The 288358-nt window shown below is 46.3% G+C and overlaps 2 protein-coding genes across 2 annotated transcripts; one reads left to right on the top strand and one right to left on the bottom strand.

Annotated features, from left to right (window-relative positions):
• Positions 1-72212: 72212 nt before the first annotated feature.
• On the bottom strand, positions 72213-91455 carry CIMAP1C (ciliary microtubule associated protein 1C). The gene is made up of 5 exons (XM_084816405.1): positions 91419-91455; positions 84857-85039; positions 81708-81818; positions 79534-79647; positions 72213-73140 (listed from the first exon to the last, which is right to left on the bottom strand). Exons 2-5 carry the CDS (start codon positions 84981-84983, stop codon positions 72656-72658), a joined length of 837 nt encoding a protein of 278 aa, XP_084672531.1. The 5' UTR covers positions 84984-85039; positions 91419-91455; the 3' UTR covers positions 72213-72655.
• A 16528-nt stretch (positions 91456-107983) lies between these two features.
• Positions 107984-241590, top strand: CSPG4 (chondroitin sulfate proteoglycan 4). Its single transcript, XM_084816775.1, has 10 exons — positions 107984-108315; positions 202386-202549; positions 205195-208770; positions 212409-212888; positions 214714-214890; positions 230096-230294; positions 232332-232466; positions 234066-234232; positions 236013-236196; positions 236295-241590. The coding sequence occupies exons 1-10, from the start codon at positions 108216-108218 to the stop codon at positions 238250-238252; spliced, it is 7140 nt and encodes a 2379-aa protein (XP_084672901.1). The 5' UTR covers positions 107984-108215; the 3' UTR covers positions 238253-241590.
• Positions 241591-288358: the final 46768 nt, after the last annotated feature.

The raw sequence follows: 288358 nt of genomic DNA, 5'->3' as shown, positions 1-288358 counted from the left end.
CAAAACAACATCAAAATTCTGCATCCATTTGCATGCAAGGATCATAAGAATAACATATCTTCTGACAAGGGACACAGGCATCTTATTAGTACAGAAGTGTGGAATGCTGACATTTTCTACATCTCTGGTTATGCACCCAGATAACAGTGTAGTTAGTCATTCTTCTCTGACCTGGTGCCCTCAGGAGAATAGGGATGATGCGGGCACCTGATTCCATCTGGGAATCTGACAGAACTCCACCCATACCCCTGAGCCCCACTCACCGAGCCCCTGCCTCTGCTCACCCGCTGCCCGCACTTGGCGAGTGGCTCGCAGTCATGTCGGCAGCCTCGTCGAGCTCTGTGGCTGCCATTTTTTGAAACATAAAATGGTGATCTCAAAAATGTGCACATTTGCATATGCATGAAAATGCACATTTTGCCAATCTGCATATTTGCGCATGCACAAAAATGCACATTTTTCTGAGAATGCACATTCTCACACATACGCAAATACGAGATTTTTGTGATCACCATTTTATTTTTCAAAAGATGGCGACTGCGGAGCTTGATGAGACTGCCGGGGTGAGTACGGGCCATTTGCTGAGCGCGGGCAGGGGGTGAGTGGGGGCAGGGGACCAGCAAGCAGGGGCAGGGGCTGGGCGGGCACCCAGAGAGCCCAGATGGGGGTGGGTTCACACATCCCTACATGAGAACATAAGAAACATTCTGGATCAGGCCATGGTTCAACTAGTCCAGCAGTCTGTTCACACAGGGGCTAACCAGCTGCCTGTGGGAATCCCACAAGAAAGACATGAGTGCAAGACCGCCTTGTTGAATGTGTTGGACTGCAACTCCCATCATTCCCAGCCACTATGGCCATTGGTCAACTGGAGTGCACCAGATTGGGGAAAGCTGCTGTAACTAGTCCTTCCAATATGCAGAGCTGGCACCCCACTTTTCCCAGGGCAAACACCCCAGAATCAGGACCAGGATATGATCAAAAATGGTATGGCTCATCATGGGCACTGTTGCTGGAATTTCCAATTCTCACCACTCAGATCATATATATGTATCCCCCCCTTTATTTTATTTACATACATCTATGTAAACAAGATAATATTTGCATATATATTCACAGACCCCCAACTCACCATTATAAAAGTGACTCAGACAATGTAAAACCATTTCAGATCAGCAGCACTATAAATCCCTTTAGGGAAAAGCAAGCATGGGTATAAAAGCTTGTAGTGATGAGGCCATATGGGAGGAAACTCTGTCACAGTGAGGCCACCACCAGGAAGGCCCTGACTCTCGTGCCTATCAGTCTAATTGATCTTATCAGCTCCAACGTTTTCACAGATGAAAAGCAGAGCACATAATATTTCTGTTCTCATAGCAAGGTTTGGCTTATTTTGACATTTATAGCTCACTTTTGCGAAATTTATTTATTTATTTATTGCATTTGTATCCCGCCTTTTTTCCTCTTGCAAGGAACCCAAGGCGGCTTACATTATCCTCCTCCTCTCCATTTTATCCTCACAACAGCAACCCTGTGAGGTGGGTTGCGCTGAGAGTCTGTGACTGGCCCAAAGTCACCCAGTGAGCTTCCCTGGCCGAGTGGGGACTAGAACTGAGAGCTCCCAGCTCCCAGTCCAACACTTTTGCCACTACACCACACTGGCTCTCTAAAATATACCCCAGTATATAAAATGACTGGCTATGCAGTGCATAATGCCTTGGTGTTCATGAAACGAAGAAGAAAAAAAGCACCCTCCAAGGTCTTAGCCAGAGCTATGACCTTGAAGGGCTTTTTCTTATGTCAGAGTCCCTCTCCTGGCTCCTCCCAGCCACTGCAAAGGTTTCCAAAGTGGCTTCCTCTATGAACACAGAACTCTGACCTTGTAAAGCATGAGAATTGGGAGTGTTGGGGGGTGTCAGGCGCAGGGAGGAAGTGGTCAAAGATAAAAGGGATTCTAAACCACAGACCGGGCAGTAGGGAGTTAGATGGGCTCAGAGGCCTATCTAACAGAATTTCCCTTTTTGAAAGACAAAAAATGCCCTATTCGGTAATTAAATCTACATTTGAAGAAAAAAAAGTTCTAAAGAGAGAGAAAAACACTTTGTGTTGTTTTTGTTCTTAGATGTCGAACACCTGTGTCGCAGCAGGCATCAACTTAAGAAAGGTCCTCCTCCCTCCCTCTCACATAGGATGGAATGCCTCTTCTAAGATGATGCTTGTCATCTGAGGAATGCCTCTTCTAAGATGATGCTTGCCCTCTGCAGAATGCCTCTTCTGGGGTAGAGCTTGCCATCTGCACCTTGTATAACTACTTGTATTAAAATATAACATAATGCAAACGGGACCTGCAACAAAATTGCAGTGTGAATTGCTCCTGTTTAGGGTTCTAGCCAGCCAGCCATGCCCTCCTCAAGGACACTCCCATCTCATACTCTCTGTCACACACACACACACACACACACACACATTCTGTGGCCACCGAGCTTGCTCATTCCTCATTGTGCTATTTGGGGCAAGCCATGGCATCCTCCCAAGCTTGGCAACCTCTTCCTGTTGTACTTAGATGGTGCCATTTTTGGCTACATGAAGTTTGGCCCTGAGAGAATGAGTTCATTATTAGCAGGAATGCAGGGGAGTACAATTCTGGTCCTTTTGTTCCCAACAGTACTGATGTCAATAGCCAGAGTGGTACTTGCCAGTGTGGTAAGCTTTGGTGGCATTGGGAGAATATGTCTTGCGTGGTATATGATCCCTATAAGCTAGGCTCAGACAGGGACTGGTCCAAGGTCACCCAGAGAATTTCACAGTTGATGAGGGATGTGAACCCAAGTAACCACAGCCATGCCCATAGCTACATACATACACACATACATAGAATTGCTGTGGATCAACACAGCTGCATGGTTTTTTAAAATTAGCATTTTCCTTGCAGGTGTGGCTGTTGTGATGAACTCCGTCACATCAGAATTTACTACTAAATCGCTGTTTATTATTGTTGTTGTTGCTCTTGTTGTATAATTTATATCCCACCTTTCTTCCATTGTGGAATTCAAGGTGGCTACATCTGGTTCCCAGGTGTTCTCCCCTTCAAGCACTGACCAGACCCAAACCTGCTTAGCTTCAGCAAGATGGCCACATCATGTGCCTTCAGATGATGCCACACTGGCATCATCTGAAGGCACATGAACTGGGAAACAGATATATATATCTGTTTCCCAGTTCATTGGGGGCACCTTTTTTTAGTTGCTCAACATATTCTTCAAGCAATCGAGCTACGTGATGAATTGACTGAACACCACAGAGCTAGTGAAAATGCATAGAATTTAAGAGACTTCATTACATTCCACATGCCAGCAAATGTATACCTCGGGTCACAACGATGAGCTACAGAGGTTATGGGATTTGATTCCTGCCACGCTGGCCATAAGCAAACCACATCCTTTTTAAATCCTTGAGAATCCTACAACATCAATGTTGATGCCACACGCATGTGTGTGCATGCACACATGTGTGAGTGTGAGCTAAAATCTAATTTGCAATTCTTTCCACCCTTGAGGTAGAGTCTATCTTTACATGGGGATGTGTGCTCAGTGGTAGGTCACCAGCATTGCATGCATAAGGTCCCAGGTTTGATCCCCAGCATCTCTGGGTAGTGCTGGAAAAACTCCTGCCTGAAACCCTGGAGAACCAATGCCAATCAGTGTCTGCAATACTGGGCTAGGTGGAACAATGATCTGAGTCAGAATAAGGCTGCTTCTGACATTACTTCATTTCCCCCCAGGCTGTATGCTATCCATCTTCAATGACCACAGGAAATGGGTGTTCCCCAATGGAAACCCTGAGCACGGCCGATTTCTAAATAATCTATGCATGAGACTGTTGACAGGAAGGTTGTGCAGAATTTACTAAAATACAATGATTGCAGCCCAATCCTATGGATGGATGTCTACTCACAAGTAAATCCAGATGGGCCCAATTGGACTTATGCCCAGTCAAATGTGTATATATAGAATTGCCACCTCAACACGGGCGTCATTTTAGAGGGCCCCACCTAGGCATGGGCCCCGGATATTTTGAGCTGTCCTACTTGCCTTTTTTTTACATTTTCCCATTGATTTGCATTGGAAAACAAAAACGGACATAACTTTTTTTAGTTTGTATGATAAATAAATAAACTTTGGAGGCTTGGTAGCTCCCATGGCACTAATTAAATCTGCCAAATTCCAGGCAGTTAGGTCTAGTGGTTTTTGTGCTAGTCACAGGTAAAATTTGCTATTTTCAAGAAAATCTGTCAAAGCAAAGAGCTTTTTTTTTTTTTTTTTTGTACTTCCACATACATGCATGGAATTGGGGGACCTGCCTGCCAGCCCCCACAGAGATGACTGAGGCTGCCAAATCTCAGACAGGCCTAGTGACTTTTGTGCTAGCCACAGGTAAAATTTGCTTTTTCCAAGAAAATGTGTCAAAGCAAAGAGCTATAATTTCTTTGTTCTTCCACATAAGTGTATGGAATTTGGAAAGTTGGCAGCCCCCATGGAGCTGATGGAATCTGCCAAATTTCAGGCAGTTATGTCCATTTACTTTTGTGCTAGTCACAGGTAAAATTTGCTATTTTCAAGAAAATGTGTCAAAGCAAAGAGCTATATTTTTGGTGTGCTTCCACATATGTGCATGGGATTTGGAGACCTGGAAGCCTGTATAGAGATGACTGAGCCTGCCAAAGTTCAGACAGTTAGGTCTAGTGGCTTTTGTGCTAGCCACAGGTAAAATTTGCTTTTTCCAAGAAAATGTGTCAAAGTAAAGAGCTATAATTTTTTTGTGCTTCCACATAAATTCATGGAATTTGGGGACCTAGCAGGCCCTATGGAGCTGGCTGAACCTACCAAATTTCAGACAGTTAGGTCTAATGGCATTTGCGCTAGCCATGTGTAAAGTTTCCTTTTCTCAAAGTCTAAAACAAAAAGTAAAAACTGTCAAGTCACCCAGGGGATTAGAGATCCTAATCAGAAGGTGTTTAAGGTGACCATTAAGGTCACTATCCCTAATCCCTGGTGCAGGGGGTTTTGTTTTTTGTTTCTGAGGTGCAAAGAATTTCTCTCCCCCTACTTTTCTTTTCTGCTCTTACATGCCCACTGTTGTGAGCTTGCCTGCAATGAAATTTTGAAAAGGGAGAAGGAAGGGAAGAAAGCACTCCATGTGAAATACTGGCATTTCACACAGCATCAGATTTTAGTGCCCTGAACTGGAAGCTTTGGATTCTGCTAAAGTTTAGTAGCTTCAGTACAGTAAAGGATCCAATCAGCCTCCATAAACTTCTTTCTCCCCCTCCACTTTAATTTCTCCTAAATAGCTGTAGCATTCAAATAATCCCAAAGGGAGGGTTAGGACTATGTGGTGTCATGATTGAGAAACTGCTGGGGCTTTTAAATAGGTTATACAGTTTTTAAAAAGCTAGAAAAAACCCTCAGCCACCTCACCTCATAAAAGTTCATTTAAGTATGTGCAATCCTTACAAACCCTCCACAGCCTCCTAAATTTCTCTGAAGTACTACCTCTCTGAAAGGAGCCTCTTGGCTTAGGGAATTGTCCCTAACCCCCACAGGGATGGCAGAGAATTCCTCCACGGATCTCGGTGAGGCCGAATGCCATTGCATTTGGCCTCCCGAAACCCATGGCAGAATGAAGCCCCCACCCCCTCACCCCACACAAGGCATGTGAAATGGAGCACTCACCTACTACTGTTTGCATTGCTCTGTGAATGGCAGCCACATCTGCGGCCGCCATTCGCTTCACCATTTTAGCCATGATAGGCTACATAAATACTTACGTAACCTATCACGGCTAACACGGGGATGCCATTTGCAGAGGCTGTGATAGGCTACATAAATATTTACGTAGCCTATCAAGGCAAAAAAAAAAAGGGAACGCAAATGGCAGCCACCGTAGCCGCCACCATTTGTGTTCCCTTTTTTTTTTGCCGTGATAGGCTACGTAAGTATTTATGTAGCCTATCACGGCAAAAAAAAAAGGGACACAAATGGTGGCAGCTACGGCGGCTGCCTTTTGCGTCCCTGCGCAGCCCAGCAGTGGCCGGACGTCGCTGCAGGCTGCTCCAGCCAGCAGCTCCGTGGAGTCACCGCGGAGCGGAGCTGGCCATCGAGGATTTCGGAGGGAGGGACGGAGCGCCTCCCCCCCCACCATGGATGTACGAAATGAAACAGGTAAAACGTTTCATACATCCCTAAACCCCCACCCCCACACACATTTCCAATCACCATTCTTTAGAATCCACCCCCCCCGGAATCCATGGCGGAACAGCCTCCCCCGCCACCACCCCAAGGAATCCCCCCAGGACAGAGCTTACCTGGCGGCAGATGTGGCAGTGGCGGCTCCAGCTGGTCTCCCAGCCGCTGCAGCCGCAAATGGCGGCCGTCATAGCAGTCGCCATTTGCATGACTGCAAATTTTGCATGACAAGTAGCCTATCACAGCAAAAAGCAGGGGTGCAAATGGCGGCCACTACACCATTTGCGCCCCTGCTCTTTGCCTATCACGGCAAAAGGCAGCCATGCAAATGGCGTAGCGGCATACACCATAAATACTTACATAGCCTATCATGCCGTAAATACGCCGTAAATAGTTACATAGCCTATCACGGCTTGGCAGCCACACAAATGGTGGCAGCTGCACAAATGGTGGAATGCCGGCTGCGGCCGGCCCCGGCCAGCAGCTCTGCAGAGTTGCCGCAGAGCGGAGCTGGCCAGGGAGGATTCTGGGGGGAGGGACGGAGCACCTGCCCCCCACCGCCAATGCCCTGGAATGGACGGGTGAGTGGGATTAGTACATCCCTCCCTGAAACTTTGGAGAGCCACTGCTGCCAGTCAGTGTCAACAATATTGCGCTAGATGGACCCTGGGTCTGACTCATAGAATCATAGAATAGTAGGGTTAGAAGGGGCCTACAAGGCCATCGAGTCCAACCCCCTGCTCAATGACTCAGTACAAGGCAGCTTCCTATGTTCCTCTGAACAGAAAGCTTTAATAAAAATAGAAGTTTTTGGTTTGTTTTTTAAGTGGAGGAGAGATAAATATTGCTAATTTATGCAATCCTACATATGCCTACTGAGAAGTCCCATTATGTTTAATGAGTCTTACACTCAGGAAAGTGTGCATAGGATTCCAGCACAAGTTACTTTTGCAGGGAGGTTTGCACCTTGATGTTCTGCAAGTTTACTCAGAAATAAGTCCTGAGTTGTGAGCATGGTACTTCAGGCTTAATACTGCAGTGCCTACCCAATTCCATCTAATGAATTGACTACCCTTTCAGCTCGGTCCTATGCATGTTTTGTCATTTGTGGGTTTGGGTCTGTGTGCTTTTTTGCATAAACTCTAGCTTCAGTGTTGAGGGAAAGGCACTTAGTGCATGCTCAGAGTTTCTCCATAACTGAACCCTAGTTTTGAAAACAGACTCATTGGCTGAATCCTGGTGAAATCTTGGCACAAATGAAGTTATGGGGAGGAAAATACAATGAGAGCTTGTGCATAGAGAGGAGTTGCACAAAACAAGACATCTGTTTTTATGAAAAGTTGCTGGAGGATGGTAGGATGAGGAAGGATGGTTGCATGGAGGGGAATAGAATCAGTAGGGGGAGAATGCAAGTGCTCAGGTGGTGAAAGAAGAACATTCTGCACATGCTCAGAGGTAATCTCTATTTAAGAGCATAAGAAGAGCCGTGCTGCATCAAACCAAGCTCCATCTAGTCTAGCATTCTGTTCACACAGTGGCCAACCAGATGCCCACAGAAAACCCACAAGCAGGACATAAGTGCAATAGCACCTTCCCACCCATGTTCCCCTGCTGCTCACATTGGTGAAATGTATAAATTCTAGTAATTCTAAATTAGAATGCATGTATATCGTTCAGACACTTTGCAGATTTCTTGCCTGGGGGACACCTCTAATGACCTGTGCATTTTCATACAAATTTACCCAAAAAATATTGGGGAAGGGGTGAATGGAAGGGAAAGCAAATCACTCACTCGCCCAAACTGGAGAACTCCCCTTCCACATGAACTGCTGCACCTATCCCTCTGAAACCTTGCTGGTTTCTTATTTAGGGACAACTGTAGGCTGTCTGTAACTTTCAGAACATTGGTCCACAAGAAACATGGGGAGATGAGTATGACCTCTTTTGGAGACCTGAAAATGTCAAGGCCACTCTTGCACAAAAACCCTTGTGGCTAGCATTCTGAAATTTGGCAGACATGATCTCCTCTGAGGGGGCAATGAAGCCTGAAATGTTTATCCAATTCTTCCAAGGAATCAAAACATAATTGGCAGTTCCATTTAAAAGAAAATCAAGATATAAACCCTGCACCTATTTTTCTGACATTGGGCAGGTGTATCCCCTTCTAGGGGGCTACTATGCCTGAAATTATCCAGTTCTGACCAAGAGAAAAAAGTTACAGGTGTTTTTTTTTTCTAATTTCCCATGGTAGTCAACAGGAAACATAGAGACTCATTTTTCTAAACCTTGATTCAGGTTTGGTGCTGAGCTGAAGTGGTCTGACTACAAATTGGCCCGAGCAGAAGTGGAATGTTTTCCAAAATGCTGAATTGGGGTCTGAGCTGAAGTGGGGTGGGGACCTGGGGGGTCAGTGCACACTTCTTATGTATGTATGTAATCTATACGCACATGCAAACACACTGCATGCACGCACCACACACACAGACAGACAGACAGATAGATATTAGACGTGCTTAGACGTGTGTGTGTGTGTGTGTGTGTGTGTGTATGCAAATGTGGGTTATGGGCCTGTGCTCTGGATCTTTTAAGACCCTAATAATGCCCATGCACCTCAGCCACCCAAGTACTCCATAGAGATTACGTAAGCGAGCACGTTCTCTGCCTCAATATTTGCATGCCAAAGGAGAACAGCTTCTTAACACATGGGCCCAGAGCAATTATCCAAATGTATGCAAATCAGGAAGAATGTGAAGTCTTTAAATGAAAAGAACATCTAATGTGGAATCATTTATCAATAAGGAGGAACTTTGCCAACCAGAAGTACTGAAGGGATAAATCTAACTCATGCTTCTGTTTTGTTTTGTTTTTTAATGGCCTCATTGTCATTAGAATCATGAGCCACAAATTGCCATACACTTTTGTCTGCCTCCTGGAAAAGAGAGAGGGAAAGTGGGGAGGAGGGAGGAGGGGTGCCATATTTATGATCTTTTTGGCGCTAATGAAGACTTTTTTATTAACCATTTTAATTCTTATGCTTGCTGGTCTGGGCCTTTTAATTTTAAATTCTGTGTTTTAACAATTTTTAAAAAGAGGGAGAAGGAGAAGAAGGAAAGGCTTCTTTTCAGCTTGCAGGGCGAAAGATACCTAACCCAGTGGCAAGAAAAGTAGCTTCAATGGGGAACTGGTGGAAAGGAAAGGGTTATGCACCACCCAAAAAAGATGCTGCTACTCTGCTGAAACTCACAGCCTCCAGAGGCTGCTTTCAGTCTTCAAGAGAGAGAGACGAAGAAGAAGAAGGAGGAGGAGGAGGAGGAGGAGGAGGAGGAGGAGGGGGTTGAGATGCATGGATCCTGTCTGTAATGTGCACTGTGGCCCTCTGTGTGCTGCAGACAGATCCTCTGTGCTCATTCTCAACCCACAGAAGGTATCAGTCATCCAAAGAAAGCAGGTCCCAAACCTTGCATCCATTTCAGTGACTGTTGGCCATGCAATCCTCACCCATCTTTATAGAATGTCTCCTCTTGATATACCCAAGAGAAGGCACAGGTGAGGCAAAGGCGAAGGCTCCTCATCATAGAGAAGCAGAAGCGTACTAGCAGCTAAATGGATCGCATTGGCTGATCAGCTTGACCGGGCAGCTAAACTGAATCGACTGAATGAAGGAGAGGGCCTCAGCTCCCTAATTCCTTCAGAACAAGGGACAATCAAGAGCGGCATGTAGTGCTCTACCCCCAAGGGGGAGAAGTGACAAGTGGAAATTCAAAACATGTTGCAACATAATCCTTTCCATTTAGAGCGAGGACGGCATTTTGTTGCAGCCTAGACTGAATACATTCTAGAGGTGACCTGTTCTCTCAGAGCAGATGCATCAAATTGGGGGCAGTCATACAGGGTGCAGGAAGCAAGCTGCGCTGCATGATGGGAAATTCCTAGGAATGTTATTTTAGCATAGGAAACCCACTCAAGACACGCCAAAGATACGCCAAAGAGATCTCCTGACCCCAAATCGCACTCACCTACTGCCTTGTTTGACTCTCTATCTAATGCCCACTGTGGGAGGTGAAGAGGCAAATGAAATCCACCCCAGTCGATGCTGTTTTCCTTTGTTGCAGAAGAACAGAAATGCTAGATATTGGCTTCTCTAGTACTTACTAGTGGGCAGTAATGAATCGTGGACATGATTTCTATCATATCAGAAATGTAGTATACATTGCTCACTTCCTGCACAAGCTTCTGGGAGAAAAATGTTATGACATAGAACAGACAACTCATAGGAACTTAACCCTCCCCCTCCTCCCTTGCTTCTATTTCCCTACACACATATTTCAACAATGGGTGTCATTTCTTTTCTTTTGCTAAAAGCAGCCCCATATGTCTGTCTGTTTCCCCAGCCACAGCTAATAGCAACTCTGGGGGTGGATCGGGGCCAAGCTGTGTGTGTATGGAAAGCATTAACCCCCTCTTTCTATGCTGTAGTCCCTGTACAAATTATGAACACACCATTATTAGCTGTGTGGTAGGGGTACATACATACACACACACACACACACACACACACATGGTTACCATTGGCAAAAGAAAATGTCAAGTAGAAATCCCTGACTGGATTTCCTGGTGCCGTCTGGCTTGACCCTTAATTCTGTTACAGCAAAAACACCCGTACCTTGTGGCACCTTAAAGACTATTTTATTATGGCATAAGCTTTTATGGGTTTAGATAAACCATAACTGTATATTTGACTTCTTGTATGTATGTGTTTAATTTTTAAAAAAATACCTTTTAATGAAAAATAATCATATCTTTGGCACAGTCCCTTCATTTCCCTCCTGTAATTAAGCCTGGCTACATGAAACTGCAGGCACCCCATATTTGTCCCCTGGTTATCCAGCCTCCACTTCTCTCTGTCTCTCTGGTTTTGTTATTTGGCTTTATAGTATTTATTAGTGTATTTATATAGTTGCCTTACAACATAAGTTCTCTGGGTGGCTGAAAACAAATAAACCATTAAAAAACAATACAAAACTATTTTATTAAAATAATTGTTAAAACACAGAATTTACAATTAAAAGGCACAGACTAGGAAACATAAGAATTAAAATGGTTAATAAAAAGGTCTTTACCTAGTGCCAAAAAGATATGGCACCAAGTGAACTTCTTTGGAGAGAAGGCTGTTCCAAAACCAGGGTGCCACCACAGAAAAGGCCCTCTTGGATATGAAACAGCCTGTCCAGAGATGCTCACCTGGCACCATAGTTATGTGTCTGGGGGGGGGGGGGTTCAGCACCAGGTGAAGGCCTTTGATATTATTCAGCCAAGCCTTTTAAATAGCTTATGACTTTTAGCATGGCCTCTCAGATTAAAATTGTGTGATTTAACTGTGGTTTTAGTTTTAATCATTTGTTGTTGTTGTTTCTAGATTGTAGGTTGGTTGGGAGCAGAAATCCATCCTCTCATTCTCTGTAAAGTGTCATCTATATGGATAGTGCTAGTAGGGATGTACAAAAGTCACTTACCTTTTCGCAGGGTGACATTCACGGTGGGGGGGAGGCGTTCCGTCCCTCCCCCCGAAATTCTCTTCGGCTGGCTCCACTCTGCAGAGATTCCACAGAGCCACTGGCCGGGGCCACCTGCAGCTGGACATCAGGCCACTAGGCAGCCTGCAGGGACACAAATGGCGGCAGCCATAGCCGCTGCCATTTGCATCCCTATATTTTGCCATGATAGGCTACATAAATATTTATGTAGCCTATCACAGCAAAAAACAAAGCAAAAAACAGCGAACGCAAATGGTGGTGGCTACGGCAGCCGCCATTTGCGTTCCCTTTCTTTTTGCCGTTTTAGCCTATGTAAATATTTATGTAGGCTATTACGGAAAAAAAAAAGGAATGCAAATGGCGGCCACTACACATTTGCGTTTCTTTTTTTGTTTTTGCCGTAATAGCCTACGTAAATATTTACGTAGGCTAACACGGCAAGAAAAAAAAGGGAACGCAAATGGCGGCCGCTGTAGCCACCGCCATTTGTGTTCCCTTAGTTTTGCCGTGATAGGCTACATAAATACTTACATAGCCTATCACGGCTTCCGCAGGGATGCAAATGGCATCCCTGCATTAGCCGTGATAGGCTATGTAAGTATTTATGTAGCCTATCACAGCTACATGGAAAAAGTGAGTGGTGGCCGCAGACGCGACTGCCATTCGCAAGTCAGCGGGGATGGCAGCAGGTAGGTGCTCCGTTCCGGGCCCATTTCACGGGGTGGGGGGGTGGGGGGCTTCTTTCTACCATGGATTTTGGAGGGCTGAATGCACTGGCATTCGTCCTCACCGAGATCCGTGGCGGAATTCTCTGACATCCCTAAGTGCTACAAATATAAATGACAACAACAATTTGAAATTCTAAAGGCACAATTACAAACAATTCCAACAAGAAAAGAAGGCAGAAGACAACAGAAGAAGCCAATGTGGCTTCACAAAAAGTTTAGAGATGACCTGAAAACAAAAAAGGACACATGCAGGAAGTGGAAGGAAGGCCAAGGTACAAAGGAAGAGTACAGGCAGGTAGCACAGAATTGCAGGGATGGCGTCAGGAAGGCTAAAGCTGAGAACGAGCTGAGGTTAGCGAGGGATGCTAAAAGCACCAAAAAGGCTTTCTTCAGCCACATGCATAGTAAAAGGCAGAGGAAAGAAATGGTGGTTCAGCTATTAAATAAGGATGGCAAAATGACAACAGATGACAAGGAAAAGGCAGAAGTGCTCAATTCCTACTTTGGCTCAGTCTTCTCCCAAAAGAGGGTCTATGAGCCCCCTGGCAAAGGCGAAGTAGATGGCTGAAGGGGCAGGATTGCAGTTTGAGACCGATAGGCATACGGTCAAGGAACACCTAATTACTGTGAATGAGTTCAAATCACCAGGGCCAGATGAACTGCATCCTAGAGTAATAAAGGAACTGGCAGAAGAACTCTCAGAACCACTGTCTATTCTCTTTGAGAAATCATGGAGGATGGGGGAAGTGCCAGATGATTGGAGGAGGGCTAATGTTGTCCCTATCTTCAAAAGGGGCAAAAAGGAGGAACCTGGGAACTACAGACTAGTCAGTCTGACATCAATCCCTGGGGAAATTCTGGAGCAGATTATAAAGTAATCCATCTGTAAGTACCTTGAAAACAATGCAGTGATTATTTGAAGCTAACATGGATTTGTCAAGAACAAATCCTGCCAGATGAATCAGATCTCATTTTTTGATCAGGTAACCTCCCTTGTGGACTGTGGGAATGCTGTGGACATAATATATCTCAACTTCAGCAAAGCTTTCAACAAAGTGCCCCATGATATCCTGATGAGCAAACTAGCTCAAAGTGGGCTAGATGAAACAACGATCCGGTGGATCCACAGCTGGCTACAGGATCATACTCAAAGAGTGCTTATCAATGGGTTACCTCTCCTTCTGGGGAGAGGTAATGAGCAGGGTACCACAGGGCTCAGTCCTGGGCCCAGTGCTCTTCAACATTTTTATTAATGACTTGGATGAGGAGGTACAGGGAATGCTTATCAAATTTGCAGATGACACAAAATTGGGCGGGATAGCTAATACTTTGGAAGACAGGATTCAGAGTGATCTTGATAGACTGGAGCACTGGGCAAAAAAGAACAGAATGACATTTAATAGGGATAAATGCCAAGTTCTGCACCTAGGAAAAAGAAACCAAATGCACAGTTACAAGATGGGAAATACCTGGCTCAACCACACCACAAGCGAGAAGTGTCCTAGAATTGTTGTAGATCACAAGCTGAATATGAGCCAACAATGTGATATGGCTGCAAAAAAGGCAAATGCTCTTTTGGGCTGCATTAATAGAAGTACAGCTTCCAAATCTCAGGAAGTACTAGTTCTCCTCTACTCAGCAGTGGTTAGGCCTCATCTGGAGTATGGGGCCAGTTCTGGGCACCACACTTTAAGAAGGATGCAGACAAGCTGGAGAGGGTTCAGAGGGCAACAAAGATCATCAGGAGACTGGAAACAAAGCCCTATGAAGTGAGACGGAAAGAACTGGGCATGTTTAGCCTTGAGAAGACAAGACTGAGGGGAGATAGGATAGTGCTCTTCAAGTACTTGAAAGGTTGTCACAGAGAGGATGGCCAGGATCTCTTCTTGATCATCCCAGAGTGCAGGACATGGAAGAATGGGCTCAAGTTACAGGAAGCCAGATTCCAGCTGAACATCAGGAAAAACTTCCTGACTGTTAAAGCAATACGACAATGAAACCAATTACCTAGGGAGGTGGTGGGCTCTCCCATGCTGGAGGCATTCAAGATGAGGCTGGACAGCCATCTGTCGGGGATGCTCTGACTTGGATTCCTGCATTGAGCAGGGGGTTGGACTCCATGGTCTTGTAGGCCCCTTCCAACCCTACTATTCTATGATTCTATGATTACTTTTTTTGGAAGTGGTAGCACTAATTGATTTTTTGTTTTTTTTGTTTTTAAGACTCAGCAAGGACATTGACATCCAATGCCTTGGGTGTTTTTGACTCAAAGGCAGGGTATAAATGTGACAAAGAATAAGCAAAGAAACAAGTAAGTCACACATAAAAGGTGGGTGTCGAGTCTCAGGACTGGGAGCAGTCAGGGAAGGAAGCCTCCAACACCAGTGACTCTGAGGAGGTGCCAGAAACAGTCTCTGGTCCTTCTGAACTTGGGCCCACTGCCTTGGATCTCATATCTTATCCATGTGACACACACACACACACACACACACCGAGTGGTGCCACTGCCCCTGACTCTGAGGAGCGGACCTGAAACTCCTCTAGTGAACAGGGACACCCTGAGGAGCAGACCCCAACCAGCTCCTCACTCCTCCAACCTTCACTACTCAGGAGAAGCCAGTGCCGGCAGAAAAAAGGCTGCTAGCCCTTTAACAGCCAGAGACAGAATCTGAAGGGGTGGAGCTTCCAGAGACACTCTCCAGGCCTGACTATAAAAGCCTGTCAGTCACTCCCAGTCAGTGCTGGAGTAACCTGTCTGGGCTTTTGTGCCACCAGTGTTGCTCTCTGTGGTCCTGAAATCACTCCAAGTCCTGGGCTAGTACCTGCCATGCTGGCTGTGCTATCAAAACAGCTCCTGTTCCAGTTCCCTGTCCCATGTCATGTCTGCTTGCCTTAACTGTTGCTCAGAGCAGATGAGAGAATCCCAGATGGAGCAGGACAGAGGGGGGCAAAAAGAATTTATTGCACCTGTTTGTTTGTTTGTTTGTTTGTTTGTTTTAAAGCCTAACCCATGAGCATGCACACATATTGAACCACATTGTCCTTCAGGGAAAATAATGTCTGCACCTCAAACGAATCCCAACAATGCACAATAAATGTGTGGATTCATTACCTTATTCTATCCCTGGAAACTCTGTATAAACATTGGGTACAACAGTGTTTTTGATCACCATAATATTTTAAATGCTGCTAGTAACTTTATAGATATTGCTTCCCAGGGAAAATATGCATATATCCATTCAAACAAAGTACAAATGATGCATACTTTTAGCTCTTCTAGGTACTCCATCAGTTCAGAGACTCATCACATGTTGGAAGGTGTGTGTGTGTGTGTGTAGATATAGATATAGATATAGATATAGATATAGATATAGATATGCTTTCCAGTTAACCAGAATAACTGCATTTTGCTTATGACTATTGCCTCTTCATACCTAAAGAATCAGCCTCTATGTGCAATAAACCAGAAATCTGTTATTCAGTCTTGTAAGGGAAGAATTCCTTGATTCTGAAGGATTTGGTTGTTTCCTCTAGTGATTCAGCATTACTTTTGGTTTAATTCATTGGGTTCAGCAAATTGAGCAACTCTTCCTAAAACATCAGAAAAATCAAAAATGTTGGTCTACTGCAAGATAATCCCAACTGAAGTAAGACGTGGTCACTTTCCTGATGATCTAATCAGAAGTACAATTGGGGGGGGGGGGTTCTGATCCCTCCCTCAATGCAGTTGATCTCCCAACACACACCATGAGTCCCCAAACACCTTCCCTCAAACCCCCTTACCTGTTTGCAGTTATTATTCCTGCCACTGTGGGAGGGAGGTCCCTGGAATGCTGGTAGAGTAATGATCCAGGCTCCTGCAACCCCAGGAAAGAATAATTCTCACAGTGTGCCTAGTGGATGTCAGGTGCCCTGGGAAAAATTGCATTTCCCAGGGCTCCAGTTTGCCTGGGTTACTGCTGTTGCAATATTCCAGGCACCAGGGATGGGAACAGGGGAAAACAGAGTAACCCCGCTCTCTTCTTCCCACTGCTGTTGAGGGCAGACAGGTAAGTGGATAGATGTGCAAGGGAGGAGTTCTTCTCTGGCCTGGATTAAAATCTGAGCAGGAAAAGAACTCGGTGATCACAATGCTGACATACAAATTTAGGTGAACACTGCAGGTCACCAAGATTGGTATTATGAAACAAAGAATAACCAAGTTCAGTGTCATCATTAGTTTCCACGTTAGTGCATTATGGTTCACAGCACAACATTTTCCATGAATTTTCCAGCGTCCAGGGTGAGCCCAAGACATTTTGCTGCCTGAGGCGCACCCCCCTCCAGTTCTACATGCAGCAGCAGTTTGAGGATAGACACACAGCTCTGTCTTCAGCCACTGCCTCACCACCACCACCACCCCAGCATATCCTGCCTGAGGCAGCTGCCTCACTCTGCCTAATAGCAAGGATGGCCTGTCAGCTTCCCTATTTACATACAACAAGCAATGCTGCCAGATCATGCTATAATATGGGTTCTGCTCCTCTCAAAAGGCTCACTGCTGCTGCTTTGAAATGGACAGTTTTGCAAACTCCTCTAGTTACAATAAGCATACAAGCTTTTGGTGGATAAGCATGTACTAAAGTTGATGGTACAAGAATCTTCAGCTTCCTTTTATCCTGACCTCCTGAGAACCAGTGTGGTGTAGTGGTTAGAATGTTGGACTGGGACTTGAGAGATCCAGGCTCTAGTGCCCATTTGGCCATGAATCTCATTGGGTGGCTTTGGGCCAGTCACAGACTCTCAGCCTAAGCTACCTTGGAGGGTTGTTATGAGGATAAAATGGAGAGGAAGATTATGTAAGCCACCTTGGGTTCCTTGCAAGAGGAACAATGTAATAATAAAATAAATGTAATAATAAAATAAAATAAAAACATTTGATTAAAGATTACTGATGAACTAAACTAAAGTCCTTTTAAAAATAAAACGACCATAGCAAACTAGCTTTATTATTGCTTTTTTTAAAAAAAATCACAGCAAAAATAAAAACATTGATCTTCTTTCCTCTCTGAGTCTGTAACAGGGAATTAATTGCATGATCCATGAACAAAAAATATTGCACTTTGGAGATCAGAAACCTCCAGTTCTTACTTGCCATCGTTGGCATCTTTCCCACTAGATGACCCAGATTTCTCAAAAGCATTCATCATTACTAGTTGGACTAAATCCATTAAATTCCTCCTTTTGTGGCCGAGAAGTGTCACCTGAACCAGGTTTGACTTCTCTGTGATCATGATTTCATGTTCTCCTTTCCAGGTTCATTACCAGTGATCCTCGCTCAGAGGCCCACCAGCCTCATCACTGCTTTATTCATCCCCTCGGTATCTCAGCTGTTCCTGCAAACCTAGGTGTAAGTGTAACACAGGAAGAGGCTATGGAACGTACCTCCAGCAAAACAGAGGAAACTGACCTCGATAGCTGGATGGCTTCTTCTCAACAAAGACCCAAACTCCACAATACTTTAAATATGTAGCAAGCAGCTATGCCTTTCTTTCTTACTCTAAAGCAGGGGTGTTGAACCTCTTTCAGCCCAAGGGCTGAATTCCATTTTGGAGAAGCTCTTGTGTGCTGCATTCCAGTGGTGGGTGGGGTCAAAGGTAAAAGGGGAGGGGGCAAAGAAAAGGGGTGGGGCCAAAAGTACCAAAAATACCAGCAACGTTTAGCTTTATTTATTTATTTATTTATTTATTTAAAACATTTGTGTCCTGCCCTATATCATTAAGGTCTCAGAGCGGCATTCAGATAAAAATCAATTTAAACAGTATAAAACAATAAATAATTTAAATAGCTAAAAACATTAAATCATAAAGCTAGCTAATACCAATTTAAAATCTAAAACAATAAAACAGTTAAAACAGTGTGCAGCTTCAGGGAATTCAATTAGCCCTCAAAAGCTTTGGTAAAAAGCCATGTTTTTACTTGGCATCAAAATGAAACCAGTGTCTGTGCCAATCGGGCCTCCAAGGGGAGGGCATTCCACAACCGCGGTGCCACAGTAGAGAAGGCCCTCTCCCACATCCCACCGCAGTGTATGTCTTGCACTGGTGGGATGCAGAGAAGGGCTCCTCCAGCAGATCTCAGTCCTTGGGCAGGCATATATAAGGGGAAGCGCTTCCTCCAATATCAAGGTCCCAAGCCACTAGCACCTTCAGTTCCAACTGGAAACATTATCGAGAGCCAGTGCAATTCCTTTAAGGCTGGTGTTATGTGATCTTTACGTGATGTTCCAGGCAACAATCTAGCTGCTGCATTTTGCACTAGCTGCAGCTTCCAAGTTGTCTTCAAGGGCAGCCCCACATAAATTGCATTGCAGTAGTCTAATCGGGAAGTTACCAATGCATGCACTATTGTGGCTTAGTTATCCCTGTCCAGGGAAGGCCACAGCTGGTGGATCATCCGAAGCTGGCCCCAAGTACCCTGGGCAACAGAGTCCACCTAGGGCTCCAGTGACAGGGATGGATCTAGGAGTACTCTCAAGCTACGCACCTGCTCCTTCAGGGGGAGTGCAACCCCATCCAGGACAGGCTGCTTACCCAATTCCCGGACTTGGGAACCACCAATTCACAGAGCTTCCATCTTGTCAGGATTCAGCTTCAGTTTATTGGCCCTCATCCAGCCCATTACAGCCTCCAGGCACTGGTCCAGCACCTTCACCGTCCCAGCTGACTCCAACGACAAGGAGAAGTAGAGCTGAGCATCATCAGGGTACTGGTGGCACCCCACCCCAAAACTCATAATGACCTCACCCAGTGGCTTCATATAGATGTTGAACAGCATGGGGGATAGAACAGAACCCTGTGGCACCCCACAGCTTAGTAGCCATGGGGTAGAACAGGAATTCCACAATAATACCCTCTGGAGCTTAAAGATCTTACTGCCAGTAACTAACCTTTAGAGAGGCATTTCAACCTTTTAGGATGGGGTGGGCTAGGGAACTGCACAAAACCTAGAAAATCACACAGTGATTAGTGGTTAGGGAAAATGGGGTGGGGCCAGGGAAAGGAGGCCCAAGGATTGGGCTCTGTGCTGGGCCAGATTTGGCCCTCGAGATGGAGGTTCTGCACCCCTGCTCTAAAGTAAGCACAGGGGCCTGATATGGATCAGGGCCCTAGGCTGGAGGGAAGGAGGCTTTAACCCTTTGCCCCCACTGTGGTCCCAGTCCACATCAGCTTCCCTGCCCCTATGCAACTGTACTTTTATTGATCTCTTAAAAGAAATGGATCACCTTTGGGGCAATGAAAAGTACAGGCAAGGGAACATAATCCAGATCAAGGAAACTGCTAGGGGAAAAAAGCCTTCCCCCATTGTCCCACTGGGATAGCCAATTCCCCACCAGCAATAATGATGCCCCTGGAGGGATGCTACATCGTGACGTAGCATCCTTTCACAGAGGCATTATCGAGGGAGGGGGTGGCCTGCCACAGGGGGGCAGGGTAGAAGCAGTTCTGCTACTTGCCACAGCAGGTGGTTTAGAACCAAACAGTTGGTTTAAAAAAAAAGAACAAATGAAAGAGGAAAAGAAGCCTCTGCCACCCAAACTTAAATGGAATTTCCCTGCCCCTGAATTTTTCATGAATATCTCAGTGCTTCCAAAGGCTCCGGGGTTTTTATCACCCCATTTCATCCCCTTCCAAGCCCCCATGAAAGTGATGGAAAAGGTCCTAGTAGAACATGATTCAGCACAGCACTAGCATGGATAAGAACGTAGGATGTCTCTTTACACCACATTTGACGATCTTTCCATGTAGCTCAGTGCTGTCTGTTCTGATTGACAGCAGCTTTCAGTCCTATACTTGGGGATGGCAGGGACTGGCCTTCTGAATGCAAAGCAGGCACTCGACACCTCTGAACGATGGCCCGAGAAGTAAGCATTCCAGACACATAGGCGTCCTTTGCCCTTCTTCCTTCTCCCTGCACCCACCCTGCCACTTCCTTCCTTCTCTGGCCTTGCTTATTTCTCCCCCTCCCTCTCAAGATGCTTGATTCCCGGTTTCTGCTGCCTTGTACACTCCAATCACATTATTGGCATGCAGATGGAATTTGTGGCCTCCTACGGTGTAATTGCCCAGGTATGCCATGTCCTGCCTTTTACAATGGATAGTTAGAGAAATCACCGGCAGCACCCAAAACGTTCCTCTTGAAGCTCTTTCCTCATTACTATTGCTGACACGTAAGAGGAGAGGGCGGTGGAGGTGTTTGGCTATTTCAATTGTTTCCACCTTGATTCTTAAGAGCTTTATATTGGGAACATTTGTTACTGCTTCAGTGAAGATGTAAGCATGTCACAAGGTACTTTTAATGGTGATGGATGGAAGGAAGGAAGGAAGGAAGGAAGGAAGGAAGGAACAGATGCTTCAGCCCAGGCAACCTCTGAGACAGGCTTGTGCATGCCACCATTTTGTTTAGACTATATATGGAGCAAGCAGTGAAAAGTGACAAGCTTATGAGATGATGTTTTGTTTCTGTGCGGATAACACTTTTTGTCTCTTAGTGTTGTATATCGATATCACCACATAAAGCAGGGGGGGGGGCCTCAGGTGCAGGAGCCAAATCCAACCCTCTTATGGGCCAAATCCAGTCTTCAGGGTCCACCATATGGGCATGCCCCTTTCCCCTGGCCACACCTCCTTTTCTCCAACCACCACTCATTGGGTGGTTTCCTGGCTTTTGTGCAGTTTTCCTCCTTTCGAAAAGGTCGAAATGCCTCTCCTAAGGCTTAGTGACTGGCTGTAAGAGCTTTCAGCTGAAATGTGCTGGTATTTTTGGCATTTTCACCCTGACCCTTTTGCCTTTGGCCCCTGACACTCCTGGAATGTGCCCCCCCCCCAAGAGCTTCTCTGAAACGGAATCCAGCCCTTGGGCTGAGAGAGGTTCAAGACCCCTGATATAAATGGAGGAAGTGTGGGCAGAAGCAGGGCCAGCCCAAGTCATTGTGCTGCCTGAGGCAAAAGACAAGATGGTGCCCCTCCCTGTATTCCACATAGAGAAGCTGCCTGGATGGGCAGATGACTGTTACTAACACACTGCTGATAGGACTGTGTCCTCCTCCACAGCTAGGGGCACCAGGCAAGCTTAGGGGAAACAGAGTAGGCCAGGTGGTCATAGAATCATAGAACAGTAGGGTTGGAAGGGGCCTACAAGGCCATCGAGTCCAACCCCCGGCTCAATGCAGGAATCCAAGTCAGAGCATCCCTGACAGATGGCTGTCCAGCCTCGTCTTGAATGCCTCCAGTGTGGGAGAGCCCACCACCTCCCTAGGTCATGGGTTCCATTGTCGTTGTCAAGGGCTCCTTGGAGGTCTCTCTCAGTCTAATCCAGTAGCCAAATCCAGACACAGACAAAGGGATTCCTTTCAAAGCTTTATTTTTCTTTTATAACTTAACAACTCTACCACTTGCAACTAGATCTGAGCAGCACAGTACCTATGCCCTAAGTTGGAACAGTTGGTCCCCATTTGAAAGGGAATTACTGGCAGACCCCTGAACTTAAGGATTAGGGAGAGTCCCTCCCCTTTTCCCTTGGATCCTCGGGGCGCAGCCGTTGTTTGCGCGCCAAACGGGCAATACGCCTCCTTTCTGCGCCCTCCATCTGGCGCCGCTCTCTGCGTTGGCGTCGCGCATCCACCAAGTCTTCTATCCGCGCTCTGTCACTCCCTGGACTGCTATCTAAGCTAGGAATGCTGGTGGGAGGAATCTCTGTCAGCTGTTGGCCCTGGGAAAAAGGGGCGCGCTCCTCTCCCAGGAGCGACTGCTCTTCCTCAGAATCAGAACTACTCTGGGATTCTATGGGCTCAGTGTCCACCCTGACAGTCATATTGCTCTAACTGTCAGAAAGTTTCTCCTGATGTTCAGCCGGAATCTGGCTTTCTGCCACTTGAGCCCATGATTCCATGTCCTGCCCTCTGGGCTGATCGAGAAGAGATCCTGGCCTTCCTCTCTGTGACAGCCTTCAAGTTCTTGAAGAGTGCTGTCATATCTCCCCTCAGTCTTGTCTTCTCAAGGCTAAACAGGCCCAGTTCTTGCCATCTCTCCTCACAGGGCTTTGTTTCCAGTCCCCTGATCATCTTTGTTGCCCTCCTCTGAACCCTGTCCAGCTTGTCTGCATCCTACACACAGACATGCCCTCCAGCACCTCACAGTGTTCCCTGCGACCCATCTCTCCACTTCCCAGCATCCACTGCCTGAGGCGGAGCCACATTCCACACAATCCTGGGGCTGGCCCAGCCAGACTCCAAGCTATGATCTACTTCTTTGCACACTAGCGTCTGAAGGTCCATTGACTGGAGCCACACACACAATCGCGACTCAGGGGATGCAGCAAATTACCTACTGAGGATGTTCATTCTTTTCTCTTGAATTAAAAGAAAGATGACAAATAGGATCCATTCATTTCATTCATTGCTCATTAAGAAACAAATGAAATAGAAATGAATGAGTTCAGAATGGAAATCCGTGAATCCATTTCTTCCATTCATTTGCCAGGACAGCTTGGAATTACAGGAAGGGGGGAAGGGGGGTGGTATTTTTGTTGCATATCTTTTTAATATTTTTTATAGGAGAGCAGATGTTCTTCTACTGCTTGTTACATCTATGCTTTATATCATATGGGCATAAAATGTTCAATTATTCAATCATCCCTCTGAGGCGGTCTTCCCCAACCTGGTGCCCTTTGGATTTCAACTCCCATCAGCTCCAGCTAGCATGGTCAGTGATCAAGGATGCTGGAAGTCGCAGACCAAAATGTCTCAAGGACACCAGGCTGGGGAAGGTTGCTCTAAGAGTCCTTACCTGGCAAATTTCAGGCAGATTGGGAAATGGTGCCTGCTTTACAGGCAATCAGCAATTTCAAACACCTACTGCATCCTGTTATTATGGTTGTTTGTAAAGCTTCTTAAGTTTTCTAGTTGATGTACAAAGGTTTAAAAGCAACACAGTCTCTTATGATGGAGAACCAGGGAGAGGAGGGGAAGGGAACAAGAAAACAAGCAAGTCTGGGCACTAATTATTCATACATATATTTTAATGAAGAGGTGGAATGGCCACACAGGGAATGGCCACTTCTAGGAGAAGAGGACCCAACTAGGAGAAGAGGAGCCAACTGGCTGTAGATCTCAGCTGAGCTGATGGAGGGGTCCTCGCCGACTCACCTCTCCCTCTGCTTCAGCCTGGTAGGATGCTGCTGATAGAGGCAGTTCTGGGAGAGAGAAATGTCAGCTAGTATCCACCTGCTAACTGAAGACCAAAGCAGGTGCTCTCAGTGGTAGAGCACCTGCTTTGCATGCCAAAGGTCCCAGGTTCAATCCCAAACATCTCGAATCAAAAGGATCAGGATGCATGTGATGGGAAAGGCCCTTTTCTGCCTGAGACCTGCTGCCAGTTGGAGTAGGTAATACTGGGCTAGAGGGACAAAATGCTCTGAGTGGTTTCCTTTGTTCCTGAGTTAACTGAGTGGCTGTGACAATCCAGATCCCTCAAAATTATCTCGCCCCCTCCAAACTCCAGCATTCTTTCCCCACATCCCCGGAATAGATACACATAGGGATGCATGGATTTTGTAAAATCCATTCCATCTGCATTTTGCAAATTGTCAGGTGCCTTTTGTTCCGTCATCTGCTCATTGGCAGAATTGGATTTTTCCCAGTTTCCTAAATTTGCCAAATTTGTACTTGCAAAAATGTGGAAATCCCACACAATGCTCAAATCCTCTCCCCACACATGTGCATTGTCATGCTTTTGCTTATGGCAAGAATACGCATTTTCAGGCAGTGTTTGTTTTTTTTACGTATTTTTCTACAACTAAATTTGTGTAAAATTCCGGAAAGTAAAACATTGGTCCACAAGTCCATGGAATCTATGCAACTCGAGAAAAGCCAGTCTGCTTCAGAATCCACAGGCAGAAATCCAAACTCATTTGATTCTGTTGTGGATTTCTCCAACATCCCTAGACACAAGATTTCCCTTGGCTCTTGCCCATGACCGCAACCTCCCAGAGATGCTGCACTCATTTGTTTTCTTCCTTTATTTGGGAATTGAATGTGTCAGTCTTTATTCTTCTGAAAAGAAAGGGCACAAAAAGAAAGAAAAGAATTGCAGGCCATATGGGAATCCCCATTTCTCATGCCTCCTGTTTGCTAGTCTACCAAGGAAGAGAGGAGAGGCGTCCATTTTAGCCTTGGCCAGGGGGCAGAATTACTAAGAGGATGAACACACCCACTATCTCTTTTCCTCTATGCCTGACACAGCCTTTCTATCTCCGCACCGCCCCATCCATTGTCTGTAGCTCCTGCGCCATTCCTGGGGGGTCCATCTTTACAGCTCACTGACATTTGCTTCTTTTGTGTTCCTTGACTGAAAGGTCACTAGTTCCATTTTCTTCATACGTTACTCTGTGTGTGTGCCTGTGTAAGAGAAAGAGAGAGAATGAGAGAGAGGCCAATTGGATGCCTATGGGAATAGAATGGCCATTTATGCATTGTCATGGGAAAAGAGGAAATGCATCACTGAAAAAGAGGGAAAAGAGGACACCAGTTTGCATAATATTTACGTATGCTCATTTAGATGCATAGAAGCACATTTTGAAGTAATTACTGTAATGTAAATATAAATGCAATACATCTTGATGGAATGGGGAAGACTGTGATCAGATGACCTGTGTGCCTGATCAGTCTACTGCCTACAAGCAACTTTTGGTCTGCAACTTTAAGGCCCTTGCTCTCCTGGTTTCTTCTGGTTCTTTATCTTTAACCCACACTTTGATGGGACAGCCCTTCAAATAGAGGACTGTCCTCTGTAAAATACGGTGCATGGCCACCCTTTCTGGGAAGCCCACAAGCAAGACATCAAGGCAATTGCCCTCTTCAGGTTGCCACAAGCAGAACATCAACAAGCAGGACATCACAAGCAGGGCATCAAGCCCATAAGCAGGACGTCATGGCAATTGCTCTCTTCCGCTCTTGCTTTCCACCCCTTTGCTGCTGGTATTCAGTGGCAAGCTCCCCTGAACCTGGGTGATCCATGTAGCCACCCTGGCTAGCAACCGCAGAGCACCTGTTTTGCAGACAGAAGGCCCCAGGCTCAATCCCTGGCATCTCCAGTTTAAAAAGGATGAGGGAGCAAGTGATGGGGAAGATCAGGCAACCTTGGGCTACATCATGGATGAAAATAATCTGGCATGGTAGGAGGCAGTGTCCTGTGAATGGCTTGCTTTCAGCACATCAGTCCTGGCTCTCCACCTCCTCAACAATGTCTAGGACTAAAAAATCCTCCCAATTATGACTAGGCGTGCTATGGTCCATGGGGTCACGAAGAGTCGGACACGACTGAACGACTGAAGAACAACAACAACAACAACAACCAGTGATGTAGTGGTAAAGATTGAAGTGCAGGCACTCATCAGGACTATATCCATATCCATGCCCCCAAGGAGTGTCCAAAAATGCAGGCTGCTGTGTTGACCAATATCCACTAACCACTCCTTGCAGTTCTTATGTCCACCAGGGGCAGGTCTTTTGTGAAGCTAATGGGTCCATCAGGGTTCAAGCAACAGTGCCAATAGGGACCAGGAATAAACAGCTGTAAGGCTGGAAACCAAAGTCAAAAAAGAAACAGCTGCACCAATTGAATTCCCAATGCCTTCCCAAGGCAAGGGAGAGGGAATCCTCCAAAAGAATCCCCAAGAATGTTTTCCTTGATAAAGACCAAGTGTTGAAATGTGTTGGGAATCCATTTGATGCAGCTGTTTCTTTTTTGACTTTGGTCTGTCAGGGACAGGGTTCCCCTTATGACCTGGACCCCCTGAGCAAGTCCTTAAGGATCTCTTGCCTCCTTAAGGGTCCCACCTTCCTTCTTTTAAACTTCCCCTTCCCAGTAATGTGGGGTTTAGGCAGTAGGCATGGTGATGCCAGACACAGGGTTTAACCCAACATTTTACTGGTAGATTAAAGCAAGCAAATCACAACTAAAGGTATTTACACAATAGAGCTGAGTGATACAGAAGGCATTAAGAGAAAATAAAAGTTGCAAAATGCAAGTTCCTTTACCCTAGTTGTACTTGGACTTCTCCAGGCTGCTTCTTCCTGCTTCCTCTTCAGGCTCTGGTCTCCCTGACTTTCTCTTACTGGATCTCTTGCTCTCTTTTTATACCCTTCTCCCTCAAAACCAAAAGTACTGTTTCAAACCTGAACTGGGGAAATGAAAATGAAACCTAACCAAGGAAATTAAATTAGTCCTCACAGGGATACCCCCTCCCAACAAAAAAAACCCCAGGCCTCTAAGCCTGACATTTTTTTTCCCTTTGCCTCTGTAGGCCTCAAACCTTCACATGGTCTTCATTACCCTTCAAAACCAAGCCAACCCAAAATAATTTGCATTACAACAGGGAACAATATGTTGTTGCTTGGAAAATTCATTTCCCCCCAGCTACTGTGAGGATTGCAGCTCAGAGGAAACTGGGAATTCTGAGGAGGAGCGTGGGGGGCAGGTGGCAGTTGACATCAGCATCCCTACTAATAAAAAAGTACTATTGCTGTGTCCCCAGGGATTTTGGAGAATTCCACTACGGACTCCAGTGAGGCCAGATTCTTTAGAGTCCATGGAGAGCGGGGCAATCCCCACCACCACCCCGCGGAATCCCCCGGCACGGAGCCTACCTGGCGGTGGCGGTGACAGCTCTGGCGGCGGCTCCGGGTGGTCTTCTGGCCGCCATTTGCATCCCTGCCAAGCCGTGATAGGCTACGTTAGTATCTACATAGCCTATCAAGGCTAACGCAGGGACACCATTTGCGTCCCTGTTTTTTGCCATGATAGGCTACGTAAATATATACGTAGCCTATCACGGCTACGGCAGGGACGCAAATGGGCCATTTGTGGCCGCAGCCCAGCAGCGGACAGAGGTCCGGCTGCAGGCGGCCCTAGCCGCCGGCTCCATGGAGTCACCACGGAGCAGAGCCAGCCGGGGAGGATTCCAGGGGGGGCGGAGCGCCTCCCCCACCACCACAGATGGCCCCAGTGGAACAAGGTAAGTATTTCCTACACCCCTAGTCCCCACAAGCCCTGGCTCCGCTGTACCTCTGACTAAGACTAGAAAATATGTGACATGACATCAGGATGCAGGAAGCCTCTGTGCTTCTGCTCTTCTTGATTAGCACCAATGGCAGAGGGAGAAAAATTCATAGCAGTACCATAATATCCTATCACATATCTTTGTGGTATGAGACTTGACCAAGAAACAGAGTGGCGGAGACAAGGGATGTTCTGGTTTGAGCAGGGCCAGCCCAAGACCTTTTGCTATCTAAGGCAAAGGACAAGAGGGTGCCCTCTCCCACTCCACATACATTTATTTATTTATTTATTTATTTATTTATTTATTGCATTTATATCCTACCTTTTTTCCTCTTGCAAGGAACCCAGGAGGCTTACATTATCCTCCTCCTCTCTATTTTATCCTCACAACAACAACCCTGTGAGGTAGGTTGGGCTGAGAGTCTGTGACTGCCCAAAGTCATCCAGTGAGCTTCCATGGCTGAGTGGAGACTAGAACCCGGATCTCCTGGCTCCCGGTCCAACACTCTAGCCACTACACCACACTGGCTCTCATACAAAACCAACTTGACTGTTTCTTCAACACTGACAATGAGATTGCATCCTCCACTGCACCTGAAAGAGCAGACCAACTCAGGGGCACAGGGCAGGCTGTATGGCCCACAGCTCTCTCCTCCAACACCTTGCTGCCGCCTCTCAACATCTGGCCTCTGAGGCAACCACCACACTCTGCCTCATGGTAGGGCTGGCCCTGGGTTTGGGTGGCAGCCACACATCTAGATCTGGACTAATGGTGGGTGGGTGGGAAAGATCATCCCTTCTTGGTGCTGTTCCAAAAACCCACGTCATTTTTAGAGGGGAGTAACCATCAGGAAGCATTACTAACAACAAAGGAAGCATTTAGGAAGCCTTAGGAAGCATTTAGGAAGCCTTAGGAAGCATTTAGGAAGCCTTAGGAAGCATTACTAACCTTAGTCCTTAGGAAGCATTACTAACAACAAAGCTAGTGGAGATGACAGTATTCCAGCTGAGCTATTTAAAATCCTAAAAGATGATGCTGTGAAAGTGCTGCATTCAATATGCCAACAAATTTGGAACACTCAACAATGGCCGCAAGACTGGAAAAGGTCAGTTTACATTCCAATTCCAAAGAAGGGCAAGGCCAAAGAGTGTTCAAACTACCGCACAATTGCGCTCATTTCGCATGCCAGCAAGGTGATGCTCAAAATCCTACAAGCTAGGCTTCAGCAGTATGCGAACCGAGAACTACCGGAAGTACAAGCTGGGTTTCGAAGAGGCAGAGGAACTAGAGATCAAATCGCCAACATTCGCTGCATCATGGAGAAAGCAAGAGAATTCCAGAAAAACGTCTCTTTCGGCTTCATTGACTACACTAAAGCCTTTGATTGTGTGGATCACAACAAACTGTGGCAAATTCTGAAAGTGATGGGAGTACCAGACCACCTTACCTGTCTCCTGAGAAACCTGTACGAGGGTCAAGAAGCAACAGTAAGAACCAGACATGGAACAACTGAGTGGTTCAAAATTGGGAAAGGAGTACGACAAGGCTGCATATTGTCACCATGCTTATTTAACCTGTATGCAGAGTACATCATGAGAAATGCCGGGTTGGATGAATCAGAGGTCGGAATTAAGATTGCTGGGAGAATTATCAATAACCTCCAATATGCAGACGATACCACCCTAATGGCAGAAAGCGAAGAGGATCTCAAGAGCCTCTTGTTGAGGGTGAAAGAGGATAGTGCAAAAGCTGGTTTGAAACTCAACATTAAAAAAACTAAGATCATGGCATCTGGCCCTATCACTTCCTGGCATATAGAAGGGGAAGAAATGGAAGCAGTGACAGATTTTACTTTCTTGGGCTCCAAGATCACTGCAGACAGTGACTGTAGCCATGAAATTAAAAGACGCTTGCTCCTTGGGAGGAAAGCTATGGCAAACCTAGACAGCATAGTCAGAAGCAGAGACATCACCTTGCCGACAAAGGTCCATCTAATCAAAGCTATGGTTTTCCCAGTAGTAATGTATGGCTGTGAGAGCTGGACTATAAGGAAGGCTGAGTGCCGAAGAATTGATGCTTTCGAACTGTGGTGCTGGAGAAGACTCTTACGAGTCCCTTGGACTGCAAGGAGGTCAAATCAGTCCATCCTAAAGGAAATGAACCCTGAGTGCTCATTGGAAGGACAGATACTGAAGCTGAAGCTCCAATATTTTGGCCACCTAATGCGAAGAGAAAACTCTCTGGAAAAGACCCTGATGCTGGGAAAGACTGAAGGCAAAAGGAGAAGGGGACGGCAGAGGATGAGATGGCTAGATAGCATCACTGATGCAATGAATATGAACTTGAGCACGCTCTGGGAGAGAGTGCAGGACAGGAAGGCCTGGCGTGGTATGGTCCATGGGGTCACGAAGAGTCGGACACGACTGAACGACTGAACAACAACAACAAACCATCAGGATGGTATTGGCATTTGATTCAGTATCTCCCGTAGGCCTCGGAAGACTGGAAAGAAAACGCATCTGTCAGCAGTGAAAGGGATATCTGTGGCCCAAACACCTCTTTGACATGCTTCAGCAGGCCCTGTAGGGTAAGGCGCCTGCCTCCAAAACAACAGCCAGCCTGACAGCTATTAGATTCGTTTGCCATGTCACTCCCGTGCCCAGCCGTCAGCTGCCTTAAAGGAATCATTTAAGTAAGTGGTATTTGTTTTTTCTGCCTTGGTGAGCTTGCTTTTATTTCTTCAGCTGGGTGCTTTCTGCTATTACTCCATCAAGCTGTACCTGTCTGATTCCCATTCACAGCCACAGGTGCGCTCTGGGAAGTAGCGTATCTAAGGCCGTGTGTGCGTGCACATATTCTATACATCTGCAACTGCAATGCAAGGTGGAAAGCTGGCATGTGGTGCAGAATTGATCACTCTGAGAATCATATCTTGGAGAGGATGCAGAAGCCTCTCTAATGCTTAAGGTGATGGAGACTGAAAACAGCATGGACTAGGGAAATCTCAAGTTGCAGCAAGGAAGCTCAGCGAGATTTCCAGGGGGATTTCTGCCTTCCTCTGAGCTCTTTTTTTTTTAAGAAAAGGAGACCCATCTCTGATGGAATATGGTTGTGATCTTCACAGAGAGCCATCCCATGCCATTTTGCCACCCCAAGCAAGGGATGCTTCCAAAATTTTCCTCATCTGAATTTCTCCCTGGATTCTGGAGTTCCCAATTACCTGTTTTGTTTGAGAATAATACATTAGAAAGTCGCCATTATTCCATTTTTAATTTCCAGGTTCTGTACAGATCACTGTGCGTGCACAGTTTGCTACAGCTCACTTCCTTCGATTCATTTGTGTCTTCCTCCCCCTCCATTACTGATGCGCTTGTGTGCATTTGATAAAACTTTGTTTTTAGAAGCAGTGTTGATGCGATCATACACATGATAGCATCAAGATTCTTTTTGTGTGTGCTGTTTTGCCACTAGGCTGGAGAACATGCAGTGGCAACACTCGGGTCGGACTACAGGGTGCAGGTCTGGGGCCCATGGTTCTAGGGACCCCTGAACAAATTCCAGACAGGCGATGATACCAGTAGGTCAGGGGTGGCAAGCCACAGTACAGCTAATTGGCTCAGCTCGCTACTACTCTCAGTCTTGGAGATGGGTTCCCCCAGAAGGAACTTTGCTCGAGGCCCCCTCAAACCTGGCAGATGTGCACATCACTAAAAACAATGCACAATGGCAATCTGGATGCAACCCTACGTGCAAACCCATTAAAATGGCTTTCTTCCATTTCTTTCTTTTTTTGCATGGTTGCATCAAGACACATGTGTTCATTGGTCATGTGGGACCAGGGAGATGCACATGAACTAAAGGAACTGGAAGCTCAGACAAAATGGTCCGTGCTCCAATTCCAAAAATAATCTGAGATATTTCCCCAGTTCAAACAGCCTCTCAGTGGAATGCAGGGCAGGGCAAACCAGAGAAATAATAAATAAAGGCATGGAAGGGGGGGATTTCTTTCATACCTTGCACCAGCTGTGGGCAACCCATGGCCCCCCAGAGGTTTTGGCCTACAGCTCCCATGATCCTTCACCATTGGCTATGCTGCCTAGGGTAGGAGACACCAACATGGTGCCCATGGGCATCATGGCACCTGTGGGGACCTCCAATGGTGCCCACAAAGCTCTCCTGTCCCTGCCCCCTTAAAAAAATTGTTTTAAGAAAAACCTTGGAAAAAGGGCAGTCTTCTTTCTCTCCCTTTCTTCCCTCTAGCTCACTCTTTCTCTTCCTTTTCCCCCTCCCCCCCCAGCCTCTAGCCTCGCTGTTTCTCTCCTGCCCCACCACCACCTCTTTAGCTCACTTTTGACTAGCCAGACCCCCACAGCAGCCATTATGTGATTAGTCACATCCACCATGGAAGCCATTTTGTGGTGGTGCCCACAGCAGTTCCTCAAATTCCTCAATGAGCCCATGGATCCAAACACCTTGAGGACCCCTGGGCTACAGCCTCCCTGCCTCACACAAGCAGCTGCACTGCACAATCTAAGAGATGAACCCCATCAACCTCTGCAACATAGGAACTTTGGAAGCTGCCTTATACTGAGTCAGACCCTGGGTCCATCTAGCCCAGTATTGTCAACACTGACAGGCAGCAACAGCTCTCCAGGGTTTCAGGCAGGAATTTTTCCAGCCCTACGTGGAGATGCCAGGGACTGAACCTGGGACTTTCTGCATTCAAAACAGGTGACCTACCACTGAGCCATGTCCCCTCCAACACAAGAGATGCTGTGTGTGAGTGTGTGTGTGACTGTCTGTTTGTTAGGGATGGCCATCATGGGGAAATCCCACCCTTATAAAGCCTGCCGGTTTTCCCTAGAGGGCCTATCTCAGCTTGCATTTGTGCGCAGAGCCACAGGCTTTTCCCCAAAATTTGGGAACATTTCTCAGATTGTTTTCCCCTTAAAGTCACATGTATGCAAAGTGTGCCTGCAATTGGCATAACATGCACAAATTGCAGTCCTAATATGCTTACTTTGCACCAACTGCAGGCACAATTGGTGCAAATTAAGTGTATTATGGTTGGAACTTCTGCAAATATCACTTTAAGAACAGCAACAAAAATCTGAAAATCCACAAGCTGGCCTGATGTGATCTTCATTGAGTTAGGACAGCTCGTGGGTAAGCAAGTCGAAGTCCATGGGGCCAAGCTGCTAAAAGCTCAGCAACCTTTACCCCCCAGACAGATTCCTCCATAGTTCTAGACAGCCAACAGAAAGGGAGAACTCCTGAAAGAGCAACCGCACATGTTTTAAAGATTTATTTCAGAGAGCCCATACTTTGCTCTTCTTCAGGGAGCAGATTACAACAAACTCCATGTAAAATGGACCACCCAATTGCAATCAAAATGCAGTGGAAGATAAACATCTAATACAATACCTTCAAGAATAGTATGTAAGCATAGCTCGAGCAGAACCCGGGCATAGTCCAATTCAAGCGTCCATATCCAATTATTTCGCAAATTTGTCACAGGCGTTAATACTCAGCGGAGGCAAGAGCCATACGCTCTGGCAATTGCACCATTCCATCAAAGCTATTATAAAATCAGAGGTGAATTAAATCATGCCTCCCAGATGTAAATCACACCCAAGGACATAAAACAGATTGCCAAAGATGTACGAGGCATCATTCATCCTCTACAGTTGACCCAGATGGGCTGGACATAGCTTTTTGCAAATTGCTCATAAGGTTACTTATTAGAGCTGCATTTGGGTCTAATTTAAAAAGGCATGTTCAAACATTTGTGAGTCTGAGCCAAAAACGTTGAATTTCACATTCTGGCCCTCAATTCCCTTAACCTGAATTTGTGATGGGCCTTTCGTGCTTTGTGAGAATGTCTGGCATTGTCAGAGCATGTCACCATGAAGATCTTTGGGGCAAATGTCAAAAGTGTCATTATAAAATGCTGAGCTTTAGTGCACACGTACAGAGATCCAAAACAGAGACCAAGACATTTCAAAGGTGATGTCAGGGTGGACACTGAGCCCATAGAATCCCAGAGTAGTTCTGATTCTGAGGAAGAGCAGTCACTCCTGGGAGAGGAGCACGCTCCTCTTTCCCAGGGCCAACAGCTGATGGAGATTCCTCCCACCAGCATTCCTAGCTTAGATAGCAGTCCAGGGAGTGACAGAGCGCAGATAGCAGACTTGGTGGACGCGCGACGCCGACGCAGAGAGCGGCACCAAATGGAGGGCGCAGAAAGGAGGCGTAGTGCCCGGTTGGCGCGCAAACAATGGCTGCGCCCAGAGGATCCAAGGGAAAATGGGAGGGACTCTCCCTAGTCCTTAAGTTCAGGGGTCTGCCAGTAATTCCCTTTCAAATGGGGACCAACTGTTCCAACTTAGGGCATAGGTACTGTGGTGTTCAGATCTAGTTGCAAACGGTAGAGTTGTTAAGTTGTAAAAGAAGAAAAAGGCTTTGAAAGGAATCCCTTTGTCTGTGTCTGGACTTGGCTACTGGATTAGACTGAGAGAGGCCTCCAAGGAGCCCTTGACAGGTTTATGCTACCATCAGATAAAGATATAGTGCTATGGCCATTCAATGGGACGATCTGGGACCCATGCTTTGTGAGGGGAGGGGGGCTTGGGAGTTAAGTCTCAGGCCTCAGGGTCCCTTACACTCAAGGTTTGTATGCCATGAATGATGAGAGAGGAAAAGAAACTCAACTAATCACTGGACATTCTTGGGAGAATGTGTAGGTCCAGTGTCCTCCCGGGTCTACTAACAGGGCTGGCCCTATTATTATGCAGGCTCATGCGCCCACATCAGGAAACAGAGCTGGAGCAGAGGTAAATTGTGCTGCTCCTCAGCCCACCCAGGAGACCCCGCCACCACTGCCCCCTCCAGTGGGTGCCCCAGAGAGCTCTGCCAGCTGCTCTCCCAGCACAGTATTTGCCAGAGCAAGAGAGCAGCTGGCAGCTCTCCGGAGCACCCGTCGGCCACCTGTTGCTCTCCATGAGAGCCGGGCAGCCAAATGGAGCAGTCTCGCGAGATCCCACAGGAGCTCAGCCAGGTTTCGCGAGATCCCAAGGGGTGATTTCAGAACGTGGTGCTGGGAGATTCCTGTTTGACACTGTGGCCATCCACCTGTGGTATCCTTCAGGGTTCCATCTTATCCCCCCCCCCCCGCTATTCTACATATACATGAAACTGCTGGAAGAGGTTGTCTGGAGTTTTGGGGTTCGGTGCCACCAGTATGCTGCTGACAACCTACTCCATCTTTCCTCCCCATCTAAATCCAAGGAAGCTGTTCTGGTGCTAAATCGATGTCTGATGTCGGGATAGGACCAAATGAGGGCAAACAATTTGAAGCTTAATCCAAACAAGACAGAAGGGCTTTTGGTCAGTCGAAAGGCAGATCAGGGAATAGGGATTCAGCTTGCGCTGGATGGGGTTACACTCCCCTGAAGACTCAGGCTCGCAGACTACATGTACTCTTGGACTCAGCCTTGAACCTGGGTGCCCAGGTCTCGGCAGTGGTCAGGAGTGCTTTTGCACAGTGAGGCTGGTGCGCCAACTCTGCCCATTCCTGGAGATGTCTGATCTGGCCATGATCACACATGCCTTCATTACATCCCATTTGACTACTGCAATGCACTCTACATAGGGATGGCACAGGTGCCCGATTCTGTCCGGGAATCCAGCAGAACCCCCCACCGCCTGCACCCCCGAGCCCCGCTCACCAGGCCCCTGCCCCCATTCGCCCCCTGCCTGCACTCGGCGAGTGGCCCACACTCACCCCGGCAGCCTCATGGAGCTCCACACCCATCATTTTTTTGAAAAATAACATGGCGATCGCAAAGCAGTGCATATTAGCGTATGTACAAAAATGTGCATTTTTGTGAATGCGCATATTTGCGTTGTGAAAATGAACATTGTTGCTATAGCCATTTTAGTTTTCAATCAATGGCAACAGTGGAGCTCAACAAGGCTGCCAGGGCGAGTGCGGGCTGCTCACCGAGTGCAGGAGGGGCTCGAGCGTGGTCTGTGGACCAGTGAGCGGGGGCAGGGGCTGGGCAGGCGCCCGGAGAACCCGGATGGGGGAAGGTTCACACATCCCTAGTCCTACACGGGGCTGCCTTCAAAAACTGTTTGGAAACTTCAGCTGGTCCAGAATGCTGCAGCCAGCCTGTTGACCGGGGCTGGTTACAGGGAGGATGTGGCTCTCTCGTTACAACAGCTTCACTGGCTACTGGTCTGTTTCCAGGCAGAATTCAAAGTTCTGGTTATGACCTATAAAGACCCATTCAGTTTGGGACTAGGCTTCTTGAAAGACTGCCTCCTCCCATACAAGCCTTCCCAGTTCCTAAGATCTTTTGGAGAGGCTCTCCTTTCAAGACTGCCGCATTTGGTGGCAACCGAGAGAGGGCCTTTTTGGTGGCAGCTCCCAGGTTGTGGAACTTCCTCCCCAAGGGAGGCTAGGTTTGCTCCCTCTCTGCTGTCCTTCAGCTGATAGGCAAAAATCACTTTATTTATGAAGGCCTTTAGCCTGTAAGAGGGTCTGGTGGGTTGGGTGTTGTTTTTAATAATATTTTTTCTGTAATTGTTATGTTTTTATTGAATTTTAATGTATTGTTTTAATCAATTTTAATTGTTTCTCTAAGCTTCCTTGGGTGCCATTATTTGGTAGAAAAGCCAGGTACAAATAAAACAAACCAACAAACAGACAAAGTATTAGACAACATTGTATACCAAGAGTAGAGATGGGCGGATTCCCTACCTTCCAGTCTGTGGGGAATCCGCCTGCGGGGGGGAGGCGATCCATTCCTCCCCCCAGAATCCTCTTCAGCCAGCTCCACTCCACGGCAATTCTGTGGAGCCGCTGGCCAGCTCCGAAGCACCAGCGATATAGCCAACATGCTGTATAGCTGGCTGAAGGGGACTTGACTTGACTGACTGCGACCTCAAATGGCATCCAGGATGCCATTTGAGGCCGTAAAGGCCTTAGTTTAAGGTAAATGCAGCCATTTACAGCTGCATTTACCTTAAACTAAGGCCTTTATGACCACAAATGGCATCCTGGACGCCATTTGCAGCTGCAGTCAGTCCCATTCAGCCAGCGATATGGCATGGCGGCCGTATCGCTGGCAATCTGGAGCCAGAGGATCCGGCCAAAGAGGATTCCGCGGGGAGGAGGAGGTAAGTGTTCCATTCTGCCACAGACTCCAGGGGGCTGGATTCTTTAGAATCCGGCCTCGTTGGAGTTCATGGCGGAATTCTCCGCCATCCGTAACCAAGAGTGTATACAGTTGCAATCAAAATTATCCGACCCCCATTGCAAATCAGGTTTATTGTCAAAATTTACAGATGTTCAGCTGTTTGCAAGAACAAATCAAACAAAAGCAATTGAAATAGCTCAACACAATGAATGCTTCAAGTGGTTTCCCCAAATTCAACTGAAAATGCAACTTATAATGACTTCTCCAGTCTCAAAAGTATTCAACCCCCTGAATAGAATCCCTCACAATGGCACAAATATGCAAAACAGGTGTTTTCTCAAGCACACCTGATGCAATGAATCAAGGGCTTCATTAGTTGCACCAGGTGTCCTTGAGCTGGAACACATGAAATACCTGAACTGGCTAGGGGTTTGTTGAGTGTCACGTGTGACTGCATGTTAGAAATATGGCTATGTCAAAAGAATTGTCCAAAAAGTTAAGAGAAGAGATAATCAGCCTTCACAAACAAGGAACAGGATTCAAAAAGATAGCGAAGGCACTGAATGTTCCTAGAGGCACCGTAGGAAGCATAGTTCGCAAGTTCAACGCTAAAGGAACAGTGGTTACACTACCTGGACGGGGCAGAAAAAGGAAGCTATCAACGGCCGCAACCAGATTTCTGAGAAGGCAGGCTGAGAAAAACCCCTCAAGTGACTGCAAAAGACCTGCAGCAAGACTTGGTGGCAACAGGTACTGAGGTTTCAGTGAGCACAGTAAGGCGTGTACTAAACACAGAAGGTTTCCATGCCAGAACTCCAAGACGTACACCACTACTGACCCAAAAGCACAAGAAATGTCAGCTCCCATATGCTCAAAATCATATAAATAAGCCACAGAAGTTTTGGGATTCTGTTCTGTGGAACGATGAAACAAAACTGGAACTTTTCGGCCCGATGGATCAGCGGGATGTCTGGAGGAAGAAGAATGAAGCATACGCTGAAAAGAACGCTCTGCCTACAGCTAAGCACGGTGGTGGCTTGGTGATGCTCTGGGGCTGCTTTGCATCCTCTGGCACTGGAAACCTGCAGCGTGTGGAAGGCAAGATGGATTCATTGACATATCAGGAAATCCTAGGAGAAAATGTCATGCTGTCTGTGAGGAAGCTGAAGCTTGGGCGTCAGTGGACCTTCCAACAGGACAATGATCCCAAGCATACCTCAAACTCCACCAAGGCTTAGTTGCAGAAGAAGTCCTGGAAGATTCTACAGTGGCCATCACAGTCACCTGACTTGAACCCCATAGAAAATCTCTGGTGGGATTTGAAGAAGGCGGTTGCAGCACGCAAACCCAAGAATATTACTGACCTGGAGGCCATTGCTCATGAGGAATGGGCCAAGACTCCTCAGGAACGCGTGCCAGAACCTGGTGTCTGGCTATGCATCTCATTTGCAGCAGGTCATAAAAGCCAAAGGGTGCTCTACTAAGTACTAAAGATGCTTGCCATGAAGGGGTTGAATAATTTTGAGATTGGAGAAGTCATTATAAGTTGCATTTTCGGTTGAATTTGGGGAAACCACTTGAAGCATTCATTGTGTTGAGCTATTTCAATTGCTTTTGTTTGATTTGTTCATTGCAAACAGCTGAAAGTCTGTAAATTTTGACAATAAACCTGATTTGTAATGGGGGTTGAATAATTTTGATTGCAACTATATATTAGGAGAAATGCACATGCATAAATGCATATGTTTAATCTGGTATACTCCTGATTGCTCACAGCAGGTAAACAGACATACATAATTTTCAAGTCTAACAGTGCAATCTTACTCGGAAGGAGAACCTACTGTATTCAGTGAGACTTGCTCCCAGGTATGTGTGTATAGGTTTGCAGCCTGATTTTTGTGCTTTAAAAAAAATCTTAATGTTTGGGATGAACATTTTCGTGCTTTTTATTTTTTAATTCTTCACGTTTGGGATGAACTGAAGTTAACACTGGAAAAATGAGAAACTGAAATAGATCGATTTGTCCATCTCTCATTTGGAAGATAAAACTATATTATAAATACTGTTAACACACTACTGATGTGGCTAGAGTTGGACTGGTACAGGGTAAAAAAAGGGGGGGCCTCTTAACAGACAATTATTTGAGCTGACTTTTTCAAGCATGATAGGAGACATGCACACCCTTTGTGTGATTCCTAGGAGGTTGTTTGCTTGCTTCAGGGTCTATTCCACAGCTGTGTTTCTAAAATACCACCAGTGATTTCATGACTGCCAGTAATGCCTCATCTTGACAAAATCAAAGTGATTAGAAATGCAGCCGGGGGTCACGGGGGGGGGGGATAAGAGTGATGTGAACTTCGAGGGGCTAGTGTGACAAGTAGTCAGTTCTGATCTGCATGCAACACAAAATTAATTTTATCTGTGCAATGATTACATTTGATATATCTGCATAATGACATGGGATTAGCAACATCATTAAGGGTGCAATCCTATGCATGTTTAGACAGAGAAAAGGCCTACAACTCCCAGTATTCTTCAGCCAGCAAGGCCTTTTCTCTGTCTAAACATGCATAGGATTGTGCTCTAAGACTCATGAGTTTCCCTTGGTTCTGAAGGAGTGGCCATGGGGGGGTGGGGGGGCAGGTGTAAGCATCGCTTCTCTTTTCATGAAGACCCTTCTTTGAAATGCTTGTAAATTCAGTTATCTTGTCTCTGTAAATCTTCAAATGACTTTTAGGGGCAAGCAGATCAATACTGTTTATTTACTTCAGGGAGGGATTAGAAAAAAAATATATCTGGCACACTCTTGATGGCTCACAGCAGGTAAACGGACCCATGTAATTTAGAAGTGCAATCCTACTCAAAATGAGGTCCTACTCTGCTCAGTGAGACTTACTCACAGGTATGTGTGCAATCCTTGAGTATACTGTGTAGATGGGGAGATGTTCAGTTTCATGTGAGGGTCTCAGGTTAGGGATTCAAGTTAGGGATAGGGTTGGTAAAACCTGGGTGCCTGTGCAGGAACAGAGGCCTCAAGAAAACCTAGCTGGGTAAGACAGAGTGAGTGATCCACCAGAACAGCTTGCCTACTGTATTTGAATATACCATGTGGATTCGGCACTGTTTAATTTCATGTGAGGGTTAGGGTTGGTAAAGCTTGGGTCCTTGTGCAGGAACTGGGGACTTGGTAAATCCTACCTGGGCCAGACAGGCTGAGTGGTCCCCCACCACAGCCTCTCTACTGTTTTGGGAGTACCTTGTGGATAGGGAGATGTCTCAGTTCCATGTAAGGGTTAGCGTTAACCCTCAACTTAGGGTTAGGGTTGGTAAAGCCTAGGTCCCTGTGCAGGAGCAGGGGCTTCAGGAAATACTAACGGCATGACAGGAACAGTAGTCCACCAGGACAGCCTCTTTACTGTCTTTCAGTATACCTTGTGGATAGGGAGATGTCTCGGTTTCATGTAGGGGTTACTGCTGAGCCTCAGGTTAGGATTAGGGTTGGTAAGGCCTGGGTCAATATGCAGGAACAGGGGCTTCAGGAAAGCCTAACTGGGCAAGACAGGTTGAGTGCTTCCCCAAGACAGGTTGTGGACTGGCTTTGAGTATACCGTGTGGATGGGGAGATGTCTCAGTTTCATGTGAGGGTTGGGGTTAAGCCTCAGGTAAGAAAAAGGGTTGGTGAGGCCTGGGTCCCTGTGAAAAAATAGGTGCCTTGGGAAAACCTAGATGGGAAAGAAAGGCTTGAGTAGTCCCACAGGACAGCATGCCTACTGGCATAGAGGATATCATGTGGATGTATAAATGTTTCACTTTTACATGAAGGTTAGGGTTAAGACTCAGCATAGTGTTATGGTTTGTAAGGCCTGGATCACTGTACAGGAACAGGGACCTCAGGAAAGCCCAGCTTGGCCAGACAGACTGAGTGGGCCACTGGGATGGCTTGCCTACTATCTTTCAGTATACCATGAGGATGGGGGGATATTCCAGTTGTACAAGAGGGTTAACTTAGGGTTAAGCCTCAGGTAAGGTTAGGGTTAGGGAGAACTGGCTCCCCAGGCAGAAACCAGGGCCTGGGAAAAGCCTGGCTTGGCCAAGCAGACTAAATGAGCCACCAGGATGGCTTGCCTACGGTCTTTCAGTATCCCGTGTGGCTGGGAGGATGCTTCACTTTCACGTAAATGTTAGGGTTTAGCCCCAGGTTAGGGTTAGGGATTTGGGAGACCTAGCTCCCCTGGCAGGAACTGAGGCCTGGGAAAATCCTAGCTGGACCAGATAGGCTGAGTGGTCCACCAGGATATCTTGCCTACTTTCTTTGAGTGTACCATGTGGATTGGGACATGTTTCAGTTTCACTTGGGGGTTAGGGTGACGCCTGAGGTTAGGGATAATGTTGGGTTTTGTAAAACCTGTGTCCCTGTGCAGGAACAGGGGCTTTGGTAAAGCGTAAAGCCTAGGTTTTGCAGACAGCCTGAGTGCTCACCCAGGACTGCTTGCCTCCTGTCTTTGAATATAATGTGTAGATGTGAAGATGTTTCAGTTTCATATGTGGGTTAGGGTTATAGCTCAGTTTAGTGTTTGGGTTGGTGAAACCTGTGTTCTGTGCAGGAATAGGGGCCCTGGTAAAGCCTAGCTTGAGCAGACAGACTGATGGATCAGCCTATAGGCTCAGCCTGAATTTTTCTTTGAAAGAAGGAAAGAAAGAAAGAAAGAAGAAAAAGTCACTCAGAGAATTCCCATCTCCATTCCAAGTTGAATGGTTGGTACTGATCGACTTCAAACGCTTCACATTTTGGGAAATGAGTTCTAGAGAAAGTAATCAGTTGTAATGGCCAAGAATGGAACTTCCATGTTCAGAAGCATTATGCCTCTGGTTACCATTTCATGCTTGTGAGCTTCCCAGATGCATCTAGTTGGCTACTGCTGCAGACACAGTACTGGCCTAGATTAACCTTTGTTTTGGTAGGGATGGAGAGATAACTTAATTCCATTCTCTGTCACTTTGGCACATATGCATTCATAAGCCCCATCCTGCTTCTGCATCATTCAACCCCTTTTTAATATATATATATATATATATATATATATATATATATATAAAAACATACACTAACATTCACATTTAAATATCTAGTTACATTTTTGAATGCATTTTATCCTAAAATATACATTCTTATATGCATTCTTGTACGTTTCCCCCCTTTGAGCTGAGAATTAGGGATAGGTGAATGTATTGTTACCTCCTGCATTTACATTTTTAAATATCAAGTTCTTTTTCTCCCAAATATGACGAAATTTGTGAATTCTGGTAGATTCGTTTAAAAAACTAACTGAAATGAAATTCTCACTCATTTGTGCCAGCTAAACTCAATAGGTACAGCTATTCCCAGCATGTAGAGGACTGTGTTTTACCTCCCTGTCATATAGTTCTTAAAGATGAGGAGCCTGTTAGAAAAAAAGAGGTGGCAACCCAAATTCAGCACCCCAGATATTGTTAGATTCAAACCCAGACATTTGAGAGCTAAACACTCAAAGCCTTGGGCCTGGATGGCCAAATCTGTCAGTTTCACTTTCTCCCACATTTGATTTTTTTTTTTTTTATCTCAAATTCTTTTTGTCCCAGATATGGAAAGTGTAGCAAATTTTAGTAAATTCTTATCAAAACTGAACTGACATGAAATTCACACCCATTCCTATCAAGAACTGAGTTGCAAATTGAGGGAAGTGTGGAAAATGCAGGATAACTGCATTCCAGTCCTTGTTTTCCTTCAGGAAATGCAAATCGGATCAGTTCACTTAAAAATGCAGCCTGAATAAAATCCTCAAGCTTCCATAGTTCTAAGGAATTCTAATGTTCTTCAGATACTGGGGAGGAGGGGCCATGGAAGATATTCAAATATATGTCCTCCTTGGTTCATGGAGAGTCTAATAAAAATTGTATCCAGTAAATAATTTGGCACAGGGCTGCTGTTTTCAGTGGCAGGCTTATGTCCTTGGTTCGGGCCTAGCTTTCATCCTACCTCCCCTTAGTGATCAAAGCTTTTGGCCTTTGCCTCTGTGTTCCAAAGTCAGCCATTCATTTTGTTTCAAAAAATGGAAGACACAGTTGCATTTCTGCAGGGGGCTCAATTGTCTACATGATTCAGTACCTCAGGACATTTCTACATCTTTGCTTTGCCAATACCTTTCAAATATTTTCATTTCTTTTCAAACATTTTGTTTTCGCATTCGTATGGTATCAGCAGCCTTAACAATACTGACTGATAATTAAGGTCTTCATGAAACAGCACTATATCTGACTGACTTCTTGTCAGGTACAAGTTTATCTGCAGCCATTCCTTGATCTCACATGCTAATTACTAATCATCATTATTATCATGATTACAATATCCTTTGTTATTCAGTTAAATATTCTGAACAGGTTTAAGGAATACAGCAAGAGCAAGAAATTTCACAGAAGTAATAGTTTTTGGAACTTAATAGGTGTCAGTAATAGGGCTGCCAATTTATTCAAGGCATCTTTTAAAGTTTCTTTTCTACTAATCCTTTCACCAGCCTCATTAATGAGTCAACTTTAATTTCAGATAATGTAAATGTACACACTTTTAAAAAAAAAAAACCTGTACTACCCTGTTTCATGCATTTAAAACTTGTCTTTTCAGCTTTAAAACATAATTGTCCCCTGGGACTGTAGAATCTTGTTTCCTTGTTCATAGTATAAGCAGATGATGTCATATCCCAGTTCAGCTCAGATTTTCCCATGGGAGGCTGATCCAAAGCAGTGGCACATCTAATAAGGCAGCACAGGGCTGGCCCTCTAATGAAGCAGCATGACGTGAGTGCATCAGGCAGTGGAATAGGAAGAGCAGAGAATTGCGCTGCTGTCTTTCTCCAAAGGGCCCACCATTTCATGTTGCTGCCAGCTGACCACTCGCTCTTGCCTGCCCAGCTGGCTGCTCGCTCCCAGCCTCCCGCCCAGACGCTTGCTTGCTTGCTCACTCCTTCCCACTCTCTCTCCTTCCTTCCTGCCGAGTTGCCACTCCCACCTGCCCTGCCGCTGCTCCTGCTTTGTGCCCAAGCCTGGGGCTCCTGGGAGAAGTCAGCTGAAATATTGCCCACCTGCTCACCTCCCGACACACTCCACCCCACCTGCTTGGCTGGTCAGCCAACCCAGCTGGCTGCTCTCACACACGTGCACCCAACTGTTGGCCCCCCATCCCACCCCGCCTGCTTGGCTGGCCAGCCAACACAGCTGACCTTTCTCACGCACATCATGTGCCCCCACCTGCCTGGCCACCACTCCCACCTGGCAGCCACTCCCACCTTGTGCTGCAGCCACAGGGCACCTGGGAGAGGTCAGCCAAACTATCGCGAGAAGTCCCAAACTATTGCAAGAGGGTTGGGACCTTGTGTGATAGTTCAGGACTTCTTGTGATAGTTCAGCTGACCTCTCCCAGGCACCCTGCAGCTGTGGCACAAGGCAGAAGTGGCTACTGGGCAGGCAGGGGTGGCCAGGCAGGGCAGGTGTGCGTGCATGCAAGCAGCCAGCTGGGTTGGGTGGCCAGCCAAGCAGGCGGGGGGGCACAAGGCGAGCGGGCAGGCAGGTGGGCAATATTTCAGCTGACTTCTCCCAGGAGTCCAGCAACTAGGGATGTACGAATTGTGTACCTTCCGTGCCGCTTGACTTCCGCAGTTTGCGGCCAGTGCTCCATACCGTCGTTCGCAAGCCCCCGGAATTCTCCTCTTTTTTTTCCGCTCCAAGAATTACAAAGATAAATCCATACCGGCAGCCATAATTCTGTATAACTTCCATAAGAAAGGCTATTTTTCGTAGATGTTTACATATTTTTTCCCCTGCCTGAGACATGCAGTAATTACTTTCAGCCAAAACACTTCCTCCTCCTCTGGGCTTCCCAAAACAAGGCTGCCCTTGATGTGCCTGAGCGATGCACTCTTTGTTTAAAGCAACGCTGTTTGAAAGAAAGAAAAAACCTTTTAAAATGACCATGCCGGTCTGGAGCCCTGCACGAGGTATTATGCTCCCTGCTAGGCTCCCTGCTAGGCTCACTCTCAGCAGAAAAAAAAAAAAAAAAACCTCCCCTGGACCTGTTTTGAAGGTACATCTGAATTCAGCCTGAAGCATCACTATCACAGCATTTCTGACTACAGCCACTCTGCCTATCAGAATAAACCAAACTGGGCTAGATGAACAAATAGTCTGACCTGGTATATAAAACAGTTCTCTATATTCCTTTAGGAAGGGTCCATAGCTCAGTGGTAGAGCACCAGCTTTGCCTTCAGAAGGTCCCAGATTCAATCCCAGGCATCCCCAGGTAGGGCTAGGGAAAACTCCTTCCTGAAACTCTGGAGAGCCACTATCAGTCAGTGTCGACAATACCAGGCTAGATCAACCAATGGACTGACTCAGTCTAAGGCAGCTACTGATGTTCCTATGTCATCATACCTGGCACCCCTAGGCAGCAGACAAGTCCTCAGTGATCCAGCAGGGCCCATTACTGACTCTGCCCTGGGTCGCATATTATTTTCTCTCTCCCCGCCCCCAGCCTGAGTGTTCTGAACAGCTCTAAGCATCAGGGGCCAATTTCCCCAAATCCTCCAGTGCCTCATCGCTTTGGGGCATCACTAGGAATTAAAATGGTTGTTAGACACAGTTGCCTGTTGCCAGTCATTGCAGCTGCCAGCTAAGCCCTCCAGGGGCCACCAACAAAGGGCATTTTGCCCACGGTCTGCCCAGTCCTGGAACTGGCCCTGGTTTTCCACGTCCTGCATGCAAGACCAAGTGGCGACAACAAGGCTGAGGCAAAGCATTCAGCAGAGGAGATTTTTTGTTGCTGCCATAGTTGCTCCTAGGAAATGGCTCTATTTGCGCCCATTTGCTGGCTGACAGGTCTCCCCAACAGCTTGGCAAGTGCCGGCAGCATTGAAATAGCAAAGCCGTCCCAGCAAGGAAATGGGGAAGGGAGAATGAGCGTGACCTCTGGGGTGAGGCAGCTTCCATTCTGAGTGACCATTTTAATATTATAAAAATATTATTAATGATTATTAATGATTATTAAATATTATTATCAGTGGCACTGTACTGGAATATCTGGCGTGCTGCTGCTCAGACCAGTTCAAGGCTGGAAGTTACAGATATTTCTCATCATGGGGAGCTAGGCCTTCTTAGAATTCTGTTTTCACAGAGGAGGAGGAGGAGGAGGAAAGGGAAGCAAGAGTGTGACATACATCCAGAACAAACACATTAATTTAATTTATTTATTGCAGTTATTTATATCCTGCCTTTGAGATGCAAATCCTCCCAAGGCAGCTTACAACTAACATCAACAACCATAAATATAACCTGTATCTAAGAACATAAGAACATAAGAAGAGCCCTGCTGGATCAGACCAAGGGTCCATCTCGTCCAGCATTCTGTTCACACAGTGGCCAGCCAGCTGTCGACCAGGAAACCACAAGCAGGACACAAGCGCAACAGCCCCCTCCAGCCCATGTTCCCCAGCGACTGGTGCGCATAGGCTCACTGCCTCTGGTACAGGAGGTAGCACACAGTCATCAAGACTAATAGCCACTGATAGCCTTCTCCTCCAGGAATTTGTCCAACCCCCCTTTAAAGCCATCCAAATTGGTGGCCATCGCTACGTCCTGTGGTAACGAATTCCATAGTTTAAGTATGTGCTGTGCGATCCATTTCTAGCTAGCTAGTTATAATAAAAGAGGTTGTGTGTGCCGTTCTGTCCATCTGCCCATCAGCGCCATTGTGGCAAGACAGTGAAACCTAGACAACCTGAAACTTGGCATGCATACGAAGGGAACTCTACCTTGGGATTGTTTTTTTTGCAGGGGGAGGGGGTTGTAATGCATTAATTCATTTCAATTCATTTTTAACGTGCCTATGTTTTTGAGGACTGCAGTAACATCTGCAGCCACTAGATGTAGACTTGTAAACCAGCATATTGCTTTGGAGCCCGTACAGTTTGAAGCCAGGAGGGATTAATAAGAGTTATTCACCTGACACCCCCCCCCCTGCTGAGTGGCACCCCTCCCTCCGTGGAATGGAGTGGAGAGGCCCCGCCCTCAGAGGGCTATAGTGGTTCAATGTGTCCAACTCGGACAGCTGTGTAACGTTTCTTGAAGGCTTCACTGTATCAAATCGAGGGCTATTCTAACCGATGCAAAGGCAGGTCTTGTTGTTGTTCAGTCGTTCAGTCGTGTCCGACTCTTCGTGACCCCATGGACCATAGCACGCCAGGCCTTCCTGTCCTGCGCTCTCTCCCGGAGTGTGCTCAAGTTCATATTCATTGCATCCGTGATGCTATCTAGCCATCTCATCCTCTGCCGTCCCCTTCTCCTTTTGCCTTCAGTCTTTCCCAGCATCAGGGTCTTTTCCAGGGAGTTTTCTCTTCGCATTAGGTGGCCAAAATATTGGAGCTTCAGCTTCATTATCTGTCCTTCCAATGAGCACTCAGGGTTGATTTCCGTTAGGATGGACTGATTTGACCTCCTTGCAGTCCAGGGGACTCGTAAGAGTCTTCTCCAGCACCACAGTTCGAAAGCATCAATTCTTCGGCGCTCAGCCTTCCTTATAGTCCAGCTCTCACAGCCATACATTACTACTGGGAAAACCATAGCTTTGATTAGACGGACCTTTGTCGGCAAGGTGATGTCTCTGCTTCTTACTATGCTGTCTAGGTTTGCCATAGCTTTCCTCCCAAGGAGCAAGCGTCTTTTAATTTCATGGCTACAGTCACCGTCTGTGGTGATCTTGGAGCCCAAGAAAGTAAAATCTGTCACTGCTTCCATTTCTTCCCCTTCTATATGCCAGGAAGTGATAGGGCCAGATGACATGATCTTAGTTTTTTTAATGTTGAGTTTCAAACCAGCTTTTGCACTCTCCTCTTTCACCCTCAACAAGAGGCTCTTGAGATCCTCTTCGCTTTTTTTGCCATTAGGGTGGTATCGTCTGCATATCGGAGGTTGTTGATAATTCTCCCGGCAATCTTAATTCCAACCTCTGATTCATCCAACCCGGCATTTCTCATGATGTACTCTGCATATAAATTAAATAAGCAGGGTGACAATATGCAGCCTTGTCGTACTCCTTTCCCAATTTTGAACCAATCGGTTGTTCCATGTCTGGTTCTTACTGTTGCTTCTTGACCCTCGTACAGGTTTCTCAGCAGACAGGTAAGGTGGTCTGGTACTCCCATCACTTTAAGAATTTGCCACAGTTTGTTGTGATCCACACAATCAAAGGCTTTAGCGTAGTCAATGAAGCAGAAATAGACGTTTTTCTGGAATTCTCTTGCTTTCTCCATGATGCAGCGAATGTTGGAGATTTGATCTCTAGTTCCTCTGCCTCTTCTAAACCCAGCTTGTACTTCCGGTAGTTCTCGGTTCGCATACTGCTGAAGCCTAGCTTGTAGGATTTTGAGCATCACCTTGCTGGCATGTGAAATGAGCGCAATGGTGCGGTAGTTTGAACACTCTTTGGCGTTGCCCTTCTTTGGAATTGGAATGTAAACTGACCTTTTCCAGTCTTGTGGCCACTGTTGAGTGTTCCAGATTTGTTGGCATATTGAATGCAGCACTTTAACAGCATCATCTTTTAGGATTTTAAATAGCTCAGCTGGAATACTGTCATCTCCGCTAGCTTTGTTGTTACTAATGCTTCCTAAGGCCCACTTGACTTCACTCTCGAGGATGTCCGGCTCAAGTTCAGTGACCGCACTATCATGGCTATCAGGGACATTCAGATCTTTCCTGTATAGTTCTTCTGTGTATTCTTGCCACCTCTTCTTAATCTCATCTGCTTCTGTTAGGTCCCTGCCTTCTTTGTCCTTTATCATGCCCGTCTTTGCACAAAACGTTCCCTTGAGATCTCCAATTTTCTTGAAGAGATCTCTAGTCTTTCCCATTCTGTTGTTTTCCTCGATTTCTTTGCATTGTTCATTTAAGAAGGTCTTCTTGTCTCTCCTTGCTATTCTCTGGAACTCTGCATTCAGTTGGGTATATCTTCCCCTTTCTCCCTTGCTTTTCGCTTCCCTTCTTTCCTCAGCTACTTGTAAAGCCTCATCAGACAGCCACTTGGCTTTCTTGCATTTCTTTTTCTTTGGGACGGATTGAGTTGCTGCCTCCTGAACAATGTTACGGACCTCCGTCCATAGTTCCTCAGGCACTCTGTCTATCAGGTCTAATCCCTGAAATCTATTCCTCACCTCCACTGTATATTCATCAGGGATATGATTTAGGTCATACCTGAATGGTTTAGTGGTTTTCCCGACGTTCTTCAATTTAAGCCGAAATTTTGCAAGAAGCAGCTCATGATCTGAGCCACAGTCAGCTCCAGGTCTTGTTTTGACTGACTGTATGGAGCTTCTCCATCTTTGGCTGCAAAGGACATAATCTGATTTCGATATTAACCATCTGGTGACGTCCATGTGTAGAGTCGCCTCTTGTGCTGTTGGAAAAGAGTGTTTGCTATGATCAGCGTGTTCTCTTGGCAAAACTCTATTAGCTTTTGTCCTGCTTCATTTTGTACACCAAGGCCATGCCTGCCTGTTATCCCGGTGATTTCTTGACTTCCTACTTTAGCATTCCAATCCCCTATGATGAAGAGGACATCTTTTTTTGGTGTTAGTTCTAGAAGGTGTTGTAGGTCTTCATAGAACCGATCAACCTCAGCTTCTTCGGCCTCAGTGGTAGGGGCATAGACTTGAATTACTGTGATGTTGAATGGTTTGCCTTGGATTCGTACTGAGATCATTCTATCATTTTTAAGATTGTACCCCAGTACTGCTTTTCCCACCCTTTTGTTGACTATGAGCGCTACTCCATTTCTTCTAAGGGATTCTTGCCCACAATAGTAGATATGATGGTCACCTGAATTAAATTCGCCCATGCTTGTCCATTTTAGTTCGCTGATTCCCAAGATGTCGATGTTCAATCTTGCCATCTCATGTTTGACCACCTCCAGCTTACCTTGATTCATTGATCTGACATTCCAGGTTCCTAAACAATATTGTTCTTTACAGCATCGGATTTTCTTTTCACCACCAGACACATCCACAGCTGAGTGTCCTTTCGGCTTTGGCCCAGCCGCTTCACTCTTTCTGGCGCTACTTGGAAATACCCTCTGCTCTTCCCCAGTAGCATATTGGACACCTTCCGACCTGAGGGGCTCATCTTCCGGCGTCATCTCTTTTAGCCTTGTGATACGTTCCATGGGGTTTTCTTGGCAAGAATACTGGAGTGGGTTGCCATTTCCTTCTCCAGTGGACCACATTTTGTCAGAACTCTCTGCCATGACCTGTCCGTCTTGGGTGGCCCTGCACAGCATAGCTTATGGCTTCACTGAGTTACGCAAGCCCCTTCGCCACAACAAGGCAGTGATCCATGAAGGGGAAAGGCAGGTCTGGGGTGGCCTTTGTCTGCCTGCCTGCCTGCCTCTCTTTTCTGGGATATTTCCCACAGGCCAGATGGTGTTAGCTTAGTGGGGACTGGTGGCTGTGCTGTCCGTGGGGCAGTGAATCCGCTCCAGGTTTCATTCAGAACCAGTCAGAACTCTGGAGGAGCTCTCCAAGGTGTGAAGCTCCTTGGAGAGCTCCTTTAGAGTTCTGACTGGTTCTGACTGAAACCCAAAGTGGATTCTCCACCCCACTGATATTGGAGCCACCAGCCTCCACTGTGTTAGATAGCTAGGAGGGGGAGCAGTCTACCTGAAGCAGGCTCTGAAGTTCATTCAAGGTGCTTCCAGGCAGCTTACACTTCAGTTTTGAACAATACCAAAGCACATTCAATCCACCTGTTGCAACAAGGAAGAGGGCCTTCACGGTGGTCCCTCCCCCCCAATTATGGAACGAATTCCCCGACAATGCCTGCCTGGTCCCAACATCACTATCTTTCCAGTGCCAGGTTAAAACTGTTGTCTCCCCTCAGACATTGGGCAGCATATAATGAGTTTTTAATCAGGTCCTGGACTGTCTTTGGTTGATTTTTATTTTTTTTTAAATAGATATATGTTGTCTCTGGGTGTGCTGTCTGTTTATGTTTTTATGGAAATGGTTTTACTTTGTAGAATGTATTTTAATGGTTTTTAATCTTTGTGAACCGCCCAGAGAGCTTCAGCTATGGGATGGTATAGAAACAGAATAGATTCATAGATTCATAGAATAGTAGGGCTGGAAGGGGCCTACAAGGCCATTGAGTCCAACCCCCTGTTCAATGCAGGAATCCAAGTCAGAGCATCCCTGACAAATGGCTGTCCAGCCTCGTCTGGAACGCCTCCAGTGTGGGAGAGCCCACCACCTCCCCAGGTAATTGGTTCCATTCTCGTATTGCTCTTACAGTCAGGAAGTTTTTCCTGATGTTCAGCCGGAATCTGGCTTCCTGTAACTTGAGCCCATTCTTCCGTGTCCTGCACTCTGGCATGATCAAGAAGAGATCCTGGCCTTCTTCTCTGTGACAACCTTTCAAGTACTTGAAGAGTGCTATCATATCTCCCCTCAGTCTTCTCTTCTCAAGTAGGGGTGGACAAAAGTCCCTTACCTTTCGCCGAAGCTTGTTCGCGGTGGGGGGGAGGCGCTTCGCTGCTCCCCCCGCGAAGTTCAGGCCGGGGGGGAGGCTTCCCGCCTCACCCCAGCTGAAATTCAGGCCGGGGAGGAGGCTTCCTGCCTCGCCCGGCTGCGAACGTGAAAGTTTAAAAAAAAAAATGCCCCCGTGATAGGCTACGTGAGGATTAACGTAGCCTGTCATGGCTAGATTTGCAAAGTCAGCCGTGATAGGCTACGTAAATCGTCACGTAGCCTATCACGGGTGACTTTAAAAAAAAAAGCGCGTACGCTAATGGCGGGCCCCATAGGGAGCCGCCATTCGCGTTCCTTATTTGGTCGCTGTAGTCTACGTAAATCTTTATGTAGACTACAGCGACCAAATAAGGAACGGGAATGGTGGCTCCCTATGGGGGCCGCAATTATCCGTACGCGCTTTTTTTTTTTAAAGTCACCCGTGATAGGCTACGTGACGATTTACGTAGCCTATCACGGCTGACTTTGCAAATCTAGCCGTGATAGGCTACGCTAATCCTCACGTAGCCTATCACGGGGGCATTTGTTTGTTTTTTTCTTTTGTTGGAATGGCGGCGGCGGCAGCCGGTCGAAAGACCGGCTGCCACTCCCGCCCCGCACAAACAGCTGCCGAACCGCCAGCCGGACCCGCCGCCGGGAGGGACATTCGGTGAAGGTAAGTCCCGTCCCCGGGGGGGTGCGGGGGTGTGGGGGGGTGTGGAGGATTTCTCCCCGAAACTTGTTCGGGGGGCCGAACACGTTGGCGCTCGGCCCCCTGAAGTTTTGAGGAGAAATTCTCCGCCATCCCTATTCTCAAGGCTAAACATGCCCAGTTCTTTCAGTCTCTCTTCATAGGGCTTTGTTTCCAGTCCCCTGATCATCTTTGTTGCCCTCCTCTGAACCCTCTCCAGTTTGTCCGCATCCTTCTTAAAGTGTGGTGCCCAGAACTGGACACAGTACTCCAGATGAGGCCTAACCAGTGCTGAGTAGAGGGGAACTAGTACTTCCCGGGATTTGGAAGCTATGCTTCTATGAATGCAGCCCAAAATACCATTTGCCTTTTTTGCAGCCACATCACATTGTTGGCTCATATTCAGCTTGTGATCGACAACAATTCCAAGATCCTTCTCGCTTGTAGTGTGGTTGAGCCAGGTATCCCCCATCTTGTAACTGTGCATTGGTTTCTTTTTCCTAGGTGCAGAACTTGGCATTTGTCCCTATTAAATGTCATTCTGTTGTTTTCTGCCCAGCGCTCCAGTCTATCCACATCACTTTGAATTTTGTTTCTGTCTTCTAAAGTATTAGCTATCCCTCCCAATTTTGTATCATCTGCAAATTTGATCAGCATTCCCTGCACCTCCTCCTCCAAGTCATTAATAAAAATGTTGAAGAGCACTAGGCCCCGGACCGAGCCCTGCGGTACCCCACTCGTTACCTCTCCCCAGTTTGAGAAGGTCCCATTGATAAGCACTCTTTGAGTCCGATTCTGTAGCCAACTGTGGATCCACCGGATCGTTGCTTCATCTAGCCCACTTTGAGCTAGTTTGCTCATCAGGATATCATGGGGCACTTTGTCGAAAGCTTTGCTGAAGTCGAGGTATATGATGTCTACAGCATTCCCACGGTCTACAAGGGAGGTGACTTGATCCAAAAATGAGTTCAGATTTGTCTGGCAGGACTTGTTTTTGACAAATCCATGTTGGCTTCGAGTAATCACGGCATTGTTGTCAAGGTGCTTCCAGATGGATTGCTTTATGATCTGCTCCAGAATTTTCCCAGGGATTGATGTCAGACTGACTGGTCTGTAGTTCCCAGGTTCCTCCTTTTTACCCTTTTTGAAGATAGGGACAACGTTAGCTCTCCTCCAGTCATCTGGCACTTCCCCCATCCTCCATGATTTCTCAAAGAGAATAGACAGCGGTTCTGAGAGTTCTTCTGCCAGTTCTTTTATGACTCTAGGATGCAGTTCATCTGGCCCTGGAGATTTGAACTCATTCAAAGTAATGAGGTGTTCCTTGACCATATGCCTGTCGATCTCAAGCTGCAATCCTGCCCCTTCAGCCTGTACTTCGCCTTTGCCAGGGGGGTCATAGACCCTCTTTTGGGAGAAGACTGAGCCAAAGTAGGAATTGAGCACCTCTGCCTTTTCTTTGTCATCTGTTATCGTTCTGCCATCCTTATTTAATAGCTGAACCACCATTTCTTTCCTCTGCCTTTTACTATGCATGTAGCTGAAGAAAGCCTTTTTGTTGTTTTTAACATCCCTTGCTAACCTCAGCTCATTCTCAGCTTTAGCCTTCCTGACGCCATCCCTGCAATTCTGTGCTATCTGCCTGTACTCTTCCTTTGTTACTTGGCCTTCCTTCCACTTCCTATATGTGTCCTTTTTTGTTTTCAGGTCATCCCTAAGCTTTTTGTGAAGCCACATTGGCTTCTTCTGTTGTCTTCCACCTTTTCTTCTTGTTGGAATTGCTTGTGATTGTGCCTTGAGAATTTCCTTTTTTAAAAGCTCCCACCCATCGTGGACTCCTTTTCTCGCTAGCATCGCTTGCCATGGGACCTTACTGATCATTGTTCTAAGTTTATTAAAATCAGCTTTCCTAAAATCCAGGGTACACGTTTGACTACACTCGGCTTTTGCTTCCCTTAGAACCAAGAACTCAAGTACAACATGGTCGCTTTCCCCCAGAGTTCCTGTAACTGCTACTTTATCCACTAAGTCATCTCTGTTGGTTAGGATCAAGTCAAGGATAGCTGATCCTCTAGTTCCTTCCTCTACTTTCTGTAGGAGGAAGTTATCCACCACACAAGTCAGGAATTTCCTGGAGGGGCCATGTTTTGCAGAATTTATCTCCCAACAAATATCGGGGAAATTGAAGTCCCCCATTACTACTACATCATGCTTCCTTAAAACATTGGCTATTTGCTTTTCAAAAGTTTCATCCTTGTCTTCTCCTTGATTGGGTGGCCGGTAGTAGACTCCGACCACCAGGTTCCTTTTATTCTTTGCTCCATTTATTTCAACCCAGATGCTCTCGATGGGGCTACCAAGCTCCTCCTCCTGTATTTCTGTGCAGAGATATGTATTTTTCACATACAGTGCAACCCCACCTCCCTTTCTGTTCCTCCTGTTCTTTTTGAACAAGTTATATCCTTCAATTGCTGTATTCCAGTCATGAGAGTCATCCCACCAAGTCTCAGTTATACCTATCAAGTCATAATTTCCCTCTTGTATTAAGAGTTCAAGTTCGTTCTGTTTGTTTCCCATACTCTGGGCATTAGTATATAGACATCGAAGACCATGTGCTTCATAGTCTGGCTTTCTTCCTACATGTGTCTGAAGACTATTATTGGGTGCTATCAGAGCTGTTCTCTCCATTGCAGTGCATGTGCCTATGTCCATTGTTACCCCCAACATTACATCTCCCTTCCCCGTAGGATTCAGTTTAAAGCCCTCCTGATGAAGTTCTTCATGCTGTGGCCAAACACATTCTTCCCATCCTTTGTGAGGTGCAACCTATCCCTAGCCAACAGCCCATCTTCCAGGAAGTATAGCCCGTGGTCCCAAAATCCAAATCTCTCTCGTCGGCACCACCTTCGTAGCCAGTCATTCACCCGGAGTATTTTTCGTTCCCTTTCTATCCCTCTTCTAACTACTGGAAGGATGGATGAGAAAACTATCTGGGCCCCAAAGTTCTTGAGTTTCCTTCCCAAAGCTTCAAAGTCTGACGTGATCTCTTCGTAGCTCCGCTTGGCGGTATCATTTGTTCCCACATGGATGAGAAGAAAGGGATACCTGTCAGTGGGCTTTATGAGTGCAGGCAACCTTTCAGTCATGTCTCTAATCTGTCCTCCCGGGAGACAACATACCTGGTGAGTCCATGGGTCTTTGCGACATACTTGGGTCTCGATCCCACGCAGCAAGGAGTCTCCCACTACTACCACTCTTCTCTTCTTCTTCTTGTAGGCCTGGATTTCATTGCCTCTGCTTGACTGACCTTTAGCCTCTTGCTCACTCTCATTCAGGTTCCCCTGTGATTCTTCCTCTGCAGGCTGTCCTCCAGTCTCATCCGCAAGTACCTGGAATCGGTTCCACAGCTCCACTGCTTCCACTGGTGCAGAGTGGCGTCTAGTTCTTCTTCTCCTAACTGTCACCCTTTTCAAGGAGTATCCTCTATTCCATTTTTCTTCACCTCAGCATTTCCCACTGCCTCATCTTGCTGTTGCTCTTCAAGCTTCTGGTCTGCCCTTTGCTGCTGTAGTTCCCCCATTCTGTCCAAGAACTCTTCGTGTTCTCTTATTCCCCAGAGGGTCGACAGTCGCCGCTCCAGTCCACTTACTTTTTCCTCCAGCAGCGTGATCAACTTGCACTTGTTGCAGGTGTAGGCCATGTTATTCTCAGGCAAGAAAACAAACATTGCACACACCTTGCAGGTCACCACCACTGGAGAGTCTTGTCCTTCCATAGCCTCTTTTCCCTTTTTGTGTCTAGCTTTGTGATTGTTCTAGACTAGTCTGTGCCTGCTCCTCTACTCAGTAGAGGTTAAAAGCAGAGTCCCACTGGTGTGAAAGTGTGTGTTACAAGACAAATAAATGGAAAAAAGTTAGTTAAAATAAAAAATAAAAATAATTAAAAAAAATGTTAGGGGCCTCCCCCTTGACCTCCCCTGCCGAACTCCCCTGGCCAACTCCTGTTTGCTCCCCCTGTTCGCTCGCTCTCTGGGAGCTTGCCTGCTTCTGTAGTCCCTGGACCAGCTGGAGCAGCTTGCTCTGCTCTGCTCTGCTCAGCTGGGAGGCGGGAAACAGACTGAATAAATGAATGAATAAATGAATGAGTGAATGGAAACAATGTAAACCAAACCATTTCCACGCCCTGTTGCAACTAAGTCAGGAACCAGGCCTAACCACCTGTAACTGAAACGATCGCATCATGCTTCCCTATTTACCCTTGCCTCCACTTCCCTAATAAATTAAATAAATGTGCTTCTTCTGGATGTATGTCACACTCTTGCTTCCCCTTCTTCCTCTGCACTCCTATGTGAGAACAGAATCCTAATAAGACCCATCCTCCCATGACAAGTAAGATCTGTAACATTCAGCCTCAAACTGCTCTGCTTAACCCTGTGTCGAATTCTAGATGGCAATCTCCTGGGCGAGGGAGCCTGTCCTGCTGTATTCTGTAAAGTACTGTGCACACGATGGCATTGTTGAAGTTCTTGTTCTTGTTAACAACAGCAGCCACCTTCATGGGCCCACATGCACTGATTTTGCAACTGAATCAGGGCACAATACAGACTGTGAGAGGTTTGTTGTGCCTCCAGCCTGTAGCAGCTTCACAGATCTGTACAAGTGTGGACACACATAAAACAGTGAACAGTGATTAGGGATGTACAGACTGTGTAAAATCCACTCCATCTGTGTTTCGCAGCTCGCCAGGCACCTTTGGTTCCATCGTCCATTTTCAGACGGATTCGATGTCTTTTTTCACTATCTGGGAAAATGCACAAATAATTCCTTAAGGGGGTTCTCAACAATTTACATAATTTACCTTAGTGCGTAACATTTAGCGCATTGTTGTCCCCCATTCCATTCGACTTTTCTGCAGCAGAAACCTGTGCATTTTCCTATGAATAAATATGTGCAAATTTTGGGAAAGTAAAAAAAAAAAAAAGTCTGAAAGTCCACAGACCCCGTGCAGCCTGAAGAGGTTGCTCTGCAGTGGATTCCATGGGTCAGATTCTTAGAGATGCAAGCTCATTTTAGACTAAGTCTCAAATTTCTACAGCATCCCTAACAGTGATAGGAGTGAGTAGTGTTCTCCATGTACCACCATTACCAGCAAGGTGGAAATTAGGGCATGGTATGATGCAGTGCAGTGCCAAGTGAAATACACCTGCAGCTTTGAGAGTAGAAACAGCAAGGTGAAGTGCAACCACAAGAAAAAAACATATTTGTAACACTGTTTAGGGTCTATATTTAACTGAACAAATTGAGAAAGTAGTGTTTGATGAGGGCATATGCAAAAGCAGGGAAATTGTGAATCCTCCAGTGGATTTTTAGCAAAGGTCCATTGACTGGGGGTGGGGAGTTTGCAGGAAAATGGAACTGTTGATTAAATTCCTCCTCTGGGTCTTGCTGCACCCCTCAAGGTTGGATCAGGTCCCGTTTTCCCTTGCATCATCTTTCATTTGGAGAGAAAAACCTTAACAAAACTCTATCTGGTGAAGAGATTCCATATCATTTACTTGTTCCCAAGTGGGTTCTCTTGTCAAAGCAGAGCCGGGAATGAAATATGCATGGCCTTTCGCCAGCTCAGCCCTCTAAGTGGTCCGAGCACAGTGAAGCAGGGGACGGGGAGAGGAAGGAACCATCTCTGGAATATTTCCAATAGGCCATTGGGAGGAGCACCGGATTCTGTTGCCCGAACTCTGTGCCTAGACTTTTCACTAATTTCTCCCTCCGTCATGATAAATGACTCTGTCGACAAAGTGACAACTTTCTAATCTGCTAGAAGACAGATGGGTCCCTCTGAGGAGATCAAAATTCACTGGTGAAGCCTGAACAGGAAGAAAAACACTGACACTGAGAATATGGAGAAGAGGGGTGAGAAAAGGGAGGAGAGGATGTTGTTTTTAAATGCCTATTTATTCATTTTATTCTTCCAATTAAAACTCTGGTGCCATTTAAGCACGTTCATAGGGGCTGGGGAGGCCTTTGTCATACCATCCACTCTGAATTTTAAGGTCAGATATTTCTACTGTCTTGCTTCCTCTTTATTCCTCCACCACCACCCCTACCATCTGAAAGCTGCCAGATAATTGGATAGGCCCCCGTGCCGGGGGATGAGGGCAGGTTGTCACTGTGTTTCAGATGATACATTTTAGGCGGTAGTGTTATCCACTCTTCTGTCTTGTCTTGTCCAGGCCTAAAATAGCGAAACAGATCTGAAAAATAATTATTATCAGCTGCACTCTTCCAAGGTTTTTGGCTCCAGAATCGCTGAGGGCCAAAGAAACATGCCTTTGCTTAAAAAAAGAAAGAAAGAAAGAAAGAAAGAGTAGAAAGGGAAATCATGAATAATGACACTTGAAATTAAATCAAGGATTTAACCACTACTTGAAAATAAAAGAAAAATGTAAAAGATTATGCAGATAATAATTATGAAAGCAGAATCTCATAAGAACATAAGGAGAGCCATGCTGGATCAGACCAAGGGTCCATCTAGTCCAGCATTCTGTTCACACAGTGGCCAAACAGCTGCCTATGGGAAACCCATAAGCACGACATGAGTGCAACAGCACCCTCCCGCCCATGTTCCTGGTGTACATAGGTTCACTGCCTCTAGTACTGGAGGTAGCACATAACCATCAAGACTAGTAGACATTGATAGCCTTCTCCTCCAGGAATTTGTCCAACTTTAAAGCCATCCAAATTGGTGGCCACCACTATATCCTGTGGTAGTGAATTCTATGGTTTAACTATGCACTGTGTGAAGAAGTACCTCCTTTTATCTGTCCTGAATCTCCCACCAATCAGCTTCATAGGTTGACTCCACCGGGTTCTAGTATTTTGAGAGAGGGAGAAAAATGTCTCCCTATCCACAATCTCCACACCATACATAATTGTGTAGACCTCTCTCATGTCTCCACTTACCCTCCTTTTTTCCAGGCTAAGCAATCCCAGCTGCTGTAACCTTCTCTCATAGGGGAGATGCTCCAGCCCCTTGATCATTTTAGTTGCCCTTTTCTGCACTTTTTCCAGCTCTACAATATCTTTTTTTAGGTGTAGTGACCAGAACTGTCCACCGTACATGTATACTAAAGTAAGAGATGTCCCATCTTCCTTATTATTATTATTTAAAGTTATCCTGTTTTCCCTGGTCTATTTTGCTCAGCAAGGCATTAACCTTTTTCAGCCTAAGGACTGAATTCAATTCATTGGTAGGATGGGCTGAAGACGAAACAGGCAGCACAAAAATACCAGCACATGTTAGCCTAAAGCTCTTACTTACTAGGCCTTAGAAGAGGCATTTCAACCTTTTAAAGTAAGGAAAAACTGCACAAAAGCCAGGAAACCCCCCAAACAATCAGCAGTCAGGAGAAAGGGGGCAGGGAAATGGGGTGTGGCCTCCCGGGGAACCCCAGGGGGCCATATTGAGGTCCCAGGTGGGTGGGATTTGGCCCACAGACCTAAGGTTCAACACTCCTATACTATGGCCTTTCTGCTCCCAACCATCTTCCAAGAAAACCAGAGTGGTGCAGTCGATGGACCTGGTTCTATTTAGCCATGAAGTTTACCGGATGCCATAAGCACATGAGAAGAGCCCTACTCAATCAGACCAACAGTCCACCCAGTCCAGCATTCTGTTCCCCACAGGGGCCAATCAGGTCTCCCTATGAAGCCCACAGGCAGGACATGAAGGCAATAGCCCTCTGCCACTGTAGCCCCCGAGTAGGTTGTATTCAGTGTCATTGGGCCTTTGAAATGGAAGGTTGCATATAGCCATCATAACTAGCCACTGTGGATAGATGTATCCTCCACCATTTGTCCAATCCAGAGGCAGGCAACTCTTTTAGATGCTATCAAATTAATTCAAGTGCACCTTTTAGACAATTAGACATTTTAATCCATTAATACAAGGCCGGGGAACCTGCAGTCTTCCAGACACTGTCAGACTACAATTCCCATCAATGCCAGCCAATATGGCCAAAGGTCAGGAGTGATAGGGGTTGCATTCCAACTCCATCTGGAAGGATACAGGTTCCCTGGCCTTGGATTAATCCAACTATTCATTCATTCATTCATTCATCCATCCATTTATATCCCACCTTTTCTCCTTAAGGAACCCAAGGCGGCATACATAATCCTCCTCCTCTCCTCTGTTATCCTCACAACAACAAGCCTGTGAGATAGGTTGGGCTGAGAGTCTGTGACCAGCCCAAAGTCACCCAGTAAGCTTCCATGGCTGAGTGGGGACTAGAACCCGGATCTCCTGACTCCTGGTCCAGCACTCTAGCCACTACACCACACTGGCTATAAACATCTAACTAAACATTGAAGCCTTAATATGCCTATGCGTAGGCAGGGAGACAGAGGGAGAATCCACATGCGTGAGTCAAGCAGCAGTCACTTGGTTTCCTGTCAAAAAGAACAGAACTATGTGGCTTGGAGTTGGTTGAAATGGCCTTTAAAACTGCTCAGGTGTAAAGAATTCATAGAAGGTGACAAAGTCAAATAAAATGGGAGTGATGCTATAAATCAGGGGAGTTATATATTTATTTCTGCATGTTAAACTCACCACCCTCAAGGGAGCAATCAGAAGAATAAAGATGTGGCAGAACATTGCCAAGCAAAGGCAGCAAGGCAGAGCAAACTGGGGTCTAGAGTAGAAGCAGCAATACAACTGCCAGCAACTTGAGGAGGTGACTCCTGGTGGGTAAAATCTTCCAAATATTCCACGTATGAGGGTGATTTTAATCCTGAGTGGTTCTATTGCAATTAATGCCTATGGTTATAATGAGCCTTAGAATGCCCCATCAGCCTTACTCTGCATGATTAGGATCCTCTTACAGCACAATACTGTACACATTTACTCTGTCCCACTGACCTGCTTTGCACAATCATCACAGCCCACCGTGGCTTATTTCATAAAATCATAGAATCATAGAACCATAGAATAGTAGGGTTGGAAGGGGCCTGCAAGACCATCGAGTCCAACCCCCTGCTCAATGCAAGAATCCAAGTCTGAGCATCCCTGACAGATGGCTGTCCAGCCTCATCTTGAATGCCTCCAGTGTGGGAGAGCCCATCACCTCCCTAGGGAATTGGTTCCATTGTTGTATTGCTCTAACAGTCAGGCAGTTTCTCCTGATGTTCAGCCAGGATCTGGCTTCCTGTCACTTGAACCCATTCTTCTGTGTCCTGCACTCTGGGATGATCGAGAAGAGAATCATGGCCTTCCTCTCTGGGACAACCTTTCAAGTATTTGAGGAGCACTATCATATCTCCCCTCAGTCTTCCCTTCTCAATGCTAAACATGCCCAGTTCTTTCTGTCTCTCCTCATAGGGCTTTGTTTCCAGTCCCCTGATCATCTTCATTGCCCTTCTCTGAACCCTCTCCAGCTTGTCTGCATCCTTCTTAAAGTGTGGTGCCCAGAACTGGACACAGTACTCCAGATGAGGCCTAACAATGCTGAGTAGAGGGGAACTAGTACTTCACGTGATTTGGAAGCTATACTTCTATGAATGCAGCCCAAAATAACATTTGCCTTTTTGCAGCCACATTTAAGCCACAGTGGGTTGCAACACATGCCAGGCGCCTTTTGAATATTCAAGCCATGACAGCAGCGTATAGTGTTGTCCGAACCCAGTGGAGGTGGGCTCTGCGAAGGTTAACAACCCTCTCATAACCCTAAAACAAGCCATGGGTTGTTGAACCCTCGTACAACCCACTCCCACTAGGTTCAGATGACATGACAAGCTGCATTTGTGGCCAGAATGTTCAAAGTGGCCACCGGCATACCGCAGCACCCCATGGCTAGCCATAGTGGGCTGCGGCTCATGTGGGTGGCATTTTGAATAAATAAGCCACAGTGGGCTGTTTTGATTGTGCAAACCAGCCCATGGTGTTGTCTCCCAGCCTGAAACCCTGGAGAACTGCTGCCAGTCAGAATGAGCAATACTAGAAGGACAAATGGTCTGACCTGGTAGAAGTCAGCATCCTACTCACATGGTATCCTTAGTGACTTCTTTGCCCTCCCCACTCTAAAAGCCCACAGTGGGGAGAGAGGCAATGTGTCTCCCCATCCTTTTCTCTCCTCCCACCTCCCCAACACACTGGTTGCCTGCCCTTTTATTTCTTTGACGTGTTCTGAGCACGCTGCACACCCAAGTGTGACAAAGAGACAGAACGTTGGGAATAAACTATTATCTGGACAGTCAACTACTTCTGGAATGTCTGATAAGGCACAAAATCTTCAACATTAATTCTGACACACACACACACACCTATTTTAATATGGCACTCAGCCCTCACACCACCATGGTGTTCCTTACCAAGGGGGATATTGTTCAGTGGCAGAGTGTAGAAGGCTTTGGATTTAAAAGGCCCTCTGGCATTCATTCATTCATTCATTCATTTATTCATTCATTCATTCATTATATTTTTAATATGCCCAGTAGCCAATGTTCTCTGAGCAGATTAAAGTCTGGCATCTCAGGTTTAAAAGGATCTCCCAGGAAAGAGATCAAGCAGTTCTTAGACCAGGAGGAGCAATTTGCAAAAAGAGAAAAAGACAGAAAGACAGAGAGAGAGAGAGAGAGAGAGAAAGAAAGAAAGAAAGAAAGAAAGAAAGAAAGAAAGAAAGAAGCTGACAACCCTATTCATCACTGTGATTCATTTCTAGGGTCCAGGCGTTAATTGTTGGAACTTTTCTGTACTTCCTTTTGTCTGCAAGATACATCTTTTGGCAGTGACGGCTACCCTATAAATCCAGACATATGGATATTAAGGTCCTTTTCACACAGGCATGTTTATCATTTGATGAGTTCAGCAATTAAGCGATAGCTTACACCAAGTGTGTAATAGCCATTACAGCTCAAACGCTATAGGAAACCCAGTGCTCTCCAACACATTCAGATGTGGGCCATCCAAGGCTGAGCATGTGATAAGAGTTCTACGCATTCCAACTGACTCTATTTATTAGGGACAACTCCAGTTTTCGGATCCTGGTACTTGCGTATTCTGTCTCTATTTTTCTTCTGGGGGTGGAAGGAGGCCTTATAAAAACTTTATTCACATGAGTTGCTAGTGTTGTCATTCTGGAGTATTGTAGAAAGTTCACCACATTTTAAGAAAGCCTTAGGTAGGCAATCCGGTGCCCTCCAGCTGTTTTGGACTACAACTCCCAACAACCCCAGCCAGCATAGCCAATGGTCAGGCATTATGGGAGTTGTACTCCAAAATATCTGGAGGGCAATGAGTGGCCTACCTGGAACTAGAATGCGTCTAGAGGATGATGAGGGGTCTGGAAACCAGTGGTAAGAGTTCTAGAAACCAATCAGGGCCAGGGGCAGTTAAAGGAGCTGAGAAAGTTTAGCCTAGAAAAGAGAAGGTTAAGGGGGAGACACGATAGTAATCTTCAACTATCTGAAGGAATGTCATGCAGAAGATGGAGCAGTTTGGTTCTCTGTAGCTTCAGATATCAAGACTAGAACTAATGGATGGAAACGTTAACAGCTATTCAAAAATGGAATGGTCTATCTCGGGATGTGATGGGATCTCCTTCTCTGCAGATATTTAAGCTGAAGCAGTGCAGGAATTTACAGGAAAGCTGTAGATTCCTGCACTGAGCAGGGGGTTGGATGGATGACCTCTGAAGTACCTTCCAACTGTAAAGTGCTATCTTCAGGGTTCAGCTCTCAACTTGAGTCTCTGGAAGTTTAAATCTCTATGAGTGGGTGGGTGGGTGGAGTTGCCCTACAATACACAGATAGTGAAGTACATGCATACGAACATGAAGGCGCAGTCTATGCTCTGCTGTTTCTCTCTCTCTGTCTCTCTCTCTCTCACACACACTTGCGCACACAGACACACACATTTTGAACTGTTGATAATGTAATGTATAGGACAATTATGTTTTCTTGCACATCTTTGATGATCACCCTTTTGACTTTTAAATCAGTGGAGGACAGAATACGACAGAATAAATGAATACAGGAAACAACATACAATGTAGAGAAGAAGAAGACATGTGTAATCATTTCATTTATTTATTTATTTATTTATTTATTTATTTATTTATTTGGTTAGGGAGATGTCTCAGGCAGTAATACTTGATCTGATAATAGAGGTGTTGCAAGCATAACCCTGTGTTCTCCTCTGTTTATATGTTGGAGAGTTTGGAGTTCAAGTCATGCACACATGTGTCCAAAGAGGCACTATATTTGTAATGATTCTCACCTGCTCCAAGAAGGCCACTGTAACTCCAAAGCATTCCACCTGCATTTGCATTTATTTACCATCAGCAACATGCTGGCACTTTATGATATACAGAAGAGGTACAACTCCAGCACAGGGACCTTACCATTACACTGAGAGAGAAAAATACAGGAATAGCAGTAGGAGAGAGAAACCTCAGAGTTTACCCTCAAGAGCAAGAGGGGATAAGGGAAAGCAGGTGGAGCCAATATCGCTGGAGGGCTTTCCCTTTGCATTTTCATCCACCTCTTCAATAACCTTGCCCTTTTTGTTAATCTTGGTTTTCCCCTCCTCGCTCCTGTTTTTTCTCTCCCCTCCTCCCTTGATGGATCTCAGCCATCACACCCACATCTGCTGCCGATAAACCAACGACCGTCCCTGTAATAACTTGTGGCATTTTGACATGGCAGGAAGGGGCCTCTGCCAAGCAATGAGATGCGGCCGTATAACTGGTGAGCATGGGTCAAACCTGGTGTGCTTAAAGGCGAAGAAGGTCACTTGCCCAGCGACATCCACTCCACATGGTCGATGGTCCTCGCCCGTTTAAACCGCAGCCTACGCAGACCGTATTTTCATTTCGGATCAGACTGCGGTTCGTGTCATTGAGGGCGCAATCCTATGCATGTTTAGACAGAGAAAAGGCCTACAGCTCCCAGCACTCCCCAGCCAGCTTTTCAGTTAGGCATTTAAATCAGAGCAACTTGCAGTACTCTGGGGGGCAATTTCAAACCCACCCCCCACCCTGCCATGGCCGCACTACGGACATTGGGCAGTGTGGTGATAAGAAAACAATCAGCATGTGCCTTGTTTTAAAATGACATTTGGCCCTTCTCGGCTGCTGCTGTTCCATCAGCATTCAGTGGCAAGCTCCCAATTGTTTTGTCACCACTGCAGGGCCACGCTAAATGCCGAGGGAGGCACGCAGCCACCGGCCATGTGTTGCCCAGCCCTGATTTGCATGCAGTATGTTCTTGCCACTTTCCCAGTGGTGTCCTGGTAAACAGAATGTCTCCCCAAGGAGAGTCCAAAGATACAGGCAGCTGGGTTGATCCATCACAACAAACAGAATGAAACCGGGTTTTATTCTGGTTTTATTCTGGTTGTATGAAAAGGAAAGGACAGGTTCCTCCTGTGCAAGCACAGGGTCATTACTGACCCCTAGAGGGACGCCGCTTGTGCTGGCATTTTCATGGCAGACTGTAGCGGGGTGGTTTGCCATTGCCTTCCCCAGTCGTGACTACCTTTCCCCCAGCAAGCTGGGTCCTCATTTTACCGACCTCAGAAGGATGGAGGGCTGAGTAGAACTGAGCCAGCTACCCGAGACCCGGCTTCCACTGGGATTGAACTCAGGTCGTGGGGAGAGTTTCGGTTGCAATACTGCCGCCTACCACTCTGCACCACACGAGGCTTTTTGTTCTGGTTGTATACTGTGGTTTTAATGTTTTATATATTTTACATTGTTTTTATCGTGTGCTCTTTGGTTTTAATTTTTGTGAAATGCCCAGAGAGCTTCAGCTATTGGGTGGTATAGAAATGAAATGAAATGAAATGAAATGAAATGAAATGAAAAGATAGATAGATAGATAGATAGATAGATAGATAGATAGATAGATAGATGAAACAAACCAGTTCTAGCAGCTTTCATCTTCACCAGAAGTGGGTCTTTGTTAAAGCAAATGGGTCTTAATTAGAGAGGAAGGCCAGGATCTCTTCTTGATCATCCCAGAGTGCAGGACACGGAAGAATGGGTTCAAGTTCCAGGAAGCCAGATTCCGGCTGAACATCAGGAAAAACGTCCTGACTGTTAGAGCAATATGACAGTGGAAGCAATGTCCTAGGGAGGGGGTGGGCTCTCCCACACTGGAGGCATTCAAGATGAGGCTGGACAGCCATCTGTCGGGGATGCTTTGACTTGGATTCCTGCATTGAGCAGGGGGTGGACTCAATGGTTTTGTAGGCCCCTTCCAACCCTACTATTCTATGATTCTAAGAGAGCCATGCAAAAATGGCCTCTCAAAATACTCCAGCCTATTTATGGGCAGAGAAATGGGGGGGGGGGCAATTTCACCGAATTTCTCCTAAGGGAGTAAAAATTCTCCAACAGTTTCTCACAGATGGGGCTCACTATCAGCAGGGGTTGTCACACAGGTTCTTTCATTTTTTTCCTCTGGGTTTTTGGTTTATTGCACTGCTTTGGAGGTGGCAACAGCATCAATTGTGTTGAGGCTTCCACTTTCTTGATTCAGAATTTTTAATTTCTTTTGGTAGTCTTTTTGAGCTTACCTAATCACTGTGAGACGGCTGAGGGTGCTGTGTGTGTTTTCTCTCTGAGTTACACATCTTTCCATTGCTCTGCAGCCTCCCAGGCCACCTGCAGTTCCTGAACCAAAAAAGCCCCATGGGAGGATTTGCTTCACGGTGTCTTCCTCATGGTGGCTTTGACTGAAGTGTGGGAAGCTGAGGAGGCTGCAGGCTGCCACAGAGGCTACTGTACAGTGACAGACAGGACACTCACACACTCTCCTCAGCTACCTCATAAGCCAGGTGAGCACAAGAAACCAAAACCCAACCCATGAGAATTTCTCCAAATTTTCTCCTCCTTTGAATTGAGAAAGGAGTTGAGACAGGGCCAAGGACAGTGGAGGCTAGAGACTGGCAAACCTGTCAAACTCAGTCTTGTTGAGGGTCCAGGTTTTCCAGCACCAAGCTCATTCCGACTCAGGCCCACATCTGGTTGCGAGCTTCTTCTTCTTTTCTGTACAGAAATGCATCCATCATTTTGTGGGCATTTTTCAAGATGTGTGTGATTTTTGATGCACATCTTTCAAATCTGCACATTTTCCTGTGCCCACTTTTCAAACGTGAACATGGTTTTAATGTAGCTTTTGTTTGTTTTGTGAAATGTATCACAAGCTCAGAGATGTATGACTATCCAACTGCAAATTGTGTTCAGGTCCACTCTTGGTTCCAGGAGGTGCAAACCGAGTAATCTTGCATTAAAAAAACAGAACCCAACCATCCCTCATAGAGGCTGGTCACAGCAAAAGAGGGAGCATTATTGGGAGCATATTAGAGGAAGCCTTGGGTATTCTGGATCCAAAGCATTCCCCTTCCCCAACACACACCCAGAATGGGCACTAGCACACTTCTTTTCCCTCCACCACCACCACTGCCCAAACACACACACACACACACACACCTTCTCTTGTGTTGGTACAAGCCCAGCAGGGCTATGGGCAGGTCATCCACCATGGACTCCCTTTTCCAGCCATTGTTCCATTGCTCTGCTGGTCTATCAACAGCTATGATCTGTGAACAACAGATGGCCCAGTGTACAGAGGAAGTCTGTGCCTGAATGCCAAATGTTCTGGACAAACAACAAAGGTAGGCTGTCATCTCTGTTCCATACCTATAAGATCCTACAGCAGGGAAATGAAGGATGATGGGAGCTGTAGTCCAACAGCATCTGGAGGGTCACAAGATGACCATCCCTGATTTAGGGGAAGAAAATGAAGGCAAGAGGCTAAAAGAAGCCTCTACCGACCTAGTGCACTCCAGATGTTTTGAACTACAGCTACCATCATCCCCCAACATTGGCTATGCAGGTTAGGGCTGATGTGAGTTGCATCCCAACAACATCTGGAGGGCCACATGCTCTCCACCACTGGCCTAGAGCTATCTGACTGATAACCAGTGGTGATGGTAATGATTATGATGTATGTTTTAGTTCGTGCGTTTGTTTGGTTATGTATATCCATGGATATATTATGTATATCCTGTCTTGAAATAACTTCAGTGGCTTAGAATAAGGATATTAATATGCAATCACAGATACAATTCTGCAAAAATATGAATGGCAGATAAAAAAGGAAAAAAAGAAGTTGGTAAAAATGATCAAGCCAGCCAGCGGGAGAGAGAGAAAAAACAGATCTAAGTAGGAATGAGAGAACAGCCTGCTGCTCACCCCAAAAACCAATCAGACACTTTCAGCAGGCAACTTCAAGGGCGTTTCTGAGCATTCAAAGTGGTGCTCCAAGTTCCACATTCCCTCCACCACCACCCCAGAGGGCTGGGGGCTCACCTTGGTTGATGCAGCAGATGACAGAGGACTCCCTTGAAGTCTTTGTTCATTCCCGGCAGCCAGAAGAAAAGGGCACTGCCAGTGAAGCACTGCTTATCCTGAAGGTCGGACTAATGGATCGCTTCGCTGGTAGAAAATGATGTTGGCAGCATCCTTTACAGCCAGCAAGAGACCAGCAACTGCTACTGCCAGTAGCGTGTGCTAAATCTGGATCCAGTTGTGGAGCTTCCCTACAAGTTGTAACACTTTCATCTGGCACAGTTAAATGTGTCTGCTGTGCTTGCAAACTGGCTGTTACACCTTCACTAATGTGTACTGAATGTGAATATGCTGCACATCCTAGCATTTTAGGGGTTGAGATGTTGGGTGGCTTACAGTGTGAAAAAGTATAGCATGCAGACTTGAAAATGTGCTTTCTGGATGGGAAGAATGCCTGCTCAGCTATGTCCCAGGTGGGAGCCCTGGGACATGCCATTTCCAGGGTGCTGGATGTCCATACTAAGGTCTCTGATGGCCTGGGGAAAACTACTTTTCCCAGGGCCCCTGGACACATCTAATGTGCCTGTTGCAGAATCTGAGACACCAGGAACGGGGAGAAGCCTCCAGTGATACCTTCCCAGTACCACTGGTATTGCCTTGTCAAGAAAATAACCCCATCTCCAGTTTGGACAATGGTGAAATGTATGTTGCCCTGTTAAGGTGAGGAGACAGCACTCTAGGGGGGGTGAGCACGTCAGCCACTGTCTCTCATAAGGGATGTGTGGATTCTTCAATCAAGTCATGGAGAATTTGTTACTAAGTGCAAAATTCAGAGTCCTGAGAATCTCAGTTTTCATTCTATAGATAGAACATTGGTTTTCAGCAGGTGGATTGGGACTCTCTACTGCATTACAGCTTAACCTACATTGAGTTTAAACAAATATATAGTGAAGAAGAAGAAGGAGAAGGAGAAGGAGAAGGAGAAGGAGAAGGAGAAGGAGAAGGAGAAGAAGAAGAAGAAGAAGAAGAAGAAGAAGAAGAAGAAGAAGAAGAAGAAGAAGGAGTCCCCAAATGGGACATGCCATTTCCAGGGTGCTGGATGTCCATACTAAGGTCTCTGATGGTCTAGGCAAACTACTTTTCCCAGGGCCCCTGGACAAATGTAATGTGGCTGTTGCAAAATCTGAGACACCAGGAAAGAGGAGAAGCCTCCGGTGAGACCTTCCCAGTGCCACTGGTATTGCCTTGTACAAGGGAAGGAAAGAGAAGCAGGCATTGGAGGTTCATGGGGGGATGGAGAGGAGGCATTTTGGACCCCATCACACTTCCAGGAGTGTTATCTGGAATGTGACTAGGGGAGAATTTCAGAAGTGGGCTTAGAAAGAACTGAGCTATTTTCTGTTAGTTTGCTCAGCCTCATCCTGAATGAAGTCAAGGGGAGTTCAGCCATCATGATAACCATGTACATGACATAACATAGGGATTTTTGTGCTTAGAAGTCTGAGGGTGCTTGTGCACACACACAAACAACGCTTATGCAGGGGTGCTGCATAAGATACCCAGCCCTCTGTCCTGCTTTTCTTGTTAGCACACATGCCATAGGTTCCTTCTGCACCGACACTAGTGTGCAGAATGTATGTTATGGAGTATATTATATATACTCATCCCCTCTCCTTCATCAACCTGTTCCCAAGGGTCTGGATGTCTTCTAGTCTTCCGACTCTTCTTCCCCATTCCTGGTTATGCTGGGTTGCTGCCACCTAAAGCTGAAGAGAAGCACTGGGGGACTGAGAGTAGCCTTTCCTGGAGAATGGATTTGCAGGAAACATGAGACAATATTGCCACCTTCTGGAGAATTCCTGCAATCCTGCCATGTTGAAGCTCAAGACCGATTTACAGCTCAAGCATCTCCCATGTTCGAGCCGCACACACAGAACACAAAAGCACCCAGCTAAGACCCCCATCCCACGGGTCTCCTTAAGTTCACCAAGCTAGAGCTGTGCACAGGTGGCCCCTTGACATTCTCCACCCTATTTGCGGGCAGAGAAACTGGGGGAACAATTTCCCCAAATTTCTCCAGTGGGAGGAGAAATTCTGCATGGTTCCTCACAGGTAGAGCTCACCTTTGACAGGGGTTGTTGCACAGTTTCTTTTTCCATGAGGTTGTGTATGTGGTGTGTGTGTGCAGAAACAACATCAACTGTATTGGTAGGCTGGTCTCCATTTTGCATCGTCCAGAATGCAGGTGTGTGGGAGGGCAGTGTTGTGTCTAGCTCCTTAAAGCTTTCCTCCCCCATGAAAGAGTCTTCCATTGTTCTACCTCATTCTTGGGCGGGGGGGTTATAATTCATTTTTGTGGTGTCTTTGAACTTACCTCATCACTGCTAGCCTCCCAGGCTGCCTGCACTTCCAGAGCTGAAAAGACCCCACAGGAAGAATTACTCCATGATCCCTTCCCCTGGGCTAGGGATGTACGAATCCCTTACATTGTTCCGGGTGGGGGCGTCTGCGGTGGGGGGGAGGCGATCCGTCCCTCCCGCCGGAATCCTCCCCAGCCAGCTCCACCCTGTGGCGAGTCTACGGAGCTGCCGGCCAGGGCCAGCCACTGCCTGACTTCTGGCCACAGCCAGTCTTCAAATGCAAATGGCATCCAGCGTAGCCAATGCCATTTGTGTCCCTTGACTTTTGCCATGATAGGTTATGTAAATCTTTACGTAGCCTATCACGGCTACACCGTGGCGCCCGCTATGCCATTTGCTCCCCTGCTCTTTGCCGTAAGAGGCTACGTAAATCTTTTTTATGTAGCAAAGAGCAGGGGTGCAAATGGCGTAGCAGACACCATTTGCGTCCCTGCCTTTTGCCATGATAGGCTACATAAAGATTTATGTAGCCTATCACGGCAAAAGGCAGGGACACAAATGGCATCTGCTATGCTGGACGCCATTTGCATCCGAAGAGAAGCAGCAGCAGACGGTGAAGGGCAGCTGGACAGACCAGACCTGCTGACGACCAGGTAGGGTCCATCCTGGGGGGATTCCGTGAGGTGGCAGGGGGGTAGTCCATTCCGCCACGGACTCCAGGGGCCACAGACTCATTGGAGTCTGTGGTGGATTTCTCCGCCATCCCTACCCTGGGCTTTAATTGAAGGGTAGGAAGCTGAGGAGGCTACAGGCTACCAGGGAGATGAAAGACAGAGCACTCACACACACGCTCCTTGGCCACTTTCTGCGTAAGGTAGGCACGACAACCTCAAAGCCAACCCATGAGAATTTCTCTGAAATTTCTTCACCATCGAATTTCTTTTCGAGAGCAATTTCTTTTCTATCAAATGGAATGAGAATGGATGAAAAAAATGTGGGAGAAATTTTCAGCACAGCACTACACAAAACTACTTAAATAAGGTGACCCCACCCCCTAAATCATACGCTCCATCTGCTCGGCTCCCCTTTATAGACATTTGGGTGGATTGAGTGCATAACAGAGCACTTGCAAGAGCTGCATTCACCCCATATTCACAAAAATCCCAGTTTGGGCCCTGACTGGATGTAATAAGTCCCTTGTCACCCAGACAAACTGTTTCATTCACAGTGGGGATAGGTAAGTACCAGCAAGGCACAGGATTACTTCTGCAGCTTTGTAAAATCATTAGGGTTTTATTATTTATAGATCAACCGATATGTGGACAATGTGATGCAAATGATACAGCAGTCCAAAACAAAACAAATAACCACCAGTACCACATCCAGTTTATTAATTTATAGATTGAAAAAAATATAAATCTATTTATAAATTATTATTTATTGTACAAGTGCCAGCAAAACTGAACCTTTCAACCTTCTTCACTTCAGGAATCTTCTCCAACAGGAAGTGAATGGGAGGAATGAATGTACTTTGTGCCAGCCATTTCCCTGAAAGCTAAAATACCAGCAAGGTACACCTGAAGTGTGAGGAAGAACAGAGAAAGGATCTTGCCCCAGAACTAGCGTAGACCTACAATCTTACAAAGCAGGTCTTTTAAAAGCCAAGAGCTTCCAAAGCATCTGTTGACCAACTTTAGCAGTGCCTAAACCTTCCCAAAACTCATAGAAATATCTCCATAGGATCATGGGTGGACTTCAAATCAAAATGAGCTCTCTGCCGCTGGTTGCTGATGCTGTGATAGGATGAGACCTTTGGGAGGTGGGTCTCTCTAAAGGGCAAATCACCTCTAAATCACATGGGACAACTCTCACTCTTTGACGATGCAAGCCGGCGGAGTGCCATGAGCATATTCGGAGTGGCGAATCCCCAGGCTGAAACGCGGGGCCCTGGATTTGTGGGCAGTGACCTGCTCAGCGTTGTAGTCAGGAGGGCCTGGCATATAGTCCTTGCTGGAGGGATTGAACCTTTGGGATATGCTGTAGGCAGGTTGATGGGGCAAGTAAATATCTGGCTCTGGTATGGTGTACATGGCTGGGCCGGGGCCTCTCACCAGGTCTTTGGCATAGCTCCATATGGATGCACTGGAAGCCATGGAGAGGCAGGGAGCAGACGCCTTGACAGGTAATCTGGGACCCAGTGTCCCTGGAAGGGTGTAGCTGTTGGGTGCTGGGTATGGGTTGCTCTCCCAGTAGCGTGTTCGGACGCCTATGGTATATGCTGGTGCGTTGGGCTCTTCTAGGGGATGCATCTTCTCCACGTAATACTCGTTTGGTGCCGGCGTTGGAAATATATCTGCAAGCCAAGAGTAGATGGAGAGTGACACTCCCCACTCGGCACTTCTCTCTGTCCTGTGATGAGTGTAACGTGTGGATAGCACTGTGGATAGGCCACCGTTCTTCAGGATCACAGGGGAAGGGAAACCGAACGTGGAACTAGCTCAATGGCAGAGCACCTGCACTGCACGCAGAAGGTCCCAGATTTGATCCCTGACATCTCCAGGTAAGGAAGGAAAAATGCCTGCCTGAAACCCTGGACAGCCATTGCTGCCGGTCAGCATCAACAATACTGAGTAGATGGACCCAGGGTCTGAGTCAGTTTAAGGTAGCTTAGAAAGATCCTATGTTCCTAAGCAGGCATAGAACCCGCCTTCCTGTGAGCCTCCACTTTTCGTTTCTTTCTTTAAAAAACTAGTTTCTAATTCTGCTCAGATGCGAAGGGACGGGTTCAAATGTGATATTCTGATGCTATGTTTCATTTTGAATTTAAATCGTGGTTGTCAGCAGCAGCCTCGGGGGTCCTGTCTGGGCTGGGCTATCAATATTTTAAATAGATAAAATATTGCCATCTCAGAAGCCGAAGGGGTTGATGGATAACTTGGCCAGTGTTGGAGGGGTGGGTGCAGAGCTTCGGCATTCTACAGAGCTCTTTGCCTTTCCCTCGTACTAGCAAAACCAGGATAAAATTACACAGAGCAGTAAAGGATTCAGAATTATGCTAAAATAGCAGACATTCAGCCAATTTGCTCAATTTGCATAATTTATACTGAAATAGGCTGTCTTGCAGCAGAATGTGGAGTGCCTGGATATGGGAATTTAGCATGGCAGGCACAGAGCCTGCCCAAACATTGGCCATGGGACATCCCCCAAGCTGATCACCAGCCAATGTCGCCAAGAGGTTCACCAACCATAGCCAGGTCTAAAATGGTGGATCGGGGGTTGCGCCAGTTTCAAAATCATGGCTCAGAGGGAGGAGCCAACCACCTGCCGCACCCTCTGACACTGACACTGGGATCACGCTCCTGCTACAACCGATATCGAGGTTATGACAGGTCAGGGATTCTAACACAAAAGTGGCCCTCAGAGATCTGGTAAAAGGCCATCAGTAGACCTAATTTACAAATGAGGAACGCTGAGGCTACAAGAGAAGACATTTGCACAAGACCAGCCATGCTGAGCTTTGTATTCAAAACAGAAACAAAATCCTTGCTATTTTATTTGCTATCATTGAACTGTTGGGAGTCTACTACATATCAACCAGAAGTCAGCCCGTTGCAACCCAATCTGCCATCTGCCTGCCCCTGCATGGTGAGCTCCATCAATGCTTCTCCAATGAAATTGCAAACCATTCCCCAGGCATCTCATCCACCTCTCCCTTCTGGCCCCTTCCTTTTCCATAGGGCACTGATCCCTCTCCCCATCACCACCACAACCTGGGCTCCTCCTGCACCTTTGAGAAGATTGCCTCTTCACCTGAAAAGGTCCTTGTGCCTCATTTCCATTTCCACCAGAAAGTCATGGTAGCTCCTGAGGAACAGTTTAGCTTTCCTAACAGTGCCTCTAGCTTCTTCATCTCTGGGTCAAACTGAGCAGAAGCAGCATTGAAAAGGGATCACTTTTTACAAGGGCTATCCTTGGCAGCAAAGGCCTGCTTATCCCATCGTGACTTTGGGAAATGCATCTATCAGCCTCTAGCAAGGAGTGCAGATATAGAACAAGAGGCCTTTAGAAACTTCTGTCTTGTAAAGGCGTTCAACTAGAGCTGTGCACAAATTGCCTTGTAAAATTCTCCACCCCATTTTGGGGCAGAGAAATTGGGAGGACAATTTCACCAAATTTCTCCAGGCGGGGGAGACATTCTCAACAGTTTCTCACAGGTAGGACTCACCATTGGCAGGGGTTGCAGCACAGCATTTTTCTCCTTGGTTTTTTGTGCTACCACCGTAAGTGGCAACAAAATCATCTGTGTTGGCAGCCTGGGCCCCATTTTGCATCCTCCACAATGCAGGTGTGAGGGGAATAGTGTTGTGTCTAAGAAAAGGTGGAGCTAGTGCTGTGCCAAAATCTGGCCTCCAATTTCCTGAAAGTTTTCTTCCCCCATAAAATAGGCTTCCATTTTTCTGCCTCATTCTCGGGACATTTTATAATTTATTTTGAATTTCTTTGGGTAGTTTTTTTAAGCTTAACTAATCACTGCAAGGTGGCTGAGGGTGCTGGGGGTTTTGCCCTTCCTATTCCACATCCATCCATTGATCTGCAGCCTCCCAGGCTGCCTGCACCTCCTGATCTGAAAAAGCCCTATGGGAGAATGACCTCATGATGTCTTCCCCCAGCCTTTAACTGAAGTGTGGGAAGCTGAGGAGGCTACAGGCTGCTGGAAAGATAATAGTACAATGAAAGATAGGACACACACACTCCTCAGCCACCTCATAAGTAAGGTAAGCACAACAATCCTGAATCCAACACTGAAAATTTCTCTGAAATCTTGCTCTCCTTTGAATTTCTTTTTGAAAGCAGTTTCTTTTCTATCAAATTGAATGAGGATGGTAAAAACAATGTGGGAGAAATTTTCAGCTCAGAACTACACTGAATATCCTGGTAGCTGCCTTTAAGGTGCTTTGGTGATAAAAACATGGGGCAGATAAGTCTATGCAGTTCATAAAATCATAAAGCCCTGCTGGATCAGACCAAGGGTCCATCTAGTCCAACATTCTTTTCACACAGTGGCCAACCAGCTGCCTGTGGGAAATCTACAAGCAGGACAGAAATGCAACAATTCAAGATATTAACCAGGATAGGTATTCACATAGGCAGCTGTGTCATACTGTGCCAGACCACTGGGCCATCTAGCTGCATATGATCTACGCTGGCTGGCAGCAGCATTCTGGGTGTTCAGGCAGAGGTCTTTCTCAGTCCAACCTGGAAATTCTGGGGACCTGGAGACGTCCAGTGGTAGAGCACCTACTTTGGATGCAGAAGGTCCCAGTTTCGATCCCCGGCATCTCCAGGTTGGGCAGGAAAAACTCCTGCTGAAACCCTGGAGAGCTGCTGCCAATCAGTGTTGACAATACTGGGCTAGATGGACCGATGATCTGACTCAGTATAAGGCATATGCCCCTATGTTCCAATTCACTCTTCTCATGGGAAGGAATCTGAGAGTGGATGCAGCATGCCCAACATGAGTTGAAGGAACAAGATTATATGCATCAGGATTGCAGCTCCTTGTCCTCCTCTTGGAGCTTGGGTTGGAGAACTTGTGGCTCTCCAGGTATCAAACTACTACTTCCATAATACCTAGCCATTAGCCATGCTGGCTGGTGCTGATGGGAGTTGGAGTCCAAAAACATCTGGAGAACCGCTGGTTCCTGACCCCTGTCTTAGAGGCTCACACAAGTTCTCATCTGCACACCTTTTTACCAGCAGGCATTGAACGGACAAGACCCGGATGCTGGGAAAGATCGAAGGCAAGAGAAGGGGACGGCAGAGGATGAGATGGCTAGATAACATCACCGATGCAATGAATATGAACTTGAGCACGCTCCGGGAGAGAGCGCAGGACAGGAAGGCCTGGCGTGCTATGGTCCATGGGGTCACGAAGAGTCGGACACGACTGAACGACTGAACAACAACAACAAATTGAATGGGCAGCTGATACCAACCACAAATGGTGAGACTGGACCAGTGTCTACCTCAAAATGTCTCATTTCAGTTTTATGAGTAAACCTGTAGTAAAGCAGGAGTAAGCTCTGCGTATCTTGAACTCTTGAGACAAGCGGATCTAGACAGACCAGAATCGCTTCAAAGTAGTTGGCTTGTATTGGTGTTGGCCAATGATCATGTATTTATATGTGACCTTGTTAACTGCCTGTTATAATGACACTGGGAAGATGTTCATGCTTATGTGTAGGGCCTATGTAGAGGGAACGCCTGTCATGTGCACCAAGGGTCCCTATTTACCAGGGGGTAAATGGTGCTGCTCGATGTGGACGCACCTTGATTCCAGTGCACTTGGATGTAAATGCATGTGCACGGACCCCAAATGCCTGTGCAATGCTTCCACATCACTGCCAATGGTAACATGTCCCAAATATTGGCTCCATGGCAGAGCACATACTTTGCAGGCATGAAGTCCTAGGTTCAGTCATTAGCCTCTCCAGGCTTAATTCATTCCAGGGAACCCTAAGAAGTCCCAGATGCGGTTTTCAATGCGACACTTTAGCCTTGGCATGTGCAAACTTGTAAACATTGCCTGAGAATGTGCAAAGTTCCTTTCCCTTGTTCATTGCTCATCACAGTCAGTACACACACACACTTGAAATACAAGGGAGGGGGGAGTGTCCCAGAACAGCAGGGGTGGGTAAGTTTGGGGCCAATTCCCCCCCCCCAAGAACCACCACAGGCCACACTCCCCGACACTGCCCACATGCTGCAAAAAGTGGGGGGGGGATTCTTATTCACATTGGTATTCTCTTGTCACCCTTCCTAGCAGTCTTTAGCACTGATTGTCTCACCTGCAGAGTTAGAGCAGGCCGCCATTAAACTCCTCAATGACATCTTCACTTGTAATTCACTGTCTCTTAGCGTTAATTCCATACGTAGCCTCCCGGGCACTTACTAGATTATGGCTCTAAAGCTACATAACCCTCTTGTTTTCCCTGATGTTATTTCAGTGGCTTTACTGTCTCTTCATTCAGGCAATCACACCATCAAGAACTTAAGATCCTTCGGTTTCAGGAAGATCATGAGACATTCCAGCTTGATTGACCATAACGAGTCAGCTCCTGACACCTGCTGTCTCTTTCCCTTCCGATTGAATTTAGAATACCCCACAGCTCTGTGTGAAGAACTGCCCGGTTGCTGTGAAGAAAATGCTAACGCTGTGCTGTGCTTGCTTTTTGATCTGATGGTGAGAAATCGTTTCGGGCCCTCTTCACCATACTGGTGCCTTCCCAATGTCATGTACAACAATACATGCTGGCTGGGGGATGCTGGGAGTTGTAGTCTAACACATTTTGGGGTCACTAGGTTGGAGGAGGCAGCTTTAGCAGCAAGCTTTACCCCTGCCACCATCTCTATTCAGAATGGGCTAGCCCTTCCTGAGCTTTTTCAGAGAATTCTGAGGAAGGGAAAAAATGTTTCTGAGAGCTTTCTGTAATCTTGGAATTTCTATGAGACATAGTGATGGCCACCAACTTGGGGCTTTAAAAGGGGATTGGACAAATTCCTGGAGGAGAAGGCTATCAATGGCTACTAGTCCCAATGGCTATATGTTACCTCCAGTGTCAGAGGCAGTATGCCTATGTACCCCAGTTGCTGGGGAACATGGGTGGGAGGGTGCTGTTGCACTCATTTCCTCCTTGTGGGTTTCCTGTGGGCAGCTGGTTGGCCACTGTGCGAACAGAATACTGGACTAGATGGACCCTTGGTCTGATCCAGCAGGAATCTTACTATGTTCTTATGATCTGGCCCATTCCAAACACTTCCCTCCACACTCCAGAACTGATGGTCCCCACCAGCCAAATTCTCTCCCCACTGCCTTCCCTTTCCCCAAAACTGCGTGACAGGTTTGGGGGAGGCATGAAGTGGAGGGCTGTTCCTTGGACCTTCATTATATCTTAATTCCAAGTACAGATTGCACTAAGTGCAGTTTGCACCAACAGGAAATGCCCAGTGCAGATTGCATTAGGACTCCAAGTTCTTGCTATTATTATGTGTCTTTACTAACTGCTTGTTATTGCCAAACTGTGAGTAGGTGGGTGAGGGTGTCATTAAAAAATATCCATTCCAAAGCCTAGCAACAACCTCACTATTTTAGCCATAGTGTGAGAAGTTTGCCATCCCTTAGGATGGTCTAGAGACAATATACCACTTAGAGGAGATGACCAGAAATGGAAGGACCATCACTCAAGATTAGTCTCCCTCACACTCTAATCTAAAGAGCAGGTGCAGGTCCACCCTTTAGCCTGGGGAATAGGAACTCAGCCCAGCACCAGAACTTCCTGGGAAGGGGCCATAGCTCAGTGGTAGAGCCCCTGCTTTGCATGTAGAAGGTCCCAGGACCAATCCCTGGCATCTCCTGGAAAAACTCCTGCTTGAATCCCCGGAGAGCCATTGCTGCCAGTCAGAGTCAACAGTACTGGACTGGACTGGATGGATCAAACAATACGATAATACAACAATTAAAAGAAGGCAAGGCAATGCCTATAAGGGAAGCCCCTTCCCATACAGAAATAATTTAAGGGGGGGGGGTGATCAGCAAGTCTTCTCTCTTTTTCATGAGCTGGGAAAGGCAGATTTTAATCCCCAAGTTCTGTAGGCTATTTTTCACTTTTGCTCCATACCATCAGTCTGGCCCCAGCTTGTCCACCAAATGGATCTACAACAATAGCAAACCCAGCCCCACACTTACTTGTGCTCTTCCTCTCCTGTGGCATGAGAAATGATACTGGCTTCCATATTCCAACATGCGAAAGGCTTGGATCCACATAATAGCAGGGCCCAGGACTCTCCACAGTTGTGATCACTTGCAAGTGAAAGAAGAAGAATTGTCCATATGAGGTGTGATGCGGCATCCTGGATGATTGACCATGCTTGCAGTGAATGAGTACTCTACTCGGCCGTCTCTGATCACCAAGATCAACTGCGGGTCCCCCACTTTGAGACTAGCGACACATTCCACAGTAATGCACCTTTTACGAGTTTAGGCTGATTTGCCCATTAGGCTTCTCCGGGACAATACAGACCTGACCACAGTCACTGATACCTTAGCAACATCCGGGTTAACTTCTTTCTGAGCCAAAATTCATACTTCTCAATTTAACGTTTAAGGCCCTTAATCAGAGGTGCACAACCTCTTTCCTTCTGAGACCCACATCTGGTCACAAACACACACCCCACACACACATTCTTCCCCCTATACACACATACACATGTTTCCCTAGCCTTTCCCAGCCCTCACTGCTCCATTGTTTTCTTACTTTTAAAAAACCTGCTCTGCAAGCAGCTCTCACAAAGCTCTATGATTCCATCCATAGATGTTTGACTCCTAGAGCATCTTCCTAGAAGATCAGTAGTTCCTGCCATAGAACCTCCATTTCTAGAGCGTCGTCATCATCATCATCATCATTGAAAAGAGATAGAGGTGAGCTGTGGATTACCATTGGTGTTTTGGGGGTCACCAGGGCTGGCATGAAGGGTAGGCATGGTTGGGCACCTGCCCAGGGCTCACAGCCCAGTCGGGGCCCACTGATAACAGCCCCCTGGATTTGCCTCTCCTCTTCACCATTGTAACCTGCTTGTTCACATGTGTTTCACTCTGGTCCTAACAATGGTGGTGGTGAGAAGGAGCAGCAGCGTATGCCACTGCCCACTTGCTCACTGGCTCTCTGCCTGTCAAGCAAGCAAGTGGAAGCAATGAGGAGGAGGAGGAGGAGGAGAAGGAGGAGGAGCAGTGAGTCACAATGGTGATGAGAAGGGAGACTCACTGAGGGAGGGTGCCTTGCCCAAGAGCCCACAGAAAACTGGAGCTGGCACTGGGGGTTGCACAAGAGGGCTTGGGGAGATGTGGGTTATGCACCCCTTCCCTAAATGATCTGAGACCAGGATATCTTTACCCATACACACACACACACACACACACACACACACCTGAATATTTAGATCACTATCAAAGGTCCTTCTCCATGTCCCCCTGCCATCTGAGATAATGTGGGAGGTATACAGGAGAGAAGTCCTTTTCAAACACAGCATCATAGTCTGGCCCCATCATTTATGGCCTTATGTCATGTTGTTAAGACCTGACTTCCTTATGAAGTATTGGGTGCAGGTCTGGTAGGATGATAAATTACTCTGGTTTAGTTCTCATAGAACCATAGAATAGTAGGGTTGGAAGGGGCCTATGAGACCATCGAATCCAACCCCCTGCTCAGTGCAGGAATCCAAGTCAGAGCATCCCCAGCAGGTGGCTGTCCAGCCTCATCTTGAATGCCTCCAATGCAATGCGCCAGAGCCCACCACCTCCCTAGGTCATTGGTTCCGCTGTTGATATTTGTGTAATGTATTTTGACTTCTTGTTATGTTTTACTTATCTGATTAGCTGTTGGGGGGTTGAGGGGGGAGGGTCTTTTAAACCAAAGGCAGGTGTTGTTGTTGTTGGTGGTGGTGGTTTGGTTTGGTTTGGTTTGGTTTGGTTATTCAGAGCTTCATAACATGAAAAACACAGGCACCAATACTGGGGCTCTGGATAACAAAATGAAATGAAACCACCACCACCAGTGTCATTGCTCCAGTCAAAATGGAGGCCTTCCACAGGTGCTCTACAATTTAAGAAAATCGGGGGGGGGGGGTGATAATGGCTCTATCACGTCACAGCCATTTTGGCCCCAGAAATACAGTGGATCCCAAAAATACAGATTGTCCCTCCTTTTTCCAAGGGTGCACCCACCCAATTTTAGTTGACCTCAAAGTTGTGTAGCCAGCTTCACCCCCTTGACACCACTTTTAATTGATGTCAGCTGACAATGGCTACCTACACATGTCTGCACAACCCAGAGCCTGTATTGCTTGCTTTCTTTGTCCCCTTACATCTTTCTTTGGATTTCACCCGCATCGAGTAGGCTGGCTCAGCATACTTGGTGAAGTCATGATCCCTAATACCAGTGCAAGGCTGCCTGCCATACTTCCCGGGTCCAGGCCCTGCAAGACAATGAGAACCACAAACTGCAAATGAAAACGTAGGCCGGAAAACCAGCAGTAGGATGGCCACTTTTGAATCTCCAAAAAAGAGGGAATGCATCATCACAAAAAGAGTACAAAAGAGGAGAACAATTTGTGTAAATTTTGCATGCAAATTTAGACATTGGTAGCTATAATTTAAAAAGAAATACAGCACATCTCAACATAATGTGGAAGACGGTGGCCAGGTGACCTCTGTGCCTTGCTCATTCTGCTTCCCAGAATCCCAGGTGATGCTGATGGGCAACTTCAAGGCCCAGCTCTTCCTTTGGTGGCTCTTTATCTTTAAATAGGACTTGAACAGGACAGTCCTTCCAATAGAGGATGCCTTCAACTAGAGGACTGTCCTGTACAAGATGGCACATGACCTCCCTGGGCATTAATGTAAACAGAGCATGAGCTGCCATGTTGGGTCACAGTAACGATCCACATGTACAGCAAGATGGCATGGTATAGCTGTTGCCTCTTGTTTGTGTCCACCATCTGGTTAAGCAATTCCATTGCTGGCTTTAAGCAGCAAACCATCTGGTGAGGAATTTTCCCCCTTTCCATGCATTTATTTGAACAGGTGCCATGAAGAAGTGTTGGCAAGCAGCTGGATGCTTTTCCACTGGTCATCTGGAGCTCCTCTACTCTGCAGGTGTAAAGAACACAGTTCACAACAATGGATGTGGAGAGGCAGATGGGCAATCAGTCAAGAGTCTAATGAATATGGACAATATTTCTTCACCTTATACACTGCTTTCAGTGCCTGCTGGAGACATTGTTATTTCGAGAGGCCTTCCTTGAGTGACCTGCTGTGGTTTATTAAGTTCAGAATTTGTTCCTTTTTAAATGTTTTAATTGTTTTAATATGGTGTTTTATTCTTTTATCTTGTTGTTCGCTGTTCCAAAACCTTTGATGTGGAGCAGTATATAAATATTGTAAATAAATAAATACAGTTAACATGATCAATTAATTAACCATTATAAGAATGGACAAACAACTGCCACAAAATGACCCAACCTCAAACTGGAGGTGTATGAGAAACTCATTTCAGTTCATTTTTGACCAGAATTTATCCAGTTCACAACTCCTGGAACTCAACACAGACCTTAAAGCAATATGTAGTCAAAGTCTGTTCATCTCCAAGCTTGCAATGCAATTTGCAGAACAAAAAGAAAATGCATTTGAAAATTGTGCATGAAAAAAATGTGTACTTTTCAAAAAATGTGCACAAACTTGCTTTAATCAATGGGGAAAATGTGTACATTTCAAAAATGTGCACAATTGATGCATACATTTGGGAAAATGTGCATGAAAATGTGCACAAATATTTATGCAAAAAGAAAATGACACAAGTTTGAACGAGCTTCAAGGGAGAATTCGAAAAACCTCAAAGAGCATAAGTTTTGTGATTCACACATCCCTACCCCAAACCACTGTTATCTTCATGTCTGCTTTGCCCTTCTTTCTGATGTCTTGTCTATCTATTTTATTTCTCTTCTTTTTCTTCTCCTTCAGGTGATGCCAGCAAAGCTTGCCAGACTTGGGCCTGGATATGACCTTTTAGGGCTCATAATGCTCACCTTAAAAAGGAAGTGAGGATTATGAGGCACCTCAGTTCTTCTCTGGCTTGGATTAAAGTCTGAGCCAGAGAAGAATTCCCATTTTACCCACCCATCTACCCCACCAATCCCCCAAACTCCCTTTCCACTAAACAAGATTTACCCAGCTGGGACAGAAACCACAGTGACACCTCAGCCACAGGAAGAGGGAAGGAAGGAGATCTGGTGTGTCTTTCCGTCTCTCCCTCTGCTCTCTGGCACACTCATAGCACAACAGGAAGAAAGACCCTGGTGGCCTTTGGGAAATGTAAATCAGTTCCATCTTCTTCCAACTTCCTATGGCTGGAGCCCCATGGCTGCTACCCCAAATCAGGTAAGCGTTATATAAAGGGAAAGGAGGAAGCGGTATGGTGTATCCGTGAGATGGATGTGTGTGTGAGTGAGGGGGAAAGTCAGATAAGTTTTGGAAAATAAGCTGTCTTATTAAGACAGTCTTATTAAACTTTCCAAGTCAATCTGACTTATTGGGTGATGATGGTGGGAAAAATCACCCATCTCTACTCAAGTTCAGCTCCTTCTTTTGAGCCGCACTTGAGCTTCTTCTCCTTATCTAGTCTTCCCCCTCCATCCCTTACCCTGTTTTCTTTTCCCCAACATTCTGTCACTCCCTTCACTTGTCCAACTTCTGTAACAACATGGGAAGTAGGCATTACATAGTCGGTGGTGTTCTTGGTTTGTTGAGCTCCTGTGCCATAAAGCTGGCCTGGATTATGTGGGTAGATTAGAAGAGGAGAGTGCATGCTAAGTTACCTGTAATGTATGGTGCTGGGGACACCAGTGCCTTATTGCTGGAAGCCCCTGTTTGAGTCAGCACACCAACCAGGCTAGAGAGCCAGTAGGAATATATTTGAAATTTGTTTCAGTTCATTTTTTATCAGGATTTACCCGGTTTGCACGTTCTGGACTGAACATGGACTTGAACACAATCTGCAGTTGAAGTCCATACATTTCCGAGCTTGCAATGTGATGCACAGACCAGAAATAGTGTCTTTGACAGCGTGTGTACTTTTAAAAAAATGTGTACGAAAAAATGCATACTTTTGAAAAATGTGCAGAAATATATTTTAATCAATGTGGGAAGAATGCGTACGTTTCAAAAATGCACACAGTTGATTCACACAGTTGGGAAAAAAAATATGCATGAAAATATGCACAGATTTTCATGAGAAAAGAAAAAAACAAAGCTTGCACAGACTTGAGTTGGAATGAGCTTCAAGATGGAATTCTTCAGTGAGCTTGAGTTTTGCTGATTTGAACATCCCTAAGAGCCAGACAGGTAGCCCCATGTGGGCTATTTTTAAGATGCTATGGCATACATCCCATTTCAGAGGCAGCTGAGTACTCTCCTATTCCTGGTCTCCTTCACTTTCTCCCCCCGCTCCCCAGCTCACCTTTAAATTTGGCACTGATTGATGCATAGTTTTTGTTGCCTGCTGATACTCTGGCTGGATGCTTAGGGGAATTGGGAGCACAGCTAGCAGCATTCTGAGCTCTACCTTTTGATCTGGATGTCGCCATTGGGGAGTCACCAGGGTCACTGCAGTGGGTACCTCTTTAATGTGCCACTGATGCCCCTGAGAACAAAAGCAAAGCAAAGGATATTCGAGCAACTTAAGCACATGCAGGTCACCATAAGGAGTGAGGGAATAGGGGTGAATCCAGGGGTCTGAATTTATTTGTTTGTTTGATATATTCCGATCCCACCTTTTCAGAACAAGGCCCTCAAGGCACCTCACAGCAAGATATATACATAGGTATAGATATATACACATACATATCTCTGGGGATGTATGGATTGTGTAAAACCTGTTTCAGCTGTGTTTCATGAATTGTCAGGTGCCTTTCGTTCCACTGTCCACCCATCCACAGAATCAGATTTTTTTGTTTCTGAATTCATGCGAATTCATATTTGTGCGAATAAACAAATGCGCAAATGCGCACATGTGAAAATGCACTGATTCCCCCAAATGTGCATTTTCATGCTTTAGCCTATGGGGGAAATACACAGTTTTGGCCGTTTTTTAAGAAATCCATATTTTTCAATGACCAATTCGGGAAAGTTAGAAAACTGGTCTGCAAGTCCATGGAATCCACCCAACAGGGGAAATGCCAGTCCACTGCAGAATCCATGAGTCAGATTCATGAAGATCCAAACTCATTTGGTTCCATTGTGGATTTCTCCAACATCCCTGCATATCACATACATGGTTGTATTTTATAGGTTAGTCCAGACTTCCCCAACCTGGTGCTCTCCAGATGTGTTGGACTACAACTCCCAGCACCCCCTAGCCATAGCTGGCTGAGAGATGTTGAGAGTTGTAGTCCAACAATCTGGAGAACACTGGGTTGGGGAAGGCTGGATTAGTCTAACAGAATATTAGTCTATTCATTTCTATGGGTTTACTCTAAATAGGACTCACATTGGATACAACCCTCCCCGCTACTGCAAACACACACACACACACACACACACACATATCAGAAAAATAAACTGCAATTAATAACAGCTAAATCCTTGACAAACAGCATCATAATCCATAACAGCAGGAGAAAACACTAAACTAATTAATACAGACCAAATGCCTGGCTGTGTCAAAACAGTCCTCAAGAGAGAGAAAAGCAAAAAGAGAAAGAAAGGAAGAAAAACAGGAAACAGGAGGAGATAGGGAAACAGTTTTATGTTTGATAACAACCACATCTTGTTTCAGCCAATTCCACCCATAATTAATTTATGGAATTGAGTACCACGAGTTGCGTTGATGGACCTTAGCGTAGATGTCTTTAATAGGAAATTGGACCAGTTGGAGGAGGAGGAGGAGAGGTCCATCAATGGCAGAGAGACATGATGGCTAAGTAGAACCTCCATGTTCAGGGGCAGCATGATTGTGAACAACAGTTTGAGGGAGCAACAGTGGAAGAGGTCTGGTGATTTCATGTAGTTCTCATGGGCTTCCCAGGGACATCCTGCTTTGGGAACCTGGATGCTGGATTAGATGGACCATCGGAGTGGTTCAGCAGGGCTCTTCATACATCCTTATGGGATCAAAAGATTCCATACTATGATAGTTCAGAATGTTGGGTTTGGATTCGGAGGTCTCAAGTTGGTTAGCGTAGCAGGACTAACATTTCTGCACCTTATCACCTTCCAGAGGGCTCCAACACTGCTACCACTGTTCCTTGCCCTTCAGGGCCCCAGATGAGTCCTCCTGTTCCCCAGACTGGTATGAGTGAGCCCCCACCCCATCCATTCCCAAGCGCAAGCAAGCTTTCCCCCACACCCACTTCTACCTGTCTGGAATGTACTCCCAGGAAAACCACAGTGGTGTCAGCAAACTGAGAGCCCCTTGGGGTATATGAGAAGACTTAGACAAGGAACCTCATTTCCATAGCATGGAAGAAGGCTGAATTCCCCAAATCCAGCTCCTTAGACAAAGCGTGGAATTAAAAATGTAATGTATAATAATAAAAGTGTGTGTGTGTGTGTGTGTGTGCGCGTCCATCCATCTGTCAGTGCCATGATGCCAACACCATGAAACCTAGACACCTGAAACTTGGTATGCATACTTAGAAGCCCCTAGAGGTGTGCACCTCAGGTTTATTTTGTACTCAAAATGCAACAATTAATTTTAATGTGTCTGTGTGGTTGAAGCCTGCAGTAACACCTTCAGCCACTAGAGGCAGACATCCCTAACTAGCACACAGCAGCCCCACCAGGGGAATGGAGAAGGCAGACCCCTCCCACAGGGGCTATCAGGGTGCACCATGGCAGGGGCCAGGCCTATGGGGGCCAGTGGGCATGGCTTCACTCAGACAGAGCAGGCACAATGTGTCCAGCTGTCCATGTAAGTTTGCTAGAAGTCTTCACTGTATCAAACAAAGGGTTATTCCAGGCCTTGTGAAACCAGGTCCATTCACTAGTAGAGGAATGAAAGCAGTGGAGGCTGGAGCCTCCGATGTCAGTGTGGCAGTGGATCCACTCTGGGTTTCATTCAGAACTCTAAAGGAGCAATCTGAGGTTCTGAAGCCATTTTGGGGATAGGGTTCAGCACCTCAGCTAGCTCCTTTAGAGTTCTGACTGGTTCTGACTGAAACCTGGAGCGGATTCACCACTCCACTGACATCGGAGCCACCAGCCTGCGCTGAATAAAGCGCAATAATGCGTTTCTCATCTCCTTTGCAGTGGGGTGGATGTGGGGCAGCCCCCAGGGAACAGAAGTCATTGCTCCTGCCTCCAGCTGGGTCCCTGATTGCTGCACAACCAACATCCTAAGCAAGGTGGGAAGTCAGTTGGCCTCCGAATTGCCCTGCTCCCACTAATCATGCTAACCTATGAGCTAGATATCGTACTTATTGTTATTATCGTTACTTCAAATAAAAATAATTTGCCTCTGACATCCATACTGTTGCTGAGGTGCTTCCAATCTGCCAGGAACGGATGCAAATTTCAAAGAAATCACTCAGATTCTCTGTAAGCTTCTTTTCGCCTCAAACTCCAACCTCCTCCACTACCTTTTTTTGGAACATAAACAGCTTCTTGCGTTCCAGTTGGCTCCGGGGTTGCCGAGACGACAACGATTCAAGCTTGGAATCCAACTTGTTTATTTCCATATCGCCATGGTTCCAGCAGGATATTGTGAAAGCAGAAGAGTGTGTGCCGTGTGGCACTAATGACAGAGCTTCTTTGCAATTGAAGCATCTCATTCAGTGCACTAGCCACCAAGAAGAGAAGCCCCACAGCCCACAAATGCTATGTTTCCTAGCATTTGGGGGCAGGGGACTTCTAAGACCAGCTTCCATGGTTGCCTTCACATAGTGGTGTAGCTTTAAATTCTGAACTGACTGGAGAGGACATCCTTAGACAGCCCTGGGTTTTACTCAGTTGTAAAGCACACAGGTAACATTTACTCACCCACCCCCAGGCACCATGCCGTGTTTTACAAGTGCTTTTCCATTCCTATTATATTAGAGCTAAAACCAAGCAAACACAATAAAAGCAGTTTGCCAAACCTGATTTGAAAACAAAAACAAGGAAATACTCTGAGCAACTGCAGTTTTGCATTTTAAACTCACTTAAATCACAGCACCATTGTGACTATGGGAATAAAATAGGGTTTGCTTCTGCAGCTCTGATGCTAAATACATGCGCTTGGGAATAAACACCATTTTAAAGCAAAAATAATGCGATGAGCATCTGTAACCATGTAGATGCCCCGCCAGCTGCCTCCTGACTATAACTTAAAGAAGAGGAGAGGAGAGGAGAGGAGAGGAGAGGAGAGGAGAGGAGAGGAGAGGAGAGGAGAGGAGAGGAGAAGAGAAGAGAAGAGAAGAGAAGAGAAGAGAAGAGAAGAGAAGAGAAGAGAAGAGAAGAGAAGATGCTGCAGGGAATAGAGTCAACCCTGACATGCCCATGATGGACCAGGGGCTAATGGACACTTTCCCTTTCCCCCATCACATGCCACTCTCTGGGTGGATATTTCAGGGGCTAATGGACTTTGGCCTTCAAGTCCAACCCCAGCGGCACCATTGCCATTATGCATTGCAGGTGGTGATGGTGCTGCAGTGTTTATTACTTTTCTTTTGACATTAGTCTTTTGACAGCCTTCCTCCAAGGAGCTCAACATGCATGGCATTCATGGGTGGTCTCCCCATCCAGAAGATGGCCACACCCATCTTCTGGATGAGTACTTTTGGCCATGGGTACTTCCCCCATGAGTACTTTTGGCCAAATTTGGGGTTGGGCAGTGACATTCAACTCCCTGCTTGGCAACAGGAGGCCATTTCTCCGAATGTTTTATTGGGAACATGAAATTTGGCATCAAGACTGGGGCAGGGACTCACCGTTAGCAGTGGCAGTGGGTGTCTTCTCACACTCACTCACTCTTTCTCTCCCTCTCTTTGTGGCAGTGGTGGCAACAAAAGCAAAGCCCTTTCTTGGGTGGCCTGGCCACTGTTTTGTGTGCTCCATATTGCCCCAGACATAGCATAGCATCATTTTGAGGACCACTTGTGTCCACCGCAATAGCTACTACTAGCACTCAGATACTAGTCATCCTGAGTGTTCAGATTATTTCTTATATTCTTTGCAAAGAACCTTCTGAGTATGCCAGTAACACTTTCCACAGAGGAGTGGCCATGATTAACAGAATGGAGTCTTGCAAAAATGGTTAAATGCATAGGGTAGGCATGGTTGGGCACTTGTTAAGGGCCCACACCCCAGAAGGGGCCCACTGACAAGAGCCCTCTGGCGTTGCTCTTCCTCTTCACCAATGCAACCTTCTTGCTCATCTCTCTCTGGCCCAGACAACAGTGGTAGCGAGGAGGAAGAACAGGAGATGCCACTGCCGACTTGCTCCCTGGCTCTCTGCCTGTCAAGGAAGCAAGTGGTACCCATGATGAGAAAGTGGATGAGGAGCAAGAGCAGCTGGTGACTATGGCAGCAAAAAGGTCAACTCATTGAGGGAGGGGATCCATTGAGGATGTCTTGCTCAAGAACCCCAAAAAATCTGGAGCCTGCACTTCATAGGAAGCTGCCTCATACCAGGTCACACTATTTGTCCATCTAACTCAGTCTTCTTGCCTGTTCTTGTATTATTTTAGATTATTTTTATGATGTGTATTCTTATCTGGATTATTGTTCTGATGATGGTTTATATCAATTTGGCTTTCCCTGTTGCAATCATCATGGATTTCAGTGTTTGTGTGCCCATGTATAAGTTACTTCAAGTCTGCTTTTTCTGGTGGGAAGAGTTGCATAATTTAATAAATAATCATAATACTTTGACTGGCAGTGCCTTTCCAAGGACTTAGGCTCAGACAGGTCTTCTCCACTCCTTTTCAAAACTGGAGATGCCAGGGACTGAACCTGGGACCTTCAGCATGCAAAGCAGGTGATCTACTACTGAGTGAGCTGTGTCTCCTTCCTAAGTAAATATTTTTGTGGACAAACAAAGATTTTGAAATGAAAACTTTCCGTGTCTAGGCACTGATTAGATAATCAAATGACCATATGCCAATTGCATGATGGCATGAGATAGAACCAGCAGACCTTCTGGGGTGGTGAGCATAGTGTGAAGACAGTGCAGGAAAGCTTGTGATTGTGGTTTCCACTGGCAAGGACTGCCCATGCAAAAGAAACTGATCATCACATTGATATATGGTCATGTGACCACAGCATGCATTGGCTAAACACTCATGTCATGTATCCCAGAGATGGAGGAAGTGGGCACTCTCCTGGGTGAACACCGAATGGAAACAGAGATAAGCAGCTGATAATCACATCACCATATATCAATGTCATGAGTGGTTTCTTTTGTGCCAACCATCACCGTTCATTGAAATTTCCTGCGCTGTCATCACGTTAGGTTCACCACCCCAAACTGTAGTCTGAATCAGTCTTGTGTCATCTTGAAATGCTATCCCAAATGGCCACTTGGAAGGTCAATGCCTTTTCTGTTTTGCCCTTCGAAGAAAGCCCCCCAAAACCATTGTAATCAACAATTCATCCTTGATTTATTGCATTCTAATTATCATTAAAGGCAAAATTAAAGGCAAAACTGAAGTACTTTGGCCGCATAATGAGAAGACAGGATACCCTAGAGAAGATGCTGATGCCAGGGAAAGTGAAAGGCAAAAGGAAGAGGGGCCGACTAAGGGCAAGGTGGATGGATGATATTCTGGAGGTGACAGACTCGACCTTGGGGGAGCTGGGGGTGGCGACGGCCAACAGGAAGCTCTGGCGTGGGCTGGTCCATGAAGTCACGAAGAGTCGGAAGCGACTGAGTGAATAAACAACAATGATCATTCAGAAATTCAGCATGTTCCAATGGCCCTTTGGGAGGAACCAATGCATTCAAATGGTCATTGGTTTCAGTATGACCCTCTTCATTTACTCAGCAATAAATTTCCCTGGCATCTGGATCAGGTCTATTAGTACATAAGAACATAGAAAGCTACCTTACGCTGAATCATACTCTTGGTCCATTTAGCCCAGTATTGCTGGCACTGACTGGCAGCCATGGCTCTTCAGGGTTTCAGGCAGAATTCTTACCTAGCCCTACTGGGAGATGCTGGGGATCGAACCCAGGACCTTCTGCATGCAAAGCAAGGTCTCCACTACGGAGCTGCAGCCGCTCCTAAGAATGGCAAAATGCATGGGGAGGAATAGGGTGGTTCCGTGGGGGGGGTTTCCCCATGGGGTGGCCCCAGTTTCTCCAGTAGATAAATTCGACATTTAGAGGAATATTTTTAAAAGATGGTTTTCAAAGTGTTTTAAAATCATATTGTCACAGCCAGTTACACTGCTCCAAAACACTAGGCCCAAGAGTCAAAAGTAGGAGTATGAGGGCCAAATGAGACAAGACACTAGTTACACAACTAGCAGTTGCATGAATAGGGGTTTTTTTTAAGTAAATTACAGGTGTTGGGGAAGTTAATCCAGATTGGAACCACATTGGGGAGGAGATGGTTAAAGCCTCCCTAGGCCCATGCCAGGGTCCAGAGAATGGGGGCATGTGTCCTCTTTTAATCATCAGTAAAAATACTTTAGACAGGACAGGTTTCCATTTGATACTTATATAATACCAATTGGGACCAGCCCATGAAGCTGCTTGGTGGGAAGAGTTATTCACACGGTGCAGGGTTAAACTATGGAATTCACTACCACAAGATGTAGCAATGGCCATCAATTTGGATGGCTTTAAAAGGGGGTTAGACAAATTCCTGGAGGAGAGGGCTATCGATGGCTACTAGTCCTGATGGCTATGTGCTACCTCCAGTATCAGAGACAGTAAGCCCATGTACACCAGTTGCTGGGGAACATGGGTGGGAGGGTCCTGTTGTGCTCATACCCTGCTTGTGGGTTCCTGATTGACAGCTGGTTGGCCACTGTGTGAACAGAATGCCGGACTAGATGGACCCTTGGTCTGATCCAGCAAGGCTCTTCATATGTTCTTAAATAAGGACATCATCATATTACCAATATGGTAATAAAACATTCATAAAAACAACAAATATTAATGTAAGAGAGCCAGCGTGGCGTAGTGGCGAGAGTGCTGGACTGGGAGTCAGGAGACCCGGGCTTTAGTCCCCACTCGGCCATGGAAGCTCACTGGGTGATTTTGGGCCAGTCACAGACTCTCAGCCCAGCCTGCCTCACAGGGTTGTTGTTGTGAGGATAACATGGAGAGGAGGAGGACCATGTAACCCACCTTGGGCTCCTTGGAGGAAAAAAGGTGGGATATAAATGCAATAAATAAATAACTAAATTATGGCTGTCCAAGTACAGTTCTTTGTTTTGAGCATGTCCCCTATTTGAAAGGCATTCCAGTCGAAGGCTGTGTTTCCATGACAATGGAACAGTGAAGCAAATAGAAGAATACCGGATTTTTCATGGAATCAACATGGCTCCATGCAGGGCTCCACGAAGGAGTGCACCGCACCATTGTAAGTCACTGACAGAAACATACATCTGGGGGGGGGGGGATTGGAAGTGAATCTCATCAGACTGGCAGAGGCTGCTCAACCAATAAGACAGGCTCCCCCCTCCAGGCTCTACTCCTCTTTCTCATGCCCCCTGAAGCTCTGGTTAGGTAATGATGCAAGGGATTGAAGCTGGCATTAACTATGCCCAGGAAGCCTTGAACCAAACAGCAGAGACATGCAGCTTTGGAAATAGTGCTTCACAGCCATTAGGGGAGTTACTATGCCTTTTACCCAATGAATACATGATGTACCCTGTGTCTACTTAGTGTTTTTGGCTAAATGGCAATCTCAGTAAATTTGAGTAGACTTCCCCAACATATGCCCAGTTCCGTCCATTTTTTTTCCTTTCCCTCTAAAAACCGGGCTTCCACATTAGCAGGCACCCCTGAATAAATGCGCGATAGCGCAAATGCGTGATAATGCAATTTCAGAAACAACCCTCACTGACCACAACGGGAGTTAGCAGGAACCCCTGAACTAATGCGCTATTGCGCAATAGCACAGATGTGTGACAGTGTTATTTTGAGATAGAGTTATACAGTGAAAGCAAGATACTGATATAGGAGGTATGCATATTCCTGGGGAAATGCACAATAGCGTTATAATGAGATAGCGAGGGGGACAGAAGTGCGCTGGAGAATGGGGCTTTTTTGCTAATGCGTGTTAGTGATGCACTAAATGCGCAACTGTGGATTCTGTGGTAACTACCTCTGGAACTGCAATCTGGCCAGGAACTTATAGATGCACACGCCACCCCAGGGCGCTTTTAGTAGCGTAAGCCTTAGCCCCTGATGGAGTAACAACCTTAAATGTATAGTTCACAGTCCACAGGCAGTGGCTGGTGAATGTGGAGTGCTTACTTAGGCTTCATGATGTCACGCTAAAGTGCTGTTTCGGTTTAATACCTTACTTAAAAAAAAAAAAAAAGAACTTTGGTCACCAGCTGGGAAATGGTGGAAATATCAGGGAAACACAGGCTGGAAAACAGTGGGGAAACACCCTTTGACCAGGGTCATGGTGAAAGGCACACCTCTGGGCAGGGCTAACATACTGGAGTAAATGTGAAGGGTTGGACAACAGAAGTGCAGACAAGCCGAATTAAGAACATGAATCGGACAATAAGTCTCAGGAAATCCAGTTTTTCCATGATAAGCTCCAGTGTAGCTGCTAGATGGCCATGACATCATGTATTCCTAATACCTCCAAATGCAGCCAGCTTGGAGTAAATCACTTGTGGAAACAGGTCCCAAGTCCAATTTAAAGATACCTAGGAAGAGAGAGCAGGCAGGGGCCTTGAAGCTGCCCAGCAATATTTAACATCCAGACAGCACAGCGAACAGGCACACAGCCCACCTGGTCACAGTCTTCCCAACCACGGTGAAATGGACTGTAGTATTATTTAAACGATATCAATTCTCTCTAAATTTGCATATCTCTATATAAATTAGCATATGCAAAATTTATGGAAATCTGTGTCCTCTTTTGTCCTCTTTTTTGGCAATGTGTACATGACCGGGGAATGTGCCTGCAATTAACTTAAAAAAAATAATTGTTCATGCAGTTACTAATTGCATGGAATGGCATCACGTCTAGTTTGACCCAAAGGCAGCCCTGAAATTTAACCTTGCCAGCCTGAGGCTCTGGGGATGGATCCCAAAACCTGAGCACAGATGCCAAGCTACAGAAGACGTCCCTCCACCCATCTGCAGAGTCTTCAGGAGAATTTGACATGGGGTCACTAGTCCAAAGGCATGGATGCTGTTTTCGTTGTTACACACAAATGGCAGTTTATTTGTGTCCACTGTAAGAATAAAAACATATAAGTATTTCAAACAGGCACACACACACACACACACACACACACACGCAATCCCTTTTATGGTCATGTAAATGGAGAGTGTGGCTGATGTAACTAGCCAGATCTCAAAATAGCTTGCATTTGCAGCAGCTAGAAAACTGCGTGGCCTGGAGACATTTCCGAAAGTGACAGTTTGGCAGGGCAGCAAAACAGTGCCTCCCCGAATTCAGTTTGCAAGGCGTTTCACTGAGAACACAAGGTGGTGGGGTGGAGGAGGAGGAGGAGAAAGACTGTAGATAGGAGAGAGGAAACTGAGAAGTGGGCCTCAAAGGTGCTCTGGGACAATTTATCAGGGGAGACAGGAAATCCAAGACAGATGGATGCTCAACATGTTTCAAGCATTCCTGTTCTTCTTCAGGGGTGGTCATGTTGTTTTTACCCCCTTTTTCAACCTAGCTGTATGTGCATTCCAGAAGGGCAGTGATCTCCCCCGCAGATAATTCAGCCAGGGCAGCCACTTTCAGCACAATACGGGGTATTTTAGTCAAAAGTCAGCCACAACGGCATTTACAGGACAGTGTGCATACGATTTCAGGCTTACAGTGCAGTCCTGTACAAGTCTACTCAGAAGTAAGCTGTTTTGCTTTGTTTTGCCACCAGTGCTGAATTCAGCGCTGGGGGTCCATGGGGCAAAAATGGCCCCTGGACCTCCCAAAGTTTCCCACCCCATTTTAAATATTGGTATTGTACTTTTTTGCTTTAAGCTGTTTGTAATCTTCCCAGACAATGCTTATTATCAGGCGAAGAAGAAGAAGAAGAAGAAGAAGAAGAAGAAGAAGAAGAAGAAGAATTTTAATAGCACAAGCCTGTTTAAAGACTCAAGATTTTCCAAAGTGTGGTTGAAGGAATAGATTACTAGTCCCTATTTGCTTTAGGTCCAGGGGTAGGGGTAGGAGGTTTGTTGGATCTAATGAGGAAGAAGTGGGCTGGGAGCTATGGAATTGCTGAGTAGGGATAGTTAAGTAGTCATGTAGGATTGGGACTATGGTAGGTGGAGAAGAAGCTGGGCAGAAACCGTATAGTGATGCTCCAGGAAGTTTCTAGGTTGGAGAAGGTGTTGGGGGGATCCATCCATTTAGAAAGGGGTTGATAGGATTGATACATCCTAAGAATCCTTAAGCCCTACATAAAGAGGACGCCAAATCACTTTGATCTGTTGCTTGCAGCCATAATAAGGAGGTACAGCTGCCAATGTCCCTTCTAAGGGTGGGGCAAAGCCAAGAAGCCTCAAATGAACAGGAAGGCAAAGTCTTCTGCGGCGTGGATCCGCCACGGTTGACTCTTCCCCCACATCAGTCCAGATGTTGACTTGGAAAGAAAAACGAAGCTGCAGCTTGAGCAAAGCAAACAAGACTGCTCTCTGTAGATTTGCTAGGAATTCTTATGGCAGGCTGGATCCCTCAAATGGGGACTACGGATAGCTGGGGAGATGGGAGAGCTGTAAGCTTTGGAAGTGCCATTCAGTTTCAAGACCCCCATCTTGCAGGGTGGCTACCTGTCTAGACTTTTAGTAGCCCTGCCAAAATGTTTCCTAGTCCAGCCAGATGCCAGCTCTGGAGGATGCAATGTGGGGTGTGTGGTGAGGGCTGGAAGCCTGCAGAGCCATTCTTGCTTTTAATGCGCATGTATCTTCCATCATAGCACACGCATATGCTTTAAGGCTATCCAGTGAGACGATGGCAATGGGAAGATTCAAATGAGGGACACCCACCTCCTGGTTCCAGCACAGGATGCAGCAACCTTGCTAAAACTGAGCAGGTCTGCATCAAGCTGGTGCACAGTTGAGAGCACCCTGCATGTATCTGTTGTTCCGAACTCCCTGGAGGAAAGATGGCAGGCAAATAGAATTAACGAGTAGGAGCTGCAGCACAACGTTATAGCACAGAGGTGGAAAATCTCATGCCCAGGGCCAAATCCAGCCCACCCGGACTCACAATCTAGCCCACCGGGGTTCCCCAAATAGCCACCCCATTTCCCCCAACCCCGACCCCTTCCCCCAACCACTGAGCATTCGTTGATTCCTCAGCTTTTGCACAATTTTTTTTCTAAAGGTTGAAATGCCTCTCCTAAGGCTTGGTTATGTGGAGTCAGAGCTTTAAGCTAAAGCAGGCTGGTATTTGATGGGATTATTTGGTAATGATGCCTCCTGTTAGTAAGGCAATTGGGAGAGAAAAACCAAAAAGCAAAGCAGAATGAGCATTTGCCAGTCCCACATGCACACAGGCTATCTTAGAATAATAGGAGAGCACACCCTTCTTCAGTGAAAGAAAGAAAACAGTTTTACTCACAGATATGCTTGCATATACAATGCAGGCACAGCACAGAGTTTCAAATGAGTTTGTTTGGTCCATTTTGTGTTCCATTACACCAGCAGGAGTAAGAGAGCAAACACACGTGCTCCCAGCAATGGTGGAAGCCAGAGAGCGAGGGGGCAGGAAGAAGTGGGGGAGCACAGGAACTCACACCGTAGAGCTCTTAAAGCTAGCTGTGTTCAACATTCCCAGGGACTACCTGCCTACAACATTGCCCCCTTCCAGGAACTTGCAGACAAGGTTCCAATATTCCCAACAGTATTTCTGGTATTTGGCTGGACCCCCTTTGCCCACCATTCCCACCACTGGAATGTCGCTGCTGAAAGCGCCTACAAAATTAAATTTGGCCCTTTGGCTGAAAGAGATTCAATACCCCTGTGTTAGAGGCTCAGCAAGGTATTTCTCTCTCTCGCGCGCACGCGCTCTCTCTCTCTTTTTCCAGTTTTAATTTCCAACAGTCAGTTTATTTTCCCTGGCTACTGACCATGCTCAGACCTCAGTGAGCAAGTCAACATGCTGATACCTCCCTTTGATTGTCTCAGTGCTCCCATTTTGGCTACAGTCTTGCTGCCACTCAGTACTTTGGTTTACTATTAGAGGGAGTGGTGAGAAGTAAAGTTAGCTGGCCCCAGATACATTCTGTAATAAAAGAGAGGCTGTTCTGTCTGACACATGCTTCATCAAGTGCTCAGGGATCATCTGATGAGAGGGGCACATTTCTGCACACTCAGGGGGAAGCTCCATTTCCATTGCACGATAGGAAGGGAAATGCAGGCGGAGGATCATGAGAAAATGGAATTGTCAGGGCAATTTGCAACACTAATAAATTGTCCTTAAGTGAAATCAGATTTAGATGGGAAAATTGCTGACACCTCTATAACGTGGGTGGCTCAGTCATGGGTGGTGGCAGAATCCAGACTGTAAAGCAGAGGTGGCCAACGTGTGGCCTACAACTCCCACCAGCCCTAATCCGCATAGCCAATGGTGAGGAATGATGGGATTTGTGGGCCAAGACATCTGGAGGGCCACGCATTGCCCACCCCTGCTGTTTAGCATGCTGATGGGATGCCCCCCATCTCTTCCTGCTGCAGCAGGGAATGGGTCAGGATAGCCACAACTGTTGGTGTGTACCAGTGATTTCACATGCAAGCTCCACCCGCTTGCCAGCCTACCCATCAGTGGACCAGAGCCATGATTGCAGCCAGCTGGCAAAGAGGGGTCAGAGCCATCTGCCACCTGGGTGGCAGAAGGAGAGGGGAGACCGAGAGTGGGTGTGAGAGAGACCAGGAGAGGAGAAGGAGAAAGAGGAAGTTAAGCAGGAGGAAGGGAGAGACAAACGAAGGATGGAGGTTCGAGGACAGGAGTGCTGGGTAGTGCTGTGCTGAAAATTTTGACTCTTCCATTTTCAGCATTTTGTGGAGGGGGGGGACAAAAACTCTGGAGAAAGAAGCTGGGAGAGGTGAGGATTTCAGAGACTTCTCTCTTGGGGAGGGGAACAAGGTTTCCACATACCTTTCTAAGTGTAGACAATTCTTGAGGGGTCTTTTTCCTATTTTTTATTTTTGTAAAAACACCCCCTGCACTTGCAGGGGCCCAGGCCTCTTCTCCAGCCTGGCAGCTCTTTCTGAACCCCCAGGAGACCATGTGACCTCACCCTCTCCAGTAGGCATTCAGGAAGAACTCCTGATTGGAAAAGAGTCCTGGGCTCCTGCAAGTGCAGGGGGTGTTTTTTTAAAAAGTAAACACATAGACAGAAGGCCCTGCAACAACCGCCTGCACTTGAAAAGGTATGTGGAAATCCTGTCCCCCTCCTCAAGGTGAAAATTCTCTGAAATTCTCCCCCTCCCTGTGAAAGAGGCAGGGGAAAAAATGCCTCTTTTGCAGGGAGAGAAAAAGTTCCTGAAAATAGAGGGCGGGGTTCAGCACAGTACTAGTGCTGAGCCTCTTGCAAACTGAGGTCCACATTCCACTTTGAATAAGCTCTTGGGGGCTACATTCTAGTGGTGGGCAGGGCCAAAGGCAAAAGGGGTGGAGCCAAAGGCAAAAGGGGTGGGGACAAAAAAAGAATACCGAAAATACCATCATATTGTACCTTAACACTCTTACTGCTTTTCAGCTGGTAATCCTTAGGAAAGGCATTTCAGCCTTTTAGAATATGCAAAAGCTGGGAAACCACCAAAGGGCTAGATGACCCTGATCTCGGAAGCTAAGCAGGGTCAGCCCTGGTTAGTACTTGGATGGGAGACCGCCTGGGAATCAGGCTTGGATGGGAGACCGCCTGGGAATCAGGATACCTGCACTGATTAGGGGGTCGGACTCGATGGTCTTGTAGGCCTCTTCCAATCCTATGATCCTATGAACTATGAACTCTATGAAATGATCTGTGGTTTGGGAAAGTTCAGAATTGATCACGCGCTTCTCAGCAGGCACAGTCCATATCTGAACACTGCTATTTCTGCTCATGTGCTGAGTTGGTTGGATTAAACGTTTCTTGCGTATGGCAAACTGTGACGGCGTCACACCTCTCTCTTACTCCTGTTGGTTTGGATTTGGGTCATCGTTGTTCATACAGTACTTTCTTTTCGTTTATTCGGTAGGTAAACATGTACTTTACTTACAGCTACTGGTGGGTGGGCGTTTCTGTGAGAGGCCCCATGAAAACAACCACCACATAATGTGGTGACATATGACATCATGATGCACTATGCATTTCCGAACTGCGGCTCCCAAGATGCACCGTGAGATTGCACATCTGCAGAAGCTCATTTGCTCTGACTGAGAGTTCCTTTTAAGGGAGAACTCTCACCCAAGCGACACGGGTGAGTCCGTTATTATGTGAGGCAATAATGAATTCACCCAGGGTAAATTCACCCATCGCTGCTTCAAGCATCCATGTCAATCGCTTGATGATTGCAGCATCGAGTTGTAATCAGCTTGTGTGGATTGAGCTGACATATATCAAAACCCACCAAATGTGGAGCTAGCCACATATAAGAGCGAAACAGCTTTAGAAGACAAGACAGCCCTTTGAACAGAGGACTGTCAGGGGCTGCTGGATGTGGGTGCAGTTCTCCCATGGGGGGAGCCATTGCACTGCATATGTAGTGCCTTCTCAGCGAAGCACCTTCAGGCCCTGGACTGACTCTGCCCACTCACACTGGCAATTGGATCCTGCTGGACAGGAAGGTGTATAGAAGTGCTTCCTGTTCCAGTTAAGGCTCAAGCAACAAGGTCTTCCTGAGCTCTGGCATCTCTTTAGTTGTTCTTTGGTCCTGGTTTCTGGCTTGTTCCCTGACCCTGTCTCCTGGTTTGTCCATCAGTGTTGATGTACACTTCCTGAGCTCTGGCATCTCCTTAGTTGTTCTTTGGTCCTGGTTTCTGGCTTGTTCCCTGACCCTGTCTCCTGGTTTGTCCATCAGTGTTGATGTACACTTCCTGAGCTCTGGCATCTCCTTAGTTGTTCTTTGGTCCTGGTTTCTGGCTTGTTCCCTGACCCTGTCTCCTGGTTTGTCCATCGGTGTTGATGTACACTTCCTGAGCTCTGGCATCTCCTTAGTTGTTCTTTGGTCCTGGTTTCTGGCTTGTTCCCTGACCCTGTCTCCTGGTTTGTCCATCGGTGTTGATGTACACTTCCTGAGCTCTGGCATCTCCTTAGTTGTTCTTTGGTCCTGGTTTCTGGCTTGTTCCCTGACCCTGTCTCCTGGTTTGTCCATCAGTGTTGATGTACACTTCCTGAGCTCTGGCATCTCCTTAGTTGTTCTTTGGTCCTGGTTTCTGGCTTGTTCCCTGACCCTGTCTCCTGGTTTGTCCATCGGTGTTGATGTACACTTCACTCCTGACTACTAGCTTGTCCATGGCTCTTGGTTCCTGGCTCACCTCAGACTGCTGCCTATGGCCTAGTCCTGCACAAGGGTTTCCATTATCTCCACACATCACTATAAACACAATGGACCCTAATCCAGCTCTAGACATGTGGAGTAAGTTCCACAGAAGAGCTAAATGGCTTTAAAAGAGGATACACATCTCTGTCAGTATCAAAAGGTGCACCTCCTTGGGGCCTCACAGGTACAATGATGTGGAGAGGGATGCAACATCCGTTCTGCACAGTAATCTCCTTTTCTGGATCAGAGTCAATGCTTTTCAACTGCACATCATCAGGAGATGTTCAAAGGGAGATACTTATGAATTGCACAACAAGAGGAAATGCATCATCAAAAAAGAGGACAAAAATGACTGATTGGCATAAAATTTGCATGCTGCCAATTTCGAAAGAATTTAAATAGGAATGTGGTGCATCTCACCACAGTGTGGAAGACTGTGACCAGGTGACCTGTGCACCTGCCTGTTCAGTCTGCTGTTCAGGAGCTAGCTGGTGACAGGCAACAGTTTGTATGGTTCTTTTAAACAGGATGTGGACAAAACAGTCCTTCAAATAGATGAGACCTTCAAATGGAGGATGGCCCTCTGTAAAAGAGGCCACATGGCCACCCTAGCATGTGCCTGTATTTGCACACTGGCCCTTAAGCACTCCCAGCGACTGAAGAACTAGTGTGCCTTGTTGAAATTCCAAAGAAGGAATTGCTAGCTTGCCTGCTTTCCTCATGAAGGGAAAGGCAGGGCCAGCCATGATACTGAGAGCCCAGCTGAGTGTGGCAAAACGGTGATTCAGCAGTTTGTGCTGGGTGTAGTTTGCTGCTGAAGGAGCCACAGTTTATCCCCATCGACGGCCCACCCAACGGAGCCTGCCATGATCACTCATGGTATGAATTACTGTCCCCACCCCTCCTGACTTGGCAGCCTTGAGTTAAATTGAATAATAAACAATGGTTGGAAACTTTGCTATGTACTATGTTGGGAGTTTATATCAGGCCTCACAGAACCACTGTTGTTTATGAGAAAGAGGAGCGTAAGTAACTATGTAAACAGGAGCTGGAGGAGGAACATTGTATATATGCATTGCACGGCTATAATCAGTCAGCCTATAAATACAGCAGACAGAGGTGGAGAGAGGGAGGCACTATGTATATATATATCCTGAAGGATGCTATGAAAGAAAATGTTTGTCTAAATTTGTGGGCAGTAGGATGAGCAGATGCCATACAGGTCTGGGCTCCCATCACCTGAATAGGTGTGTAGAAAGGGGGATTACCCAACCGATGCAGCTTCCCACTCGGGGATGAGCACACATTTACCAAGTGTGCTGTCCTCTATGGCAGGCCCGGGCAGCATGTAGATCTCCAGCTTTTTGGACTTCAGGGCCCAGAAGCCCCTGCCAGCATGGCCAATGGTCAGGAATGCTGAGAGTTGGAGTCTGAAACATCTGGAGATCCACTTTCTGCCCCCCCCCAGCTGTAGGCATCCAGCCAGCTTAACAAACAGTGGTGCTGATTGTTTGGGATGATTCACACAGGACGTGGCTGGTGTCACACAGGTACTGTGGCCTCAGAGCCCTGTGTCAGAACACTGCCCTCTTGGAAAACAAGCAAACAAACCACCCTGTGCTCCTAAACAGAGCTAGTTGGCTGGATTTAGCCACCATTTTAATGTCCCACAATGCCCTTGATGTGGGAATGCTCTGGAGCATCATAGGAAATCAAAATAGCAGCCAGGACCAACCACTCAGTACTGCTTGGCATGCTGTTGCTAGTATGTAAGGAACATCGGAAGCTGCCTTATACTGAGTCAGACCCTTGGTCAACCTAGCCCAGTATTGTCGACACTGACTGGCAGCACTGACTGGAATCAGGCCACTTTGGACCATTTCTTGTGCTTCCCGAGGAGAAGAGGGCTGCTCACCAAAGCTACAAGGAAGGGACCATAGCTCAGTGGTAGAGCACCTGCTGTGCATGAAGAAGGTCCCAGGTTCGATCCCTGGCATCTCCTGGTAGGGTTTAGAAAGAATCCTCCCTGAAACCCTGGAGAGCCACTGCCAGTCAGTGTTGACAATACTGGGCTAGATGGACCAATGGCCTGACTCAGCATAAGGCAGCTTCCTGTGTTCCAGAACTGAAGCTGAGCCAGAACAAGGTTTCAGCACCATTTCATGCTCAGAGATGGAGACATTCTGTCCTAAGGACATAAGAAGGGCCCTGCTGGATCAGACCAAGGGTCCATCTAGTCCAGCATTCTGTCCACACTGTGGCCAACCAGCTGCCCATGGGAAGCCCACAAGCAGGACACGAGTGCATCAGCTCCCTCACATCCATGTTCCCCAGCAATTTGTGTACATAGGCATACTGCCTCTGATACTGGAGGTAGCATATAGTCATCAGGACTAGTAGCCAGTGATATAACCTTCTACTCCAGGAATTTGTCTAACCTGCTTCTGGTCTCCTCTCCAAATAGTGTCAGAGCTGAACTGGTCCATTTTCCAAAGTGCTGAATCAGTGTCCGAGTCAATGCTGGAGCTCTGTGCACACCTCTCATCAGAACAGAATAGATTCCTTCATCAGCTCCAAACTGATACATCATGAACCTCATGGCAAATCATAATAGCTTGAGGTCCTGATAAGGGCAGCTCACTAAGGAAGGGATTTATACCATTATTGCTCAGTGCCCTTGTACAATTTGTCAGTAACATCCGATTAGCAACTGTTTCCAGCACTTGAAAAGGTATCAGCTGCTCCTGGCTAATGAGGATGTGTTTTTTTAACTGCCTCGAGCACATTAAAACAAAGCAGCGGACCTTGTCTTTTCTGGATTTCTATGCTTTTGTCCTCCACAACACCCATGACAGTGTTGGATATTTCACAGTGTGTGATATTGCATGCTGGCTTGGAAGGATAGGCATGGTAACCCAACACATCTGGAGGGAACCAGGTTGGGTGGTCAACATCTGGCCCTCCAGATGTGTTTGCTTACAACTCCCATGATCCCTTACCATTGACTGTGATGGCTAGGGGCTGATGAGAGTTGTAGGCCAAAATATCTGGAGGGCTACAAGTCCCCCCCCCCTTTAGATGGTTGCATTTTAGTTAAAGCTTCAGGAGCAAATTCTAAGAATTGAGGGGGGATCTTACCTTTGAATATGAGGAAGCCAAAGGCTGGGATGGGGAAGAAATTTGTCTCAGTTTTTGACAAGAAGGTATCCAGTTTGCTCCTCCTGGAAATGAACATGGACTTGAACACCATTTGCGGTCAGTCGTCCATACGTTTCTGAGCTTGCCATGTGATTCAGGCAGCAACAGCAAAATACATTTAAAAATGCATAGGTTTGGGAAATGCGCATTAAAATAGGCATGAATTTCCATGCAGGGCAGGGGAGAGAAAGGTTGCAACCCCATACAGAACGCACTTTGTGGTGGAAATCGGAGAACCTCAATGAACACTCTAGCTTGGCAGGTCTGCACATCCCAAGCCAATGTTTCTTTCTCTTTTTTTCAACTGCTTAAGGCAGGAGACCCACCAGTTCCAGGGGTTGGATAATAAAGTAGGCTTCTTACCAGTGATCTTTCCAGCTTCATCCATCCACCCCACTGAGCTGGGCAGTTCCTTTTGCCCCATTAAGTTAGGGGATGAGATCCTAGCTCAGCAGCAGAGCACATGCTTTGCATGCAGAAGGGCGCGGAGGTTCAGACCCAGGCATCTCCAGTGAAAGTGGTCTCTTGCCGCAGCACTAAGCCACACTCTCCAGCAGATACCAGACAACCATTGCCAGTCGGAGTGGACCAGGAGTAGGCAAACTGGTCTCCCCCCAGATGTTTTCAACCACAGCATGCATAACCCCTGACCATTGGCCATGCGGGCCCAGGCTGGTGGAAGCTGTAGTCCAAAACATCTGGAGGGCACCCGGTTGCCAATCTCTGGAGTAGACAAGCCTGGGCTAGATGGGCCAATGACTCATCATAAGATGATGTCAGCGTGTCACCAGTTTTCCTTATCTACCCTGTGCAATTGAGATAATACGCCTTGTGCCTCCATCAGAGCTATCAAAATAGGAAAGACAAGCTGTCAGTCCAGATGGGTGGATGGATTGACACAATCAAAGACAGATACAGAACTGGATGCTTCATAGTTATCCAAATATTTGTTACCATTTTAAAAACAAGAATGAAAAGGAGGAAACATCAAAATGTAATGCAGTGCAAAGCTGAGCTTATCCTCTGTAGAGCCATGAATAAGAAGCTGGAAAGGGAATATTTTGTAAAATTGAATCTGTCCAAGTCAGCAAGTCTTGGTAAAATGAGATCCCATCCAAGAGTCTTAATAGAATTAGGTAATGAATTTACTCAACCCATAGGGACATGCTCATAAAAGCCTTAGAAAGCCAAGCACACACCAGATTTTATTTAATGTCTTTATTAATGATCTGGAAGTAAGAATAAACAACACATTAATTAAATTTTGCAGTTGCTGCTCACCCAGGAGGTGTTGCAGCCTCCAAAAAAAGAGAGGGAGAGCTCTCAGCAAGGTAAGAATTCTTTCCAACGGAAAGCAAAGCAAACAAGATTTGACTCTGGAAAACATCTGATCAAAGTGGCTGGTGGACCAATATAAATGATGGACATTCAGTCAGAAGGCACTGCTTGTGCAAAACAGAGCCTAGAGCAGGAAGCTTGTTAGAGCGAGTTAGAGGGAGACCCAGCTGCAAAAGCAGCTGTTTTACAATACAACATTGTGCTATGCACATTGAGGCATCACTCCAAAGAACCAGACATAACAGACTCTTTCTTTGAGGTGGTCTGATCCCCGAATGCTTGATATGCAAAAGTACCAAGGGGCAGTCCACATGCTAATCCATCTAAGACTGGGTCCAAATGACCTTCAGAAAGGGAAATTGAGCCAAATTTTCATGGAGTTTGATGTTACCCCCCCACCACCAAAGCCCCACTTGCAAAGGCGGGATTTCTGCCCTCCCTCAAATATGCTGTTCCCCTTTTCAGAACAAGTTTATTTTCCTTTGAAACTTCCATCATGTGCCTTTTAATATGGCATTTCCCATAATGCACTAGGCATCTAGCTCTTCTCACTGGCATCGCATTCAACTTCCTCCATTTTTGCTGCTGTTCTAGTGATGTTCAGGTGGACTCCATTGTTCAGGTGGACTCCATTGCACCAGTAGCCACAGCCGCTGCTGGTGCTACAGAAACTGACGTCACTACCGCCGCTGCCAACGTCACTACCGCCACTGCCAAATTCTCCACACCTGTGCAAAACATCTATAAATAACATTACGGTGCATTTGTCCTAGCACTTTACAGCAGACAGTCCTCTGTTTGAAGGACCGTTCAGTCAACGTCCACTTGAAAGATCAAGAACTATAAGAAGGGAGAACAGGGGCCTTGGAGCTGCTCATCAATGGTTGTGAGCACCTGGAGATTGAACAGGCACACAGGTGGCCACTTGAGTAGGTCTTCCCCACTATGTTGAGATGTGTGGTGTTTATTTTTAAATTATAGTAATTGTTTCCAAATTTGCATATATGCATATATGTTAACACATGCAAATCTGTGTCCTCATTTGTCCTCTTTTTTTGGTGCTGCCTTTCCTCTTTTGGGTCAATGCTTGAGTGGCTGCTGTAGTTCTTGCAGACAACAGATAAGAACATAGGAATGTTCCTTATACGAAGTCCGTCTGCTTGTCCGTGGAGCTCTGTACTGTCTGCTCTGACTAGGAGCAGCTCTCTGGGTTCCCAAAGGGTTTACTTACTTACTTAGTTACTTACTTATTTATTTACAACTTGTGTAAATAAATAAATATCCAAACAGGTTTCAGTACAGTGAACAACAAGAGATAAAATGATAATTTTTAAAAAAGATAAAAAGAATGAAACACAACTTTAAAATTATTCTTTTTAGAAAAACATAGAGCGAGAGAGAGAGAGTGCCAATAAACCGTAGCTGGCTAACCAAAGAAGGCTTCCTGGAAAAGAGCTGTTTTCAGGAGGTGCTGAAAACAACACAATGTTGGCACCTGCCTGACTTCCAGAGGCAGGGAGTTCCATAGGAAGGGAGCCACCACGCTGAAGGCTCTTCTCCAGGTGGACTCCAATCGGTTGAAGGTTCTTCTCAACAACTGCTACCAGAGCCTTTTAACTAGAGATGCCCAGAACTGAACCTGGGACCTTCTGCCCATGAAGCAGAGGCTCCACCATTGATCTATGGCCCCTTATCTCCTTAGGTCAGGGGTGCAGATCTTCAGGCCTGGAAGCCAAATCTGGCCCTCCAGTGTTTCCCAGAAGGCCACCCCCCCTTCCCCTGGCCATGCCCCCTTCTTCACAAATACCAATCACTTCCTGGTTTCCCAGCTTTTGTGCAGTTTTCCCCTTCCCCCATTCTAAACGGTTGAAATGACTCTCCTAATGCTTAATTACTACCAGTAAGAGCTTTAAGCAAAAACATGCTGGGGTTTGTTTGTTTTTCAATTTTTGGCAGGACCCCTTAGCCTTTGGCCCTGCCCACCACTAAGATGCACCTCCAGAGAACCTCTCTGAAACTGAATTTGGCCCACAGGCTGAAAGTGGTTCATCCCTGCCTTAGGTCATAAACTTGTTTCTGGGCTATACCATTGCAGATTACAAGTGGGGGCTCACATAAATATTGAATGCTCCTCCATTAAAAAAAAAGAAAAGAAAAAAAGAACGCTGAATGGTAGCCCCATAACTTTTAATGGGGAACCCAACATCTCCAAGCTGCAACCTGGCCACCCTGCTAAGACCCCTACCCTCTAAATCTTTTAAATATAGCCAAACGCTGCCTCTCCACAGCTTGTCTTCACACAGTTGTCTCAGAAAAAAACCCTGCCGAACAACTCATAGCCAAAGGCCTGCTTGGAGCCCAAACAGTTATGACAGAAGTGGGGAAGGAACAAGGAGATATTCAAACTGTTTTAAAAGGGGAAATGGGGAGGGGGGAAGCACTAGCCCTTTAAGAAGGGGAACTGCCTTGTAAGATGTAATATGAGAGGTGCCTGTTTAAACCCAGCCCGATTTGTAACTGGTGGGGAAATTCAGAACGTCCCTCCCCCGGCAGCAAGTTTATTAAATATAGTAGTAGCCGAACCCTCAATTGAAAACAGCCTCTGTCTGCAGCTCCTGCCTGCTTTGCGTGCACCGTGTCCCGGGAATGGTCTGAGAGCTGCCGGGCCATTCTAGGTGATAACATGGACTCCATCCTCCCTTTGACAACATCAGTCCTCCTGCTGCTGTTGCGGCTTCTGCTGCTGTGTACGCCACCGCTTTGTGCAAACCCAGAATCTGGAGGTAAGTCTTTGCCCCAATCTCTTCTCCTCCTGAAGTTTCTCCCTGTTTTTTGACAGAGGATGCATGAGGCGGGGCAGGAGGGGTTAGATATGGAGCCTTTGCCAGAGAGAAGCATGGACAGTAAGTATGCCTGGGCAAAGGAGATGCAATGGATGGTCCAACATCAGCCTCCCACAGAGATAAGTGACTGCATTGTTTACAGAAGGACTGTTGACCCAAAGTTCAGAGCCAGTAAAGGAATGGGCTTTGGAATTCAGAAGAGATAATGTTGACCTGGTCAGATCTCAGTCATGACCTCCAGGCCTTTGGCATTCTCATGCTTGGGTCAGGATTCATTTGGAGATGATTTGAATCAAGCGTCTGATGACACGTGCTTAACCTGGGGTTTTCAGACAGATTTTCAGAAGGTGCTGTTTTTGTATTTGGAGGTGTGTCTTCTTGTTGAGGGTGAACTGAGAGGCAGATGTCTATAACAGCACCTGATCTATTGGCTATGTTGAACCCCGAAGCAGATGTCCTAGGAAAGGAGATGTGTTTTTACAGTAGTAACAGGTCGACCGCCTTGCTAAGCTGTGAAATCAGTCTTACTGGTGGAACTCATTAGGTGGGGCTGTACAGACCTGGGCTTGCTTAGCCGCCTGCTCATGGAACAGAGGGGCAAAAGAGGCAAGGTCTGCATACCAAGAAATGGGACTGGATAGAGCATTGGTCTCTTTTGGAGGTCTTCCTACAGAGGGCACAGTCGGAGCGTAGAACTCTCAGCCCTCTTTTCCTGATAGGTTTCAGCTTGGAACATCATTTTGTGCAAAGCCACTGGAGAGGGCCATATGTGCCCTTAAACCCTTGTCAGTAACAAATGAAAGGTGCCAGCCATGTGCATTCTGAGTAAGGAGGGTTCTCCTTCAGGTTTTTTGCTTATGCATGATCTGACATTTGGAACTGTGCACACGTCGTGGCTGGCTCAGCTCTGACAATACACTCCTACAACAGCTACCTAAAAACATCAGTTGTGCTACTAGGCATTGAGCTTAGTTTTCCAGTATGGGATCCAGTGCAAAATTCCTAAGAACGTTGACATTTATGTTAAAAGAGGCATGTTCCTATAAGTCATGGTTGATTAGAAGGAAGTTAAGAGAGTGGCCAATCCTGCTCTGAAAGCAAAAGGGTTCTGTGTCATATTTCAAATAGTTATGGGGCAAGATTTCAGCATTCTGCATGTTTACAACAACCTGTTCTTTCTGCACTTCTATAAGGGGGGTATTGATTCCTCAGCGATGATCCATATGTCTCTTTTGTGACTGGAATGCATTAAGACAATTAAGTAAATGTATCTATCTGCCTTGCATTGTTATGGCCAAAACAAAACAATAAAATACCTAGTTACATATTGTATTGCACTGGTAACAGTGAATTCTCTGGCACTGATTGACTGAGCTGGTGTGAAATGTTTGGTTGCTCAGGTAACAAAGCAGCTTTCAGTTCGAGGTTCCATGAGGGAAGGGGAAGTTGTCAGTTTGGTTGGGATGAAAACCTGACAAAGACACAAGGGACGGTAATTTTTTAGGTTGGGGAAGAAGACCCTGGGATGTAGTGAATATAAGAGACAGGGGAGTCCTGAGGTATGGAGGCTGAAGGAAGGGTGCAAAGTAGGAAATGGGTTGAGAAAAGAGAATTTGAAGGAAGGGTAGTTGACTTGCAGGGGGGAGGTAGAAGAGACAGAATTTTTTATCTAGAATGGGATAATCAGAGAGAAGAAATTTCATAGTGCTTAAGGTCAGGAGGGACTGTATCCTATGGAGGGTGAGGAGGAGTACTAAGTTGATCAATGCAGCATGGTTATGGAAGTGGTTGCTACTGGTCCATGGTCTAGAAGACGCTGGCAAGGGAATTCTGCTAGAAGCGGTTTCTACTGTCACTGCGATACTGGAACTGGGTAACCCTCAGTGGGCAATGATAGCCAAAAAAGCCTGTGAGAGGGGGGCTGGCTATGGCAAACTGATCTGCAGGCTTCTAGTTCTATTACTAAATAAGCCTGCTTTGCATAATTAGCTCTGATCCCTGAATTATGCAGTGGACCAGTTGGTTGCAAAAAGTGAATGTCTTGCATCAAACCGTCCATAAAGAATTATAAATAATACTCTACATGCGTACTATGGGGAACTTGCCTTAGATGGTAAAGTGCTTATCCTGACCGTGTCTTATAGTTGGCAAACGGAGTTGACTGAGTATAAGAGGCATGCCTTAGATTTAGTATAGCATTGTAAATTTTGGGAGAGTTGGCTACATTACTCTGCCATAGCAAACACATGCAAAGAAGTGCAGTAGGATCTTAGACAAAGGCTGCAATCCTACAGGCACTTAGTAAGCCCTATTGAACACAATAGAACTTACTTCTGAGTAAATGTGCACAGGATTGTGCCATACACAAGAGTCTGATTGCTATTCTTTCTCTCTGCTCTCCTCCCCGGAAATTGGAATTTTGTAAGGAGAGCTAGAGATCCCCAGGCAAGTTCTCGGCATTCACACCAGAACTACAGTTTCCAATATCCTTTGAGAGGAAATACAGCAGTTAAATTGCGGTTAAAAATCAAGATGTGTTTGTAATGAAAATATGCCCTACCCCTGTGGCTGAAGCTTTCATAGGCAATAGAGTACTTCATCGGATGTATGAAGTTAACTGTGGGGAGCTGCAGTTACAGTCTGTGGTGCAGCTAGGTAGTTTTTTAGGCCTGGACTTAATGATTTGGGGAGGGGGGGCAGTTGAGATGTCCATGTGCATTACTTCAGTTGTGAAACACACAAACGTTTTTATTCTTACCCCACAACTGCCATCCCAAGGTTTACAACTTCTTCTGCATTCCTGATATGTTAGTATAAACGGTTTACCAACCCTAGTTTTTTTAAAAAAAATAATGCTCCGAGCATGTACAGATTTGCATTTTAAACTCACTTAAATCCAGTGGACACTGGTGGCTCTGATTCAGTGGGGCAGTGAATCTGCTCCAGGTTTCAGTCAGAACTCTGGAAGAGCTATCCAAGGTGCTTCGCTTCACACCTTGGGTAGCTCCTTTAGTGTTCTGACTGAAACCCGGAGTGGATTCACCGCCCCACTGACATTGGAGCCTCCACTGCTTAAACCATAGCAGCAGCATGACTGCAGGTCTAGAATGGAGTTGGCTTCTGATTTTGCCTGCCGCTCTCTGGGTCGTCATTTGCGGGGGGGCCTGGGCTGTTGCCCCCTGGACGTTGGCCCCCAGGTCCAGCCCTAACTACACCACTGTTATAATGGCTGGTGCAAATTCAGAGCAGAGAATCACTTGTAGTACTCAGGCCTGTGGCACCAGGCGACATGTTCAGGCAGCTGCTTCGGGGGCCCTCTTTTGGCATCAGCATCACATCCTGCTCCTGTTCCTCCTCTCTTCGCTGTGCCCATCCTCTGAAACGCTGCCCCGCCCTACTCCTGCATCTCTCCAGCATCCGAACTGTGCCTTCATATGAAAGTTCTGGACCAGCGAATAAGGCAGGGAGGGAGGGAGGCAAACAGGCACTGGATAGGGCCTGTACATCACCTTCATGCTAAGGCAGGGTTGTTCCCTAACATCTAGCTCCCAGAAAAAGCAGCTGAAGTGGTCAACTTGTGACTAGGTTCTAGGGATGTCAGAGAATTCCGCCACGGATCTCGGTGAGGCCGAATGCCAGTGCATTCGGCCCCCCAAAATCTGTGGCGGAACGGCCTGCCACCCCCCCGCCCCCCCGTGGATCCCCCCCGTGACGAGATCCGGGACGAGGCGGATCTTCCGGGTGGCAGCGGCTCCGGCGGTGGCTCCGGTAGCGGCTCCGGCGAAGGCAGTGGCAGCAGCCGGTCTTCCGACCGGCTGCCGCCACCGCCATTTCCAGGCTTGTGTAGGGGAAAAAAAAAAGACGTGATAGGCTACGTAAATCTTTATGTAGCCTATCATGGTTGGGGGTGGGTTTTTTTTTTAAAAAAAAAGCATACGCAAATGGCGGCGGCTACAGCCACCGCCATTTGCGTTCCTTCTTTTTGGCAGTCTTAATCTACGTAAATATTTACGTAGACTATGATGGCAAAAATCAAGGGGAACGTAAATAGCGTAGCGGGCGCTATTTGCGTCCCTTTTTTATTCACCGTTTTAGCCTACGTAAATCTTTACGTAGGCTAAAACGGGGAATCAAAAGGGGACGCAAATGGCGCCCACTACGCTATTTGCGTTCCCCTTGATTTTTGCCGTCATAGTCTACGTAAATATTTACGTAGATTAAGATGGTAAAAAGAAGGAACGCAAATGGCGGCGGCCATAGCCGCCGCCATTTGCGTATGCGTATGCGTATGCGTTGTGTTTTGTTTTGTTTTTTTACCCAGAGCCCTCCGCGGCCGGAAATCCGGCTGCCGACAGCTCTGGCCTGGCCGGGCCGGGCCTGGCCAGCTGCTCCACGGAGCTTCTGCGGAGCACAGCCAGCCATTCGAGGATTCCGGGGGGGAGGAATGGAGCGCCTCCCCCCCCGGCCAAGATTCCAGGGGGAGGGACGGAATGCCTCCCCCCCACCATCAACATAATCCGGGAAAGGTAAGTCACTTTCGTACATCCCTACTAGGTTCTCTCGCTTCTGAGGTGGGGAGCTCACATGATTCCATGGTCCTCCATACAGAAGAAAGAAATTCTTGCATGTAGAAAGCTAGCATGTCAGGGGAAAGAATTATATCCTACTCTTCTCTCTTTTGTAAGCATCAGTCTGCATGGTTGTTCCTCATCCACTAAGATGAATTTATTTATTGATTTGTTTGTTTGTTTGTTACATTTCTATACCGCTCAATAGCCAGAGCTCTCTTACAAATGCCTAAGCCAGCTTCTTGCACAACTTTGGCCCAAAGCAGGATTGAGATATATGTTTTTAGCTGGGTAGGAGATGAATGCATGTGTAATCCTTTATGCTGGAGGCTGGTGTTCAGCTTAAGAACTGGGTTCATAAGACAGGGAAAAAGTTTATCCTGCTGCTCAAAACCGCAATCTAGAATGCCTATTAATATGTATGGCCACCTCCGGAAAGAAACTGGAAATCTCAGATGGAAAGATCTGTTGGAGCATAATCCTACAGGGGCTTCTTCACATGGAGCTTTTATCCTGCTACTGAGATTGCTCACTCACAGAAGTTTGTGGGTCCGTTAGATGACATCGTCAACCTCCAGGGCACCTCCCTCACTAAATGACCTTTATTCCATTTTCTAAAACATCTGAAGGAATGAGCTATCAAATTACCACGCTTGAGTTCCCTCCGTGAAAAGAGGAAAACCCACAGTAAGAGGCGCTAGACCACAGCACCATCTTGTGGCTGTATCATGAAACACATGCAAGACTCAGATGAGGAGGGAAAGGAGTGGGAAAGGGGGTAGGAAGCACGTGTAAAAGGAGTCCGTTGTGATCCTGCATTTAAAACAGAAGCAAAAAGCCCCGTCTTAAATGTGGGATTTTAGGCTGGTGTAGAGATGCTCCAGGATTGGCATTTAACAGATGGAGGGCTCCAGTCTCAGAACCCTCTGTCCATCCGAAGCCCTGCCACCAAGCACCAGAAAGGATGAGAGGAATAGGGGTGGCATTTTCACCTCCCATTCCTTCCTGGCCTACCTTGGGGGCAGGGGCAGGAAGAGAGCGAGTTGTGGATCCAGCAGATCCATGACATCTCCTTCCCCTCTCCTCACTCACCGGCACGCCCCCTTTCCTCCCTCTCCATCCTCTTGCGAGATAGCACCAGCAGCCTCAGGTGAGGAAGCCACCGCAGAGCTTTCCGTGGCAACTGGACAGGGGTAAATCTGTGCAGGGATTTCCCCCAGATCATAGCTCTGTCTATGGCCTCGGAGGTGGGGGGATCTGCTATATCCTATGGCCACTCAGGCAATGTCTATGCACAGGATTGCTCTCTTAGATATCCATTTGGGTTTGGGGGGATGTATCAAATGAATGTTACTCTACTTTCACTCTAAGCAAAGTTATTTATTTTTATTTATTTATTTAAAACATTGCTATCCCACCCTATATCATTAAGACCTCAGGGCGGTGTGCAGATAAAATCAATTTAAACAATATAAAACAATACATTTAAACACTTAAAAACATATTAAATTATTAGACAAACTAATACCAGTTAAAATCTAGAACAATAAAACAGTTAAAACAGTGTGCTACTTTAGGGAATGCATTTAACCCTCAAAGGCTTTGATAAAAAGCCATGTTTTTACTTGGTGCTGAAAGGAGACCAATGTCTGTGCCCATCGGGCCTCCAAGGGGAGGGCATTCCACAACCAGGGTGCCACAGCAGAGAAGGCCCACTCCCACGTCCCACCATAGTGAATGTCTCATACTGGTGGGACGCAGAGGAGGGCCCCTCCAACAGATCTCAGTTCTCAGGCAGGCATATATAGGGAGAGGTGCTCCCTCAGTTACTAAAACACATAGAAGACGTTTGTGTAAAATCCCCATTCCCCTGGTTGTGGAATTGTGTATAGCTCTGTTCTTGCAGTGTAGTTACTGATATGAACATGAGGAAAGCAGCAGGATGACAGCCCAAGCTCTATACACTCATTGGAAGCAGGGCCAGCAGGTATCAACCTGCCCAGCACACACACAGGCTGCCTTTACATTAAAGAAAAAAACCAGCAGTCCTCCTTTTGTGGAGGCTTTCCAGGTTTACAGAGGCTCCCAGACAGTGACCATGTGATTGCTGAGAGGGGAAGCTTTTCTTTTTCAAGGTTCCATAGAACTCAATGAAACAGCACCATCTAGTGTCTGTTTTAATCGCGTAACTTTCTGACTTTAAAAGATAGTTCATTCACGTCAGATCTTTTTGACATGGAATAACCAGGAAATACCTCTGGATATGCCCTGGAGGTTGATAACATCATGAAAAGGACCCACAAACTTCTGTGAGTGAACAGTCTCAATAGCAGGATAAAAGCTCTGTGTGAAGGACCCTTTCTCGCTCTCTCTCACTCTCTCACACACACACAATCACACACACAATCACACACACAGGGCTTCTGTCATTTGTCAGAGTAGTTTCAGTTCTCTGTGACTTAGCACCAGTAGTGTAGTAGCTTACAGGGAAACAGTGCTGGCACTTTTTTTTTAGCAGGGACACTGGCACCCCCTTAAAATCCCCAGAATTGAGCTTAGCTGCAAGCCTAAGGACATGAGAAGAGCCCTGCTGGATCAGGCCAAGGGTCCATCTAGTCCAGCATTCTGTTCACACAGTAGCCAACCAGCTGTCGACCGGGAACCCACAAGCAGGGCACGAGCACAACAGCACCCTCCCTCCCATGTTCCCCAGCAACTGGTGTACATAGGCTCACTGCCTCTGGTACTGGAGGTAGCTGGGGGAGAAATGTATTTTCTCAGCAACAGTAGTTGGTTGTGAGCTATCCCTGGTGTACTGCCAAGTATTTTGGGATGGCTCGGTCTTGAATGGGCAATGGAGACCTAGGAGCTTTACAAAAGACCTGCTCCTGCATGAAAACTGCTAGAACTGTGTTGTTGATATGGATAAGCACATCAAACAGCATTTCTAGACCATCCTTGGGGGGGGGGGTGTAGCCATGACGACTGGCAGGATGCGTGCCTGCATTACACCACTGTTTAGCACATAATCCAGTCAGGTAATCTAGCAAATCATCCCTGAGCTAATCATGGCTTCTAATCTGAACTAGATGCATCTCTAAACAATCAACGGAAACCGTCAGCTGCAAACTCCACAGAAACAAATTCCAGCCTGAGTTGAGGGACTGCTACTCTTGAAAGGAGTGATGCTTCAGGGCTGCCAGCTGCAAAAAAACTCCACTCCTCAGTTCAGTTTTTTTTCTAGCATTTCTGGAGCCCAGCCTCTGAACCCCACAGAGAGCTGAATTCAGCTGGCAGAAGAAACCCTTATCCAGGACGCACACCTGATGTGGGAACTGGAGCAAAGGAGCTGGACATTGATGAGCTCAAAGGGGATCTGTGAAGCCAGAAGAGTTCCAGAGGAGATGGAGAGACTTATACAGCCTGCCAGCTCCTCCTCTTCCCAGTCCTCCACTGAGTCATCACTTGCAGCTAGATCTTTTCCCTCCTTCTGAGTAGAAGCCTGGCAATAGACCAGCCTTCCCCAACCTGGTTCCCTCCAGATGCGTTGGACGACATCTTCCAGCAATGCTGGCTGGGGGATTGTCAGCATTGTAGTCCAACACATCTGGAGGGCTGTGACAGACCCTTCTGGCAGTGAAATGGGTGCCCCAGTGGTAACTTTGGGCTTCCCCCTGGGTGAGCTGCCACTTTCATTTTCAGAGCCTGGGGGCAGAGGGGGAGAATCAGAAATCAAGGCAGGCTCGGGATGGGATTAGATGGGAATTGGCGGCACCCAGGTGAGGCATCTCTGAGATGAGGCTCTTTGGACTACTGTGGGTTCCTCCAGATTTTCAGCTGGAGTGGGGTTCTCTGTACGGTCGGTCTCAGACCTCCAAGGGGGTCTCTCCAGGCTCTAGGTTGGACACACATCTGTCCAAAATTCCACGTTTTTCCCACCACTTGTAATCATGGATACAAATGGGAGCTGCAATATAAAGTGCTCCCTGTTCAGCATTCCAGCCATTCCATTCCACTTTCCCTCCATCTGGTTTTCTGTTCCCTGCCCCCAATAGTTCGTCACCATCCCGTGGCCACCAAGCACATTCAGTCCTCATTAGGCTATTCCTGGAGTTCCCCCTTGCCCTTTAGGGTTCCCTGAATCTGCTGATACCTCCTTCTGGTGAGAAGGTGGTGAAGTTTCGGCTACATAAACAAAGCCAACCACAACCTGAACAACAGAAATAGAAGGAAAGATTCCAACGGAGTGGAATCTCAAACCATTTCACCTGCTAAAAATGTAATTTGGGGGGGGGGTTACATGAGGGCAGAGCCTCGTGTGGCGCAGAGTGGTAGGCGGCAATATTGCAACCGAAACTCTCCCCACGACCTGAGTTCGATCCCAGCAGAAGCCAGGTCTCGGTTAGCCGGCTCAGGTCGACTCAGCCTTCCATCCTTCCGAGTTCGGTTAAATGAGTACCCAGCTTGCTGGGGGAAATGTAGTCATGACTGGGGAAGGCAATGGCAAACCACCCCGCTACAGTCTGCCATGAAAACACCAGCGCAAGCGGCGTCCCTCTAGGTGTCAGCAATGACCCAGTGCTTGCACAGGAGGAACCTTTCCTTTCCTACATGAGGGCAGGTGGCCCCGCCTGGGTGGGGCAGAGAACAAACAGGATGAACAGGCCCTGTGTGTTCATTCTGGCTGGGTGACTGCAAGCCACTAGACTAGGCAAACACAAAGACAAAATGCCTACTGGTTTCCAGAGAGTGTTGCCCATGTTTTCCCACAGGGTGGTTTTGCGTAACTTGGCACTGTGCATTTGGCAGTCCTGCCACTTCTATTTCAATGTTCTCTGTCTTCTCTATTTCATCCTTGTCCTTGTCTCTGCCAGGTCCATCATAAATCAGAGAAGGGGAAGCTTCATCCATCTTGGACCCCTTTGCGAGGCTGGCTGGCATGTAGTTCAAGGCCCCTTCAGACACTCTTAATGGGGCCTTTGCTTAAATCAGCCTTCCCCAACCTGGTGCCCTCCAGATGTTTTGGACTACAATTCCAATCACACCCACCAAACATGGCCAATGGTCAGGAATGCTGGGAGTTGTCGTCCAAAACATCTGGAGGGCACAAAGGTGGGGGAGGTTGCTTTAAATCTACTTCTTCTTTTTAATATCTCCCACCATCCTCTTGTCGTTGTCACATACGCACTACACACACCACATATTTCTGAAGTAGTGATGGGGAGAACTCCCCCAGTCAGTCTTGGGTTTGCCAAAACCCAAACTGTTTCCCCAAAAGTTAAGAAAAGTGATTTATTCTGAGCCTAATTCAGAACCTGCCATGCCCGCTGATGATGTGCTCACAATGATATCATATTAGCCTCGGATAAACTGAACTATTTACTGAGCATGGCAGGGCCTGCTCCCTTTTCCAAATCCCCCTTCCCACTCCCCTGCCTTCATGTCTCCCACCCACACAGTTACCTGGCTTGCTGCTACAGGGGTGGTAGAATGGAGGGAGCTCTTTCACCCCATCCCTTGTCTGATATCTGCACACTGCTTTGGTTGTGTGTCATTCACCAGGAGTACTGGGAAATATAGCTTTGCAGTTATGTGGGGAAACATACTCGACTGTAAGCGTTATAATCAGTGTGTGTGTAATTGACATGGATTAACTTAATGGTTTGGAGGTTTTTGTCATTGTTTAATTGTCTAATTGACGGAGATATTGGATTTGGAATATTCCGGCATTTAAAAGAATAGAATTAAATTAAATACAAATGGATTCAAACAAGTTTGTTTGTTCATCAGTTTAATGAGCCTGATTAACAGTAATTCCTTTTCTTTTGAAAGATAATGTAGGACTAATAGATTCATTATATTTGAGGGATCAGTGAATACTTAATAAATACTTAATACTTAATTTTAAAAAGCTGCTTATATATCCAACTTTTGGAAGAATATTAGATATTTAATGTTAGGAATGTTTATTGTTTAATGTCTATATGATTACTGATTTATATAATTATATTTACTAATATGAATTAATGGGATAGTATTCTAGAATATTTAACAATGCCCTGTAATTCATATTTTGCTGTTCAAGTTCTACTACCATTTTTTTTAATTACTCAGATAACCTTGCAAATCTATTCCTACCCCACAGCCCCAGTCCACCCCCCAACCCAAAAGTTGCTGTTACTCTTATGGAGGGAAACTAACCATGGAGTCCTATACATGACTACTCAGATGTAAGTCCCATTGTATTCAGTGGGGCTTACTCCCAGGTAAGTGTTGATGTAGGATTGCATATAGGATTGCAACCTTTGCCTTAGGCTGCAAATCTATACTCACCTTCTGTCCAGAGTAAGTCCCATTTAACTCAATGGAACTTATTCCTGAGTAGACATGTATAAGATTGTGCTGTTAACCTCATACATTTCTTCCCTGGCAGAGGGGATTTAAGTCAGAAATCATCACAGGGGCAACTGATTAGACCTCCTCTTCCCCAGATATTGCTGTCGCCCTGATCCAAATTGCCCCTCCCTAGCTGCCTTGATCTTTATGAGCTTCCTTGGAATCCTAAAGGCTTATCCCCAACTTTGATTTTTCGCAATAGTCTAAGCTGGTCGAGCAATACTTAAGAATACTCTGTGTGTGTGTGTGTGTGTGTCTTGCAAAGCACTTTACATGCATTATCTAGTTGTAATCCTTACAACAACCCTGTAAGGCAGGGGTGGGAAACATGTGGCCCTCCAGATGTTGGACTGCAACTCCCAGCATCCATAGCTAGCATAGCCAATGGTGAGGAATTATAGGGGATGCAGTCCAGATACATCTGGAGAGCCACATATTCCCCCTCCCTGCTGTAACACAAGTCAGCATTGCTGTCCCCATATCGCTGATTCAGGGAGGAGGACGAGAGAGAGTAGCTTGCTGAAGGTGATTTAGTGAGTTCATGGAATAAGCAACGTTTGGACCAGGGACTACCTGATTCATAGTCCTGTTTAATACCCATTAACCTACCAGAATGCATTTTTCACTCCCCCAAATGTTACAAAGCCTTGCAGGCTAAATGGAAAAGCTCTTGCATTTCCATTTGGGTACAGCTGAGTTGCCTCCTTCCACCTAATTGCAACCTTTTTGCACTTGACTGAGATTGAGCCAGGCATAACCGTTGCCCATTTCTCCGGCCTTGTTTCTGGCACCAGCCATAGATGCTCACTCATTGTTTCCAAAATACACAGTTATCACCAGACAGTTTGATCCAGCAGACCACATACCAATCACATCGAGTCAGTGTTTCTCACTTCTTTTGGAGGGAAGCAGTGGCAACATCCAACTATAGCAAAGAAGACATTCTGCCCATGCATTGCTGTACACCCTGTGAGCGAAGGGAATTGCATTTCAGGCGTGGCCTTAGCCTAAACCACAGGTTGGCAAGAGATGAAATGAAATGCAACCACCGGGACAAGAGGAGACAGTCTACCCATTGGAACGGTGGTCATGACAAATCAACCACTATTACGATGTTGGCTGGTTTTGCTATGATCCGTGGGTTCAGCCACGCACAGGAGAACGTGTTCATCAGAATATCTCCATGTGATCTTGGCCCTTGCAAGATAATAAAGCAGGCGTGGGCAACTTGTGGCCTTCCAGATGTTTTTGCCTACAACTCCCATCAGCCCTAGGCAGCATAGCCAACATCTGGAGGGCGACAGGTTGCACAACCCCTGTAATGAAGATATCAGGATTGGTGCCAAAGCTGTGAGTAAGAATGCAGGTAGAATCAGCTCAACCAGTCAACCAAGAACACTAAGTAGCACTTCTACAGAATACGCCATCAAAGGCAGTCCTTTGTAGCACACGTTCTTCATATGTGGAGGAATCATCAGCATGTTTAGCTGTTATAACTGAACATCAATGGTATTGCCCTGATTTTTAGCATAAGCGAACCATTTATGAAGAGAGGGATAAACTTCATTGGGATTTAAGCGGCCTAACTGTGTGCTGCATTGTAGCCAAAGAGATGATTGCACCTCCCAAGAGCAAACACTCAGGGTTGTAATTCCTAATGCTGTTGACAAGAGAGACCTGCAAGAAGATGTTGCTGTCTATCCTCACCCTCTCACAGGAGAGCTTCTCTTCAGAGCATCTGCCAGCCACACCTTTCTCTGGGATACTGTAAGACAGGGGTGGGGGAACTGACAACCTCTGGGGACTGGATGATGTTAGGGAGTGGGCCCCTCCCTCCCAAAGCCCATCCCCCTGGCATCAGTGGAGGCTGTTCCTCCATGCACAGAGGCAATTTCTCTATACCTTTCTGTACACAGGGAAAGGAAATGCCTTTCCCTTCTCGGTGCTGGAGAAAGGCAGCCTTGCTCTAGTGCTGATACAGGATGCCAGAGACTGAACCTGCAGTCTTCTTCATGCAAAGCATGTGCTGTGCTGCTAATATTGGTGACTGCAATGCCACCTTCTTGCCACCCTCCATGGTGGTGCTAAAGCGCACCGCAGAGAGTCAGCTAGCAGCACCCTCTTCTGGCAAGCTTCCACGATGGTGCACAGAATAAGACCCTCTATCAGAGCCCCGGTTCATGATCCCCAGCACTTTTCAGGGGCACACAGCCAGCTCGATGGCTCCGATTGGGGGGGGGGGTTGATAGACAGTTTTCATCACACATTTGGGGAGAGGCAAAGAAGGAGTTTGTGTCTCTTCCAGCAATCATCTCAGCCCCTTAAAGAGAGCTCCCTGACATTTTGAAAAGTGCCTTAAAGGCAGAAGTATATCCTTTAAGAGAAGTTTCTGTTCTTCCGAGTGGGGAGGTGAGACTCTTGTTTAGTTTAACAGGTGACATTGAGGCTCAGGAGTTCGGGCACACTGCCCATTCGCAAATGGAATTAGACACTGTGCATACTATTATTTTTTTTTAACTCTAAACCTTTGCTCCTGTGTCCATGCAGCTTTTGCAAACTCATGTTTAAAATGAAGAAATGCCTGCGCTCCTTTCCAACTCTACACATACGTCAAAGCTCCCTTTCTCCTCTTACTGCAAATCCATTGTAAGGTTGGCTGTTGAATGCTATTCAAAGCAGAAGACAACTGAGGACATTTGAGGTAGTTATGATGCATTTCAGGAACTGAGCTGGATCCAGGGCAGAGGTATGGCTGGAGCTTAACTTTGGGGCCCATGTTCAGGGCCCCACAGCTCAGGGGTCCCCAAATGACAACTCAGAGAGAAGCAAGTGATGTGGACATCAGGACATCAGAGCCAAGTGCCATTTTATTCCTGCAGTCATAATGCTGCTATGATTTAGGCGAGCTTAAAATGCGAAGCTGCACATGCTCAGAGTTTTGTTTTGTTTTTAAACCAAGGTTGGCAGACCATTTTGTTGTTGTTCTAATGTATCTAATGTGTAAAAGCAGTTGTAAAGGATGGGATGATAGCTGGGTGAGGACCGAAGGGGAATGTTAGTTGTCTAATACACATGGCTGTCTAGAGGGGCCCCTCATAATATCATTAAGTCCAAAGTCTAATTACTTGGCTGCACCACTAATCCAGAGGGTGACAGTGATGGGCATTTACTGTTGTCCAAAGTGGGCTTCTAAATAACCCCACAAAAGTCACTAGCCTGGAAAAAAAATTCCTAGTCTGCTGGGGGCTGGCAGAGGAAGGACTGAGAGCCTTATCCTTCCTGCAATTAGCCCACTGCATTTCTATGCTGCGCACCGAGAAAGGGGCTTGGTTTTGACAGTGAGCACAAAGGAAGGATGGAACATTCTGACCTCAGCCTGTAGCCTGCTCACTTACCTGCATGCAGTTCCTTGTCACCTATAGCTACCAGGTGAGTACTTAAATATCATGCTGAATTAGATCCTACCTTTCTTCCATGGAACTCAAGATGGTGTATACATGGAGAACTCAGACGGTCTCCCATCCAAACTTTCACCAGACCTGCTTAGCTTCAGCACGGTTAGGCAACCTCACAGGAAGGTAGGAAGCAGCCTTACAATGAGCCAGACCATTGGTCTATAAACTCACCAGGGATGGGGGGAGAAATTCATTATTTCACATTTTAGTGCAAACTTGTCTAATGTTGCACGTCTGAACCAATACACAAACCAAAACTCCGTTAACTCTTGAAATGTGCAATTCTCCAAATTTTGCAATCAAGTTCTCCATTGGAAAACTGTGGGCAGTATCCAATGGTGTTCCTACACAGAGTAGACCCATTGAAGTGAATGGGCCTAGTTTAAGTAGAACTACCACTGTACAAAAATTCATACACAATGCAAACATTAGGGAAATGTGCACACAAAAATGTGTATATTAGTGAAAATGACTTATTATTATTCTTTATTACATTTTTATACCACCCAATAGCGAAAGTTATTGTGCATTTATTTACTCTGAAAACAGCTTGTTCTGCATTGTTTACAAGTCAAGGAGGTCTTTGTTCATTAAATTAGAGATGCTAATTTACATCAAAACAACAACAAAACAATTGTACTAGAATCTTTTCAGGACTACAAAATGTCCCTTGTCACATTTGAAATAGCAACCTGTGCGCTACATGGGGCTTCAAATGTGTGTGTGTGTGTGTGTGTGTGTGTGTACATGCATGTGCATTAGAGACAAGACACACACTTCTAACTTCTAAAGACCTAACTTCTAAAAAAGCTGTGTATATCAATTGACTTTTGAAGAATAGCAAACCTTGCAATTCACACTAATAAAATTAGCATGGCATTAAAAAGGTAAAGGTGTCCCCAACCAGTCGTGTCTGACTCTAGGGTGCGGTGCTCATCCCCGTTTCTAAGCTGAAGAGCCAGCGCTGTCCGAAGATGCTTCCGTGGTCATGTGGCCGGCATGACTGAACACCAAGGTGCACGGAACGCTGTTACCTTTCCCGCCGAGGCGGTACCTATTTATCTACTTGTGATTTCTTGCTTTCGAACTGCTAGGTTGGCAGGAGCTGGGACTGAAGACGGGAGCTCACTCCGTCACACGGCACTCAAGTCTCGAACTGCTGACCTGCCGACCTTCCAGTCTGCAGTTCAGCGTCTTAATCAAAGGCAAAAACTAGAGTGATTTACCAGGGACAGGTAACCAAACACAACAAATGAAAAATGGGAACTGATTGGGACTACGGATGGGCCGATCTCTCAGGTTCACTTTCTCATGCATCTGCATTCTTCGAATCTCAAGTTCTTTCTCTCCCAAATATCAAGACCTTTGTGAATTTGGGTAAATTCTTATCAGAAATGAACAACTGAAATGAAATTATCGCCCATTCCTAATTGGGACATGCTAGGAAGAATTGCCTGATGGTATGAGCCATTTGACAGTGGAACAGGCTACCTCAGAAGATGGTGAGCTCTCCTTCATTAGACATTTTTAAGCAGAGGCCGGATGGAGACCTCTCAGGGATGCTGGACCAGTGGATTGACTTGGTGCAAGGAGAGTGCCATCTTCTGATTTGCCTCAGGCGGCGAACCATTTTGAGCTGGCCTTGTTAATTCTAAATGCACTTACACGGGAGCAGGCTCTGATGGACACAGCGGAACGAACTTCTGCGTGAGCATGTATCAGATTGCACTGCAAGGGAGACACTGGTGGAATGTGATGGAAAATCCTCTTGCCAGTGCCTGGTCTGGTGTTCCTGCTGCAGCTGTCCTTACATGGCCCAAGGCAACCCCATGGAGCTGTCTTTGGGGTGGGTTGAGACTTCTCCTTAGGCAGGCCAGATGCAACACTGCTCCTCGCTTGTCTCTTGGGGACGGGGCAGCTCAGAGACTCTAGCAGGACGTGGTGTTACATTCTCTGGCTCCCAGGTGGTCCCACAGCTGCTGCTGCTGCTGTCCTTAGAAGGACCTCCACAAGCCCAAGGGGAAAAGAGCACCCACCCCGCCCCCCTCAGACATGTGCTGCTGAGCTGCACCAGATGTCACTGTCCCTGGGGGGTGAGGCTTCTCTTCCTCCATTTGATTTACATCCAATAAGCACTTTGTCTCTGTCTTTTGGAGGGGATCTCTGATGCTTCTGTTTTTCTCCCATGATAATGCAGCTGGAAATAGGCAGTGGATGGGATGAGAGGATGGTGGGAAACAAATGAGGAAAAGGAGTTCTGCTGTGGAAACTGGAAGCGGACCTGAATTATCCTTTTCCTCCATGGCTGTTATGGAGGGGCCTTTGAAGGACAGCACTTGGAGCACTAACCGTTGCTTCTAAAAACATGGGAGAGGATATTTGCTACTCCCAAACTGGTGCCCTCCAGACGCTGCTGGATTCCCAACTCCCATCAGCCCCAGGCAACATGACCATTGGTCGGGGATAAATGGGAGTTGTCACCCAAAAGATCTGGAGGGTGCTGGGCCAGAGAAGGCTGTTCTACATCCTCATCCCATCTCCCCATCAGATCCTGTGTTAGGCACCACTTGATTTAAAAAAAACCTATCATATTGTGTGTTAAATTTCTGTTACTGTCAGGAATATTGTCAATGAATCCATAGAGTCCAAGAGGTTTAAAGTTCATGAATCTCTCTCAAGAGCTATGGAATTTCTCCACCATCCCTCCTGAGTTATAGGCCAATGCCCTAACTCCCTGCTTGGCAGCTTCCTATCTTCCTATGAGGATGCCTAAACTTGCTGAAGCTAAGCAGGTCTAGTGAAGGTCTGGATGGGAGACCATCTGAGTTCTCCATGTATACACCATCTTGAGTTCCATGGAAGAAAGGCAGGATCTAAAATTCAGCATGATATTTAAGTGCTCACCTGGTAGCCATAGATGATGACTGTATGCAGGTAAGTGAGCAGGCTAGTAGAGGAAGGATGGAGTGCGTCATCCTCCCTCTGTGCCCGGTGTCAAAACCAAGCCCCTTCCTCTGTGCCCAGCATAGAAATGCAGTGGGGTTGCTGCAGGAAGGAGAGAGTGAACAGAATGCTGGACTAGATGGACCTTTCATCTGATCCAGCATGGCTGTTCTCATGTTCCTATGTTCGTATGTTCTTATTACAACCTGCTGCTTTACTGTGTTTGAGATACACCTTCCCACTTTCAGGGTGGGCTAGGACAGTGGTAGAGCATGTGGTTAGCATACAAAAGGTCCTAGGTTCAATCTCCAGAATCTCCAGATAACAGGACTTGGTTGGGAGTGATGGGAAAGACCTGAAAACCTAGAGAGCTCCTGCCAGTCAGGGTAGACCAGCCGTCCCCCAGCGTGGTGCCCTCTAAATACTGTAGACTACAATTATGGGAGTTGTGGTCCAACACATCTGGAAGGCACCAGGTTGGGGATGGCTGGAACAAACAATATCTGGTTTGATGGAGAAATAGGACACTGCCTTATACCAGCTCAGACTATGTCCCTCCTAATTCAGTGTGCAGTTCCAAGTCCTAAATGTTCCTATAATCCACACTTTTCCACCTGGGATGGATACTCTGTGCCCAGTCTCAGATAGTTAGTGAAGTTGTTGTTAGTAGCTCACAAACAAGGGCAGAGCATTCTGCATGCGTACAGAGACATTTTATTGCAATTCCTCCACTTAGGTTTGTCTTTTGTCCTTCAAAAGGCTCATGCTAATTATCTGAAGAAAATAACTGCTCCCACAAATGCCATTTGATTTTTTCCAGGGTTAAGTTTAATTGTCTACCTTCCTCTGTATTGGATGGCCGTTTCTCAGGTACTCCTTATAAGGAACAGTTTTGCCCCCACAGTGGTGGGGCTACAGAATCATTGGCCCGTGTCTTTTTTTTTGTATGTAGCTTCTGTAAAGGTGACTGAAATAGATTGTTAAAACCTATCCTATCAAAATGCCCAGGTAGGGCTTTTGAATGGTATCTGGTTTATATACTAGCCGATAATAGTTGTTGTTGTTGTTGTTGTTACTACAACAACAGCAGCAACAACAGAAACAGTGGCTGGATTTCTTTTTTCAGCTGCAAAGGCACAGAAAAGGATTCTCTCTGCTTAAATTCAACTTGTGTTGTCTCTTCCCTAGCTTATATATGTAAATGTTTATACTGTAATTTATTATCCCATATATATTCACATATCTTAATCTCTTGTGTCATATATCATCGTCCATATATTTTCATTTAGCACATTACATTTCATCTTGGTGATTTTATAGTACTTTCTTATTTATTTCAGTCCACATACTGAATTTATCTTACATTATATTTGACTGTCTTTGGTGTGTCTTTGCTCCTTGATCAGGTCTGGAACTGTATACTAACCTTTGATTGATACTGCAAATACATCACATGTTCCAAACTGATCCAGGACATTCTGAAACAGTTTCAGGGTTCATCAAACTTGTCTACGTGCCTTTCCTTATATTCATGTTCTTTCTGGGATGCTGACTCCATGTTTGGGAGTGGATGAGTGGGTAGTCTGATGTGAACATGTCTCATAAAAACTGCTGGAATAATGCAGTTGTTGGCCAAGAAAAGCTGTGAGATGACCACCACAGGACAGAGTCAAAAAGCTCCATTTCAATGTTCATCCATAAGAGAAGCACCAGAAATAACTATATCAGATATAGTAAGAGTCCTATAATTGTTGTTATTGCTGTATTGGTGGTGTTTCATTTACCGCACCATCCATAAACATCAGGGATGGGCAACTCTGGGATGTCTGGGGGCCATTTTTGCCCCCCCAGACACCCGCCGTTGGCTGCAGTCTACCAGGTGACACCAAAATGATTTTTTTAAAAAAACAAAATAGGGGGAAATGGTGTCTGTAGCACTATGGAGCACCTTCTATGGAAGTAGTGGGCTCTCCCACACTGGAGGCATTCAAGATGAGGCTGGACAGCCATCTGTCGGGGATGCTTTGACTTGGATTCCTGCATTGAGCAGGAGGGTGGCTCGATGGTCTTGTAGGCCCCTTCCAACCCTACTAGTCTATGATTCTAAGAAAGTCAAATTTAGCTTGTTTGCAAGCTAAAGCTGACCCTTTGGGGGCTCTGTAGCAGTTACAGAGCCCTAAAAGGGTCAAATTGAGCTTGCAAACAAGCTAAACCTGACCTTTGGGGCACTCTGTAGTGCTACAGTTGCCATTTGTATATGCATATATAATTGGGAGGTGCAGGAGCAGCAGGGGGTGGCAGGCTGCACATGCTTCTCATGGGCCATGAGTTGCGCACTCCTGATACACCTGGTGGTTTACAGAATCATAGAGTTGGAGTGTGCCTTGTAGACCATCCAGTCCAACTCCCTGCTTGATGCAGGAAATCCAGAGCTGGAACATTCCCAACAGGCTCCATCTGAAGACCTCCAGTGAGGTTCCATTCCATAATTGGTTCCATTGTTGAACTGCTGTTATCATCAAGATGTTTCTTCTCATGTTCAACTGAAATCTCCCCTCTGGTTGTTAGCAGGAGTGGCTGAATAAAGTGGACTGAATCCAGAAAGCAAATGGACTGGCAAACTTTACTGAGTCAAAGAAAACTGTAACAATAAGACAACTGTAAATAATTTGCAAGCAAAGTCTCCTGGCTAAGCAGCAGAGCAAATCAGGGATGGGAGAGAGATTTGTTTGATTTGCATTTTAATGCAAACTTTCCTAATTTTGTGCTTTTGAACTGAATTGGAAACTCGCACTTTGGTGGATTTTGTAATAGAGTTCTCCAATTGAAAACTATATACAAAAATGTGCATATTAGGGGAAAGTGAAAACAATAATTCATACATTCATGACAATAACTTCCAAAAACATATTATATTAGGAAAATTGCTTGCAAAAAAAGGTGTATATAAGGCAAAAAGTGTACCAAAAATGCATGTATTAAGAGAAACATACACAAAAACACATACAAATTTCCATGCACACTTTTTAGGGAAAAGTTTTCCCAAAGTTTGTCACAAACCGAACTTAAGATTGGAAAAATGGGAAACTGAGAGAAACTGAAATTGCCAGATTCCTCCATCTCTACATCTAACAGAATGAAACCACCACTACTACAGAACATACTGATGCTAATCTTTATTTGTTTATTTATTTAAAACATTTGTATCCCACCCTATATCATTAAGATCTCAGGCACCGTACAGATAAAATCAATTTAAACAGTATAAAACAATAAAAACAATTTAACAGCTGAAAGCTTATTAAACAAGCAACCAATTACAAATCTAAAACAATAAAATAGATAAAACAGTGTGCAACTTTAGGGAATGCATTTAGCCCTCAAAGGGCTAAAAAGCCGTGTTTTAACTTGGCACCAAAATGAAACCAACATCTGTGCCAACTGGGCCTCCAAGGGGAGGGCATTCCACAACCTGGGTGCCACAGCAGAGAAGGCAAGAATGCAAGAAACCAAGGCGAAAAGGAAATTTCTTTGACTCTGCATCTGAAGTGATCCTTGCTATGGCACCTACTAACTCCTTTAAAAACTCCAAGAACAAATGAACCCTTATCTTGCACACTTTTGTGTGTATGATCCCCTGCCATCACTATTCCTACACCAGTAACTTAAACCAGTAACTCTGAATAAGAGGAGAGGTCTCTGGGCCCAATTAAAATGACACAAACGAAGGGAAGGGAAGGGAAGCAGGGTAGAAAATATGCATTTATTTTAGTTACAGTTAGGCTTAGTTACGTTAGGATATGGGGACTAGGGGGTATAAATTGTCCATGTGGCCCTATCCATAGATAGTAATGTGAGGAGGGGGATAGCAGGATCACAGCCACTGACCCTGCTGCCTATCTCCATGCATTCATTGGTTGAAATAGAGCACATAACAGACGTATGGCCATAAACTCTGTGTGCATAACCAGGAACCTGCAAAATACATGGTCCCCAGCTGAATGGAGAGATATGCTTATTGCATAAGCTTTATTTTGAACTGCTGATAAATGCAAGAAGACAGGGGTAAGATCAAGGGGCTTGATCCCATGGGTCCTCTGCCAAACCATGCATAAACACAGATGTTGACCCATGAACAGGGTTAAGGTATGGCTTGAATGGCCAATCAGGGTCTCCTTATATAGCAGGGTTGTAGAACCTCAGGCCCAGGAGCCAAAACTGGCCCTCCTGCAGTCCTAATCTGTCCCTCTAGGGTTCCCCAGATGACCATACCCCCTCCCCCCCTCTACCGATCATTCAGTGGTTTCCCAGCTTTTGTGCTGTTTTTCCTCATTCTAAAAGGTTGAAATGCCTATCCTGATGTTTTGTTACTGGCAGTATTATTTATTTATTTATTTATTTATTTATTTATTTCTATACCATCCCATAGCCAATGCTCTCTGGGCATTTTACAAAGGCAAAAACTTTAAAAGTACAATATGCAAAATTGAAAATATAAAAACACACAGATGGTATACCCAAAGACAACATATATCTAAAAACAACTTTGAGCAATCAGCCAAACCATAAAACAAATCCAAGATTAATTCAAACTCATCCCATGCTGCCAAATGCCTGGGAAAAGAGAAAAGTTTTGACCTGGCACCGAAAAGATAACAATGTTGGTGCCTGGCAGGCCTCATCAGGGAGATCCTTCCACAACTGGGGGCTACCACTGAGAAGGCCCTCTCCCTTGTTGCTGTCTTCCAAGCCTCCCTTGGAGTAGGCACTCAGAGGAGGACCTTAGATGTTGAGCATAGTGTATGGCTATGTTTGAGCCGGCAGAAGCACTCTGTCAGGATTTGCAGTTCCAAGCCATCTAAGGTTTTATAGGTTTAAACCAGCACTTTAAATCAGGCTTGGAAACCTATAGGCAGCCAGTGCAAGCAGGCCAGAGTTGGTCTTATATGTGCAGATCTTCTGATACTTAAAGTATGAGCTTTAAACTAAAATATACTGGCATTTTGGCCACACCCCTTTTGTCTTCAGCTCCACCCAGCCCTGGACTGTGACCCCTGAAAGCTTCTCCTAAATGGAATTCGATGCCTGGGCTGAAAAAGGTTCTGCATCACTGTTCTAAGGAAATTGATTCAACGAGACTGAACATTATGTTCAGTTACCACACTGGCTTCCTTTGATTTGCTTGAACATTTGTCTTTTAAGGCTGGAGATAGGCAGTACAATGGTTTTTCTCTCACACACGCATGCGCCCACACACACATGCACATCGCCACCTTTACCCAAAGGGGTAAAGCTGGTTTGAAAGGTGCATCACTGCCCAGTGTGTCCAGTTTCATTTCTGATATACAGGTCTGGCAAGCTTTTGTAGTCCTTTGAAAACCTACCCAGCCTATTTGATGAGAGAACAAAAGTTATGCATGCATACACCATGGGAGATTTCATCTCTCTTAAAAACGTTTGTCTCCAGTCTTATGATTGGACAAATACAGCCACCACTCAGCCATTGTCAAGAATATCGCTACTGTAACTGATTTCTCTTTGTCGTTTGGCGGATGGGCACATCTAGATGACTTTCTTTGAAAGCTTAACATTCCTCTTTTAATAGGCCCTGTGGCCCCATGAAAACTGCAGCTTATGCTCCTTGCAGAATCAAAAGTTGGGAGAGCCCTTGCAAAATAATTGGCAGTGGATCTGGATGAATTTTCTGTGCTACTTGGAACAATCAAAGTGATTTATTATTTCTCTCCCCCTTGCTTGCCCCCTCAATGCGCCACATGTTTTAAGGCCGAAGTTCTAAAGCAGCTGAAAAAGCTTCCAGCTGATGGGAAACAGCAAGGGAAAGAAATTGTGTGAGAGAAGGAAGGAGCAGAGAAGAAGAGCAATCAGATATCGTGGGAATCTTGCTAGAATATGTTTATCTCACTCTTATTTTTAGCAATAGCAAGTGGGTTAGTAAGTGCACGTTCCTAAGCAGGGTTAAGATGGGCTTAATCCGGTGACTGGAATGTATTTTATTTTTGTTTTGTTTGTATCAGGTTTTGAAGTCACCAAGAAATGCAACTTCATAGGGAGAGAAGGGACTACAGCACAGCTACTCTTAGTGCCTTTGAGCATCTGAACTTTAGCCCAAGCTGAGTGAATTTTGCTTTTGAAAGGGCCCAAGAGAAAATTGCTTCTTAGCAAGCACAGAGTGCCTTTTTCCTTTTTTTTGCTGTTAAAAAGAAGCAATGAAAAGACCTACGCACCAGAAGTGTTCTGCAGAGTGCACCTCCAAAGCTTACTATCTTGAAATTCTGAGATGAGATCTTTTGCCTGCAAGCCTTACCTCCTTGCTAGGTAACTATATAGCAAAAGGGCTCAGAACTAGTGGTGAAGCCAAATTTCAGAACTGGGGAATTCAAAGTATGACATTCAAGGCTAATTATGAACTGAGCTCACGCCTCTCCATTGGCTCATCATGATTTCAGCCCTGTCCCAGCATGACAGCAGCCAACTTGTCTCCTTCCCTTTCCAGCTCCTATTCAGTGTTATATCCAGCTATGCCCTTTTCCAGGACATTCCATTCCACTACCAGTTTTCTGCCCTGCCCCCACCTTGCAACTCGGTGTTCCATAGTGGCTGAGCATTGGACTCTTTGAGTGAAATCCCCCCTGGGGGGGGTTCCTAAAGATTTTTGTACTTCTTGTAAGCTTGGGGTTGCCCCATGCCTACAGAGACTTTCCTTTTGTGTGTGGGTGGTGCCATTTTGGCTACAGAAGGATTCACACCCAGAGAATGTGGAACCTCTTTCAGCCCAAGGGCCAAATTCAGTTTTGGAGAAACTCTTGCGTGGGGCGGGCCAGTCCAAAGGCAAAGGGGGTGAGGCAAAAAAGACCAAAAAAATCCCAGCATACTGTAGTTTAAAGTTCCTCCTGCCAGTAACTAAGCCTTAGGAGAGGCATTTCAGACAGCTTATCAGAAACAGGGGTGGACACACTCACCTCCGTCCACGCTACCAGGTGCTCACCGAGCTGCCACCAGCTGGCCACCCCTGTTTGACTACCTAGACAAGCCGCTGCATAGTCCAAGGTGCCCAGCAACCACCCAGCAGCCACCTGACCCCTCAGCAAGCCACCATTATTATAAAAAAATGGCAGCTTGAGTTTTTCCGTAAATGTAATGTTGCATAAATGGAGGTCATAAAGGGGCTATTTAGACAACATTACAGGCGTAAATGGACAATTTATGCCTGTAATGTTGCATAAATTACCCCTTTATGGCTGCCACTTATGTAACATTACATTTACAGAAAAACCTGAACTGCCTTTTTTTTTTCACCAAATGGCGGCTCACTGAGAGGTCAGGCAGCTCGGTGAATGGGGTCCGGTAAGCATGGCATCTCAGTGTACGGGGTCCAGAAGGCTGAGCAATGGGGACTGGGGAGTCCACCAGCCTCCACCCCCCTCTCAGACTCCTGCAACATCCCAAATCAGAAAAATCCTTTCTGAGAAATTTAGGCTCAGCTCTAGAATGAACTCATTTGTGACTCATCTTCCCCTTACTTAAGCGACATCTTTTAATCTGGCACTAATCAGACAGTGTGGTGTGTGCATGTGTGTGTGTGTAAGAGTAAGAGAGATAGAGATAGAGATAGATACACACACACACACACACACACACACACACATCATTGATATTCTGCCTTTCTCCAGTAAACCCGGACCCAATGAACTTGATGGTGCCTGAGGTCTAGACAATAATGAAACCCTCACACTGTGCAACAATCATCTTGCTCAATGTGGCAACGTGATGCTGTCAAGGCACGTTGCACCTCATAATGGATTTGCAGCTCCTCGGAACAACTGTACAATTTACCCTGAGATTTTGCCAAACCCCTTTTTAAAAGGCATCTAGGGATTTGGAAATGGGTCCAGAGGCTAGGCATGGAGATCTGTATACAGCCCAGACTCTCAAAATGTTTTGTCAAAACTCTTCATTAGGCAGACAAATAGCTAAAGAGAGATTTGGATATAGGGGTTAGTCTGGGAGTTCTACTCCATCATTCATTCTAAACAGTGAATGTGGTTAGGAAATGTTCAGGCAGGGGCAGTATTCAGATAGGCACGTGATAACAAAGGGCCCCCAAAAACCAACATGAAGAGGAATCAGAAGCAGAGGTGTGCAGGATGTCACAGCTGAAGTGGCCACTACCAGGTCATAGAATCATAGAATAATAGGGTTGGAAGGGGCCTATAAGGCCATCAAGTCCAACAGCCTGCTCAGTGCAGGAATCCAAGTCACAGCATCCCGGACAGATGGCTGTCCAGCCTCAACCGGAATGCCTCCAGTGTGGGAGAGCCCACCACCTTCTTAGGTAGTTGGTTCCATTGTCATATTGCTCTGACAGTCAGGACATTTTTCCTGATGCTCAGCCGGAATCTGGCTTCCTGTCACTTGAGCCCATTATTCCGTGTCCTGCACTCTGGGAAGATCGAGAAGAGATCCTGGCCTTCCTGTCTGTGACAATCTTTCAAGTACCTGAAGAGTGCTATCATATCTCCCCTCAGTCTTCTCTTCTGAAGGCTAAACATGCCCAGTTCTTTCAGTCTCTCTTCATAGGGCTTTGTTTCCAGTCCCCTGATCATCTTCGTTGCCCTCCTCTGAACCCTCTCCAGCTTGTCTGCATCCTTCTTAAAGTGTGGTGCCCAGAACTGGACAGAGTACTCAGGATGGGGCCTAACCAGTAATGAGTAGAGGGGAACTAGTATTTCACGGGATTTAGAAGCTGCACTTCTACTAGGTATAGGGCTTGATCTAAACTTGATCTAACCTTTCAGACCCAAGGAGAAAGAGCAACCAGCTGCCACCGTCTCCCCACTTGCCTGCCCATTCCCTCTGAGCTGCAGTGGGGATGGGGCACAGAGGCACAGGGAGGGCAACTCAAAGGAGAAGGTCCACTGAGGACACCTTCCTCTCCAAAGAACATAAAACTTTGCCTTATACACGGCCAGATTATTTGTCCATCTAGCCCATTCTTATCTGCTCTGACTGGGTCTCTGCAGAAAAAGGTATTTCCCATCACTTGCAACCTGATCCTTTTAGCTGGAAAGGCCAGGGATTGAACCCGGGACCTTCTGCATGCAAAGCTTGTGCTCTACCACTAACCTATGGTCCCTTCTCTAAACTAGGAAGATATGATGATGCTCTATTCCAGGTCGGACGAGTTGTCTTTCTAGACCAACCTTCTTTCCCCAACCTGGTGCCATCCAGATGTTTTCAACTTCAACTCTCATCAACTCTAGCTAGCATGACCAATGGTCAGAAATGCTGGGGATTGTAGTCCAAAATATCTGGAGGGCACCAGGTTGGGGAAGGTGGATCTACACTGTGGCCAGGGCCACTATCAAAGGCAGGTATGGTCAGGTCCCTGCCAAGGGCCCTCACCCCAGAAGGAGTCCACTGACAAGAACCCCCTGGAGTTGCTCCTCCTCTTCACCATTGCAACCTGTTTGTTCACCTGCCTCTCGCTCTGGGCCAGACAACATTCATGGTGAGAAGGAGGAGGAGCAGATGCCGCTCTCCACTGGCTCGCTGGCTCTCTGCCTGTCAAGCAAGCAAGTGGTAGGAAGGATGAGAAAGTGGATGAGGAGCAAGAGCAGCTGGTAACAGTGGTGGAGAGAAGGTGGACCTACTGAGGGAGAGGACCACTTGAGGGGGAGCCTTGCCCAAGGGCTCTGCAAAGTCTGGAGCTGGCATTGACTGCAGCTATCCAGGGGCTATGCCAGCATCTTTCCTCTCACCTGCTACCTGAATGTTATAATTGGAGATGCCAGGCTTGAACCTGGGACCTCTACCCTACCAGGCAAAACCCCTTATCTCCAAGTCTCCTCCCTCTGAATCTCAGATTCTGATGCTCCAGATCTGATGCAGTTGATCAGGGCATGAATGGCCCTTCCTGTAGGTGGCCCTTTCCACAAAACAACATGAAGCAGTTGTTTCAGGCAACGCATTGCAGAGGAGACACCATTTCCACACCTCCATCCTCCATCTTGGTGGACTAGGCTGCAACCCAAAGAGTTGACAGGGGTGCAGCCCGAGATGTAGATAGGAAAGGATTAACGAACTGAAAATATATAATCAAGAGAACAAATGAGTCCCTGGAATCAAGTCATGGGTCATAGCCCGGAAAACCAATGGGGTGCATAGAGGAAGAGGGGGCCAGGGCCATAGTGAGGGACCAGAGCTGGTCTAGGTTTTGGGGAAACCATTATCAGGAACTTGGAGCATTAAGCCCGGGAGACAGCAGATCTTTGAACTATTTCTAAGTCCATCCTCTTGATCAACAGTATTTCTTCTTGGACTGTCCAGTCCCAGTGTCCTTTGAGGATCCTTCGAGATGCCAGTCTTGCAGTCTCATTACCAGCATGAGCCTTAATGGAGCTCCAGACCACATTCCCTGCATTTTGGAACTCCCTTTCTTTGGAGAGTTGCCAGGGTCCAAGCCTAAGCACTTTCCAAAAGTGTTGCAAGATGTCTGTTTGTTCAGAGGAGCTTTTAACTGGCAGCATTAAATAGCCTTGGGTGTATTTTTTTTTTTTTTTTACATTTTTAAGCATATGGGTTGCATTATACTTTAGATTTAAGTTGACATTTCAAAATATACTGTTGGCTTTTAGTGAACTTGTTGTTTGAAGTGCTGTTCCTGGTCCCAACACCTTGATTAGATTCTGAATAAAATCTTTTTTGTTGGGGGGAGGAGTACTTCTGTACCTTTGAGGTCTCCCCCAGCCTTCTGATTCCTCCCTCTTGTGCATGGATGGTGCCATTTTGGCTGCATAAGGATCAGCACTCAGACAATGAGTTTGCTATTAGTATATATGATAGGATACCATGAACAGTTGCTGTTCAGAGACACATTGCCTATTTAAAGTGGTTTTTCAAATGTATTATTACATTTATATCCTGGCATTTTTTCTCTTCCAAGGAGCCCAAGGTGGCTTACATTCTCCTCCTCCTCCTCTCCGTTTCATCCTCACAGCAACCCTGTGAGGTAGGTTAGGCTGAGAGTCAGTGACTGGCCCCAAGTCACCCAGTGAACTTCTTGGCTGGGTGGGGACTAAAACCTTGATCTCCGGAGTCCCAGTCCAACAGTCCAACCACTACACCACGCTGGTTCTTTGTTTGTGTTTGCTTGAGTTTCCTACAGGTGCCAGTCTTCAAGTTGCAGGTTTCACCCAATCAGGGGGAGGGGCTGGCCGGGCTGCAAGGACCATTGTGTGGTCACATACCACCATCTCTAGGGACAATTCCAGCTATGCTTCCTAGCCAGAAAGGCTTTTACCCTTTAATACAGTCAAAGGGAGACGTAAAGAAGAAAATGGTTTAAAAGCCCTTGAACCACCCCATGTTACTGTGAGTTTACTAAGAACCCTCCCCCCTTTGGACCATCCAGGGCAGGCACAGAGACAATAAATTAAGGGAGCAATCCTATGAGGATAGGGGACCACCTCTGAACTCAGAGGCGCCCGCCTATCCAATACAGGGCACACGGAGTGGATCTTCACCTCCACGCTCTGGCTGCCCTGCATTTGCAGCTAGATGGCCAATTTCAGCTGTCTAGCCTCAGTGCTTCAGAGCAGTGGGGCTGGACAGATGATGCATAGGAAATGTTGTACTGGCCCTTCCAAGGTCCCCATCCCTCCCCACCCCCAGGAATGCCCCCTTTCCTCCCTCTCTGTGCTGCTCTTATGAGCATGGAACCTGGGACGATCCGCACCACATATGAGGCGGCAGAGGAGGGGCAGGTAGGTGGTTTTCTGGGAACCAACCTTGGAGCATGGGCTCCGAGATCAGTTCCCAAAAATTGAATAATCCTATGGCCGCCCCGCCACTGTCTACCAGCCATAGAATTGCACCCTAACTCAGTTTGAATTACAACAATATGTTAAAGTTGGTTGGATCTAAGTCAGGGCTCATTGTACATTCAAGAATTACAAACATGCCAGATTAAGCTTGTGAATTGACTAATTTTGAGTCTCAGCAGCATCACTATAAGTATGATCATATTTGTTCTGCTCAAGGAAGTAATTTTATTTCAATATTGGCCAGTTTCAAGACAGCCCCAGTGTTCAATCAACAGCCATCTCTCCTGCAAGTCTGATCCTTAAGAATGGATCTAACTTCTCTTGTCATTTATCATGGCATCAGAGTCTTTTGCCTTCAGTAGCATGGCAAAGAGGCATATAATTTTCTCCTTGTGTTATTTGTTGCATCAAATTTAGCCCTCAAATTGCCACTCATAAATCCAACATAACAGAAACAATGAAGACAGTAGAAATGTTTCTGTGATTTAGATTCAGCTGCCTGCCATACCAAGATGGAAATAGCTCTCTTCAAACACCAGAGAGACAGAGAGAGACAGAGAGCAAGCGCTAAACAGCCTCTGGAAGCAATATGCAAAGAGATCCCACAGCCTGTTATCAGCTTAGCAACATGACATGACACTGATTAAAGAATAAAGTTTTAAACAAGAGGGAAGGAAATTAGGTTTTGGCGATATAATTGAGGCTGCATTTTCAGCCAGGGAATGAAGGATAACTGACTGCCCAGAAATAAACTTTTTATGAGTACAAGATCAGAGAAAATGGAATTAGTTTAAGAGAGTCAAACATGGAGATAGGAGAGACATTTGTTAAGTTCACATTTTAACGCATTTTAATGCAAGGTACCTAATTTTCACTTTCAGACCAACATGCAAACTGAAACTTAGTTATCCTTTTAAATCCTTTTAAATTCACACCTCCACATTTTGCAATGGAGTCCCCAATCCCCCCCAAAAAAAAACCCTGCATACAAAGATTAGTATATTAGGAGAAAGTGCACACAAGATGCATATATTAATGAAAATGCATTATATTAGGGAAATTTCTTGCGAAAGATTTGGCAAAATTGGAGACAAAGTGTATGCATTAGGAGAAATATGCACAAAAATGCATTGGAATTTTCACATGAAGTTGTTTTAAGATATTCTCAGTGTTCAGGACTAAGGTTGCGAAAATGAGAAATGGGGAGAACCCAAAATTGACATATTTCTCCATCCCTAGTTTGAAGGTGGTGTGACGGAGGTTAGGGATGTATGAGCATTTTGTCTCTGTTCACAAAACAGTCGAGCGCGGCCCGTTTGAAACCTCAAAAGTGAACACAAGCAGGAGAAAATGTTCTCCAAAACTGCTCTCAAATTCTTGAACATGCACTCACATTGTAAAATTGTGCAAATCTCAGATTAAAAACCAGCTCAAATTGCGCAATTTTGAAAAATGTGCAATTTCACACTCTAGTCTATGGCGGAACGTTGAGCGAGTTTGAAAAATACTCAAATTTGGGTGCATTTTTCCCATCTGATTGTGTTTGATTTGCACAGTTTTCCCATTCGCCCAAATCAAACAGCTATCACAAGCGCTTGCGGAAATCAAGGGCAAGATGAGTATTGAGTGGATGCCTGGAGAATCTGGGCAAACGCAAACATTGCTTGTTCACTCGTCCCTAACAGAGGTGCCATTTCCTGTGGTGTATACAATGAATTATTTTGTCCCACTGTCATCTCTGGTCAAATAGGTTTTGCAAGCTTTTGAGGAGCAAGCTGCAATATTACCTTACGGACACATGTAATCAAGGCCCGAGGGCCCCTTCTTTGCAAATCGCCTGCAAGATGTGATGATCTGAAGGAGAAAATGGGCAGAGAGGGTGGGACTGCTTGACCCTTTCCTGGTAGCCTGTTTTCCCATAAGAACACAAGAAGAGCCCCACTGGATCAGACCACAGGGCCACCTTATCCAGAACCCTGCTTCCCACAGCAGCCAACTGGAAGCATCTAAAAAGCACCAAGCAAAGAAAAAAGCCAATAATCCTTGCTGCCCACCCAGCAACTAGTGTGCAGTGCTATGCTGCCTCTGAACTTGGAGGTTCTATATAGCCAACATGATTAATCACAATTGGTCGACCTCAGCCCCTGCCCCATGTATTTGTCCAATCCCCTTTTAAAGCCATCTGAGTCAGTGGCCATGACAACCGCTTGTGGCTCTCAGTCCTGTAAGTTGACTCTGTCCTGTCTGAATTACTTTCTTGTCCCTGTTCTGAACTTACTCCCCATCAATTTCATTGGATGACGATTTCATTGGATAGGGCTGCTAGCAGAATAGCTAAGCCAGGTTGTTTCATTTAATTGGGGTCGGGGGAGAGGAATGGCAAAGGTGGTCCCCTGAAATGTTGGTGATTTGGGAGTGGAGGCAAAAATTGCCAGATTGGTTCAGGAGCAGGAATACTGTGCATCTCTTTCTTTACCTTGATGCAGCCCTGTGTTAGGAGCCTTGCTATGGAGTTGTCTATAACCCTGTTTGAGATGCCTGTGATGTTACCAACAACTCTGTTGGGCCTCAGTGAGTCATTGTGATTCAATAAACAACACACACACACAACTTCATGTGCAGAGATGCACCTGCAGAAAATAATCAACACAGCATTATTCTGGGTAATTTGCAGGCCAGGGCCTAGGAAAGGAGATGGGTCATTAAATAGGGATACAAGAATGTGGTGTCGACCTCTCATACGAGCAAAGGCCTGTGATCGATTGATTGATTGATTAGATTTCTATACCTTCCAATCAGCAAAGCTTTATTTTATTTTATTTATTTATTATTGCATTTATATCTCACCTTTTTTCCTCTTGCAAGGAACCCAACGCGGCTTACATTATCCTCCTCCTCTCCATTTTATCCTCACAACAACAACCCTGTGAGGTAGGTTGGGCTGGGAGTGTGTGACTGGCCCAAAGTCACCCAGTGAGCTTCCATGGCCGAGCGGGGACTAGAACCCGGATCTCCCAGCTCCCAGTCCAACACTCTCGCCACTACACCACACTTGCTCTCTTTCTCTTAATCACAACAATTAAACCCATAAAATACAGCACAAGAAGACATAACATAAAAGTTTAAAACTACAGTATAAAATGAAAATAAAAATAAAAACCCAAATAAAATGCAACAGCAGTGAAGAGCCAAGAAGAGGGAAAGAGGGGAACGGGCTTCACTGAGCCTGTGTTAGTCCCTTCCTGCTGGAATAGTTGTGTCTCCAAATGGATAGGTCATGGTCTATATCTCAGTCGCACTCACTCGTCCCTGTCTGCTTTTCAAAATGCTTCTCCCAGTAGAGGAAAGGGCAGAATTTTATTTTGTCCAGCAGATAAACTGATGAACGCATATTTTCCATCCCTCTGCAGGCCCAGACTCTGTTGTTGTTGTTGTTGTTGTTGTTGTTGTTGTTTTCCCTCTGCTGCTGCTGCTGGGGATGGCCATTGGATGTCACACAGAAGCAGAAAGAGCAAACTCCTCTGAGAAACTGCATGCAACGAGAGCTACAGGGAGGGTGAGGCCAGCCACGTGGGCAAGGGAGAAGCAGAAAGAATGGGTCCATTCAAAACGTATGTGCCCTGTGAAGTTTGGAAGCCCCCATGACTCATGTCTTTCAAAAGGAGCTGTTATGGGTCATGAGTCAGCTGTAAATTTTGAGCCGAGAGTATGGTGGCTTTGTTTTTTAATCGTAGCCAAATGTTGGTTACTGATTCTCAACTGTGGTATGGTGTGCAGAGTGATGTGGTCGGAGGAAAATGAGATTGTTCGGGTGTGGGAAGGAACCTGTGGCTCACCCTGGAGAACCAACCATCATCCAGAGGCTTCTCCCCAGGCTGCTTAAGCAAATGGCTGGTGGGGGATGAAAAATGCTAGTTCTGTTGCAGAATTTCAAGAGTAGGAAGGAGGCCATAGCTCAGAGAGGCCATAGCTCAGAATTTCAAGAGTAGGGGAGAGGCCATAGCTCAGTGGCTGAGCACAGCATCAAGGGTAGACACAGTCAGGCACCAGCCAAGGGCTCACACCCTAGCAGGGGCCCACTGACAAGACCCCCCCCTGAACTTGCTCCTTTTCTTCACCCTTGCAACCTGCTTGTTCACCTGCCTCTCACTCTGGCCCAGACAATAGCAGAGGTGAGAAGGAGGAGCAAGAGATGCCATTGCCAATCTGTTCTCTGGCCCCCTGCCTGTCAAGCAAGCAAGTGGTAGCAATAATGAGGAACACGGTGAGGTGAGCTGGTGACAATGGTGATGAGAAGGTAGACTCATTGAGGGAGGGGGCCCGCTCAAGGTGTCTTGCCCAATTCCCCCCAAAATCTGAGCACATGCTTTGCATGCAGAAGGTCCCAGATTCAATCCCCGGCATCTCCAGTTGAAAGGAGATCAGGTAGGATGGCTGGGGAAGACCCTCATGTGGGACCCTGGAGGGCCACTGCTGGTCCGAGTAGACCAGCTTTCCCCAACCTGATGCCCTCCACATGTTTTAAACTTCCTCTCCCAGCATTCTTGACTATTGTCCATGCTGGCTGGGGGATGCTGGGAGTTGAAGTCCAAAACATCTGGAGAGCACCAGATTGAGGAAGGTTGTCCTAGCCCAACAACAAACTCACTGGTGCACCCCAGTGACTTTCTTCAATATGCAGTGACATTATATAGTACTACTCACAAAACTTTCCTCTGTCACAATTTATGTGCACTGCCCGTATGTTAAGTAGTACCATGCCAGTTCCTAGAAACAGGGAGCCTTGTTTCCTGCAATGTCAGTGTGAACCAGACCAAGGATTAGAAGTAGGACAAATCTGAGAGACTTGCAACAGGACTTTGCCATTAGCTGATCTCTTGGAATCCTTTGAGATTTGAGTGCATTTGTGAAAGATATAACCATGGACATCTCCAGAGAAATATCTGGTTCCTTTTCCTGATTCTCAGCTTACATTCATAGTCGTTTGTGGTTTCAGCTATTTATACATCCTGTTCATGGTTATTATAACCATTCGCAAGATAGAATTTGTGTCATTTTGGTGACCACTTTGAGTTCAGAGTTAGAAACCTTCTGGTCTATAAATTGAACCACAAATCAAACATAGCTACTCCCACACCATCCCCATGCCTTGGATTCCATAATAAGATCCTGAGAAAAGGGTGTAAGAAAATCACGTGCTCTCCATCTGAAAACACACACACATGGGATGGGTGAGAATTTTGTTACAGTTCAGTTTTGATCAGAATTTGCCCAAATTTGCAAAGTTCTCAATACTGAGGATGGGGGGCAAAAAAAAACCCTTGAGATTTAAAAAAAAACCTTGAAATTAAAAAAAAAAACTAATGTGGGAGAAACTGAAACTGATGATTCATCCATCCAGGCACAGTGCTTTGAGTGCTGAGTTTGGGTTTGAATGACTGGGTTTGAATCCTTATGTATTCAACCACGTTCGTACTGAATTAAGGTTGCCACCTCTTTTTTGTGACAGGCTCATCTTGAACAGCCACGTGGCAGGCAGGTACGTACAACATGGTCCTCTCCATGCTGTGAATGGCTGTACCTACTGGATTTGACTGGTGCAGATAGCTGATAATTTCTTCCTTTTTTATATAAGAATTTCATTTCTGATAAGAATTTACCAAAAGTTCTTCACATTCAGGAGAGAAGGAACTTGAGGACTTAAACATCTGAATGTGGGAGAAACTGAAACTGACAGATTTGCCCAGCCATAAGACATACCAACCCAACTCTTTAAAAATCTTTAAAACACTGTCATCCCCACCTTTAGCTCTCAGAAAGGGAAGATAGAGATGCATATAACATGGAGACGTGCGGCACCTTGAAGACTAACAGATCGATTGTAGCATAAGCTTCCATGGACTAGAGTCTGCTTTATTAGAAGCTTCTGCCAGAGGTCTCCAACAGGCAGATTGGGACCTGGAAGTGAGTCATGAGCCACCCTCAGGTGGGTCTTAGCATTGCTTCCACCATCAGTCTGCTTTGTGGGGATGGGAGCATTGGCTTCACCATTTTATCACTGGGTTTTACCTCCAGGGAAGCATGGGCCCCTTAGAAATGTACTCCATGTTGTAGGTTGAGGTTCCAGGTGGGTCCCACTTCTCAATCAGCTGAAGACCACTAGCTTACACAACAATAAATTTGTTCATCTTTAAGAACAAGATGACCTGTTGTTTTTGCTGCAACAGATTTATATATCAGTGTGAAAACACCGTAACATGATTCTGGGTCCCTATGGGTCCTTCTCACCATCCCTCAATTCCTGGCAGGTAGTGAGGGCATATAAGGAAGTAAGCTAGACTGGTAAGCACCCTGAAGTACCTGGAAGTCTCTGTCCCAGCCTACCTCTCATTGCAGGCAAGATTGGGAGGATGTGGGAAGGGGGTGTCCCTTGAGTCCTGTGGGGCTTTGGCCCAGCGAATACTGACCAGCATGAGCTGGGGTGGAACAGTCAGGATCCTCTTGTCTCACCTTTAAGTTGAGCAGGCAGTGAATGGCATGGATCAGCAAGCTGCCTGATCTGGCACTTGAGCCAGAGTAAGGGGGTCCTAATGAGGAAGACAGCTGAAGGTTTCCCGAACTGGATCCTCTAGTAGTTGGGTTCTGCACCAGAATTGTGCATGTTAAGTTAAATCTAATGCTTGTTGCAGATCCTTATTAGCTAATTAATTTCATTTGTTTATTTTATTTTTAATACACCCAGTAACAAACTTTTTCTGGCCCTTACATCCAGTGGCTATCTCATGTCTTCATTCTGGTGGTGGGGCACTGAAAGGAGAAGGAGACCTCAGAGGTACGAAGAATTGATCATCCAACATGTTTTGCGTATTATTGCTCTTCCACAGGGGCAACTCTGAAACAGTTTCCACCATCACCAAAGATAAACCAAAACTGTCCTCCACATCCTTTCAAAATAACTTTTCAGACAGGAGCAGAAGACCTATATATCCTTATGTGGGAAACCACTCTACTTTATTGCTCGCCAGACCAGAAGTAATGGGTGGAAACTGAAAGGAAGTAGATTTCAGCTAGGTATTAGGAGAAACTTCCTAACAATAAGAACTGTTCAGCAATGGAACAGACTGCCTCAGAAAGTGGGTTCCTCTTCTCTGGAGGTATTGAAGCAAAGGCTGGCCAGCCTTCTGTCAGGGATACTGTAGCTGCATCCTGCATTGAGCAAGGGGTTGGACTAGATGACATCCAGGATGCCTTCCAATGATAACATTTTAAGATTCTAGACTGGTTTAATCCTGGTTGATAAGAGTCCAAGAAAACTGACCATGCTCTAATTCTGGACTAGATGGACCAATGGTCTGAATCCGTATAAGGCAGCTTCCTATGTTCAAACACATCTAGGACATTCCCCAAACTGGATAATGCCTAGGGGTGCATGGGAATTTTGTTTCTGCTTACAAAATATGTGAGCATACCCAATTCATTACCCCGAATGTAAGCACAAGCAGAGGAATGTGTCCACTAAAAATGTTTGCAAATTCTCAAATATTTTCTCACGTTTGATTTGTGCACATCTCTCCATTTGATTTTGTGCAAATTTCAAAAATGCACAACTTTTAAATCACCCATGCTTTAGTCTATGGGGGAAATTTGCACAAATGTAGGGATTTTGTGAGCAACTTTTAACGTCCGATAGCTGTTCATTTTGCAGAATTTTTGCATTCGCGCGAAGTGAACAGCAAGCGCAAATTGACGAGAGGCGAACAGCAACTTGATGTTCAGATAATTTTGGTGAGCTCATTCACCCATCTCTACTTAAGCAACAATATTTAAATATATGTATTATTATCTTGTCTGCACAAGAAGTATGGAAACTGATGAGGGCTAACGAGAGAAAGAATGTCAAGAAGATGCAATAGTGCATAAGCAGTTTGAAGCTGGCTGCTAATGAACTATGTATAACTGAAATACAGATCCTTCTGACCAATGAACCAAATGTGAGACATCAGGATATAAATTCTGGCTCAGCCTCCAGGGGCCCCCAGAGGAATTCCCCCATTCTCCTCTTTGCCTGCTTTTCCGAGACAGAGAATGCTTCTTCTAGCTCTACTATGCCGACAGCCTAGATTTATATATCCTGTCCCACAGAATTTCAGGGTTCATCATGTCATTTCCTCTGGGAACTAGGGCGGGGGTGGCTGTGGAGAAGACCATTTTGGCTGAGGTGAAGGTGGACAAGAAAAGATTGTAGTATTGAGAACTGAGGCCTCTGCCTCCCGCTCTCTCTCTCTCTCTCTCTCTCACTGGGAGGGAACATGGAAACTCATTTCCCCACCCTTCAGCCTCTCCAAACATACATTAATATTCAGACTATAGGAGCAGGCTACTCGGGTGTGTATTTTCTCTTTAAACACAAGCCTCCATCCTGTTCTCTCATGGAAAGAAAAAGCTGGCTGGATTATGCATCTTGCTCATGAGAAAGTGGAAACCCCTCCTATAAAACCACAGCAGCAAAGAAGACCACTCTGTTTCTGAGAAAGAACAGCCATGCCAGGATTTTTCCACTAGAAAATGTTATTTTCTTTTGACAGCCTATGCATGTTTACTTTAAAGTAGGGCTGCAACACTTATTCAATAAATCAGTTAAATTAATCATTCAAAAAAAATGAATACAAGGTGTCCCTGATTAATATGGTAGAGGTAGAGACAGAGAGATATAAAATTGTGAACGCAAGCACTTATAAAAACTGGAGATGGCATGCACCAAATTAAGAAACACTCTGTCACACACGAGGAAAGCCTCTTCTAAGATGATCCCTGCTATTATAGTAATGAGCAGCATCTAAAAACAAAGAATGTTCCTTGCCTGAGAAATTGCCTTTACCCATGTGCAAATGTATGAGCAGTTCATCAATTGAGGAATCAACTCAAGCTCATACAATTTAATCAATTAATGGTAAAAGAGGGGCAATTTGCCCAGAGCGGATGCCAGAAAATAAGGACTGACCTTGGCAAAAAGAGACAGCTGGAGAATGCAGCAGCAGCAACTCCTATCAGCTGAGCACATGGGTGCTCACATTAGCACTTTTACAAAAGCATTTCAACTATTGCCAAGGGTGCTTGCAGGTTCAGTCTCTGGCATCTCCAGTTAGAAGGATCAGATTGTGGGTGGTCCTTCTCTTTCCTTGAGATCCTGAAAAACCGCTGTCATGGTGAGCAATACGGAGCTAGATGTGCAAATAGTCTGGTGTAAGAATGAGAGCTTCCTATGTTAAGAACGTAAGAAGAGCCCTGCTGGATCAGACCAAGGGTCCATCTAGTCCAGCATTCTGTTCACACAATGACCCACCAGCTGTCGACCAAGAACCCACAAGCAGGGCATGAGCGCAACAGCACCCTCCCACCCATATCCCCCAGCAACTGGTGTACACAGGCTCACTGTCTCTGTACTGGAGGGAGCACGTAGCCATGGATAGCCTTTTCCTCCAGGAATTGTCCAACCCCCTTTTAAAGCCATCCAAATTGGTGGCCATCACTACATCCTGTGGTAGCGAGTTCCATAGTTTAACTATGCGCTGTGTGAAGAAAGGTGCATAAAGAACATAATCTCCCAGAAGCAATGCAATCTATTGCTCTGGCTTGCAGAAATACTTCAAGGTGATGTGCACCTTGGGGTATTTCATCCACCTCCACTGAGTTCTGGGAAGGATCCACCTACCTCATCCATTGTCTTGCTTCTCCTCCACCACTTTTGGATGTGCTTGGTAGTTCACACACACACACACACACACACACACACACCCCAAACGGATAATGTCTCAGTCTGTACAAAGAAGTTTTTCCCCTCAGTTCCTTCCTTTCTTCTGGTTTGGCACACACCTTACTATTTCACAATCTCTTACAGAGATTATTTTTCCCCTTCAGAGGTTACACAGCCTTTAAAAATATAAGAGTACATCAAAAAGAGTTGCATTTGGACATGCACAAATCTGGTTCTTTTTTTCTTTTTTTAAGGATAAACCCGTTCTTCCAAAACAGAAAAGTATTTCAAGCATTTTTTTTCAACAAGAGGCTTAAATTGCCTCTTTTGTACTATTCATGCAAACCACGTTTTTGATGCGAATGTCCAAAATTATCCTCATTGCAGAAGAAAACGTGGGAGTGAGGCATTTGTCATGCAAATGAAGATTCTGCCCAATGCAAATTTTACATTTTGCTTTGCAAATTTAGGAAGGATTCGGGGAAGAAGGAGGGGGCAAAGCTGTGTTCCTTTTTCCCACATTTTGGGGGAGTGGGGTGGACAGATTTTGAAGGTGGGGGCAAAACTCACCAACCCTCCTCCCTCTCGTCAGTTGGTGGACACCATTCTGTTTTCTTCCAAATGCCCCTCACAACAGTGCTAGGTAGCCTCATTCCAAGGGGCATTCTGAGGAAAACAAAATGGCAGCCACTGGCTGAGGAAACCAAGGTTCCATCCACACCCTCAAAATTCATCTTTCCTTCAAAAACCACCAAATGCCCATTTACATACTTATGGGGCCTGCAAATGGGGCCGCAAAATTGCGAGGGGGGGAATATTTTGGTACAACTGTAGTGCAAACCCACTAATGTGAATAAGAACAACTTCCAAGTATTGTGTGGGAAAACACCCCATCTGGATATGAGGAACCCCACAGGAAATAAGGAGCAATCCTTTAAGAAACAAAGACTCAGAATTGTAATGAGGTGTGATCACACAAACACCTCCCCACACACACACACACACACACAAACACACACACACAAACACACACATCACAAAGGAGAGGCCAGCTAAACCTCTGGATTTTGTTGTGGAGACCTAATAGTACGCATGCTTTCCACACCTGCAGATGTTTTGTACTATTCATAGCAATGAGTCATTCTGGGTTATTTTGTCATTCCATCCATGCCAATTGGAGTTTGCTCCACAGGCCCAGCACGAGGGAGCCCTCTGGCTCTCCCACGACTGTCCAAATGTCACGATAGCCTGCAGCGACCATCGAGACTGAGAACTAGGGGGCAGCTTGGTATCCTGCCAATAGCAGGCGTGAGTGATGAGGGGGCGCCAGATCCTCTGGGAACCCGAGTAACTCATCTGTGTGGTCTGCTAGTAATTTTATTTCAAACCCTATGATCTGCCCTCTCTGTTCCAGAGCACTGCAGTTCATCTACGAGAAACAGATTTCCAGTGGTTCATTTCTCAAACCAAAACACCTCAGGCTCAGCTCTCGGGCCATAATTTCTACACCCAGTGCCAGCTTCCAGTTCATAGAATAGTAGGGTTGGAAGGGGCCTACAAGGCCATCGAATCCAACCCCATGCAACCCCACGCATCTTCACACGCACCCAGGAACCAGCAGTGGCAAAGCGAGACATGGCTGCGGACATTGAAAGATGCTGCAGCTCCTGCTGTAATCCCAAATTCTCACTACTGACACCCCCGGTTCTCACAGCTGACACCAGCTGCTCCAGCTCAGGAAAGAGGGAGCAAAAATCTCGCAGCTGCTACTCAAAAATCTCCCATCACACGCACCTGATTTTCTCCTTCTCTACCAGCCTTGTTCAGTGGTCAAATGTGCTGCACTATCTTAGGCTATGAGCACAGGGCCAACAACAAGCTGCAAAAAGTGCCAGCCTGGTGTGGCCCGCTGCCCTCGTAGAGCAGGAGTACATTACACAACGTCAGCTTAGGTCACTAGCTGACCATATATTACATGGTTGTTGATGTTCCTTTGATGCTCCTGTCTGTGCCCTCTGCCCTCATTAAACTTCTGAGTGGAAGAACATCGCATAACTTCAGATTTGGTCACTAACTGGCAATGTATTATGTGGTCGTTGATGCTCATTTGATGCATCTGTCCAGGTTGTGCCTAGCCCTGCTCGCCACATTGATTACACATAGGAACATAGGAAACGTAGAAAGCTGCCTTATACTGGCCCTTGATCTATCTAGGCCGGTATTGTCAACACTGACTGGCAGCAGTGGCTCTCCAGGGTTTCAGGCAGGATTCTTTCCAAACCCTACCTGGAGATGCTGGGGATCGAACCTGGGACCTTCTACATGCAAAGCCACTGAGCTACCACTGAGCCCTACAGAACTGCAAGTCGTGGACTTCCAGGCTATGCGAGTTCAGTCCCACCTCTCATTATAGACATTAGATGTGACGTTACAAGCATGTGAAATTGTCTTATTCTGCATTCCGATTAATTGTGTATGATTATTTAAGTAATTTATTTATACTCTGCCTTTCCGCCAAAAAATGACACTCAAAGCAGCTAACAATAAACTCCAGATTAAAAACAAAATTTTAATTAAAGCATAACATAAATACAAATAATGTATAAGCACAATTTTAAAATGAAGCAATTAAAGAAATCAGCAGCCCTAACCAATTAAAAAGCCCTTCAGCAACAGACCAGCTTATATGCCAAAGACCTGCCCAAATTAAAAAAAAAATGGCTTTGCCTGCCAGTGGAAGGACAAGAGGGAAGGGGGCAAGCTATTCTCTCTCGGCAGGGAGTTCCAGAGCCTGGGAGCGGCCACTGAGAAGGCCCTCTCTTGCATCACCACTTGACGCTGATTGGGGCTGGATCTACACTTACCACCTTTTTTCACTTTCAATGAGGTTTCACCGCCCACCTTTCACACTACGCAGTAGCCGCCTCAAATTGGAACTGGAATTTCCCACTTCCATGCTCCCGCTTTCAATACCCTAATATCCCGGTATTTCCCCTTAATGTGCTCTGATTTTCCGCCTTCGTTATCATATCCGGTTGTAGCCCCCTCCCCTGCCTGTCCATATACAGCGGTGTTTGTATTTCCCTCCTGTCCAATCACAGCTCTCAACGGCCCCATGTCTTCTTCCAGCTACTGATCGCATAGCTTCCTCAGCAGCCCCCATTTCCAAGGGATGTACGAAAGTAACTTACCTTTTCAATGGGGTGATTCGCGGTGGGGGGGAGGCGCTCTGCACCTCCCCCCAAAATCCTAACCTGGCCGGCTCTGCTCCCTGGAGATTCCGCAGAGCTGCCAGCCGGGGCCGCCTGCAGCCGGACATCCGGCTGCTGGGCAGCCTGCAGGCAAAAAAAAAAACAGCGTACACAAATGGTGGCAGCTACGGCGGCCGCCATTTGCGTTCCCTTTTTTTTCGCTGTTTTAGCCTATGTAAATATTTATGTAAGCTATTACGGTGAAAAAAAAGGGAACGCAAATGGTGCCCACTATGCTATTTGCGTTCCCCTTTTTTTTGCCGTAATAGCTTACGTAAATATTGACGTAGGCTAAAACAACGAAAAAAAGGGAACGCAAATGGCAGCCGCCGTAGCCGCCGCCATTTGTGTACGCTGTGTTGGGTTATTTTAGCTTGCCATGATAGGCTACGTAAATACTTATGTAGCCTATCACAGCCTCCACAGGGACGCAAATGGCGTCCCTGCGTTAGCCGTGATAGCCTATCACAGCTATGATGAGGAATGGCCCTGCGGCCATCATTCACAAGTCAGCGCAGACAGCAGCAGGTAAGTGCTCCATTTCGCGCACCTTTCATGGGGGGGGGCTTCGTTCCGCCATGGATTTGGGGGTGCCGAATGCACTCGCATTCGGCCTTGCCGAGATCCGTGACGCAATTCTCTGACATCCCTACCGTTTCCTCAGCAACAAGCAAAGGGCTGGATGTGCGTGCACTTGTCTGATCTTGGAAGCTAACCAGGGTCGGTCCTGGTCAGTGCTTGGATGGGAGACCGCCTGGGAATCAGGTTTCCTGCACTGAGCAGGGGGTTGTTCTATCCCTTCAAATGAGATTAAGTTTTAGCCCCTCCTGTCCCCCGCTCTGGATGTGTGTGTGTTTTTTAAATTAAGGCATTATCCTCGCAGAATCGGGGCTTCTCCGCAATGTTTTTTTTCTAATTGAGGCATGATCTTCGAAGCGTGGAGGTTGTGAAGCTTCACAACTTCGAATCTTCAAAGATCATGCCTCAATTAGAAAAAAAAATCACAGAGAAGCCCCAATTCTGCGAGGATAATGCCTTAATTTTTTAAAAAAACATCCAGAGCAGGGGATAGGAGGGGGTAAAACTTAGTCTCATTTGAAGGGATAGAACAACCCTCTGCTCAATTCAGGAAGCCTGATTCCCAGGCGGTCTCCCATCCAACTACTGACCAGTGCTGACCCTACTTAGCATTCGAGATCAGACAAGCGCACGCAGGAAAACAGCAGGAAAACAGCACAGCGCTCGAGTGTGAACCAAGCTCATGCATTTGATGAAGCACTGCAATGGGGAAAATGAGTGAGTGTGAATAATCACGTTTTAATGTGAGAGCATTTAACCCGACGGGACACCAAATTCTTTGCGATGGCGGGCGCAATGTAGATTGGCCCAGGGACAGATCAAAGGAAGAACTTCTTCAAACAATGCATAGTTAAACTATGGAATTCATGTCCACAAGATGGAGTGATGTCCACCGATTTGGATGGCTTTAAAAGGAGATTAGACAATTCATGGAAGATAAAGCTATCGATGACTACTAGTCCTGAGGGCTATATACTACCTCCAGTTTCAGAGACAGTATACATCTCAGTACCAGTTGCTGGGGAACATGAGTAGAAGGGTGGTATTGCATTCATGTCCTGCTTGTGGGCTTCCTAGAAGCAGCTTGTTGGCCACTGTGTGAACAGAATGCTGGCTAGATGGACCTTTGGTCTGATCCAGCATGGCTCTTCTTATGTATGCCCTACCAACATGACATTTGGGTGTATCCAGATCCATGGAGCTGGACTGGAGTCTTCTTCCCTGGTGGCTGCCTATCTCAGTCTTGATTCAACACCCTTAGGGGTGCAGCCTCCAGAAGACCTGGAGTTTAAATACTTTGCTCTTTCCTATCCAGTTTTCACCTATGCCACCAATACATCCTTCTTTCCCACACCCACCTGAAAGACGATCCAGCTTCTGCATTTTCTCTTGGGAAAGTGTGGTTGTGTGGGTCATCCAAAGGCAAGTGTGTAACTGAGGCTACACTTCAAAGCTTTTTCCTCCTGGGCTGTTCTGAACTCTTTTTATGAATTAAGAACAGGAAACTTCTATTCCCGGAGAAGGACATTTTTTTCGCATCCAGTGGCTTGATAGGATACAAATCCACAAAGCTCAGATAAGCATGAGAGGGGGAGGGGGAACCTCCAACTCTGGCTCACTTCTGCATATTAATTCATGTAAATGATATGTGAGTTTAAAAACAGATTTGCATGGAGGAAGTGTTGGTTAAACGAGTAGAGAATCCCCCCCCCCAATAAAGTGATTCACATGCTAAACCACCCCCTCTCTACATCTGTGTTGTCACTCAGCCCAGAGCAGGAGTGAAAAAGAACCCAGCCATTATTCATTTGCATATGCCAGTTAATTCTCAGACAGACAAATGTTAATTTGTCCAGTGCTCGGGGAGTGATAATGAGTACAATCTGTGGGTGCACTTGTGAATATAGATTCTTACAAATTTAGAGGCAAAATTAGAGAAGAGGAAGAAGATCCATATGCAGGATCTCCTGCAGTTCGGTTATGCGTGTGCTTTTTTTGTTTTTCATTTTTATTGCTAATTAGCGGCTGCTTTGAAGATCAGAAAAGAGCCTGCATGTTTCCCCCACTGAGCTAATAGTAGCTTAGGAGAACAGAGATTCAGACCAGGAAAAAGGGTTAAACACTCATGCCAATGTCCATACGTGTAAATCCTTGACTATATGCAGGGGCAAGGTGTCCGAGGTTCATTTCAATTATTTAGCTACTCATTTGTTTATTCCTCCTCCTTCTGCTCCTCCTGCTGCTCCTCGTCCTTTCTCTCCCTTTTATTAGGCCTTTAGGCATTGGCTGAATGCCGGGCTGGTGGGAGCAGGGCTGGACTGAGCAAAGGCCTCAACTCGCCCTATCCAGGGCCAGCCTTCCCATGAAGCAGAGTGAAGTGACTGCATCAGGCAGCAGAGTGGGAGGAGCAGCATATTGCACTGCTCTCTCACCCCACCCCACCCCCCAGGAGGGCCCACCACCATCACCGCTGCTGCCCCACCACCTCCAACGGGTGCTCTGGAGAGCCCCATCAGCTGCTCCCCCAGCATGGCATTTGCTGCAGTGAGAGAGAAGCTGCCAGGGCTCTCTGGAGCAGCCACCCACCTTCTATTTCCCTCGTCATGCAGAGAGCCATGCAGCCAGAGGAAGCAGCTGCAGAGCTCTTGTGAGAGCTCAGCCAGGCAAGCTCTGGTGAGACCCCCGCAGCTGCTGCTTCCAGCTGCCTGGCTTTCCACATGAAGAGGCAAACAGAGGGCAGGCAGTAGTGGCAAAGGGAAGGAGGATGGGGGAAGAGGGAAGGAGTTGGGGGCGCGCGACACAGCAGCGTGTGCTGTCCCACCTCAGGTGGCGAAAGAGCCTGCTCCGGGGATGATCCTATCACAGAGAAAGTCAGCTACTGATAATGTTTGCAATCCAACATTTGCCTTTAACCTTTAATAACTTACTTACAGTGATTATCTTTTGGGGGGAATGGGTGGAGGGGAAAAGGGGGGCTGACAAATGTTATATCTGTATAAAATAGAACACTTTTCAATGAAGTGTTAAAAACAGAACATAACACATCCCACCTCCTCCAACACTATTCATTATTCATTCATTCATTCATTTCTATGCCACCCAATAGCCGAAGCTCTCTGGGCAGTTCATAAAAATTAAAAGCACAAACTGCAGCATAAAAAAATATAAAGCATAAAAGCTTAAAACTACAGCACAACAGTACAACCAGAATAAAACCTAGCAGCAATGCAAAGATTTAAAATATAGACTTAAAACACCAGAGCTAAAAGATTAAAATGCTAAAATACTGGGAGAATAAAAAGGTCTTCATCTGGTGCCGGAAGGAGTACAGTGTAGGCAGCAGGCAAACCTCTCCAGGAAGCTCATTCCACAACCAGGGGGCCACTGTAGAAAAAGCCCTCCTCTTGGTAGCCACCTGTCTCACTTCCTTTGGTGGGGGCTCCCTGAGAAGGACCTTTGAGGATGATCGTAGGGTCTGGCCAGGCACATATAAGATGAGGAGGCGATCCTTCAGATAACAACACTTCCCTGCTCTTTGAACAGCTGGAAGGAAGGAAAGAAGGAAGGAAGGGGGGAAGGAAGGAAGGGAGGAAGGAAGGAAGATTTAGGAGAATCTATGTCATATCTAGTTTGGCACTTAAATTTTAAGTTCCTCAGAATAGGGACCTATCATTTTATGTTCATATGAAACACACAATAATAATAATAATAATAATAATAATAATAATAATAATGCCATTGACTCCACATTCTAGGCCATTCAGACTTTCAATTCACGTTACCAAAAGTACTTTTTTTATTTATTTTTATTAATTACATTTCTATACTGCCCAATACCTGAAGCTCTCTGGGCGGTTCACAACGATTAAAACCATAAAGTAAAACATGATAAGATACAATATAAACATTTTAAAATACTGTATAAAACTAAAATAAAACCTCGCAGCAATGCAAAGATTTAAAATACAATAACAGATTGAAAACAACAGACATTGAGAGACTACAACGCCTGGGAAAATAAGGTCTTCCACTGCTGCCGAAAAGAGCATGATGTAGGTGCCAGGACAGCCTCTTTGTGAAGGTCATTCCACCACCAGGGTGCCACAAAAGAAAAGGCCCTCTTCTTAGTACCCACTCACCTATGTAAAACGTTTATGTAAAAGTTTATATAAACGTTATAAAAGTTATCTGTGGCTCCTGCCCTTGTTGTATTTTTGTTGTATTTTTGTTGTATTTTAATGTTGTGTATGAACACGCCCACAGCAACATTCCATTGTGGGAAGGATATAAGCAGACCCAGCTTCGGCAGGAGTGGTTGCATGAGCATAGAAGCTCCGATCATGTTCATTATAATCTCTCCAGATGCATTGAGAGGATAGGAGAGCTTTACCCCCAACGTATATAGAAAAGAAGGGCCACAACTCAGAGGCAGAGCCCCTGCTTTATCTGCAGAAAGTCCCCGTTTCAATCCCGGGCATCTCCAGGTATGGTTGGGGGGAAAACCTATCTGAGACCCTGGAGAGCCACCGTCGGTCATTATAGTAGATGTTGTTGTTGCTGTTGTTGTTAAATAGATTTATTTAACACTTACCATATTTTAAAAATATATGTCTCTAACTCAGTCGTGAGCTAGATCCACCAGTGGTCTGATGTGGTATAAGGCAGCTTCCTATGTCCCTCCCTTTTCTTATGGGATACGGCCATAGTTCAGTGGTAGAGTACCTGCTATACATACAGAATAGCCTAGTCCTGTGTTCAATCACAGGCATCTCCAGGTAGGACAAGGAAGGACTCATGTCTGAAACCCTGGAAAGCTGCTGCCATGCGGTGTAGACAACACTGAACTAGAGGGACCAATTATTTCGCTTGGCAGCTTCCAAAGAAACCGGGTACCACTTTTGATTGATCGAGCACCAGCGCCAACTCCAGGTTATTTAGATCACTTGGGCAAGACACCTTCAATGGCCCCCCTCCCTCAAGTCTACTTTCTCCTCACCATTGTCCCCAGCTGCTCTTGCCCCTCATCCTCTTTGCCATCATGGCTCCCACTGGCTTGCTTGACAGGCAGAGAGCCAGGGAGGAAGCAGGCCGTGGCATCAATTTCCCCTCCTCCTCACCACCACCATTGTCTGGGCCAGAACAAGAGGCAGCTGGACAAGCAGGATGAGATGGTGAAGAGGAGGAGCAACTCCAGGGGCTCTTGTCAGTGGTCCCCGGGTGGGTTGTGGACCCTTGGCAGGTGCCCAACCATGCTTACCCTTGACACTGGCCCTATCAAGTGCTTCCACGAGACAGCAGCGTGCCAGTTACATGTAAGCTTCTCTTTTACTGATGTCTACATTTCTTTATTGATAGTTGTTCGATACATTTTACGTGGACTAACCTTATGCAAATGGTGGCATCTACATTCATAAAATACAATACAATACAAGCACAACAGTGCAGAGCAGCTTTAGGCCTGGTGTATCCGATTTGCAGACGAGAGATTTGTTCTGCTGTTCCTAATCTCACTTCGGTTAATGAACAGCTGTCTGGACTGAAGGCGATCTCACCCAGAGGCATAGCTGCCGGACAGAGAAATCTGTGGGTGTGAGGCAGAGCAAGCCCAGGGTGGGGTCCGGAAATCCTTGCAGAGCAATAGAAAGGAGGGAACGGGGGGAAGGGGGGATGAATTTGGAAACCGCATCCTGTGGGGCTGATACAATCTTTCCATGCCAAGTTCTCTTTGGCAGGCCTCGGCCTATGAGCGAGTCTGAGTCACCCTCCAGTAAACGTCACAAAGGCCCTATTTAGATGCATCCTCCTGCCCAGCATCTCCCCCTCCCCTTCCTCCTCCTCTTCCTCCTCCTCCACCCTATCCAGTGGCTTCAGCCTTCGGTTTCCAGCTTGGGTCAATTCCCTCAAGATCCTCCAGAGGCGTCTTCTTTGTCTTTTGCTGAATTGTAATTAAAAATCCCTTCACTTCATCTTGGCTAGCCGCGACCGTTTCAGAGGGGAGATGGTTCCAAGGCAAGCCTTGGCAGGAACATAACTGATACATGCGCTACATTTCTTCCACTCTAGAGAGCCATAGAATCCAGTTCCTGGTGTTGGAGAGAAGCTCCCTCGTCACATGCAGGACATGCTAAGAGCTGTGGCCAAGTGAGCATGTGATAACCCTCGCCCAGCACACTGTCCTAAGCAGAGAGGAACATCCTCTGCATCCAGACCCTTCTGTGCCCACACTCTCATGAGTCACTCCTCATAGGCACTGACTGAACAAATGTTTTGAACCATCCATACATTCAGTGCCAGATCAGGTTTTCCCAGGCCCTTGGGCAAGACACCCTCAATGGCTGTCTATATGCTACTGAGCCAGGTTTAAGGTTCTAGTACTAGTGTACTAGAGGGCCACAGTGGCTTAGTGGTTAAGACGCTGAACTGCAGACTGGAAGGTCGGCAGGACAGCAGTTCGAGACCCGAGTGCCGCATGACGGAGTGAGCTCCCATCTTCAGTCCCAGCTCCTGCCAACCTAGCAGTTCGAAAGCAAGAAATTGCAAGTAGATAAATAGGTACTGCCTTGGCGGAAAAGGTAACAGCGTTCGGTGCACCTTGGTGTTCAGTCATGCCGGCCACATGAGCACGGAAGCGTCTTTGGACAATGCTGGCTCTTCGGCTTAGAAATGGAGATGAGCACCACACCCTAGAGTCGGACACGACTGGTTGGGGACACCTTTACCTTTTTACTAGTGTACAAAGCCCTAAACAACTTGGGACCAGGATACCTGAGAGGGCGCCTTCTCCCCTACCAACCTGCCCAGTCACTGAGGTCATCAGAGGTTCCACATGGTGGTTCCACATGGACCTATGGCCTGACTGGAGTCCACCCGGAGAAGAGCCTGCAGTGTGGTGGCCCCCTTTCTTTGGAACTCCCTGCCCCTGAAGGCCAGGCAGGCACCAACATGGTGTTGCTTCTGGAGTCTCCTGAAAACAGCACTGTTCCAGGAGGCGTTCCTTAACTGACCAGCCAGTTTTTATTGGCGTTCTGTTTTCAAAAAGCATAATTTTAATATGTTTTCATCTTTTTATCCTTTTACTGTTTTACCATTTATGTTCACCGCTCCAAAATCTGTTTTAGATATGGAGCAGTATATAAATCTTGTACATTGGTAAATAAATGGCCCCCTCTCTCAGTGAGCCTGTCTATTCACCACCATTGTCACCAGCTGCTCTCGCTCCTCCTTCTCTTTCTCCTTATTGCTTCCACTTGTTTGCTTGAAAGGCAGGGAGGCAGAGAGCAAGAAGGCCATGGCTTCTCCTGCTCCTGCTTCTCACCACCACTGTTGTCTGGGCCAAAGCAAGAAGCAGGTGAACAAGCAGCTTGCAAGGTTGAAGAGGAGGAGCCACTCCAGGGGGCTCTTATCAGTGGGCCCCTGCTGGGCTGTGGGCCCTTGGCATGTGCCCCCCATCCCTACCTTTGATGCCAGCCCTGCATACATTCTGACTATCCCTAGAGGCAGTCCCTATTTCCATGGTCCTGTCCCTGCTAAATCTCCATCCGTATTTGTTGTCTTTGGGAGATGACTTATTAAAATGTGAAGGAGAAGTTGCCATTCTTTAGGCTTCAGCTCCCTGTGCCAGAGCTAACCCTAATATTTCTCAAGAAGAAGAGCCTGTCCAGGGAAGGCTGGCTAGCTGCTGAAGCCCAGGTGGGTGTGGCTTCGGAAGTGGGCCTGGCCTGTTCCTTCCCTGGAAGCACAGGTGGCCGTCCAGAAGTTTTGGCCGACAACTACCATCAGCTCTGGGCAGCATAGCCAGTGGTGAGGAATCATGGGAGTTGTGGGCCACAAGTCCCCCCCCTTTTCTGGGAGCATCATCCCAGCTAGGGAGAAGCCAAAGTCCTCTAAAAGGCTTTTCTCATGTAGGATCAGGGCCCCATCTGCACAGCACCACTTTCACCCTTCACTCTGTTGCAACTACGCAGCATTGCTGCTGCCAGTTAGCTTCTGCTGTGATACGCTCGCAATTTACTGCAGACTTCCCCAACAGGAAACTCTGGGATGTCCTCTTTTTTTACCATTATACTTTAATGCGCAGCTGTGCAGGCACGTGAGCATGGAGGTGCGACACTTCAGGTTTTAGTGGCTGTTTTGTACTTTAGGGGTTCTGTTGTGTCTGTCCATCCCTCGTTAGGTAAAATGTGGGTGATCTGTGATCCTTCATTTCCACGCCAGCTGTTTGGCCGTTCCCCAGCCTGAGACTCTCGTGAGTTCGGACTCGCCAAGACGTGAGAGGTACGTGCCTAGCCATCTCTCTGAAGAGTCGACCGGAGCAAAGCTGGTCCTGGACCTGCTGCTCCCATGAGACCCCCCTGGCCCTTGGGCACTGACTCCAAAGCAACCATTGCGAGGAGATGAAGCTGCAAAAATGGGCGGAAGCGTGATTAAATAAATGAAAACACCTCTCCGCGCCTCTGAAACTGTGCAGCTGCAAAGGGGCAGGGGGAGTAAAGGGGTGTCACAGAGCACACAAGCCCCGCACACAGCTACAACAGGCCCTCTGCAAAATCCAAAGTTGGTCTGGAGAAGGGACAGACAGCTTGCAACCACGGAAAACCCGCAGCAAACCAAACACATCACAGCAAAACGCCTCCTTGGCAATCCGAATTTTCCAGGAGAAAACCATGGATGGCTGCAGAGTGGTGACTATGTCATATGTCCCAAAGGACCTCGACTCGTAGCCGCCCTGGAGTAAAAGGCTCATGTAGATGGGGCCCAGGAAGGCAGATTGCAAGAGGAAAGGATGGAGGCATACAAGAGGTCCCTGACCAGTGGGCTTGCTGTTATCAAGGTGGGACGGTGGCTTTTTTTTAACTGGGGTGGGGCTGTTGCTGTTTTACATATGCATATTGTTTTCAGACAGTAAGCACAATCAACCACATTTCTGATTTTGCCATTTCTGGCTGATTTTAGAGACCAGCACACCATCTGTCACATTCTTTCTCCCATCCACTCTTATAAGTTAAATATCTGAGCAGGGGCTGGATGCACATGTTGTTGTTGTTATTATTATCATCACCATCACTGTCATCATCATCATCATCACCATCATCCCATCCTTCCTCCAAAGAGCTCAGGGAAGTATACCTGGATACTCCCCACCTCCCTCCCTTTTGTCTTCACAACAACCCTGTCAGGTAGATTAGGATTCAGAAATTATGGCTGCCCTAAGATCACCCAATGAGCCTCATGGCTGAGCAGAGATGTGAACCCATCTCTCCCCAATCCTGGTCTGAACCTCTAATCCAGGGGTGGGCAACATGCGGCCCTCATGCCACAGGCAACCTCCGTTGCCCCCCACTGTCTACCAAAGCATCAGTAGCAGCTATGGAATGCCCAAAGGGTCAAAATTAGCTTGTTTGCAAACCAGCTAATTTTGACCCTTTAGATGCTCCCCAGCTGCTATGGATGCCATATGATGAAAATGGCACCTGGATTTCCCGGAGTTGGCCACCCTTGCTCTAACCATTACACTATGCTGGCTCTCTAGAGTACATATACATCCATTCATATTCATCAATCATTAAGGCATCATGCAGTGCACAGTTCCCCAATGCAACCCTACCAGCCACTGGGGTATGTCTTGAGCCATGGATTATCACTGGTAATTATTTTCTCTAGCATATTTTCTAACAAAAGGAATAACCACTGTCCTGCATTTTGTTTTGTTTTTAATTGGGGGAAGACAGGTGTTTGCAGAGTAAAGGTGTAGAGCAAGCTAAAGGCAGAGATTGTAGTAGAAAGGGTAGTAGGAGTGGTTTAAATTGTTGTGAACCGCCCAGAGAGGTTTGGCCATTGGGTATAGAAATGTAATTAATAAATAAATAAGCAAGCAAGCAAGGGGAGGTTAGGCAAAGATCCTTGGCAATGAAGACTGGGGCATTACAAGGGAGACCCTATTTTTATCTGAGTGATGTTGGAAGCATGATGTTGCCAAAGAGAAATTCCTTTGCCAAATACTATTGTGTACAGAGCCCCGGTTGCTGTGAGACGCAAACCCATCAGCCATTGGTGTTGCCAAACACCAACACCGAATATGTCCCAGAAATCCAGGCTTTATAACCCAATCAGAATCTGGCACACAGCATGGACAAAAGTGTGCATTCTGGTGCAAAGAATGGACCTTCTGATGCCAGCTTCTCTTTCCAGGGTTTCTTTCCCTAACTGGAAAAAGCTGTTTTCAATTAGCCAGATTGAAAAGGGCAACATTCACAGACATCTGTGTTATGGCAGTGCAAAAACAGCCGCTGTCATGGTGGGCAGAAGTCAAGCAAACTGTCATACTGGAGTCATTCTGCTCCAGGCTCACCCCATAGTGCTGTAGATAGCAATCTATGCCTCCAGTCCTATGCACACTCTCCAGGATTTCGAGCAGAAGTCTTTTCCAGGTCCACCTGGAGGTACCAGGGGTTGAAGCTGGAACCTTTTACATGCAAAACCTTTGCTCTACCCCTGAACTATAGCTCTTCTCAGACAAGCTGGGGCTTCAATCCAATGCACATTTTCCTGGGAGGAAGTCCTATTGAACACAGTGAGGTTTACTTCTGCGCAAACATGCATACTCTATAGAGGATGCGAGGGGGGGAGGAAATAGCAAGTGGGGGGAGGGGGAGGTCATGAGTGGAAGAGAAATAGCAAGGGGGGAAGATGAGGAAGGAAATAGCAAATAGGGGGAGAAGGAGAAGGTGCATCCACCCACATTGACAGCAATTTTTGGTGGTGCCCGCAGACACATTTCAAAATGTAAAATGTGGCCGCGAACCCCAAAAGATTGCCTACCTCTGATACATGGGATTGTGCTGCAAGGGACTGCCTCCTTCTTCAAGACCCCTTGGGATCTCTAAAGAAAAGAGCAGGGTTTTTCTGCAGTAGCCTCAAAGCTCTGGAATGAGCTCCTGAAAGAGATCTGACAGGTAGGGGAGCAACATAGCTGTGGCAATAGGATCAAATCTCTTTATTCATATTCAAGAAGTGATGTAAGAGCCATTTATTCAGGGCTTTTGGGGGCGGAAGATCTAAAAGTACTTCCATACTAGTTCTTTTCCCTTTCATTATCGAAACCTGTGTTTTTCCTGTTTCGATGATGGTGATGGTGATGGTGATGGTGATGTTCTGGCTGGGCATGATGGGAGGTGTAGCGCAACACAGCCAGGGGGCAGCTGGTTGGAACAGGCTGTATACCATCACATTTATGCACTTTGATAGCACAAGATATGTTTGAGTGTGTATATTACTGCACCTAACTGAATGCTGTTGGTCCCCCTGGAAGTACCAGGGTTTACATTGAGGTTTACTTCTGCGCAAACATGCATACTCTATAGAGGATGCGGGGCGGGGGGGAATAGCAAGTGGGGAGGAGGGGGGGAGGATATTTTATTCTGATACAAAATCTGAATGTGTCTAGCAGGTCACTTCATGCATTTTCATATTTTCGCAATAAGTTGCAAAGTAGACTAGGACACACATGTGATCCTCACAGCTGCGGCATGACCATTTCCATGTCCTTCCCGTAATATGTTTTTGCATCTGGCCAAGCCAATCGCCGAAGGAAATGCCATCAGCGTTAGACTTTTGACGGCCCTTGTAAATGCATCTTGGACCAGCCTTCACAGGATTGTGGGATTCATGCCAATGTGTCTGATCTTCGTAGTAAGTAATGCAGCTGGCTAGTGCAACTGGCCTGTATGCAAAGGAGGGAATCATAGACTCATAGAATAGTAGGGTTGGAAGGGACCTATAAGTCCAGCAGGGAAACAGGAAAACATAAAAGAAGAACCCCAAGCAATGTCCTATTGACAGGAGTTTATGGGAATCCTCTGGGAGAAGGCCCAAAACTTTGCTATAATGCTGTTTAGGATTGTGGCCAAGAGACTGAGCAGTGAACAAATGAGTCCCTGGTTCAAACCTCACTCACTGACTGGCCAGGCAAGCCACCCACAGCCCCCTTTCTCCCCACCCCTGCTGCATAGGGATAATCACAGTGGTCTACCTTACAGGGCCTGTTGTACAAAATACTGGGATAATGTATGCTAAGTGCTTATTGAAAACTCTTTTTAAAAAAAGGCTTGACATGTGTACAGCATGTTGAAGCTGTGGAGGCTCGTGGCTCCGCTGTCAGTGGCAGGGTGAATCCACTCCGGGTTTCAATCAGAACCAGTCAGAACTCTAAAGGAGCTCTCCAAGGTGCAAAGCAGAGTTCTGACTGGCTCTGACTGAAACCCGGAGCAGATTCACCACTCCACTGACATCGGAGCCACCAGCCTTCACTGTGTTCAGGTGTTCAAAGTGTTTCGCATCCATTATCTAGCTGCAACCCTGACAACAACCCTGTAAGGAAGGGTCGAGGACCTCCAGCCTGTGAGGCTAATCTGGCCTCTGGAGGTTCCCTTGGCCTCCTTCCATGGGCCCCTCCCCCTTCCCAAGCCCTACCCACTGGCCTGGAGACTGCAAGGGCTTTGGGACAAGGCAGGGAGAGGAATCCCCTGTTATCTCCATTCACAGATTGGAGATAACAAGAGGATCCCAATTGGAGAGCGAGTAGCACACTCAGCCAGCCCTTGCAGGAGCTCCTGCAAATGAAGACTGAGTGTGGTTTGCCTCTTTTGCATGCCACACCTTGTCCTGATTGGGTCAACGCACCATGCTTAGAGAGAAGGGACTTGGTCGGCACTTGCAGGAGCTCCCTCAAACTGGAGACTGACCTTGCGAGAGGTGGGGCAGCGTTACACAGATCGCGACCCCACCCTTTGAATGTGCCGATGCCAAGTGTGTCGGCACACACCCCTGCATGTGTTCTGCTGTCTCTGGGAGCAAACACCATGCTTCCCCCCTGTGCCCCACACCCATTCAGGCCCAGGAGAGCTGAGTAAAGCCCTATTGCGCATAACCAAAACGCATGTTTGCAATGGGAAGATTTGAGAGCTTGTGCTTTCTTAGTCATTGAAAACCGGGAAGGAATGTAACACTGAAACCTGAAGGATGCTAGCCCGTCCCTTCCTGAAATTTAGCCTGGCATCAACTGAGCTGCCTGAGTCCAACTAAGGAGGGAGTTTTGACAGGTTTTGGCAGTATCCAGAACCGGCGGACTTTGAAGCCTGCTGGTGCTGCCTGAGTGACTGGAGCTCTGCTGCTGAGTGTCACACACCCCGAACAGTATGTGCCTGCCCTGTGGAGGCTGGCACAACTTGGGGAGTTAATGACAGAATGAAAATCAATGCTGCCTCTTGGACCCGGTTCAGTCCTTTCGTCCTCCTGAATCCAGCTGCGCACGCACGTGTGTTACTGCCATCTGCTTTGTTTGGAGAGTCAATGCAATAAGCACAACAGTTCCTTGGCAACCCGCGCAGCCCTCCGTATCAACAGGAGTGACACTGCTGTGTGCAACAAGGAATGCTCAGGAAATTTGAGCCATAGGCTTTTCACCATCTTCTGACCTGCAAGCAGCCTTGAAAGTCTAAATGAAAATTAAGTTCAATTCTGCCATGACTGACACAACACAGGCCTCAAAGCTCCAAATCTCATCCAGAGAGGGGATGGGCGGACAGCACGATAGATTACAAGTGGCACCTGCAACATAATGTTGCAGTGAGAAGAGCTCTTGTTCAAGGTTCCAGCCAGCTAGCCAGCCATGCCCTCTTCCAGAATACTCCATTCCAGGGGTCCCCAACATGTTGTCCATAGGCACCATGGCACCTGCAGGCAACTCCAAGGGCACCCACAAAGAGATCCCCAATGTGGTGTCTGTGGGCACCCAAAAAACGTTTTTTTCTCCCCATTTTTTAAATATACTTACATGGACACATATGAAACGCATAGAGCATTCTAGCAATTATACATAGGCTGCAGCAAAAGAGGACCAAATATCCAAATGTTTCCATTTGAAGGTGGTGTCTATATTCCACCTGTTCAAATATTGAAAGCATTGTAAGGTCCTCAATCCATTACATTATAAGAGGTCAGTGTTTATCCTTCCAATGTTAATATCAGTCTTTTAGCTGTCAAAGGGGCACAGAGAATTTATTTACACTGACTATTTGTAAATGTCCATGACGTAGGTAAATAATTTTTAAAAGCGTGTACATCAGTGAGTATTAAAGACTGTTCTGGTACAACATTTACCTGTGTAATAACCCCCGCCCCCCAAAAGAAGCAACTACTGGACACTGCCAAAACATATGTTGAAAAGAAGCAATAGCCGTATTGCACTGCCAGCAATTAGCTGAATTAGACACTCCCTTATTAAAGAGATGTTGTGGTGTCCAGTAGATATGAAAGAGATTTTTTTTTGCTGAATAAGATGCAGTCTAATTTCCATAGGTAGGAACCAAAGTGGTGAACCATGAATTGTCCATTTTGTGGTGGTGCCCACAGCAGTTTCTCCAATTACCAAATGTGCTCATAGGTTCAAAAAGGTTGGGGATTCCTGCTCTATTCCACCAGCCCTCCAGGTTTTCCATTTCCCACTGCCAACAGACATTCCACATTCTGTGGTCACTGATCATGTTCAGTCCTCACTGGGCTGTTTTGGGGGAGGTCTGTTATCCCCTTAGGGTGTGGGTTCTAAAAAAATGAAAAATCTTACTTCTGCAAAGCTTTGAGGTTCCCCTAAGCCAGTCGATATTACTTTCTTGTTTCTCAGTGCCCTGTTTTGGCTACAATCCTGTCGGCACGCACCACCTGAGTTTGCTGTTAGAAGGAAGGACATGCCAGTGTTCTATTACATTTCTGATGAGCATGAACTGCTTTGGAAGCCAATTTTCATCAGAAAGGTGGGAAATCTACATACACCACTTTTCCGCAAAAAAACTGGCTCTGAAAAATTATTCACAGTTAAAATCCAATGAAAAAGAACAACTGAAATCACCAACAATGTTAAAACCCTAAAACCTAACACAAAGCAAGAGGAATAACCTGTAACAGCTGGGTCCATTAAACTTTTCGTTAATGTCCACGGTAGTGCTACAAAGGAAGGCTTTCCTGCTTCTATGTAACATGCAAATACATCCCATGTGAGTTGTCCCCCATGTGAGTTGTCCATACAAACAATGGATGAAGCCACACACACATAATTAGATAGATTGACTGATAGATGATGATGACAATGAATGATGATAGATGGAAGGAAGGAAGGAAGGAAGGAAGGAAGGAAGGAAGGAAGATATGGAAGCTGCCTTATACCAAGAGACCATTGTATTCCAACTGTCTCAGGTTTCCAGGGTCTCAGGCACACCTGATACTTGTTCCTTTTAACTAGAGATGCCCAGGATTGAACCTGGGACCCTTGCATACTTTGGTGCTCCACCACTGAACTATAGCCCCATCCTTTGTTAATATGGCCCAGACAATATACAAGCCCAATCCTGGGCAGAGGATCTATCTATTGATCGACTGATCCATCAGTCTATCATATATCCAGCCTTTGAAGGTATAAGGCAGAAAGTCAAAGCCTGTAATTTTTAACATAGTACTGGTGCTACAACTGTCCATATCAGGGGCAGCCCATATTTTGGAACCCTGTCCCTATTGAATAAGAATGGTCAAAAACTATGTTGGAGAAATTTGGAGAAATTTTCAGCAAAGCACTAAATAGAATCTTCTGCAAGGGGTAGCAGTGTAGAGGTCTCTAGGCAGTGATTCTTGCATAAGAGTTGTTACAAGTATGTCCCCATTTTTATCTGAGAAATTATAGAATCATAGTGTTGGAGTGGGTCTTGCAGGTGATCTAGATTAGGGGTAAGTAACCTGTACCCCTCTGAATGTTGGACTACAACTCCCATAATCCCCAGTCAGCATGGCCAATGTTCCAGGATTAGAGATGCTATGACAGACAACAGCCATTGCTTCTAAAAACACAGGAGAGGACATTTGAAACCAGCCATACCCAACCTGAATTTTGAATAGAAAAGCTGCCATTATAAAGACACACACAGTCTCTTGATTTTCTGCAACCGTTTTTATTTATGGGCTGGGAGAAGGGGGAAATTAGCATCTTGCAAAACTGGCTAAGAAAAATAGAGACTTGAGGTTTGGCTGGGGCCTTCCTGCTATTAGAAAGGGTGTGCTCTCTCGCTCTCCACGAAAACAAATTTGGGGGGAGCAGGGAGGCACCAGCCACGAGGGGAGTCCAACCAGCTTCAAAGGGCTCTTTTGAGAAGGGAGCTCACGAATAACAACATTTTGGCACACCAACACTAGGTCATGTTGATTTCCTTTAGGGAATGCCACATGCATCCCCTTCTCCTCTGCATCTCACCCTGATCCTGAATACAAGCTTTATACCCCAGCAAGATGGCTGAGGAGGCATGAAGCCATGTCCAGCTCAACACATTGCAGCCATTTAATCAAACCCTACACAGGTCTGGGAAGCATGTTTGGGCCCCATCTGTGGAAGAGAACTGGGGCTGTGCAGAAACAATGCCCTGTTACAGAATCTGCAAAGATCCCAATGTTCTATTCAGTTTACCCCAGACCTGGATGAATAAGAAGACACAGGGTTAACTGAACCCCGAATTCATCCATGCCTAGTGGTTTTCTGCTCCAGAGCTAGGACTGAGTGCCTAGCATAAGTGTCCTTAGGATGACAGGTTTCACGTTCATTGTTGTTTAAACAAGTTGCTAGCCCTTGTGGTGGTGGTGGTGGAAGAAAGAGGCAGGTTACCAGTTAGAATGGAGCAAATTCTAGCAGGTCAGGGGTGAAGCCAAGGTGGAAGATGACAGATTATAGGTAGAACCTATTCCAGAAAGTAGACCTATAAGATCTTTGGAATTATTAAACTAGTGGCTGAGTTTGCTTTTTTTCCTCTTCCCTCCCAATCCCTTTTCCTTTTGTGTGGTGTCTTTTAGATTGAAAGCCTCAAGGCAAGGTCTGTCTTATTCTTGAACTTTGCACAGCTTTTCTGGGAAGATTGAAAAGCAGGGTAAAATGCTTCAAATAAATAAATAAGCCAGCTGGTCAAGGGTAGGACAAGGTGGAACCTGATAGGTTACCAACCCTACATTCATATAAAGAATCACAGGAGAAATGTGCTACTAGGTCAGTGCTGCATGTGGGAATGCAGGGACACAAGGCTAGCAATATGGTGATTGGGGTACTTCTATCACCTAGAAAACTGGAATCCCACAGACAAACAGAATAAAAAATCAGATGTGAGTCTAATGTTTTGTAACACTAATTTCTAAAGAGCTAAAGAACCTGGCTGGAAGTCACAACCTCTAACTTGAATGCTGTACCCAAAATCTCAGATGCTGCGACGTGGGAAAGCGACCACGACCTGATGAACATATACTCTTCTTATGCTCAGAGGTAGGGCAATATCTGGTTAAAATGACACCTTTGTTGTGGGTCTGTTTTGGAAGCTATTGCTTCACAAAACATAGCCCATTAGGCCTTACTCCTAAAAGAACTTCTCGTAAATCAATAGAGCTTTTTTAAAAACAAAACTGCCAAAGATAATTTAAAAGTTAAGATTCATGGTTTTGTAATCCTCTCACACTTGAGTCCGACATGAGTCCTGCTCCCTGCATGCAAACTGCATGTGGTTGCAGAGCCAGCTGGGACCGCTCCATTCCAGAGTGACATGAATATTGCCCTCCCTCGGGGTTCACACGTGGCAGGCAGCCTCCAGAAAGGGTTTGTTTGGCCTCAGGATCAAACCTTTCGCCTGCTGTCTTCTGTCAGCTGCGCTAATGAACCCACAGCTTGCAAAATCCTGTGTGCCAGGAGGCGAGGCCTGGACTGAGATGTTTTAATGCCCAGCATGGAAAAATCCATATGGGGCACATTGTGCCCATTTCATTTCAAGGATATGCTTCTGAGAGAGGAACATCTGTCCCCTTGCTTTGTGTTGCAGGAACGAGGGGTTCATAGGGCAGCCATGAGAAAAACAAACGAGCCCATCGCTTCCACGGGAACTTGAAAATATATGTTTCCACAATGCCAAAAATATATTTTGACATTAAGATTCATGCACATGGGCGTATTTATGATTTTGTGGTGCCCTGCTCATAAAACACTGGCAATTATTTAAAATGCAGTACACACAAGCAGAGTTGTGTGCTGTCCAGCTTCCTTTTCAGATCAGATAGACCGTATTCCCCCAGGCAAAGAGGTCCAGCTGTCAGGCAACCTGTAGTGTAGCGTTTGGAAGGAAAACTCCAAATGTGCTGGTAAGGGCTGCATCCACTCTGAATAGGTGCTGGATATATTCCATAGGCATTGCCAGAAGGTGCAGGAACAGCTATTGCCTATGTCCTTGCAGGAAGAAAGGGAGCATGGCACTCCTTGCACTGAACAAAGACTCATCAAACTTTTCTGTCCTGAGGACAGAAGAAACTACTTTGACCCTTGGAACCACCCATCTAGGGCAGGAGTGTCCAACCTCATTCAGCCCGAGGAACAAATTCAGTTTCGGAGAAGCTCCTGGGGACCACATTCCAGTGGAAGGTGTGGCCAAAGGCGATAGGGGTGTGGCCAAAACACACAAAAATACCATCCCATTTTAGCTTAAAGCTCTCGCTGCCAGTAACTAAGCCTTAGGAGAAGCATTTCAAACTTTTAGAGTGAGGAAACAACCTCACAAAAACTGGGAAGCCACCAAATGAAGGGTGCTCAGAGGGAAGGGTGTGGCCAAATGGGCAGCCCCAGAGGGCTGGATTGGGACCCCAGGTGGACCAGATTTAGCCCACAGGCCTGAGGTTCAACAAGACTGATGAAAGGCAGGGGTGGGGAACATGTGGCCCTCCAGATGCTGGTGGAATGCAGCTCCCATCAGCCCCAGCAAGCAGAGCCAATGGTAGGAACAATGGGAGTTGCAGCCCAACAACCTCTGCAGGGCCACATGTTTTTCCTGGTCTGACTGATAAAACCATGTTTTGACAAGTAACCTGCATGACAAGACAGGTGGGGTGTGTAGGGGCTGCAAAGCCAGTGAACTCCAGAATCTGCTAGTCTCTCTCTACCTGCAAATCTTACATCCAGAATCTGCCAGTCTCTCTCTACCTGTAAATTTTAATCCAGAATCTGCCAGTCTCTCTCTACGGGTGAATCTGTAAATGTCTCTCTCCCTGTAGATCTGCCAGTCTCCCTCTAACTGTAAATCTGCCAATCTCCCTCTGCCTGTAAATCCAGAATCTGCCAGTCTCTCTCTACCTGTGAATCTTCAGGTTCCACCCTGAGTTCCGCTTGTGGGCTGCCAGATTCTTCCAGGTTTGAATTACAGTTTTGCCATCATTATTCAGTACAACCAGATTCGGTATAATATCAAACATCCTTAAATGTCTTTGTCTTTCTTTTTTAAAACGACTGGGGTCACACCATCTGCTTTTCAGGGCAGGCTGTCGCAGGGTAAATGAACTCAACCCAAATAAGGTGATGAGAGGGGCTTCATCAGCATGGGATAGTTCATGGTGATGTTGGGAGCAGCCCTAGTGTGTTATATGTGCGCAAGTGCCCTGGTTCCATTTGTAAAGTGTTGGCGGTTCTGCATTCCTATAGGGGAGGTATCTTTTTGTAAAGGTGCTGTGCAGGCACAGAACTGAAGCAGGGCCGAGGAATTGGAGCAAGGCAGTGGGTCTCTCTCAGCCAGCACTGCCTTCAGGGAAGCCCCTCCAGCAGCTAGATCCTCCCTTCTTCTCTCCTCCAGTCTCAAGCAGCATTTGCCCATCCCTTCTCAAGAGTCAGGGAAGGATCAGGTCCTCCTCGCATCTGGGCAGGCCCATGCTGTTTGCGGAAAAATGACAAACAGAAGGACTTGGCCACAAGCGCACAGCTGGCTCAGAGTGCGGAGAGGTTTTTCTACCTTATAAAGTCATTCCCAGACCAAGAGATCTCTCAAGGCTGCTCTCAACTGCATGGTGAGGAATGAACTGCCGTGTCCCCGCAGCAAGGGCCAGCCAGGAAGTCAGTAGGGCGGCCAAAGGAGAGGATTAGCTTCGAGGCAAATCCCACTGCTGGTCTCTCCTGGAAATCCACAGGCCACAATCTCATGGGGTCTCTCCTGCACAGCTGCGTACTCTGCCTCTCCTAACATAAATCTTCCCTCTGCTTCCAGGACCTGCCCCTCCTCTTTTCCTTCTCTCTTTCTTGCAAAAAAACCCCCATTAAATTAATGAGTTTCTCAGGCCAGATGCTAACGCAATCATTTCCTCTCATCTCCTACATCCTGGTTCCCTTAAAGAATCCCAGCCTGTCATTTCTGCAACAGAAGTTTAATCAGCCCTTTGCTTAGGAATCTCTGCCCAGCCTTACATAATGGATACATCGTTCCTTCCAAGTGTGGTCCTCCAGATGGCATTGCACTACAACACCCATCAGCTCCCACCATTGGCCAGGCTGGCTGAGGCTGACATGAGTCCAACAACAGCTGGAGGGCCACAGGGGCCGCAGCCCTGCCTTACCCTAACTTTCATAGAAGCCTCTCTACCTCTTTAGATAGTAGATTCCCATTCCCTGGAAGTTGGCCAAAGTCCACACCTGAGAATTTTCTACAGGTGTCTTGATCTTCCAACCAGATGCCTCTGGGAGGCTCGCAGGCAAGGCATGAAGGCAATAGCTCTCCACAACTGTTGCACCCCGGAAACTGGTATTCAGAGGTATACTGCTTCTGAACTTGGAGGTTCTATAGCCATCTCAGCTAAGGGCCATTGACAGACCTATCCTCTGTGAATTTGTCTGATCACCTTTTGAAGCAAGTGGACATCAGCCTCCCAGGATAGAGCAACTTAATCGGTCCTCCTCCCCTGCAGAGAGGAATAGCCACAGTAACTCCAAACCACACCCCATGATCATGGGGATAAAACGCACCCTTCCACTATCAGGCAACCATCCTAAGAAGAACCATGATGAATCAGACCATTTGACTGGTATACAGGCACTATGATATTGGCAGTTTCATTTTCACTTCCTTCCCTAATTTTGCCCAACATGGAATTTGCCTTTGTCAAGGCAGCTGCACCCTGGATTGACAATTTCATTGAGCTGTCCTCCCATCCCACCGCAGACACCAGATCCAAAGGAGGACCAGTCAGATGTGTAGGACTAGGGATGGACAGACATACCCCTGTCCGCTCCCTTTGGGCAGTCAACAAGCCGCCCTCGCTACCCGCCCATGTGAGCTGTGTGGTGGGAGCTGCAGGACGGCTCAGCGATCACCCGAAAAGTGCAGGGCTGTCCATCCCCTTACCAAGCCATGATTGTGTGCAGAAATTGTGGCTCGGGTTACTTCTGCATATGTAAAGTTGAGTCTATGGTTGCCTTAAAGAGGCAATGACTCAAGATCAGAGGTGTAAAGGGCCCTTTACGCTATAATCTAGAGTCATTTCCTCTTCAAGGCAGCCATAGGCTCAACTTTACATATGCAGAACTAACCGAGCCACGATTGTGTGCACAATCGCGGCTTGGTAAGGGGACGGGTGGCACGGCAGCGTTTCTCGCAGGTCATCGAGCAGGGAAGTGAGCCCCCTGCAGCCTGGCGAGCGGGATCTGGAGGGCCAGACGGGGGGAAGGACTTCAGACTCCACCTCCTCCTCGGACTCCCGTGCCATCCCTATGTAGGACATGGACCTATTGGGACAATTCTATGAAGCCTTGAGGAGGCAGCCTGAACGTGGATGTTGAGGTCTCCCAGGACAACCATCCTAGTCCTCAACATCAAGTCTGAGATTGCCACCAACAGCTCAGGCAAGAAGAGTGATGGGCAGAGGGGTGGGCAGCAAACCAACAGAATCCCCATCCTGTCCTTAAAGCCCAGTAGTAGCCACAGACATTTGAATCCACAGGTTTCCTGGTGAAAGAGACTGACTCCTTATAAATCACAGTGACTCCCTGTCCCTGACCTTCAAGTAGAGCTGTGCACAAGTGGCCTCTCCAAATTCTCCACCTTATTTGTGAGCAGAGAAATTTGGGAGACAATTTCACTGAATTTCTCCAGGGGAAGGAGAAATTCTCAACAGTTTCTCACAAGGAGGGCTCCCCATTGGCTGGGCTTGTAGCACAGCTTCTTTCTGGTAAGGATTTGGTAAAGGTTTGGGGAGGGTTTCGTGCTGCAACAGCATCAGCTGTGTTGGCAGGCTGGCCCCCAGTTTGCATCCACCACAAGGCAGGTGTGAGGAGGGGGCAGTATTGTGTCAAGCTCCAGGGATGAGGTGGAGTTAATGCTTTGCCAAAATCTGTCCTCCAATTTCCTGAAAGTTTTCTTCCCCCATGAAAGGGGCTTCCATTTTTCTGCCTCATTCTCAGGACAGTCTATAATTTAGGTTGAATTTTTTGGGGTGGTGTTTTTGAGCTTGCCTAATCACAGCCAGCCGCCCAAGCTGTGTGCGCTTCCTGATCTGAAAAAGCTAGGGATGTACGAAAGTGACTTACCTTTTCGCGGATTCTGTTCATGGGGGGGAGGCGTTCCGTCCCTCTCCCCGGAATGCTCGACGGGGGGGAGGAGGCGATCTGGTCCTCCCCCCCAGAATCCTCGATGGCTGGCTGTGCTCCGCGGCAGCTCCGCGGAGCAGCCGGCCAGGCCCAGGCCAGGGCCGTCCGCAGCCGGATTTCCGGCCACTGAGGGCTCTGGGTAAAAAAAAAAAATGCATACGCAAATGGCGGTGGCCAGAGCCGCCGCCATTTGCATTCCTTATTTTTCGCTATCTTAGTCTACGTCAATATTTACGTAGACTAAGATGAAGAAAAGAAAGGAGAACGTAAATAGCGTAGTGGGTGCTATTTGCGTTCCCCTTTTCTTCGTCTTAGTCTATGTAAATATTGACATAGACTAAGATGGCGAAAAATAAGGAATGCAAATGGTGGCGGCTGTAGCCACCGCCATTTGCGTACGCTTTTTTTTTTAACCCAGACGTGATAGGCTACGTAAGTCTTTATGTAGCCTATCACGTCTATGGGGGGAAAAAAAGAAAAAGACACAGACTGCAAATGGCGGTGGCGGCAGCCGGTTGGAAGACCAGCCGCTGCCACCACCAAAGCCACCGCTGGAGCTGCCGCCATCCGGAACATCCGCCCCAGGTAAATCTCGTCCCGGGGAGGATCCGCGGGGGGCGGGGGGTTGCAGGCCATTCCGCAATGGATTTTGGGGGGCCGAATGCACTGGCATTCGGCCTCACTGAGATCTCTCGCGGAATTCTCTGACATCCCTAGAAAAAGCCCCATGGGGGAATTAGCTCATGATGCCTCCCATTGGGCTTCAGTTGAAGTGTAGGGAGCTGAGGAGGCTACAGGCTGCCGAGGAGATGATGGTACAATGAAAGACAGGACATGTGTGCTCATTCCTCGGCCACCTCCTAAGTAAGGTAAGCCCAAGAAACCCAAACCCAGCCCTTGAGAATTTCTCCGAAATTTCTTCAATACTGAATTTCTTTTTGAAAGCAATTTTGCTTCTATCAAATTGAATGAGGATGGTCAAAGGAAATGTGGGAGAAATTATTGACACAGCACTACCTCCAAACTTATGTTGCTGTACTAGTAAAAATCCAAGAAGATACATCTGAGAAGGATCAGTTCTTCCCACTCAAGTTTGTCCTGTTTGGCCTCTGCCCAGATCTGTTCTGTCTGGCCTCTGCTGTGCAAGATCTTAGCATTGCTTAACACTGGTGAGGTCTTCATTACAGGGTTTCACTATGGACCAGCAGTTTACCAAGGTTTTAAGCAAGGCAGGTTTCTCTGGGAGGCAGGAACAGGAAAGCACCACAGTGCTGGAGATAAAAGTGGTGCTGGAGATAAAAGTCAGACAAGCTTGCCTGTATGTTGCTCCAACAAGCAACAGATCAAGACTGAGCCTTAAGTAGGGGTTTGGCTGAATGGCCCCACCACCATGTTGTTTGAGGCCTTTTCTCTTAAAGGGGCTGTCAGGGTTCCACCATTGACCTAGAGCCCCTGAACAACTCCTTAAGGATCTTTTTCTCCTTAAGAGTCCCACCTTCCCTCTTTTACCTTCCCCTTTCCAATAACATGGGTTTTAGTCTGTAGGTATAGGGTGATTGACATTCTAGACATGGGGTTTAACCACAACAGTTACTGGTAAATTAAAGCAAGCAAAGCACAACTAAAGGTATTTACACAATAGAGTTGAGTCATACAAATGCATTAAAAGAAAATAAAAGTTGCAAAATGCAAGTTCCTTTACCCTAGCTGCACTTAGACTTATCCAGGCTGCTTCTTCCTGCTCCCTCTTCAGGCTCAAGTCTCCCCAAGTCTGCTCTTACTGGCTCTCTTTATATACCCTCCTCCCTCAAAACCAAAAGTACTGTTTCAAACCTGAAGAAATTGAACTTAACTGGAGAAATGAAAATGAAACTTAACCAGGGAAATGAAACTACTCCTCTCAGAGATACCCCCTCCCAGCAAAAAAAAAACTCCAGGCCTCTAGGCTTCACCTTTTTCTTTTCCTTGCCTCTATAGGCCTCAAACCTTCACAAAGGCCTGGTCTGTTTTAGACTCATACCATGACAACACAGTGGTGGCTATGGCATGCTAGTGTCTTCAGGGCTAGAGTCCTCAGAATCTGACAATGGCAATGCAGTCTCCTCTGGATGCAGGGGGCAGGTCCCTGGGGTCTTTCTCAAGAACTGGATCCTGGGGAGGTGGAAGCCTTGTGATGCCTTTTGTAATCAAGTCAACTCCCTGAACCATTAACTCAGGAGCCTCTTCTTCTGAGGATGAGTGTTTGGGGTCCTTTCCCATGGCAAGGTCTTGGTGTTGCAATCCAGGTCAATTCTGTCATCCAAGATCAAGTCATGGAAGATTGATGCCTTATTCTAAACTGATCTGGCATTTAACCATTGCACCAGGTTGCCCAAGGACAAGTTGGTAGAACCACTCAAGCTGTTGGAGAGATCACCAGAAGGGGGCACAGCTCCTACAGCTTGCAATGAGAGACCAGCCATTCTGTATTGTGGTGAGTTGCTGCAAGGAATGATCTAGAACAGGGGATAGCAAAAGCTTTATAGTGCTCTCCTCACCACCTAGTGGGATGCTAGAGTATTGCAGCTACTATTACGCGGGTTTGTACCGTTTTTTTCATATTGCTTGCATTTTATTGGATATTTTAAAATGCACTTGGAATTGTTTACATGAGCCGCATTAATAGCCCTTAGGGTGAAAGGGGATGAAACCACCCTTTAAAAAAAATTAGTCTGTGCACTATGGGAAAAGAACACCCTTGGGTTTTGTGGTTTTAGGTTAAGCCAGAGAGAGGGATCCACAGCAAGAAGCTCTGAGAGGTGATTCAGCAAAAGGAAGAAGGGAGGGTGAGAAGAGAAAGGGGAAGGAAAGAAAGAAAGAAAGAAAGAAAGAAAGAAAGAAAGAAAGAAAGAACTGACTAGAAGCCTCAAGGGACCTGGATACCAGAATAGACCGAAAAATCTAGGGCTGCATGATTATGAGTGATAAAGAAGCTGGTGCCAGGATAGCTGAGGGCAGTGGAATCCAGTGAAGCTGTGTCCGGAATGATGCTAAATGCGTTCTAACTTTAGAAATAGAATGAAACAGTCTGTAACACAGAGAGCTGGGACATTTTTAAATGGCCACTGGGGTGGGAGAGGGCATCATGTACACATCATCTATGGAACTCTTTGCCCTTTTCAGACATTCAGTGGATGCAATGGAGGAGGGGAATAGGGGTCACACACATTCATCCGAAGGTCTGAACAGAGCCTACATACTCACAACTGTATGCACCTAGTCAGTCAAGGGCCCTGGCTTTTGCAGGAAATGCACTCTGCACATGCTCCAGAGGCACCCACATATTATGATATCATGCTTCCAGATGATGCTTGTATCATGCAATTGCCGTGCCTCATTCACAGAATTTTACTGGAGATCCAGATACTTTCGTCTTCAACATGGAAACATCCTGTGTTTTCCCATCGATTCTTCTGTCTTTTTTTTTTCTACACAAAAATGTTTTCAGAAGAAAAATGGAATCACTGCACAATATCTTTGGGCTGGTAGCACTAGGAGCTTTCTGTCTGGAAGCACGCAAAGTTATTTATTACATTGACACCTTGGCTTTCCTCCAAGTAGCTCAAGGTGCCCTACACGATTCTCTCTCCCACCCTTATTTATCATTGCAACAGCCCTGTATGGTAGATCAGGCTGAGAGATAGTGACTGGTCGAAAGTCATCCATTGAGCACCATGGCTGAGTGGGGGATTTGAACCTGGGTCTCCCCAGTTCTAAGTCTCACACTCTAACCACTATACTACACTGGCTCTCTGGTGTTCACTGTCAAGGAAGTGGTGACATCGGCAGCTTTCCCCAATCCGGTGACCTCCCGATGTGTTAGACTACAACTGTCTTGATCCCTAGCCAGCAGAGTCACAGGTCTTTCTGTATCCCAACCCTTCTCTCCACAGAAAGGCCACCCGCACAAAGCCAAGTTCTGGTGTTTTGAGGAGCTGGGAAGGGAGGGGTGTTGTGGTGGCCTGAATTGATTTGAGGATGAATTGGCCCGCTCAGGTTCATTGGGCACAGGGCGTCTTGTGTCTGCTGGCCCGCCCCATGAGTGGCTGCCCTGGGTGAAAAAAAAACAAGGCCCCCTTGTGCACAGTTTTTGGTCGCCACCTTCCCGCTTTTGAAAGGGACCTTCAGTCTTGCCTTTGGCCTCAGGAAATAATGAGGCAGCTGCACTCCCAAGCATGTTCCACAAACACTGCTACAGACAAGGCCATGGTTGTTCAGAGCAACAAGGAGCCCCGACTCCTGACATGTTTTTCCACCTTACGAAAACTGTGTGGCTACAGCAGGAAATGGATGGGAACATATGGGACTCTTTCAGGGTGAGAGAGTGTGTGTGCGTGTTTTCCTGGAACGAGCTCCACCACACTCCCTGTAGGTAATTAAAGAGTTATTTTTCCTGAATCCCTTTCACTCCCTCTACACTCACCTCGCTTTCTCTGGCACACCTGCCATCTTCCCTCGTTCCCTCTCTCACATGTGTACACACTAGGAACATAGGGATTTTGTTAAACCTGTTCTGTCTGCATTTCGCAGATTGTCAAGTCACTTTCATTCCATCATCCGCTTTTTTCCAGTTGCCTGAATTTGTGCAAATTCACATTTGCACAAACTTGCACTTGCAAAAATGCACAAATCCCCCCAAATGTGCAAATCCCTCCCAAATGCACAACTTCATGCTTTAGCCAATGGAGGAAATGTGCATTTTCAGCCAGTGCTTTAAACAATTGTATGTATTTTTCTACGACTAAATTTGTGTAAAAGACAGGAAAGTTTTAAAAAATGATCTGCAAGTCTGCAGAATCTGTGCAATTTGAGAAAAGCCGGTCAGCTGCAACATCCATGGGTCAGATTCATAGAAATCTGAGCTCATTCGATTCCTTGCAGATTTCTCTGACTTCCCTAGTGTACACACACACACACACACACACCAACTATCCCTATTGACTAAGCATAGTCCCCATTTTTTCATACTTGTCCTTGATAAGTCAAATGCCCCAACTTTGTCCCTATTTTTACCTGTTGGGGTTGCCTCATTAAAATGATGTTAGGGTGAGCTGCCAGAATGGTCGTTCTACCTTTTCTGTCTTTCTAGAAATTGATATTCTAATGTGCATTTATGTTATTATAGCAGCAGGACTATTTCTAGCAAGCATCAAATGTGTGTGTGGGGGGGTGTTCCTTCACCAATAGTCAAAAGATCTGCTGTCTTTTCAGAAATAGCTGCACTTAAAATATATCACATGGAAACTTGCCCTAAGATGCCACATGGATGCTTAAGAAAAATGCAGCACAGTTTCAATAAGAGTAGGCAAGGATCCCTAAGGAAAGGGGGGAGGGGCTATAACCCCTCTCTCCCAAAGACCAGCTACTGGGGAACATGGGTGGGAGGGTGCTGCTGCACTCCTGTCCTGCTTGTGGGTTTCCCATGGGTTGGCTACTGTGTGAACAGAATGCTGGACTAGATGGAGCCTTGGTCTGATCCAGCAGGGCTCTCCTGATGTTCTCCAGGCTATAGACCAGCACCTGGAATGGCTGCTAGTCCTGATGGCTATGTGCTACCTCCAGTACCAGAGGCAGTGAGCCTATGGACAGCAGTTGCTGGGGAGCATGGGTTGGGGGGTGCTGTTGTGCTCATGCCCTGCTTGTGGGTTCCTGGTCGACAGCTGGTTGGCCACTATGTGAACAGAATGCTGGACTAGATGGACCCTTGGTCTGATCCAGCAGGGCTCTTCTGATGTTCTTATGCAAAGATGATCAGGAAAGATCCTATGCACACTTATCTGAGAGCAAGCCCCACTGAACTTTGCACAGGCATAGGCTTTACTCTGTTAGTGCTGTGTACATATTCTGTCAGGATGGAGTGGGTTGTCAGGATGCCATCCCACAGCAAGCCTCGAAGGAAGGCTGGCAGGGATTACGCCTGTACACCACCACTGTTTTTGCATTTGGGGCTGGTGTCAAGGGTAGGCATGGTTGGGCCCCTGCCAAGGGCCCTCGCCAAGGCAGGGGCCCACTGACCAGAGCCCCCTGGAGTTGCTCCTCCTCTTCACCCTTGCAGCCTGCTGGTTCACCTGCCTCTCGCTCTGGCCCAGGCAACGGTGGTGGTGAGATGGAGGAGCAGTTGATGCCACTGCCGACTGGCTCCTGAGCTCTCTGTCTGTCAAGCAAGCGAGTGGAAGCAATGAGGAGAAAGAGGAGGAGCGAGAGCAGGTGGTGACCACGGCAGTGAGAAGGGAGACTCACTGAGGGAGGGGCCCATGGAGGGTGTCTTACCCAAAGGCCCTCAAAAAGCTGGACCTGGCACTTTTTGCATGGACCTCTCTGGCTGGATCCAGCCAGCTTATTCCAGCATGCCTTTTTGATACGGCAGGCTGTTTTCTTTATTTTATTTTATTTTTAATTTGGATCAGTGTTTTACTGCTCTGAAAAAGCTTGTATAACCATGCCTTTAGTGGTCATAAATGGCCATGAATCCATCTTCCGCGAAACCTTCCAGTCCCATCCCTTCCGCAGATACATCAAAACACTGTAAAAATCTGCAGCCAAATTTATTTCCCACCCACTCCTGCTCCTTTCTCTCACCCCAGAGAGACACGGAAGGCGTACGGTTGGTCCAGCTGTACAATTTGCTTGGTGTCTGTTTACCACCTTTATTCCTGGCACTGTTCTGGTGCCTTGAACAGCAGCCCGAGACACAGAAATTATGCAGTTGGTGCTTTACCTGACGTGGAGAAAAGTGGCAGCAGAAAAAAGAATCCTCAGCTAAATCTTGATGTGTAAAACAAAAACAGAAATACAGAGGGGGGACCATATCTTAGAGGATCGGGTAGGAGGTTATGGGAAATATTTCCTAATTTCCTTAAATCCTGAGAAGGTGCTGCTTCGAGTCAGTGTAAATAATACTGGGATGGATGGATGGATGGATGGATGGATGGATGGATGGATGGGAAGGTTACAGCTGGGATTGTTTAGCTTGGAAAAAAGGTGAGTGAGGGGGGACGTGATAGAGGTGTATAAAATTATGCATGGTGTGAAGAATGTGGATAGGGAGATATTTTTCTCCCTCTCTCATAATACTAGAACCCAATGGGGTCATCTCATGAAGCTGATTGGTGAGAGATTCAGGACAGATAAAAGGAAGGACGACTTCACACAGAGCAGAGTTAAGCTATGGAATTCGCTACCACAAGATGTAGTGATGGCCACCACTTTGGGTGGGGGTTAAAAGGGGGTTAGGCAAATGCCTGGAGGAGAAGGCTGTCAAGGATTACTAGTCCTGATGGCTGTATGCTGCCTCCAGTATTAGAGGCAGTGTGCCTATGTACACTAGTTGCTGGGGAACATGGGCAGGAGGGTGCTGTTGCACTCATATCCGGCGTGTGGGATTCCCATGGGCAGCTGGTTGGCCGCCGTGGGAACAGAATGCTGGACTATATGGACCCTTGGTCTGATCCAACATGGCTCATCTTATGTTCTTATGATGGATGGATGAGAGAGAGAGAGAGACTCTTTCTAAGGTAGCATCATAGGTTCATAAGTTGGGGAGGGACAATTGCTGAGATGTAGAGCAAAGGCTCCACACAAAGAAGGTACTGACTCCCAAATTCAAACTTTGGTGATGGGAAAGACCCTTTCCTGCCTGAAACCCTGGAGACTTGCTGCCAGTCAGAGCAGACAATACTGGGCTAGATGGACCAGTTGTCTGACCTGCCTAAAGTAGCTCCTTCACCCATGGCTGCCCTACCCCTTGCCTGATTTTCAATCCCCATCCCCCTTGCACAGCTGCTGAAACATCATTGCTCGTGGCCATGGCGCTCCCAGAGTCATGCCCTTACAGTGAGAGTCTCAGATGCGCTTTTAATAATTAAGTCAAGTTGGGGGAGGAACAGAGAAAGCATGAAAATGAAGCCATGCTTTCTCTGAAGGAAATAGAAGAGCAGGATGTGACAAAGGGTAAGCGGAGCTGTGTACATCCAAAGCCAAGAAAGGAGACTGAGATGAGGGAAGGGCAGAAATGAGAGGCTTGGGGTTTCCCTTGGCTGCCGGCTACAGCACCATCTGCAAGCCATCAGTCCTGCCTCAAGCTGACCTACCAACCCCTGTTTTCATCTAATACTTGCCAGTGCTGTTTGCCCCCAGTAACTTCCTTGCCACTGTCAGACTTTTCCCTCGCTCTGTGAGCACAGGAGGAAGTGGGCTACTCCCACCAGGCTGACCAGAAGTAACATCTGTCTTTGGGGACAAGTAGCTACATGGCCTCAGGCTTCTGGAGCATTGGCCTGAAACTGCAATGCTGCAACCATTTTTGCAGGGTCAGCTTGACTGGGAAAGAACCTCCCACTCCGCCCATTCCAAAATTTGATGCTCATGCTTCTCGAATGACTGTGTGGGATGAATATCACTGGCCAAAAGGAGGTTGAGATCTAGCAAAATGGTTTGATGAAGAGTGTTTTAGACTCCCCACTTCCTGGAGAAGCAGAACAGGCAGACTTTTGCAGGAACAGATTCCTTTGGGGGAGGGAGTCCAGAAGGTTTACAGATTTTGTTTTGGTTTTGTTTTATTTATTTACAACTGTCTAAGGTTGACCAGGGAGAAGGTGGAGGCAAGTAAGTATCCAGACAGATAGTTCTAGTCTCTCTTTTTACCTTATGGGGTTGGGGGGTGGGGAAATGTTATTATTAGGATACAGAACAAACACACCCTCAACAGTATCCATGCTCCATGAATATCCTACTATCCTCCCAAGATCAAGATGCTGTTAGTGGGTGATTCTTCTGCCTGGATGGAGGGTGCTCAACCTGTTCTGGATATGGTTTCACTCCCCCTTGAAGGAGCAGGCTCATAGCTTGGGGGTTCTCCTGGAGCCATTTCTACACTTGAGGCTCAGGTAGCCTCAGTGGCACAGAATGCCTTTACCAGCTTTGGGTAGTGGCTGAGCTACGCCCCTATTTGGACAGGGACTGGCTTCGGTTGTCTATGCTCTGGTAACCTCCAAGTTAGATTACTGCAATGTAGTCCCTGTGGGGCTGCCTTGGAAGATGGCTCAGAAGCTGCAGCTCATGCAACATGCAACAGCCAGATAGTAAACAGTGACAAGAAGGTCCGAACATTTAACATTGATTCTGGCCTGCTTGCATTGGATGCCTGTATGTTTCCAAGCCCATTTCAAGGTGCTGGTTTTGACCTATAAAGCCTTACACAGCTCAGGACCACAGTACCTGATGGAACATCTCTCCTGGCATGAACTGATCCGTACACCACGGTCATCGTCTATGATCATGATGTACAGATAAAAAATGCTCTTCAACATTTTTATTAATGACTTGGAGGAGGAGGTGCAGGGAATACTGATCAGATTTGCAGATGACACAAAATTGGGTGGGATAGCAAATACCCTGGAAGACAGAAACAGAATTCAAAGTGATCTTGATAGACTGGAGCGCTGGGCAGAAAACAACAGAATGACATTTAACAGGGATAAATGCCAAGTTCTGCACCTAGGAAAAAGAGACCAAATGCACAGTTACAAGATGAGGGATATGTGGCTCAACAACACTACAAGCGAGAAGGATCTTGGAATTGTTGTAGATCGCAAGCTGAATATGAGCCAACAATGTGATATGGCTGCAAAAAAGGCAAATGCTATTTTGAGCTGCATTAATAGAAGCATAGCTTCCAAATCCCAGGAAGTACTAGTCCCCCTCTACTCAGCACTGGTTAGGCCTCATACGTAGTACTGTGTCCAGTTCTGGGCACCACACTTTAAGAAGGATGCAGACAAGCCCTGTGAGGAGAGACTGAAAGAACTAGGCCTGTTTAGCCTTCAGAAGAGAAGACTGAGGGGAGATATGATAGCGCTCTTCAAGTACTTGAAAGGTTGTCACAGAGAGGAGGGCCTGGATCTCTTCTCGGTCATCCCAGAATGCAGCAAGACACGGAATAATGGGCTCAAGTTACAGGAAGCCAGATTCCGGCTGAACATCAGGAGAAACTTTCTGACTGTTAGAGCAATACAACAATGGAACCAGTTACATAGGGAGGTGGTGGGCTCTCCCACACCGGAGGCATTCAAGATGAGGCTGGACAGCCATCTGTCAGGGATGCTCTGACTTGGATTCCTGCATTGAGCGGGGGTTGGACACAATGGTCTTGTAGGCCCCTTCCAACCCTACTATTCTATGATTGCATGGCCCTCCTCCAGGTGCCTTCTCTGAGGAAGGCTCAGAAAGTGGCAGCAAGGGAGAGGGGCTTCTTGGTGATGGCCCCCCCAATTATGAAATTATCTCCCTGATGAGGCCTCGCTGGTGCCAACACCATTGTCTTTTTGGTGCCTTCCTCTTCTCTCAGGCATTTAGCAGCATATGATCAGGTTTTTAAAAGGTTCTGGATTTGTCTTATTGCTGATGGTTTAACGGTGTTTTAGATATACATATGTGTCTCTGTCTGTACTGTTAGTTTATATCTTTGTATGTAAATGGTTTTTATAATGTATTTTTAAGGTTTTTAATCTCTGCAAACCACCCAGAGAGCTTTAGCTATTGGACTGTACAGAAATATAATAAATGAATGAAACAAATGGATGACCTCAGCCTGGCAAACATAGAGGAAGAGAAGGATACTAAGAGAGGGAAAGATGAAGAAGGGAGAAAGAAGAAGGGAAGAGAGCGGAGGGGTGCTAACACTGAAAAGGCATTGTGCAGCTATTCCATCTTTGTTTCCCTTTTTTCTGTTAAGAGAAAAGATGGAAGAAGCACTGAGAAAACATGGGAGACTACAAATGGAAGATACCACCTGGACTTTCTATAAAATTCTGTGAATGAGGCAGTGCAAAACCACAGTAAAAGCCTCTTCTGGAAGCACCCTGACTCACAAGAGATACCCAGAAATGGGGGGGGGGGGAAGAATCAGGATTCAAAGAGTTCTAAGAGAACCCAGAAAATTCAGAGGAAATAGAACATCACGCTTATCAAATACTATTTGTTCTTTGACTGTCAGGACTAAAAGTCACTCTGCCCCAGTTGCAGTGACATCGGTGCCTTCCAGTCAGAGCTGAAGAATGAGACACATGGGCCTTATGGCAGCTCACAGGATCCATCATTTATGATAGGATGTGATCTCCCAAGTAGATCTCTCCCTTCCAGAGACAATTATGGAACCATTTCTTACATTTTTATGTTTTTATTGTAAATGTGAAATGATGACTTTTTAATCCACGTATCAGGAGCGCAAAGCTATTTTGCCTCTCAGAAATGCCCTTGCCATTCAAAATCCCCTCCCTTTTTCTTTATTCACTGATGAATGAAATTGACTAAGCCATTAGATACTTATGACAAGGTCTAGCCAATTTCACTATTCCATGGCTTGGTCTCATAAGGAGCTGGGGGAAGAGGCAATTAAGCATTAGGGTAGGAATTAACAGGAGATGCAGCTGACCTTGTAGAGTTTTCAAGCTATCAACACTGGGCCAGGGCTAAAGCTATTATAATCATAAGGAGAAATGTTGCTCTCATTGCTCTTCAAAGAAGATGGTCTGCACCTTTTGGCTCAATTTCTCATCTGTACTCACCACCTGAGTTTGCTATTAGCAGGAGTGATTGATTTTAGTTAGGTAGATTTATATATATATATATATATATATATATGTGTGTGTGTGTGTGTGTGTGTGTGTGTATATGTATATGTATATGTATATGTATGTGTTTATTACTTTTCTATATCGCCTAATAGCTGAAGCTCTCTTATTTATTTATTTATTATTGCATTTATACCCCACCTTTTTTCCTCTTGCAAGGAACCCAAGGCGGCTTACATTATCCTCCTCCTCTCCATTTTATCCTCACAACAACAACCCTGTGAGGTGGGTTGGGCTGAGAGTGTGTGACTGGCCCAAAATCACCCAGTGAGCTTCCATGGCCGAGTGGGGACTAGAACCCGGATCTCCCAGCTCCTAGTCCAACACAAGCTCTCTTAAGAGATTTAAAGAACTGTTTTCCTGGTTGATGGAGTCAGATGTTTTACTGCTATCTCTTTTGTGGTGATCTTCAAATGACAGAAGTGAGATACAAATTGGAACCATCTTCCAAAATTTGGAATTTGTTGGGGAAGAGGAAACAGGACAAAGTAGTTCCTGATTATGCCAGGGTGCTGCTATTCTAATATTTTCTTGGTCTCCTTTACTATTCTTGCTTTCTTCCTCCCACATTTTCCTGTTGTTGTTGTTGTTGTTGTTGTTCTGGTATTTTTTTTACTCATTTACGTCCTTAAAATACATTGGAGCTCTCTTTTGAGAATGAAGGAGGTAATGGTGGAGAAAAGGGTGGTTTCATATAACTTTTTGGATCATCATTGGTTTCATGGCATTACAGTTTGAAGCCAATAACTACAACAAAATAATTATTTATTTATTATCTTCTTCTTTTTTAAGGAGAACAGAATTGGAATAAAAATATTTTTACATCATTTCAGAACATAAGAAGAGCCCTGCTGGATCAGACCAAGGGTCCATCTAGTCCAGCATTCTCTTCACACAGTGGCCAACCAGCTGCCCAAGGGAAACCCATAAGCAGGACAAGAGTACATCAGCACCCTCCTGCCCATGTTCCCAAGCAACTGGGGTACAGAGGGCTGCAGCCTTTGATAGTGGATGTCACATATAGCCATCAGGACTAGTAGTCACTGATAGCCTTTTCCTCCAGGGATTTGTCTGAATCCCTTTTAAACCCCCTCCAAACTGGTGGCCATAATTCTGTCTTGTGGTAGCAAAGAACATAGGAAACTGCCGTATACCAAGTCAGACAATTAGTTCTTCTAGCCCAGTATTGTCTAGTCCAGCCCACCAGATGTGTTGGACTTAGGGATGTGTGAAACCCCCTTACCTGGAGTCTGCGGGGGGTCCACGGGGGGGGAGGTGATCCGTCCCTCCCCCCCCCCCGAATCCTTGCCAGCCGGCTCCACTCTGCGGCGAGTCCGCAGAGCTGCCAGCCGGCTCCGGCCGCTGGCGGACTTCCGGCCACTGGGACACAAATGACATCTGGCATAGCGGACACCATTTGCGTCCCTCTCCCTCCTCTTTGCTGTGATAGGCTACATAAAGATTTACGTAGCCTATTACGGCAAAGAACAGGGACCCAAATGGCATCCACTACACCATTTGCATCCCTGCTCTTTGCCGTGATAGGCTACGTAAATATTTACATAGCCTATCATGGCAAAGAGAAGGGACGTAAATGGCGTCTGCTAAGCTGGATGCCATTTTCTTCCTCAGGACAGCAGTGGATGGACCAGACCGGCCAGTGGCAGGTAGGATCCGTTCCTGGGCAACTTCGCGGGGTGGCGGAGGTGGGTGGTCCATTCCAACATGGATTCCGAGGATTCTTTAGAATCCGGCCTCACTGGAGTCAGTGGCGGAATTCTCTAACATCCCTAGTTGGACTACAACTCCCATCATCTCCAGTCAGCATGGCCATCTGGACTACAGCCCCATCTGGTCCGACTGAAAGTGACTCTCCAGTGTCTCAGGCAAAGGTGTTTCACATCACTTGCAACCTGATCCTTTTTTTTAAATGGAGATGCCAGAGATCAAGCCTGGGGTGTTGTTATTCATGGAGAACATGGATTCTGCCACTGAGCTATAACTCTTCTCCAGAGGCTACTGATCATAGGAGTTTCTTGGTTTGGGAGTGTCCCACTCAAACATTAAACTCCCTTTGTAGGTTCCTAAACTTGAACCAAGCTACCTGTTGACTTTTGGGAGCTCGTCGAGTCCTTTCTTTGCAAGAACATGGCTTTCTCAGCTGGCAAACTGCAAGTTAGGGAGTTATTTGAGGACTCTGGGGCCTTAACCATCTTGAGGAGTGACTCATCTTGTGGGGGACAGCAGCAGGAAAATGCTTGGCTTGTGTGTTCTCATCAAATCATCATCCAATCCGCTGTCTCAATTGCAGCCAGGTCTGGCATTGGCTAGGCAGAAGAACATGCACATAAAAGGCCTTGTGTTTGGAGGAGAGGAGGAATCCCCTGCGTAGTGTGGGCATCACTTAGAACTTGGGAGCTGCCGGCTGAAAAGGAAGAGATGAGTGACATAAGAAGAGCCCTGCTGGATCAGACCAAAGGCCTATCTAGCCCAGCATTCTGTTCACACATTGGCTGCCCATCTGCCTGTCAGAAGCCCACAAGCAGGACAGGAGTGCAACAGCACTGTCTCACTCATGTTGCCCAGCAATTGGTGTGCAAAGGCATTCTGCCTCTAATACTGGAGGCAAAAGAGAGCCATCATAGCTAGTAGCCATTGATAGCCTTCTCCTCCTCCATGCATTTGCCTCATCTTTTAAATCTGTCCACTCTGGCAGCCATCGCTACAACCTGTGGTGGCAAATTCCATAGTTAGACTATACACTGTATGAAGAAGTCCTTCCTAGTATTATGAGAGAGGGAGAAAAATGTCTCTGCCTCCACGTTCTCCACACCGTGAATAAGTTTGTGCACCTCTATACATGTCCCTCCTCCCTCCCCCTTACTCACCTTTTTCCTAAGTCAAACAGTCCCAGACGTTTTAACCCTGCCTTCGTAGGGAGCTGCTCCAGCCCCTTGATCATTTGGAATGCCCTTTTCTGCACCTTTTCCAGCTCTACACTCTCCTTTCTGAGGTGCCATGGCCAGAACTGCGCACAGTTCTGACTCTGCCCACCCAGACTGGCCTGTTGGACAGGAAAGCGCATAATAGGGCTTCCTGTCCCAGCTGAGCTGTGCTTGAGCAACCAGATCTTCCTGAGCAATGAGGTGTTCCTGTATCCTTGGACATGCTTCAGTCCTGATTTCTGGGTTGCTCCTCAGTCCTGCCTGCTTGTTCGCCCTTTAGTCCTGACTGCTGGCTTGTCCCATGGCTCCTAGCACACCTCATACTGCTTCCCACAGCCCAGACTTGACACCACTTAGCTTCATCATTATCCCACCACCCAAATGACAGTTTTCAGATGAGGGGTAGGCATGGTTAGGCACCTGCTAAGGGCCCACACCCAGCAGGGGCCCACTGACAAGAGCCCCCTGGAGTTGTTCTCCTCTTCACCCTTGCAACCTGTTTGTTCATTTGCCTCTCAGTCTGGTCCAGACAACAGTGGTGGTGAGAAGGAGAAGCAGATGCCGCTGCCCACTTGCCCACTGGCACTCTGCCTGTCAAGCAAGCAAGTGGTAGCCATGATGAGAAACAGAAGGAAGAGGAGGAGGTGTTGACAATGGCAGCGAGAAGGTAGACTCACTGAGGGAGGGGTCCCAATGAAGGTGTCCTGCCCAATGGCCCATTCTGCTGGAGCACCAATCTATTCTTAGGTCTGTGATGTAAAACCTATGCCCTAAAGCAACCTTCCCCAGACTTGTGTTTTGGACTATAACCCCTATGATCCTTTAGCATTGGCCATGCTGGGGCTGATGGGAATTGTAGTCCAAAACATCTGGGAGAGACCAGGTTGGGGAAGGCTACTATAAGGGAACATGACACCTACAAGGCCATCGCGTCCAACCCCCTGCTCAATGCAGGAATCCAAGTCAGAGCATCCCTGACAGATGGCTGTCCAGCCTCGCCTTGAATGCCTCCAGTGTGGGAGAGCCCACCACCTCCCTAGGTCATTGGTTCCATTGTCGTATTGCTCTAACAGTCAGGAAGTTTTCCCTGATGTTCAGCCGGAATCTGGCTTCCTGTCACTTGAGCCCATTATTCCATGTCCTGCACTCTGGGATGATCGAGAAGAGATGCTGGCCTTCCTCTCTGGGACAACCTTTCAAGTACTTGAAGAGTGCTATCATATCTCCCCTCAGTCTTCACTTCTCAAGGCTGAACATGCCCAGTTCTTTCAGTCTCTCTTCAAACCCCTATGAAGAGAGACTTCATAGGAGATAGGATAGCGCTCTTCAAGTACTTGAAAGGTTGTCCCAGAGAGGAAGGCCAGGATCTCTTCTCGATCATCCCAGAGTGCAGGACATGGAATCATGGGCTCAAGTGACAGGAAGCCAGATTCCGGCTGAACATCATGAAAAACTTCCTGACTTGTTAGAGCAATACGACAATGGAACCAATGACCTAGGGAGGTGGTGGGCTCTCCCACACTGGAGGTGTTCAAGACGAGGCTGGACAGCCGTCTGTCAGGGATGCTCTGCCTTGGATTCCTGCATTGAGCAGGGGGTTGGACTTGATGGCCTTCTAGGCCCCTTCCAACCATACTATTCTATGATTCTGTGATTCTCTGATCTCTTCCTGACTCATTCAGTCTTCACTTGACCCATTGATGGTTCCCTGTCCTGTCCGTGGTGTGCATCCTGCTTTCACAGTTGCAAGCAACTTTCTCCAGCATGGATCTAGGGCCCAGCACATCCTCCGCTTTTTCCACATTCCTTCTTTGGGGAAATGATAGCATGGCTAAATCTGTGGTGGCCATGGCTGTTTTTTAAAAAGTCTTGAAGTTCTTGGCCTCATCTTGAGAGCAATTACAACTCAAGAAAGAGGAGGAGGCAGTCAAGAAGGTGGTTAAAAAAAGAAAGACACAGCTATTTGTACAATTTCTGCTGGTTGGGAGCTTGGAAAGTGTGACGGAGGATTCACTGTGAGCGCCTCTCTCTTGCTCTGACAAAGCAGAGAGAACTTAATTTCCAAAGGGATGCTTGGAGCTGGGAATAACAGGTATTTTTAGCTCAGGAACACAGCAGTGGTGACTCAGGCCCCACCCAGAGAGGGGCAATGCACCGAGAACTCTGATACATGCTCATAGCTATTGGTGGACTATTGCTCAATGGTAGAGCATATGTTTGGCATGCACAATTTCCAGGTTCAATCCATCATGCCTGGGAGGGGAGGGGAGGGGAGGGGAGGGGAGGGGAGGGAGAGACCCTTCTCTGGAACCTCAAGAGTACTGCTGCCAGTCAGAATTGACAATACTGAGCTGGATGGACCAATGGTCTGACACAGTATAAGGCAGCTTCCTATGAGATATGGAACAACTGATCTGTATTCAGAAGGAAAGGTGCTCAGAGTGCAGGAAGAAATTAAGTCTCTGCAAATTCTAGGCCATTTAGGCTTTTATTTCACATTACCAAGAAGTGCTTTTAGTGTATGAAAATGCCCACAGCCACATGTCTTTGGTGGAAGAATATAAGCAGACCTGGCCTCTTCAGGAATGGCTGCATGAGCATAGACGCCCCCAGAGACGTCCATACAATTTCATTATAATCTCTCAGAAGAGACTAGGGGAACATTCCCCTCAACATATGTATTCAAGAAGGGCCATAGTTCAGTGGCAGAGCCCCGGTTTTGCATGCAGAAGGTCCCAGGTGAATTCCTACCTTCTCCAGGTACGGCTGGGGAAAGACCCTGAATGAAACCCCAGAGAGCCTCTGCCAGTCAGCACAGACTTGGTATAAGGCCATTTCTCACGATATCTAGAGCAGCTCATCTGTATTCAGAGGGAAAGATGCTCAGATTGTAGAAAGCCAAGAAAGAATTAAATCTCAGTGCTGGGGTGGGAGAGGTGCATTTTGTCTTTAATGCACACCCAGACCCATCAGTGAATATTTAGGTGCCACACCGTGTCTGCACTGCTAGGGATGGGTTAGTGTGTCATGTTTGATTTTGCTCTGGTTTGCATTTTTTCAGTGCTAAGTTCATTCTGTCCCAATGCTGCATTAGATCATGGATTTTTATTTTTATTTTTTTTTTAAAAAAGTGTATGCATTTTATCACATTTTTTTTAAATCCCCAAGATTTGTATACAGTTTCCCCAAATATACACATTATTGTATACACTTTCAGAAACGTACACATTTTTCACCCATTGAATAAAGCATTCTTGTGTGCATTTTTGAAATGTATGCATTTTTGTATCTGTTTTTAATTATTATTCTGCAAACTATGTTGCACAGTTTGGAAACGGTCAGGTTTCAACAGCAAACTGTGTTCTGGTTTATGTTTAAGTTTGGGAAGTGCGAATTTGAGAAGTTTGCCTTGAAATGAAAACTGAACAAATGTCTCACCTATCGCAGTGCACAGCCTGCTATTTCACCAGCCGGTGAGGCTCATTTTGAATTATTAATAACCAATAGTAGAATTACATTTTTCAAAGTTTTTGAAAGAAAATGTTAGTCATTTTCTATTAATTTGTCATTTATGGAACCATCTGTGGATTAGATTTCTTGCCAGTATTTCGCAGTCCCTTGCCAACAGCAGATATTTATTCTTCTTAGAGGCAACCAATCGTTGACAACACTTGCAAAATTTCCTTTGGCAGCCTAGCAAATTCAAGCCTGGTTTCTGGAACTTTCAGGACAATTAAAAAACGGGGTGTCATTTGTCTTTGAGTGTCGTACTTGACAATTAACATCTTAGTGGTTTACCAGATTTTTTTAGGATTCTGTTGTTGTTGCTATTGTTATAATCCTGGTAAAGACTGAAATATAGGAAAGTGCCTTATACCGAATCAGAGCCTTGGTATTCTCAACACTGACTGGCAGCAGCTGTACAGGGTTTCAGGCAGGATTATTTCCTAGCCCACCCTCTGAGTAATTGAAATCAGTGGCTGGATTTGCATAATTATTTTGACCCACAGTGACTTAAATATGCCATCATGGTTTGTGGCATATGCGAAGTGCTGGTGGGTGCCCATTCCATAACCCAACCACTGCTTGTAGGTTGTCGTCAGAACCCAGCGAAGGTGGGTTACTGGCGTGGTTAACAAACTATCAAAAACCCATGCATTTAGGGTTGTGGGTGGTTTGTTAACCATGCCAACAACCCACCCTTGTTCTGATGACATGACAACCTACAAGTGGATATTGGGTTATGGAACAGGGACCCATGGGTGTCCGGTATGTGTCACAAACCACGATGGTTTATTAAAGCTACCGTGGGTCAAAATGATCGTGCAAACCAGGTCACTGTTATAGTATATTTAATTGTCTATTTCCAAATCAATTGGGTTCTGTTTCTTTTATTTTTGGATTACAGCAGCCTTTGGCTATCAGCAATAAAGTGTGCATCAACTTGTTTTTCTAGCATGTCTTTAACTTCAAGAGCAAACACCTCCTTGGCTTTTCAAATGGTGCTGGATGGGCTTCTGCGGTATACATGAGTATAGCATACAGTAGGCAGAGTACAACTGTCAGCAGTGGATCTTGGATGGTGAACCTTGGTATGAGAAACAAGCCTGTCCCTATTTTATTTTATGAAAGGGTGGAGATCATGGGTCTGTCTTCAATTGTGGCAGTGCAGCGTAGTGGTTAGAATGTCAGACTAGATCTGGGAAGACCCAGGTTCAAATCCTCACTCAGCTATGAAGCTCTCTGGGTGTCCTTGGGCCAGTCACCATCTCTGAGCCTAACCTACCTCACAGGGCTGCTGTGAGAATAATATCAGGGGGGGGCGAGAAGAAGCAGTATGAGCTGTGCCTTGAGATCCTTCAAGAAAAGGTGAACTATAAATAAATACATAAATAAATCTCCAAGTAGGGCTACCAGTATACAATATTTTTTCAGCTAAGAGTTTTATATACTCAATATGTATAAACCTGATGGGAAGTCAATGTAAAATATATAACTGGCATATAGTTCCTTATAAAATGAATACAGTTTACAGCGCTCCATCCTATAAATGTTGGAAATGTAATACATTATCTATCAACTTTAGGCCTAGATGGTGGACTTGGCCCTATAATGAGGGTTTATTAGAGGAAAAATAATTTTCTTTTAATCTCTCTTATAAATTTTAAAAAAATGACTTTTTTATACTTTCCCCTTCAAACCCTCTGTTTTATTGCTGAGACAGTTAAGAGGACAGGCAAGGAAAGATTAACACTGTCCCCTAGTTTCCACATTATTAACCATAGCAAAATATAGGCATGCCACAAGATTCCCAGGAAGAAAGGAATGGCTAAGTCAAGTCTGCAATAGAGCTAAAATGTCAAAGCTCACAGAAATAATCCAAGGAAGGCCAACAGAAACAGAAATGCTTAGAAATAGGTGGCAATTCCTGGATTTTGGAAGGTAAAGTGTAGCATTGATTTAAATGTGTGTGCTCGTGCTGTTTGCCTATTGTGGCGTAGTGGTTAGAGTGTTAGACTGGGACTCGGGAGATCCAGGTTCTAGTCCCCCCTCAGCCATGAAGGTCACTGGGTGGCTTTGGACCTGTCACTGATTCTCAGCCTAACTTACCTCGCAGGGTTGTTGTGAGGATAGAATGGAGAGGAGGAGGACTGCTGCTTTGAGTTCCTTGCAAGAGGGGGAAAAGACAGGAATAACAACAACAATAATGTGATACTCTGGATATTTCATTCTCCTTCTATTTTTATGTTATATGAATAGTCAGGCTGTGCTTTTACAATGTGATATCTTCATTTCAAAAGCTGGAAAATGAATAGCAAGAGCAACCTGTCCCCCAGAGACACGAATCTTGCCTCTTTAGGATGTGTTGGTTCTCTGAGACTAACACGGCAACAGCTGTCTATATACCCAAGAAGAATGGCATGGATGGTGACCTTTAACGTCCCTCGCAGATGAAAGGAATGGCCATTTGCAACTAATCCCTCGGTGGCACAAAGGGCTGGGTGGGTTTGCGAACCAACATGCCAAGCTCCGGGCAAGCAGCAAGGAATGAACAGCAAACCTGGACAAACCTCTGTTATCAGATGGGAGTTGCATTGCGGAACTGTGGCTGCTTTCGCAAAGCCAAGCAGGAGCTGAGTGCAGCCCTTCCTTTGCTTGGCAAATTGATATCCCACTTTTTGACCACTGTCCTCACAGCAACACATTTACAAAAGTGCCACGGAGACACCAAGAACCACACACTTCAAACGAGAACAAAACAAAAGCAACCATCTCCATTCGAGCAGGAATTACGCAGCAAAATACATTCACGTGCCATCCACCGTATGCGTGTTGTCACCATCAGGGGTTGGACTTGATGGCCTTGTAGGCCCCTTCCAACCCTACTATTCTATGATTCTATGATCAACATGGGTTACATCCTGTTGAAATGCTTTCCATTCATTTTATTTTATTTATGTCCCACCCTTCTTCACAAACCACAGGGCAGCTGACAACCTGTACAGAACACCATACAGCACATAATCATGACTCAAAAATCAAAAATATATAATAATTTTAAAAAATCAACACAATCCATCAATCAAATCAAAAAAGCAAATAGAGCCTTTGCCTGTACCCCCAAAGCCTGCACAAGTAAATAGGTCTTTAACTGGCACCAAAAAGACAACAGTGTGGGGAACAGCTGAATCACTATCAGAAGGGAGTTGCACAGCTGGGGTGCCACCACCGAAAGGCCCTGCAAAGTGTAGTAAACCTACAGGCCACATTATTCAAGGGTACCACAAGCACTCCCCGTCTGGTCGAAAATCCTGAGATGGTCGGTATTGGGGAAGGTGGTCCTTCATGTACCTGGGTCTTGAGCCAGTTAGGGCTTTGTACATTAGTACTAACACCTTGAATTGGGCCTGGTAGCTCACTGTGCCATGCCCGAAGCAGCTCTGAGACTCTGGGCTTGTTTGGGCTGTTGACACAAGATTCCACATAATCCAAACCAGCACTGACTAGCAGAGAACATTGTTCATAACACTTGGTACAAGCCTTCCAGGCATGCTACCTGATCCTGGTTGGGGAATTCAAAGGATCCTTTGAAAGATCACCAGACAGCAGCCGCTGAAGAAAGGCTGCATTTGACAAAGTGTACAGTGCAGCCCCCACCCCTCTGGAAAGAACAGAGGAGTGGGGCTTAGTAAAATAAGGGTGTTTTGGATCCACAAGGGCATGTGAAAAGTTGAAAAGAAAGAAGCCCGACTTTGCCAGGTCCAGGCGAGATGACAGCGTCATCTCTGACCTTTCCAGCAAATGGCTTGTTTCAAAGATGTAATACTTACAGGGGAATTTTCAACAGCCCGCTCTTCATTTTGTTAGCTCTCTGCTTGCTTGGAATAACAACTTCTATGCTGTCTTTGTAGGCGGCTGACAATATCAGATGTCTTGCTTTTGCCTCAGTTCGGATTTGATTTGGGAGGTCGGCAGAGATGCAGAGCAGCACATCTATTCTTTTTTAATCCTTCTTCATGAGATTGGCTGAATAAAATACAGGGCGCTCCGATCCTGGGCAAGACAACTGCAACTGGATGTTGTCAAGGTGGAGATGCACATACTATTGACAGATTAGTTAGACTAGAATCTTTTCATTCCATATTTTAATCTATAATAATAAAAGAGGGTGTCTGTCTGCGCCAAAGGGCCAAGACGTTGAAACTTAGACAACTGAAACTTGGCACTCATACTATGGGGACCTCGATAGAGCAATTCGATGGAGGAAGAAGAGGGAGGAACATAGGCAGATGCATCACTTTTACCTATTTCCTGCCACCTTGCATTGGCAGGATATAAAATGGGGGTGGACACCTCTTTCCCCTTGTTTGGCCATTTAGTATTTGTTTAAAAAACTGTTTTTTGTTTTAAAAAAAATCTTTTCTCTCCCATTGCTCTCAATGGGATGGAATTAAATCCAAACCCAGGGTTGGCATCATTTTTGCTACATTCCCCGGGGGTGGGAGATCAGGGGCAGAGTGTCTGTGGAACAAGAGGCCTTTGAATCCACACCCTCTCCTGGCTTGTTCCTTTTTAGCCCTTTCCAAAATCAGACTTCCATGGAGAAGCACCAGCTGCTAAGCCCCCTTCTTTGAAGAATGTTATCATGTCTCCCTTCAATCTTCTTTTCCCCAGATGAAACACAGCCACTTCCTTCAACCTTTTCTCATAGCGCTTCCTGCTAGGAATGGACAAATCTTTCAGGTTCACTTTCTCCCGCATTTGAATTTCCTAAATCTCCTTTCTCTCCTGAATATAAACTTTGCGAATTTTGGTAAATTCTTATCAGAAATGAACCAAAGTGACATTCTCACTCATCTGCACCAGCCAAATTCAGTAAGTACAGCCATTCCCAGCATGGAGAGGGCCATGTTGTACCTGCCTGCCACGTAGCTGTTAAAGATGAGAAACCTGTCAGAGAAAAGAGGGGGCAACCTCAATTCAGCACCACAAACATGGCTGAATATACAGGGATTCAAACCCAGACTTGTAAAAGCAAAGCATCAAGGTCCTGGGCCTGGATGGCCAAATCAGTCAGTTTCACTTTCTCCTATAAACATTTTTTTTAAATCAATATATTTTCATCCCAAATATGAAAAAGTTTGCAAATTTTGGTAGATATTTATCAAAACCAAACCGAAACAAAATTCTCACCCATCCCGACTTCCAGCACAACCAGTTGAATGTGGGGATCCCTTCAGCATTTTCTCTGACAGCACAGGAGGGAAACATGCAGTGGGCTAGGCAGAGACCCACCAGCTTCGCTGCATATCACCTCTGACATCTGTGAAGGAGCACTGATTTGCATCTGTTGAAAATTTGACCTATTATCTGATTTGTTTCCCTATGCTAGGATCAAGCTGATATGGGGGGGGGGGATGTGCAGATCATGTTAAATCCTTCTGTGTTTCATGGAGTATCAGGCATCCTTCATTCTGTCGTCTGCTCATTCATGGAATTGGAATTGTTTTAGGGATGTATGAGAATTTCATTCCGCTCGCAAAAGTGCACATTAGCACTACTGCACATTTGCACAGGTGCAAATTTGCACAAATCCCCCCACCCAGAGTTTTTAAAACATTGTTTTCAAGTATGAGGAATCTGCACAACTCAGAAAAAGCCGGTCCACTGTGGAATCCACAGCTTGGATTCATAGAATCCGAACTCACTTGAATCTGCTGCAGATTCCTCCAACTTCCCTAATGTAGGAGAATAGAGATGATATATTCTTCCTCTGTTCTAGTATGAGCAGGATTCTTTAAATGGGTCATTCTCACTCACTAATCCTGGAATCCTGCCAGAATGCCGACACTGCTAACACACCCGCACCTGCAGATGGACTGCTCTCCCTGCAGTGTTTTCCTCATCTTTCTGACCCAGTTCCATTAAGCTGTTTGATGCGTCATAAAGAGATGGAACAGAAAGGCTATTTGGAATGTCTTTCTTTCTCCCCTTCCCTGACAGCAACTGCCACTTATACTTTGGAGAAAGCATCAGGCTGTGGTGCCAAAATGATAAACAATTTCCAGGAGGGAAGGCATGACAACGAAGCAAACACACATTTGATTTTATTACTACTATTACCATCATTGTTGTTGTTGTCATCATCATCAACATCATCATCATGCTGGCTCCAGGTTTCTGAGGGCCCTTAGGAAAGATACTCTCAAAGGGTCCCCTCCTCTCCCTGAGTGAGGCTGTTACTGCCCATGTCACCACCCGCTCTTGCTCCTCTTCCTCATCATTGCTACCATTCATTTGCTGGACAGGCAAAGAGAGCCAATGAGCATGTTGACAGTGGCATCTACTGCTCCTCCTCCTAAGGCACTTGAGGGACCCTCTGGAAAGTGAATGGAGTGATAACGAGGCTTTCAAGTTTCCCTGTTATTCATGAAAGATTAGCGTAGAGGAAGTCAGAGAATGAAGAAAAGAATCAAGAAGTGATTTCTTCGTTCCTTTTCCTTGAGGGGTTCCAGCTCAGCTCCATCAGCCCAGCTGCTTGCATTTCTGGACTCTCCTTTGGGGGCGTGGCTATGGGGGCTGTTATGATGAGCTTCTGCACTTCATATTTGACCACTGCACCACTGAGCATATGTGTTGTATGCAGCAGGCCCCGGGTTCAGTCCCTGCCATGTCCTGCTAAAGGCATCAGGTAGAAGGTCATGAGGAAGACGCTCTCTGCCTGAGACCCAAGACAGCTGCTGCCCATCAGAGTAGCCCATCCTAGGCGAAATGGACCAATAGTCTGGTAGGGCCTAAAGCAGCTTCTTTGGTTCCTCTTGTAGAGCTCCTGGCTACAGTTCAATAGCCATTTGTAGCACCTTAACTGAGGCTTTACACAGCTGAAGTTAGTAAGGCTCTGTTACTGCTTAATTGGTGGGGCGGGGAGGATAAGAAGTGCTTGGGCTTAAATCTGACTGGACAGTTCTGCCTGTAATTTAGAAGCTCTATCCCCTAATCCAGGGGTGGGGAACCTCTGGCTAACGGGCAAGATGCAGACCTCTAGGCCTCTCAGTCTGGACCTCCAGCCTAACCCCCATCCACGCCCCCTCTCCCCAGGTCACACCCCTTCTCCTCAGGCCATGCCCCCTCTTCCCAGGCCACACCCCTTCTCCCCAGGCCACACTCTTTCTCCCCAGGCCATGCCCTCTCTCCTGCTCCTCTCCAGGTTATTAATATTTACACCATCCTGCTCTGATGGAGAGAGCCTTGCATGAGTTAGGGAAGCAGAAAGTCTAGATAAAAATGTCTTTTTTGTTTCTTTCCATCACTTACCGTACAAAGCTAAGACCCACATTTAGATCTCCCTACTTTTGCCTCTGGCCACCCTCTTCCCTGGAATGTGGACCCAGACAACTTGAAAATAGGATAATGTGAACCTTGAGCTGAACAAGTTGCCCCAGCTCTGCCCTCATCCTTATTGTCTGTGGCCTACCTGGGTTACGCAGCTGTGAAATGCACTCCTCCTTGGAGTTTCCCTGGGTTACGCAGCTGTGAAATGCACTCCTCCTTGGAGTTTTTGTATCTATTCTTGCTTTTTACATCTTGGGAGTCCGAGCTCTGGCATCAATTAAGCAAGCCCTGGTTTTGCAATACGTAAATTTAGTCAGTTAATAAATGTGTTTCATCATCAGCTAAACTGCTCCTGGAGATGGGACAAGTGGTTGTCAAAAATGGTCTTCCATGGGGTTATATAGAGTTAACCACTCCATCTAGTGTTTGTGATTGGCATTGCAAAGGCTGGGGTTGTCTTAATTTTTCACTGCTGCTTTATTTATTCTTAAGCTGCAAAGCACAGAGGGAGGAGGGATCCGATAATATCTAAGGCTGAAATTCTGTACACAGTGAAAATAAACCCCACTGAACATAGTGGGAATTCCGTCTAAGTAAACATGCATAGGATTGTGCTGCCAACATGTTAACTATGTTTCAGTTGACCAAGGAAAAGTGAATTGATCAGATGCTTTTACTACACTGCTCTCATGAATGGATGAGGTTTAAAAATAATTACACGTGAAGACAGAAAAAGATCACATGAAGTCCACTGACCCTGTTTTTCATTGGCTGTAGGGATGGGGAGAAAATTGTCCGATGTGAATTTTAATGCCAACTTACCTAATTGCACAGTTTTGAATCAACTGAGCAGTTTTGGACTGAAACGCAACGATAATTCGAAATTCACACTTCTTCAAATTTTGCCATGTAGTTCTCTAATCAAAACATGCATACAAAAATGCATATATGTAGGGGAGAAAGTGCACACAAGCATGCGGCTATTACTGAAAATAATGCACAAAAATGCATTATGTCGGGGAAAACTGCTTGCAAAAAAATGTATCTGTTAAGCAAAATTGCATTCAAAAATTCATATATTAGGAGAAATGTGCATTAAAATGCATGTGAACTTTCAGGGGAGATGTTTCACATATTCTCAGTGTTGTCGCGACACATTACAGCAAATGCAAGCCGGCTAGTCCTTCCATGATGCTTCCACTTCAGCCAAAATGAATCATCTCAAATATTCAGTATCTAACACCTTTTCCAATTTTGTCCTCCGAACACCAACATCTGAAGTTGCATTTTGAGTAACGCTCAGCAGTTCGATGTTTTGTTTGTTTTATTGTTGTGTTCATCCCCTACTGTTTTCCAATTGGAAAATTTCCCATGGGAGAAATTCTTCGTATTTCCTTAACTTTTTTCTTGATGTTTCCATGTCAACCCCCTAGTCTTTTAACAGCAATGCTGGTATGATCCATAGAACTCATACCTCCAAAGGTCATGGACAAGGTGATGATGAAGATGATGATGATGAAGATGATTAAAGGTGCAATCTTATGCATGTTTAGATGGGGGGGAAAGTCTTAAAACCCCCAGCATTCCCCAGCCAGCCATGCTGGCTGGGGAATGCTGGGAGTTGTAAGACTTTTCCCATCTAAACCCTAGTTTTGTTGTTGTTGTTGTTCAGTCGTTCAGTCGTGTCCGACTCTTCATGACCCCATGGACCATATCACGCCAGGCCTTCCTGTCCTGCGCTCTCTCCCGGAGTGTGCTCAAGTTCATATTCATTGCATTGGTGATGCTATCTAGCCATCTCATCCTCTGCCGTCCCCTCCTCCTTTTGCCTTCAGTCTTTCCCAGCATCAGGGTCTTTTCCAGGGAGTTTTCTCTTCGCATTAGGTGGCCAAAATATTGGAGCTTCAGCTTCACTATCTGTCCTTCCAATGAGCAGTCAGGGTTGATTTCCTTTAGGATGGACTGATTTGACCTCCTTGCAGTCCAGGGGACTCGTAAGAGTCTTCTCCAGCACCACAGTTCGAAAGCATCAATTCTTCGGCGCTCAGCCTTCCTTATAGTCCAGCTCTCACAGCCATACATTGCTACTGGGAAAACCATAGCTTTGATTAGACGGACCTTTGTCGGCAAGGTGATGTCTCTGCTCCTTACTATGCTGTCTAGGTTTGCCATAGCTTTCCTCCCAAGGAGCAAGTGTCTTTTAATTTCATGGCTACAGTCACCGTCTGTGGTGATCTTGGAGCCCAAGAAAATGAAATCTGTCACTGCTTCCATTTCTTCCCCTTCTATATGCCAGGAAGTGATGGGGCCAGATGCCATGATCTTAGTTTTTTTAATGTTGAGTTTCAAACCAGCTTTTGCACTCTCCTCTTTCACCCTCAACAAGAGGCTCTTGAGATCCTCTTCGCTTTCTGCCATTAGGGTGGTATCGTCTGCATATCGGAGATTGTTGATAATTCTCCCAGCAATCTTAATTCCGACCTCTGATTCATCCAACCCGGCATTTCTCATGATGTACTCTGCATATAAGTTAAATAAGCAGGGTGACAATATGCAGCCTTGTCGTACTCCTTTCCCAATTTTGAACCAATCGGTTGTTCCATGTCTGGTTCTGACTGTTGCTTCTTGACCCTCGTACAGGTTTCTCAGGAGACAGGTAAGGTGGTCTGGTACTCCCATCACTTTAAGAATTTGCCACAGTTTGTTGTGATCCACACAATCAAAGGCTTTAGCGTAGTCAATGAAGCAGAAAGCGCCATTTTTCTGGAATTCTCTTGCTTTCTCCATGATGCAGCGAATGTTGGCGATTTGATCTCTAGTTCCTCTGCCTCTTCGAAACCCAGCTTGTACTTCCGGTAGTTCTCGGTTCGCATACTGCTGAAGCCTAGCTTGTAGGATTTTGAGCATCACCTTGCTGGCATGTGAAATGAGCGCAGTTGTGCGGTAGTTTGAACACTCTTTGGCGTTGCCCTTCTTTGGAATTGGAATGTAAACTGACCTTTTCCAGTCTTGTGGCCACTGTTGAGTGTTCCAGATCTAAGTAGGATTGCTAATTATTTACACTTATACCCCTTTCAGTCCTCCAGCAACCCTTGTATGCTGCCTACAATGTCTTCTGTCAAGGCAACGTACAGGTTCAGACCTACTTAGCTTCAGCATAAAACCTCTCGATGTGCTTTCAGACCATTCTTTGGGGTTCTCCTTTCCCTTGCTAATCAGCTCAACCTGCACCAAGTTCATAATTCCTTGTTTCTGCTTTCTTGGAAGATGTTGGTGAGCTTATGCATAGATGTCTGAACATCTCCTTTCTTTCAGTGTCATTCTTTGGAGATGGCTACGTGGAGATGCCCTTGGTGAGCACTTACAGCACCATCAAGCTTCACATGCAGTTCTACACCAGCCAGCATAGTGGACTCCTTTTCCTGGCTGCAGGGCAGAAGGACTATCTCCTGCTAGAGCTCCGTGCAGGCATCCTACAGGTCAGTAAGATATTCCCTACAGGCTTTAGGTGCAACCCATTTATTGAACAATTGTGCAGTCATTGCTAGCGATGGGGGGGGCGCAAATTCAGCATTGAGGGATTTCAAGATAGGAACTTACCCAGTTTGGAGAGGCTTGCCCACATTATGAGTCAGGCACAGACCCTATAAATTTGTGTCCAGCTCCATTTTTTTTAACTGATTGATTGTTTTTAATCCATCCAAAAGCAAAGGTTCCCAGGGGAGATTACAAATGTTTAAAAGAATAAAATACAATAACTAACAGCACATGATATATAAGAACAGACTCTTTTAAAAAGCAAGTCTCTAAAATACCTGGTAGAAAAGAAAGTTCTTCACCTGGCACCAAAAAGATAACAAGGTAGGCACCAAGTGAGCTTTCTTAGAAAGGGCATTCCATAAATGGGGAGCCACCACCGAGAAGGCCCTCTCTCTTGCAGCCACCTGCCTAATTTCTTTCAGCAACAGAACCCAGAGGAGGCCCTCCGAAGATGATCTAAGGGTCTGAGCAGATGCATACAGGAGGGGACATAGTTTCAGATATTCTGGTCTCAAGCCATTTAGGGTAGGGATGTCGGAGAAATCCACAATGGATTCAGATGAGTTCGGATTTCAATGAATCTGACCTGAAGATCCTACAGCAGACCAGTTTTTTTCTGAGTTGTGCAGACTTTGTGGACTTCTGGAACAGTTTTTTTTTTACTTTGGGAGGGAATTGCAAAAATGTGCAAGTGGAACAAAATTCTTGTACATCCCTAAAAGAATCCATTTCTGTCAATGAGCGGATGATGGAATAAAAGAAACCTGACAACCTGCAAAACACAGACAGAATGGGTTTAACTAAATCCATACATCCCTAGTTCGGGGCTTTTAAGGTCAACACCAGCACTTTGAATTGGGCTTGGAAATGGACTACAACCCCCCCCACACACCATTCCTGCCAGTCCCCTCCCTTCCCAAGGAAACAAAGCACGACAAAACAAAGAAAAAACATCTTAACATTAAGAAGGAGGAGAGGAATATCCAGTGGCAAGGAGAGCTTGCCAGAGACAGGAGAAGCCTGCTGTGAGCCTCATCCTTAACTGGAAATCATGGACCTGAGGGTCATCTCCTCCAAGGGAGCATGGGATGTGGAGTTCCTTCTGCCTCCTAATTAAATGTGGGCAGCAAAGGAAATAACTATCATCCTATGCTCCCCGGCATTTCCCGGGATCCTGGTTGTTGTTGGGAAGTTGTTGTTCCAGTGAAAGGAAAGGGGGGGAGGCCTCCTGCAAGACCACCACTACTGCCACCATTGGCAGACCAATGCAAGGGAAGGGGCTTGCAGTGGGGGACAGAGGGGAGACGTTTGGACTCTGTCACACTCATGATGATGTCACTGGAAGCACAGGAGGCCTGAGTAAATTCTTTAAAAATGGGTAGTTTACATCTGCCATGAACTCACTAAGGGTGCAGTCCTATCAGGATGCACATCAGCCCCCAAACTCAGGGGCTGATGGGCATCCTTTGCAGAGCAGGAGGAGCCCAGAAGTGATTTTCACCTCTGTGTCCTCCTGCTCTGCATTTCTTCTAGATTGGTGTTTTTGCTTGTCTAGCTAGGGCTCTGTGGAGGGGAGGGGAGGGGAGGGGAGGGGAGGGGAGGGAAAGGGGCTGGGGAGAGCTGTGGAGAGCTCATACCCCTGCTTCCCCAGTCCCCTCCCCTCCCCGCCCACAGAACCACCCCCTTTCTGTCCTCACCAAGGTCTCTTTTGTCAGCCTGGAGAGATAGCCAGCACAGTTCTCTAGCTGCAACAGGAAGAGGGCGAGGAGGGGAGCTTGGACTCCTGGGTCCAAGTCAGAGAGCTGTCTCTGACCTCAGACCCAGGAAAGCAAACTATACCCCCCCCCGCCCCGACACTGTCTGGGCGGGTGCATAGGACTGGTCCCTAAGTGGCCTAAGGAAGCTGCTCACACACACACATACACACACCACCAAATCTGTTATCCAGGGATGGGGGAGAAGTAAAGTTGGTTCTCATTTTAATGCAACCCTACTTAATTTTGGACTTTAGAACCCCTATGTGAACTGAAGCTCAGTTATCCCTCAAAATGCGCACTTCTCCATATTTTGCAATGGAGTTCTCCAATCAAAAAACTGCATAAAAATGTGGATATTAGAAAAAAAAATAATGTTCAAATTGCATTAGATTAGGAAAATTGCTTGCAAAATAAAATGGTTATATTAGGCAATCACGCATACAAAAATGCATGTATTAGGGGAAATGTGTCCCAAAACACTTATGAATTTCCATGGGAAATTTTTTTAGAAATCTCAAATTCAGGACAAACCGAACTTAAGCCTGGGGAAATTCTGAACCAGATGAACCAAATTTAAGACTGGAAAAAATGATAAACTGAAAGAAACTGAAACTGAGAGATTTGTCCATTCCTACTATTGTCATATATGGAGATGAAAATACTGGCCTATCTCACAGGGTTGTTATAAGGGTTACTGGGATAACAAATGTGAAGCACTCTGAATATTCAGAAATGGCTATTTTAATGGTTAGTATTAGTATTAGTATTAGTGTTTATTAGTATTAGTAATATTATTTATGGTTTTGATTGTTCTTCTCTTTTTTCAGGCCAGGATGGGCCTGGACTCAGAGGAACTGACTATCAAATCTCCAACAGGACCACATCTCAATAACCTTGTGATCCATGATGCTGATCTTTTGGTGGCAGAGGGGCGGATGACCTTGATTGTGGATGGCCTCTTCAATGCCTCTATAGAAGTTCCAGAGTTTCTGCAAGGGCTGGACATCGATTACGGACTCTTTGTAGGAGGGACAGGGAGCTTGGAGCTGCCATATCTCACCGGTGTGAGTTTACCATTTAGGGGCTGCCTCCACACGGTGACTTTTAATGACCGCGATGTCCTCTCTGCACTGGCATCTGGCACTGGCACACAGAGGTCCCATGGCATCCGAGAAGGGTGCAGTGTAGAGTTTTCTGCTGGGCCCGACGATCCCCTCGGCTTTCTGGGACCAAGCTCTTACATTACCTTCCCCAGCTGGAGCGCAAGGAACCAAGGAACCATTGAGTTTGTGATCACCACAGACATCAAGCAAGCCCCTCTCATCTATCAGTCGGGCCTAGAAAATGACTTCTTCTATCTGGAGATCTTTGATGGGCGCTTAAGAGGGGTGGTGGAGAAAGGGAACGGCCTTGTGGTGCTCCACAACAATATCTACCTCAGTAATGAACAGGACCATTATGTCAAGATCTACATGGATGTCCGTAAGTTTGAGATCCTCGTTGACTACTATGCCTCGCAGACTTCAAACAAAGGAATCCACAGTCACTTCGATCTCCAAGGGCCGCTCTTCATGGGAGGCCTCAACAAGAAGGCCATCAACAGGATGAGAGAGCGTGGGCTAGCTTTTATGTCTAGCAGTGGCTTCCCCAATAGCTCCTTCGTGGGCTGCATTGAGGACTTGAGGATCAACCAGGAGAAGAGGAGCCTACAAGATGCTCTCGTCACTAGGGACATCACAGCGGGCTGTGGGAAACTGGATCAATACTCAGACTATGAAGATGCCTATGAGCAGGATGAGGCCCCCACAAGCTCTCCTCCAGACCATCCTCTCACTGTGATGGAGCCCTGTCATCCTGACCCTAGCCTCCCCCCAGTCTTTGCTAACTTCACCAAACTGCTGCACGTCAGTCCCCTGGTTGTTGCTGAAGGAGGCACAGCTTTCCTGGAGTGGCGGCACACCCAGCCAACCATTGATCTGAGCAGTGCTAACATCAGGCAGTCTCAGGTTCTCTTCAGTGTCACCTCAGACCCAAGGCACGGACAGCTGGAATTAGACCTCTCCCGGGTCAGGAGCAGAAGGAAGTTCACTTTGTTGGATATTGTGAATCGGAAGGTCAAGTATGTTCATGATGGCTCTGAGGGGCCCATGGATCAGCTCTTGCTGGAAGTAATGGTCACTGCCAGAGGAGGGGTCCCCGAGTGTTTGTGGAAAGGCCAGATATATCTGCTGCCCATAAAGATCAACCCAGTCAACGATGCTCCTGAAGTGGTCTTCCCACATGGAGATCGCATGGTCATTCTGGAACACACACGCAAGCACTTCAGCCCAGACATTATTCAAGTCCTGGATGATGACACCCCTTGTGACAGCTTGCGATTCCAACTGCTTGGTGGGAAGAGAATGGAAGAAGGTTACGTGGAGTATGACTTCCATCCTGGAGTTCCAATTGAGGAGTTTTCCTGCAGGGACCTGGAAGCAGGCCACGTGGCCTATGTCCACCAAAATGGGCCCACGTCAGCGCTCATTCTCCAAGTTAATGATGGCATGGTTATGAGTCCAGTGGCCACCTTGAGGGTAGTTGCTGTGGAGCCAGATATCCAGGTACGCAACAACACAGGCCTCTTTGCCTCACAAGGGGGCATTGTTCCAGTCACTACGGCGAACCTCTCTGTGGAGACCAATGCAGTCCAGCAAAAAGTCCCCATCTTGTATTGCTTGACTGTGCCTCTCCAGTATGGTGAGATCCAAAAGCAAGGGAGCCTAGGAGGAGAATGGAAGAAAGTAGAGTCTTTCCACCAGCAGGATGTGGAGCAAGGGCACATCCAGTATTTCAGCACAGATGATAAGCACTGGACAGAAGATGTGATTGAGAAACTACAGTTCATGGTCCAGGTAGGCCAGAAGACTCTGAGAAACAACACATTCCTCATCAGAATTAAGAGAGCCACTATCAGGATGAAGACTCTGATTCCCCTGCAGATGAAAAATGAGAAAGAGAGGAACATCACCTCTACTTTAATGGAAGCCGCTTTGGAAGAGCCAAGTTCTAGCCCAGCATCTTTCCACTATGTCATCATTCAACCCCCCAAAAAGGGGAACCTTGAGCTTCATGGAGTGAGGCTGACAGATGGTCTTGGCTTTAGACAAGAGGATCTGCAAGGTCATCAGTTGAGTTACAGCGCAACCATCAGAGACTCAAAGGAAACAGAGGACATCTTCCAGTTCCGCGTCATGGCTGGAGCACATTACTCCCCTGTGTACACATACAAAATACAGATTGGGGGAGATCCAGATGCCCCCATCCTGACCAATGTCCTTTTGTCCATTCCAGAGGGAGGCCAGGCCATAATTTCCAAAGACCACTTGTTCATCCAGAGCATGAACAGCATGAACTACATGTACGAGGTGATAGATGGTCCAACCCATGGGAAGCTGATGTGGAGAACACCTGAGCATTCATCATCCAGTGAGGAGGTGATCACAAAGTTCACCAATGAAGATATCCTCCAAGGACGCCTTGTGTACCAACATGATAGTTCCGAGACCCTGGAGGATGACATCCCATTTGTGGCCATCAAGGAGGATGAAGGAAGCGCCAACTCAGATGCTGAGGATGTGAGAGGTGTCTTCAGAGTTTCCATTCAGCCTGAGAATGACCATGCCCCCATCCAGGTGGTCAACAAGGTCTTTAATGTGGTGCGTAATGGGCAGCGCCTGATGACTATGGATGACATTGCCTTCATGGATGAGGATTCAGGCTTCTCAGATGCACAGCTGGTTTTCATACGGAAAGACATCCTTTTTGGCAGCATCATTGCTGCCGATGACAGAAGCCGCCAGGTGTACCGTTTCACTCAAGATGACCTGAGGAAGAAGAAGATCCTCTTTGTCCATTCAGGAGCCGACCGAGGCTGGATCCAGTTCCAAGTTTCTGATGGACAGCACCAGGTTGCAACCTTGCTGGAAGTGCAAGCTTCAGACCCTTACATCAAAATTAAGAACCACACGACTAGCTTAGTCATCCACCAAGGCAGCCAAGGGACCATTGACTCCTCTGTCCTCAGCTTGGAAACCAACATGGATATCAGGAATGATGAAGACATTGTCTTCCACATCATAGCCCCACCCAAATGGGGAGTGGTGCTGAGAGGCGGGCAGGAAGTGTCATCTTTCACGCACAGGGACCTGTTGGCAGGAGAAGTCCTTTACCATCACAGCGGGAGCAGGAATTCTCAGGATAATATTCATCTCTCCATCGAAGCAAACCAGGTGGCTGTGGAGGATGTGCTGAAGGTCACAATATTTTTAGATTCTCATCCTAACCCACTAAACATCATTCACCATGAAAGAATACGCATCCTCCAAGGAGAAGCTGCAGAGATTAAGAATGACTACTTGCTGGTAAGTTACACTCTTCCTAACATTGTTTGTTTGTTTGTTTACTCCCCTTCCCTCATGCTTAAATATCTCATCCAAGCTATAAAGCAGGTGGTGTAGAAATGTTCTATGGAGTAGCCGCTAAGGAACTTTTACGGTGATTGTTGTTGTTGTTAAATAATAAAATGTAGGCACCAATCCTACGCACATTTAGAATCACAGAATTACAGTGTTGATGGGGCCTTGTAGGCCATTGAGTCCGACCCCCTGCTCACTGCAGGATGCCCAGAGCTAGAACACCTACAACAGATGGGTGTCAAGCTCCTACTTAAAGACCTCCAGTCAAAAAGAGCCCACCCCTCCAGGTAATTGGTTCCATTGCCAAACTGCTCTTACCATCAAGAAGTTGCATGCAAAGGTCCCAGGCTCACTCTCCATCATCTCCAGCTACAGCTGGAAAAGGCTTCTATCTGAACCCCTGGGCAGCTGCTGCTAGTCAGTGTAGACAATATTGAGCTGTATGGACCAATAGCCAGTAGAGGACAGCTTCCTGCATTCCTATGTTCCACCTCAAGTCACTCACTTATAGGAGCTGGGGTCCTGAATCCAGGAAAACTTATGCCACAATAAATCTCTTACAGTGCAATCCGATACATGTCTTCTCAGACGTAAGGCCAATTGAGTTCAATGAGACTTACTTCCAAATAGGAAGGGGAGAACCAGCAATTTTCAAGCTCACCTAAATTCTCTGAAAATCCCTTCAAAGCTCATTTCAGCTCGCTCCCATTCTCATTTTCATCCTGTTTTTCAGCTCATTCCAGCAGGAAAAGTACACGTTTTGAAAAGGGAAAGTGTGCATTTCTGTGCATATTTTTCAAGGCTGCACACTTTTCTCCCATTGACTAAAACATGAAAATGTGTATCTTTTTTTTAAAAATGCACATTTCAAAGTGCACTTTAAAAAAAAAAAAGCCCCAAACGCATTTTTCAAACCCGATCACAAATTTGGAAAATTGCGAACATTTCTTTTTCTTTCTTTCTTTTAAATATATTTCTATTTATTTTATCTTTATAAACACTACCAGAATTACCAACAACCTACTCAGTACTTCAATTCTCATCCATACAATATTTTAGTTAAGACACCATAATAACAGGAAAAAGGAAAGGAAAAAAGAAAAATAAACTCCAACATCTCCCAACCTCCAATGGTATTCTATTTTTAAAAAAACTATATCTATTATACAATCTTACAATTTAGTAAAACAATCTTTTATATCAACACAACAGTTCTACCCTTCATTCCCAAAAGTCTGAATACTAGTAGTAGTAGAAGTAGTAGTAGTAGTAGTAGTAATAATCAAAAAGAGAGAGTATGATATTGTATAATAATAAAACTTAAGATAAATCTTCAACAGTCAATAATAATTTTTATACTAGATATTTTGTCTATTTTAAAGTATAAAATAGAAAAAGAGACATAAAGAGAAAGAGAGAAGAAAAAAAGAATACATAAAGGTAAACAAATATATATAAAGTCATTTCTTCTGAGTTAGCCTAGATCATGAAAACTACACACAAGCAGTTAACACTACCTGTTTAGAAATTCCATTTCATGGAATTGTGACAGCGTTCTCACGCATTTTAACATTCAACCAAGCCTCTGCCATTTCATGATTCGTAAACTTTTTCATCTGGTCTTCAGACACAATACAAAGTGTAGCAGGATATTTTACGTAATATTGTAAGTTCATTTGTTTTGCCAGATTCTTTGCCTTGATAAATTGCCTTCTTTTGTTCACCACTTCTTTGATGTAATCTGGGAACAACATAATTTTATCCTGTTTCCAGGAAAGGCTTCCAGCTTGTTTTGCCAAATTCAGGATATAACACTTTGTGGAGACTTTTGCAAATTGAACTACAATTATATAATCATTCCCTTCAGGATTTGGCACACGAAATGCCTGCTCGATATCAAGAGAATAATCAGAGGATATAGAAAGTACCTCATTTATCCACAAGTTTATCCACAAAAGTAGACAATTTCACACCATTAGACAAGTTTTTAATCCCCACTATATGTACGTTGGCTCTCTTCGTATAGGCCTCCAACTGAGAGATTCTGTCAGATATATTTTTACAAATAACTTGTGTTGTAGTTTCATTTCTTGCCACTCGGTCTTCAAGCTCATTAATTTTGGACTCCATTTTTTTCTGTGACGCATTAATTAAATCCACGGCTCTCTGCATATCAGTGATGGAATTTTGAATTAAGTCCAGCCTTTGAACTAGTCCTGAAAATTGCTAAGATAGGGTTTCATCATCGTAAATAATTCTGCTTAATCTTCTGTTTTCGGCACCTTTGACACAGGAGTTGTGGGAGGTGTTGAAGCAAGCCCTTTTCGCCTCCTTGGTTCAGCCATAGTTTTCTCCAATAAATCTTACAGGTCCTCAGATGATCTCAAATATTGTTCAAAGTACTTAAATGGTCTCTCATAGGTTGCTGATTTTTCTTGCAGGATATATTATTATGGAACACGTCAGCCTTGTTTTCTCCTATAAGATAGGAGTCTCATTACAGTTTTTCGCATTGGTACAGCCCTGGGGAAAACCCTGGCATCCAGCTCCTCCGCTATCGCGTGGGGGTTACCTTACTCCAGGCAAAAATCCAGAGCTATTTGCCTTGCCCCCCGCTTTCAATTCTAGGGGGGAGATGAAAAGGTTTTTCAACCTTTTAAAAAACTGTTTGAGAAAGCTCCCATGGAGAGTCCGTGGAAGCTGCCAGGGCTTCATCAGTCCCAAACTGGAAGTCAGAAATTGCAAACATTTCTTGAAAAAAAGCACTCCTGCTCTCACATTCAGGATTACAAATGGGACGTGTTCCCATGATTTGTGAACAGAAACAAAATGCTCTTCCATCCTTGCTGCCAGGTCATTAAGGTGCCACAAGGGTCTTCTTCGTGTGTCTATTATCCAAGGCAGCCTTCCCCCAACTTGGTGCCCTCCAGATGTTTTGGACCACAGCTCCCAGCATTCCTGAGCATTCGGGCTGCTGGGAGTTGCAATCTAACACACACAACTACACACAAAAAGGGAAATGAAAAAAGAACAATTACAGAATGCACATGGAAGATGTCTGTTTATTATAGACAGGGATGGGGAACTTGTGGCCCTCCAGATATTGTTGGACTGCGACTTCCATCAGCCCTCACCATTGGCTATCTTTGTTAAGGCTGATGGGAGCTGCAGTCCAACACCATCTGGAAGGCCACATGCTCCCCATCCAAAGGACATGGCACATGGGAGAGGGAGCTCCAATTGGTAATGTCCTGATGTTTTTTTGATTAAAAGAAGTTGCAGGGAGCATTTGGATCAGGGGCATGGTGTTGTGGGGAGAGTAACTCTTCCCCCCATTGCACAAACTAGTCCCCCAATAGAACTTGCTCGCTCTCGCTCTCACACACACACACACACACACACACACCTGATGTTCCTGGAAGCCATAGAAAACAATAAGAAGATACCTCCCTCCCAAAGGGATGGAAGTCATCTAAGGGAGACATCTACACCATTCCTACTACAAATGGACAATATAATTGGCATTCCTGATTGTCAAGGATTAAATGCTCATCTCTTGTTTTCCTTCCTCATCTATCTTGCAGGTTGAACATGAAGACATCCCTCCTCAGGAGATCCTCTACACAGTCACCATCACTCCCCTCTCAGGAACCTTGGCAGCCTTGAATCATGGCCACACTTCAGATGAACCCCCAAGCTTGGAGCCCATAAAGACCTTCACCCAGGAAGACATCAATGAAGGCAAAGTCCTATACCTTCATTCCAGCCATGAGATACAGAGCGACAGGTTCACTGTCGACATCACAGCCAATGGGGTGGATCCTCTGGAAGGGCTTGTGGTGGACCTAGAGATTCGTCCAATTTCAGTCCCACTGGAGGTGCACAACATCACGGTGACCGAAGGGAGCAGCCAGGTGCTCTCCATGGATGTACTGAATATCCCCAGCACTTACTTCACCGCTTTCAATGTGGAATTTGTTGTTGTCAAGGCCCCAGAGCATGGTGTTCTCCAGGACGTGGAAAGACCAAAAGAGGGCAGCCTAGGTGCCTTCTCCTGGAATGCGGTAGGGAGCAAGGCAGCTGTTTCAATGGTTTATTTGAAAGGAGGTTGAGGATGCTGGCACTGTACCATTTCTGACTCCTGGGGTGTCAGCAATTCAAGAAATCAATCTAGTTGATGTCTAATATGTGTTCAGAGGATGCCCCAGAGTTCATTATTATTATTATTATTATTATTATTACTACTACTACTACTACTACTACTACTATTTATATCCCACCTTTTTCCCCAACACTGGGACTCAAGGAGGCTTTACAACATTAAAAACTTGTACAGTTAAAACATATAAATAGAAATATAGAAAATCTAAAAATATAATTAAATCATCAATAATATTAAAATGGTATAAAATATCAGAATTTAAAAGACAACAACAACATAAACAATAGCACCAATCCACCATATTCTCACAGGTCCAGACTATCTATCCCCAAAGGCCTGCTGGAACAAATGCCTGTGGAAACATACCAAGGAGGGTGCCACTCTCGCCTCCCTGGGAAGGGAGTTCCAGAGCCTTGGGGCAGCCACCGAGAAGGCCCTCTCCTGCGTTCCCACCAGGCAAGCCTGTGATGGTGGCGGGACCATGAGAAGGGCCTCCCCTGAAGATCTCAGGGCATGAGCAGGCTCATAGGGGAGAATACAGTCTTTCAGATGATTATATTTTTATTATTATTATTATTATTACTACTACTACTACTACTATTATTATTATTATTATTATTATTTACTGTCAGGAATTTCTTCATGTTAGACCACTAGTAGCTCCTAAAGCAATGCTGCTTCATCTTTTTTAACCCAATGATCTTTGATACCTGCATAAATTTCTTAGGTAATTGAATACAGCTGCAAAGTTATGTATAGCTCATAACTGGCAGCCAACTAAAGAGCACTGGATTAATAAAATTTGGGAGACTATGAGTATGTATAAACTTATCCAGCAAGTGCAGCGAGCAAGTAAGCTTCAGGTGAAGAATGAGATTATGGGACCATGGTTTCCATTCATTTCCTGTGCTGAGGCACTTCAGACTTTTAATAAAGTTCCAACAAAACACAGTTGCCTGTATTTTTTCTGGTTACTATGCAAACACACAGAATGGCAGATACCTGCACACGCTCCTTTCATATGTTGTAGAACTTGCATTTTTACTTTCATTAGAAATTGAACTCCTTCTTAGATTTATAATTAGTGAATCCCTTTGTTTCTTTAGTGATTGGGATTTATTAGTATGCACCTTCTTCTTCTTCTTCTTCTTCTTGCCTTTACATTGTTAACCTTGTTTCAAAATAAAATAAAATGTCATGATTAAATGGTGGTGGTGGTGGTGGTGGTGGGAGCTGCATAGGAGGGGGGCCACATAGAACCTCCTGGAGCCTTCTGGGGGGCCACACCCATCCCCTGCCACCATCATTGCCACAGTCAGAAGTGGCCGCTCCACCAGAACAGGGATTCTGCTGGGAAACGAGGTGTGTGAGGAGTGTGGGCCTTGTTTCCCAGCAGAATGGCTCCCCCCCACACACTTTTCCGCAAAGCAGCAGGGCATGCAGTCCTTGCACGACCTCTTTCTCTGCAGAGAAAGTGGGATTCAGCTGGGAAATAAGCCAAGTGGGGAGGGCATGCCTGGTTTCCCAGCAGTGTCGCTGGGAATCTGGGGGTGGGGGTTGTTGGGGTGGGGTCCACAGACGGAGCAGGGGATTCTGAGGAGGCGGCGGTGGCAGATGGCATCAGGGTCCCTGCTAATAAAAAAGGGCTGGCGCTTGCATGCCTGTGCGCCCTGGCTCCACCCCACCACTGGACAGGACCCTTCTGACAACGCTGTCCTTGTGTTCAGGTGGAGCATCAGCTCATCCAGTATGTGCACGACGGAAGCGAAACCTTGGCCGACAGATTCACGGTCCTTGCCAACATCTCCGAAGTCAACCAACAGAGCCAACCAAAGACAGTCTCCGTCGACATCATCCCCAGCAATGATGAGGCACCGGCGGTGGTGGTCAACCTGGGACTGCAGGTATCTCTTCCATGAGAAGGGGAGGATACTTTGAGGATGCTGGGAGGGGCCACAGAAAATCTCAGGCAGGTCACGGCCGTTAACCAGAAACGTCCGGTGGTGATGAGAAACACCAGGAAAGCTAAGTCTAACCAGCAGTACCAGTGTAAAACCTATATTTATTGCAGCAACCTCTGGGAGTCTGGGGGCCAATCCTCTCCCCCACATACCACAACTCACCAAGAGTGGCTGGCAGCTCCAATGTCAGTGGGGTGGTAAATCCGGTCCAGGTTTCAGGCAGAACTCTAAAAGGGCTCGTCAAGGTGTGGAGTGCCTTGGAATCTCCTTTAGAGTTCTAACTGAAACCCAGAGCACATTTACCACCCCACTGATGTCGGAGCACCTTGGATAGCTCCTTCAGAGTTCACTGCCCCACTGACATCGGAGCCACCCGCCTCCACTGGCTGCAGCATGTCACCACTGTGCCACTGAATTTACCACTGCAGGCTTCTGGGAACATAATTTTGGCTTAAAACAAGGTGGGTGCTCACCAGGCACCTTGCTTTAAAGGGAAATTGGCAGGTTTTTGCCACCACTGCCACACTGCCAAACTACCATGGCAACTTCAGTGGCACGGCAGGGCAAAGGGGGCTGCAAAATTGGCCAGGGGGGTGCATGCAGCCCACAAGCCATGTGTCACCCACCTCTGATTGGCACCAACTGAACATTACAAAACGGTGAGCAAGCTTTTCAGCTTGCAGGACTCTTCCTCCGCTTGGTGGTGGTGGTTGTTTTGTGGTTGGGGTGGGGAGGTTAAGCAGTGGGAGAGAAGAAAAAGGAAGGTGTGCAACATTTTCAAAAACAAGCAAATCTATTCACACGGCCTCAATCGACAAGCAAATCTATTCACACGGCCTCAATCGACAAGCAAATCTATTCACATGGCCTTGCAGTTTCCACTAGGGATGTACGGTCTGTATGAAATCTGCTCCGTCTGCCTTTCATGCCTTTTGTTCCATCGTCCACTCACAGGCAGAAGAAAATATTGTTTTCCGTCGTGTGGAAGTATACGCAAATAATTATGTGAGAGGTTTGGTAAGAATTTACATAAATTATCTTAGTACATAACGTTTAGCATATTGGCCCCCGTTCCATTCCACTTTTCCTCCGCAGAAACTTGTGTATTTTCCTACGAATAAATATGTGTAAATTTCAGGAAAGTACCAAAAAATCATCCGATAGTCCATGGAGCGGGGTCCGATAGTCCATGGGGTCCATGGCCTGAGGGGGTCGCTCCACAGGGGATTCTGCAGGTCGGATTTTTAGAAATCTGTGCTCATTTTAGTCTGTCCCAATTTCTCCAGCATCCCTAGTTTCCACAGCACCAGCTTCTCTTGGTGCAAAAGAGTGTTCCAAGTGCAGCGTACAGCTGCCCATCTGCATGCACGAGATGCTGGCCGGTCATGTTTATGTGTTCAGCAGCTGCTATGCACAGCTGATCCCTTGTTGATGTCCATGTAGCCATCCCAGGGGGATTGCAAGGGAAACAAGAGACCATGATCAGCAGGTGTTGGTATATTACACTGCCTGGCCTCTACTCCTACTGTCCCCGTCCACGGGGCCAAGATGAGAAGAAATCAATACAGTGATTCCCACAAGTATTCTGCCCCTGGCTTAGTCTCTGTTAGAGGGTTCTTTGCCTTCATAACAAAACAACTAAACTGAATGGGAGATTCACTTATCCAAAAACCTGCCAGTTAAAGACTTGAGTTAAGGCTATCTCGTGTTGGCTCAAGCTCCACAAAGCCAGGAAATTGGAAGCCGAGGCTGATGCCTTAACAGATGTGCCCCATGATCCATGATGAGGATGATGTGAAACTGAATTCTGATAGAACTGAGCTGCTCCTCTCTTTCCCCCCACCCACCTCCATTCTTCTTCTTCACTCTTACTACTAGGCATTTTTGTACCATTTCTTTCACCCTCAAGGCTGTCATCTTGTTATTTCTCTCTCCACATATACATTCATATCTATAGCTACAGATACATGGAATATCTATAAAATGCTCCTTTTTTGCAACTAAAGACATTTTCGCTTGGATTCCTTGCTTTTCTTTCTGTCTGTCTTTCTTTCTTTCTTTCTTTCTTTCTTTGTTTGTTTATTTATTTATTTATTTTCGCTCCCCTTGACTATTTTACTTCTCTTGCCTGATCTGATCTATCTAAACAAGATATATTAACTTTTAAATTCCTTCAGTCTCTTGCCTCTCCTTCTCCATCTACTCTCTCCATGGCCCTTCACACCCTTTGCTCTTCCAATACCCTTGTCCTCCATAAATCCAAGATTACATCTTCTGTTCCCCATCTCTGCTTGTTCTCCCCTGCTGCTCCCTATCATCAGAATGTTTTACCTACCAAGATCCATCTGGTTCATTCTGTCATTCTGTTATTGGCTCAAGCTCAACAAAGCCAGGAAATTGGAAGCTTAGGGTGATGCCTTATCAGACATGCCCCGTGATCAGTAATGATCTTGTGCAATGTCACAAACTGTGCTTGCTTACAACTTATCCTCTATGCACCCACACTTTTCTTCCAGGCCCAAATCCAGATGTGGAGGATGGAGTTGCTTGAGACCAGCAAAGATGCCCCACATTGTCCTGGTCCTGTATTGTCTTATGAAGCATCTGAGCCTTACTGTTTTGCTAGCGGAATCCTCCTGTGAGTTGACCCATGCATGCTAACATCATGTCGGTGGCAGGGTGGGTTAAACAGCAGGAGGCAGCCCTCTTCTAGCAGGAAGGCTAGATGCTTCATAAGGAAATGCAGGACAAGGACAACATGGGGCAACTTTGCTGACCAAGGGAAAGTGTGGGTGCATGGAGGGTAAATTGGGTGCACAAATAGTGCAAATCAGGCTTAAATAAATATGCTTTTAGCACCTTTGTGAAAACACCATTAGGGTGAGGGTCAAAGCAGAGAAAATGGAAGCAGCCATCTTTGTGATTCATTGTCAGAGTGGAATAGCAGAGAAATGAAGGCACATCCAGGATAGAGCTCAAGTGGCCAAAACGGCAAAGGGGAACACAACCCGAAACCTCTCCAGTGGCTTTTGGTCACTCACCATTATGTATAAGAATTAAGGATGTCGGAGAAATCCACAGTGGAATCAAATGTTCAGAGTTCTATGAATCCAACGTGACAACAGACCAGCTTTTCCTGAATTACACAGATTCTGTGGAGAAGCAGACTGTTTTGTTTTGTTTTTTACTTTCCAGGATTTTACGCAAATTCAGTCATAGAAAAATATGTAAAATTAAAAAACACTAGCCGACAATGCACATTTCCCTCATAAGCTAAAGAATGAACATGTGCATGGGGGGGGGGGGCTTGTGCTTTTTCTCAAGGGCAAAATTGTGCAGGTGCGAATTTGCCCATGTATGATTTTTTTAAAAAACAGGAGATTCCCTTGGGGGGGAAATCTGATTCCATCAATGTATGGATGAGGGAACGAAAGGCACCTGACAGTCAAAAAATGCAGACAGAATGGCTTTTACAAAATGTATACATCCCTAATAAGAATGCAACCCAATTTTTCAGCATTAGCAAACGAACTGATGTGACTGACCAGGAGAGGAAACTTGGGGTTGTGACCAATAGCTCAATTAAAATATTGACCCAGTGTGTGGCTGCTGTGAAAATGTTGAATTCCAGGTGGGGCATAACTAAAAAACGAATAAAAAATAAAACTGCCAATATCCCCATGACTTTATATAAATCTGTGGTGCAACCACACTTGGATACAGTTCTGGTCCCCGCTCCTTAAAAGGGATATTGAAGAGCTGGGAATGGCGCAAAAAAAAGGCCACCCAAATGGTCCAGGGGCATTTTAAAGGCATCTCTTTTCCACATCTTGTGCCCTCTATGAGGGAAGGCTACAATGTTTGGGATGTTTAGCTAAGAAAAATGGTGGGCAAGGGGGAGAAGGGACATGAATAGCGATGTATAGCATTATCTATGGTGTGGAGAAAGTGGAGATGGATGGAAATGTTTTCCTGCTTCTCTCATAGTACCAGAACCTGGGATCATCCCATGAAGCTAAATAGTGAGAGATTCAGGACAGACAGAAGCAAGGACTCCTTCACATGGCGCATATTCGAACTATGGCATTCACTACCATAAGTTGTAGTGATGGCCACCAATGTGGATGGCTTTAAAAGGGGATTGGACAAATTCACAGAGGAGGAAAAGGCTATCAGTGGCTACTAGTCCTGATGGCTATATATTGCCTCCAGTATTGGAGGCCTCTGAATACCAGTTTCTGGGGAACGTGGGTGGAGGGGTGCTATTGCACTCATGTCTTGCTTGTGGGCTTCTGGTTGACCACTGTGAGAACACAGTGCTGGACTAGATAAGCCTTTGGTCTGATCCAGCATGGCTCTTCTTAATTCGAATATTCTTACTAGAATGAGAAAATAGTCCTTATAAAGCTCAGCTCTGAAGTTCAGCTGCTAAAGCTATTAATTGCCAGCAGTGCCAGAGATGACGAAAAGGTGGGAGAGCAGATGGCAAGGCATGGAATTCTTGTGCAGTTTTTCCACCCATCTTTGACTCAGATTCAGGCATTGGGAGAGTGAGGAGGGGTGGAAACAGCCTTTTTTGCATTCCCTACAATCGATCCCAGAAATAGCATCTCTCCGTTTACTTTTTCCATCTTTGGCCTTGCGGTGCTATAACAGAGCCACAGGGTGGCAATATAACTCCACACTACAGCTTCCAGGTTGCACTGGAAGTTTGTAAACATAAGTACTTTTTATGTAATATGGGCATTGGGCAGCAATCGTGTCTCACTGATGTGCCTAGGGTCTGCTGTTACCATAAAGTCCTGCACTCCCTCCAGTTCATCCGCCCTTCACCACCATTTTTTTTAACTCAGCTCCTCAATTGCCTATTAATCATGAATTAATAATTTGCCAGGGAGAGTCCCATTTTTTTGTTCCAACGTATGATCCAGTTGTCACAAATAAATAATACAGAGCAGTCATTTGCTTGGTAAATTGCTCTCCTGATCTTATCCTTATTTGGGGGGTTGGAGTTGCCTTGTTAAAAACTCAGTGTGAGTTGCTAGATTTGTCATTCTTCACAGCTCCTTCGCCAGGGTCTCCAGAAGTTACTGAGTCTGAGTGGGGAATGGATACATCTTACGTCTAAGTCACATGCATGAGCATGTATACTAACAGTGGAATTTTTAAAAAAAGAAAGGGGGGGAGACACACCCAGAATGTTCAACAAGGACCTGTTAGCTTCCAGGACATACGGAATGTTGATGGCAGTTGAGCTTACAGAGATATGTAACTCACCCCATCGTCTGGACATCGAACTTCTTGGTTCCCTTCCAGCACGATTTTAGGCATAACTTCTCAGAAGGAAGTCTCACTGAGTTTAATGGAGCTGACTCCCAGGTAAGTGGATATAGGATCGCATCCCAAAGCACCACCCAATGCATAGGCTGCCATTTCAGACCCTTCAGCTACTGAGGTCTATTTTTAACTTCTGACAACAGATTGTAAGACAGTTATATTTTTGAAATATATCCGAAGAACAAACACTCTCTTGCCTTTGGAATCAGCGGGATGTTTTCTCTCTCATTCACATGTGTTTGTCACACATAGTTTGCCATAGAGGCAAGTGTTTGTCGTTGCCCACTCTGCCACTGGTGAACCGGTTATCCTTTTGAATTACTCATAACATCTTATAGGACAATTATCATTTTTTCTAGCATCTCTGCAGCCAAAACTCACACAAATGAACACACACAGACACACTCCCTCCTTGCTTTTAAATCAGTTCAGGTTTGAAAGGGGTGGCTTGCAGCCAAGATGAATGCAGAATACAGTGGGTTGTATGTTAGTCCTACTTAGAGTAGTTCCATTAAAATGAATGGGACTTAAATTAGACTAACATTTGATATAGAGCTAGTGTGGTGCAGTGGTTAGAGTGTTATACTGGGAATTGGGAGTCTACTCGGCTATGAAGCTCACTGACTTTGGGCCAGTCACTGACTCTCAGCCTAGCCTACCTCACAGGGCTGTTGTGAGGATAAAATGGAGAGGAGGAAGAGGACTACGTAAGCCACCTTGGGTTTCTTGCAAAAAGGAAAAAGGCAGGATATAAATGTAATAATAAATTTTAAAAAAATTAAAACCCACTGGATACAACCCAGTGAGCACAGGAGAGTCTTTATGAAAGTGTGATGGCTGAGAGGGGACCAACAGCATTCCATGGTGCAAGGACAGTGCTTTTGCACAAACATGGGTAGATCAGTGTTGTCATTGTGAAATCTTAAGAGGTATGCCATCTCAACACCACTCTGTGTGTGTGTGTGTGTGTGTGTGAGTGTGTGTGTGTGTGTGTGTGTATATTCATCCACTTGCAATCATTTTGTAAAAGTATTTGCAATCATTCTTGTTGGATTCCACTCCTGCAGCAGAAGAGAGTTGACCATTTTGGGACAGGCCCCTTTTCATGGTGCCTTGAATGGCCCTTTGGTCTGCAGAAATTGGCTGGGGAACAGTTCTTTCCTCCATGCTGTGAAAAGCTTCCACGACTGATTTTGTGCACATGATGTTTCCTAAAGGCACAAGAGCTGGTCAGGGTGGAGGGTTATTCTGGCAAGTGGTCATAGCACAGTGGTAGAGCAAAAACTGGACATGCAGAAGGTACCAGGGTTTCTCCCTGGCCTCTCCCGTTAAAGAAGGATTGCATAGCACAGGGGCGTTGAACTTCTTTCAGCCCAAGGGCCGAATTTCATTTTGGAGAAGCTCTTGGGGGCCGCCTTCCAGTGGTGGGCATGGCTGAAGGCTAAAGGGGTGGAGCCAAAGGCTGGTATACAGCTGCTTCAGAGGAGGCTGGTGGCTCAGATGTCAGTGGGGCAGTGAATCAGCTCCAAGTTTCAATCAGAACCAGTCAGAACTCTAAAGGAGCCATCCAAGGTGCAGCCGCACCTTGGAAAGCTGCTTTAGAGCTCTGACTGGTTCTGACTGAAACCCAGAGCGGATTCACCGCACCACTGACATCAGAGCCACCAGCCTCCACTGGGCTCCTTCCTGCATTCCTAACCCTGGAGTAGAACGTGGAGGTCAAAAGGTGACAGAGTTCTACACTGGTAGAATGGACTGTACCACTCTAGGTGGGGGCGGATCACATTTTTGGTTGGTCCCATTCTCCCTGACATGCTAGTTTTCTACTTGCATGATTTTAGTTTGGGGTATGGAGGAGCATTCCATCATGTAAAAAAACAACAACAACAACACCTTCACTGTGACGTGGTACAGTCCATACACATGTTTGGCCCCTCATCTGCTGCTCGTGAGAACTAGGCCTTTGACAGCCCATGCATGGCAAACGAGCATCAGCAAGCCCCTCCTTGACTTGGCACACAATGAAACGCTCATCCAAAGAAAGAATGGGGATGCATAAGAATGTTACTTTGATTCGGTCTCGACCCAAACTGGCCCTGTTTGCACTCCCAAATATGAGCGCATTTTTCAGGCAAGGTTTGCATATTCCCGAGCTTGCGCTCACATTCGCAAAGTGCATTCGATTAAAAAATGTACATTTTGACCCCAAAAAGACGTATTTTCACACTTTAATGTGTATATTCAAGGGGGGAGTGTACATTTCAGTGTATGTGTTAAAACAAAATGCACACCCAAATGTGCACTTTTCTCACTCAATCAACAAACGCTCACATTCGAGAACAGGAATAAGGCGGACCACAAGTTGAGGTGGAACTCAGAGATTCTTGACTGGCTCAAACTTTGCTGATTTTCCCATCCCTGGCAAAGCATGATGGCTTCAGGAGAATGATGGAGATCGCCTCAGCTCGCCTTAGAGGGCATTGCAGCGGTACACTGGACTGGAGTTTGCTCGCAAATGCAAGCTCCCTCCAGGGCACTGTGCTCCAAACTGATTCCAAAAATAAAACCCTCTCCGCTGCTGCAGAACAGAGAGCCCTTTGATGTTTCCATTCTGCTCCATCAACCACCTCCCAAGGGTTCTAGATCATTTGGACCAGCAGGCTGGTCCAGGGAGAAGTCAGCTGGGGTTGGAAGAAAGATGGGATGAGATTGTGGGTCAGAGGGAGAAGGCCTGCTGCTTTTGAGGCAGTAGTAAACAAAGCAAAGAAAACTATCGTTCAGATAGCACAAATCTGGTGACAGACCAAGTGATGTTCTCATAACACATGATCTCATTGTTTCACAGATGCTCAGCTCGTCGGGATCATTTGGGGGTCAGGGTTTTATGAGTTTTTTGTGTTTTGGGGTGGGGGGTGTCAAGGTCATGTAGCAATTCAAGTTCCATTCCACGACTGGGATTCTTTCTTCATGTCAGCAAAAAAGAAATGTTTTTGCAGGACACATTTGGAAACTCCTTTCTTTCTCAATTGCAAAATTTTATTTAATTTATTGCATTTTTATCTTTGTACTTACTCTAAGGAACATATATTCCCCACTCACCCATTTTAACTGCACAACAACAGCCATGTGAAATAGGTTGGGCTGGGAGAGAGGGAGAGAAAGAGAGAGAGAGAGACTGGGCCAGAGTCACTCAACAAGTTTCATAGCCAAGTGGAGATTTGAACTTACATCTCTTTGGTCCAAATCTAACACTCTAGCCACTACACCACACTGCTCCATGGTGGAGATGAGCTTTGTAGGCCTGACACATGCCTCTGAATACATATTAGTTAGGAACAACAGCAGGAGAGGATTGCTGTGCTCATGTCCTGCTCGTGGGCTTCCCAGAAGCCAGTGCTGGCTGGCTTTTGAAAGCCCTTAGGCAAGGCCCTCTCTGAGCCTTTCAACACAAGGCTTTTATTGTGTGTTCATGATTGCTCATGATTGCTTTACACGATGCATCCTCCAGAGCCTCTCCCATGCTTTGCATCCATGACTGCGGTTTTTTCCCTAATGAAGAAAGTGTGGCATTATTTAGAAATGGTAGAATGAGAGTCTCATGGAATTGCACAATTCTGCTATACCACACTGACATCTAGTGGTTGTATAATGACACATATAGAAAGGCGGAGAAAGAAAAACCCTGGAGAAAAAAACACATTTGAAAATACCGATCTTAATCCTGCAAAGAATCCAGACGCAGAAGCCTCGGTAATGGTGCAGGATCAAAGCCTCATATGGAAATGCCCTCTCTTGGTGAAACTACCTTCTCTCCACCACTGCCACCAGCGGCTGTTGCTCCCAATCCTCTCTCACACATCACTGCTACCACTTGCTTGCTTGGCAGGCAGAGGTCTTTTAGCCAGATCTATGTCTGTCGGCACCGATGTCCTCAGTGATATCTAGGTCGACACATTTGGAGTGAGAGGAAGTGATTTATCTGAATGGCATCTTCCCCACCCCATTTCAATTCCTTTCCCCCACCATTTGTAGACTGTAGGGCAGGGATCAGGAACCTCAGCCCCCAGGGACCAAATCTGGCCCTCTGGGATTTCCCAGAAAGCCACATCCCTTTCCTGCAACTGCCAATTGTTTGGTAGTTTCCCAGCTTGTGCGCATCCCACCCCCCGCTGCCATTCTAAAAGGTTGAAGGGCCTCTCCTAAGGCTGAGTTACTGGCCATAAGTGCTTTAAGCTAAAACAGGATGGCATTTGTGGTTTAGGCCCTGCCCCTTTTTCCTCTGGCCCCACCTGCCTCTGGAATGCAACCCTCCCCGGCCCCGCCAAGAGCTTCTCCAACATAGAATTCGGCCCCTGGGCTGAAAGAGGTTCCCCATCCCGGCTGTGTGGAACTGTAGCTCCGTGGAAACGATTCTTGTTAAAGAGCCAGAAAAAAAGAGAACAAGACTCTCCAGTCTAAAAGCACTCACTCTCAGGGGTTGGCTGAGGAGAGCTGTAGCCATAGCCTGCATTCGCTCTGATTTATCCAAGCTTCTTGCTTCATTTCTGCTCTTCCTTTTCAACGTATTAGGTTTGCCGATGCTCCGTGGTGCCAGTGATCTTTAGGAGAGTCACATGGGGTTATCTGGTGAGGTTCAGGGAAGTGTCCGCACCCCGTGGCTGGATGTTGCTTCCATACGGTTCTGAAGGCTCCCTTGATGTGCCAGATTGAGAGTGCTCCCTTGAGCTTCGCAGTGAAATTGCTTCCGGCCAGTCCCTGCTTGTCAATGTGACGCCCACATGCCACATCATAAGAACCTCGGAAGATCCATGCTGGATCAGACCAAAGGCCTGTCTGGTCCCACATGGCCAACCAGATGCCTCTGGCAGGGCTGGCGTCAGGGGTAGGCCTGGATGGGCATCTGCCAGGGGCTACATCCCAGCAGGGGCCCACTGGCAAGAGCCCCCTGGAGTTGCTCCTCCTCTTCACCCTTCCAAGCAGCTTGTCCATCTGCCTCTCGCTCTGGCCCAGGCAATGGCGATGGCCAGGAGGAGAGGCAGGAGACATCACTGTCTACTTGCTCCCTGGCTCTCTGCCTTCAAAGCATGCAGGTGGTAGCAATGATGAGAAAGAGGATGAGAAGCAAGAGCAGTTGGTGACAATGGCAGCGAGAAAGTAGATTCTGAGGGAGCGGGGACAGTGAGGCTGTCTTGCCCAACAGCTCTCAAAAACCTGGAGCTGGTTTTTGCCCCACCTCCTCCCAGAAAGGGTTGGTATGTTGCACTGCATATGCCCACCCTAGCAACATGCCAGAGAGCAACAGTTTGGGGCAGGGCCCTACCATTAGGCAGAGCAAGGCGGCGGCTCACAGAACGGTGCAGCAACACAGTTTCTCCTGGGCTCCCTGAATTAGCCTTCTCCCTCAGGTGTGGTGGAGGACATCGCCCCGTTGCCAGTGCTAATGTGAGATCCAGCTGCCAGTCCAGCTGGCTTCTGTACATGATATGGGGAGGGTGGCCGCTTGCATACTGCCAAAAAAGAGGAAATGCATCACCAAAAAAGACAGCCCTGATTTACAGGAAACTTGCATATGCTAATTTATATGTCTAGACTGATTGATTGATTGATTGATTGATTGATTGATTTCTGTACTGCCCCAAAGCCAGAGTTCTCTGGGCGGTTCACAAAAACTAAAAGCACAAAGTGCAGCATCAAAACAATATAAAATACGAAAGCTTAAAACCACAATAGAACAGTACAACCAGAATAAAACCTAGCAGCAATGCAGAGATTTAAAAGACAGATTTAAAACACCACTACTAAAAGACTAGGAAGCTAAGATGCTAAAATACTGGGAGAATAAAAAGGTCTTCACTTGGCGCCAGAAGAAGTACAATGTAGGCACCAGATGAACTTCTCTAGGGAGTTCATTCCACAGCCAGGGTGCCACAGCAGAAACGGCCCTTTTCCTGGTAGCCCCCTACCTCACTTCCTTTGGCAGGGGCTCATGGAAAAGGACTGCTGAGGATGATCTTAAGGTCTGGGCAGGCACATAGGGGAGGAGGCAGATTTAGAAATAATTACTATAATTTAAACACAGAACGTGCTAGGGGAGACTGTGAGGAGATAACCAGTGTGCCTCCTCAGTCTGCTGTCCATGTGAAAAATATTGATGGACAACAATGTCTAGCCCTCTGCTCTCTCTTCTTATGATTTTTTTTATCTTCAAACTGGAGTTGGACTGGCCGGCCCTTCAAATAGAGGATGCCATCAAATATAGAACTGTCCTCTCTAAAGTAGGACACATGGTCACCCTAGGAATGGGGTGCCATCTTGTCTTTATTTCAGGCAGCAAAATGTCTTGGGCCAGCCCTGGTTTTGGGTGGAGGAGCTTGGGAGTAAAGAATTAGCCATACGCATTTCTCAAAACTTAAAATCCCACCGGAGCGTAACTGGAGTCTGTAAACAAGACGTTCCGTTCCTTTGCCAAGATATCTCCTGCACCTTCCTTTGAGATCTTTGGAAGAGACAAGCCAAATGCTGTGCCCTGGACTGAACCAAGAAGCTAGAGAAAGGAAGGATTTGGCAAAAAGCCACTGTTCTAAGATCCGACATTTCCTCTGGGATTCTTCCTGTAGATTCTTCCATGGAAAGGGCGCAGAACTCACCAAAGGGGAGCATGAATTGCAACGCTTCACGGTGAACGTGCTCAGTCAAAAGACCGCTCTTGAGCCGCTGAAGTCCAGTAATATAGAGGCAGCATCTGAGAGTGTTTGCTCCAGGCAAACAATGCTGCTCAAGGCCGGGCATCTGACTCTACAAACCGGGTGTGTCTTGTTTGAATACAAGCACAGCAGCTCAAGCCAAAGGCAGCTGAGCCCTGAATCACACACCCTGGTGGCTGAATAACCCGTTCTCAAGCCAGCATGCATGACAGAAGTCCAGAACAATGCTTGGGCAATTCAAGAACAAACAGAATTCGAAGAAGGGAGGAAATGGAGAATCCGGGTCAGGCTTGAAAGAGGATAATATTGAGCCTTTCTTTGGCAATGTAGGTAGTTCAAGGTGCTCCTTACAACAGCCCTGTATGGTAGGTCAGTATTATTATGCCCCCATTCCACAGATGGGGAAGACTGAGGTTGAGAGGAAGTGGCTTGACTAAGGCCGCGTGGTCAATTCCTGGCAGAAGCACCATTCAAACTGGGGGCATCCCACTTGATAGCACAATCTTGTGATGTCCAAACAGGTGACAGGTTTGGTTCTCTTTCAGCCTTGGGGCCAAATTAAATTTCAGAGAAGTTCTCAGGGGTCACATTCCAGTGGTGGGTGGAGACAAAGGCAAAAGGTGGGGCAAAAGCAAAGGGGTGTGGCCTAAAATACCAGCCTATTTTAGCGTAAAGTTCTTAACGCCCGTATCAAAACAGCCATGCTAATTCTCCCATCTCTATGATCACACTGTCCCTGTTCTTGAATTTCTCCATTGCTCACTTAACAGCAGTGAGAGAGGGAGAGGGAGAGGGAGAGAAGGAATGGTTTTCCTGTGCACAACAAGTGTCAATTGCACCTAGCAAAGTTAGAATGGTTTGTTTGTTTTATTTATTTAGTATATTTTGAATCCGCCTCATGACAAACATTTTCTGGGCAGATTACAAAAAGCTGAAACAAAATAGAATACAAAAGACATCAAACAGCACAGGAAAAACTATAAAAAGTATCAGAACAGCCGTAAAAATGAAAATCTAAAATGCCTGGAAGAAAAGAAAGGTCTTTGCCTGGTGCTGAAAAGAAAACAGTGTAAGTGCCAGGCAAGCCTTGGGTAAGGGATTCCATAAACGAGGTGCCACCACTGTTAAGGCCCTGTCTTTTGCAGGCACCCCCCTAAATTCCTTTGACGGGGGCACCTGGAGAACAGCCTCCAGAGATGACCTAATGGTCTGACCAGCTACATATGGGAGGAGATATTCCTTTAGATTAGGGATAAGCAACCTGGTGCCTCCAGATGTTTTGAACTCAGTGGAGGCTGGTGGCTCCGAGGTCAGTGGGGAGGTGAATCTACTCTGGGTTTCAGTCAGAACCAGTCAGAACTCTAAAGGAGCTATCCATCGCACCTTGGATAGCTCCTTTAGAGTTCTGAGTGGTTCCAACTGAAATCCAGAGCCCACTGACATCGAAGCCACCAGCTTCCACTGTTTGAACTTCAAGTCCCATAATCCCTGACCTCTGGCCATACTGCCTGGGGCTTATGGGAGTTGTAGCCCCAAACATCTGGAGGGCTCAAGGTTGCCTTCCCCTGCTTTAGATACTCTGGCTTACTTCAGAGTAGACATGTTTAGGCTTTCAATGTAAATCGTTATAAACAGCCCAAGCAATCATAGCAAAGATACCACACATAAAATGCCACAAACTATGCAAAAAGAGTGACTGACAAGACATTCCAAAAGACAGATTGTGGGTGAGTGCATCTTGTCACTAATGCACATGCATTCCAACGAACATGTGTGAACATTTAGGCTCCATGCAGTGCGCACGTTACTATTTCATGTGCTGGGGAGGTAATTTTGCACTGCATTTAAGAGATTTAGGGTGCAATCCTATACATCTTTAGGCAGAAAAAGGTCCTACAATTCCCAACATGCCCAGTTAGGAGTTGTAGGACTTTTCTCTGTCTAAACTTGCATAGGATTGCACCCTCAGGACACTTACATTTTCCTAGTGAATTTTTAACTGAAACACAAAGGTCCCTCTTGGCTTTTCAGAGTGGGATAAATGACTACTGGAACATGAATAATGAAACAGACCGAGTAAAGCCTTCAGCAATGTATATCTATTTTTTTATGTAAAGTATTTGCATCCCATCCCTCAGCCAAAAACTCTCCCCGGGTGGCTTACAAGGAATCCATAAAACAAGACAATCTTTGCCTGAAGACGTACAGTCTAAAAGACAACAATGCTCAAGGAAAAGGGAATAGGAATGGATGAGGAAAAAGATTAAGTAGCCTAGCTAGGGATGTCGCCGGCGTCCAAGAGGGGAGTGGAGTCCGGTAGACTCCCCCCCACTCAGCCTCCCAGACTCCAGTCCGTGGATGCACCACTGACCTGCTCCTGTTCGGCTCCCTGGATGAGTTGCCGTGCGGTCCACAGGCGCCTGACCCCTCAGCAAGTTGCCATTTTGCCTAAAAATGGTGGCTCGTTGTTTTACATGAAGGGCCTTTTATGCAAATGGCAGCCGTAAAGCGGCCATTTGCGCAAGATTACAGTCATGAATGGTCCATTCACGCCTGTAATCTTGCGTAAATGGCCAATTTACAGCCACCATTTACGCAATGTTACATTTACGAAAACCCCCAAAGCTGCCATGTTTTCACAAAATGGCAGCTCGGCGAGTGGTCAGGCAGCTGTGCACTGCGCACCGGGTGCCTGCGGACCACGCAGTGCCTCACATGGTGTAGCGAACAGGGGCAGGCAGCCAGCGGGGGGTCAGTGAGCGGCAGGCAGCACAGATGGAGGTGAGTCCATCCATCCCTACTTTCAGCAGGGCTGGTGGAATGGCCCCACTTCCAAAAAATGGGAAGTATAACAGTGTGGGGTGAGAGGCTGGGGTGGTAATCATTGGTGTGAGTCCTGGGGTGATATATATGTTCCTATTTTAATTTGTGAGTATGCAGTCTGAAAAGACCCTCTTCCCTGTCTCCACCCATTGCACCTTCAGCGGTGGTGGGGCAGAGACCAGGGCTATGCCTGAGGATCGCAACATGTGGGTAGATCAATATGGGAGAAGGTTTGGTGGGTGTCTGGTGATTAATTCTCCTGGTTTCTTGACCCTTCCTGCCAGATCCAAAAAGGTGGCACAGCAGAGATTACTCCTGAGCTTCTTCGAAGTGAAGACAAAGACACCCCGCCAGAAGAAGTGGTTTATTCCATCAGGACGCCAGTCAACGGGAAGGTCGTGTTGAAGCCATTGCCTAGCAACCTGGTCCAAAGGTTCACACAGGCCCAGATCAATAGCCGGATTGTTCAATTCATCCATGAAGGTTTGTAGCAGAAAGAGGGAAAGCTACATGGCTAGGTGCACAGATGATGGAGCAACGCAGGAAACTGCCTCATACCGTTGGTCCCATCTTGGCTCAGTATTGTCTACACCAGGAGTACCCAACCTTTGGAGGCACATTTGGGATTTTGATAGGGTGTCGTGGGCACGCTCACAAACTGGCTGCCATGGGGGTTGCACATTCATAATATGGCTGCCATGGTGAGCATGACCCATCACAAAACACTCATTTCCCAGAAGGCAAACTGGTGAGACTAAAAGAACAGTAACTTGCCCAAGAAGGCAAAGGTGGGGTCTGAGCTCCAAAACAAAACAAAAACGCTCTGTTGAACCCTGCGAAGATTTGAGGCCTACAGAGGCAAGGTAAAAAGTCAGGCCTGGAGGCCTGGGGTGTTGTTGTTGTTGTTGTTGGGAGGGGTATCTCTGAGAACAGTAGTTTCATTTCCCTTGTTAGGTTTCATCTTCCTGAGTTAAGTTTCATTTCTTCAGGTTTGAAACAGTACTTTCAGTTTTGGGGAAGGAGGGAATAAGAGAGAGAGAGAGAGAATAGAGACCAGAGCATAAAGAGAGAGCAGGAAGAAGCAGCTTGGAGAAGGCTTTGTGCAGCTGGGGTAGAGGAACTTGCATTTTTGCAACCTTTATTTTATCTTACTGCCTTTTGTATCACTCAGCCCTATTCTGTAAGTACCTTTAGTTGTAATTTGCTTGCTTTATTTTACCAGTAAACTGTTGTGGTTAACACCCAGGTGTCTGAAGCACCAATCACCCCACGTCTACAGCCTAAACCCCATGTTACTGGGAAAAGGAAATTTAAAAGAGGAAAGTGGGGCTCTTAAGGAGGCAAGAGATTCTGAACAGGTTGATCAGGGGGCCCAGGTCATAAGGGGAACCCTGACACACCCAAAGAAATATAGTGCTGGAGGGCAGCGCTTTGCTTTGCAGCATGTTAAAAAAATTCCCAGTTAAATAATAATAATAATTTAAAACAATCTTAAGTACTAAAATTAAAATCAGAAAGGGCAGGGAGCCTGGTGAGCACCAAGACAGGGGTCCATGACCAGGAGCAGCTCTCCAGCGGTTCAGACAAAGGTCTTTCCCACAGCATCATCCTCTCTTTGAAGGCACCCTCCATTTGAAGGGCTGTCTGATCCAAGTCCAGCTTGAAGATAAAGAACCCCATTAAGAAGGGAGAGCTGGGACTTGAAGTTGTGCATCAACACTTAGAGCAAAATCCAACAGAAGTCTTATGCCAGTTCTGTTATGCCCCACCAATTCCATTGTGCAAGCAGCCCCCATCGCTTGTACAACATTGATTTAGTACTTCCGGAGTAAACAAAATGTGCGGAAATGCATCCTTTCTGGAAGGAGAAAAATATATTCTAAGCTAAACATTTCGGCTTCCACCCTCATCAGTAGCTGTGCTGTTAAATGGATACCAGGAGTGGCAGTTTGGAATGCCTAGAGATGAAAGTTCCTTAGCAGAAAAAACAGAGGTATGAGTGGTATTATGCCTACAAATTGTCCTCCAGATTAAGACCATTTGGACTAAGAGTTCTCAGTCTATAGATGCAGGAATTTTCCTTTGGGTCAAGTGTGTCAGTCTCTTTTGTTTGTTCTGTTGGAAGCAACTGTAAATCCAAGAGACTATGTGCAGGAAAGCTGAAATGTCTTGCAACAGGCTGATCCAGTTAGGGGGTAGGAACCTCAGATTTGTGGTTATGGAATCTTTGTTCTTAGGTTCGAGTGCGATATATATGTGTGTGAGAGAGAGTGAGAGAGAGAGAGAGAGAGAGGCCTGCGGAGATCTCTGAAAAAGATAAATCCTGTAACCAGGATTATTTCTATATTTGCTCCTATACCTACAATTTAGCATATGCCATTTTTTTGCCAATCTGTGTCTGTTTTTGTCCTCTTTTTGGTTGTGTGTAAGTAGCCACCCTAAAATTAGGAGACATTGGTGCAGAAATATCCCCCAACCTGCTATCCTAGGCTTTATTCCCTGTTGTTGTCCATTCCACAGGTCCCCTGGATGGAGGGTTTTCCTTTGATGTATCCGATGGAGAGAACATGTCACCAGGGCACTTCTTCTCTGTGAGGGCTGAAAAGAAAGTGGTCATCACTCTGGAAAACAAGCAAGATCTGACAGTGTGCCCAGGTATGTTACTTGCAAGGGAAGGCAAATTTTGTCCCATCCTAGTTGGGACCATTAAAAAAAATAGAGGCAGTCTAGCATATGTGGTATTAGCCTGACTTAAAAGGAAAGTGATGGTTCTTGCTAGGCTGCTAGAAGAATAGCAATAGTCAGTTGAGTCAGGATTAGGCCCCGCTGGTGTGATAGACCTGTGTCTGGGCTGTACCACTTCAGATTGCAGATCCAGGATCACAAAAAGTAAAGATACAAATCCATGCATATAGAAACTGTTAAAGGTTTTCTATCATGTTGTGTTATAGAGTTTAATTTTTGTGAACTGCCCTGAGAGCTTTGGCTGTTGGGCAGCATAGAAATGTAATAAATAAATGAAATGGATTTCCAAGACATTTGAAACGTAGACATGTAACCTCTGCATGCAAAAAATACATGTAGCATATTGGTAGGCAGCTGGAACTGGTGGGGGTTCGTTCTGTTGAGAAGGAGGAACATGGGAAGCTGTCTCATACCAGGTCTGGCTTTTCATCCGCCTAGCCTCAGGTTGTTTCTTCTGACCAGCAGTGACACTGGTCTCTGCCCAAGGTCCCTGCCCAAGGTCCCTGCCCAAGGTCCCTGCCCAAGATCTCTGCCCAAGGTCCCTGGGAAACACATTTGTTTGTTTGTTTGTTTACAATATGTATATATCGCTCCACATGTAAGATTGGACCCATTAACCCTGGGTCCTTTGGCTTGCAAAGTGCGTGCTCTACCCAGTGGTGTAGTGGTACATTTTGAAGTACAGGAGATCATCGTGACAGTGTGTAAACACAGAGAGAGACACACAGACACACAGACACACACAGAGAGAGACCTCGAGCCACATTTAGCCTTTAATTAGAAATGCAAACAACTGTGCAATACAGTGTTATCATTTAGACAGCTATCATGAACGCTAGGGCACCCATCAAAGAGAAGAAGAATCCAGAGCCTGTGCTTACGTTTTCCTCATTCTCTGACTTCCTTTCTATTCATCCGTCACACACAATAGTAAAACTTGAAAGCCTTGTTATTACCTCACCTGGAGCTGTGTTCCTTGGCATTCCCCCTCCACCACACCACAGGCTCGACCATTTCTCCCTCCCTTTTGCCACGCATCACCTAGCAGTAAGAGCCTAATCATTATGGGGTACGTGTGCTCGCACGTCAGTGTATGCACAACCCACAAAGAGATGGGCATAATGTAAGTAGAGTCAGTATGGTGTAGCAGTTAGAGTGTTGGACAAGGACTGGGGAGAGCCAGGTTCTAGACCTTACTCAGCCATGAAGCCCACTGGATGACTTTGGGCCAGTCACTGCTCACTCTCAACCTAAGCTACCTCACAGGGTTGTTGCGAGGATAAAATGGAGAGGAGGAGGATAATGTAAGCCGCCTTGGGCTCCTTGGAGGAAAAGGTGGGATATAAATGTAGCAAACAAATAAATAACTTAAAATAAATAAGTACAGAGTAGTACAAATTCTCATGGCTGTGGGAAACCATTTTCTTTTTTCCTTACAAGGGAAACTGAGGGCTAAATGTTTACCACACCACTGCCTAATGGAGCTCTTCCTAACCCTTTCTTTTAAAGGTTCTTCTCAGCCAATAAGAAACCAGAACTTGAAAGCAGTGACCAATGATGAGGAAGAGACCCAGTCTTTATTTTACATCATAGAACAGCCTCCACGGTTTGGCAGGTTGCTGAATGACCAGAAGGGTGGTGATGAAGAGGAGCTGAGGAACTTCACCCAGGCTGAGGTAAGAGCATGTGATGCTCCTTCCTTGACACCCCTCCTTCTTATAGGACCTTAATTTTGATTTGTGGTGGTAGTGGCCTTCTCGAGTCCCTGTGCCAATCCCTACTGGGTGAGCTGAGTGAGTAACGGAGGACATTTCTACGCCCCGTGGTGCAACTAGGGCTGGACCCAATGGAGGCTGGTGGTGGCTCCAAAGTCAATGGCGCAGTGAATCCACTCTGGGTTTCAGTCGGAACCAGTCAGAACTCTAAAGGAGCTATTCTGGCTGGTTCTGACTGAAACTCAGAGCAAATTCACCACTCCACTGACTTTGGAGTCACCAGCCTCCACTGGCTGGACCTTGCGGCAAATCCAGGACACACACCCCCCACAGCCCAGGCAGGTCCCCAAATGACCACGGACAGGGCAGCAGGTGGGGAGGGTGTTAGGGCATCAGAAGCAAACTCCATTGTATTCCTGTAGTCATGATGCAACTGCACTTTAAGTGAGCTTAAAGTTAGGGATGTGTGAGAATTTCATTTTTGCTCACAAAACATGCAAACATTCATGTTTCAAAGCCCCTTCTGTGAGGTGAGAGTGCGGGTCAGCCAAAACTTTTCACAAATTGTCCAACACATGTTCATGTTGGTCTCGTTCCTGATTCCAGTTAGATTTGCGCAAATTTCCTAATCTGCGCAAATTTCCTAATCTGCGCAAATTTCCTTAGTGGACCGAATCATCTCTGCTTTAATGTATGGAGGAAATTTGTGCAAATTTGGGGCGATTAGTGCAAATCTCCCATTCGATGGCTGCTCGGTTGGCACAAATCTCCCATTCGTGCAAAATGCGAGCAGCGATCACAAACGCGAATGGGAATCAGGCACAAAATGAGCAGCGAGGTGATGTTTGGGGAATGCTAGCGATCTTGAACATTGCTCGTCCAACTTAAAATGCAGAACTGCACAGGCTTAGAGTTCTGTTTTGTGTTTTAAATCAGGGTTGACAAACATTCTAGCACAGCCTTCCCCAACTCAGGGGGCTCCAGATGTTTTAGACTACAACAACCAACCCGCCTGGGGCTGATGGGACTTGATGTCCAAAACATCTGGAGGGCACCAGAGTGGGAAGGCTGTAAGATATCAGAAATGTAGAAGCAGTTGTGAAGGACAGAATGGCAGCTGGTGGATGTGGATTAAGAGGAATGTCAGCTGTATGCTACACAACTAAAGTAATGCACATGGCCGTCTAAAGGGGCTCCCCATAAGACCATTGGCTCCAGGGTCTAAAATGACTTAGCTGCACCTAGCTGTCAGTCATTGCCTCCCCTCCCCGGGAGAATCCTGGGGATTATCGTTCAGAGGGTGGTGCAAGGGATCTCTTATCCAGAGTTAGGCACTCTGGCGCCCTCCAAGGCTGGCTGGGGAATGCTGGGGCGCCAGAGGACGTTTTTCAAGCTAAACATGTGTAGGATAGCACCATTAAAAGGTGGCCACTATTGCGGGACTAAAATGGCAACGTGGGGGAGGGGGAATGGAGTGGAGCGGGTGGAATCCTGAACAGGAAAGCACTCCACATGCCAACACTTTGTTGAAGCTCCCACATGCGAGGAACTAATGCAAAACAGGCTGCAATCCTATACACTCTTATCTGAGAATACGTCCCATTGGACTCAACCGGGCTTATGTCCGACGATTGCTCTGAAATGAAGGGCTGGGGAATTAAAAAAACTCAAATCAAGTCAACAAGATTAGTATGCTTTCATCATGACTAATATGTTTTCCTTCTTGTGCCTGTCCAACCAGGTGGATGCTGGATCGATATTATATCAGCACAAAATGCCTTTGGAGCCTTTCTGGAGCCTTGAGGATGGTTTTCACTTCCGAATTTCTTCTCCCTCCACTACCACAGACGTGTACATCCTTGGAATGTCGGTATCGTTCGAGAACAGCTGTCCTGAGCACTCCACTTGGCTGTGGAGAAACAAAGGTGAAGCGTGCTTATTCCATGTGCACATGGCTTGAGAACTGTTGTGAAGGAACATACAATGATTTTCATAACAATGGTTTTCCTTCCCTCTCTTTCAGGCCTCACTGTTTCAGAAGCTCAAAGTGCAGTGATCAGTGTCTCATTACTGGATGCTTCCAACCTCCTCACCAAAGAACCTGACTCCAAGAGAGCATCATATGATGTGGTATTTCTGGTTACAGAGCTACCCACTTATGGGACCCTGTCTGTCCCTAATGGACCTGTCGATAAAAAGCATCCCTACTTCCTGCAATCTGACCTTGTTGCAGGTGGCTTGGAATATGCCCACCATGGGCCCGGCACCCTGGATGACCATTTCAGATTTAAAGCCTGGCTTCGGCCCAGCACTGTGGGGTCTATTCAGCCCCCACAAAAAGAAGAGGAATCCACCATTTCTGGAAGGTTCAACATCACAGTGAGTGACAGTAATGAGATGCCACCACGGCTCGTCAGCCAAGGACAAGTTCTACAGGTCCTCCATGGTTCTTCCATGATGCTCTCCCAAGAACATTTGAATGTCAAGGATCCTGACAGCTCCCCTGAAGAAATCAAGTATGACATCCTTTCTGGGTCACCCAGTGGCTTTGTGATCAATGTCCACAATAAGGAAGTACCTATAACTCAGTTTACTCAAGCAGACATCAATGCAGGGCATTTAATGTTCATTGCCAATGGAACTAGCTCTCCTGGAACCTTAGACCTTGCCATTTCTGATGGACGTAATGAGCCCATCTTCACTTCTCTGGAAATCTTGGTTCTTCCCACTATCACATGGGCAACAAATCAGACAACTTTGGAGATACCACAAGGTGTGAACATGGCCTCACTCTCCCACAATCACCTTCTCGGGTCTCTTGGCCAAGCAGAGCAAAATACTCTGTATAGGCTCATCAGGGATCCACAGTTTGGCCAGGTCAAGGTCAACCAAAAGCCTGTGACAGACTTTTCACAGAAGCAAGTGGATAATGGAGAAGTGACATTTACTTTCACAGATTTTGCCTCCGCCAAGGATGAATTCCAGTTCCTTGCCACACCAGGAGAGGTCAATATATCAGGAGTGGTGCATGTAATGGTGAAAGCCTTGGTCAAAACCCAACGAGATGTTGTTTGGCCAAGAGGAACCACTATCCAGCTCGATACCAACATTCTTGATGCAAGTGAGCTGGCCAGCAGGACAAGGAGTGTCCCAGAGTTCAAAATCCTCCAAGCACCCCAAAGGAGCCGTTTTGTGAATGTCTCCAGAGACAAAAGGAACCAGCCTGTCCCCATCGACGCCTTCACCCAGAATGACCTCGAGAGAGGGCTGGTTGCATTAGAAATCTGGGAAATGGACGACCCTGAGCAAAATCTCCAGCAGGACGGTTTTCTGTTTGAGTTGGTGGCTGAGGGGGTTCCCCCTGCCTCCGAGTCAATGGCATACACCACCGAGGCCTTCAACCCCTCAGCATCCTATGGAGTGACACTGCTCAAAGTGCCCAGTCTCCAAGACAGGGACCACAGCCCCACGCCCCAAACCATAATTCCCTCTTCACTGGCATTTACAACCAGGACTCAGGAGTCAGAGAAACCCAGCCAGAATTCCAGCAAGCCGCAAGTTCTTCCAACGGCAGCAGCAGGCCAAGGGATGACGGCCAGCACCTCCCCAGCAGAAAGGGGCACACTCCTCAGTTTCATCGAAGCCAATATGTTCAGCATCATCCTGCCTATCTGCCTCATCCTTTTGCTCCTGGCTTTGATCCTGCCCTTACTCTTCTACCTCCACAAGCGGAACAAGACTGGCAAGCACAACGTCCAGGGCTCACCCCCCAAGTACAAGAACGGGACAGTGGTTGACCAGGAAACCTTCCGGAAGACAGACCACAACCAAGGCTTTCCTCTGACGACAGTCGACACGCTGGAGGCCAAAGAAGCAGGAGCCAACTCAAAAGGGGAAGGCCCAGGGGGACAGCAGGATCCGGAACTGCTCCAGTGTAGGACATCCAACCCGGCCTTAAAAAACAGCCAATATTGGGTCTGAGTGCTGGGGCAAGGGACTAAAAAGCAAGACTCTGTGTAGGTAGTGCCGTGGCCTCTATGGTTTCCTAAAGGCCCGTCCACCTCTTCCTTCTTCTCCTCGCCCTCCTTTTTGCTGATGTATATAAGAGAAGTCCCTGGAATACAACGAAGTCCCTGCATGGGCCTAAATCTTCTGGGTTTATCCAGACCTGGTTTCCTCAAAGATATTGGTCCATCACAGGGAGATCTCTTGGAATGGAACAAGTGAGATCCTTAAAAAGCAAAAAAGCTTCTTTTTTGCTCAGAAGTAGTGTTGAAAAGTACAGACTCTCTTCTTCAGAATCAAAGCTTTCCCTTTTTTTAAAAAAAAGGGGGAGGACAGAAGGAGGAGGAGGAAGAGAAGAAGAAGAGGAAGAGCTCATATGGATGTGACAATATGCTTGAAAGTGGGCAATGTGAACACTTAGAATCCGAAGGGAAACCAAATAAAATGTTCAGGGCTCAGGGGTGAGGTTTCAGTGCCTTACATAACTCTTCCCTGCGACTAGAAAAAGTCCAAGCAAAAGTATGCAAACAATAATAACCATTGCAGAATAAATTATGCAAGATGAGAACATTCATGAACATTAATGTAATTTATGCAGGTTGCAGAATCCTGCTTTTGGGGGTTGTGGAATTGAGGTGAGCATGTTGTAGACTGTTTGATGTTCTTTACCAGCACAGAGTTCATGCAGCCCTGAATCTTAGGTAACTGAGAAACAGGGTAACTCCTGAAGATAAGTAAAACATGCCATTCATTAGGCAATTCCAGAAAGCCTGTCAGGCTGTTAGGGTTTTTTTTCCCAGGCAAATATTTTGGGCATCGAAGCAATGAAATATCATGTGATGTTGGTGAGAGTAATAGTGGGTGCTTGGGTAGTTTGTTTCAACAAGCCAAATGTTGAGCTGTTCTAGAATGCATTGGATCATTCTGAATCATCCATCCCAGCCTACAGCAGGAGTTCTCTCCACATAAAAAGATTTCCACAGATGTTTCTCAAAGTCTGGAGGGTGAAGAGGAAGTTGCACTGATTTCCACAAGGGGCTGAAACCAGTTGCCCAGAGCTAGGCAGACCCAAAAATGCACTGCCTGGTGTCTTAAGTTGGAAAAAGAATCCCCGGCCAAGAAAAAACTGAACCTATCCTCCTAGGGAAAAAAACAAAAGCAAGACATTATTGGTCATTTCTCTCTCCTCCCTCTAGATATCTTTCAAGCACTTCATGAGATGGGCGAGTGAGAAAGTCACTGGCAGTGCAAGCCTCTGCATGTTTTCTCAGAAGTAAGTCTCACTGAATTCAGTGGAGCTTACTCCCAAGTAAGCATGGGCTGACCCTGTGAGGCAGCAAAATGTCTTTGGCAGCCAGGCCCTGCTCTCAGCCCGGTAAGGAGGCTCAGCCTTCACCCAGGTGGACCAAATTAGCAGAAAGCAGCAACCTGCCCCGCCCACTTCAACAGCTCATTGGAGGGTGGAGCCAGATGTTATAGGCTGCTGCTGCTGAAACTGCGCCTCCTCCTTTCCCTCTCTCCCCCAATAATATGTTCTAAAACTAAACACATGACATCATCATACTCAGAGTTTCCTTTCCCCTTTCAGCAAGAGGTAGCCGATAATGTGTCATGGGAACTGTGTAGTTTTAGGAGCCATTATTCGGGGAGACAGGTCTACAACTCTGTCACCATGGAGTTCCAATCAGCTCCATAGACACTGGAGGAGAGGGAGACTATGGGACCTTGGTCCCCTCAGGAAAATTCCAGGCCCTCCTCTGAATGTTCAGTTGACATTAAACAATGCAAGTCTCTAGTCCTTTTACTTTTCAAGATACAATAGCCAATGAACCAAAGACCCTGGGATAACTGACGGACACAAGGCCCTTATTTTTAAGAGTTTTTAAAAAAAAGAAGTAGATTTTATTTTATTAAATATTTAATGTGTTTACGTAACTTTTCTTATATCAGGCTATCTGTATTTATGTTTTGATTGTCCTGCAATAATCTGCTCCCCTTTTATGCTGCCTCATCACCCTAACATTTCTGGGTTTGCCTTATCCCTCTGTCCTTTCTTGAGGAATAGCACAGGAACAAACTTTACAGCAAAACTTTGGCAAGATAGCCTACTGCATCACATGGTTCAGGACAGCCTGCCTTAAGACAAAAGACAGCCTGCCTTAAGGCAAAAGGTTTAGCGAGATCCTATGAGGGATGGTTGAAGGAGCCTGAAGAAGAGAAGATTAGGGGAGACATGATCATGGTCTTCAAATATCTAAGGGCTGTCATGCAGAAGATGGAGTAGATGTGATCTCTGTTGCTCCAGAGGGCCTGACTGGAACCAATGGGTGGAAATTGCAAGGAAGCAGATTTCTGCTGAACCTTAGGAGAAACTTCCTATCAGCACAAGCTGTTCCACAGTGGAAGAGGTGGTGGGCTCTCCTTCGCTGGAGATATTTAAGAAGAGGTTGGACAGTCATCTGTCAGAGATGTTGTAGCAGGCCTGTTGGATTGGATGCTGTTTTTATTCTGTTATTGCTGTGTTTTTTATTGTGCATTCTTTTAATCAAGTCTTATTTATGATTGTAAGCCACCTTGAGTGCCATTTTTCTTGGTAGAAAGGCAGGCTACAAATCAAATCAATCAATCAATAAATAGCTGCATCCTGCATTGCAGACCCTGCCTTGAGCAGGGAGTTGGATGAGATGATCCCCAAGATCCCTTCCAACTAAAAGAGTCTATGATTTGATCATTCTAATGTAACCCAGTGGACCCTTCCTTTCCAGTTCAATCCTCAGTGTTCACCTCCCAGTTCTTTCTACCAGCAAGGCAAAGTCAATGACGGGCAAAGCAGGTTCTCCTCCTCTAGTTGTGCAACCTGGTACACATTCCTTTATTTTCATCCTTGCTGCCAGAAATCCTCTAGGTCTCAAGATTTTGTGCTTTTGTCTTGCAAGTGCATATGGGATAATAATGACATTGAAGGAGTCTATTGCCATTATGGTGTAGACCTGAGATGGACAGAAGGTAGATCTCCAGATGTTTTGGACTTCAATGCCCCCAAACCCCTGCCAGCATGGCCAATGGTCAAGAATGCTGGAAGTTGAAGTCCAAAACATCTGTAGATCTACTTTCTGCCCACCCCTAGTGTAGACCAAGGATTGTTTTGAGTGCATAGAGAATACAAGTCTAGGATATCTGGGAAAGGACTGGCACAAGTAGCCATAGTGTTTTGGTTATTTTAAAAAATGTCTATCAATTATTGTTTCACACTGATTGGATAATTTATAACAAAGTGACCAACTTTATAAAGAATGTTGAAATAAAGTAGATTATTTTTAAAGGATGTGGTCATGTGGAAACTTCTCAGTGGGGAGTTATGTTTAAGACAGGGCAAAGATATTTGACATTCACATTTTACCTGGTGCCCTTTATATATTTTGGACTACAACTCCCACAGTCCCTAATCATTGGCCATGATGGCTGGGGTTTATGGGAGTTGTAGTCATACGGATATAAGAAGAGCCATGCTGGATCAGACCAAGGGTGCATCTAGTCCAGCATTCCGTTCACACAGTGGTCAAACAGCTGCCTGTGGGAAACCCACAAGTAGGACATGAGTGCAATAGTATCCTCAAAACATCTGGAGGGCACCAGGTTGTCTATCTCTTCTGTACATGGTAAAACCATTCCAGGTATCTGCATCTTATCACCTTACAAATAGGGCAACTTAGCAACTAGCCAGGTCAAGTCTTTACTACATCCTCCTGACAAATACAACTTCTTAAATTTAATGCAACCTCCCTGTAATGACCATCTGAGACCACTGAGGGCATTGGTTGGAACTGCAAAAGAATCATAGCCCTCCAGATGGGACACTGTGTGAGGCTGAGTAACACTCATAGGCGTAATTCAATTTAATTGCATAATACCATACCAGTGATTTGACTTTGTGGAGAAACCGTGCACTGGGCTTATCCTACTTCATGTTCACAACAACCCAATGAGACATAGAAATAATAACTTGCCAAAGACCACAAAGCAAACTTTATGGCTGAGCAAAGATTTGCACCCAGGATCTCCCAGTCCAAGGGTCCAAGTTCAGATGGACATTTCCTAGAGCCACCAATCAAAGGGCATTGTGCAACTATTCTGTATGTGTGTTTTTCTTAATGGACTTTATTGTGGAAAGACAAAAGATGGAAGAAGCAGTGAGTAAACATGGTGGGCTACAAGTGGAAGAAGTCGTCATCTGGACCACTCATAAATTTCCATGAATGAGGAAGGGCGAAGCACCCCAAATCCAGCTTGCTGGTGTCTACTACAGCCCACTGGCTCTATGATCAGGTTTTGGGGGTCCTTGGGCAGGACACCCTCCATGCCCCCCTCCCTCAGTGATCCCACCTTCTCACCACCATAGTTGCTCTTACTACTACTACTCTTCCTCATCTTGGCAACCACTTGCTGGCTTGAGAGGCCAGTGAGCAAGTCGGCAGTGAGATCTACTGCTCCTTCTCAACACCGCTGTTGTCTGGGCCAGAGTGAGAGGCAGGTGAAGAAGCTGGTTGCCATGGTGAAGAAGAGGAGGAGCCCTAGGGGCTCTCATCTGTGGGCCCCTGCTGGGGAGTGGACCCTCAGCAAGTGCCCAATCATGCCAACCCTTGATGCCAGCCCTGTCTGTGATAACAGACTTTTATAGGATGAAGTGTGGAGACGACGAGACCTGGAACTGCCTATCACCCATTGCAAGGGTGAGGCCTGTAGGCATAGCTAAGGAGCCATGTAAAGGGCCCACACATACCTGGACCTAGAGCTAGGTACCTTATTTATTTAAATATATCCCCCCTTTGCTTTCCAGCCATGCTTATCTCCCAAAATGGCTTGCAAATACATCCATAGAAAAGTAAAATACAGCTAGGGATATCCTGATGTGTTGTGAGCAGCCTTGTGTCAGGCTGCTGGCAGTAGGTGATTCAGTCCAGCTTCCAGGCTCTTCTCTCCAGAGGGAAGGGGATGGACAGAGGTGCAAATGGACCCCAGGGGCCGGCTGTTGGCCAGGGTGGTGAAAACACTGCCCTAGAGCAATCTGCATAACACTCGACGACAGGGCCAACCCTACCATTAGGCAAGGTGAGGCAGTTGCCTCAGGCGGCAGTTGCTGGGAGGCAGCAACAAGGTGTTCAAGGACAGGACTGTTTGCCTTGCAGCCTACTCTGCTCCCTAAGCCTGCTGCCTTCAGGTTCAGTGGAGAATGTTATCCCATCCTTAGCATTGAAGACAGATTCATCTGCCAGTCCAGTCAGCTTTTGTACACAGAATGGGAGGGGGCGCCATCTTGTGCTTCATCTCAGGCAGCAAAATGTCTTCAGCCAGCCCTGCTTGGCTATGTCCTTCACTTCTGTCACAGCAAGCAGTGCCACTTGTGAATGACAGCAGAGTCTGTCCTCTTAAGAAGTCTCTGGAAGCTTCTGATCTCCCAGAAAATCTGAAAAGACAATATCCCAGGACCTAGAAGGTGGCTCAGTCAACTCCAGTCCTCCACTGCCTTCCCCGGCAGGGAAAATGACGGACGAGTGAAGGCTCTCCCACCCTTCTGAGGGAGTGTGGCTGTTGGGAGGGGCCTCACCTGGTGTCCCAGGGGCCATATAGGCTGGCCTGGTGGGACAAATTTGGCCTGTGGGCCAGAAGTTCCCCATCCCTCTTCTAGATGAAATGGGCCTATCCCTTGTATGGATTAAGCAGAATGGGAGTTCATAGTGCTCCAGTAAGCCCTCCTCACATACAAGCCATGCCGTTTCCCTTCTTCATGTGTCTGCATCAGGACTAGAGTGATATATATATATCGTCCTTTTATGCTCTTTCGTTATGATACTGAGATACTGCTTTTCCCATGGCGGTATTCTAAAAGCCGTTTGCAGAGGGGGAGTAAGAACGTCATAAAGACTCACATGAATAAATAGAAAACAGCAGTCAACAAGCTAAAGCCTTAGCATTGCAAGAGACTTTATAAGGTTACTGGAGCATAGCTCACATTCCTACCATGCACATGAGCCAAGAGCGTGGTTGTGGGACCAGTGACAGACACACAGTCTGCAGGGCTGGATTTAAGAACTGAGTGCTGGAATTCCCCAGGACCGGGGGTGGAGCAGGTGGGGGGGGGGACTATGATTTCTTTACTATGCTATTTCCAGATTCAGAAGTAATATCCTTCCGACTACCTGTGGTTGGAATGCAAGACTGGGAGAGGGCTATTGGCTTCATGTCCTGGCTCTTAGCTTTCCAGGGGCAACTGGTTGGCCATTGTGGGAAGCAAGTTGCTGAATTAGATGGGCCTTTGGTCTGATCCAGCAGGGCTGGGCTACCGTTCCCCACATGGAATGGCCAGAGGCAGTACTGCAGCTCTTCAACCCAGCCAACCCACATGACCTGAAGGACCAGCCAGGGCCTAGGCAGCGCTATATAACTTGGGTAGTATATAACTTTGGCTCATTCACTGGTTCCTCAAACTGAGCAACTTGTCTCACTGAGGGGCCACATAAACGGCCTTGCCTTGGCCCCATTTTCAGCCATATCGCCTGTCTCTAACCCCACTGGGCCCTGACATTGTCCCCTGATGATACGATGAGCATCCCTGTCTGAAGCAAGTGTACAGCCATCTGGCATGGAGATATCAAGAGTGGGCATGTATGTGTGAATGGGCAGTTGTTCAGTCCAGATGCAGTCGGAGTTGTGATTTTGTATATGTGGCACAGCCCCCCCCCCAACGACCCACTTGGGTGCAGGGTGCACTTGGCTCACGTGGGGCTGTAGCTCAGTGGCAGAGCCCTTGCATTGCATGCAGAAGTCCCAGGTTCAATCCTTGGTAACTCCAGGTAGGAATCCTGCCTGAAACCCTGGAGAGCTGCTGCCCATCGGTGTCGACAACACTGGGCTAGATGGACCAAGGGACAGATTCAGTATAAGGCAGCTTGCTATGTTCCCAAAAAAGGAGTCTACTTTTTGTGTCTACTTTTTCATGGCATACTGATGGGTGAATGTGTTTGTTTGTTTGTTTGTGATATTTATATACCGCTAAATAGAATAGAATCCCTAAGCGGTTCACATATAAATATTAAAATCACATTTAAAATTCAATAATAAAACACAACATTAAAAACAATTCCAATTACAATAAAAGCAGTACAAGGAGCAGTAAGAAGGAGTGGCAGGATGGATTTAATTACAACCTGGGGAAAGCCTGGGTGAACAGGTGCATTTCCAGAGGCGTTCGAAGGATGCCGCATTTTCTGCCTCCCTAACTGCACGGGGGAGGGTTGTCCAAAGGGTGGGTGCTGCTACCGAGAAGGCCCGCCGTCGAGGTAACACATGGCAACATTCCATTAACTTCAGAAAACCAGCAAGGTCTCCTCTCATGACCTTAAAGGTCATCTGGGTATATATAAGGGAAGATGGTCTGCTAGGTATTCTAGTCCCAAGTTGTTTAGGGCTTTGTATGAATTTGGACATTCTGGGCCATGGTGATGTTACTGTGCACATTACAGCACTGATCTTCAACAGGTCTTAAACACAAACAATCCCACCCCTGCTGCCCCTTATAACCGGAATGGCCTCCCAGATCACCTGAATTTTAAAAAGTGGATTGCACCAGAGGCATCACCACTGCCCCTTCTTTTCTTTAGAGAAGGAGGAGAAGGAGAAAGGACAGAGTGGGAGAGAATTGCAGGAGGAAAATAGACACAGAAAGCAGTTGGACACAAGCAAAGGAAGACAGAGGTCCCAGACCAATATGTGGTAAATCAAGGTTGCAGAACCTCTTTCAGATCAAATCAAACATTCAATTTTGGAGAAGTACTTGGGGGCTGCATTTTAGTGGTGGGTGGGGCCAAAGGCAAAAGGGGCAGGGCCAAAGGCAGATGAGACTGGACCAAAGGCAAGAGGGGTGGGGCCAAAGGCAAAGGGGCAGGCCAGAGGCAAATGGGTGGGGCCAAAGGCAAAATGGGTGAGGCCAAACTAGAAAAAATGCCAGCATATTTAGCTTAAAGCTCTCACTGACCATAATTAAGCCTTAGGAGAGGCATTTCCGTCTTCTGGGGTGGGAGGGAAGCTGCACAAAAGCCAGGAAACCATCTAATGATTGGTGGTTGGAGGAAAGAGGGTGTCACCTGGGGAAGCACCTTGGACAGTTCCTTTAGAGTTCTGACTGAAACCTGGAGCGGATTCACTGCCTACTGACATCGGAGCCACCAGCCTCCACTGGCCTGAGGTCCTGCACTCAGGTTGCCTAGAAAGGGGGATTTTGTCCATCTCGCTTTCCTCACTCCTACATGTCAAGCTGGCCTTGTTAAAATTCTCTCTTCTGCCCCATGATTAAAGGCTCAAAAATGTCATGCTTCTGGTTGACACAGAAAAAGGGAGGGAGGGAGGGAGGGAGGGAGGGAGGGAGAGAACAGAAAGATTAACATGTACTGTAAACAATTAAAAGCAGGTTTGGGCTGAAGCTTTGGATGAAAGATGAATCCTTGGTGTGCAGAGGCTGAAGGCTATGTGTGGGGGGGTGTAATGTATTCTGAATTTATGAGGAGTGTAAGTGATATGATAGACGTCTGTGATCAGATGTCTTATCTCTTTCAACTTTTGCACAAAGGAGCCATGGGGGGGGGAGGATTTCGATCAGGACTGGAACCTAACCACATTTCCTAAGGAAAATTAACACACACACAGCAGCTATTTTTGCACCACCACCACCACCACAGCTCCTTTTTTCAAAAATTTAAAAAGGCAGAAGTTATGTCCACAGATCTCCGCTCCCTCATCTAGTTCGGCAGGGAGGGTGTTATTTTGCATATGTTATTGTAGACAAACATATACAAGGTAACATCTGCCATTCCGTTTCCAAACAGGTTCTGGTGCTGTTCTCTGGTGAACTCTGCTTCAAATTAAGCTCCATCTCTGTTCCTCAACTGGGATAAAGGGAATGTAAGTAAATATAGCCAAAGGAGAAAGACAAGCTGGTCAAGTTTATAAATAACCTCAAATTCCTTCGGCTTGCATTTACTTTCTATCCACCCCCAAGTAAAGCTGTCCAACACAACCAGCTTTCCCAGTGTCTTCTACTACTGGACTCCTTTGCTGCAGAGAAAACAGCAGACCTCTGTGCCCATTTTACAGATGCTTTGGCAGCAAACCCCAAATTCAGTGGGAGGGACCACAGCTCAGCGGCATTGCCACTGCAGGCGGTCCCAGGTTCGATCCCCAGCATCTCCAAGAAGGGTAGGAAAAATTCCTGCCTGAAACCCTGGAGAGCCATTGCTGCCAGTCAGTGTTGACAATACTGGGCTAGATGGACCTAGGGTCTGACTCAGTATAAGGCAGCTTCCTGTGTTCCTAAGCCACCAACTGTACGGTCAACAATGCCAGATTCCAAGCAAGTCTACCCATAAGTATTGGAAAGGAAAGGAAAGGAAAGGAAAGGAAAGGAAAGGAAAGGAAAGGAAAGGAAAGGAAGGGGAAGGGGAAGGGGAAGGGGAAGGGGAAGGGGAAGGGGAAGGGGAAGGTTCCTCCTGTGCAAGTACCGAGTCATTACTGACCCCTAGAGGGATGCCTTTTCTCTCGGCGTTTTCCTGGCAGACTGTATAGTGGGGTGGTTTGCCATTGCCTTCCCCAGTCATGACTATCTTTCCCCCAGCAAGCTGGGTACTCATTTTACCAACCTCGGAAGGATGGAAGGCTGAGTCAACCTGAGCCAGCTACCCGAGACCCGACTTCCGCTGGGATCGAACTCAGGTCGTGGGGAGAGTTTCGGTTGCAATACTGCCGCCTACCACTCTGCGCCACACGAGGCTCAAGTATTCTAAACACGTCTGCAAAAAAATGCATCGTCCGTCACATTCATCCTTTAAATTGTCACTTAAAAATAACTCCAAGTGTACACCTAAAATAATAATGTGTGAAAAGACCTTGTCACTCAGGCAAAATAGGTTTGGGCCAAGCCTGCCAGCAGGTGATATTTAAATGCAGGTTGTTGCTGTGGACCAGATAGATGCTAAGCATCGCCAGAGGTCAATACAAAAGATTACTAGTCTTTGCCAGATGTCTGCTCCGTCCGTGACTGCCACCATCAAAACCAGCACAGTCAAAGCCACCCAGCCTTGAAGAAGAACAGGAGGGACCATAGCACAGTGGTAGAGCCTCTGCTTTGGCTGCTGGAGGTCCGAGGTTCAATCCCAGTTATCTCCAGTTAAAAAGCATCAGGAGTTGGGAAGGACTTGTCTTTGCCTGAGACCCTGAGGATGCTTTGCCTGTCGGAATAGATGGACAAATGGTCTGAGTTCCTTTGGCACGGGCTGGTAGAGCCTGAGCCGGTGGATGGAAGCTTCTTGTGGGCAATTGGTTCTACAGTCAGAGCCAATTCCAGACAGTGGACATACTCCAAGCAATTAAAGTTCTCCTCTCCCTTCCTGCCCATCAACGTTTGAATACATGAAGGTACCTGGGGGCCTGTTTCCACCAGTGATTTACTCCGAACTGCCTGTGTGTGTAAGTCGTTAGGGAAATATGTTGTCATGGCCATCCAGCAGCCACCCAGGAGATTATCATGGAAAAAAATGGATTTTCTGAGATGGCTTGAAGTCCGATTCGTTTCCTTAAGTTGGGTTCTCCCCAGTATAGTTGCTGTGTGCCCCAAGCCCCACATTGACCTTGGGTATGCTAGCCCTGCCCAGGGGTGTGCCTTTCACCATGACCCCCATCAAGGGGTGTTTCCTGTGTGTTTCCCATGTTTGGACAAACCCATTAGTGTCTCCTCAGAAGTAACTCCCATTGTGGTCAATGAGGCTTCCTCTCTGAATGCCCACAGAATTCATAGATATCCCCCCCAATTGACATGTTTAAAGCCCTAAGGGTGGTAAAGCGCGATCCCGAGGCTCTGATTCGCCTTTGTTTGGTTTATTGCCTTAGGAAGAAACTACTTCGACCCTTCATTATAGAGATCCTGCGGATTAAAATTGGGGCTGGTTTCCTGTCTTTGTGTTCTCCTCCCCTCTTTCCCAGCACAAGTATATGTGTGTCTACTCAGAAGTAACTCCCATTGTGCTCAATGAGGTTCGGTCCTGAAATGCAGGTTGCTATAGGGCCCATAGGCCTTGTCAGACACTTTTAACATATGCATAATGAACAGGGTGGGGCAGCATCATGGAAGCAAGTTCCTTCCCCCCCCCCCTCCATCCAGGGTGGCCAGTTACTGACTGCAAAAAGAGAGGACATGCATTGCCAAAAAAGAGGACAAAAGAGGATCTAGGGTTACACAAAAATTACATATGCTCATTTAAATGTATAGATCCACATTCAGAAGTAATTACTATAATTTAAATAGAAATGCCATGCATCTCCCCATAATTGGGAAGACTGTGACCAGGTGACCTGTGTACCCGCTTGCTTAGTCAGGTGCTGTTCAGGTGCTAACTGTGGGTGGGCAACTTCAAGACCCCTGCTCCCCTGGCATCTTAGCATTCTTTTTATCTTTAAAAGGGAGAGGCCTTCAAACAGAGGATGCTTTCAAACAGAGGACTGCCCTCTGTATAGTAGGACACCTGGACACCCTACCACCACCACCCCAATATCTGCATGGGGAAGGAAGGATGAGATAAATTATTAATCAAAAGGAACTGAGTTTTATGAAAGAGAGGTGGGAGAGAGAGAGAGAGAGAGAGAGATCATTCAAGTCAACTGCCCCTGGGAAAATTGCAATGAGACAGCGTGAAAAAGAGAAAGGCAGAGATCTGACTACATACTTGAGTTTTCCCCCACCTGCATTTAATCCTGGAGGTATAAATATCGCCTGCTGCCAATAGCAGACCGTGCCCCCTCTGTAATGAAAAAAAAACACATTCATCTTAGGTGATCCTTTCTGGTATGTTGAAGGTGGATTCCCCAGAACAAAAAGAAGGAGCTTGTCCCACAAGAACTGAAACCCACAAGGCTGAAAAGCACCTTTTGTCTCTAGATTCTAATCTGGCCCCTGCCAACCTCACCTGATGATCCGAGCACAGGAGCATGCTGGGAGAGGAGAGGGAAGAGAATTAGCCGCAAAGGTGGCTTTTGTTCTCTGCAACAAAGGGTTGTGTAAATCCAAGTGGGAAGCAGTATCTTAAATAACCAAGCGTTTTATTCTCTTGCTAGTCCCCTCTGAAAGGCGGTTGGCAGCCACCTGTTGGAAATCGAGGAAAGGATGCTATCAGGTGGCTTGAAATCTAACGGGGTCACAGTTCTGCCAATCCGGAAGTGTGGACAGCAGAACAGGGCATTGCCTGGGCTTATAACAGGCTTGTGTGGAAAGGACTACAGTGGAACTGTTATTACACCAGGCAGCTGAGTGTTAATATTTCCTGCAGCAGACAGTGTGTTGTGCAAGCAGCCTCTAGAGAGAGAGCTAGAGAGAAGGCAGCCACAGGCTAAGGCGCCGCCACCTTTCCGTGCCCTTCAGCCAGAGACCTAGTCGTAGTGGAGAGGTCCCCGCTGGTTGGTCAGAGTCACCTAAGTCCACATGGCTTTCTCTGGAGACGGAAAGGGGAGGCAGAAGAAGCTGTCTGGCCAGCCAAAGATGTTGTTAAGGGACATCAGGGCGGAGCCTAGGCTGCAACCCTACATATGCGTCAGTCCCACTGAACTCAGTGGGGTTTATGTCCAGGTAGACATGCTTTGGCTTCCACTGTTAATGGGTATAGCCGTGTATTTTTCGAAGAGGTATCATGGCTCAAGAGTCCGCGGGGGCCCTGACTGGAAGGGAGTCTCACCCCTGACATCTCTGTGTGTAGAAGACAGGCTGGTGGTGAGCGAAAGGCGCTCTGTACATGCTCAGACACTCAGTGCAGAAAGTTGACTCCCTTCAGCAAAGGTTTCAAAAGGGGACTCTGGCATGAAGCTGCTGGGTAAATTAAAGCTGTGTGAGTTTCTCAGAATCAAACTGGGACTCGCTAGGAACTAGGAGTGGATTGCTTATGACAGAAAGCCATTGTCCGTCTTTAGGTATTTACGTAAACTATTCATCTCACTGTGCCAATTCGTCATAGTTGGGGGAAGGTCACACCCACTGTAATTGAATCTTTTACTATTCTGACTGGATTTCATTTTCTTCAGTGCTCTGAATAACAGAGTGACACACCGACTTGGGCCATCTGGCTTTGCTGTGTAGTAATACCCCTCTTTTCTTTTTATGAAAAGGGCAGGAAAAAATATTTATAAATATTTACAGCATTTCAGATATCTTACATCTCCTGAAGAATGCACCCTATTACGCCAAAAAATAATGAACAGTTTCTAGTTCTGAGCGAATCTGTTATACTTCTGTCTTTACTCTTACGTAGCTGGTAAGTTTGGGCAGAATGGCATATTCATGCATCTTCAATTCCCGTTCCGCAGTCGCTGGAATTTGAGCTGGCAGCAATCATCATCTGACATATTGGTTATCTGGTTCACGCCTAATGCTGAGCGAAGAAATCTGGCATCTCGTGGTGCCTGAACCAAAATGGAATTTGGACCTGGGGCAGGAAAGGGGTGCTGCACCCCTCTCAGACTGGGTAGATGCAGGTTCAAATCCCCACACAGCAGAGGAGACTCCAACATCAGGGCAAGAGAGGCAGCCATCTCAGGGAGCTGAGTCGGGGTGACAGGAAAGGTCAGCAAATCGCCAGTTATTTAATTTGTTGTTGTATTATTACTGCGAAGGAGGGGAAGTAGCTCTTGTGGGATTTTCTACATTAGGTGCCCAAATAACTTGACCAGCTACAGATACTATGCACCTTGGCGTGGAAGGGTGGGGGGCATTTGCTGCTCTGCCTCTGGCCGCAAAATATCTACAACTCAGCCATAAAGTTCACTGGGCAATCTCGAGCCGTTCACTCTCTCTTGGCCTAATCTACCTCACAGGGTTGTTGTGGGAGAGCCACGTTGGCTGCCTTGAGCTCCTTGGGGGAAGGCCAGGTTATAAATGTCATAAATAAACTGAAAGCCCTGGTGCAGGGACAAAGAACAACCTGTTCCTCTCACTTTCTGGACTTCTACAGCATCAAATTGCTATCACAGAAACACCACTATCACACACACGCCCCACCCAAATCCTGACAACATCCCAGAAGTTAGCTACTTTGTGAGAATTTAGGAAAGACTCTTGAGAAACACTTTTTTGGGTTTTGGTGGTTGGGTTTTTGTTTTTGTTTTGGCATTGGGAGTAAAATAAAACCACTGTCAGCAACTGTTTTTTGTGTTCTTTTTCTTTCTTTTTTTGCTGACAGCATTTTACAGCTGTTTGAAACTCACTTCACTATAGAACCAGAGTGGGCAGACATCAGGCTTGTGAGCTGTACCTTGATTTTTTACTAGAACCCTGTGATCCATCAACCGGAGCCTGGTTCAAAAGACATACACTTGGAATTAAAAGAATCCCGAGCCTAGGAATTTGTTTCAGACACCAGCACTGAACCAGGCTCACAGTCCTTTCACACAAAAGTACACTCCTGGTCCGCCCAAGCTTTCTTCAGTTCAGACGCATAATTTAGGATGGAAGGAGTCATTTTCTGGCTACTATTGTTAAATAATTGGGAATTACTTCCTGTTCTATTGCAAATCACACAGAGCCCTACTAGTAGGTCCAAATCTACCTTCTGCCCACCCCTGCTACAGAAGCCCAATAGAGATGCAGCCTTGTCCTCTGCCCCCAACAACTATGCACACACACACACTGGAAAGTTTATACTACTTTAACAATTTATTAAATATATAATAATGAATCAAACAGCTTACTGATGGACTAGACAGGTAGGAACTCTACTAGGAATGGTAACTCTTTGGAATGTTTGGAACTGACATGACACAGGTAACATTTAAAATGAAGTAACTAAAGCCAGGCCCCATCTATATGGCACCGCTTTGACCTCCACCCCATTGCAACTGTGCAGCAATGCGGCTTCAAGTCGGCATGCCCTGCGATACACTCGCGATGTACTACGCGCTTCCCTTACAGACTCCCTGTGCCCTCTTTTTTTTGCCATTTTACTGAAATGCACAGCTGTGCAGTCCTGTGAGTGTGGGGGTGTGACACTTCAGTGGCTGTTTGTATTTGAGGGGCTCTGCTGTGTCTTTCTATCCCCTTTTAGGTAAAAAGTGGGTGTTTTGTGCTCCTTCATTTCCACACCATCAGTTTGTCAGTTCCCCAGCCCGAGACCCTCGCGATGGTTCGTACTCACAAGTGCTACGTGGCTAGCCATCGCTCCAAAATGGTGGCTGGAGCAATGTTGGTCCTTCCCCAAGACCCCCCCCTCCCCCTGTCCTTGGGTACTGAGTCCACAACTGTTGCGAAGATACAAAGCTGCAAAACTGTGCAAAAGTGTGATTACATAAGTGAAAACACCCCTCTGTGCCTCTACAGCTGCGAAGGGATGGGGGAGTAAAGGGACATCACAGAGTGATGCAGGCACTATGCACGCCTACAACACGCCCACTGCAAAATGCGAAGTTGGTTCGAGGAAGGAACAGATGGCCCGCAACCACAGGGGAACCTGCAAGAAACCCAAAAAATCGCAGTAAAGCGACTCCTTGGAACCCCGCATTTTCCAGGCGAAAACCATGGATGGCTGCGAAGTCGTGATTGTGTCATCTATCACGAGGGACCTCGACTTGCACCCACCCTGGAGTAAAAGCCAGGTGTGGATGGGGCCCCAGTGAGTTCACACATGTCATAGACGTCAGAGTCAAGTGATGGGGGGAGGAAGGAAAAACAACACTCGCACACTAACACTCACCACCCAACCCATATACTGTTCCAGTTCCACACAGTTTCATTTTTCTCATGCTCTAAACGTTATACTGGAACTAGATCTATTGAGGAGCACGTTATTTCTGAAATGGTTCCAATTTGGGATGCTGGTATTTTAGCAGTGATGTTATTTAACACCCATCCCTAAATACTACCACCCCCAGACAAGTAGCTTTCACACACATACACACAATCACAAACACAGCTGGACTCCTGTTTACTTGCAGGAAAGGCATTTTTCACATGCAAATTATAATTGAATCACAAGCTGGACATTATTATAAGCCTGCAATCCTAAGGATGCTTGCTTGAAAATTAATTCTATCAACACCAACTGGGACTTACTTTAGAGAAAATAGGATCAGGATGGGAGTGTGACTGTGAAATGTATTGTTATTTCTCTTTCAGAAATCTAACATGTATTGAATTAAGAATACATGACAACCTCCTAAGACACATGGAACTCTATGGTGTGATTTTTAGGATGATGAATGATAACTTTATCAAATAATCTTGTTTGTAGCACGTAGAGATCCTGAGTGATCAGGAAGACTGTAAAGAAACTAACTCACATATAGTGTATTAGGATTTGTTACTGTTCACTGTTACTTTGAAAAATTCAATTAAAAAGAAAAGAAAAGGGGGGAAAGAAGAAAAGAAATCTAACATGTGGAACAAAATTCTTCCCCCTTATCCAGAAATGCCCTTCGCCCTTTCCATGACCCCCTGACAACTATTTCTTGCTGGTGCTGCCACTGGCTGGAAATGTCTCAATTCTGATCCCAAGCCAGGACCATTTGCCCAGCGGTTCCTGATGGATTATTTCCCCTAGATCAGATCTAACTATCTGTCTCCCTCCCTCTCTGCCACCTGTAACAGCAGCAAAGTCTGCTGCCAGAGGTGTCTCTTTCATTTTGTTCATAGGATGGTCAGCTCTGGGATGTGGGTTCTGGACGCACATGTGCCAGGATTAGGTCCAGCCCAAGACACTTCACTGCCTGAGCTGGACAAGGTCACACCCCCTCCCATTTCATGCACAAAAGCCACCTGCACTGACAGCCACATCTTTCTTCAACACTGGCAATAGGGTAGCACCCGCCACATCACCTGAAGATAGCAGACCAGCTTAGGGGGCACAGGGCAGGCCTTGAAGCCCACAGCTCTGCCCCCCAACACCTTGCTGGTACATCGCAGCATCTGCCGCCTGAGGTAGGGATGAGCAGATCTGACCATTCTGCTTTCTCCCACGTTCGGATTTTTTAAAATCTCACATTCTTTCTCTCCCAAGTGCGAGAACTGGAAAAAAGGAACTCAAGCATAATTCTCACCAGCCAAATTCAATGAGTACAGCTATTCCCATCATGGAAAAGACCACTGTATACCTGCCTCCCATACAGCTGTTAAAGATCAAGGGCATCTCTACACCTGCCTAAAATCCTGCATTAAAAAGAGGGCTTTCTGCTTCCGTTTTAAATGCAGGATCACAATGGGCTCCCTTTACACGGGCTTCCTTTCCCCCCTCCCCTTCCCCCCCTTATCTGAGTCTTCCATATGTTTCATTGATCTCGCTCCTCTTCTTGCGGCTTTTCCTTTTTCACAGAGAAGAACTCAAGCAGAACACAAGCGGGGTAATTTGATAGCTCATTACCTCCGATCTATTTAAAAATGGAATAAAGGTCATTTTCTGGGCATCACCTAAAGGGCCCACAAACGTCCGTGAGTAACCAATCTCAATAGCAGTATGAAAGCTCCATGTGAAGATGCCCGAGAAGCTTGCCAGAAAAAAGAGGTGGTAACTCTAATTAAGCATGGACATGTTTGAACACAGGGTTTCAAACCCAGACTTTTAAGAGCTAAGCACTCAAATCCCTGGTCCTGGATGGATGAATCTGTCAGTTTCTGCCTCGTGGTAGGACCAGCCCTGATCAGGATCCAGCCCCAAAAGGGGTGTGTTACACCATTCTTTAATTCCAGCGCATCTTCGCAAGAAGCTCAAAGACTCTGGGCTTTCAGGTTCCTCACTTTTTCTGTCTTTGGTGGGCTTCAACCCCACTTCCACTACTGTGTGGGTGTTTATTTTATTTTTAATCTCAATAGGGTGAGAGATCACATTCCTCAGATTCCAGGCAAGACAGGAATTTCATATTTGTGTGTCTGTGTGTTGCAATCAAATCTACAAAGGAAAGCAGATGGGGCCCCCCTGGGCTGGAGAGGGGGAAGGGCTGCATTCATCCCGCATGTAGGAGAAGGGAAGGGAATGATGCAGAAAACATTCCCCTGGTTGCCATGAGGAGATAGGTTCTGATGTGTTGTCTCCATGCAGGGGTGCTGCCAGCTCCTACATGAACCCACTGGCTGGGGCAAGATGAGTCATTTCTCCAAACTGAATAGCAAAAACAGAAAAGTGGGACAATGAGCTTGCTCCTTATGCCTAGGAAGTTGCTGGATCGAAGTTCTCACACCCCAGATCAGTGGGGTTTCAAATTGCATCTCTTGGGGAGCCCTGGAGTTCCTTGGAAGCTCATAGAACAGTGTCAGGTCCAAATCCTTGATTCCCTCAGTGAGTTCCACGCCCTGAATGGATCCACCTTCTTTGCTGCTGTCATCACTGCCCATTTGCTTCTCCTCTACCTCCTCACCACTGTCATCTCTGCCCATTTGCTTGCTCATTCCCTCGTTGCCACTGTCATCATTGCCCATTTGCTTGCTCATTGCCTCCTTGTCATGGCCATCACTGTCCATTTGTTTGCCTTCTCCTTCCTCGCCACAATCATCCCTGCCCATTTGCTTGCTCATTCCCTTGTCGCCACTGTCATCATTGGCCATTCACCTGCCTTCTCCCTCCATGCCACCATCATCACTGCCCATTTGCTTGCTCATTCACTTGTCGCCACTGTCATCATTGGCCATTCACCTGCCTTCTCCCTCCATGCCACCATCATCACTGCCCATTTGTTTGCTCGTTCCCCCCTTGCCATGGTCATCACTGCCCATTCAGTTGTCTTCTTCCTCCTCGCCACTGTCATCACTGCCCATTTGCTTCCCAGCTCTGTTTCTACCCAATCCCTGTCACTGCCCAGAAGGAGAGGTCAAGGCAAGCAGAGGCTGCTCCTTCTTCTTCTTGGTCTTTTCACTGATCTCATGCTTGGAGAGAGCAGGTGAACTGGCAGTAACCACAAGGAGAAGGAAGGACACTGTAGTTACAAGTGGAAAGGCCTGGCTGCTGTTCTGTCCTTGTAAGATCTTCACATGAGGCTCTTCTCCAGTGGCTAATGTGTCAGGAGCTGCTGAGACCTGTGGCCAGCTGCCCCATGTGATAAGCTACTGAACAGCTTCTCTGTAAAGTACCCTCAGGACCTGGACTGACTCTGCCCATTCAGGCTGGCCATTGGCCCATCCTGGACAGGAAGGAGCATAAGAGACCTTCCTGTTCCAGTTATGTCAGGGGTCCCTGACCTTTTGGGGCTGGTGGGCACATTTGGAATGTTGAGAGAGTGTTGTGGACACTCTCACAGCATGGCTGCCATGGAGGTGGACTTGCCTATTCATAAAAGGGATACCATGGTGGCCATGGCCAGTCACAAAACACTCATTTCAGAGAAGGGAAACTGGTGAAACTAAAAGAAAACTAACTTGCCCAAGGCAGTGGTGGGTTCTGAGCTCCAAAACACAAAATCACTCTTCTGAAATCAAATAAAAATGGTGTTGGAGGACAGCACTTTGCAATGCAGCATCCCAACCCCCTAGTTCAATTATTTTTTAATTAAAAACATCTTAAGAAATAAAATTAAAATCAGGAGGGGCAGGGAGCCTGGCAAACACCAAGTAAGGTGTCTGTGGGCACATTGGTGCCCATAAGCACCACACTGCAGACCCCAGAGTTAAGTCTTGCTCAAGCAAAAAGGTCTTCTGGGCCTCTGGTTTTGTCCTGCCTCACCTCAGACTGCTGCCCACAGCTCAGTCCTTGCACACTTCCTAGTGAGGAAAGGCAGGCAGCTTACTGGAGAGAGAAGTCAGTATATCTGAGGGTGTTCTCTATTTTAGTCATTTTCTCCACTTTGGTGGAGGTAGGGGGTACATGGGACACACTTGTGCCCAGTCCTAGCTACATTAATCCTTGACTTCTCTTGATCATTTTAGGCAGCTCTCATTTCAGTCCTGGGAGTCACTTAAAAATGGCTTCTCAGTGTGAACCAGGAGATGAACTATCCAAACAATGAGAGTGTTGTCTCTATACCTTTTTATATCTATGTGTCTCTTCCTCCTTTGCTAGCCATTCATTTTCATTCCCCCTCCCACCCCATTGTCAGTTTTCCCCGCTCTCACTCAGTATACATTCTGTGCCACTGGGCCCTATGGGGATGTTGGGGGGTGGGGGTTGCCCCCTCAGGGTTTTCTCTTCATTTTTTTGTACCTCTGCAACCTTCTTGTGCATGGGAGGTGCAGTTTTGGTTACATTTGTGCAAGCATGGGAACATTTGAATCAGAAATAGAAGGAATGCTAGCTGTTTAATTTTACTCTTTAAGTACTTCAGTAGAAAGTAAATATCATGAGTACACACATACACATCCTTTACCTAATTTATAACAACATCAAAAGCCAGAGTCAAGTTTGAGAGGAAATCAAACTACCCTGGAAGCCCCAACCCAGAGTATGCGTGTGCATGAACTGTGGTTATTCCATAGTGAGAAAACAAGCCCTTTGTGCATGCTCAGATATACTGTTCCTTTACTGCTGGTTCACATGTCTGTGGAATGAGCCCAGCATTGAAGCATACAGATTCTGACTCTACTGAGAAATTGTGGAGTCTGTTTATGTCTTTCTCATTATAATATTGGCCTCCTAGAGTTAAGCCAGAAAGAAGTTGAGGTCCATAGCCAAACTAGGAAATTCAGATCCAGATTTGAAATATGGGAGTTACTCAGGCACCAATGTCCAGGAAAAAAAATGTCGAGAGTGTTTTAGTGATTATGTATTTCCCTGTGTGGGCATTGGTGTGGCCATGTCTGAGATTCCATGCTGTTTTTAGAGTTTGAGTCTTCTAGAATGTCTGCAACAGTACTGCCTTGAGCTGTCTCTAACACTAAAGGGGATAACAGACATTACATTTTAAGACTGGCAAGGGTGGTTTTAAAGGACCCCCACCAAGATCTATGCAAATTATTATTTTTTCTGTCCTGGGATGAGCTCTGAAACATCCATTAGATTCAGTCTGGTTCCATTTGAACCAGGGGAAAGACAGCTGTGGAAGGCACCTGTTGGGTAGCACCTGTCACATCACCAACTCACTTCCTGACCCCAATCCCAGGTTTAACAAGGCATCCCAAAAGGCAAACATGGGAACAATGAATTACTGGAGACAGGGACCTGAAAACAGGCTGTCCCTGGTAAAGCACTGATACACGGAGCTTTACCCATTAATGGCATGCGCAGATACGGGAAATGCAATGGATTTCCACATCCTGGGTAAAATCCAAGATAAGTCCTACTAGAGTGGACCCATTAAAATGAATGAGGCTTAAGTTAGTCATGACTAATGAAAGTCCTATTCATTTCAATGGGTCTACTCTAAGTAGGACTTAATTTGGATTTTACCCATCTTTATGAATATTCTAAATGGAGGACCATCCCTCTTCCTCATTTGTTGTGCTCTTCTGCAAGCAATTACTCTTTCCAATATGGCTTGCATAAGAAACGGCCCCAATAGACTGTGGCCCAAATGTCACCAGTAGAAAAAAGCATTGATGTGCGCTTTGATCATAACGTGTACTGAATTCACAGCGGCCAACGCCTGCCCTGCTTTTACCAAACCACAGTGAAACATCTTGATTCAAAATAGCATTCGAAGCCACAAGAGCCTCACTGCCTTATCCAGCTCCCATCAAGACATGCCTTTCAATTACCGCCTGGCAAGGCAATGTGCCATTAGAAGAATGGCAGAAGAGGAAAATAAGGCTTCTGTTAACCAGTCCCAAGGGTAGCTAGCAGATTGTTCAAAAGTAAGACAAAGCAGGGAGTGGTTCCTACAGCCTGGAGACAGGCAATAGTTTTTAAGAGAGTCAAACGTGGTTTGAGAGAGATGTTTCTTCCTGGGCTGTCCGCACATACCACTTTTGTGCCACCACTGCCCCAGTCAAACACATTTTGCCGGTGGGGGCTGGTGGCTCCAGTGTCCATGGGATGGTAAATCCACTCCATGTTTCAGTCAGAACCAATCAAAACCCTAAAGAAGCTCTCGCCAACCTACTAACATCAGAGCCACCAGCCTCCACTGCATTTTGGAGGTGTTTGAAAGAATATGAAAACAGGATCATCAAAAGCAAAAGTGGGATGAGTATACAAACTATGGTCACTCCCTCCAGTAGTTTCCTTCAAATCTCCTCTAAAAAAAGTGTGGTGTATTGGTTAGTGGACCAGGCCCAGGGAGATCAGGGTTCAAATCCTCACCAATGGGCCATGAAGTTCACTGGATGAGCATGGGTAGTCATCATCTCTCAGTTGAACCTACTTTACAGTGTTGATGTGCAGATAAAATGGGGGCAAAGAACCATGGCATCCTAGGGTGGCCATGTACCCTCTTTTACAGAGGACTATCCTCTCTTTGAAGGTGTCCTCTATTGGAAAAACTGTCCTGTACAGTTCTGGTTTAAAGAACTGTAAGAACTGCTTTCCATCAATCATTAGCAACCGGACAGCAGACTGACCAGGAAGGCATGCAGCTCACCTGGTCACAGTCTTCCGCACTATGGTGAGATATTCTGTATTTCTACTGTAATTAAAATAATTATTTCTACATTTGCAGCTATACATATAAATTAGCATATGCAACTTCTTTGCAAATTTGTGTCTCCTTGGGACCTCTTTTTGGTAATGTGTTTCCTCTTTTGGGGGCGATTCATAGGCGGCCACCCTAGGCACCACCCTGAATATCTTGGAAGAAGGGGTGTGGCTCTGAATGTAATAACTAAACAAACCATATACTCTCTCCAGCTTGAGGAGGCCTGCAGCTTGGCCAACATACCCTCACACACACACACACACACAACTACAGGCTTAAATTGCTTTAGCAGTCATTCCCTCTCCCACAAGGAAAGCTGGGAACTGTAATTTTATGAGCGTGTGGGCTATGGATCCTTCATGGAGATTTTTCAGCACCAAACTACAATTCCCAAGGTTCCTTGGGGGAAGCCGCAGCAGGCTGGCTGGAAAAAAAGCAACAGACATTTGCAAGATAGGGCCGGAAGTGCTCGTCAATGGGTGAATTTAATTTTGAAGAATGTTTAACTGAACAAGCCCATGCAAATCAGCAATTGCCTCTCCTCTGCACTCCCTACTGAGATGGCAAAGAAACTTCACAGAGAGGAGTAAACACAGAATGGTAAACATGTACAAGGTCACACATGAAGCCAGTTATTTGACTGGGGAAATGAATAAACCACAATCGTGCAGTAATTTCCCAACTCACACATGCAGGACAGAATAAACAGTTAACATACATATTTTCTCCCAGATGGAGAGGACCTCCTCATCATTATCTTAGAATCATAGAATAGTATGGTTGGAAGGGCCCTACAAGACCATCAAGTCCAACCCCCTGCTCAATGCAGGAATCCAAGTCAAAGCGTCGCTGGCAAGTAGCTGTCCAGCCTCATCTTGAATGCATCCAGTGTGGGAGACCCACTACCTCCCTAGGTCATTGGTTCCATTGTCATATTGCTCTAACAGTCAGGCAGTTTCTCCTGATGTTCAGCCAGAATCTGGCTTCCTGTCACTTGAGCCTATTATTCCGGGTCCTGCATTCTGGGATGATTGAGATGAGATCCTGGCCTTCCACTCTGTGACAACCTTTCAAGTACCTGAAGAGCGCTATCCTATCTTCCCTCAGTCTTCTCTTCTCAAGGCTCAACATGCCCAGTTCTTTCAGTCTCTCTTCACAGAGCTTTGTTTCCAGTCCCCTGATCATCTTTGTTGCCCTCTTCTGAACCCTCCCCAGCTTGTATGCATCCTTCTTAAAGTGCGATGCCCAGAACTGGACACAGTACTCCAGATGACGCCTAACTAGTGCTGAGTAGAGGGGAACTAGTACTTCAAAGTTCTCACCATTCAGCTTCATGGGATGACCCCACTAGGTTATAGAATTATGGGAGCATTGTACTGGGGCATTGTAGAAAATTTAAATGGGGGCTCCAAGCCTGGTGCTCATCTGCTGCTTCCTGCCACAGCAACCAGGTAAGCCTGCCAGGGCCCACTGATGTAGGAAGGGCCCAATCTGAGAGCAATTTGCCCCCTCAAACACCGTATACATTGGGGTGGGACCCAGGGGTACAGGGGATAACGAAGGTTCCAGCAGTGTCTGCCTCACCCAGTGCTTCTGTTCACAGGGGCAGGCAAAAGGTGTTTTGTTGTCATCTTTTTTAATGGGATGCCCCTGCCTGCCTCAGTGGGCCATTTGCTCCAGCATTCCGAGTGCTGGCACTGGACATGCTGCCTGTGTGCTAAGTCACAGGACTGGTCCAAGGCATTTTCCTGCTTGAGGCAGAGCAGCAAATGGTCCCCACCAAGTCAAGGTGCATGGCACCTAAGGCCAGCCAAGCTGTGTTAGCATCTGAGGCAGAACATCCCACAAGCCAGGGCCAGCGTCAAGGGTTGGCATGGCCAGGGACTTGCCAAGGGCCCACACCCTAGCAGGGGCCCACTGACAAGAGCCCCCTGGACTTGCTCTTCTACTTCCCCATTGCAACTGCCTCTCGCTCTGTCCACATATGAAGTCATTACTGCCTAACTGGTGAAATGTATTCAGCACAGAATGTTATTTTCACGCTACCATTTAGATACCACAATGGGAAGGAAGCGGAAATAGCAGCCATCTCCCTTGTCATAAGCTACCAAGCTTCCAGGGTTCAGTGTCAAGGGTAGGCATGATTGGGCACCTGCCGAGGGCCCACACCCCAGCAGGGCCCCCCCTGATAAGAGCCCTCTGGACTTGCTCCTTCTCTTCACCCTTGCAGCCTGCTTGTTCACCTGCCTCTCACTCTGGCCCAGGCAACGGCGGTGGTGAGAAGGAGGAGCAGGAGATGCCACAGCCTACTCGCTCAATGGCTCTCTGCCTAAGCAACCGGGAGCAATGATGAGGAAGAGGAGGAGAAGTAGGAGCAGCTGGTGACAATGCCGGAGAGAAGGTAGACTCCCTGAGAGAGGAAGCTCATTGAGGTGTCTTGCCCAAGGGCCCTCAGAAACCTGGAGCCGGGACTGCCATGAGCATCTCTCCCAAGGAGTAAAAACACAACAAGAACACATCAAATAGCCATGCTCTTTCATGACATCTGCCCTCCTACAAATCTGGAAATGTCCCTGTCCTAAGAGAGATTCTTTTTCCTCAGAACAAGATGGCGACACATTTCTGGACCTGATGAATTTGTGATGGTTAGTAGTAACCATTACCCCAAATCTGGATCTCTGCCGAGCCAGGGAAATTGCTCCCCCTGCACCTGGTGTCTATTAGCGTACCAAGCGGGTATAAAACAGCCGCTGCAGCTCTTGTTGATTGTTTCCGGCATGAATCCTGTTCAGCAAACCAGACCTACGGCCTGGCCACCTGCCTGGAATGTCAGGCCTGCTTCTACTTTCCTTAGACAGTTTCCTCCCTGCTCCGACTTCCCCTCCAACACATGTAGCCGGGAGGCAGCGCCACTCTCCCGTGGCCAAGAGAGAAGTTAATAAAATCACATCTGATTTGGAAACCTGATGTGCGAGGCCTTTGAAACCCAAAGCGTACATTGTTTTGCCTTTCAGGATATGAGCCTGGGTTTGACAAATGCTCATTTCTAGCCTTCCTCTTCATAACTGGCATAAAGATATAGATAGATAAATCCCTTTAAGTTAGTCTCTAAGGGAGCAATCCTAAGGCCACTAGACAGCGGCTAGATGGCCATAGAATTTTTCAGTTTATGGGAACCGAGCTTGGAGCCAGCGCTCCGAACTCAGTTCCCAGAAATCCGACTCGCCGTCCCCTCCCCTGCCGCCTCGTAGGAGGTGTGGTTTTTCTTTGTAAGAGCAACACGGAGCCGGAAAGGGGCATTTCTGGGGGCAAGGAGGGGAGGGGACCATGGAAGCACCAGTACGATGCTTTCTATGTGCCATCTGGCCACTCCCCCCAACCCCACTCCAAGGAGCTACAGTTGGACAGCCAAAATCGGCCATCTAGCCACAAATGCAAGGTGGCCAGAGTGCAGAGGAGAAGATCCCCTCCGTGCTCCGCCCACCCTGCATTGGATAGTCGGCTGCCTCAGAGTTTGGAGGCAGCCAGTGATCCCCATAGAACTGTGCTCTCAACACAGTAAAGTAAAGTGGGAGACCAGCATTTCAGGTGGTAGATTTGGGGTTCCATCAATGTACCCTCAATTGTCTTCTTCTTATCATCATCATCAGACACAGTGGGTTCCTTGTATCCAGTGTTAGTCTAACTTGCATCATTTCAATGGGTCTACTCAAAGTAGGAGTAACATTGGATACCACCATGTCTCCTTATTTTATTTCTTCGTTTTTATTTATGTTATGAGGTGCCCTATAGTCCAAGCTCCCCTTCATGGATCACTGCCTTGTTGTGGCGAAGGAGCTTGCGTAACTCAGTGAAGCCATAAGCTATACCGTGCAGGGCCACCCAAGACGGACAGGTCATGGTGGAGAGTTCTGACAAAACGTGGTCCACTGGAGAAGGAAATGGCAACCCACTCCAGTATTCTTGCCAAGAAAACCCCATGGAACGTATCACAAGGCTAAAAGAGATGACGCCGGGAAATGAGCCCCACAGGTCAGAAGGTGTCCAATATACTACTGGGGAAGAGCAGAGGGAATTTCCAAATAGCGCCAGAAAGAGTGAAGCGGCTGGGCCAAAGCCGAAAGGACACTCAGCTGTGGATGTGTCTGGTGGTGAAAAGAAAGTCCGATGCTGTAAAGAACAATATTGTTTAGGAACCTGGAATGTCAGATCAATGAATCAAGGTAAGCTGGAGGTGGTCAAACATGAGATGGCAAGACTGAACATCGACATCTTGGGAATCAGCAAACTAAAATGGACAAGCATGGGCAAATTTAATTCAGGTGACCATTATATCTACTACTGTGGGCAAGAATCCCTTAGAAGAAATGGAGTAGCACTCATAGTCAACAAAAGGGTGGGGAAAGCAGTACTGGGGTACAGTCTCAAAAATGATAGAATGATCTCAGTACGAATCCAAGGCAAACCATTCAACATCACAGTAATTCAAGTCTATGCCCCAACCACTGGTGCCGAAGAAGCTGAGGTTGATCAGTTCTATGAAGACCTACAACACCTTCTAGAACTAACACCAAAAAAAGATGTCCTCTTCATCATAGGGGATTGGAATGCTAAAGTAGGAAGTCAAGAAATCACCGGGATAACAGGCAGGCATGGCCTTGGTGTACAAAATGAAGCAGGACAAAAGCTAATAGAGTTTTGTCAAGAGAACATGCTGATCATAGCAAACACTCTTTTCCAACAGCACAAAAGACGACTCTACACATGGACATCACCAGATGGTCAATATCGAAATCAGATTGATTATGTCCTTTGCAGCCAAAGATGGAGAAGCTCCATACAGTCAGTCAAAACAAGACCTGGAGCTGACTGTGGCTCAGATCATGAGCTTCTTGTTGCAAAATTTCGGCTTAAATTGAAGAACGTCGGGAAAACCACTAAACCGTTCAGGTATGACCTAAATCATATCCCTGATGAATATACAGTGGAGGTGAGGAATAGATTTCAGGGATTAGACCTGATAGACAGAGTGCCTGAGGAACTATGGTCCGTAACATTGTTCAGGAGGCAGCAACTCAATCCATCCCAAAGAAAAAGAAATGCAAGAAAGCAAAGTGGCTGTCTGATGAGGCTTTACAAGTAGCTGAGGAAAGAAGGGAAGTGAAAAGCAAGGGAAAAAGGGGAAGATATACCCAACTGAATGCAGATTTCCAGAGAATAGCAAGGAGAGACAAGAAGGCCTTCTTAAATGAACAATGCAAAGAAATCGAAGAAAACAATAGAATGGTAAAGACTAGAGATCTCTTCAAGAAAATCGGAGATCTCAAGGGAACATATTGTGCAAAGGCGGGCATGATAAAGGACAAAGAAGGCAGGGACCTAACAGAAGCAGATGAGATTAAGAAGAGGTGGCAAGAATACACAGAAGAACTATACAGGAAAGATCTGAATGTTCCTGATAGCCATGCTAATGCGGTCACTGAACTTGAGCCAGACATCCTCGAGAGTGAAGTCAAGTGGGCCTTAGGAAGCATTACTAACAACAAAGCTAGCGGAGATGACAGTATTCCAGCTGAGCTATTTAAAATCCTAAAAGATGATGCTGTTAAAGTGCTGCACTCAATATGCCAATAAATTTGGAACACTCAACAATGGCCACAAGACTGGAAAAGGTCAGTTTACATTCCAATTCCAAAGAAGGGCAATGCCAAAGAGTGTTCAAACTACCGTACAGTTGCGCTCATTTCACATGCCAGCAAGGTGATGCTCAAAATCCTACAAGCTAGGCTTCAGCAATATGTGAACCGAGAACTACCGGAAGTACAAGCGGGGTTTCGAAGAGGCAGAGGAACTAGAGATCAAATCGCCAACATTCGCTGCATCATGGAGAAAGCAAGAGAATTCCAGAAAAACCTCTCTTTCTGCTTCATTGACTACGCTAAAGCCTTTGATTGTGTGGATCACAACAAACTGTGGCAAATTCTTAAAGAGATGGGAGTACCAGACCACCCTACCTGTCTCCTGAGAAACCTGTACGAGGCTCAAGAAGCAACAATAAGAACCGGACATGGAACAACCGATTGGTTCAAAATTGGGAAAGGAGTACGACAAGGCTGTATATTGTCACCCTGCTTATTTAACTTATATGCAGAGTACATCATGAGAAACGCCGGGTTGGATGAATCAGAGGTCAGAATAAAGATTGCTGGGAGAATTATCAACAACCTCAGATACGCAGACGATACCACCCTAATGGCAGAAAGCGAAGAGGATCTCAAGAGCCTCTTGTTGAGGGTGAAAGTGGAGAGTGCAAAAGCTGGTGTGAAACTCAACATTAAAAAAACTAAGATCATGGCATCTGGCCCCATCACTTCCTGGCATATAGAAGGGGAAGAAATGGAAGCAGTGACAGATTTCATTTTCTTGGGCTCCAAGATCACCACAGACGGTGACTGTAGCCATGAAATTAAAAGACGCTTGCTCCTTGGGAGGAAAGCTATGGCAAACCTAGACAGCATAGTAAGAAGCAGAGACATTGCCTTGCTGACAAAGGTCTGTCTAATCAAAGCTATGGTTTTCCCAGTAGTAACGTACGGCTGTGAGAGCTGGACTATAAGGAAGGCTGAGCACCGAAGAATCGATGCTTTCGAACTGTGGTGCTGGAGAAGACTCTTATGAGTCCCCTGGACTGCAAGGAGGTCAGATTAGTCAATCCTAAAGGAAATCAACCCTGAGTGCTCATTGGAAGGACAGATACTGAAGCTGAAGCTCAAATATTTTGGCCACCTAATGCAAAGAGAAAACTCTCTGGAAAAGACCCTGATGCTGGGAAAGACTGAAGGCAAAAGGAGAAGGGGACGGCAGAGGATGAGATGGCTAGATAGCATCACTGATGCAATGAATATGGACTTGAGCATGCTCTGGGAGAGAGCGCAGGACAGGAAGGCCTGGCGTGCTATGGTCCATGGGGTCACGAAGAGTCGGACACCACTGAACGACTGCACAACAACAACAACATAGTCCAAGCTGTCCGTTACTGTTTTCTGGTTCCTGGCACTGTTTTGCCCTGGGTTGTACCCCTTTGAGGGTCCAGGGATGTAGTGATAGAGCTTATAATTTAGAGACATCCCCCTCTGTGGGATACTAGTCAGCACTGAGTAATTTATGGACATTCCCTAAGGTCAGGTGGGGCTGCTGGAGCAGAGTAAGGCTTAAGGCTGCTGTATGAAATATTGAGTCACTCTGCAAATTAAAGCTGTGTGTTTTCATCATTCCTCTTGCCTATATTAGTGGACTCAGAAACATTGACATGCCTTCTAAAAATGTTCTCAGCATGAGCTGCTGGAATTGTCCTTCTTCAGAGTTCAGTTTCCTCCTCAAAGAACACGCCAGATGTTACAGCTGCAATCCTATACCCACTTCCCTGGAAGTAAATCCACTGAATGTAACGGGGCTTGTAGGTCTTGACCAAAACTGCTTTCTTGCCATTTGTCTTCAGTGGAAGACAAATGACTGCAAAGCAAATGAATACAGCTGGTGTGGGAGAGCCTCTTAGTGTGAGCACACACTCAGAGGTGCTATTTGTTTTATTTACTCATTCCTGACATTTATATTGCACCCTTCCTTCAAGGAGCCCAGGATGACTTACACGTTTCTCCCCCTGCTCAGGCATTTTATCCTCATAACAACCCTGCAAGGTACATTAGGCTGAGGTCAGCCAGTGAGCTTCATGGCTGAATGGGGGTTTGAACCTGGTTTTAGTCCAGCACTCTAACCACTACACCATCCTGTCCCTCTACATGGACGAATGGGCTCAAGTGACAGGAAGCCAGATTCCGGCTGAACATCAGGAAAAACATCCTGACTGTTAGAGCAATACGACAATGGACCCAGTTACCTAGGGAGGTGGTGGGCTCTCCCACACTGGAGGCGTTCAAGACGAGGCTGGACAGCCATCTGTCAGGGATGCTCTGAGTTGGATTCCTGCACTGAGCAGGGGGTTGGACTCAGTGGTCTTATAGGCCCCTTCCAACCCTACTATTCTGTGATTCTCCTGCAGGGCAAAACATACAACAACGGTGGGGAACCTTTTTTGGCCCAAGGGCCGCATTGGCTCTAGGCAGACATGTTAGGGGAGCACAGCCCAAAGTGGACAGTGCCATAGCCCACCACATTAACACATACCGAGAGACACTTCCTCCATGAAGGCTTCTTCTGCCTCAGCTGTTGCCACCAGCACCCATTCTCACAGGACGAAATGGAGAAGATGAAAGGCGAAGCGAGGTCATTTCACCAACCTTGCTAAAAGGCAGCTTCATGTTTTCCTCTTCCCTACCCATCCCTTTTTCCTCATGCGTCATATATTTTTATATTGTAAATCTGTGGTCAGAGACTTATTTATTATAAGATTTATTAACGGATTGTTTGTAAACCACTCCAAGAGCCTTTTTGACTGAGGAGCAGGAATATATATATAGGCACCTTGATCCTGCTTCATTTGCTTCTGCTGGATGTCTAAAACAGACCATGGAGATCTCATGATTAAGAATGACATGGCTGGTTACTATGGAGATGTGATGACAAGCAGAAATAATAGGAGGAGACACACAGTTTGTCTTCCTAGGTTCCCTTAAAAAAAAATCTAAACCATCTAATTTGATGCAGTTAGAGGGCATAGTCCATTTTGAATGGAGAGCGGGACTCCCCCCCTTTTTATTCCAACTTGCTTTTGTTGCTTACTGATCTCAGCCCAGAAAGCTGTCCTGGGCAAACTTGGACTTTTTCCAACTCGACGAGATCACTGGGTGTTGCCTCTGCCTGGTGTAATTATTTGCTGTGATATCCTGAGGGACCTTTTGACAGAAGACATGGAAATTGCCCTCTTGTAGCCATGAGCTTGTTGTGGTTTCATTCAGAAAAAGAGCTCTCTGGAGCCAGATGAAAAAAGAGGAATGGGGCTCCTGCACCATGAAGAGTTGTGCTGAAGAGGGAATTTCAGCAGGTGTGGCTTGTCAGGCAGTTTGCTGCTAGGGATGTATGGATTTTGTAAAATCCATTCTGTTTGCATTTTGACGGTTGTCAAGTGCCTTTCGTTCCATCATCCGTTCATTGCTGGAATCTGAATTTTTCCAAATTCCCAAATTTGCGCAAATTCGCACATGCGAAAATGCCCCCCCAAAATGCACAAATCCCCCACAAAGTGTGCATTTTCATGCTTTAGCCTATGGGAGTAATGCACATTTTCAGCTGGTGTTTTTTTATTTCATGTATTATGCCCTGACAGTTATCAGTACACTTCAATTCTGATAAAAAGCATGAGTGTAAATCTATCCCATGTCACTGTGTGTGCTATGAAATATAAATACACAGAGGGATATAGCATCACCATGATGCGATCATATGATATGACACAAGGTATAGATCTGACCCATCATGGGGAAGGCTGCCTTAAGCCTGCAACCCTAAATAGCCTTTACTAAGGAGTCAGCCCCGCTGAATGCACTGCAATTTCCTTCCATGGGTTCCTTTGCCAGCAGAAGCTCATTGTGTAGGAGCGAGGCAGGAGGGCTTCTCTGTAGTGGAGCCCTGCTGAAGCTCAAATGGGGCTGATGCTATCATTTTCAAGGTCAAGGTGTCCCCAACCAGTCGTGTCCGACTGTAAGGTGTGGTGCTCATCTCCATTTCTAAGTCGAAGAGCCAGCGCTGTCCGAAGATGCTTAGCTCTATGTTAAAACTTACTTATTCAGCCAGGCATTTTCAAATGTTTCTGCTGGCATATGTTTAGCTCATTCTGCCATTTTTATAGTTCTGATTTGTTTTTATTGTGATGTTTTATGGTTTTTTGTACTATACAGTGGCATATTTGAGGGAGGGGCTGTGTGTCTTTCTGCCGTCCTGATGTCCTACTATGAAGGGCAGGTTAAAAATACTTTCAATATGCAACACATAAATAATCTTCTTTTTTCAAAACGACTAAGTCCCAAATGCTTTAGTCTTTTCTCAAAAAGGCCTTACTTGCTCCAACTCCCCCTGATCATTTTGGTCTAAATCGTCATGCCACAGCTGAGGATTTTGGGAAATGCTGACATGGATGAAGGGTGAGGCACAAGTTCTACCAAACGTTGGTGATGAGTCAAACTTTGGCTGAGGCGGGAGGAAACTCCGTTTTTTAGGCAAATGTTTGCTGGAGCGAATCCCGGCTTGCCAGCGATCTCTACCCCTCAGTGCCATTGCCAATCTCTTTTCAGTGACGTTGGTTTGCTTGTGCTCTGGGCAATGCGACTAGAAAGAAAATGAGAGAGAGGAGGAGAAGGAGGAGAAAAGAAAGATTTCTTAATCCCTTCTACTGCTCTTTGTTTCCTGCCAGGAAGTGCCAAGCTCTGGATGTATCCCCCAAGCCAACACTGCCCCTGCCATGAGCCATTCACTCTGAATGAAGAAATCTCACACACACACACACACACACACACCCTACTGCTCTCTCTTCGTAGGAAGCTCCTGGTGTCACAGAAAGAAGGCAACGGCACAGATGCTGCAGGCAACCAGAACGTTTCTGCCTGACTGGCGCAGGGACTGGGTCCCATTGTGTTCGCACTGCCGGAGAGATCCTTTGTGTACGACCAGGTCTGCCCCTGCAAGCCAATCCGCGCTCTGCGTGCAAAGAAAGGGGCCATTTGTTTGCCGTTTTTCCAGCGAAGAATCTCCTCCCCAGAGTCAGAGCCTGCAAGAGTGCATGTAGCGGCCTGTGGCGGCGTTCCGGCTCGGTCGCATACCTTGCTTCTGACATAATCCCGCTTGCCGCATTCGGGCCCGGAGAGACTTGCCCTGTGCGGGTTTATTTATTTATTTGTTTGTTGGCTAAACTAAAGAGAGTCCAGGCTAGCTGGAAGTTTTGCCTCCTTGATGTTTTGCATCCTTGATTTTATTTTTAAAAGAATTACAGTGCAGTCCTAAGCATGCTTACTCAGAAGTGAGTCCTATTCAGTTCAATGGGACTGGACTTGATGTAAGTGTGTATTGGATCGCAGCTTGAACCTCTACAATGACAGCAGCTGAACAAGCAGAACCTCTCATCCATCCATCCATCCATCCATCTCATCTATCTATCTCTTTACCTATCCGCTACCTATCTATAATTATTTCTAGGCCCCCTTTAAGGGTAGAACCTCTAACATTTCTTTCTTTCTTTCTTTCTTTCTTTCTTTCTTTCTTTCTTGGAATGTATATACTGTCCTCCATATACATACATACATGCATGCATACACATACATACATATATTTAAACACAGTAAAAACATAAAATACAATCAGCATAGAAACAAACTGGACACAACTTTAAAGAAACAACAAAGAGCTTTGTTCCACCTTAAAGGCTAACTTTTTTTTTTTTTTACTTTTCCAGGTGCCACAAGACTTTTTGTTGTTTTTGCTGCAATAGACTAGCACAGCTACCATTTGGAAATTAATTTTAAAAAGCAGAGTGAGACCTAAAATTCCTTAAAGGCCTCAAGGAATGCTTAGGTACTGCTTAATATACTTAAATCTCCAAGTGGTTTACACTAAAATACATATGAAATATCCACATTTTCCTAGATCTGTACAATTTTGTCACGCACTTCACAGCTGAAACATTACATTATCCTGGATTCAAAATTCAGTACTTGGTAGCAAAGCTGAGCCCAAACACCTCTCTTTTTATAAAGTGATTGCTTGGCACTTGCTCTGTGGGGGGGTTTAAGCACATTCCGATCAAGCACATTCTGACTGAGCGCATTCCGATTCCCATCCCAAAGGCGTGATGGCCTTGCAGATAACTAGATAGACAACAGCTGGGCATCAGCAGCTGGGTTGTCCTTATCAAGTTTCCAACAGGCCTTGACACTTGCAACCCTTTCTGATTTGCACATCTTTCTGAACGAATTGCAAGCAACCCCAATGGAACCCAAGTTTGTCATACTTTGGTCCTTTTGTAAACACGCACACATAAATCATGTTTATTTTTGTTCCTGCACCAATTTGCAAAGAATACTAAAAAGTCAAGAACCTTCAGCCCCGTTCATCAGAGTCAAAGATCTGACCATAGGTGAAGGTGGGTAATTTTAAACTCTAGACTTAAGGTACAATCCTCTGCATGTTTAGACAGAAGACAAGTCCTACAACTCCCAGCATTCCCCAGCCAGCCATACTGGCTGGGGAATGCTGGGAATTGTAGGACTTTTCTTCTGTCTAAACATGCAGAGGATCGCACCATTAATGGTCATATTGGTGTGTGTGGGGGGGTGCTCTTTAGGCAGGGATGTGCATTACTGCATTTGCTTCCAAATATGTTAAGCCAGCCCTGCTGTGTTTGAGGACCCTCCTGCTATTTCTGCGGAGCAGGGCCCTAAGGTCCTGCCCTGACAGCACTACAGGATCTGACTGGTGTCCTTCAGAGGGGAAGATGAACATCCAGGCGACGTGTTTCCGACAACAAGAGCCAGAAGCCCGTTTTCCTCCTATCTATGTGCTCCTCTGGCCCAAAGGTTATTGAACTCATGTGCAAAGCCCGACTGAGAAACTCTCTGCCAGAACAAAATGCTCTCGAATAACGAGCAAGGAGGCCTAGGAAGTCAGCAAGAAGCCCCCACTGATTGATGGTATCCTTCCTCTGCTGCATCCAGGGTTGGCTACGTTTGCTGGAAACAAACATTCCCGGCTAACCAGCCCTGTCGCCTTCTCCCCAGTGAGGAACTGCTGGAAGTCTGCGCAGCTGCCCCACATGAAGAACCTTTGAACTGCAGGTGAAAGAATGTTCAGGCTCTGGACTGGCTCCACCCACCCAAGCTGGCCATTGGATCCTCCTGGACAGGAAGGAGTATAAGAGGGCTTCCTGTTGCTGCTGAGCCTTTCCTGAAGGATATGGGCAGCCTACACTATGGTGCGTTCCTCTATCCGTGCTCATTCTTCAGTCCGGCTTCCTAGTTTGCTGTCCTCTATCCATGCTTATCCTTCAGTCCTGCTTCCTCGTTTGCTCACCTTAGTCCTTACTTATTCTTCATTCCTGCTTCCTGGTTTGCTCTTTAGTCCTGCCTTGCTCTTTAGTCCTGATGGTAGTGAAGTGATTGAGAAACAATACCTGGTATGGAAAAGTGAAAATAAAAGCACAAGCGCCAACGTGCATGGAAGAAAGACCTGGTGTAGTGAATTTGTTAAGACTGTTCTTGAGTTCATAGTCAATAAATCAGGGGTGGAGGACTCCAGGCCTTGGGACTAAATCTGAACTGCCTAGGGTCCCAATCCAGCTTTCTGGGGTTCCCTGAGGTGGCCACCACCCCCTCCCCTGGCCCCACTCCCTTTCCCAGAGTGGTTCCCTGGCTTTTGTGCAGTTTTTTCCCCATTCTAAAAAGTTGAAATTCTTCTTTTGAGGGTTAGTTCCTGGCTGCATCTGTAGGGATGCAGCACCAGCATTTGTTTATTAGCAGGGACACTGATTTCATCTGCCACCCCCTGTCAGAATTCCCTGTTCCATCATAGCTGGGGGGGAGATGAATTTTCCCAGTGACAATATATTGCTCCCTGTTGCAATGCAAAGTATTTGAGGGTGTCTTGGTTTTGAATGGCCAACGAAGACCCATTAGCTTGACAAAAGACCTTTCTGATGGAGATGAAAACTGCCAGAACTGGTTTGTTGATATGGATCAACCCAGCTGCCTGAATTTTTGGCCTCTCCTGGGGGGCGTGGCTGTGGGGATTGCCATGATGAGCACCTGCACTTCCAAACTGACCACTGTAGCACCAGGAATGTCCTCTGTAAAGGAGGGTACATGGTCACCCTATTTGAGCTATGCCCCTCTGGCCAATTGTTGATCTGTGGTGGAGAAACCACTATGACCATAAAACCATCAACTTGCCTTAGGTCTTGCCTAAGTCTGGAAGCCAGGGATCTAACATCCACTAGGGTTGGACACAGTCTATGCACTGAGTAACTGTGCTATTTTTGCAGCCTCCGGCAGGGAGCTAAAACAAGAGGTTCATTGAACCCCCAGCGGGCAGCTGTGCCTGGCTGCTAACCGCTCTGTGTCCAGCTTACTAGATCAGAGGTTAGGCAGCCAGGCACAGCTGATGAAGACTATGCAAGAGTTGGGTAGGGGAGAATATTCCAAGGTGAGTCTCTCTCCCACAAACAGCAGACATGGGTTTGTAGGCTCAGCTGCTACAGCCAAAGAAAATATGTTCTGTCAACTGCAAGAGGCTTCAGACCGGTGGATGGATCTCGGCTCCTCAAGAAAACCTGAAGGAGTGCCAAACTCATCTGGGGGGAAAGTCACACACGTGATGACGCAGGAGCAGGGTTGCAACAACAATCTCTGGCTGGGTGGGGAAATGGCTTTGTCCCCCAAGCCGCTTAAGCTCCACTTTAAAGAAAAATAGCACGCAGAGGGAGCTTTTTGTCTGTTCCATCACTGGCCAGCACATCCTTCTGGCCATCTGCTGCTTCCTTTGAGGTTCGGCCAAAGCAGCTAAACTCTTTCTCCAGGTCCTGAGTTTGGAATCTGAAAATCTTATTTTTAAATAGGACAGGAGTGCAAGGCGGAGGTGTAGCTGGAAGTCAGGGGGCCCATCTCCCCCTTCTTCATGAGTATGGAGTTGGTGTGGCTGTGGACAGAAATGATGTGAGGAAAAGGGCTTGCTATGGAAAGCCATCGCTCCTCTTTATGGAGTTATGTATACTCACTCAGTCACAAAACTCAAAGAGAGGCTTTGAAGCAGCCACTCCGTCTCAACCTAACTTACCTCACAGGTTTAATGTAAGGATAAAATGGCTACTTAGATTCTAGTACTTCATTGATTCCTCACCACCACCACCACCTTAGTGTAGTGGCTAAAGTGTCAGACTAAAATTGAAGAGGCCCAGTTTCAGTTCCCTACTGAGCCACAAAGCTCATTGGGTGGGTTGTTGTTGAAACATGGGTTATCATGTTGCCTGAATCCAGCCGTGATAACAAACCATAGTTTGTTAACCACAAATAACCCACAGTTCACAACCCAACAACAAACCATGGGTTCTCTTCATGGGTTGTTTGTGGTTAACAAACCATAGTTTGTTAGTGCAGTTGGGTTCAGACAACATGATAACCCACATTTCAGCAATAAGACATGGTTTAATGACAGCCCATACTTCAGAGGAGGGCAACAAAGATGATCAGGGGACTGGAAACAAAGCCCTATGAAGAGAGACTGAAAGAACTGGGCATGTTTAGCCTTGAGAAGAGAAGACTGAGGGGAGATATGATAGCACTCTTCAAGTACTTGAAAGGTTGTCACAGAGAAGAAGGCCAGGATCTCTTCTTGATCATCCCAGAGTGCAGGACACGGAAGAATGGGCTCAAGTTACAGGAAGCCAGATTCTGGCTGAACATCTGGAAAAACATCCTGACTGTTAAAGCAATACGACAATGGAACCAATTCCCTAGGGAGGTGGTGGGCTCTCCCACACTGGAGGCATTCAAGATGAGGCTGGACAGCCATCTGTCAGGGATGCTCTGACTTGGATTCCTGCATTGAGCAGGCGGTCGGACTAGATGGCCTTGTAGGCCCCTTCCAACCCTACTATTCTATGATTCTATGAACCCTTGAATGGGGGTTATCATGTTGTCTGAACCCAGTCAATCTCTCTCAGCTTGGCCTACCTCATAGACTTGCTATGAAATAAAGTGGGGGAGAGAAACCCACTTTACTTCACAACAATTCTGTTGTTGGAACAGGGCTTGGTGGAATGGACATATTCACAGTCAGAGGGGTATCCGTGTTAGTCTGTTGCAACAAAAACAGTAAAGAGCCGAGGGGCACCTTAAAAACTAATTTAAGGTTATTGCAGCACAAACTTAGAGTCCACTTCATCAGATGTGGGAAAAGTTCTCCTCAGCTGCCAAATATATGTAGATACACACACACACACACACACACACACACACTTATATAGATAGAAGGGGTGGAGAACGGTATTACAAAATGAGCCAGGAAGATTCAGCAATGTGAAAGGTAGAGTTGACAGTGTTGTTGTTCTGTTGCTCCAGAGGACAGGACTAGAACCCATGGATGGAAACTGCAGGGATTCCAGCGAAACTTTAGTAGAAACATCCTAATAGTAAGAGCTGTTTGACGATGGAAAAGACTTCCTTGGGACATGGTGGGTTCTTTTTCGATGGAGGTATTTAAGCAGAGGGTGAATGGCATGAGATGCTGTCACTGCAAGATTCCTACACTAAGCAGAGGGTTGGACCACATGACCTCTATGGTCCCTTCCAATTCTAAAATTCTGTCATTCCAACAACAAATGAAATCCAATCGAATGAGTAAAGACCCAATTAGAATTGGTGTGAATGGTGTGGAAATACACTAAGAGTGATAAGTTTACTCAATAGCTTTGTTTTTCCTTTGTCAGTTCATCACCGGTTTGGACAGAGTCATGCCCACTCTGGATGAATTTTTTAGTCACACCCAGTCTGAATGGATTTATTCTTCCCTTTGGAATAGATCTCCTTTTGAATGGATCTGCATAGTGATCTCTTGCATTGCTCAACCTTTTGGCCTCACTTTGCAAGCACCTCCCTTGTCCCTACTTATGGTGGGATGGATTCACAATTAAGGCTGCAATCCTGTACCCACTTAGCTGGAAGTAAAACCCACTGAAGTCAATGGCACTTAGTTCTGAGTAGATGTATATAGGATTGCACTTTAAGTTAGTTAGGCCTCACTGAAATCAGTGAGCTTCAGCTATGGGGCAGTATAGAAATATAATAAATGACATGAAATCAATAAAATCAGTGGGATAAGTTAGTCAAGGCTTAGATGTCCATTGATTTCAGTGGGAACCAAGTGCGGCTAACAGCCTGGATCCAACCCAGTATATATTCCACTGAAGAACTGGGTTCTGGTCCACAAAATCATATGCTAGGATAAATGTATTAGTCTTTAGGGTGCCACAAGACTCTTTGATACACAATGAAATGATTTTCATTACTTGAAAGATGGTGAACATGAATAAAAATGGCTTCAATTTTTTTTAAAATGTCACCGGTTTTATATGGAGTAAGAGTGAAGAGGAGATAGAAAGGAGGGCACACTGTACCCTGTACTGAATTGATCCACTGTCCCCAGTCATGGCTGTGTCTACAAAAGCAGCTAGGATCCAAGAAAGCCAATGCAACTGAAAATGAATGCACATAATAAACTGTATACAAAAGCATGGGAAGTTATTGTGAAAATCTGGTTTCTGTTATGGAGGGCCTCAGTTCCAGGACAGTTAAAATAAAGGTACCGTAGTGGTGGGGTGGGGGAGGTTGTTTGCCAATGTTTTGATCCATCCCTGCTCCTGTGACTTTAACACAGATTTGACCAGCAGACATTAGCAAGTGCTACTGCTTTCTGCCTACTGTGAAATGTTCAATCATCTGATTCCTGCTGTTAAAGGCACGAGAAGAGGCCAGGCTGGTTCCCTTCCCCATTTCCTCTGCACTGGTCAGTTGACAATCCTAAGCTTCATTCCCCTGCTATTTTGCTGTGTTGCTCCTCAGAATTCTTGTTGTGCATTTTCCATTTGGTTGGAACAGGGCTTATGAGACACAAAACAGAGCAAAGGGCTGGAAAGATTCTACTGTACCTGAGTCTTAAATTGGGAGGAAAACATGCACTGTGTTCCACAGAGGAACAGTGCGTGCTGGATGTTAGAAAAGTGGCTGTATAAAGCAGAATGAATCCAGAAAGGGAAGGCCTCAGCAGACTTTACTGCACCATAAACAGAAGTTTAAAACACCAAAGCAAATCAGGCCAGGCTTCTAACAGAATGAAACCACCACTACTACAGAACTTATGGACGTTACCAGTCTTTTTATACACAAGAAACCCAGGCTAAAAAGGAAACTTATTTGGCTCCACCTGGCTGCTAGACAACATTCTCACAGACACCCCTTGTGATCCCTGTTTGCCCCTGAAATTATTTGATGCACCCAGTGCTGTGGGTTAGCTCTGCACCCTGACTAATCCTTGATGTTGTTCCTACTAACTCTATGGACAAATTCACCCTTAGCTTGCACTTTTTCTTTTAATCCCCTGCCATGGCTATTCCAACACTGGATTTGGGCTGCACCTGCCAATGATGCACACACATGGGAACAGAGCTAGACATTTGTGGGCAAAGGAGCAACAGTAGCTGACTTTGGAGCATGGCTTGTCTGTCCCCATTTCACAATTGGACCAACTTCCCTACTGGAGCTTCTGCCGATACTGGAGCTCAGTGGTAGAGCACCTGCTTTGCATGCCATTGGTCCCAGCTTCAGTCCCTGGGATCTCTAGGTAGGGCTAGGAAGGACCCTACCTAAAACCGTGGAGGGCCATAGCTACTCGCTGTAGACAATACTGAGCTAGATGGACCAATGGCTTATGCCTGGAGCGTCAAAACCTAGGCTTGCATGCCAAATTCGGCCCACCTGGGTTTTCTCAGCTTTTGCATGTCTTTTCCCCCTTCTAAAAGGTTGAAAGGCCTTTCTTAAGGCTCAGTTACTGGCAGTAAGAGCTAACATATGCTGCTAGTCTTGGTGATTTGGTTCCGCCCCTTTTGCCTTTGGCCCCGCCCCTTTTGCCTTTGACCCCGCCCACCACTGGAATACAGCCCCTGAGGGTTTCTCCAAAATAGAACCCGACCCTCCAGCTGATAGAAGTTCAACACCTCTGGTCTGCATAGCATAAGACAGCTTCCGGAGGATGCTCACTTCAATCCCCACCCATTTAGAAACTGATGACCCAAGACTCTGGACGTGGAGGAAACTGTTCATTTATTTATTATATATTTCTATACTGCCCTATGGCCAACGCTCTCTGGGAGGTTCACAAAAATTAAAAACCATTAAAATACAGTATATAAAATATAAAAACCATTCACATAATGACGTAAAACAAATCACACAACAACATATATCTAAAACAATTTAAACAATCAGCCAGACACAATCAAGAGACTCATTATACACTGCCAAATGCCTGAGAGAAGAGAGCAGTTTTAACCTGGTGCCGAAAAGATGACAATGTTGGTGCCAGGCGGACCTCATCAGGGGGATTATTCCATAAATGGGGAGCCACCACTGAAAAGGCCCTCTCCCATTGCTTAGTATATCTCTGAGGAGCAAAGTTTCCAGTTTTGCTAATGATAGGGTGGCCATGTGTCCTATTTTACAGAGCACAGTCCTCTATTTGAAAGGCCATCCAGTCCACGTCTGACTGAAGGATAACGGACCCTAAGAAGCCAGGAGTGCAGGGCCCTGAGAGCTGCCAATCAAAAGTTGCACATGGTCAGCACACTGAGCAGGCAGAGAGATCATTTGGTCACAGTCTTCCCCATCCCGGTGAGAAATATTGTATTCAACTTAAAGAATCATTACTATTCCTAAATCTGCTTTTGTACATCTAAACGAGCATATGTACATTTTATGCAAATCTGTGTCCTCTTTTGGGGTGATGCATAAGTGGCTCCCCTAGCTAGAGATCCCTAGTCTGGAAGAGAAAAGGTGGTTTGGTGGGTTCATGGCTCCAGGGCCGGCCCCAGACATTTTGCTACCTGAAGCAAAGGTGGCACCCTCTTCTATTCCAAGTACAGAAACCAGCTGGACTGGCACTTGAACCTGATTTTAACACTGATAACAGGATAGAGTTCTCCATCAGGCCTGAGGGAAACAGAGTCATTTCAGGGATGTAGGACAGGTTGTGAGGCACACACAGTTTTGTCCTCCTAAGAAGGTCGAACGGCTGGAGGACTGCCACTGCTGCCTCATAGCATCTGCCACCTGAGGCGGTTGCCTCACTCTGCCTAATGGTTGGGCCGGACCTGCATGTCTGGGGCTGCCGTTGGAGATGATGATTTCCCTGTAAAGGGAAAAATGGCATAATCAAAGTGACCTTATATTTGGTGGGGATGACTTGCAATTCCAGCTCCCGCTGTGCTTTGAGAACAGTAGGTATAATCCAAGACACTGCCTAAGCAGCAACTATTTTATTTGTTACCAAACAAGCTATCTGAAAGATTCAAGGTTAAAAGCTAGACTGGTGCAGTCGGACATAATCATTGCTTAGTTTGTCTTGCAGCTGAGCTCACTTCGGGGTTCTTCAGTTCATGATGCAACAGCTAAGCTAACTGCTGCAGCTGCCCGAGGGCCATGTGTATGCATGAGCTGAATGGAAGTGCTATGCGACTGCTCGAACTCAGTTACGTGGCATGAGCCATTCGGCCATAAAGCACTAGTGCTGAAAAATGCCGTAAGGAGCAATACCCATCATTCTTTTCCCTAGCAGGAAGGGGGAGCTCTCTCTTTTCCTTCCTTCCTTCCTTCCTTCCTTCCTTCCTTCCTTCCGTCCTTCCTTCCTTCCTTTTCCTTCTTTCCTTCATCTCTTTCTTTCTCTTTTCCTTCCTTTCTTTTCTTTCTTCCTTCCTTCCTTTTCCTTCCTTCCTTCATCTTTCTCTCTTCCTTCCTCTCTATCTTCTCTTCCTTCCTTCCCATCTTCCATCCTTTTTTTCCTTTTTTCCCTTCTTTCCTCACTTTCTTTTCCTCCCTCCCTCCCTTCCTTCCTTCATCTCTCTCTCTCTCTCTCCCCTTTCTTTCCTTCCTTCCTTTCTTTTGTTTCCTTCCTTCCTTCTTTCCTTCCTCCCTCCCTCCCCCTCTCTCCATTTCTTTCTTTCTTTAAAAATATCTACGTCCCTTAGTCACTGAATTAAAATGTACACTTATGGTGCAGGATGGGAATGGATGGGAAGTCGTCCTTCAAAGCCAGGCCACAAACAAGAGGGAACCGGGAGGAATGTTAAATGGAAGCAGGCTTCCTTGCTGCTCTGACTTTTTCCCATTTTTTGTGGCTGTTGCTGGCAGCAGGTGCATCATTCCTGACATTGCCAGGGTGGTGTTCCATTTCAGGCTCTTGGGAGGGAGCTAGGCTCACAGCTGATCTTTGACTCCATGGGAGCATTTTGTGCCTTTCCAGGGTATGCATGGGATAAAGGTATGCCAATGGCTGTGGGACTGGAGGGCATCAGGGAGAGATCGCATGATAGTTGGTGGATACCCAAAACTGAGAAAGGGTATATCCAACAACAAGCATATGCCTGAGCTAGGGATGGATGTATCTGTCAATTTGCTTTTCCTTCCATTTCTAATTTTTCCAATCTTAAGTTGGATCTATCCCAAAGTTTGAAAGTTCTTTTTAAAAAAAGTTTGCATGGACATCCATATGCATTTTTCTGTGCATTTCTCCTAATGCATGGGTTTCTGTACACAATTTTGCCTAACATACTCATTTTTCAAGTCTTTTCCCTGATACAGTATATTTTAATGGTATTTCCACTGACATATGCATTTTTAATGCATGTTTGATGGGAGAACTCCATTGCAAAATTTGGAGAACTGCAAATTTCTAAGGGTGGCTGAATTTTGGTCTGTGTGTTGGTTCAGAAGTGCCAAATTAGGTAAGTTTGCATTAAAATGCACATCAAATGGATTTCTCCCCCATCCCTAGCCTGAGCTGATGTAGTCTGGAAGGCACTGAGCAACCAATCAAGAAGTCTCTTGTTCAAATCTTGAACTCACCTAGGTTGCGTTGGATAACCTACTCTCACCCTCACCCCCTATCAGCAATATGCAAATAAGATTAATAATACTGAACTACCTTACAGGGTTTTTTGTAAGCATTATAGTAAGGTAATGTATGTGAAGGGGTGAATTGATTTCACCATCAATTATGATGGTGAAATAAAAATAATCCTTCCATCTCCTTAACTGGCAAATAGGGGGAGATAACTGGCAAATAGAGGGAGAAAATGTTGAGGCAGTGACAGACTTTGTCTTTCTAGGTGCAAAGATTACTGCAGACGCTGACTGCAGCCAGGAAATCAGAAGACATTTACTTCTTGGGAGGAGAGTAATGACAAATCTTGATGAAATAGTTAAGAGCAGAGACATCACACTGACAACAAAGGTCCGCGTAGTTAAAGCAATGGTATTCCCCATAGTAACCTATGGCTGCGAGAGCTGGACCATAAGGAAGGCTGAGCGAAGGAAGATAGATGCTGTTGAACTGTGGTGTTGGAGGAAAATTCTGAGAGTGCCTTGGACTGCAAGAAGATCAAGCCAGTCCATACTCCAGGAAATAAAGCCAGACTGCTCAGTTGAGGGAATGATATTAAAGGCAAAACTGAAGTACTTTGGCCACATCATGAGAAGACAGGATCCCCTGGAGAAGATGCTAATGGTAGGGAAAGTGGAAGACAAAAGGAAGAGGGGCTGACCAAGGGCAAGATGGATGGATGATATTTGGAGGTGACAGACTCGACCTTGGGGGAGCTGGGGGTGGTGATGGCCAACAGGAAACTCTGGCATGGGCTAGTCCATGAAGTCATGAAGAGTCAGAAGCGACTGAACGAATGAACAACAACATGTGAAGGGGACTGAACATTTGAGATCACTGTATATTGATGATGATGATGATGATGATGATGATGCAATTATGATGATGAAATAAAAATAATCCTTCTATCTCCTTCGCAATGCTGCGAACTGTACTTTGCGGGGAGGTTGCCTAGGGAGCTGCACCATAGAATGCTTAGCATCCTTGGACCAAAGCTACAATTCCCAGGTTCGTTTGGGAGAATCTATGATTAGCTGAACTGATATAAAAGCAGTGGTATAGTGGAGCCAGGGCTCAAAGGAACACAGCACCAGCATGTTTTTTATTAGCAGGGACTGTGACCATACCTGCCATACACACCTCTGAATTCCCTGTTCCCCCTGAGCTTAGCTGCAATCCTCACAGTAGCAGGGTGGTGGTGGATGCAGGGGAGATTAATTTCCCCAGCAACAGTTTATTTATTCCTTTATTTCATTTCTATACCACTCAATAGCCAAAGCTCTTTAGGTGGTTCACAAAAATATTGTTCCCTTCTGCAATGCAAAGTATTCTGGGGTGGACTGGTCTTGAATGGCCAATTAAAACCCATTTGCTTTACAAAAGACTTGGTCCTGGTGGAAATGAAAATGGCTAGGCCTGCTTTGTTGATGTGGATCAGCACAGCTGCTGGAATTTTTGGTCTGTCCTTGGGTGCATGGCTGTGGGGACTGTCGTGATGAATGCCTGTACTTCAAAATTTATCATTACAACACTGTATAAATGTGACATGAGTGTCTAGTGTAGATATGCCCAAACATTAATGTTTCATTCCTGCAGCACCATAGGATGCATTTGCAAGCACATTGATGCTACTTGCAACTTTTTTCCCCTGTCCCTTGTTGAAATTGGTGGGACTTGTTTCCAAATTGAGCATCTTCAGAGTTGTTGTTGTTGTTGTTATATTTATATCCCCTTTTCCCAACACTGGGACTCAAGGCGGCATTACAACATTAAAAACTTGTACAGTTAAAACATATAAATAGAAATATAGAAAAGCTAAAAATATAATTAAATCATCAATAATATTAAAATTGCATGAAATATCAGCATTTAAAAGACAACAACAATATAAACAGTAGCACCAATCCATCATATTCTCACAGGTCCAGACTATCTATCCCCAAAGGCCTGCTGGAACAAAAACGGTTTTTGCCAGCCTGCAGAAACATTCCAAGGAGGGTGTTATTCTTGCCTCCCTGGGAAGAGAGTTCCAGAGCCTTGGGGCAGCCACCAAGAAGGCCCTCTCTTGCATTCCCACCAGGCGAGCCTGTGATAGTGGTGGGACCATGAGAAGGGCCTCCCCTGAAGATCTCAGGGCACGAGCAGGCTCATAGGGGAGAATATGGTCTAGAGTTGAGATGTCAAAAAGCAGTAATGTGCAAGAAATAGGTAGGCTTTCCCTTGCCACAGCTGGACTTGATATCCATTTTGAGTAACTTGCATTTCTTGCTCACTCACTCACTCACTCACTCACACACACCCTTTGTAAGAGGCAGGGCATCCCCCTCCCCAAGCAGAGGCAGAAAAATCCACACTAGAGGAATTTTCTCCAAGAAGGATTCTTTCAAAGTTGAACATTGCCACGAATTCCCAATTACAATACCATTTCTGGGTGGTCCTGGTGTGCTTGGAGACAATCCCACATTACATGAAAACCACATCCAGTTCTAAAAATGATGGTTGCTCCTGCACATTCTCACCATGCTCCTCTGACAAGGGTTATTCTCTGAAATAACAGGCTTACGTGCTTAGAGGGAAAGATGTGGGCCAAAATCACCCCTGCATTTTCAAAATGCTTTCATCGTGGTCTATTGAATATATCTGATGGGAGCCTGTAGTGGAACAGTCTCGTTACCCTGCTGATGCTTGCCTGGTGTGCTTCATCCAAATGGATCTGGCTCTGATTTTGTTCCATTTTTCTCTTAGGCCATTTTTCTGTTATTGCTCCTCACCCTCTTATCATTGCTACCACTTGCTTGCTCATCAGGCAGAGAGCCAGTGAGCATGTATGCAGTGACATCTACTGTGCCTCTTTCTCATCTCCATTGCCTGGGCCAGAGTGAGAGGCAGATAAGTCTCAGGGCCTGGTCTGAAGGCACAAGAAGCAGCCACCGTGCTGAAGCTAAGCAGGTCTGGGTCTGGTCAGTGCTTGGAGGGGAGACCACCTGGGAACCACACGTAGCCACCTTGAGTTCCACAATGGAAGACAGGTGGGATATACATGTAATGTAGTAGTGGTAGTGGTAGTAGTAGTAGTAGTAGTAGTAATAGAAGGTTGCTATGGTGAAGAGGAGGAGCAAGTCTAGGGGGCTTTTGTCAGTGGGCCCCTGCTGGAGTATAGGCCCTCAGTAGGTGCCCAACCATGCCTACTGTTGATGCCAGCCCTGACTTCAACACTGGCAACTGTACGGTGTCTTCCACTGCACCTGAGGCTAGAGCAGGCTGTTCATCCAGCCCCACCAACCCCAACGAATTCTTGGATTCAGTAAACATCAGAGCAGCCACAACATCCCAAAACAGTTGTCAGGACTGGGGAAAAATCCAGCTCTGTGCAAGCTGCTTGGAACGTTTGCTGAAGCGAAGTGAGAGCCAGTGTGGAGAGACGTTGGCATCTGGATTGGACAATAAGGATAAGAAAAATAGTCCTGATAAGATGCTGGGGAGAACATCAACAGGCAGCCAGCAGATGGTGAAACTATAACATACTTGGGTTGTTCTGAAAAGACTCTGATAGGAAATGTGCCTGCATGAGCTATGTGACAAGGGAAGATGGTGACAAATTGCAGGCACACTGGTTATCCCTCCCCCAGGCAGATTTGGGGCACATATGTTAGGTGGAAAAGTTCTAGGATCTACCCCTGGGCCCAGTTCCAAAATGGCATAAAGGTTTGAACTACGGTGGCCATTTGTCCTACTTACAAGAGGACAGCCCTCTCTTTGAAGGTGTCCTATATTTGGAGGGCTGCCAGAGGACCAGCTTTTATTTGAAAGCATCTTCTACTTGAAGGGCTGTCCAATTCAAGACCAGTTTAAAGATAACGAAGGGAGAGTTGGGGCCTTGAAATTGTCCATCAACAGCACTGGACGGCAGACTGAGCAGCAAGCACACAGGTCACCTGGCCACAGTTTTCCCCTCCATGCTGAGATGGACTATTTCTATTTAAATTCTAGGAATTAGTTCCACATTTGAACTGAGACATACACATTAGCATATGCAAATTTTACACAAATCTCTGCCTTCTCTGTTTTGGTGATGCACTTCTTCTTCCTTGGCATGTGTAAGTGGCCACCTTAGTCTGAGCCCATCTCTCATCATTATAAGGAGAGGCTCATTTGCTATTCTTTGGCTTTTCAACAGCACCTTTTCCCTCTTTTCGAGACTCCAAAGACTCTGTCTTGCTAGACCAGCCTTTCCCAAGCAGATGTTAAGAACATAAGAGCTGGATCAGAACAAGGTCCATCCAGTCCAGCATTTTGCTCACACGGTGGCCAACCAGCTGCCCCCGGGAAATCCACAAGGAGGACACGATTTGGACTACAATTCCCATCATCCCTGACTATTGGTCATGCTGGCTGTTGTTGTAGTTCAACAACATCTGTTGACCCAAGGTTTGGGAAAGACTGCACTGGACCATTGTTTTGTCTTCCATTTCTCTTCCTCCGCTCTTTCTTTTCTTTTTTTCTGTTCCTACCTCCTGGAAATGGAGGAATCCTTGGAACTGCTGACCCACCACACTGGATTGATAGCTATCGCTTTCTCTTGAATGTAATGCTAAACTGCCGTGACATCAGGACAGATGGGAAACATAAGACTTTTTTTAACTAGATGGGCTGGAGGAAGTATTAGGAAGATACAATGCAGGGCAACCTTCCCTTACCTGGTGCCATCCAGAAATGTTGGACTACAACTCCCATGGCTGGGGATGCTGGGAGTTGTAGTCCAACACATCTGAGTGCACGGTCTTATAGGCCCCTTCCAACCCTACTATTCTATGATTGATCTCTGTCCATCTATATTTATCCATTATTTTTTTATTCAAATTGGTGTTATTCTGTTCTTCACATTGCTGATTTGGCCTTTTTGTTCTTTTGGTCCCATTGCATTGCCTTGTTGATCACCCAGAACTGCTTGGATGGATTTCCCCTTATCGTTTTGGGTAGTCATTCTGGTTGACAGAATTAATTCCCTACCATTCCTGTATTGATCACTGTGGATCAATAAAGCTTAATGCACTTCAGTCATAACATTGAGTCTGTGAGCCATGTCCTTGGTTCAGCCTTTACCCACTGAGGCGCAAATTTGAACCCAGATTAACAACAGGCTAGTTCAGGCAGGCTGCAGGGCACACATCGTTCTGTCCTCTCCACCCACCACCATCGACCGCCTGAGGCTGCCACTTCACTCTGCCTAGTGGTAGGGCTGGCCCTATCACATGAAAGTCCTTCCCCACACCAACTATTGAGCATGGCCACTGTTCATACATTATGCATTACATGCTTGAACTGTCACCACATCGCGTTCGCCTAGCACAGGAGAAAGCTGACGCCAGGTTGAATGGGAGGCCGTCCTGCATGATTTCTGCGTCGGGAGAGCATAACTTGTGTCTGCGGTGCAGAATCTTTTATTGTTTCACTTTCTTTTACTGGCTGGAGGAAAATGGGCTTCTTCCTACCCGCCTCTTCTTGCAAACAAAAGGTGTGTGGGGAGCGGGGGAGTGTTGGGTCCCCTGTGCTCTGTCAGAGCAGAAGAATGCGATTTGAGCGGGGTGCGGACTTGGGGAAAATGTGGTCTTGCAACATCTGGTTTCAACATGTGGCAGAGACAAATCTCGCTCTGGTCTCTGCGGAGGAGCTCCATCACACACTGTGTGGCTCACCATCCAGGACACAAACAGATTGTTAACCCTTCTTGTGCAAGAACGGCATGAGGTCAGTAAGCAAACTGCTGAAAGCATTCCCAGCTCTCATCCAGACATCTCTGGGAAGCCCACTCCGCAATGTCAATTCAGCAGCACCCTCCCGCTCATGTTCCCCAGCAACATAAGCATACAG

Source organism: Heloderma suspectum, chromosome 11, assembly GCF_057233095.1.
Source record: "Heloderma suspectum isolate Gila_16-S chromosome 11, 16-S_ref, whole genome shotgun sequence".
NCBI lineage: Eukaryota > Metazoa > Chordata > Lepidosauria > Squamata > Helodermatidae > Heloderma > Heloderma suspectum.
The sequence above is the reverse complement of the archived record's forward strand: the minus strand, read 5'-3'. Positions and strand labels throughout refer to the sequence as shown.

Excerpts from the sequence above, each read along its gene's own strand:
- CIMAP1C (XM_084816405.1), bottom strand. The coding sequence starts at position 84,983 with ATGGCGACATCCAGATCAAAAGGTAGAGCTCAGAATGCTGCTAGCTGT. Across the intron at positions 81,819-84,856 it reads AATCAGTGCCAAATTTAAAG|GGCCTGGACCCGGGAAGTAT; the intron begins GTGAGCTGGGGA and ends ATTGTCTTGCAG. Across the intron at positions 79,648-81,707 it reads GGTGAAATCCAAAGAAAGAT|TGATCACAACTGTGGAGAGT; the intron begins GTAAGGGGACAA and ends TTCACTTGCAAG.
- CSPG4 (XM_084816775.1), top strand. The coding sequence starts at position 108,216 with ATGGACTCCATCCTCCCTTTGACAACATCAGTCCTCCTGCTGCTGTTG. Across the intron at positions 208,771-212,408 it reads TTAAGAATGACTACTTGCTG|GTTGAACATGAAGACATCCC; the intron begins GTAAGTTACACT and ends TCTATCTTGCAG. Across the intron at positions 230,295-232,331 it reads TGTTCAATTCATCCATGAAG|GTCCCCTGGATGGAGGGTTT; the intron begins GTTTGTAGCAGA and ends TCCATTCCACAG.